Source organism: Periplaneta americana, chromosome 17 (assembly GCF_040183065.1).
Source record: "Periplaneta americana isolate PAMFEO1 chromosome 17, P.americana_PAMFEO1_priV1, whole genome shotgun sequence".
NCBI lineage: Eukaryota > Metazoa > Arthropoda > Insecta > Blattodea > Blattidae > Periplaneta > Periplaneta americana.
Window position 1 is genome coordinate 265,730 of NC_091133.1, and position 242,670 is coordinate 508,399.

Genomic DNA, 242,670 nt, shown 5'->3' on the forward strand with positions numbered 1-242,670 from the left:
CATTTTTTTGCATTGCATTTATTGTATAGTTTCATTTTATGTATTTTAACACAATTTAATTGAGCAGAGTTAACATTTTGATTATAAAATAATGTAATGCTGAGCTAACACATTCTAACTTTAATTCAAAACAAGAATGAGCTTTTATTGTTACGGCAATAATCAGTTTCTATAATTGAATGTAAACACTCCCGTCAACAATGGGATTTCCACTCCACACAGTGACACAGTATTCGTTATTGCACTCCATAGACGACAATGACAATTTACTTGGATTATTGAGAACAACAATGTACTGTTAATTTTAACTAATGTTCACAAAGCACTATTTACATATCAGAACTGTCAGTTCTGAGTTCACAATTCGTTTGCCTTGGCTAGTTCTTCTAGCTCAGTCACTTGAGTCCACAGTATTTCGAACCCCAGAGCTTCAGAGACAATCCACTGAACTTCGAACTCAGGTCTCCCAACTGCGGTCCACTGCACTCAAACTCAGGACTTCCGGCTCCCACAGTTACGGACACAAGTCAAGTCGAATGCCGGTCTCGAAGCTGGCTTCACTGCTACACAAGACTGCCTTGCTGTCCAAAACTAGCAACGATTGCAACTAACTAACTCAAGTTCACTCGCGTGTCGTATTTATAACTAAATCATAGTTTGTTGAGAGTACGGTCTGCGATTTATCTACAGATGTCGAGAAGATGGCTCCTATCTAGGCTTCTCTGGATTTCTCCCCTCAGTCACCAGCTGCTTTACTTCCCCCTCTCTGCCGCAGTCGCCGTCTCTCCTCTCCTCCCTTCGCCACAGCATATGCTCCAGGAAGCAGATGCGCGCGCAACTTCATTTGCCGCGTCGCCCGATCCTTCCACGCGCGCCCCTGCCCTCTGCGGGACGCGTGATCGAGTCTCTACGGGACTGTCACACTATTATTACTGCATAGTAAATGAATACACTCTCATTGTTCGTTAATTCTCTGAGATGAAAATGAATGTGATACATAAACATTATTTTAAGAAATAAAGGAAACGAATATACAGATAGCTCATCAAGTTTTCTGTGGACAAGATTCTGTTTTAATCTTACCTGTCCTCGACTTACTCAGAAGTTACCATACTAACATAGCATTATGTCCATCTAGAAAAACTACACTTTCCAATGGTGAAATAATAAATATACAAATCGGTTAATCAGCTTCTGAGTTTACTTCATACAAACACAGAAAGATTTTCTGTATGTTAATATTGATAAACATATTTTATCTATTTCCATCATGCAGTTATATTCGTATAAAATAGTGTTAAATGAATAGCTTCCGTTTTTTGTTGTCCAAGGCCCCCTAAAGACGAAGTCATTTGTTTTCATTTCATTACAGCCCAGTATGTGGCGATAATAAAACACATTGTTATTTGAAAAATCATTTATCTCATTAAATATTAGCCCTACCAAAATTTTGCGATGAATAAAACATATCGGAAATCATTTCTAAAGAAACTTTTGATATGCAACATTTTTCATGAAAATCAATAATAATGGATATATTTCGAATCATTTAATTCAGCCCCCCTTTTATATGTATTTTTAATGCCATATAGCCTAAAATTGAAGTTGGAACGAACTTAATTTCTATTCCAATTTTCATACAGAACGGTTCAGCCATTATCGCAAGAAAAGACAACACACATCCAGAGAGACATACAAAGAAAAATAAAAAAGAAAATGTATTTTCGGTTTCAGAATGATTCATTATACATGTTCACACCAATTATTTTTGGGAAATCGAAAATTACCAGAAAAATTTCGGTTACAGATGTATCATTAATATAGATTTTCTCTATAAAAGGGGTGAGCGTGATCTGCTATAAAATAGGATATTTCACAAGTCAGTTGAAACGTTAAAAGTGCTATATTATTATATTTCATAGGGAAAATACAAAATTCTCAGTGTTGGGCAGACAACGGAGTTTACAAAACATTGGGAAGATGTCCTCCAATCTCTTGTTCAGTATAGCATTCTATCTGCGACACCATGCACAGCATTTTGCAGATAATGTCTTGGAATATTGGCTATTTCTTGCGAGGTGGCATCTTTCAGTTGCAGTAGGGTTGTTGGGTGTGTCAGAAAAACTCCAAACCAAATCAAAAGTCGGTGAGATTGAAATCTGGAGAACGCGGAGGCCAAATTTTTGGAAAGAGCCTACTGATTAAAGGATCGCCAAACATCTGCGAAATGAATTGTTTTACAGGGATAAAGATGTGGGGTGGACCGCCATCTTACATGAAGATTATGTTTTCCATATCGTGATTCCTCAGCCTAGGGATGACGAACTTCTGTAACATGCTGGAGTAGCGCTTCCCGTTTACTGTAACAGTGTGCCTTATTCCATTGTTGTCTTCTTCGACCAAAGTCTGCAATTACGCGTGTTAACTCCACCATTAATTTGTTAGTGGGTTATTTTACGACGCATTAACAACATCTTAGGTTATTTAGTTTTTGAGTGAGATGAAGGTTATAATGCCGGTGAAATGAGTCCGGGTCAAGCACCAAAAGTTACCCAGCATTTGCTCATATTTGGTTGACGGGAAAACCCCAGAAAAAAAACTTAACCAGGTAACTTGCTCCGAACGGGAATCGAACCCTGGTTTCCCGGCAAGACGCGCTAACTGTTACTTCACTGTTGTGGAGTAATACCACAGTCTAATAGATACAGTCACGCAACTCATACGTATAAAATATGCCAACATTTGACAGCTGGCGCGACAGTAGCCCTCTAGCGGCAGGCAAGTTAAAAGTGTGCACACGACATATGATAACACATCAGAAAATGGGTTTTGCGTAATTTATTTTATATTTTTATGCTATAGTGTATATGGTTCTTATTAATTCTACTTTAGAATCCTGGAAGAATTTCATACGCAGTTAATCTACAAGTTTCAGAAGCTGGGAATAAACTTAATTCTTTCTGCTCTTTACAACTGAATCATGGCCCTGATCACATATCATGGTTTGAAATAATATAATTGTTCGTGCGTGGTCGGTTAATTCAATTCATTCCTAAATATATTTATGAATCATTGGAACTTTCTATTTCCTGTGAGAAGAGTAAAAATTAGTAGCTTCAAAATTGTAGGGCATATCGCGTGGTGAACTCTTCTCCCTATTTCCTGAGAAATTAACGATTTTGCATACCGCAAATTGCGGTAAACTCGGCCGCTGAGATAAACTTGAAAATAAAGAAAAGGGGAGGATTTAAACATTAATATGAAGTTCATTATTTTTCCATTTCTTAAGAACCGGTATTTCCTTTATTATTTTGAGTCACAAATAGTGCTGATGTATGGTTTAAATTTTTATGCCAAGTTTACCGCATTTTACATTACATTTCCAGTTTTCACACATAATGCCTAATTTTAACTTATCCTACCTATATAATACGTAATTTACATGCACTTACTGTTAATATGACGTAGGTGAGAACAAATAAATGAACACACAATTTTGTTGAAAAAATTGAAAAATTGTAACTTCAATTAACTCAGAAAATGTAGGCCTAATTTTATTTTCAGAGCAGAAGTGATGTAAGTCAAAAATGGGTAATAAGGGTTAAAGTAAACATTCTGTAAAATACAGCGCAAAGTCGCAGTTAATATTGAATGTATTTAAACTATTAATAGTCAGGGAATAGCACGAAGGATATATTAATTGCTACTTTGCGCTGTATTTTACAGAATTTTTACTTTAAACCTCATTACCTAATTTTGACTTACACCACTTCTGCACTGAACGGCTCAAATAATCACTGGGAATGTAAAATCAACACCAATAACAGTCATGCAAATTATTACAGAAAAGATTGCTATTATATTAAATTTAAAAAGGCTCTTTTATTTCTTGAGAACTTAATACGTCTTCCACATGAATCTACACCAACACATCAGAAATTTATCGACACAGTCTGGATTTATTCAAGAAGTGAATATTTTGCAAAAGGATTACTATACTCCATGAAATGTTGCAAAATTAACACCATGATACCTACTTGAATGCTATATAACATTCAACTTTTGAAAAATATAAAGAAAAAAACACGAATACAAAAATTATGGAATTACGTGCATTAAAAACTGTAGATATATTATCCAAAATCGGAATGGTTACACATTTACACATATGATCTCTGCAAAAAATAATATACTGTAACAGGTATTTACTTTGTTTTTATTTAGGCTAAACTGTCCTTCCTGACGTACAAATAGGTAACTGATAAATAATAAATGTTTTATAGAACACAATACGTAGGCTACCTACAACGTGGATTATTGGTTATGACTGAGTTATGATTTTCTCTTGGTCTTTAGGGAATCTGAAGAACGACAAATTCGGAGATTTAAACTTGTTGTTACTGCAGTTTTCGTCATAGCACACATTGCCTTTATTCCGACGCATGATTAAAACGTTATTATAACATCTCGCATCCCTTTAAAGCACGTGCTGGCTGTATCACCCCTATGACCAGTGCCTTGCCTGCCGCTTGGGCGCTAGTGTCGCGAATGTTGGCAAAAAAAGTGTTGAAGTTGCGCGACTGTATCTATTAGACTGTGGTAATACTAGAAACGAGCGTTGAGCGACTTCCGCCGATTTTAGCAAGACTTCTGACTTCTGTTGCATTCAAATAATTATAAGTTACCATAATTTCGTCCAGGGACCATCCGTTTTATGTGCAAAGATAATTCGTTTGGCGTGTTTCTTAATTGAAATTAACCTAAATGGGTAGGTGTCTATTGCAAAATCGGCGGAAGTCGCTCAACGCTCGTTCAACCGAATTTTGGATATACTGAAATATTTCATGATGCTGGCCGGGTGTGATTAGAAGTTTTGACGAAAATGGTGATCAAATTGCAGTGAAAATTGAGGACAGCAAGTAGGCTTGCTTCCGTTGTAACTGTCACATGAGTGAGAATGTATGGAAGGCCTCTAGGTGTTTGGAGACCAGGAAAGATAAAGCGGTAAGTTTTTTTCTGGTAGAAGTTTAAGATTGATTGGCTCCCACATTGGAAGTCATCATAATCCGGGGTACAATTTGCCCAAAACTCGCATCGTTTCTGAAGAATGGCTATCCTATGCAAATGTATGTAGGCCTACAATCATTTAGTTATCAGCCATGAACATAACTTTGTTGATCTAAGTGATCCACAAATTCACACGCTGAATATTTAAAATCTGTGGATGCATGCAAAATGCAAGTGAAAACGTCAATTTGTAATATCACGACAATTTGTTTCCGTCCTACACGAATTCTGTGCGAGGACAAAATGCAGGCGTGTTTGAAACATTTCTGATTACATTGCGTGCAAACTACCCTTTGTAGAAACCAAGGAAATTTGTAAGAACAAAAATTACTATCAATAAAGTGTTATTGCAATAGCATTATAAATTAAACTTAATTTCCCCTTTATGAACATGTCTATGCACCGCTTGCTTGCACCGCTTGCTTTATACTTTATACTGTCACTGCCATTTAGATCTGAGTGAACATGCGCAAGCATCTCTGCATCTTACATAATTAGGGACGTTGAAATACATTTCCTTGAAGTGTATAATTATATTGTAAGTAAAAATGGGTTATAATCTTGAATATATTATCATTCTAGTTTGGTTACGGTATATTATATTACTTGACTATACGTACCGATATTTTACTGTTACTGGTCTTGTTAGTATTTCCTCGAACTATGGTATCAAACTCACTCATTCGCTATATTGGATCTAGTTCAATTATGGGGGTTAGATCTTCCTATAGTCATAAACTGTTAAGACTTGAGTATTCTTGTACAGTATCCGGCTACCCACTATTATTGTTTATCGGTGTATGATCGTTGCTTGGGTTGGATCTTTTGCATATTAGTGATTGTAACCAGATATAAAATCCCGTTGAGCATGTGTGGGAAAATCTCGACTCCAAATTCAGAGAATGGCAACTGAAGAACAAACAGGATCTGAAGGATTCTCTCTTAGAAGAATGGAATAAAATTCTGCCTTCCAAGATTACAAATTTGGTGACATCAATCTTAAGACGTCTCACAAAAGTTGTGGACAAAAAAGAAAATCCTACCAAGTATCAGTTTCTTTTATATGATGAAGAATGGGACCTTAATTTGTAACTGTACGAACACTCTTTGCTTTTGTGTGTTTAGTTTTTTTTAGAGAAGAAATTATTTTCTATTATCAGAATTGGTCCTGATTAATCATGTTCATATAATTTTTTAGTTATGTTAATACGTGTTTAGAAAAAAGTAATTGTTGCTTTTACTAACCCCGCATATAAGTCTCTTGGTAGTTAAAATATTTTGGTGTATGAAGACCTTCTACACTCACTGTATGTATATTTACTCATTTGTTTGTTTTATTCGCTATTTTTGGATTACCGGTGCATAATAATATAAATCCCATATAGGGTGTCTTAAAACTCATACACTGCAATTTTGAAGGGTGAAATTTGGTATCTGTCCACTACACACGCGAAAGAAAACGTACTTGTATAATTTTTACATTCCTCGGCCTCATATCACTTAAATAATTCCTTCAATTAAGACCCGTAACACACTTGCAGAGTTTTCGCCAGCGAGAAATATGTTGCGAGAAAATAAAAAATTTGATAACATGAATTCAAATGGACGTCCACACACTGGAAGAGATTCTCGCTGGAATCGGTAGCTCAGCGAATTATCTTGACTCATTTACCAAAGATGTTTGACATTTATACTCTTTATGACGATTGAATGTAGAAAAAGATATCACAGGTGGCGATGAATTGTATTGTTTTTATTTGAAAATAAGGAAAGTTGGCTGATAATTACAGTCAGGAACTTATCGAACTTGTATGATGTCACCCGTAGGCCTATTTATATGATAAACGGGATGAAAACTATAAAAACACGAAACTTAAAGAAGAAATCTGGAGACAAATATCAGATTATCTGAAAATAAATAAGGCTATATTTTATTTTGATGAGATTTAATAGTATTGATTAAACATTTGAAATAATGTATCTATATGTCTTAACAGTTTACGTAATTTTAATCGGAATATAGCAAAGAATTCTCTATCATAAATGGCAAAAAACTGTGGTCCATTGAACCTGAAATAACGCCTAAATCTATCATCATTAAAATCGAAACCAGTGTCCAAAACTCGCCCTTATTTTCGTAAGATACAATGTGATTTTCAGATATTTCTGGCTTTAATTTTAGGCATACTTTTTTCATGAACAAAATATGTTCATGTAAGTCCATTTCCTCATCATCTGAATACTCAGATTGAACAAAGCGTTTCGTACGTAATTTGTAAAGTGCGACAATATATTTACAGGTTATACGAGTATATATAAGTACGACAATATATGTTAATACATAACCTATAATATTTCCTCCAACGAGTGATGACTACAATTAGAAAAATGCTTTCTGCATGAAGGCAGTGCATAGACGATCATAGCGAGGTGTGATCTGTGATAGCGAGATCTCTCCAATTATGTGGAGGAAGACTCATCGCCTCTTTCTCGCAACACATTTCTCGGTAGCGAAAACTCTTCAAGTGTGTTACGGGCCTAAGGAGGCTAAACCTTTTTTTTTTTTTTTTTTCAATGGAAGGTGTCACATGCATATAGTCTTGAAGAATTGGTTTTTAGTTGCAGTGACATATACTTTCCGCGTAAATATCTAGTATATTCATATGGATCGTAACATAGTACTCCATGTTCGCGGTACAAGCTCACGAGATGAGACGTTTTCCCATCAGCTTACAATCTGCAAATGGATGTAAGTTTCTTAATTCTTTCAGTTACGATGGATGTGATCAAGGTGGAACTTGAGGTCAACCCACTGCCTCTAGAAAGAAGTGACGTCACAGCTGAGGAAGAGAAGAAACCTATATTAGAGGTATATTATAAGCCCTTACTATCTGTTTTATGTATGCGACATTTATATAAATATAAGTTTACCTTACGACAAAAAGTGCTCATCCCTCAAATATATATTCAATGGACTTAATGAAACAAAAAGGTAATTTCATAGAAGACGGGCACCTGGTTGGATGTACTAAGTATTACCAACTGTTTTACTTTAGAGTTAAATGTTAGTGATTTTTAGTGACTTTTATATGTTAGTTCTAGGTTTTTATACGAGGTGTCGCATTGATGATGTTTCAATTTGATTGGTTATAGTTGTCATTTGTTCTAGAATTTTCGTTAATTTTGAATGGGTAATGACGTTGTCAATTGTTCTTGGTTGTTTGACGTGAGTGGTGTTATACTGTTTTGCTGGCTAAAGCTAATGGAAGTTTGTCATTTTATGATTTTCCTTCGATTTGATTGGTTATAGCTGTCATCATGTGTTGTAGAATTTTCGTTAATTTTGAATGGATAATGACGTCAGTAAGTTGTTCTTGGTTGTTTGACGTGAGTGGTGTTATATTGTGTCTGATGGGTAAAGCTATTGAAAGTTTGTCATTTTATGATATCTGTGAAAGATGTGTGAACATAGAACAGAGTATTAAATTTTATGTCGATTTTGGTTCAGTTCTTTCGCTGGTGAATAAAAATTGTGTCGATTGTTGACGAGAAAACTGTTCCTGTGATTCCAAGGAATTGTTCATTGAATTTTCCGTACAAGTTAAGGTGTAATAAGAGTTCAAAGAGAATTTCATTTTGTGTAAATACATGGTTTAGTTATGTGAAGTTGACTGTACGACAAAGTGGTGGTTTAGTTCTTTGTTGGCTGCATGCTTTAAGTTTAGATTGCCTTGAAGCCTGTGTCATAATGCAAGTGAAGTGGTTGTCTTTGAAGACGTCAATGAGGATTGAATTTTGTTTGATTAGGTGATAAATTATTGGGGATTTTGTTTTGTGTTTTAGTGATTTGTGGGGGTAAAGTTCGGACGAAAACTGGCAGAAAAGTACTACCAACTATGAAGTTCAAATGCCACCAAACACCATAAAAATCAAAGATGAAAAATTAAACATATTTTCATTTTTCGAAGGGCTTTTTCTTCCTTAAAAATATGAATATATGTTTGATTTTCCATCTTTGATTTTATAACGTTTGGTGACATTCTAACTTCATAGTTGGCAGAACGTTTTGGTAGTTTTCGTCAGCCATGTTGGATTTTGCCCGTCTTCTAGGAAATTACCAACAAAAATAAATCTTGCAGATTCTCGTCTTCCTTGTCACCATAGCACATCTTGTACATATCATTCATGGATAAGGCATTTGAGATTTGATCAGAGTTCTTCTTGTTATGTTTTATTTAACGACTCTCGCAACTGCAGAGGTTATATCAGCGTCTCCAGATGTGCCGGAATTTTGTACCCCAGTTCTTTTAAATGCCAGTAATTCTACTGATATGAGCCTATCGCATTTAAGCACACTTAAACGCCATCGACCTGTCTCGGAATCGAACCCGCAATCTTGGGCATAGAAGGCCAGTGCTATACCAACTCGCCAACCAGGCCGACTTCATCAGAGTTCTTAATTTAACATATGGTTTACAGGAAGCTTTATTCAAACTTTCTTTCATAAACCATTCTCACTTTTTAATATTTTACATGTCTGATGCAATACTTTGTTATAAACTAAGCCATATTCTAGGTCAAGTTCATTTTGACATCTGTAGCATGCATATGGTGCATGCATGCATAGCTACTTAGGTTCTCGTTTTCAACATTTGTCCTCATATCATGAAATAGATTCTCGTTCACAACACCATGTCACACTCTCTATTCCTAAGCACAGAACATCCCTCTACTCCCTCATCTTTCACTGTCTCCGCAGCTCATCTGGAACTCTCTACCACAACATGTCAGAGACTGTCGGACATTGTCTAGTTTCAAAAATAAATTTAAATTGCACTTTTTCAATTCAGATTCCTTTCAGTTATAAGCCCTTTTCTCTGCGATAGTTTTGTAAATATATAGGCTATCGGTCTTACTAATAAACCGTGTATAGTTTTTATACCAGACTTACGCAGAGTTGACACAGACAACGTTACTAATAAACCATGCATAAGCGATGGATGTATAAACAGGCTGTAACTATACAATGGGAATTGCTTTGCAGTAGTTATATACACGAAACACCTTGTTTAAGCGTTGTATATAGAGAAAAAATGGCCGCCCCTCTAACAGCTGTTCTTATCGACTGTCATTTTATGATGGTGGATACCTTGTAACCACAGAAAAATACACCAAAGAGCACAGAATAATTAGAATAATATTGCTTTAGCTTGTACTCTTTGACCAAAATATAGTCTTGCAATCGATTAGAGCCAGTTGTACTATCGATACTTTAACACAGCACACTAGAGCGCTCTAACGATTGCAATAGACAACCTCAGATATTCTATTACCTTTCGTAACGAAGTAATGACGAAACTATGACGTAACTGTAACAGTTATACTGTTATACACGACGTATGTAATGATTATTAGATTAGTAAGGAATTTACACACGACTTATAAACGAGCTACTCTTTATAAGACAGTCAAACGTCTGTATATAGAGTTTTTATTAGTAAGACCGTGTGTGTGTGTGTGTGTGTGTGTGTGCGCGTGCGTGCGTGTTTTTTTCCTTCCTTTCCCCTTTTGTTCTCTTTACCAGCTGATGAATTTATTATCATAGCCTTTTTATCGTAGACTTTATTTTTCTTTTTTATTATTATTTTATTACATTCCATTTTGTAATATTCTACCTTACGTTTTCCATATTAACCATTTGTACTAAATGAATTGCTTTTACTATATTCCAATGTATTTTACTTTCTTTTTTTCTATTTTTGTATTATTTTCATGTTGTTTAATGTCGATTTCATTATGCTATTTTTATTATTTTTCTTGCAATATATTAGTATTCTTTTCTTTAAATTTTTGTTAAATTTTTAACTGCTTGTATACTTCGTCACCTGGTAGCGTGGAAGACAAGTCCCTATGGCCTTAACTATGTTATTGGCCCCAGGCTGTTGTGCAGCACAATAAATATTAGTAAATAAATAAATAAATAAGTAAATTATTATTATTATTATTATTATTATTATTACTATTATTACTATTATCATTACTATTATTATTATTATTACTATTATTACTATTATCATTACTATTATTATTATTACTATTATTATTATTATTATTATTATTATTATTATTATTATTATTATTTATTACTATTATTATTCAGCACATGTCCTTCAACATCAACTTACAACCTCTTTAGTTACCTAACATGTGTATAATTTTTTTCTTTGTGGTTTTTCCAAAATAAAGCGTATTTTGTGAACTTTGTACAGGATCGACACTTCATGCGCTGGCTTGCAATGTAATTTATAAGATTACAAGAGTTGATCTATGTAAAATATAATTAGCCTACATGTTTCACCACACATTTAGATGTGACGTAGTTGCAGTAGGATAGTATAGAAGGTCGAGCAACTTAGCAGTATATTAATTAATTGATATTCAGAAATTAGTATTCGCTAACTTGTTGTCTTCATAAGGCATGAGGTATAGGCTTGGTTGAATTTGGTAATGTTTTATGTTCAGTGCGATTCTCTTTCATAAGTGGCATTTGTTCACTGGCCTGCCACGGCCAACATTTGTGATAATTTGTATTTTTTTATCAATTTTAATGGATTGAACGTAGAGTTAAATTGAAATCACCACTTGATTTATGTCAGTTTTCTAATACCTTTTAGTACCTACGTGATTCGTTTAACATTAAATAAAATTGACCTCACTCCACTACAGCGGCCATATTTTGTTTTTGTGCTTTGTCGCATAAGGGACTCCTCCCAGGTAATATCATTCTCTGTTCAGATTGTTGATTATTTTGTTGAAGTGGGGAATTGGGTTCTCTCGTGAGCAGGGTTGGGATGTTTAAAATAAAAGTTTTTAAACAAAGTGTTCAAAATTGTTTAAAACACCATCGTTTAATTAAAACATGTTTCAACATAACATTTAAAATCAGTATCATGACATTAATTTTTAAACCAACAGAGATCTCTGCTTTTTTTTGTCTGTGTTAATAATAAACAGTGTTTAAAACATCATCAAAGCAAGTTTTTTAAGATATTACTTACAAGCTCCTTCTCACGTTCTCTGTTCTTTTTATTTTATCCTAATTGAAGGGTTCAGAGCCATAGTGGGCCAAGCGCCATTTGTTAAAAACGGAGAAAGCAAAGGTTAAAGTTAAGTGAAAACCTTAGTTCAATGAAGATTGACATATCATTGAGTTTTAATGTGTATACTTCATATTGCTTGCTGTATGTTTCCATTGAATTGTGGTAATAATTTCATTTTAACCTTTGTTTTTTATTGTTTTAGTAAATGGCGCTTGGCCCACTATGGTTCTGAACCCTTCAATACTTTCGTATGTAAAATCATGTTCGCCTTCTATTCAGCCTTTATAAAATTTACAGTGGTGCTCTTGACTTTATGGAGCCTAACTTTGACTTTTTCCAAACAAACGTTTGTATTAATTAGTATCTTTTTTTTTTTTTTTTTTTTTTTTTTTTTTTTTTTTTTTTTTTTGGATATACAGAACAAATCATCTTAATGCTCGTATCTGCATATGGGACTACTGCCTAGTCTTTTTTTACTTTTCTACAAACCTAAGTTAAAATTTCAAAATGAGACACTGAACTATCTAATAAAACTATGAGAGAGTAATGGAATGGAGAAAAATTCTCTCCGGCGCTGGGATTTGAACCCGGGGTTTCAGCTCTATGTGCTGATGCTTTATCCACTAACCCACACCGGATACCACCCCGGCGTCGGACAGAATCGTCTCAGATTAAGCTCCAACTCTTGGGTTCCCTCTAGTGGCCGCCCTCTGCACTACGTCATAGATGTCTATGAACGCAGGACCGAAGTCCACACATGTGCTGAGGTGCACTCGTTATGAGTGACTAGTTGGCCGGGATCCGACGGAATAAGTACCGTCTTAAATCACGAAGTGATTTACGTATATCATATATATTATTTTAATGTACCGAAGTACATATGATATTTCCATGCAGATATTCTGCGTCATCATACAATGAAATCGTAATGGAACGTAGAAAAATTATCTCCGGCGCCGGGATTTGAACCCGGGTTTTCAGCTCTACGTGCTGATGCTATATCCACTAAACTACACTGGATACTACCCCGGCGTCGGACAGAATCGTCTCAGATTAAGCTCCAAATCTTGGGTTCCCTCTAGTGGCCGCCCTCTGCACTACGTCATAGATGTCTATGAAAGTAGGACCGAAGTCCACACATGTGCTGAGGTGCACTCGTTATGAGTGACTAGTTGGCCGGGATCCGATGGAATAAGCGCCGTCTTATATCACGAAGTGATTTACGCATATCATATATATTATTTTAATGTACCGAAGTACATATCAAATCCCGGCGCCAGAGAGAATTTTTCTCCGTTCCATTACTCTTTCATCGTATGATGACGCAGAATATCTGCATGGAAATATCATATGTACTTCGGTACATTAAAATAATATATATCTAATAAAAGTTCAACACACAAGATAAGAATTTTTTCTCTTGTTCCACAGATGTAAAATTATTTTCGTATTCATTTTATGCCCTTTCTAATGTGTTGTTTTGGAAGATGACTCCTATCATGCGCGTATATAATGAAGAAGCAGGTAATTCATGTTTGGAATTAACCCTTTTAATAAGTTATGCCCCTTTCCTTAATTTTCATTACGTTATAGGTTAAATTCAACAACGTGGGTATGTGCAAAGACGTTACGACAACCAAGAAAGTGCAATTACATCTCAGTGTACCTTTGTAATGTGGTGAAAACTAAAAAATTAGGAAAATCATGCATTAATAAAGCATCAGAAGAATATTGTATCCGTTACACGACACTGAATGGTAAATTAAGCTATCTGAAAATAATTTTGCTATTATAAGATTTCGCACTAAGGCCCGTTACACACTTGAAGAGATGTCGCTAGCGAGAAAGAGGCGAAGAGGTTATTTTTATGATTGTGGTAATCAATGATTAGGGGAAATAATACAAGTTATGTATTTTAGTGTATTGTCGTACTTTACAAATTATGTATGAACGCCACTAGTTGAATCTGAATCTTCAGATGATGACGAAATGCAGTTATATGAACATAGTTTGTTACTTACTTACTGGCTTTTAAGGAACCCGAAGGTTCATTGCCGCCCTCACATAAGCCCGCTATTGGTCCCTATCCTGAGCAAGATGAATCCAGTCTCTACCATCATATCCCACCTCCCTCAAATCCATTTTAATATTATTCTCCCATGTACGTCTCGGCCTCCCCAAAGGTCTTTTTCCCTCTGGCCTCCCAACTAACACTCTATATGCATTTCTGGTTTCGCCCATACGTGCTACATGCCTTGCCCATCTCAAACGTCTGGACTTAATGTTCCTAATTATGTCAGGCGAAGGATGCAATGCGTGCAGCTCTGCATTGTGTAACTTTCTCCATTCTCCTGTAACTTCATCCCCCTTAGCCCCAAATATTTTCCTAAGAAGCTTATTCTCAAAAACCCTCAATCTCTGTTCCTCCCTCAAAGTGAAAGTCCAAGTTTCACAGCCATACAGAACAACCGGTAATATAACTGTTTTATAAATTCTGTCAGATTTTTTGACAGCAGACTAGATGACAAAAGCTTTTCAACCCAATAATAACACGCATTTTCCATATTTATTCTGCGTTTAATTTCCTCCCATGTTCACTTATATTTGTTACAATTGCTCCAAGATATTTGAATTTTTCCACCACTTCCAAGGATAAATCTCCAACTTTTATAGTTCCATTTCGTACAATATTCTGATCACGCGACATAATCATATATTTAGTCTTTTTGGGATTTACTTCCAACCCTATCTCTTTACTTGCTTCAAGTAGAATTTCCGCGTTTTCCCTTATCGTTTGTGGATTTTCTCGTAACATATTCACGTCATCCGCATAGACAAGAAGCTGATGTATCCCGTTCAATTCCAAACCCTCTGTGTTATCCTGGACTTTCCTAATGGCATATTCTAGAGCGAAGTTAAAAAGTAAAGGTGATATTGCATCTCCTTGCTTTAGCCCATAGTGAATTGGAAAAGCATCAGATAGAAACCTGCCTATATGGACTCTGCTGTAAGTTTCACTAAGACACATTTTAATTAATCGAACTAGTTTCTTGGCAATACCAAATTCAATAAGAATATTATATAAAACTTCTCTATTAACCGAGTCATATGCCTTTTATAAATCTATGAATAACTGATGCACTGTACCCTTATACTCCCATTTTTTCTCCAATATCTGTCGAATACAAAAAACCTGATCAATAGTCGATCTATTACGCCTGAAATCACACTGATGATCCCCAATAACTTGGTGTTAATCTTCTCAAAAGGATATTCGACAAAATTTTGTACGACGTCAACAAAAGTGATATTCCATATAGTTACTACAGTTAGTCTTGTCCCCCTGCTTGAACATAGTATGTTAACGAAAAGAAAATGTAAGCCTAAAATTAAAGCCAGAAAAATCTGGATAAGACGTCACATTTTATCTCACGAATATATTGGCGAGTTTCGACATTTATTTCGGATTTGGATGATGCTATGTATAGGTTGCATTTAAAGCGGATGGACCTCACTAGGGTTGCCAGATTTTAGATACACCGAGTAGGGGCATACTTTCTTCTTTATGTACATCACTTACGTTTTTTTTAAAAAAAAAAAAAAAAAAAAAAAAAGGAATAAAAATCATCCGGCTGCGTGCAGTTGAAGTGACTAATAAGAATCTCAATTTTAATAAGAGATCGTACTGTGAAAAACAATATTTATCTGGCTAACTTAAATTATTACTTTGTACTTACACATCTCGCATCTTTCTGAAGGACTTGTGACAATAATATGTTATGCCTAATTATTAAGGTAATGACTTAACAGTAGTTCTGGCTCATGTATGTCCCAAGCTGTTTGTTTTTAATAATTGTAAAGTACAAATTCCAAAAGATGGCATCACATGTCACGAAATGCATTAAATTTCAATGTTTATTAATTAGTTACATGGCTCTCTAGTCAAGAAGCTGTAAAATATTTGGGAATATTATTAGACACGAAACTTACATGGAATGCCCATATAACTCGTATTGTGATACTAACCTCTTCTAGAATTCGGAAATTATACCATTTGGTTAATAGACGTTCACCAATTGGATTGGATTGTTCAATGCTTCTCTACACCTCGCTTGTACGACCTATTTTAACTTATGCAGGCCAGTGTGGGGGACAGCAAATAAGACTCACATGCATCGCCTACAAGTTCTCCAGAACAGTCCACACTTGTGGAGTAACGGACAGCGCGTCTGACCGCGAAACCAGGTGGCCCGATTTCGAATCCCGGTCGGGGCAAGTTACCTGGTTGAGGTTTTTTCTGGGGTTTTCCCTCAACTCATTATGAGCAAATGCTGGGTAACTTTCGGTGCTGGACCTCGGACTCACCGGCATTATCACCTTCATTTCATTCAGACGCTAAATAACCTAGATGTTGATACAGCGTCGTAAAATAACCCAATAAAATAAAATCTCCAGAACAAGTTCCTGCGTAATGCAACAAATGCCCCCTGGTTTGTAAGAAATCAACAACTGCATCAAGAATTGGGAATTCTTCCACTAGAACAGTACATCCATTGAATGTCAAAATCTTTCTTCAACAAACTTCCTGGCGTTCCTGGAGCTGTGACATAACATTGGAGCAAGATCTTGTCAGCCATCTAGACTTAAAAGAAAACTTCCTCAAGACATCCTTCTTAGCGATACTGACGACTCTTCATAATCATCATATTTTATTCACATAATTCACAAAAATGATTAAGTAATTAATTTAAATTAATTAGAGGACCCTTAGAGCCAACCTCAGCATGATATTCTGCATGTGATATTCCATAATTTAACAGTGGTCTGTATAGCAAGTTTGCTGGTCGACCATTATTAAACAAAAAAAAAAAATTATTAATTGTTTACAATGGCGTAAAATTTATTGACATTTTAATTCGTATTTATTTTGCGACCACCATTTGACATGCAGTATACATTTTAAGAGTTTATATACATATTTATCACTGACCTTCAGCATTTTCTGTACCAGGCATTTCTGATGAACGTCTCTTTTTAAATGTTAAGAAATAATATCATATTCACCACTGAATTCTCTGTCACATACCTGACACTTGCCTAAACATCTTTTTTTTCCAATGTGCAAATGTACATTGTTACGAAAATTAATTTACACTTAATGTAACTATTTAGACCTAGAAGAAAATAGTTACTAGGTAATGAGAATATTACACAAGTGATGTTAATTTTCTGAAGGAGGGACTTTTTGCGTCCCGCTTCGAATCGAAGTGGGACTCGGGATTTTTATATGAAAATCGGGACATGTCCCGCCAAATCGGGGCATCTGGCAACCCTGGACCTCACTCATTTGCAATTGATGATATTATAGCGGATTCTTTGCTATGTTCTCATTAAAATTTTGCAAACTGCTATAACATATAGATACAATTTCAAATGTTATATAATGTTATGTTATACTATTAAAGCTCATCAAAATATTATTTTCATATCACCTGATATTTGTCTCCAGATTTCTTCTTTAAGTTTTGTGTTTTTATAGTTTTATACTTGTTTTAACAAATTATTTTTCTTCCCCGGGAACTTCATTGAAGCCACTCGTGTGACTGAGGAGGCTAAGGTGGTTGCCTGCTGATCCGGAGTTGCACTCATACACGGGTTCTATTCCTGCTTCAGTTGATTCCCTGGTTGGGTTTTTTCCGAGGTTTTCCCGAACCATAATATGAATGTCACGTAATCTGTGGCGATTCCTCGGCCTCATGTCGCCAAATACCATCTCGTTATCACCAATCCCATCGATGCTAAATAATCTAGTAGTTATTGCAGCGTCGTTAAATAACTCAAGTAAAAGCAATTAAGTAATTGATTAACTAGCGGACTTACTCGTGTTAATTATGTAAGTTTCTGCATCTTAGAGCTGTTTCGGTGCTTCATCACACCATTCTCAGAGCCTACTAGATCCCGGCGTCATCTCGAACTTCTCTGCCTGTTATATGGGTGCGTTTGATTGTTGAAAGGTGTTGAAAAATGGAGTCAAATAGCGTGTGTGTGTGTGTACTGAAATTGATCTGTGTGTTGAGAATTTGATCGGGGCGTGTTTAAGTGTGTTTGTATATTTCGTATTGTTCTAGTGTGTTGAGTTTTTGGTTCTTGGGTTGTATGTGTAGGATTTCCATGTCCGCATTTATGTTGTTGTATGTATGGTTAGCATTGGTTATGTGATCGGCGTATGTAGCTGTATTGTGTCCAATGGTTATTGCTTTAACGTGTTGTTTGTAGCGTGTTTGGAATGATGTGCCTGTCTGTCCAATGTAGAACTTGTCGCAACTATTACATGTGAGTTTGTATACGCCTGTGTGGTTGTATTTTTTTGTATGTTTTGTGTGTTGAGATGTCTTTGTAGTCTGTTTTCTGTTCTGTATGCTATGTTGTATTTCTGCTTTCTGAATGAAGATGCGATCTTATGTGTGCTTTTGTTTTCATATGTTAGTGTGATGTATTTCTTGTGTTCTTGTTGTGTTTTGCGTGTTTTTGTGATTGTTAAGTTTTTGTTTTGTCTTGTTATGATGTTGTCTATTATGTTTGGGTTGTAACCGTTTTCTTGTGCTATGTATTTGATTGTGTTCACTTCTTCATTGTAGTGTTGTTGGCTCATGGGTATGTTGAGTAATCTGTGTACCATTGTCCTGAATGCAGCATGTTTGTGTTGTGTGGGGTGGTTAGATGTGTTGTGTATGTGGTGGTGGTGGTGGTGGTTGGTTTTCTGTATATTTTGAAGGTGTGTTTGTTGTCAATTTTTGTTATTGTGATGTCTAGGAAATTTATGGAGTTGTTGTTTTCAAGTTGTAGTGTGTATTGAAGTTTTGGGTGTAATTTGTTTATGTATTGGTTTAGTTTGTGTATTTGTCTTTAGTTTCCTTTGTATAGTATGAGTACGTCGTCTACGTATCTGTGCCAGTATACTATGTTGTCTGCATATTTGTTGTGTTCATTGTTGAGTATGTATGTTTGTTCTATGTTGTGTAAAAATATATCTGCTATTATGCTGGATATGGGTGATCCCATTGGCAATTCTTCTTCTGTTTGGGTATAGTATTTGTTGTGTGTGAAATAGTTTTGCTTTGTTATGACGTCTGTGATTTCGAAGAAATCATCTGCACTTGAGAAATGTTTTTACATATATTATATACATTTTGATGTGAAATCCGACCCTATTCGTCATAGTGTAAACACTTGCTATGAGTTGTGATCCGGCTGAGGCATATCAACACATGGAGAGCAGCTTGTAACAATAGAAGTCGTCTTCTGACACCCTGTAAGAAACTGCTCTTTTAAGATGCCTCTTTGTACTGCAGGAACGGAATCTTGGGGATCATCATGTGACTTATATAAAGGAGGAATATGAGGACCACAGGCAAGATCTCAAAACTGAGATAAAATTTGAGGAAGATCCGGTGCCATTTTCTTTCCCTGTGGTGAAACGTGAACCAGAGGTGAGTGGAGTACAAGAAATACAGGTCTGTTCTTCCAGTGTTTATCTTCTATTTTGATTGTAACGGGCACTACCTCTCTACAGCAATACTTGTAGTGCCTTTTATTCTATAATAGAGACAATAGTTATTTATGGTACTTGTGAGGTAAGTGCATCTTTATTGCGCGAGTGGACAGATCACGCTCACAAGTACCATACGTAATTTTATCCATGACCATAACGAAAAATTATGTTTTATAAAAGAAAGTATGTTGAAAATAATTCCTCATATAATCACATATCATGGCATGGATTTTAGAATCGATACGTGTACTAGGTAGGTCATGATGTAGGAGGCCATGATTAGTGAAGAATGGTATCTAAAGCGTTGGATAAATAACAAATTATAATAAATAATTATAATTATATATTTTTTCATTTTAAACGTGTATTTTCATCTTTTTGAAGTTTCAGGGATTTTTTTAGAAGTATTCATGGGACTAATGTGATTAAAATAATTTCACATTTTACTTCTGTAAACTTAAGAGGAATATTAAAACATAATTAATCATTGTGTCTGTTTAGCTCAGTTGACTAACGCCTGTTATAATATTATAAAATCCTATAAACCCAACGTCGCAGGTTCAAGTCTCCTCGCTTCCCAAAAAGTAAATTGTTACAAATTAAAAAAGTAATACATATTAGATGATATGGATGCAATGCATAAATTACGACGTAGTAGATAGAGAAAAGAGAAGGAGATTGAGTGTATGTATATTTAAAAAATGGTAATAAAGAAGTAGAGGTAGTGACATCTAGTAACTAATATATTAACTTCTTGAGTAATAGTTCAATGGAAAAGTATACGTGTGTGTCGGGGTACTAGGAAAATACTAATGAACTGTGAGATAAAGTTCAAACTGTGAGGTAAAGCCTTTGTCTCACTAGTGAAATAAAGTAATGTTGAATAAAAGCCTACATTACAAACGCAAAAGTATTTAGTAAAGGCATGTTTTGCGTTATGGTCATGGATAAAAACACTTATCACTCTATTTTATTACAAGTTATGTCAGGTTGCAGAGAAGTAATTTTGGAGTGTTAACTCGCTTTAAATACGAAAAGGAAATGGCTTGTTTCGCTTACTTTTAATTGTTGCCGAGCAACACATTCCCATAGTGTGTTTGATAAAATGTTGTTCTTAGGGGCACGACTTCCTTTTGTCTTCTCTGTATCTTTGTCTAAAATTCTTAATACTTTTTACCGTTTCCAAAGAATTTATTTAGCTTTAGAGTTGTCTTCAAACATTGTCACCTGGCTTCATCTGTTTATCACCTCTTGTTTTTAAATATTTACGTATTTCCAATATATCCTTTGTAGCACATTATCTTACCAGTAGAGAAAAGATATTTTGTAACTTTGCGATAAAATATGTAGCTGATTTTGAGTGGATTTCAGAATAGATTCTAAATTCTGCAATGTGTTCTGATAGATACGTGCAAGTACAGCATGCATGAAACTATTGTTTATTTGATTTACTCTTATTCTGTCAGTGAAGTGCATTTAATTTTAATACAGGTAGAGAAACGTAAAATTAGAAACATCATAATGTGAATGTTACGTAATCTGTGGCGAATCCTCGGCCTCATGTCGCTAAATACCATCTCGCTATCACCAATCCCATCGATGCTAAATAATCTAGTAGTTGTTGCAGCGTCGTTAAATAAATGAAGTAAAAACTCTTAATTAATTGAAACTGCACTTGAAAAATGTTTTTGCATTCATAATAATAATAATAATAATAATAATAATAATAATAACAATAATAATAATAATAATAATAATAATAATAATAATAATAATAATGGCTTTATTTAACCTGTCAGAGTTAAGGCCATAAGGCCTTCTCTTACACTCAACCAGGATTAAAACTTGCTTACATAGTTGAACATAAAACTGGATCGGAATTAAGTAGTTACATACTGATACAATTTAGGTACATGAGATCAAAAGAGGTAGTTACATAAAAATTTACCTCATAAAATAAAAATAAACATAGTGGAATACATATTAACGTCCTTAGAATCAAATACGAGTGACAAAAAATGTACACAGTAAAAATAAAAATAAACACATTAGTATACATGTTAGTATTAGATTACAATTAAGTAGGATTTACATAATTAAACCAGAAACCGACAATTGAATAAAATGTAAACAAAAAATAGATTAATAATAAAAAAAAATACAGTTTGATACATATTGGCGTTAAGTGATAAATAAACACGATTTAGATGATAAAAATAGGAAACAAAAAAAATTAAATAAAAATAAATACACTGGAGCACATTCCATTAAATATTTACAACGCATTAGGTCTGGCAACTCATCATAAGATATTTTTCTAATTTACATTTAAAGGAAATTAAAGTTCGGCAGCCCTTGACTTCAGGCGGTAGAAAATTCCAGTGACGAGAAGTAGCAACAGTGAAAAATGAAGAATAAAGAGATGATATGTGGAGTGGTATTTATAGTGTGTTATATTGTGACCGAGTATTTAAGTTATGATAGCGAGAAAGACTGTGGAATTGGACAGATAAGTAGGAGGGAGTAGAGGTGTGCAAAATTCGGTATAAGAGAGAAAGGGAATGTAACTTTCTCTTCTCATTTAACCTGAGCCACAATCATTTATCAAAAGAAGGCGAAATGTGATCGTAGTAGCGGACATTACAAATGAAACGAACACACGCATTATGAACACGTTGCAGTTTCTGGGATAAATCCACCCTGAGATCACTTAATAAAGCGTCGCAATAATCGAAATGAGGCATAATAAGAGTCTGTACAAGCGTCTGCTTTAATTTAGCTGGATAGTGGTACAATATACATTTTGATATGAATCCTGATTCTATTCGTCATAATGTAAAGCACGTGTTGTGGGTTTTGATCATCCTGAGACATACCAACAAATAGAGAGCAGCTTATAACAATATATAATCTTTTCGCTGTAAGAAAAATCCTAATGTAAACAATAGCACGTGATTGAAGTGGGGCTTCATTGGCCGCTGTTTGGCGCCATAGATTCTCAGTACGTGTTCCCGCCTCCTGTTGTACATTCTGTTTCATGTTAAACATTTCCCGTTACTCGTCATGTAAGCCTAACCTCACTACTATGCATTCGTTTGCTTAGGAAACATTTATTTTATAATTAGTTATTTTAAACTTAAGGTCAATCGCTGCCGGACAAAGGAGTTATTCCTTCCAAATCAGAGCCGTCAGAACTATCGTCGTCAGGATTTATGACGAGACGGTCCACAACAGCGTCAGTTATCCCTTCCAGCTGGAACATGCGGTCTGACTGACTTGCTCTGAATGGAAACGTTGGATTCAACTCACTTATTGTATAGGAAGACTATCTTTTTCCGCTTTTGAGAGGGTTTCCACTCTTATGTTTAATAACCACACACACCGAGGATGCAGACGCCATACTTCAGTACCACGTACCACGTGAACAACTAGGAGCTCAAGTGACGCCAGCTTGTTACAAGAACAGACTACCTCGGTATTACTGTTGGTATTCATCTGCGTTCATAATACCAAACAAAATATAAATGTAGCTTTTCTTTTACATATCGTTTCACATATGAGTGAAGTTACATGTTTCATCGTATTTAGCAACTATAATTCAAATTTTTAATTTCAAATAATACAAGATTATGGTCTCCAAACACGAACTATATTTTCCTGCATCATGTGAGTGTTCCGACTGGGAGCCAATTACGGGTATGACAGCAACGTGCTTATGTTTACATTAGGATTTTTTTTACAGCGAAAACAGTATAGGTCGTGTTCTAACCAGTGGCGGTTCCTTCATGGAACAGAGGGAACAGGCTGTTCCCTTCCTCCCTGCCCCCTTAACTGAGATTGTGAAATATATTTCATTATAAAGGACAGGCCTTCTTGCGAAAACAGCTGTCGTTAGCAGGTTTATTGCAGTGAAGTGAAAATGACTCGACCCTTCTCGTCTGCTGTGGTGATGTGAGTGGGAGTCTCAAGCAATGTTTTCTCCGAAGCAGGCTCGAACGGACACGAACTTATGCGAGTATCACTGGAAGCTGTAGAAGTTACCTCTTCCCTCGCGGAGTATTGAGGAGTGTGGAATATACTGTTTCATCACGCTAGTTTATTTATATAGTGATAATTCGGAAAACAAGTTCGTAGAGTTTTTCGTGTTACATAATATTGTGTGTGAAGTTATACAGTAGTTCTTAAAAAAATACGTACGATTTACGCATTCACGGCCTGAGTTAAATCTAACGAAATAATGACAATGGAACAGGTTACTCCTGACTGTTCCAACTTCAACGAGACCCAGCGCGAGCGCCCTGATGCGAACCAAGATAGCGAGTATTGTGTTATCCATCAGCTGAAGTCGAGAGCGTTTAGTTTTGCTGAGAAAAGCGCGGTTATTTTGAATGGAAAACCTACTCCTCTCCTTGCAGAAATTAAACTAAAACAAAACCTTATACAAGACATTTTCAAAGTAGTTACTATAATTCTGTGAAATGGTTAACTACGTACTCGTCAAGCGGTAAATTGTAGGTTTAATTTAGGTTTATTTATTTTTAGTTAAAGGTAATATATATTTAGTCCTAATAATAATATCGATATAATAGCATTAATTTGTTTCATATTAACATATTCTTTTTCTGATTAAGTTGTAAAGGAAGGAAAGAAAAAGGAATTGGTAATGTTGCTAAATCATAATATAGATTATTATTATTGTTATTATTATTATTATTATTATTATTATTATTATTATTATTACTATTATTATTTTAGTGTTGTTTCTGATCTGTTCCCCACCGAGAAATAGCACCGTACGCCACTGGTTCTAACACTGTAATAAATTGTTCATTTAAGATATCTCTCTGTACCGCAGGAATGGAATCTTGGGGATCAGCATGTGACTGGTATAAAGGAGGAATATGAGGACCAGAGCCAAGATCATATAACTGAGATAAATCTTGAGGAAGGTCCCGTGCCAATTTCATTCCCTTTGTTGAAACATGAACCTGAGGTGAGTGGAGCATAAGGAATGCGTTTTGTGTTCGTGTTCTTCCAGTGTTTATCTTGTATTTTGATTGTAACAGACAGTACCTCTTTACAGTACTTGTAGTGGCTTTTATTCTATAATAGAAACAAAAACACTTATTACTATTTTATTACAAGTTATGTCAGGTTGCAGAGAAGTAATTTGGAGTGTTATCTCGGTTTGTGTTTTAAATATGAAAAGGAAATTGCTTATTTATGCTTACTTTTAATTGTTGCCAAGCAACACATTCCCATAGAGCAGGCATCTCAAGGCCAACGCATAAAAGTTGTTACAGAGAGCAAATGTAGATAGTAGTAGTAGTAGTACTTACTTACTTACTGGCTTTTAAGGAACCCGGAGTAGTAGTAGTATTTATTTATTTAACCTGGTAGAGATAAGGCCTCTACCAGGGGATTACAACTATAATATGAACAATAAAATTACAATTAACATTAAATTTACAATTACAATTACAATAAAAATTAAAGTACGACAAGATTACCTGATTAATGAAGGTTAGACATTTTATCATAGAAGTTGAGAACAAAGAATATTTTTGTATTTACTGAATTACAGATTAAACCTACAATAACAAAAATTTATAGTAATGAAATTACCGGATATTGAAATATTTTGTGATAGATTAAGAGAACTATTTACAAGAAACCACGTCTGAACGAGTCTCAATTACTGACCAAGTGCCTAGTAAGTTTGCGTTTGAATTCAATTTTATTTCGACAGTCCCTGATGCTAGCAGGTAACGAACTCCAGAGTCTTGGCAGGGCTATTGTGAAAGAGGATGAGTATGAGGAGGTGCGATTGCGTAGTCAGCTGAAGAGATAAGCGCAATACCCGAAGATAGCCGGTCGTTGATTCATGTCACAAGCATGAGTGAGCTAAGTTGTAACTTTCACGGGAGAAATGCCACAAAGCTGCACTTTTGAGTTGTACTGTCACAATAGACAGTTGTTTTAGGAAGGAATAAAATTTCGCAAGTAGTTTGCGGTAGTAATAATAATAATAATAATAATAATAATAATAATAATAATAATAATAATAATAAATAAATAAATTTATTTTTTAGTTATGTATTAATGAGTAAGAAGAAGACATCTGAAGCATGAAGAGCCATACATGTTACTTAATTATTTCGGTACAAGGAATTGGCCACCATACCCCATTATCTTCTGGCCTAGTTGACTCATAAGTGGTGCCTTGTTGGTATCATTTGTGAGGTTCAGACCTGTCTTCGGACTGTTGACTAGACGACAACAATACTTCATTTCTAGTAAATGGTTTTTGGTATCTCTCTTTGTTTTAAGTTTATACTATATTTAATAAAATAAAATTCAATTATACAATAATAATTAAATTACAATTAAACTTGTTTGTTGTTAAGGTACGTATTCTTAGGATACGTCGATATTAATTACAATAATAGTTAAATAACATGTTTCGTAATATTTCCAATAATTAACAATAACCAAAACATCTTAGAAATTCACAATTACTTTAAATTAGAATTATTCAAATCTTAAATCTGGTCTCAAATTCTTTTATCAAGTCCTTCAGTACTTCATTATATTTGTTACACTGGTCTTGATTCAAATTAGGTAACAGTTTTATTATGGATTTATTTTAAATTAATAAAGTGCTAACAGTTATCCACTGAAACTTGCGACTCCCACAATTTCGCTTTCCCTATGAAAGCTTTTATTTCTTCATACATTTGCGGTAGTAAGGACATTCTATCCTCGGAGATGGAGACAACATCGTAGCAGTTGCAGATATCTATTCAAACGACGTGATCAATGACGTCATCCGGAGATACACGAATTGCTCCAGCATCTTGTTTCACTCTTACATAAAAAAATAGAGAGTAGAGGAAGTGCTCTGAGGAGGCCCTATTGAGACGTCTGCCATAGTATGTTTGAAAAAATATTTTTCTTAAGAGCACTACTTCTTTTTGTCTTCTCTGTATCTTTGTCTAAAATTCTTAACACTGTTTACTGTTTCCAAACAATTGATTTTGCTTTAGAGTTGTCTACAAACATTGTCACCTGGCTTCATCTGTTTATCACCTCCTGTTTTTAAATATTTGTGTATTTTCCAATATATTTCCTTTGTAGAACATTATCATACCATTGTGGAATCATGGGAAACGAGAATGTGGATGAACTAGCAAAGAAGGGCAGCACTGCTACTTACAGACCTGTTACTAAATCTACGTATTACTCTGTGAAAAGATTTATTAAATCTACATACTTAAACTACAACAAACAAAATTTGATAACACAATCTGAAGGGCAAAAATGCAAATATTCTCAATATAGGCTATGCTTCAAACCTTAAAAAATACAAGTAATTAAATTGCGCCTCGAAAGTGCCAGCTATTAAATAAAAGTAACTACTTCAAGTAAGGATTTGTTGACTACAGTTTCATTTTGGAAGAGGAGAAAGAAAAATCAATAAAAACATGCAACCTCGACAGCGAGCTATGTTATCTTAGATTATATGCGGTATTTGTACGAGTCTCCGAATTTTATGCCTGCAGTAAACTCTCGATAAACTGGGATGTTTATTATCCAGGGCGATCCCTAGTGAAATCCATTTCGTGAATAATGTTTTTAATGTACTATACCCTAATTATTAAAGCCATGTTTTATGTTCAAATTTTCAAAATCATCCCACACAGTATTCAAAACTGCATGTCCTTAACCCACAAAACACACTACTAATCGTGATACTATTGCGATCATATTATACCATCCTATTAAAAATTGCATTTAATCTTTCTGCAACTACAGAAAAAAAAAATACAAGGAATTCAATCTCTATAGTCTCTTCCCTATAAAAAAAACACATTGGTGGCTGCATATCCTGTTTTTAGCGTACGGTTCTTAAATACTAATTATTAAAGAGGTCAATATTCACTTTCGACATATTTCCTATTTTTTTTTATTCGTGCATATTGTTCTCCAAGTTCTCGTTTAGGTTCATGTACATTCAATTTATTCGTATTTATATTCTGCATACTGCAGATTTCCCCATCCATCTCGGGGAATCGCTCAATATTATACAGGTTTACGTTATTATTTATTGTAAATTAAATTAAATTAAGAGGTAAGAAAAATATTGAATTATATTAAATTGTACTAGGTTATACAAAATAACTGTAAGTATAATTTTGACACGCACAGAAAACCAACAGGCGGGACAACGTAATCAACTGTAGCATATGACAAAAGATAGCCCTACAACATGTTGCGCCACATGGAACGCTCCTGCCATCTGACGGTAAAACTTCGCATAGGATATCCCTATTCCACTGTAATAATTTTCTGTCGTTACATTTTCAATAGCTATCATAAACATTAAATAAAAATTAAAAAATTGTGTTACTTGAATTTGTGATTAATGTGTATTTTGTTTCTCTTCTCCTCGTCTTTTGCAACATGTGCCTTTTCACCATTCATCATATTTTCATTCCCCCGTATGTTGACTCATAAATAATTCATGTAAAATTGAAAATATGATATTTAATATATTAATGCATACTGATATACCTCATTTATTTGTTTTTTTTTTTATTTATTTATCGAAAAGATAACATCTCCCTGTATTAACAGGCTGCCACAGAGACAGAGCATATTGTGCAATAGGCAGTTGGAAGTATAAATAATATATATATATGTTTAAGTTGAAGGGTGTCTTACAACCACGACAAGAAATGACTGAATAAATAAGTAGCTACTAATTAATTAGTTGAAGACCATTGTTGACCGTAGAGATGGTTGCGGAGTATAAATACTGATCCTCTCAGAGCTGCAAGAACGATGTCATCAATTGCCTTCCTCTGTAGGCCGAAACGTTGCCAGGTCTGGAAGAAGAAACCGGGAATAGTTCCGCACGCTCCAACCATAAGGCCTATTTCTTCAATTTGTTGTAGACCGTATTTGTCAATGAAATATGGAACGGTACGTACATAGATGTTTTTTTCCCTATTTACATCTTCAGGTTGGCTCTTTTGTTTTTCAAATCTAACGGTGGGATCGATGATGTAGCCGTTGTTGTTATTTGGCGGGATGGCAATCATGTCTATTCTTCTTGTACTGCCATTGTCTGCCAGTCCGTGAACTTCTTCGAACACTTGAAAATTTATTGATCTAAACTGTTCGGCGATCATAGAACGAATTCTATGGTGTCGTGAGTTACGGAGTACTTCACCGTGCGGACAAGAGCCCAGGACATGTGCAAGTGTTTCTGGCTCTCTGTGGCATCGCCGACAGAGGATGTCCGGAAAACACGTGTGCAATCATTTTAATAGCTTCGCGCCACTCGCTAGAGGTTAGGCATTCACGATGTCGTATCCAGGAATTCGCCGGAGTAAACTCGCCGTATAGTTCTACGCCAAGACCTCATAGTATAGTCATTTCCTCCTAAAACCCTCGAAATTCCCCTCCAACTTGGTAACAACAGATTACACAGCATTTTAAACTACTGGTACACCTTTGTGTGCAACTTCTTGAAAAATATTGAAAACACTGTTCTACAAGGAAAAGATGTGCCCCATGAAATATCTTCCCCATATCTTTTATACATTTGTATGGCAACTAAAATCGATGTCCTTTTGCTAATGTAAATTAAGCCATCTTCTTTTTTATTTGCTCTGTTTTTGTAGGAAGCGCACAGTGACTTCAATGAGGAGCCTAGAGTGGATGTGACGCCTGACGACAACGAGGTTCTCGCCGAAAGGTGAGTGTAGTGTGCGAGAACTGTCTGGTTTCCATAAGTACTGTTCAAACCTTCCTTCATATTCTTCATTAAAAGTGCCTAGATTTTCAACAAAATAATTCAGATGGACAAGCATACACTCGTATTGCAGCCTAGGAAATTGAAACTCTTCAACTGAATTTCTACAGTTTCTTTATAATTGAAGTCTTTGTAATTGCCAAGGAAATTATGTACTGCATACTGGACAAAATGGCGAAGAAATAATTCCAATTTACTTCAAATGTTTGTAGGTAGTGCTCTTGATAGTAGTTCTACTCAACATTTAAAAATGATTGGAATTGTTACTAGTTAAATTTCGCAAGACAATAAATACCAAGTTAGAGATAATACCAATCAGATTTTCTCATGATGACGCTTACTGCGAAATGGAATCAGTAATGTTCCACTGCAGTTTTCTCTAATTTTAAAGTGACAAAATTAAAATCTATAAAGATTTTAGGTATCACAGAAATAAAAGATAGAAAAGGTTATAACACATGTGTAGTCTCAAATTACGAAACAGTCGAATAAAATAGCATGCTCGAGTCGAAAAAGAGTAAAACAAAGTCATGTGACTGTGGACAGAGAGGCTCATTAAAAATGAAAAGTAACTGAGAGTTGACTAACGTGGTGTAATCCTTATGAAATTTATTGTACAGAAGTCCAAATTCTTTAGTCAGTTTTGATACTTGCACATTACTCATAAATTATATATGAGCATGTATCTCTAATCGTAATGTACCTCCTCATGGAATAGGTTTGTTTTGATTTGAATATTCAATAATGAATTGTATTCTTGTGAATGTTTTATAGACTGATAGTATATTTACTTCAGGATTGCAGCTAGGAATGAGTCTAATGTACCAACAGAATTGGCCAGTCTTCCTCTCGAAGAGAACGAGATTCCTAGGAAGTCGAGTTCCTCGGGAAACCCTGAGCGGACTCGTGAAGATGAGAAGCAGTTGGAATTACAATTGTCTAAAATATGTTCCTCGATTGCAAAAAATCTGAACAGTCGTTCATCTATGGACGTAAGGAAGAAACCTTCCAAAAGCGAAGTTTGTGATAAGACTCTGTCAAACTCGAAAAGCCTAAAAACTCATGAAAGTCCGATCACCGAGGAAAACCGTTTCAAGTGTCAAGTTGAATCGAGTTACCTTAAGCGCCATGAGCGTATGCACTCTGGCCAGAAACCTTTCAAATGTGACGTTTGTGGTAATTGTTTTTCGCGGCCGAGTCTCCTAAAATGCCATGAACGTGTGCACTCTGGGGAAAAACCTTTCAAATGTGATATTTGTGGTAAGTCTTTCTCGCGATTGGGTAACCTAAAATCCCATGTACGTGTCCACTCTGGCGAGAGACCTTTCAAATGTGATGTTTGTGGTAAGTGTTTCTTGGAGACGGGTGCCCTCACACGCCATGTACGAGTGCACTCTGGCGAGAGACCTTTCAAATGTGATGTTTGTGGTAAGTGTTTCTCGGTGACAAGTGCCCTTACACGCCATGTACGTTTGCACTCTGGCGAGAAACCTTTTAAGTGTGATGTCTGTGGTAAGTGTTTCTCGGATTCGAGTTACCTTAAGCGCCATGAGCGTGTGCACTCTGGCCAGAAACCTTTCAGATGTGATGTTTGTGGTAATTGTTTCTCGCGGTCGAGTGCCTTAATATGCCATGAACGTGTGCACTCTGGGGAAGAACCTTTCAAATGTAATATGTGTGGCAAGTCTTTCTCGCAGTTGGGTTCCCTAAAAGCCCATGTACGTCTGCACTTTGGCGACAGACCTTTCAAATGTGATGTTTGTGGTAAGCGTTTTTCGCAGACGGGTGACCTTAAACGCCATGTACTTGAGCACTCTAGCGAGAAACCTTTCAGGTGTGATGTTTGTGGTAAGTGTTTCTCGTATTTAATTCTTCTAAGAATCCACGAACGGCGGCACACAGGCGATAGACCTTTCAAATGTGATATTTGTGGTAAGTGTTTTTCGGAGACTGGTGTCCTTAAACGCCATGTACGTGATCACTTTAGCGAGAAACCTTTGAAGTGTAATACTTGTGGTAAGTGTTTCTCGTATTCAACTAACCTAAGAATCCACGAACGGCAGCACACAGGCGAGAGACCTTTCAGTTGTGATGTTTGTGGTAAGTGTTACTCGGAGAGGGGTGCCTTTACACGCCATGTACGTGTGCACTCTGGCGAGAAACCTTTCAAGTGTGAACTTTGTGGTAAGTGTTTCTCGGAATCGAGTTACCTTAAGCGCCATGAACGTCTGCACTCTGGCCTGAAACCTTTCAAATGTGACGTTTGTGATAATTCTTTCTCACGGCCGAGTGAACTAAAATGCCATGAGCGTGTGCACTCTGGGGAAAAACCTTTCAAATGTGATGTTTGTGGTAAATATTTTTCGCTGTCTAGTGGCCTAAAACGCCATGAACGTGTGCACTCTGGCGAGAAACCTTTCAAATGTGATCTTTGTGGTAAGTGTTTCTCAAGGTCGAGTACTCTAAAAGATCATGAACGAGTTCACTCTGGTCAGAAAACTTTCCAATGTGATGTTTGTGGTAAGTGTTTGTCGCAGTCATCTAGCCTCAAAGTTCATAAACGTTTACACTCTGACGAGAAACCTTTTAAATGTGATGTTTGTGGTAAGTGTTTCTCGCAATCATATCACCTAAAAGTCCATGAACGCCAGCATACTGGCGAGAAACTTCACTAATGTGATTTTTATGGTAAGTATTTTTCGCAGTAGCTTTACCTGAAAGCCAATGAACTTGTGTAGTCTGGCACGAAACCTTTCAAATGCCTTTTTTGTAGTAAGTGTTACTCGAAGTCGGGTGAAGTAACATCCTTAAACGCCTGCATACGGAGGTTGCACCTTTCAAATGTGATATTTGTGGTAAATGTATCTATATCTCAGGTGTTCTGAAAGCACATCTGCGTATGCACATAGGCGAGAAACCTTTGGAATGAGTTTTTTGTGGATAAGGTCGGGTAGTCTTAAAAGCCGTTAACAGCTATGGGCGAGTAGCCTCTTAAGTCTGATATTTCTGAAAGATGTTTTTCTTTTCTTGGAAAATTATTTTAAATGTGTTTTCAAAAATACTGATGAAAAGGTTTGGTAATTTTTCTCTGTCTTGTAGGATAAAACTCTTAGGGCCACAATAAACCAGGAAGGAAAACGACAACGAGAACAGAAATGCTTTTAAAATACATTGTGCAAGGAACATGAAAGTTCATTTAATCTTTTGTCATAAATCTATTTTCTCCTCGTATATTTTGCAGGAAGGGAGGATGTTCATCCATCATGTCTAACTAGCTCAGAAATTGAGTAGAATCACTTTCAGTATTATGCTGCTTGTATCTAACCAGATTACAACTAGAATTGACTTGGTAAGAAATTCTGTATAACTTACTTACTTACAAATGGCTTTTAAGGAACCCGAAGGTTCATTGCCGCCCTCACATAAGCCCGCCATCGGTCCCTATCCTGTGCAAGATTAAGCCAGTCTCTATCATCATACCCCACCTCCCTCAAATCCATTTTAATATTATCCTCCCATCTACGTCTCGGCCTCCCTAAAGGTCTTTTTCCCTCCGGTCTCCCAACTAACACTCTATATGCATTTCTGGATTCGCCCATACGTGCTACATGCCCTGCCCATCTCAAACGTCTGGATTTCAAGTTCCTAATTATGTCAGGTGAAGAATACAATGCGTGCAGTTCTGTGTTGTGTAACTTTCTCCATTCTCCTGTAACTTCATCCCGCTTAGCCCCAAATATTTTCCTAAGCACCTTATTCTCAAACACCCTTAACCTATGTTCCTCTCTCAGAGTGAGAGTCCAAGTTTCACAGCCATATAGAAGAACCGGTAATATAACTGTTTTATAAATTCTAACTTTCAGATTTTTGGACAGCAGACTGGATGATAAGAGCTTCTCAACCGAATAATAACACGCATTTCCCATATTTATTCTGCGTTTAATTTCCTCCCGAGTGTCATTTATATTTGTTACTGTTGCTCCAGAAATTCTGTATAAACATTTTGTAATAGTTTAACCTGCGTTTAAATAACTCTTTTCTGAACATGGGAGGACTGATAGTAAGAAGAATAAGAATAAATATGAGATTTGCTGATATGGCATTGTTAGCAGTAGAGGAGATGATACTAAGGGATATCCGAATATAGATAATTATACAGTATGGACACTTCGTGTCGGTACCCTTTATGTAGCAGGACTGATTTCAATGGCCTTCAAACCAGTTTTAGCGTGAGATTCTCATTTCTTCCAGGATTTGTCACTGACATCGCACCAGCTAGCATTCGACACAGCAGCAATATAACACATACAATTAAGTGATCTAGATACATTATACACTGAAATAAAATAAATTGGAGCGATGAAATAATAAATCCGTCAGTACTTCTAATATGTAGACACTAGAGTTCCTTTACATTTCGAGTTGAGATGTTGACCCCAACAACAATTGAAATACGTAATGATTTGTTAGTGCTGAAAATGGAAGAACAGAACTCCTGTAAGAATAAAACTATATACCTATATTATATTGTATTCAAATATTAAACGAATTTGATACATAATGTTATAATGTATCATTATATTTTGTAATGTAATTTATTATTTATAGAATATAAGAAATTATTACAAATAGTTTGTCACTGAGAAATAAGGAAAAGCTGTTAATTTCAATTTATTTGAAGCAAAGCGTTACTGGATTATGCAATAAGATAGACGATGTTTGGATCCTGTGTCTCAACCGTTGCTTACGATATGATACAAGGTGGCGCAAAGCGCTTGAAATACGGGTCTGAAGTTGTTCCCTCATAATGCCAATTCCGCCGCTCGGAGCGCTGTTCTTTACTCAATATTGATAGAATACTTAAATAACATTGACATTTGGGACAATTAAAGGACTCGCCATTGCTTACTAATGCTTCGTGCAATATTTTATGGATAACAGACGTAATTCCCAAAGTTCTACGTCTCAATTATATTACAATAAAAGGCTGTCATTCTTGATATTAAAAGATATTACATATTATAAACTAAGGTACTACCTTCCTGTTGTTCAATTCATACACCTTACCTTTTCGTAAATAATGAAAGAAACTTAATATACTTTACATGACCGCTGTTGTCTACGCTTTTCCCGTATTCATTTATTATTATATTATTATTATTATTATTATTAGAGGAAGTTTGGGTAATGTGGACCCCTCTCTTGAAATTTCTATTTCTGCTCTTTTATTTAAATCACATAATTTTTGTATGAGTATAGCAATTATCGTTAGTCTTTTGAAGTATGAAGTAACATTGTTATTTTACTTATTTATGCAGCAGTTCACATTATTTTTCACTTTTTTTACATGGCCATGTTCGGGTAAAGTGCACCCTAGGGTCCACTTTACCCTCTGATCTCAATCCAAGTTTTCAGACAAAATTAACCTTAACAGACTGTCTCAAATGAATCTAAAATTATTTATCAAGAAATTATATACTGACACTGCATATTAGGGCTATAATATAACACTAATGACATAAGTAATTAACACGATATAAATTAAGGAAACACATTAGGGTTAATTCAAGATAGTTCTGATACGAAAGAGTGTTCTTTAATTTTAATGTCCTTTGCGGGTTTATTCGCTACAAATATCGCAAACAAACTGATCTTTATTTTCCGAACTAGCACACTCTTCATGACACCGGCCATGACAGGAGATGCACTGTATCCATACCTCGCCTTGTGTGTCTTCGGAGAATTTCCCGTCACAGTAAACATGGACATTACGACGAAGCGAATAGAAGCATTTGAAATAAGAATATGAAAAAGAATGTAACGTGTGAAGTGGACAGACAGAATAAGAAGTGAAGCTGTGTTGTAAAGAGTGGGTGAAAAAAAGAATGTAACTGAAATGGATGAGAAAGGTAGGGTTTCCAGATGTCCCGTAAAATAGGGATCGTTCCGTTTTTCGCTAATGCGTCCTGTTGTCCCGAGAAAAGTCTTCCGGACAGCTATCCTTCGCATGTTTTAGACTTCTAAACTGAGAAAAAAAAAAAGACAACGGTTACAATGTCTATTCTCTATTACAAATTAAAAACATCTCACTTCATGATTGCATTGTAGATGGGCTATTATGGAACAATTATTGTGAGTTATTAATTTCTCAAGGCGAGTGAATGCAACACCAAATGCTTAGATGAAGTCTCGGTGTATCTTTTTAAATGTACTGAAGGAGAACTCTCAAATTTGAAGAGGATAGTGGAGTTCATTATGAGTATCCCTGGAACAAATGCTTGCGTCGAAAGATTATTGTCTCACATGAACGCTCTAAGGAGTGAGAAATAAATTATCTTTAGGAACCGTAAAATTAATGCTAGTTGTACAAGCTTTCTTCAGTGAGGATTGTGTTGCTTTTCATGACACGAGTCTTCAAAATAAACAATTGTTAAGTGAAATTCATTCTTCAGAGAAATATTGTAAGGCCAATCCGGATTGATCTATAAGAATATTGTGGCTTGAGTAGAGTATTTTGTAGCTATTTCTGTAATAACTTAGTAAAAGAAATTTGAAGGCAACTTATATAAAGCCGCTTAAACTAAATGCAGATTTGTTCCTAAACAATTTTGTTTACTATTTCTTTACTTACCCTTAGTTAAGAAAGTCTTTGTGTAGTAAACTTTACTTTTATAGATTGGCATATTTGATGGGTGGGCATACTACACTTACTCAGTGATAACTGATAAGTGTCCCGTATTTTTTTTTCTTTGCAATATGTCTGGGAACACTAGAAGAAGGGGAAAAGGAAATGGTTGGGTCACTCATTGAGAGGAAACTGGTTACTAAGGGAAGTACTGGAAGGAATGGTGAATGGGGTTGAGTTCGGGGCAGAAGAATATATCAGGTGATAGACATTAAGATGTACGGATCATATGAAGAGAGAAAAATGTGGGCAATATATGGGAAATATTGGAGAAACCTGGGTTTGCACTGAAATATCTGCCCTTTTTTAGAACAGTAAATTCATTAATGACCCTTTGCTTATGTTTCCAGGCTTGTATTCATAGAAGAACACCGTTGTTCAATTATGCACATTGTTGTTTCCATTAATGTTTTATTGTGTACCATATAACTCATTTGTACTAATGCAGTGTACTTGTCAAAATGTTAATAAAGTAACCATAAGTTTATATACAAGGTGTATCAAAAATACGTGTACAAACTTCAGGCATGGGTTCCTTACACCAAAAGAATTTCATTTCTTTATGCACTCATTCATAGAAGGCTGTGACTCGTATCATAAATGTACTGCAGATGGCGAAGTGTTGCCATTGAGACTTGTTTACATTTGTCATTAGCCTGTCTTCAACGTTGCAATTGTGAACGTGGAGTGAGTTAACGTGTTTCGTTCAACCATGGCAGGACGATATTCATTTCGTGAGCAGGCTGACATCATTTATATGTATGGACGCGCGAATGGTAATGGACGCGAGGCTGTACGGCTGTATCAGATAGCGTTTCCAGACAGAAGACAACCGAATCATCAAACCTTTGTTGCTGTGTATCGTCGCGTTGCTGAGACAGGAACCGTTGCACCACAGACTGGTGATCGAGGAAGACCAAGAGTTGTTCGTACGCCGAACCTCGAAGAAGACATTTTACACTGTGTCGAAGACGATCCAGGTATCAGTACAAGACAAATGGCTGTGGCAACTGGTACATCACACAGTACAGCATGGAGGGTACTTAACGAGCAGCCCTTGTATCCGTATCATATGCAACGTGTCCAGGGCCTTTCGCCTGCCGATTATCCACCACGGGAGAACTTTTGCCGATGGTTTCTAGCACAAATAGCCAAACCATTGTTTGTCTCATCAGTTTTGTTTACAGACGAGGCAACGTTTGGGAGAGATGGAATTACCAATTTCAACAATGAACACGTATGGGCAGATCGTAATCCTCGTGCTGTATTTCAGGCTAGACATCAGCAACAATTTAGGATTAATGTGTGGGCTGGAATTGCAGGTGACTGTCTGGTAGGACCATACGTTCTACCAGCACGTCTTACAGGTGCTATCTACAGGGACTTTATCCAAAACACTCTTCCAGAATTACTGCACGAAGATGTGCCTCTGAACATAAGACAAAACATGTGGTTCATGCATGATGGGGCTCAGCACATTTTAGTCGCCTTGTTCGAGATACACTGACTGGTGTCTACCGTGACAGATGGATAGGTAGAGGAGGACCAGTTCAATGGCCAGCACGTTCTCCCGACTTCAATCCTTTGGATTTTTATCTTTGGGGGCACCTTAAACAATTGGTTTATGGAGCAGACATCCCGGATCAAGAAATTCTTCATCGACGTGTCATGGAAGCCTGCGAAACCATTCGACATCATCCCGGAGTATTTGAAAGGGTGTGACAGTCCATGATTCGACGAGTGCATGCATGTCTAGAAGCAAGAGGAGGACATTTCGACATTTTTGGTTATGAGTTTTGTGTGTTGGCATATTATGAGTGTACCAGTGTATTGAACAGTTCCTAACGGGGAAACAAAGGATTATGGGATATATATTCATATGAACTTTTTTCCTTCTTTTGGTGTAAGGAAACCATGCCTGTAGTTTGTACACGTATTTTTATACACTCTGTATTTATGATGTTATTTCGTATTTGTATTCCTTCATAACCATTTAGGCTTTGTGTTATAAGACTACGAAATATATATTTATGGAAGATGCTGAAATGTTGCATGATCTCGCTCTGCGAGAAGAGAGACGCCAGTAGGTAGATTGGGAGTTTTGACGAAAGTTATGATCGAATAGTAGAAATTGAGAGCAAGTGTTTCCATAGAAAGTATGACAAGAGTGAATGGCAGTAAGTCCTGAGGCCAGAACTGGAAAAGCGGAAAATGACTCTTGGTGGAAGTTACAGGTCGACATTCTCCCACATTGGATGTCGTCATAATGTGGTACAAATTGACTAGGATTCCCATCGTTTCTCATGGGTGAACGGCAATAAATATTGTTATAAATTGTGTAGCCAACTGTCCGAAGACTGGTTGGAAGTCATGACACCATTGAGGCATCAGTCATGATGCAACTAAGCCAGCAGATAATTGGATAGGGTTGCCATCTCATTTCCTCCTTCATTGCATTCATCGATGATTAGTAACATATTTCATTAATGAGATGTATACAAACAATTGTTCTTCCTGTGACATGTAATTGAAGTACTGCTGTTTATTAATATATATATATATATATATATATATATATATATATATATATATATATATATATATATATGCCAGTACCTAAATTACAACTAATCTTGTAATTATAAATATAAAACAGTGTAATTGGTACTTGTCTACTTCATTTCTAAGTCTGCTTGTCTATTTTCTAAATTCCAATTACATTAAATAAATCCTACCCTGTTAACTTCCAAGGGTCTCTGTGTCTCTTATGCCCAGGCTTGTTTGGAAAAGTAAAGTAGACTATATGTCACTTCTTTTTTATTCAGTCTTACGTACGGTACAGCTCTATGCTTCACAATATTTCAACATTACAACGGCAAAATTAACGAAATATAAATAATATTACATATACTTCTTTCAACAAAACAACCAGTTCCCATGTGCGTTAGGATGAGAGAAAGATACACCTCAGGTGTACCAATAGTGAGGACGGTACACGTCACGTTCTTTCAGCATTTCTCTACAGGTGTTTTGTTTCCACTTATCAGTGTTGTCAGACCTTTAAAAAATATTTCCGGAGGTTGTAATGACAAAAATCCGGAGATTTATCCACAATTTCCGGAGGCACTTTCGAAAATCACATAAAATGTTATTATAACCTTCTATTACAATACATGAACCAGTGGCGGCTCCTGCCTATTTCTTACGAGGAGGAAAGAATTTAACAGTGCAAATGACACCTTCTTGAGAGAAACAAGCCACAAATTAGCCTACATGCATACATATAAGACCAGGTAGTGTTGGGGTTGGCCTTCGCTTTTGTATAGCAATAATCTGTTTTTGTAAACTGAGTTTCTTACATTGTCCAAAATATAATATGTTTTCACTTCCATTCATTATTGAATAATTGCACAAATTAACAATTACAAGGAAATTCACAACCTCTCTGCATTTTTCACGAACACTACAGCATCACACGTGTTGGAAGAGACCAGCTACTAACACGTAACCGGAACCGTTTTACGGAAATGGGAATGAGAAATAATCTGTTAGGAACGCGAGAACACTGCACCCAACCATGTGGTCTGTGTTGCCATATGTACATTTTACAAGTTCAGTATCACATGCTTTTGAAGAATATCAGCTCTTGTAAAATCATACTACCATTATTGTTAAAAGCTGCCGGTGGCCGATTAATTTTTTTGTGTTAAAAATAATGTAGTTTGCAGTACCTTCAATTTTAAATATATTTGTAAAAAAATGACAACTTGGCTGTTGTCCTATCTAGTAGACAATGAATGAAAGTGAATTTCAGAGGCCAAGAAGATCTGCGATACTAACTTAGGACTACTTCCTCTTTGTTTTATATAAATCAAACTTCAACTTTCAGATATCCTCGAAAGTTTCAAACCATGTATATAGCTTATATAAAGTGGAATGAATAATATATTTTGATTTATAATTTTAAAAAAAAGTTTATATAGTGTCTTTCATAGCTTTGCGTTAAAACTGTTTTTATTGTGTCTCCTTCTAGATGACGTGTTATAGTCTGGTTTAATGCAGCATCGTTAGATGGCAGCGGTAGCGAGCTTGCTGCAAGACCAGTCGGTTTCTATTTACCGCCCATGCGCTGATTCAGAGGAGGATCTTCTCCCTATCCGTTCATTTACTTGCTTTAAAACTCTGCTTCTTTCTCTGGCCGCTAGTGCGCTGTTGTCTATGTCTGTTAACTGCAGTAAAGGAGGAATGGATTGACTTTCCTCCACACAAACAATCTCGAATCCTGCTCACAGTTTTCTAGCACCACATGAGTGCGCGTGGTTTAAAACGCCATCAACCGAGGTTTTCTTATAGCTGTGACCTTAAAAATTATCGAAACTTCCTCGAATTTCAAGGCATATATTTCATTTGGTATTTACTTTCAAAAGAAGAAAAATTCGAGGAGGACGTTCCTCCCTTCCCTCCCCCGAGGAACCGCCACTGACATGAACCTATAATAAAAAGATTTCTACTTTAATTTTTTTTAATCACCAATTTGATTAGTAGTTACCACATTCTTCTCCTCATTGTTGTTTTTCCAGACCAGATATGTTCATTTTTACGTGTTACATATTTTATATTTAGGGAAACTTTAATAGTCAAGTTATAAAATAATAAGAAAACTTTAACTATATAATGTTCATCTATCAGTTTTAATGTATGCCAGAGATTGATTTTTTTAAAAAAGTAAATCATTTCCTACGTTAAAAAATCCGGAGATTACAACATTATTTCCTATTTTTACGGGAAGTTAAAAAATTCCGAAGTTCTCCGGAAATTTCCGGAGACTTGGCAACACTGCCACTTATAATGTTGAGATCTTCTTCTTCTTCTTCTTCTTCTTCTTCTTCTTCTTCTTCTTCTTCTCCCTTCAAGGTTTAGGTGATATCACCTGTTCCGGTCTCTATCGTCCAGCCACCTCTTGCGAGGTCTACCCAGATCCCTTTTCCCGATCGGGCGATAATTCATTATCTTCTTTGGTAGCCTATTCTCTGCCATTCTGTCAACATGATCTTTCCATTTTGTTTTATTTTCTTCTACCATGTCGTGTACTGAGAAAATATTGAGATCTGATCTTATTGTTTCATTGTTGTTGAGATCATGGTGACTATTGAAGCATCATAGACCCGGCTGTCACGGTCCTTTTGATCCACATGCTTGACCTTACAGTTTTGAATCATAGCCTGGAATGGATTACAAAATAGAAGATAATGAGGCTTCATCAGAGGTAAATAGAAAAGCTTTACAGTGTATCTTGTTTGTGTTTTTATCGAAAAGTGGAGAAAAGCATACATTTCACACTTTATAATCAATTGAATAAATTCCTTGCTGTTGCTGTGATTTATATGGCATCATGAATTGGTCTGGCTTTATGAAGTGTGCGTTGATTCTACTCCTCTCATGGGAAGAACCTTTCATACGAAGTTCAGCTAGTCTCTGTGACCGCTGTTCACCCTGCATCATGATCGAGTAATGCAGAGCTACAATAATTATTAACTTAATCCGTCCCAAAACCGTATGGAACTGCGATTCTGTTTGACACGTCCGTTTGAAACTTAGGTGAAGATAGAGAAGTTTTGTTTTGCGTTATTATTTCTAAGACATAATTGTATTCTGGCCAGGTGCTTTTTGATGTACTACAACAGTCATATTTTCTAACTCACTTGATCAGTATTTATGGAGTACATGTTACCACTCATTGGCAAGTGAAATTTTAACTTTAATTAAATATGTGAAAAGGCTTAAAACTACATTCATTTGACATCTGCTCCTGTTACTGACGTGCACATTATGATTCACGTTAGCAATGACTGTCATTCAAAACCAGGTTGGCGGCTGTTACTCATCAAGTCATCTTTAAAAAAACAAAATTATTCACGATGTTTTCTGTCCTGTAGGAAGGGAATTTAACGTATCTGCAAGTGACGGACATGAAGACAGAATGCGTGGACCCGAGTCACGATATCAAATCAGAGATAAAGGTTGAAGAGACCACACCAGTGCCTCTTGGCTTTTCTGTGGTGAAAACGGAAGATGATGTAAGTGGTTCTTTATTTATATACACATATATCAGTAATGCATTTGTAAGTATGTCAGACCTATTACCAGTCTAGAATTCTATTAACTATTTGAAGTTTTCCATATCTTTCACAACTTAAACTGTAGGGATTCATTTTAAAATTTTATTATTATTATTATTATTATTATTATTATTATTATTATTATTATTATTATTATTATTATTATTAAATATTTATTTGTGCTATTGAAGACAGAATTATCTCGAATACACAGAGAGAGTAGTGCCTAGGAACAGACTTCTTTTTAAGTTTACGGTTTTTTTTATTCTCTTGTTGCTTATCTAACAATTACTCTGATACACATTGAACAATGGGTTTAAACCACTGGCTGCGGGATCGAATTTTATGGCTGCTAACACTGCCTGCTCGATCAACTCTTATGTGCCAGTAATGAAAAAAGTTATTTTGCCTCTAGATGGCAGATAGAGGCCACCGCTATTAACATTATCAGTATATGCAAAGCACCCTAAATAATTATTGTTACGAGGTCTTTAAGTATAAAGGAGACAAGGGGTTGGGAAAACGATGGGCCAGAGTGTTCGGATGCTTCATACCGTAAGGGTGAAACCGAACCGTTTTTTCCCCATTACTACATATGCTAGTGGATTGTGGTGATTTTCTAGTTTGCAGGTTGAATTTTGTGTTGCCTACTTCTTTTCCAATTTCGATACTTACAGATACTACAAATGGTAGTGATTTTGTAACTGGTATGTTGGCAACTGAGACAAATACCGACAATATTTGTCGGTACTGGAGTGCCATGCAATTAAATTTGTACCAGGTTTCTGAGCCGGTTACTGGAAGATAGTGAAATTTGGATTTATTGATAATTAATTAACATCAGTATTAATATCATTATGAACATATGTTACAAAGTTTATAGTTGGCAGAACGTTTTTGGTAGTTTTCGTCAGCCATGTTGGATTTTGCACGTCTTCTAGGAAATTACCATATTAATACGTAATAGTTTTTTGTGTATTGCGTTGTGGTTATAATTCAAGACTATAGTCATGTAAGTTTTCGGAGTTAGTACTAATAATTTCATGTGGTCAAGCAAAATACAAATTTTTAGGTTATATCTCGTGAGTCAATTGTTTAGTCAAACCAATGATTTTCGTATTTCCAGACAAAATCCTTGACATATTGATTCCTTTCCCCGTATAGTTTTCCTATGAGAATATGTTTAAAAAAATATATAATTATTTAGAATAACCTTCCAACATAAAGTGCGGTAAGTAAATAATTCATTTAGTACACAGGATCGTGTGATATCTGGTAACAGTTGGCATCACTGTCATGACGGCAATATTTGCTGTTCAGGAACTGTTCTTATGTGACCCTCACTATAAACTAATTGTAATCAATTAGATTTAGAGTCTGGCTGGGCGGAAGAGAAGGCCTACTGGCCTTAGCTCTGTCATAGAAGCCACTCGTGTAGCTCAGTCGGCTAGGTGCTTGCCTGCCAACCCCGAGTTGCGCTCGGTCACGGGTTCGATTCACGCTTGGGTTGATTCCCTGGTTGGGTTTTTCCGAGGTTTTCCAGAACCATAATGTGAATGTTACGTAATCTGTGGCGAATCCTCGGCCTCATATCGCCAAATACCATCTCGCTATCACCAATCCCATCGATGCTTAATAATCTAGTAGTTGTTGCAGTGTCGTTAAATAAATAAAGTAAAAATTTAGTTTATTGCAACTGCACTTGGAAAATGTTTTTGCATCGATTATGTACATTTTGATATGAATCCAGACCCTATTAGTCATAGGGTAAGGCATGTGCTATATGTTGTGATCATGCTGAGGCATATGAACACATAGGAAGCAGCTTATAACAGTATGGGTCGTGTTCTAACATTCTGTGATAAATTGTTCATTTAAGATATCTCTCTGTATCGCAGGAACGGAATCTTGTGGATCAGCATGTGACTGGTATAAAGGAGGAATATGAGGACCAGACCCAAGATCTCACATCTGAGATAAAATTTGAGGAAGATCCGGTGCCAATTTCGTTCCCAGTTTTCAAACATGAACCTGAGGTGAGTGCAGAACAAGGAATGCACTGTGCTCTTCCAGTGTTTATCTTGTATTTTGTTTCTCTTCTCAACGTTTTTTGCAACATGTGCCCCTTTTCATTCATCATATTAAATTCCCCCCGTATGTTGACTCATAAATAATAAAATTCAGTCCACACCTGTGCGCGTATGGCCTCGAAACCAGGTGGCCCGGGTTCGAATCTCGGTCGGGGCAAGTTACCTGGTTGAAGTTTTTTCCGGTGTTTTCCCTCAACCCAATACGAACAAATACTGTGTAACATTTGGTGCTGGACTCCGGACTTATGTCACCGGCATTATCACCTTCATCTCATTCAGACGCTAAGTAACCTGAAATATTGATACAGCGTCGTAAAGTAACCGAATTAAAAACAAAGCAAAATAAAATTCATGTAAAAATTGAAAACATTATATTCAATATTTTAATGCATACAGATATACCTCATTGATTTGTATTTTATAGTATTCTCATTTCTTCCTAAAACCCTCTAATTTCTCCTCCAGCTTGGTAACAACAGATTATATGAGTGTGCCACAGCATTTTAAACTACTGGTACACCTTTAGTGTGCCACACGTTGAAAAACGCTGTTCTACAACGAAAAGCTGTGCCCCATGAAATATCTTCCCCAAGATTTGTCTTTTATTGGCAAAAATTCTACTAAGCCTATTGCGACTTAAATGTAGTTGTGTGACAACTAAAATAATGCGCTTTTGTTATTGTAAATTGAGCTATCTTTTTGTTTTATTTGCTCTGTATTTGTAGGAAGTGCACAGTGACTTCAGTGAGGAGCCAAGGGTGGAAGTGACGACAGAGGACAACGATGTTTTCGCCGAAAGGTGAGTGTGGTGTACTAGTCTTCACGTAGAGTTCATTGTGTTTGAAGTGTCTGTTAGCTTGACTGTCCAGAAGCAGCTTCAGAAGAACTGTCTGTCTGAATCATCCAGCAGTAATCAGTCATCACATTCACACTCCACTTTGCTTGATATCTGGTTTCCATAAGTACTGTTCAAACCTTCCTTCATATTCTTCATTAAAAGTGCCTAGATTTTCAACAAAATAATTTAGATGGACAAGCATACACTCGTATTGCAGCCTAGGAAATTGAAACTCTTCAACTGAATTTCTACAGTTTCTTCATAATTGAAGTCTTTGTAATTCCCAAGGTAATTATGTACTGCGATTTTGAGTTCATTCCAAGAGTTTTTCTGCGATCCGCTCATCACGTTTAGGAAGCCATTATGTAATATTAATTTGCGTGATTTACTTATTTATTCATTTATTTATCTGTTTGTTCCTTCGCTCATGCGTCCTCGCGCAGTTATGGGCACCAGTCTTTCACTTTCACACCACCAGAATTGCAACTACAGTGACACATACAGGGGTAGTTCAACAATGTTTCACCAGGTTCTGATTTCTTTCTGTTTCTCCACCGTTTCCCCCTCCACTGTGTAGACCTAGTCCTTCTATCCCACTCACACGAGAAACTTCTTGGTGTTGTTATTAATGCAGAGTTCCTAGCAATAATGCTATTAACTCCCGTGCTGTCCAGTGTTTCGCACAGGTACTGAGTTTAGAATAGTGATTTCACGAAATGAGCACAGCAACTTATGATTTTCAAGTTACAAGATAGCTGCATGCTTCTCTGTAACAGACTGCATATAACTGTATGTCTACTCAGCTCTCAGGCACGAAAGTGTTACTGTGAGTGAAGTATTGTAGTTGTAGTGACATCACAATCATATAAATGAAACAATTTATATTATTAGTATCTGAGATACGTCATTCACAATAATAATCAGCAGTTAAAAACTGTAATGAATTTAGAAACATTCTACACAGACAATATTTAAAAATGGAAATATGTGTGATATAAAATCGAAGCATTGAGCCGAACAACGGTCTATGTTACAATTTTAAAAAATAGAGGTTTTAAAGGTATGATGCTCTGTATAGTCTTACACAGCTGTCACAAAAATTGTTTTCAATATCTGTATCAGAGGCGCTTCTACACGAGTTACAACCATGAATGTCTTGGTTGGTACAACAGTCTATGTCACTAGTCACTTCTAGCATTTCCAGTTGTTTACATCATATCGGGAGTTATTGCATGGGAGTTTGTCCTCTATACGAATACTGGGAACTTGAAGTCTGTGTATCAGGTTTCGGTTGATCTGTTACGACTAATGGACGAGTGCAAGACAGTGATGATTTTTACGGTAGATATTGTCTGACTAAATAAATCTAAACAAAACATAAAGAAAACAAGGATCCAGACAACTTAATATTAGTAAGTGGAAAATGTGTCACCAAAATCGGCCTGGTTGGTGTAGTTGGTACAGCGTTGGCCTTCTATACCCGAGGTTGCGGGTTCGATACCGGGCCAGATAGATGGCATTTAAGTGTGCTTAACTCATTAATGCCCAGAATATTTTTTGAGTTTTAGAAGTAATATTCATATTGTACCAACAGAATTATATGTAATGAACATCTGAATGTTTTTTTGAGAAAATCCAGACATTAATAGGCAATTGTGGACCTATTATCGAAGTGCCAGGATTTCGTGCCACTGGGAAATAAAGACAATCAAAATATATACTTATTCAGTTATTATAAATTCAAAACTTTGCAATATGTTTGCAAATCATACCTGTTATGAACTTTCCACTTATCTCACATGAGGTACGGATATTTTAAATATTTGTTTACCTAGGGAAAATATATGAAAAAGGATCAATAATTTTACAGTGTGCTCCTCGATTTTCAGTATTTTAGATTTTCTGGCATTCTGGGTGTAGTGGTACACTATATTTTTCACATAAGTATATTGTACGACGTCCACACTGCTTGCATCTTACATTAGGGTGTTCACTACGGGTGATCCAGTGAACAGTCCTGTCGAAACGAACATTATCATGAACTGCTTCTCGAATTTGAAGTGCTGAGCGAGGAGAATTTCTAGGTTTCCCCTACTGGACTAGGAGTTGCGAACTGCATTGCTGTTGGAAAGCTAGTAGTGAGATATCATCACAGTCTACTATATACATTCACGAAGCTTGGGGTGGTTCTTTGCCAACGAGTTGCATTTCTCATGTTAGTTGCTAGCCGCTTGGAGCGCTGTGAGTACTAGGAACAATAGACTGTGTCACTGCCATTGTGATCTAATACAGGTCGTAAGGAAAGCCATGTGACTCGCTTAACCCGATCACGAAGGGCGGCGTTTCAACCATATAAATTAATTGGAATGCATAAAGAGTAACTTATATTTCTCTAAAATGTAGTGTAATTGCATTAATAAAATTTGAAACAATGATTAGGGGACACTTCATACATAATTCCTTGCGAGTTAATGTGTAATATTACTTTTGGTGTGAAAATTACGTTGTTCGTATGTGTGATACCTGCCTTTATTTCGATTAAATATTGCGAAATTCTTGTACATTCATTTATGCACGATTCAATAATTTTCAGTTGCACCGTACGAATATTTAGATATGTTGAAATTATAGGTTATGTTTATTGTACCAGTTGTCTAATTTTAGTGGTCTCCAATGCCCTGCCACTACATATGTTGTTATAGGTTATGTTTACTATATTTAATTTATATTCCTGTATTCGCAATTTTACATTATAATTAAACGTAATGTCATTTATGACACCCGCCACAGTCTATTTTTCTGTATTTTAATACTACAATTGAGTATTATATCCACTGCCTAAGAGACGAAGTGACACAATCTTACGTACACTAATTTCATAGGAGTGGTATAATACAATATTTCGATTAATAATATGGAGAAGGAGACGTTTGTATTACTATAAAGTGTAAGAAAAATAGTTTGGAGCTATCCTTCTTCCGAAAGATCCAAGAAGGTGAGTTTATAGAATATAATATATATATATATTATGATAATAATATATAAACCTTATGTATTTCATATTTTAATAGTGGAAGGAAGGTGCTAACTTTTTAAAAAGGAACACGATGTCGAAAATACAATACATTTTATCGTCTCCTAGGGAAAGAGTCTCTGACAAGGCGATAGTAGCGATCCTGGTGATGAGCAACTATCTATGGATGCATATTTCAACTGTTTATGTTTGCATATTTAGTAAGTATTAAGGCCGTGTCTCAAAGCTCAAGTCCATACTACACACTAGTGACTAGCAACTAGATGACTTGTGAACTATACACAAGGGAGCTTTGGACATGTATGCTTGAAACATGGCCTTCTTCATTGACTATTTTTCTAAAAACCATGACATCATGGTGCAGCACTGAATTAAGAAGGCAGTGTCCTAATGCAACTTCATTACGAGTTATGTGGAAAAGATAAGGGCTTAATATATTACAATAATGTTTAAAACATTGTACAGAAGGTACTAACAATGTCAGTGTTCAAAGTTAACGTGTTATTCTACACTATATTTACATTATTTCACTTCCAAAGCATTTCAGATTTCATAACCCCAATTGCTGATGAGGTATCCATGTTTGTTTAGTGAACAAGTCAACAATCAAGCAAGCATTTTCGTTTACTAGCTACTACGGACTTGATTGCTATGCACTATGTAGCTTTGGATCATAACTTCTGACGTTACATCCGGCTATTTAGTCAACAATCTACTTCACTTCAGCTGAAAATGGTGCTTTGAGACACGGCCTTAATATACTCCATAATGTTGGGATCACCAGTTTAGGTTGACTATAACTGAATGTTCACTATATCTAGAATTGACTATATGTGTATCTGTGTACTTGTCACTATTTTATAGACTGATAGTATATTTACTTCAGGATTGCAGCTAGGAATGAGAGGATTGTAGCCACAGAATTGGCCAGTCTTCCTCTTGAAGAGATCGAGAAGTCCTCGGGAAAACCTGTGCGGACTCGTGAAGATGAGAAGCAGTTGGGATTACAGTTGTCTAAAATATGTGCCTCCACTGCAAAAATTGTGAGCAGTCATTCATCTATGGACGTAAGCAAGAAACCTTTCAAATGCGAAGTTTGTGATAAGTCTTTGTCAAACTCGAAAAGTCTAAAAAGCCATGAAAGTCTGCACATCGGGGAAAAGCGTTTCAAGTGTGATGTTTGTGGCAGGTGTTTCTTGCGGTCAGGTGGTTTAAAAACGCATAAACTCGTCCATACTGGCGAGAAGCCTTTCAATTGTAAATTTTGTGGTAAGTGCTTTTCACTGAAGACAAAATTAAAAACTCATCAACGCCTGCACACCGGCGAAAAGCCTTTCAAATGTGATATTTGTGGGAAGTCTTTCTCGTATTCAACTAACCTAAGAATCCACGAACGGCGGCACTCGGGCGAGAGGCCATTCAAATGTGATGTTTGTGGTAAGTGTTACTCGGAGACGGGTGCCCTTACACGCCATGTACGTGTGCACACTGGCGTGAAACCTTTCAAATGCGATGTTTGTGGTAAGTGTTTCTCGGAAACGAGTTACCTTAAGCGCCACGAACGTGTGCACTCTGGCCAGAAACCTTTCAATTGTGACGTTTGTGGGAATTGTTTCTCGCGGTCGAGTGCCCTAAAACGCCATGAACGTGTGCACTCTGGGGAAAAACCTTTCAAATGTGATGTTTGTGGTAAGTCTTTCTCGCAGTCATTTGGCCTTAAAATCCATGGACGTGTGCACTCTGGCGAGAAACCTTTCAAATGTGATTTTTGTGGTAAGTGTTTCTCAATGTCGGCTGGCCTAAAAGATCATGAACGAGTTCACACTGGTCAGAAACCTTTCAAATGTGATTTTTGTGGTAAGTGTTTGTCGCACTCGGGAAGCCTAAAAGTTCATAAACGTATGCACTCTGGCGAGAAACCTTTTAAATGTGATGTTTGTGGTAAGTGTTACTCGCAATCATGTAACCTAAAATTCCATGAACGCCTGCATACTGGAGACAAACGTTACTAATGTGATGTTTGTGGTAAGTGTTTTTCGCAGTAGCTTTTCCTAAAACCAATGAACTTTGAACAAGTGCGAAACCTTCCAAATGTGAATTTTTAGTAAGTGGTACTCTGAGTCGGGTGAACTAAAATCCATTAAACGCCTGCTTCGGGGTTACACCTTTCAAATGTGATATTTGTGGTAAAGGTCGGGTAATCTTAAAACACATTAACGGCTATAGGCGGGAAGCCTTTCACGTCTGATATATATATTTTTTTGTTTTTGGAAAATTACTTTAAATGTGTTTTCAAATATAGTGATGAACAGTTTGGTAATCCGATGTTTTGAGGAATGTGTGTTTTCTTTGTCCTCTAAGATAAAACTGTTACGTGCACAACAAACCTGGAAGGAAAGCGACAACGAGAACAGAAATACTGTTAAAATACATTGTGCAATGAGCGTGAAAGTTTATTTACTCTTTTCTCATAAATCTATTTTCTCGTCGTATATTTTGGAGCAAGGGTGCATTTTCATCCATCGTGTCTAACTAACTCAGAAATTGAGTAGAATCACTTTCAGTATTATGCTGTATATATGTAACCAGATTACAACTAGAATTGAATTCGTAAGAAATTCTGTGTAAACATTTTGTATTACTTTAACCTGTGTTTGAGAAACTCGTTTCAGAACATGGGAGGACTGATAGTAAGAAGAATAAGAATAAAGTTCATGAGATTTGCTGATTTGGCGTTGTTAGCAGAAGAGAAGATGATACTAAGGATGTCCGCGTATATATAATTATACAGTATGGACACTTCGTGTCGGTACCTTTGATGTAGCAGGACTGATTTCAATGATCTTCAAACCTATTTGAGCGTGAGATTGTCCTTTCTTCCGGTATTTGTCACTTACATCGCACCAGCTAGCATTCGAAACAGCAGAAATATAACACTATGAATTATTACATCTAGGTACATTATGCATTGAAATAAAATAAATCGGAGCGATTGAAATAATACATCCGTGATTAACTGTAATATGTAGACACTAGAGTTCCTTTACAATGAGAGTTGAGACGTTGACTCCAACAACAATAAAAATATGTAATGATTTGATAGTGCTGAAAATGGAAGAAGACAACTCCTGTAAGAAGTAAAACCCTATACCTATATTGTATTGTATACAAATATTAAACTAATTTGATACATAATTTAATAATGTAATATGTTATTTTATAATATAATTTATTATATATAAAATGCGACAAATTATTATTACAACTAGTTTGTCGCTGAGAAATAAGGAAAAGCTGTTAACTTAAATTTATTTGAAGCAAAGCGTTACTGGATTATACACTAAGGTAGGCGATGATGTTTGGATCCTGTGTCTCAACTCAATTCTCAATTATTATCTCAGCATGTGCTCGATTACACTAACCTCTAGCGCTTGAAAGTGGAACTAAACGCCGGTGCACAGAGAAACAAAACACAGGAAGATTCGCTCAGTGTGTATTATTTATAATCCCTAGTCGCTGGAGATATGCTACTGGAACTAAATAACAGCTCTGAGCAGTAGTATGGGATGAGTATAAATTCTAATAAGACGAGGGCCATGGTCTTAGGAAGAAAAATTTAGAATGTAAACTTGTGAATCCTAAATGAGGCAGTAGAGCATGTGGACAGCTTCATATACTTGGGGTGTACTGTACGTGACTAGCCTCCAGGAATTCAAATTGAGGAAAGCAACGGCCAAGGTTTCTTTTAATACAAAAAAGAGCATCTTTTGTGCAGCTCTGGATAATGAACCAAGGATGAGACCAGTGAAGTGCTTTGTATGCAATTTGGCATTGTATTGGGCAGAAACATGGACATTACGACGGAGCGAATAGAAGCATTTGAAATAAGGATACGGAGAAGAATGGAACGTGTAGTGGACAGACAGAATAAGTAGTGAAGCTGTGTTGGAAAGAGTGGGTGAGAAAAAGAATGATACTGGAATGAATGACAAAGGTAGGGTTTCCAGACGTCCCGTAAAATAGGGATCGTTCCGTTTTTCGCTATTGCGTCCCGTTGTCCTGAGAAAAGGCTTCGAGACAGCTTTCCTTCGCATATTTTAGAGTTCTAAAATAAGAAAAAAAACAAAAGTTACAATGTCTATTCTATATTACAAATTAGAAACATCACACTTCGTGATTGCATTGTAGACGGGCTATTATGAAAAAATTATTGTGAGTTATTAATTTCTCAAGGCGAGTGAATGCAACACCAAATGCTTAGATGAAGTCCGGGTGTATCTTTTTAAATGTACTGAAGGAGAACTCTCAAATTTGAAGATTGTAGTGGATTCATTATGCGTATCCCTGGAACAAATGCGTGCGTCGAAAGATTAGTCTCACATGAGCGCTCTGTGGACTGATGAGAAAAATAAATTATCTTTAAGAACAGTAAAATTAATGCTTGTTGTACAGTCTTTCTTCAGTGAGGATTGTGTTGCTTTTCATGACACGAGTCTTCAAAATAAACAATTTCTAAGTGAAATTCATTGTTCAGAGAAATATTGCAAGGCCAATCCGGATTGATTTATAAGAATATTGTGGCTCGAGTGGTGTATTTTGTAGCTATGTCTGTAATAACTTAGTAAAAGAAATTTGAAGGCAACTTATATAAAGAAGCTTAAAGTAAATGCAGATTTGTTCCTAAACAATTTTCTTTACTGTTTCTTTACTTACCCTTAGTTAAGAAAGTGCTTGTGTAGTAAACTTTACTTTGATAGATTGGCATATTTGACGGGTGCGCATACTAAACTTACTCAATGATAACTGATAAGTGTCCCGTATTTTTTTGCAATATGACTGGGAACACTAGAAGAAGGGGGACAGAAAATGGTTGGGTCACTCGCTGAGACGAAACTGGCTACTGAGGGAAGTACTGGAAGGATTGGTCAATGGGGTAGAGTTCGGGGCAGAAGAATATATCAGGTGATAGACGACATTAAGATGTACGGATCATATGAAGAGAGAAAAAGGTGGGCACTATATGGGAAAGATTGGAGAAACCTGGTTTTGCAGTGAAATACCTGCTCTTGTTTAGAACACTAAATTAATTAATGACCATTTACTTACGTTATCAGGCTTGAATTTATGAAAGAAAACCATTGTTCAATTATGCACATTGTCGTTTCCGTTAATGGTTTATTGTGTATCATAGAACTCATTTGTAGTAATGCGGTGTACTTGTCAAAATGTTAATAAAGTAACCATAAGTTTATATATTTTTTATCTTATTTCGTATTTGTAATTCCTTCATAACCATTTAGGCTTTGTGCTATAAGACTACGAAATACACTGCTCAAAACAGTTAGAGGAACACTTGTAATGAGTTGAATAAGTTATTGTTTTTCGAAGCTGTGATCCTGAAAATTGGACAATATGTAAATTGGAACATTAATTTAATCTAGGGATACAAATTTTAAAAATCCATAGCCTAAATACAGAGTAATTACATTAAATAACAAATATGGAGAAAAATTTGATTGCGGAAGGCACCATCAACTTCTGATTGGTAAGCTTTCTGACGTTGTTATAGGGACAAATGCTGGTTACCCCCTTATTCATTAAAGTCTCTGAGGCATTTAAATGAGTTTGAAGTATATCTTGCACTTCTTCTTTTACGACAAGGTCAATCACTGAGGCAAGTGGCTAGAGAGCTTGAGGTTTCTCCTTCCGTGGTGTCCAGGTTACGGAACAGGCACAGACAGACAGGTCAGAATTGTAGAAGACCTGGCCAGGACTGTAAATATAAAACAAGCCCCCAGGACGACAGATACATTGTCCTATCAGCTCTTCGACAGAGTGCGAAAACTGCAAGAGACCTGCAGAATGACCTCTATATGGCTTCCGGAATCCGGGTTTCAGACCAAACGGTAAGGAACAGATTAAGGAAAAAGAATATTCGTCCAAAAAGGCCTGTTGAAAACAGCGTTTGACAAATGAGCATCACGCAGCAAGACTTACGTTTGCTGAAAACCGTGCGGATTGGCAGTATGTGCTCTTCTCGGACGAAACCAGGTATCGTCTTACACCTTGTGATGGTCGTTTAAGGGTGTGGGGACAGCCAGGAGAAAGATATTCTGTAAGATTTGTACAGGAAATGGATAGATTCGTTGCAGGTTCCATAATGGTATAGGCCGGAAATATGTATAACAATCGTATGGACCTCGTAATTGTTCTCCAGCGACTAAATGCTGTCCGGTACATCGAGGACATTCTGGAAGAGCATCTAGTACTGCTGCCATTGGAGTAGCCCTGTTTGTTCAGGATAATGCCAGGGCACATTCTGCGGCTGTCACCAGGGATTTCCTAAGGGAGAATGAAATTGAGGTAATGGAGTGGCCAGCGATCAGCCCGGATCTCAACTTTATTGAACACTTGTGGAATCTTCTGGATACGAAAGTGAGGAACCACATCAAGCTCCACAAACCCTGCAGGAACTTGGAGATGCTCTAATGGAGGAATGGGAGAATATTCCCCAAGAGGAAATACAGAATCTCATAGGGACCATGCCACGAAGGTGCCATACTGTTATCGAATATCGTAGAGGCCATACAAGAAACTAGGCTTTATAACGAGTGTTTAAGTTTGATAAGTAAGGACGAGATTCAGTTTCTTATAAAGTGCAATGTTTTAAACAGCTGTTTGTTTATATTATTCATTGTCTTTATTGACATGGAGATAAATGTGGCCATATATAACCATTAATAATATACCTTATTAATTTCATGTCTTTACCTTTATCCAATGAAAAAATATTTAAATAAATCTTAGTGTTCCCCTAATTGTTTTGAGCACTGTATATATTTATGGAAGATGCTGAAGTGTTGCATGATCTCTCTCTCTCTGCGAGATACGAGATGGCAGAGAGATTGCGAGTTTTGGCGAACGTTATGATCAGATAGTAGAAATTGAGAGCAAATACTTCCATAGAAAATATGACAGGGGTGAATGGAAGGAAGTCACGAGGCCTGCAGTGGGAAAGCGGAAAATGCATTTTGGCTGATGTTTGAGATCGACATTCTCCCACGCTGGAAGTCGCCAAAATGTGGTACAATTTGTCTAGGATTCCCATCGTTTCTGATGGGTGACCATCAATAAATCTTGTTATAAATTGTGTAGTCAACTGTCGGAAGACAGGTTGAAACTCATGACACCATTGAGGCATCAGTCATGAAGCAACTAAGCCAGCAGATAATTGGAGGGTGTTGCCATCTCATTTCCTCCTCCATTGCATTCATTGATGACTAGTAACATATTTCATTAATGAGATGTATACAAACAATTGTTCTTCCTCTGACATATAATTGAAGTACTGCTGTTTATTTATATATATATCAGCCAGAACCTCAATTAGAAGTAATCTTGTAATTATAAATATAAAAAAGTATAATTGGTACTTGTCTAATTCATTTCTAAGTCTGCTTGTCTTTTTTCTAAATTCCAGTTACATTAAATAAATTCTAGCCTCTTAACTGCCTAGGGTCTCTGGGTCTCTTATGTGCAGGCTTGTTTGGAAAAATAAAGTAGGCTATATGTGACTTCTTTGTTACTCAGTCTTACGTGCGGTACACCTGTATGCTTCGCAATATTTCAACATTACAAGGGCAAAATCAACGAAATATAAATAATATTATATATACTTCTTTCAACAAAACAACCATTTCCCATGAGCGTTATACTGGTGGCAGACTACAGTCACTAATCGCGATCATCGACCTAATCGCGATCGGGTTGGTAGTGTGTCACCGTCCCGATCGCGATCAGGAGCTAAACCAGTTTCAAGAACAAGATAATCGCGCTGAGGCACGGCCCAGTGGACGAAAGTAACATTTTAGTAGACTTTGGTTTCGAATCACCTTGAATTATATTATTTAGGAAGTCGTGATAGCTTTTGCTGTGAAATTTTGTTACCCCTTCCATTGTATTATATGAAATAGAAACGAAAATGAATGGCTAGAAAATGAATTTGGCTACTATTAGACGCAGTGGAGAAATTTAATGCAGGTGTGAGAAAAGTACAAAGAAATATATTGACAAATGACAGACGAATTATTCATATTATATATATATATATATATATAGAGAGAGAGAGAGCAATAGAAGGCTGCTGAAAGATGTTTCATTTCAATAAATAATGGATTACAAACTGGAACTGGTTTCTTTTTCAGATTTTCAATTTCAGTCTCCATTACGACGCTATCGTTGAGGTTAAGCTTGATTTTAAAAATGTTTTATTACAAAATAATATAAATTTTTGGCATTTTATAGGTTATAAAATCTCTTTTCAAAATAATAATAATAATAATAAATAAGAAATAAATTCCCATATTAAGCTGCAAGAAACAACAAAAAAAAAGGGGGGGGGGAAAACAATGAACAAACATCAAAATAAAGTATGAACTTTAGGTTTTGTCCAGGAGGGAAACCGAGCCCCTACAACCGAGGCTGCGCAGAAGTTTAGAGTAGGGACAAATTGAAGCTTGCGTCCGCCGCCATGCTTTGGGAGAAGTGCCGGCTAGCAGACGGCTGCACTGTACAATGCTGAATTTTTATATAGGCTATGTTTGGTGTCTCTTATAAATAAGACTGAATGGATAAATGAAAAAATTCTATTAACATTTAAAGCGACCACGTTATGGACATAATCAAGCTTAGTTACCGTTAGTTTGACATGAAACGGAAGAAGACTGCAACAATTTGATACCGTAACTAAAGATGTTGTATAGTTATTTGACAACATATAAAGCGTTATAAATGCAAATGGATATTGTAGTAATAGTTCAGATGAAAAGAAAATTATTAATATTAATTATTACTAACAAAACACTGCCTGTATAAGGTATTACATTAGGCCTATACCGTAAACACACGTTTGCTTTGATATGGACGAGAAACGAACAATTATTATTTATCCGCTTCCATATCACATAATATAGGCCTACATCTGTAAAATAAAAACCCATACCTAATGTTTTAGTTTGAAATATAAATAGGGCTACCATGCATTAGCTTATTATCACAGCTGTAGTATGAAATAAACGTCAAATGCATGAATTAGTCATATAACAGAACTCAGGCTTAATGTACAGAACATCTTGCCTATTGATTTATTATTATTATTATTATTATTATTATTATTATTATTATTATTGACTCCGTTAAATGTCGTCCTACAACATTTTTATGTAAAGTCGTGTTGTACTGGTAACTTTAAGATGTGTGCTGACATCTGCTCTTTATGAAATACTTTCTTTTAGTTGATTATTTAACAACGCTGTATCAACTACTAGATTATGCCAAGGATTCGCCAAAGATTACCTGACATTCACCTTACTGTTGAGGATATCAGAAAAGACCCAACCAGGAAATCAGCCCAAGCGGTAATCGAACCCGCGCCCGAGCGCGACTCCGTATCGGCAGGCCTTAGCCCATTGAGCTACGCCAGTAGCTCTTTATGTACCTCTGCGGTCAGTTTAGCAAGTTTAAAATATGATTCACGGGATAAATCTGGGATCCAATTTCTAAAATACGTTCCTATAAGTGTAGAAAGATTGTACAAGTGTTCTATTGTTAGATCACATTGTTTTCACGCGATGTAAGTGTGGGTGGTAATATGCCATTGAAATGTCAACATCTCTATATAATCGCTCTTTCAATTAAGCGACATATTTCCATAATCTCAGATGATGATATGACAAGGCTCCCATTATTCTTTCGTTGAAAAAAAAAATAAATAAAAGAGATTTTGTTTACTGCTGCTACGTACCATAAATTGAGTTTTTAGATTTATTACACCATATTTTGTTAATTATTTAACAACTAAGTCAGCAATGCATACAATCACATTTTCACAATATTCTGTCATTGAGAATGATGTAAGAATGAGGGAATTGCAGGTCAATATCTGCAGTTCAAAGTTCTAAAGAGTCATATCGTCTCTGATTTTCAAAACACTGAGGATTATTATTACAGTGCGTTAGGTGTTTGGAAAATGCCATTGGGTATATAGGAAATTTTTAGCGGACATCCCTCTCTTTGTAATATAATTTAAATAAATTATTTACGTATTTTCTAACGTATATAAAATAACACAAGTAAAAATGTTCCATGTATTCGGTCATAGGAAATAGAAATAAACTAATAAGTCTATTTATGAGCAATATAAAGCGTTTATATTTAAAGCAATGCTTAATTACAGTATTTAGATTTATTTCTGTTATTTAATATTATACATTAGAAAATACGTAAATAAGTTTAGCTATATTACAGAGAAGAGGGATGTCCGCTAAGAAAACGCCTATATACCCAATGGTATTTTCTAAACTCCGAATACTTATAGAAACAATCATTCGTGCTCCCCAAACATGGCGTCGCGTGAACCTGCGCGAGAGGTTTCAAATTTGTACACGACACCATCGCCAATTGTGTGTCTAAATCGTTGCTTACGTGATTACACAAGCTGGCGCATAGCACGATCGAGAGTAGGTCTCTGTGAGTCATGACAATTTCTGCCGCTAGGTTCGCCTCTCTGCCCTATGAAATGATGAATAGTACCATTACAAAGCATTGTGCATCGTGAAAATAGTTCGATTAATTGTGCATTACTCATTGAGTACGAATATTACAAATATGCCAAGCATATTACAGTGTTATTTGAAGTTTGGTCAGCTAAGTTATATTCGAAAATTGTCTGTGTTTTGCTATGTGAAGAACTCTGTACCAACAGGTCGTATATTTATAGGTTAAGTTAAATGTCAAAGTTCTCTCATATAACAAGCAATGCTATGTTAAAAGTGGCGAATTGCATTTTCCGACTCTCGAATGATGTGACCCGAAATGTAAAATAATTTCATGCATTGTTTCACTTACCAAGCATTACTGATATAGGCCTAATGAAAATGTGAACGACGTGATGTAAACATTGAAGATAATGTTGTTACTGTTTTCCCTTTCTCTTTTAGAAAATACCGACAAAAGTAATTAATTATTTGGTAATTTCATAGAAGACGGGCACTTAGTTGAATATAGTAAGTATTACCAACTTCTTTATTTCAGAGTTAAATGTTAGTGATCTTTTAGTGACTTTTACATGTTAGTTCTAGGTTTTTGTACTAGGTGTCGCCGTGATTTTCTTTTAATTTTATTGGTTATAGTTGTCATTTGTTCTAGAATTTTCGTTAATTTTGAATGGATAATGACGTTATCAGTTGTTCTTGGTTGTTTGACGTGAGTGGTGTTATGTTGTGTCTGATGGCTAAAGCTATTGAAAGTTTCTCATTTTCTGATTTTTGTGATTTTCTTTCGATTTGATTGGTTATAGTTATCATTTATTCTAGAATTTTCATTAATTTTTCATGGATAATGACGTTGTCCTGTTGTTCTCTGTTGTTTGACGTGAGTGGTGTTACATTGTAGATTTGTCTGCATTTGTCGAATGGGCATCATCATGCTTACGAAAAGCCACTTTTCAGTGCCAATAATTTATTTTATGTGCACAAGGTTGGAATTTTGAAGTAAGAGGGAAAGGAAGGAAACCGTGTTATGAAATGTATCTATTAAATTTTGTGTCGATTTTGGTTTAGTTCTTTCGCTGGTGAAGAAGGATTGTGTTGAATGTTGAGAAGAAAACTGTTTTTCTGTGGTTTAAAGGAATTATTTACTGAATTTTCTGTAGAAGTTAAGATGTAATAAGTGTTCGAAGAGAATTTCATTTAGTGTAAACACGTGGTAGGCTATATTTATGCAAAGTTGACTGTACGACAAAGTGTTGGTTTAGTTCTTTGTTGCCTGCATGGTTTAAGTTTAGAATACCTTAAAGCCGGTGTCATTTATACTGGAAGTGAAGAGATTGTCGTTGAAGACGTCGATGAGAATTGAATTTTATTTGATAAGATGATAAATTATTATGTTTTGTTTTATGTTTTAGTGATTTGTGGGGGTAAAGTGCGGACGAAAACTGCCAGAAAAGTACTACCAACTATGAACTTCGAATCCCACCAAACACCATAAAAATCAAAGATGAAAAATTAAACATATTTTCATTTTTTGAAGGGCTTGTTCTTCTTTAAAAATATGAATATATGTTTGATTTTCCATCTTTGATTTTGTGATGTCTGGTGACATTTGAACTTCATAGTTGGCAGAACGTTTTGGTAGTTTTCGTCAGCCATGTTGGATTTTGCCCGTCTTCTAGGAAATTACCAATTATTTTCATGCTGTACTTATTAGGTAATTAATGTGTATTTGTCTGTATTTTAGACCTGTGTATTGTTACGTAATTATCAGTGAATTAGGTAAGAGAACTTAACAAGGTTAGTATGAGATTAGGTAATGCACCTCAAACTGGAAACTAATGGCTGCTGCGAAATAGGCTGAGGTGGTTATCGTGTGAATCAAATTATATCTAGAATATCTAGTTTTATTGAATACGGATACGTAAAGTTTTTTTTTTTTTTTTTTTTGTTTTAGCATGTGTTTGTAATTTTGTGAGGTTATGTCTAGCCTAATTTCTTTTTATTCTTGTATCATTACCAATACATTAATTTATTTTATATTCATTTCAGGTGTTACGGAGGTGTTACATCTATGGTGGCAACTCTACTTATGTTAGGATATGAAGTAACAGTATATATTCAACTTCATCATTTGCTAAAAATTAAAGAAAACTGTATGTCTTCGACTCATTCCATCGTCATTTCTTCTTATGTATGTGAACCACGTTCATTCTAAAAGTGCTACATTAAATGAACACTGTAGACAACGTGATGGAACAATTTACAAGTTACTGTTAAAGTGCTCAACATTTTCAAGTGGTGCTATACCCATTGTTTCAAAATGTACATACATATTTTTACATTTCTATAAGAGGTGTCATAAATTATTTCAGCATATTTGTAAATTCTTCAAAATTAATTCTTGTAATTAAGACCATAAAGTAATGAAATAATATAGCCTTGGCCTATGTGTGATTTTATACTACCGGTATTGATGTTGATCTTGGTAAATTAATCCAATTTCACAGTGTTGTCTTTTGTATTGTGGTTCATAACAATTATAAAATATGTACGTGGAAATGTTTTTAAAATAATAAATTCTAGCTCATGATTTTAAGTGGTCGTTTCAATGGGAGGTTATATTGGAAAGATGATCACAAATGGATAATTTACTGCAAGATACAAGAACTGAATATAAGTGAGTGTTCCGTTGAAAGTGAAAGTGAAAATTTCGTTTTACAAGAGCTAAGTAGGCGTAATATTTATTTTAGAAATTATTTGAAAGCTACAGAATATGAAGAATAGACCTGTAACCATAGAAATCAACTGCGAATTGTGAGTGGCCAGGTTTCATTAATAATTGAAAGGAAGTAAAAATTATTTTCTTCTTATCATCCTGTTTTCAATATTTAAATTTAAGCACCTTTCTCTTCCTTGTTATTTCGTGAGAGATTACTTCATACTATCACGTAAGTTAAATTTTTTCTGTACAGATAATAAAAATTACATACATAAGTAGGCTACTTGAATACTGACGATACAAACTTCACATACATACCTCATCAGTTATATTCAAGAAGACATCTAATGTACTGTAACCAGCACATGATTAAAATACTGATCAGATGTCCAAAAGTTTGGCACATAGTTAATGAAAATCTTGATCAGGAAATCATTCATAAAAAAGTTAAATGTACACGTTTAAAACTTTCCTATAACATAGGGCATCCTCATTGTTACTTTTAAATTTTAGGAATGAACGCTTATAACTGTATCACAATCTGAAATAATCATAATATTTATAACACGAGGGTCCTTGTAGATAGTCAGTTCCAGTGTTCTATATGTAATTAAGAAATGGCCCAGTTTATTGCACTTTCAGCACTTTTCTACTTAGGGGCTTCTGATTAAGTTTCCTAATCACTTCGTATTTACTGGAAATATCTTTGGCAATATTGTCCAGTAGTGGCTTCACAAGTTTTCCCAAAAGAAAGATGGACATTTCCTCATCTTTACATGTGTCACACTTCAGTTCTTGCGAAAATCTTGGCTTCAGAAAAGAATACTACAGCGTTTACTATTACTATGCTCAATAGATTAATCAATAGGCCTATAGAAATGTTTTCACCACTGCAAGAAAAAATCGCGTAATAATTATACTTATCAATTATTGTGACGTTCGTATTTTTTTAAAAGAGAGGGAAAAGTTAGGCCTTCTTGCAAATGCTTAATTATGAATTCAAGGAAATTAAAGATAATGCAGTACCTTAATTAGTTGCAATGTCTTATTTAATAACAATATTAATAATATTAGGTGAAAAGGGTAGGCTATAGTGCGTATATGTAAGATGTCAAGTTAATTTATTTCCGGAAATGTTTGGTGTATGAACTGAAGTACAGAGCAGACAGTCCCTCAGTTTATATGTAATATGTTTTAATATCAAGAATGACAGCCTTTTATTGTAATATAATTGAGGAGTAGAAGTTTGCAAATTACGTCTATTGTCCATAAAATATTGTACGAAGCATTTAATAAGCAATGGTGAGTCCTTTAAATGTCCCAAATGTCAATGTCTTTTAAGTGTTCTGCGATGAATATATAGGGCAGAACAGCGCTCCGAGCGGCGGAATTGGCATTACGAGGGAACCACTTCAGACTCGTTTTTCAAGCTCTATGCGCCAGCTTGTGTAATCTCGTAAGCAACGGTCTAAATACAACGTCTTTGAGGGAAACAAACATATACGTATGTACATAGAGAAAATTCTTTCCTCTATGGTAATTCAGCTGTTGACCAGACGGGATGTAGTATGTCACCACATTTTCGGTAATCGCGATAAGTGCTAATCGCGATTACTACTGTAGTCTGTCACCAGTATTAGAAAGAGAGGAAGATTCACCTCAGGTGTGCCAGTAGTAAGGAAGGTACACGTCACGTTCTTTCAGCATTTCTCTACAGGTTTTGTGTATCAGTTTATAATGTTGAGATGAAGCCCAAGGAAATTACAAAAGAAAAAGTTTATAATATAACATAATGTAATAATTTTGTATTATTAGTTTTACCATAGTAATTAAAATTAAAGTAATTGTTAGATATATTTTGTGTAATAATAGGGTCAGTGGTAGCCCAAACCCTTTAACCAGTATACGCCACTCAATGAGATCACTGGTGACTATTCAAGCGTCATAGACCCGTCCGTCACGGTCCGTTTGATCCAGATTGTTGGTCATACATTTTTTAATCATAGCCTGGAATGGATTACAAAATAGAAGAGAATGAGGCTTCATCAGAGGTAAATAGGAAAGCTTTACTGTTTATCTTGTTTGTGTCTTTATCGAACAGTGGAGAAAAGCATACATTTCACACTTTATAATCAATTGAATAAATTCCTTGCTGTTGCTGTGATTTATATGGCGTCATCAATTGCTCTGGCTCTATGAAGTGTGCGTTGATTCTACTCCGCTCATGGGAAGAACCTTTCACACGAAGTTCAGCTAGTCTCTGTGACCGCTGTTCACCCTGCATCATGATCGAGTAATGCAGAGCTGCAATAATTATTAACTTAATCCGTCCCAAAACCGTGTGGAACTGCGATTCTGTTTGATACGTCCGTTTGAAACTCAGTTGAACATAGGATATCATGTGAGAGAGGTTTTGTTTTGCGTTATTATTTCTAAAACATAATTGTATTGAGGCCAGGTGCTTTTTGATGTCCTACAACAGTCATATTTTCTAATGCACTTCATCAGTATTTATGCAGTACATGCTACCACTTATTGACAAGTAAAACTTCAACTTTAATTAAATATGCGAAAAAGGGTTAAAACTACATTGATTTGAGATCTGCTTCTGTTACTGACGTGCACATTATGATTCACGTTAGCAATGACTGTCATGCACAACCAGATTGGTGGCTGTTACTGATCAAGTCAACTTTATAATAACTAATAATATGATACACGATGTTTTTATGTCCTGTAGGAAGGGAATTTATCGCATCTGGAAGTGACGGACATGAAGACAGAATGCGTGGACCCTAGTTACGATATCAAATCAGAGATAAAGGTTGAAAACACCACACCAGAGCCTATTAGCTTTCCTATGGTGAAAACAGAAGATGATGTAAGTGGTTCTCTATCAATATAAGCTACACATATATCAGTAACGCATTTGTAATTATGTCAGACATATTACCAGTCTAGACTCATGTTACCTATTTGAACTTTCCATAACTTTTACAACTTAAACTGTAGGGATTCATTTTAAAATTGAAATAATAATTATAATATGAATAATAATAATAATAATAATAATAATAATAATAATAATAATAATAATAATAACAATAATAATAATAATAATAATTATTATTATTATTATTATTATTATTATTATTATTATTATTATTATTATTATTATTATTCTCAAATATTTATTTGTGCTATTGAAGACAGAATTATCTCGAATACACAGAGAGAGTTGTGCCTAGGAACAGACTTCTTTTTAAGTCTACGTTTTTTTTATTCTCTTGTTGCTAATCTAACAATTGCTTTGATACACATTGAACAATGGGTTTAATCCACTGCCTGCGGGATCGAATCTTATGGCTGCTAACATTGCCTGCTCAATCAACTCTTATGTGCGAGTAATGATAAAAGTTATTTTGCCTCTAGATGGCAGATAGTGGCCACCGCTATTAACATTATCAGTATATGCAAAGCACCCTAAATAATTATTATTACGACGTCTTTAAGTATAAAAAGAGACAAGGGGTTGGGAAAACGATGGGCCAGAGTGTTCGGATGCTTCATACCGTAAGGGTGAAACCTAACCGTTTTTCCCCCATTACTACATATGCTAGTGGATTGTGGTGATTTTCTAGTTTGCAGATTGAATTTTGTGTTGCCTACTTCGTTTCCAATTTCGATACTGACAGATACTACAAATGGTAGTGATTTTGTAACTCGTATGTTGGCAACTGAGACAAATACCGACAATATTTGTCGGTACTGGAGTGCCATGCAATTAAATTTGTACCAGATTTCTGAGCCGGTTACTGGAAGATAGTGAAATTTGAACTTATTAATAATTAATTAATATCATTATGAACATATGTTACAAAGTTTATAGTTGGCAGAACGTTTTTGGTAATTTTCGTCAGCCATGTTGGATTTTGCCCGTCTTCTAGGAAATTACCATATTAATACGTAATAGTTTTTTGTGTATTGCGTTGTGGTTATAATTCAAGACTATAGTCATGTAAGTTTTCGGAGTTAGTACTAATAATTTCATGTGGTCAAGCAAAATACAAACTTTTAGGTTAGATCTCGTGAGTCAATTGTTTAGTCAAACCAATGAATTTCGTATTGCCAGACAAAATACTTGACATGCTGATTCCTTTCCCCGTATAGTTTTCCTATGAGAATATGTTAAAAAAATATTGAATTATTTAGAATAACCTTCCAACATAAAGTGCGGTATGTAAATAATTCATTTAGTACACAGGATCGTGTGATATCTGGTAACAGTTGGCATCACTGTCATGACGGCAATATTTGCTGTTCAGGAACTGTTCTTATGTGACCGTCACTATAAACCAATTGTAATCAATTAGATTTAGAGTCTGGCTGGGCGGAAGAGAAGGCCTACTGGCCTTAGCTCTGTCATAGAAGCCACTCGTGTGGCTCAGTCGGCTAGGTGCTTGCCTGCCAATCCCGAGTTGCGCTCGGTCACGGGTTCGATTCACGCTTGGGTTGATTCCCTGGTTGGGTTTTTCCGAGGTTTTCCGGAACCATAATGTGAATGTTACGTAATCTGTGGCGAATCCTCGGCCTCATATCGCCAAATACCATCTCGCTATCACCAATCACATCGATGCTAAATAATCTAGTTTTTCTTGCAGCTTCGTTAAATAAATCAAGTAAATACTCTTAATTTATTGAAACTTCACTTGAAAAATGTTATTGCATGGATTATATACATTTTGATATGACTGCTGACTCTATTCGTCATAGTGTAAGGCACGTGCTATAGGTTGTGAATCATGCTGAGGCATATGAACACATAGGGAGCAGCTTATAACAGTATGGGTCGTGTTCTAACATCCTGTGATAAATTGTTAATTTAAAATATCTCTTTGTACTGTAGGAACGGAATCTTGGGGATCAGCATGTGACTGGTATAAAGGAGGAATATGAGGACCAGACCCAAGATCTCACAGCTGAGATAAAATTTGAGGATGATCCGGTGCCAATTTCGTTCCCAGTGTTGAAACATGAACCTGAGGTGAGTGCAACACAAGGAATGCAATGTGTACTTCCAGTGTTTATCTTGTATTTTGTTTCTGTTCTCAACGTCTTTTGTGAAATCTGCGTTCTTCCATTCATCATATTAACATTCCCCAGTATGTTGACTCATAAATAATAAAATTCAGTCCACACCTGTGGAGCAACAGTCAGTGCGTCTGGCCTCGAAACCAGGTGGCCCGGGTTCGTATCTCGGTCGGCGCAAGTTACCTTGTTAAGGTTTTTTTCCCGGGGTTTTCCGTCAACTCAATACGAACAAATGCTGGGTAACTTTTGGTGCTGGACTCCAGACTCATTTCACCGGCATTGTCACCTTCATGTCATTCAGACGCTGTATAACCTGAGATGTTGATGCAGCGTCGTAAAATAATCCAATAAAATAAAAGTCATGTAAAATTGAAAATATTATATTGAATATTTTAATGCATACAGATATACCTCAGTGATTTCTATTTTATAGTATTCTCATTTCCTCCTAAAACCCTCGAAATTACCCTCCAGCTTGGTAACAACAGATTATATGAGTGTGCCACACGTTGAAAAACGCTGTTCTACAACGAAAAGCTGTGCCCCATGAAATATCTTCCGCAAGATTTGTCTTTAATTGGCTAAAATTCTACTAGGAGGCCTATTGAGACTTAAATGTAGTTGTGTGGCAACTAAAATCAACGCGCTTTTGTAATGTAAATTGAGCTATCTTTTTGTTTTATTTGCTCTGTATTTGTAGGACAGGGACTTCGATGAGGAGCCAAGGGTGGAAGTCACGACAGAGGACAACGAGGTTTTCTCCGAAAGGTGAGTGTGGTGTGCGAGTCTTCACGTAGAGTTGATTGTGTTTGAAGTGTCTGTTAGCTTGACTGTCCAGAAGTAGCTTCAGAAGAACTGTCTGTCTGAGTCATCCAGCAATAATCAGTTATCACAATCACACTGCACTTCGCTTGATGTCTGGTTTCCATAAGTACTGTTCAAACCTTTCTTCATATTCTTCATTAAAAGTGCTTTGATTATCAACAAAATAATTTAGATGGACAAGCATACACTCATATTTAAGCCTAGGGACTTTAAACTCTTCAACTGAATTTCTACAGTTTCTTTATAATTGAGGACATCAACCGAATAAGGGCGTATACAGCAAAATGTAGTTCTGATTTAAACTGATTTCAATGTTTGTAATCTGTCAGGTTCATCATGGTTGCGTCGAAAATATTTTTCATTACTGTTAAATTGTTTCGAGGATATTTAAAATAAAATTGTTGAAACATAACAGCAAATAGTATGTTCTGCTATTATTGAATAAATATAATATGAAACTTTGTATACGTCCTTTTTCCGGCGACAATATGTTTTTGTACTGTTTTTAATTATTCTCATGTTCTAGGTGTCTAACTTTGCATGAAAATTAATTATATATGGGAACATCTCGTACTTTATTAAATAATTTTGTCTTAAAAAGTAAAATAAAATCAATTCAACAAAATAAAATATACATTTACCATAACATACTAAATAAAAATATTGTATAATTACACAAGTAGGCCTACAAAATGACATTGCATTTTTAGTTTATGGGTTTCATGTCTTTGTCTTTTTCTTCTTTATACATCATCACTTATGTTGCTAGAGTCATCTTCACCATTGTATGATGATGTCCGGACTTTATTCAGCATTGTGTTCAGCCAACTTTGGCCACCTTCATCTAAAAACTGTAAGAGATCTCTTCAGTTCTCTGCCTTGGATGGTTTCAAAGACACTGGGTTCATTTGTGTTGGACTCATGAAAGTTTCAGCTGCGACACTTCCATTCCCGTCTTCCAAATCTTGAAGGAAACAAATGATGCAGATTATGAGGTTCAAGCTGAAAATACCCCTGATGTAGTATATTGTAGTTGTTTGTACTTTTGCATCATGATTGTATGAGGACGATTAAAGTGTGTACCGTTTAATCATTGAGGATGTCAGGGGAAAAGAGTTTATTCTCAACTGTAGTTAATCGTTTTTCTGAAATTTGTAATAGACTCAATAGAAAGTTTTAACAACATCAATTTATTTACCTCCATTACAGATAACACTATCTTTCCAAACATTATCCCTATTCTTAAAAGACTGAAGCTTCTTAGTTTTTAGATTCACTCTTTCAAGGCAAGGAGTAATAAAATGATATTGTTCTAATTTCGAATCCATGTCCCAAAAGCGTTTAAAATTAGAGAGTTGATCGTCCTTTGAAATTCCATGTGTACACATTTTCATACATCATCTTTTTACAGGTGTAAATGACTTCTCTTCCATTTCCTTGCCTGTACAAGTTATGTATGACTTGCCACTGTTTCAATTTATTTTCCTTTCTTCTTTTTTCCCATATTTACGATCATGATTCACTGCTGCATCTGACAACCTGAAGTAGTCCTAAACATCAAATACTAGTCTACTACAGTATGGCTTGCAACAGCAGCGTGTGAGTGCCGCTGTAGTTCACTCGTTCTACGTAAACACGTAACATTGTGTCCTGTGTTACGTATTGAAGCTAGTCTTACGAAAATTTACTACAGTGCACTATACGCATTCAACTATCTAATCGGAAAACGGGCGTATAAGGGTATACGCCGTTATTTGAGTGAAGTCCTCAATTGAAGTCTTTGTAATTCCCAAGGAAATTATGTACTGCCATTTTGAGTTCATTCCAAGAGTTTCTCTGTGATCCGCTCATCACGTTTAGGAAGCCATTATGTAATATTAATTTGTGTATTTACTTACTTATTCATTTATTAATCTGTTCGTTCGTTCATGCATCCTGGTGCAGTTAAGGGCATCGGTCTTTCACATTCACACCACCAGAATTGCAACTACAATGATACATACAGTGGTTCTTCAACAATGTTTCGCCAGGTTCTGATTTCTTTCTGTTTGGCCACTGTTTCCCCCTCCACTGTGTAGACCTAGTCCTTCTATCCCACTCACACGAGAAACTTCTTGGTGTTGTTATTAATGCAGAGCTCCTAGCAATAATGCTATTAACTCCCGTGCTGTCCAGTGTTTCACACAGATACTGAGTTTAGATTAGTGCTTTCACGAAATGAGCACATCAACCTATGATTTTCAAGTTACAAGATAGCTGCATGCTTCTCTGTAATAGACTGCATATAACTGTATGTCTACTCAGCTCTCAGGCGCAAAAGTGTTACTGTAAGTGAAGTATTGTAGTTGTAGTGGCATCACAATCATATAAATGAAACAATTTATATTTTTATTACCTGAGATACGTCATGCACAATAATAAACAGCAGTTAAAAACTGTAATGAATTTAGAAACATTCTACAAAAGACAGACAAGTAAGACACAGACAATATTTAAAAACGGAAATATGTGTGATATAAAATTGAAGCATTCAGCCGAACAACGGTCTATGTTAGAATTTATAAAAATTGAGTTTTTAATGGTATAATCCTCTGTATAGTCTTACACAGCTGTCACAAATATTGTTTTTCAATATCTGTATCAGAGGCGCTTCTACACGAGTTACAACCATGATTTTCTTGGCTGGAACAACGGTCTATGTCACTAGTCACTTCTAGCGTATCAAGTTGTTTACATCGTATCGGGAGCTATTGCATGGGAGTTTGTTCTCTTTACGAATGCTGGGTGCTTGAACTCTGTGTATCAGGTTTCGGTTGATCTATTACGTAAAATGGACGACGGAAAAACAGTGATGAAATTGACGAGCTAAATAAATCTAAAGAAATAAAAAGGATCCAGACAAATTGATATTAGTAAATGGAAAATGTGTCACCAAAATCATCCTTGTTGGCGTAGTTGGTACAGCACTAGCCTTCAATCCCCGAGGTTGCGGGTTCGATCCCGGGCTAGGTCGAATGCATTTAAAGTGCATTTAAAAGAACTCCTGTGGGACACTGTCGACGCCGATATAACCTCGGCAGATGCGAGCGTCGTTAAATAAAGCAATTTTGCGACATAAAAGTCTCTGAGACATAGTGTTGGGCTGCATACTGAATATTCGGGACAGGGATTCAAACTCCATCTCCTAACAGTTTCCCAACTGTCGTATTTAATTTTCTTTATTCTTATTGTTACAGCTTTCATTAATTTAATGGTGTCCCTACAATGCAATACTGCAGTTATTTTCTAGTATCGCTGCTTTCATTTGATCAATATTGTATGTTTATTCATAGTATGACATTGAGTGTAACTTTAGTAAATTACATGGCGTTAATTCATATTAATATATAACATTTAAAACTCAATGTCATAATCGAATTGTTCATATTTTAACCTTTTTATTGATTTAGTATATTTCGTAATATTGTGATTGTATAAAACTGTTTATTGTGTGTGTTCCCCAGTAGAATTTTTGTGGAGTTAAATCTATTGTTCAACTTCTGCGATGTGTAATATTTCGTTCAGTAACATACATTCGTGTACCTTGCTTAGTGTACAAAACATATTCATGGAATAACAATCTTTGTTCCCGTTGAATAGTAAATTTATGAGCGGAATTACGATGTAACATATTTGTTTCTCTTGCACAGTTAGCACATTGTAACATAGACCATTATTCGGCCCAACGTTTCAGTTATGATTTTATGACTATTTTTTTTTATAAATTAGCAGCACTTCACGTCAAATCATATATCCTATTCTTCTAGGCGAAAATAGTACGTATTGTAGTTGAATTATATCATCATGAATCACTGGAAACAAGACCAATATACTGGTACGTAAATACATGCACAAACAGAACAACCTTTTATTTTATTAATTGTCTGTTGCAAATGGAATGTATACTTATAATGTTAAAACACATTTTCTTGTATTACAAGAGTTCATTCTTCTTACTTGAAGGACTTGCTGCAAAAGGTTAAAATTTAACTATTATTTTTAGGTAGAACATTCTCTATACCACCAGGTCATATTACATTAGCAGCTGCAGTCCTTAAAGTGAACATAATTTATTATCTGTCAGTCGACTCTTAAATTAAGATGTGTTAAGTTTCATGAAAGTGTAGAAATAATTATAAATTTACGTACTATCGAACATTGATATTATTTCCGAAACAAATTGTTACATTATTATTTAAAATAAGAAGTAAAAATTGAAGTAATTGAGGATATTGTGGTGAAGCCTTCAATGCACTTCATTCTTTAGCATGAGGTCGAATAATGCATTGCATTAAATATGTACTTCCCTATAACGTCTAGCATAAGACTGCAAGTAGGAGAAGGATATCAGGGGTGGTAGGGTTTGAACACGTGGTGTCCTGGAACGAAATTGAAGAACAACACGTAAGAGGACTTGATGGCGTCGCTGGGTTAGGAAAGTGCTAGACATCGCTGTAAATGATTCTCATGTACCTTCCTGAAGATTGCACACTGGACAAATTGGCGAAGGCATAATTCCAATTTACTTGAAGTGTTTGTAGCTAGCACTCTTGGTAGTATTTCTACACAAAATATAAAAATGAATGGATTTGTTACTAGTTTAACGTTTGCAAGACAATAAATACCAAGTTAGAGATAATGCCAATCAGATATTCTGATGATGACGTTTACTGCGAAATGGAATAAGCTATGTTCCACTGCAGTTTTTGTAATTGTAAAGTGAGAAAATTAATAACTGCAAAGATTTTAGACATCATAAGAATAAAAGATAGAAGAAGTTATAGCACATGTGTAATCTCTAATTTCGAAACAATCGAATAAAATAGCGTGCATGAGTCGAAAAAGAGTAAAGCAAAGTTAGGTGAATGTGGACAGAGAGGCTCATTAAAAATGAAAGTTAACTGAGAGTTGACTAAAGTTGTGTAATCCTTATTAAGTTTATTGTACGGAAGAAGTCCAAATTATTTAGTCACTTCCGTCACCATTACTCATAAATTAATTACAAGCATGTATCTCTAATCGTAATGTACCACCTCATGAAATAGGGTTGTTAGGATTCCACTATTCAATAATGGATTGTATACTTGTAACTATTTCATAGACTGATATATTTACTTCAGGATTACAGCTAGGAATGAGAGGGCTGCATCAACAGAATTGGCCAGTCTTGCTCTTGAAGAGAACGAGAATCCTACGAAGTCGGGTTCCTCGGGAAAACTTGTGCCGACTCATGAAAGTTTGCACACGGTGGAAAAGCGTTTCAAGTGTGATGTTTGTGGGAGGTGTTTCTTGAAGTTGAGTGGTTTAAAAACACACAAACTAGTGCATACCGGTGAGAAGCCTTTCAAATGTGATGTTTGTGGTAAGTGTTACTCACAAACGAGCCACCTAAAAACGCATGAACGTGTGCACTCTGGCGAGAAACCTTTTAAGTGTAATGTTTGTGGTAAATGTTACTCACAAACTGGTCACCTAAAAACGCATGAACGTGTGCACTCTGGCGAGAAACCTTTTAAGTGTGATGTTTGTGGTAAATGTTTCTCGCAGTCGGCTATTCTTAAAGTTCATGAAGGTGTCCACTCTGGCGAGAAACCTTTCAAATGTGATCTTTGTGGTAAGTGTTTCTCAAAGTCGAGTGCCCTAAACGTTCATGAACGTATTCACACTGGTCAGAAAACCTTCAAATGTGATGTTTGTGGTAAGTGTTTCTGGCACTCATGTAGCCTAAAAGTTCATAAACGTCTTAAAAGCCATTAATAGCTATAGGCGAGAAGCCTTTCAAGTCCGACCTTTCTGAAAAATGATTCCTTTTTTTTTTTTTTTTAAATATGTTTTCATATATACTGATGAAAAGGTTTGGTAGTGCGATGTTTTGTGGAACGTGTGTTTTCTCTGTCTTGCAGGATAAAACAGTTAGGTCCATAATAAACCTGGACGGAAAACGACAACGAGAACGGAATTGCTGTTAAAATACATTGTGCATAGAACGTGAAAGTTCATTTAGTCTTTTGTCATAAGTCTCTTTTCTCGTCGTATATTTTGCAGGAAGGGTGCATTTTATCCTTCGTGTCTAACTAGCTCAGAAATTGAGTAGAATCACTTTCAATATTATGCTGTATTTATGTAACCAGATTACCACTAGAACTGCCTTCGTAAGAAATTCTGTGTAAACATTTTGTATCAGTTTAACCTGTGTTTGAAGATCTCTTTTCAGAACATGGGAGGACTGATAGTAAGAGGAATAATAATAAAGTTCATGAAATTTGGTGATGATATGGCGTTGTTACCAGATGAGGAGATGATACTAAGGGATATCAGCATGTAGTTAATTATACAGTATGGACACTTCGCATCGATACTTTGATGTGGCACGACTGATTTCAATGATCCTCAAACTAGTTTGAGCGTGGGATTCTCCTTTCTTCGTGGATTTGTCACTGACATCGCACCAGCTAGCATTCGAAACAGCAGTAATATAACACATACAACTAATATATCTAGATACATTATGCACTGAAATAAAATAAATTGGACGGATGAAATAATAAATCCGTCATTAACTGTAAAATGTAGAAACTAGAGTTCCTTTACAATGAGAGTTGAGACGTTGACCCCCAACAACAATAAAAATATGTAATCATTTGACTGTGCTGAAAATAGAAGAACATAGAACTCCTGTAAGCAATACAAGCATATACCTATATTATATTGTATACAAATATTAAGTGAATTTGATACATAATTCTATAAAGTACTAGCCGTACCCATTCGCTTTGCTGCACCTGTTAGAAATAAATATAAAGTATTTACATAATTAAAATAGGACGTTTGATCCAGGGAACATTCGTGTTTGATAGAAGGATAAATTGTTTAATATGTTACTCATTTTAAATTGTATTTTAATAATTAAAATGCAATCATTTAGGTCCAGAGAGCACTCATTTGGTGCAATGACAATTCCTTTAACATGTTTCTTAATTTTTATTACATGCAACCATAGTTTAATGAAGGTTGACATCATTTAGATTTAATGTGTATATATACATTTTTTTTATTTATATTTATTTTACTTGTTATAGGTTTCCATTGAATTATGGTAATAACTTAATTTTAACCCTTGTTTTCTTCGTATTCAGTAAATGGCGCTTGGCCCACTATGGTTCTGAACCCTTCAAATAACTTAAATTATATTATATAATATTATGTATTATATTATATCATATTATATTATATTATATTCCTCGATTCACTCAGAAGTTACTGTATTACCATTATAGCATTATGTCCATCAAGAGAAACTACACTTTCCAAAGGTGAAATAATAATTGATTATACAAATCGGCTATTTTAGCTTCCGATATTACATCATACAAACACAGAAACATACTCTTTAGGCTATGTTTAATTTCTTTCTATTGTTGTTGTGCAAGGCCCCTTATTGACGTAGTCATTTGTTTTCATTTCATTACACCACCTTAGATGCACTGTATTTTAATTTTAAAACTCATTTATCTCATTAAATTTCAGTCCTATCAAAATTTTGCTAGGAATAAAACTAATCGGAAATCATTTTTAAAAAAACTTTTTTTATATAACATATTTCACAAAAATTCAATAATAAGCGAGATACTTGGATTTATTTAATTCAGGCCTCCTTATAACGCCCCCTTTTAAATAACGCATTTTGAAAGTGATATAGCCCAAAATCTAAGTTACAGCGAACTTAATTTATATTCCAAGTTTCGTATAAATTGGTACAGCCATTATCGCATGAAAAGATAACAAACATCCAGACAGACATACAAACAAAAATTTAAAAAAAGCGATTTTCGTTTTCAGGTTGGTTAATTATATATGTTAGGACCAATTATTTTTGGAAAATCAAAAATTACCAGAAAAATTTCGGCTCAGATTTATTATTAGTATAGACTATGTTATTTTATAATGTAATTTATTGTATATAAAATATATCAAATTATTATTACAACTAGTTTGTCACTGATAAATAAGGAAAAGCTGTTAACTTGAATTTATTCGAAGCAAAGCGTTACTGGATTATACAATATGGTAGGCGATGATGTTTGGATCCTGCGTCTCAACTCTATTCTAAGTTATCTTAGCATGAACTCGATTTCACTAAACTCTAGTGCTTGAAAGTGGAACTAAGCGCTGGCCAGAGAGGAACAAAACAGAGGAAGATTCGCTTAGTGTGCATTCTTTATAATCCCTATTCGCTGGGGATATGCTACTGGAACTAAATGACAGCTCTGAGCAGTAGTATGGGATGAGTATAAATTCAAATAAGACGAGGACCATGGATATAGGAAGAAATATATAGAATATAAACTTTCGAATTCTGAATGAGGCAGTAGAGCATGTGGACAGCTTCTTATACTTGGGGTGTACTGTAAGCAGTAACATGACTAGCCTCCAGTAATTCAAATTGAGGAAAGCAACTGTCAAGGATTCTTTTAATAGAAAAAAAGAGCACCTTTTGTGGAACTCTGGAAAAAGAACTAAGGACGAGACTAGTGAAGCGCTTTGTATGCAATTTGGCATTTTATTGGGCAGAAACATGGACATAACTACGAAGCGAATAGAAGCATTTGAATTAAGGATATGGAGAAGAATGGAACGTGTGAAGTGGACATACAAAATAAGAAGTGAAGCTGTGTTGGAAAGAGTGGGTGAAAAAAAGAATGTAACAGAAATGGATGAGAAAGGAAAGGTTTCCAGACGTCCCGTAGAAAAAGGGATCGTTCCGTTTTTCGCTAATGCGTCCCATTGTCCCAAGAAAAGTCTCCGGGGCAGCTTTCCTTCGCTTATTTTAGAGTTCTAATCTGAGAAAAAAATCAAAAGTTACAATGTCTATTCTATATTACAAATTACAAACATCACACTTAATGATTGCATTCTAGCTTTGTAGCTATTTCTGTAATAACTTAGTAAAAGAAATTTGAAGGCAACTTATATAAAGAAGCTTAAACTAAATGGAGATTTGCTCCTAAACAATTTTGTTTACTATTTCTGTACTTAGCCTTACTTAAGAAAGTGTTTGTGTAGTAAACTTCACTTTGAAAGATTGGCATATTGGATGGGTGGGCATACTACACTTCTCAGTGATAACTGATAAGTGTCCCGTATTTTTTTGCAATATGTCTGGGAACACTAGAAGAAGGGGAAAGAAAATGGTTTGGTCACTCGCTGAGAAGAAACTGGCTACTCGGGGAAGTACTGGAAGGAATGGTGAATGGAGTAGAGATCGGGGCAGAAGAATATATCAGGTGATAGACGACATTAAGATGTACGGATCATATGAAGAGAGAATATGGTGGGCAGTATATGGGAAAGATTGGTGAAACTTTGTTTTGCAATGGAATACCTGCCCTAGTTTAGAACACTAAATTAATTAATGACCCTTTGCTTATGTTGTCAGCCTTGTATTCATGAAGGAGCATGCTGCAAATAAAATAAGAAATCAACATTTGCAGTGGGAAGCACAAAAGATGAAAGTTTCTTTGGCTGCAGAGACACTTAGTAATTCAGTAGCCAATGCAGTATTATTTTGTAAGGGTATAGGACTCAAAGAATTCAGTGATTCTGATTGCACTGTAAAATTTATAAAGACTATAGACACAGCATTTGATATACTGAATTCATATCATCCTATGGGCAAGGGAACGAAGTCTCCAATTAATAATATGAACAAAGTATCTGTATGTAATTTCATTGAGAATGTATCCATTATCTAAAAAACATCAAATTTGTTGATGGAAAGCCTCTTTGTAATTCTACTAGAGAAGTTCCAATTTGCGGCCTAATTATAGATCTCATGCGCATTCAAGGTCTAGCAGAAACATATGTTTGGGAGGAAATCCCAGCTCTAAAATACAGTAGCGTGCAAATTAATCCGAACACGACATATTTTTACATTTTCTGTCATTGTTGGCCTCACAGCTCCTCATACCGCTTTAATTGACAACTGTAGTACGTGTAATTCCATTGTTGAAGGTCTGTCATTATTTTTTTATAATATGTGACATTTTGCCTGTCGTTGTGTACTTATAAGCTTTTCAGTTGTGTTGAAGACTTAATATTGCAATACTGTGTACATTCTGTCGTCTTCACAAATGGATACAACTCCACGAAAACGGTCTAAAATTATAACATTAGCAGAGCATTCTTCTATGACACAGAGGCAAATTGCTGCAGAATGTCACATCGGTTTGGCTACTGTTAATTCGATCATAAAACGATACAGGGAGACTGGATCCATCACACCCCAGAAAAAAGGAAACTGTGGCCGGAAAAGGAAGACTTCACCTGCAGATGATCGTTTAATTGTCAGGAAAAGTAAATTAAATCTTAGACTAACTGCTGTCGACTTAACCCGCGAGTTAATGGCTGGGGCGAATATTCACGTCACAACAGTGCGGCGTAGGCTTTTGGAAGCTGGACGAAGGGCTCGTAAGCCTATTAAGAAGCAACTGCTAACCCCTGTTATGTGCAAAGAACGCTTAATGTGGGCAAAATTACATCAACACTGGACAGTGAATGACTGGAAGAATGTACTTTTTTTCGATGAGTCTCATTTCGAGGACCACGGCCACCGTGTTTCTTATGTACGGAAAGGATCAGAAAAAGTAACAGCAGCTCATCTCCAACAAGCACCCAAATACCCACCCTAAAATGATGTCTTGGCGTTATTTTACACATGAAGGGCCTGGAGCATTAATAAATATCAAGGGAATGATGATTCTATCAAATATATTCACTTATTGGAAACCAGAATCTTACCCCAGCTGCAAAAATCATTCCCGGATGGCAGAGGTGTGTTCCAACAAGACCTGGCACCATGCCATACGTGTCGAAAAACTACAGAATTCTTCAACAAGAAGAATATTCAAGTACTCCCCTGACCAGGAAGTCATCCGACATCAATCCAATTGAGAACTTGTGGTCAATTTGCAAAAGAAATATGCAAAAAATGGATTGTTCTACATAGGAGAAGATGATTTCTGCCCTCATTGGTGTATAGTGTCGCAATGAAGAAATGAAGAATATTTGTGGGAACTTAGTGGAATCCATGCCAAATTGTCTCAGAGCTGTTATTAGGAACAAGGGAGGCCACATAGATTAGTAATCTATGTATGAATGTCTTAGAGGTATGTCTTAGATCCTTTTATTATCCCGTTTGAGTGTTTTTGCATAAGTAATTAGTAATAAGTACTTCTCGTCGTATATTCAGTCCACACCACCGGATGGAATCCTTTCTCATCCAGTGGGTTTCCCTTTGTGGCCTAACTCCAAGTTCGACATATATGTTGACATATATAGTTATTCAACTACCACTATACAATTGAGTGATTTTGTGGTCAGGATTCTACCGTAATGGACGAAGAACCTACGTAAAGATTACTTTTTTTTATCAAAACATTTATTCTGTAGTACCAAAAATTAATCTTTACGTAGATTCTTCGCCCAACAGTGCATATTACTGTGGAATCCCGATCATCAACTGACTTAGTTGATTGCGCTCCTTGTATAATTTCACTCGACTTAATTTAAATGTCACCATATATGTCGAACTTGAAGTCATGCTACAAAGTGAAAAACACTAGTGTAGGGCGATTTAATTCGGCGTTGTGGATTGAGCTTCGGCGTAGCTCAGTGGTTAGAGCAATTGGTACTTTGAACAAGGGAACCGGGTTCGATTCTCGGCGCTGGAGCGAATTTTTGTTCTCAAATAACCATCGTCTCATAGAGCTTATCATCGTCCCGACTGGAACTCTATTCATTGGTGAAACTTTTTTCATCTGTGGTGACGATTCATGCCATACTTCTGCAGAAGTTATCCTGAATTCAAACAATTTTCATAATTTCGGGCGGAACAGTTTCTCAGAATTAGTTTAATTGATCTGGCATGAATTATCTTTAAAAAATTTAAACGTTAGAGCATAACTGTTTCATTCAAATCTTATAGTCTCTATTTAACTGTGACATAAGTGATGAAAAAAAAAATATATATATATTTATATATATGGGCGGCCGGGTAGCTCAGTTGGTAGAGCAGCTGGCTACGGACTGAAAGGTCCGGGGTTCGATCCCTCCCAGGTGGTGACAGGATTTTTTCTCGTTGCCAAACTTTCAGAACGGCCCCGAGGTTCACTCAGCCTCCTATAAAATTGAGTACCGGATCTTTCCCGGAAGTAAAAGGCGGTCAGAGCGTGGTGCCGACCACACCACCTCATTCTAGTGCCGAGGTCATGGAAAGCATGGGGCTCTACCTCCATGCCCCCCAAGTGCCTTCATGTCATGTTACGGGGATACCTTTACCTTTATATATATATATATATATATATATATATATATATATATATATATATATATATACATATATATACATATATATATACATATATATATATATATATATATATATATATATATATATATATATATATATATATATATACATATACAGAGTGTAAACAGTATGTTAAAATTATTCTCTTGTTAATTTCCATTCTCTCAGGAACCATGACCAAATTTTATGGTGTAGGAGTTGGTACTACTTGATTGTGGTGTGATGCAATCCTTAATTATTAATTTGGCTGAAAATGTGATATTTACCATGATATATTTGAAAAAAAGTAAAACTTTCACGGTACCAGAAACTTTTGTTACACCCTGTGTATTATACATATATATATATATATATATATATATATATATATATATTGATTAATTAGTGGTAATTATATGAAGCGAATTTTATTACTGGTGGGAGAAACTTCTGACCTTTATTTCTTTGCAAATCTAAACATATAAAAGTTCTGCTCTGTTTGTGAACATTTTTAAGGTTCTTCTGTTTCATCTTCAAAACTAGACCTTCTTCCTTAAGAAGCAGTCATATTTAAAAAATTGCATTTATATATTGTGTAATGATTTATCATGAAAGCATTTCGTTACCATTAGCGGTGGGACATAAAAAAATTTTTAAGCATTTCTGTTTGTTATTTATTTTATCACGAAATCAAGACGTAATTTTAAAATCTTACAGTTTCAAATAAGTTCCACAAAGGTTGCAGATTGAAAATAACATGCCACGAATGCTGAAAATAGGTACTTTAGGTATATTAATACCGAAACTATCAGCATGAACAACAAAAAGTTTTATGAATATTACCGTTAATGTTGCTTAATCAACTGTCCGAAGACAGCTCTAAACCTCAAGTATTATAAAAAGACACCACTTATGAGGCAACTACGTCAGGAGACAATGGGGCAGGGTAGCCAGTTCCTTTCCCCCTCCATTGTATACACTGCCGATTAGTTACATATGATTCCAATCAGTCTTCAAATGGATGCAAACAATTGTTCTTCCTCTGACATCGTCAAGTGAGATGTATTGCCTGATAATAGATGTACATATCAGCCAGAACCACAATCAAAGGAAAATATAACAATGACAATCTATTTAGACATTGAGAGAAATGTACATATTTTTATATAATTATTCTGCATCCGGCTACAGCATACCAACATCACAAATATAATAACAAGTATTAAAGAAAGTCTACTGTATTCCAGCTAACATTGGCCTGTTATATGTATGACAGCTGAGCTCAAGAAACAGATCTAACTATCTTAATATCTCCTTGAGAAGCATGTGTCTCGTATTTCGTTCAGTATTTTAGATTCTGATAGGATCTTTATTATTACTTTATAATGTTCCGTTGATCTTTCGATATCTTCATCCACACACGCTATTTTCCGTTTTTCTTTATATATTTCACAACCACCTGAGAATGTTAAAAAAAAAAAAAAAAAACATTTCTTCCAATATTCATGTTCGAATGATACTTGTCCTAGATGTTGATACAGCGTCGTAATATAACCCAATTAAAAAAAATGGGTAATTTCCTAGAAGACGGGCAAAATCCAACATGGCTGACGAAAACTACAAAAAACGTTCTGCCAACTATGAAGTTCAAATGTCACCAAACATCACAAAATCAAAGATGAAAAATCAAATATATATTCATATTTTTAAAGAAGAAGAAGCCCTCCAAAAAAAATGAAAATATATTTAATTTTTCGCCTTCGATTTTTTTGGCGTTTCGTGGCATTCGAACTTCATAGTTGGTAGTACTTTTCTGGCAGTTTTCGTCCGCACTTTACTCCCAAAAATCACTAAAACACAAAACAAAACATAATAATTTATCATCTTATCAAATAAAATTCAATTCTCATCGAAGTCTTCAACGACAACCTCTTCACTTCAAGTATATGACACAGGCTTTAAGGCAATCTAAACTTAAACCATGCAGGTAACAAAGAACTAAACCAACACTTTGTCGTACAGTCAACTTTGCATAAATAAACCACGTGTTTACACTAAATGAAATTCTCTTTGAACACTTATTACACCTTAACTTCTACAGAAAATTCAGTCAATAATTCCTTTAACCCACAGAAAAACAGTTTTCTTCTCAACATTCAACACAATCCTTCTTCACCAGCGAAAGAACTAAACCAAAATCGACACAAAATTTAATAGATAAATTTCAGAACACGGTTTCCTTCCTTTCCCTCTTACTTCAAAATTCCAACCTTGTGCACACAAAATAAATTATTGGCACTGAAAAGTGTCCTTTCGTAAGAATGATACGCATTCGACAAATGCAGACAAATCTACAATGTAACACCACTCACGTCAAACAACCAAGAACAACAGGACGTCATTATCCATTAAAAATTAATGAAAATTCTACTAGAATAAATTACAACTATAACCAATCAAATCGAAAGAAAATCACAAAAATCATAAAATGAGAAACTTTCAATAGCTTTAGCCATCAGTAACAACATAACACCACTCACGTTAAACAACCAAGAACAACTGATAACGTCATTATCCATTCAAAATTAACGAAAATTCTAGAACAAATGACAACTATAACCAATAAAATTAAAAGAATATCACGGCGACACCTAGTACAAAAAACCTAGAACTAACATGTAAAAGTCACTAAAAGATCACTAACATTTAACTCTGAAATAAAGAAGTTGGTAATACTTACTATATTCAACCAAGTGCCCGTCTTCTATGAAATTACCAAAAAATGATACTTGCATATGCATACATTGTGTGGCATTTCAGCATTTAATTTAATATTGGGAGGAGGGGGCTTGAGTTTAAAAAATTTGTAGATTTTACGTTAATTTCAGGGTATTCCTGTATAAAAAGTTCATCATTTTCCCTGGTTGCTGGTAAGTGACATCATCTCATCCTAAATAGTAATAGGAAGAAGAGTAAAGAGCATAAGATTTGCTCATGCTATGACGTTACCAGAAGAGGAAAAGATACTATAGGATATGCACGAGGGAGTCCATACCTGTGGGGTAACGGTCAGAAATGACCCCGGACTCATTTCACCGGGATTATCACCTTCATATCATTAAGGCGCTAAATAACCTAGATGTTGGTACAGCGTCGTCGTAAAATAACCCTATCGGTATGGAAAAAAGAGACTGATTCTTGGATCTTAAATATTTACAAAGAGGAATAAAACATGAATTTACAGCCATTCAGAACCTCGATAGTCTGCCTGAACACGTCCGTCTGAAAAAACTTCGTTAAGTATCTAGTCGGCCCTGACAACCTTGTATCGATACGATCAACGAGTAACAATATTATAACTCGTTGGTTACGATGAATTAGGGTAGAACGTGCAACAATTAAACGACTGTTATACGTAAGCCAACGCAAAGATGTCTTATTACTTTGAAGAATATGTGGACCAGGGATATGCTCTTACAAATGAGGTGAAAATTGATAAAGATCCGATGCCAATTTCGCTGCCCATGGTGAAACGTGAACCAGAGGTGAGTGGAGCGCACTGAATGCAATTTGTGTTCTTCCAGTGCTTATTTTGTATTTTTGGTTATCACAGACACTATTTCTTTATAATATTACTAACAGTGCTTGTTAGTGTGTGATAGAGCTAGAAGAAATTTGATGACAATATATTTTTTATTTGTCATGTTGTAGCAAAGCCTAATGTTGAACTTTTATCTGGTTTTATATTTCAAATTTAAAAACGAAGTTACAGGTTATACCTTATTCTTAATCCTTGCTAAACTACAGATTCCCGCAGTGTAGATTTTTGATATTATGCTTAAGGAAACGAATTCATTTTTCCCTCTTTGTTTGTCTAAGTCTCAAAATCATTTTTCGGTTTCAATTGATAAGCCAATCATAGAAAAGGGGGGTTGAGATGTTAGAGTCAGTAAGGTAGCGATGTTTGGGAATATTTTCTTTTGTGCAGTTGTTCAATGAAACAAAAGCAAGCAGTGGTGGTTTTTCAATAGCTTCCCTTCATACACAAGGGATTTATAGCCTTCGAGTACAGTCGAACAAAAAATATTATGTGCTGACACCAGAAGAATCCAGACTCTTATTGTTTTTTTTACACAACTACGCAAGTATTGTTGTTAATCTATACAATGTTGAAATTGCTACAATATAATGCACAGTAGTAGCCTATATTATATGCAGTAATGGCCAAAATATTAAAGAAATTATGCACAGTTAACTTTGCGTATTCATCGTCACAGACGTTAGTGACATATATAACGTGTTTTTGCATCAAAATATGCATCTGCATATAAAACCTGGGCTTATTCATCATAATGTAAAGCACATGCTGCGAGTTATAATTATTCTGTGCCATACCGTCACATAGAGAACAACTTGCAAAGTTAAAAGTCATCTTCTAACACCCTGAAATCAATTGCTCTTTTAAGACATCTGTTTTAACTGCAGGAACGAAATTTCTTGGATCATCACATGACTGGCATAAGAGAGGAATATGAGGACCAGAGCTCTGATCTCTTATCAGAGATAAAATGTGAGAAAGATCTCTTGCCAACTTCGTTCCCTATGCTGAAACTTGAACAAGAGGTGAGTGCAGCACAAGGAATGCACTGTGTTCTACTTCCGGTGTTTATCTTTATTTTGATTGTTACAGATACTACCTCTTTAGAACAGTGTTTGCAGTGCATTTTACTTTATGATAGAGACAGAAAAACACTTACCACTATTTAGTGTTACAAGATATTCATGTTGTAGGGAACTAATTCTGGAGTGTTATCTCGTTTTATTTTAGATTTGAAAACGGAATTGCTGGTATGCATATTCTTAATCGTTTCCAAGCTACACATTCCTCCCAGTGCATTTGAGGACAATGCTTCTGTTTGTCTTATCTGTGTCTTTGTGCAAAATTCCTATTACATTTTACCGTTTACAAATATTAGATTTTGTTTTAGATGTATGTACATACATTATCTCGAGATTTCATTTTTTTCACGTTTTGTTTATAAGTATTTACGTATTTGCAATGTATCTTATGTAGAATATTATCTCACGCATAAAGAGAAAATATTTTGAATTTTTTTTTTACGACTTATAATTTATTTTGAGTGGATTGCAGAATAGGTTCTAAATTTCGCAAAATGTTGTGATATATACATGCTGTTACAGCATACATGATACTGTTGTATATTTTATTTATTAATCTGTCAGTGAACTGTATTTAATTTTAGTACAGGTAGAGAAACGTAAAATTAGAAACCTTATTTTGCCAATTTTTAAATTACTAGAACTAAACATTGTATTTGAATTTCCTTTACTTCTTATGACTAGACTACAACTTAGTTGAAATTCTCGGGAAATTTATGATGTTCACATAATTGTTCAACGAATTTTGTAACTAATTTTTTTTCTCTACGATATAATATTCAGTATTGTCTTAGCAAATGGATCTTTGTGTACTGGAGCTTTAGTATAATTGTATACTTAATGATTTTCCCTGGCAGAATTTATGCAGCAAAACTGGAAGAAAATGTAACAATCATGCATGTACTATAGAAAGGGATCTCAACCGAATCATTATATACCCGGTAATGTAAAAATTTGTGGTCACACAATGACTTAGTATTAGACATTGTCAGAAAAATGGGGATTGTACCAATTTCTTTCAAAAGTGTGGAGTTACAAGTAACATGTCTGATCGTGAGACTACCAAATCGGTGTCCAGATACAGGTTGGGACAAGTTACTTGTTTGAAGTTTTTTCAGGTATTACCCCTTAACCCATTGAGAGAAAATGCTGGTTAACTTTTGGCACTGAACCGTAGACTCATTTCGCTGGCATTATCACCTTCACTTCACTGAGACGCTGGATAACCATTGCAGTTGTTAAATTGTTGTACACCTCTTACAAAATCCACCAAATTCGTGACTAGAAATTATTGAATTATTAGTTTATAGAAAATTTCTTGTATTATATGTGATTAAATAGTTATTAAATAGTTACTCTATAACAGCCATTATCTACCAGCGTGGCTGTGCATACTCAAGTGATCAATTGGTGTGCGACACAATCTCAAATATGGCACAAGTCAACATTCAGTGAACAAAGTGTGGGTGTGCAAGCAACAGAGAAGAGAATGACAGATGCTCATCTAGGATAGCCAGATTAGTGAAATGCCAACCTTAAAATCTATCTTATTTAACTTGTTTTTATAAACAGAAATGTTTCCTGCATTAGATATCTTATCAAAGCATGTAGTAATATTCTATCTTGTCGTATCTTCTAAATATAAAATTAAGACAACATTCATAATACTGTGTTTGACACTCATATTGCAGTGGAATAATTTTCTCTCATTAAATTTTGCATTTCTATCATACACTTAAAAAAAAAAAAAACATAAAAATAAAAAAGTTGTGTTAGTTCAGTTTGTGAATAATATGTATTTTGATTCTGTTATCAACATCTTTTGCGCCTTTTCACCATTTAGAATATTATCATTCCTTCGTATGTTGACTAAAAATAAGTCATATAAAATTTAAAATATTTTATTTTATATATTAATGCATATACATTTATCTCATTTATTTGTATTTTATAGTACCGGTACTTGTTCCCTTCTTAAACTGTCAAAATTCCCCTCCTGCTTGAAGAAAACAGCTTTAGATTATATGACTGCGCTACAGGATTTTAAATTACACTCTTTCTGTGTCACATGTTAAAAGTTTTCAAAATCTCAGATCGACAACGAAAAGAATTGCCTCACGAAAAATTTCCCCAAGAATTGTCCTCCATTTGCTAAAATTCTATTAGGCCTGATACAATTTAATTGCAGATCTGTTATATCTAAATTCGATGCGCTTTTGTTAATGTAAATTGTGCTACCTTTTTTTTTTTTTGCTCTGTATTAGGAAGAGCAGACTGACTCGGACGCAGTGAATGAGGACCCAAGAGTGGAAGTAACACCAGAGGACAACGAGGTTTTGACGGAAAGGTGAGTGTGGCGTGCGAGTCTTCAAGTAGACTACATTGTGTTTGAAGTGTCTGTTAGCTTGACTGACCAGAAGCAGCTTCAGAAGAACTGTCTGCCGGAATCATCCAGCAATAATCAGTCATCACATTCACACCGCACTTTCCTTGGTATCTGGTTACCATAATGTACGGTTAAAACATTTCTTCATGTTCTTCACTAAAAATGCGTAGATTTTCAGGAAAGTAATATAGATGGACATGCAAGTAGTGGACCTTTACACTCATATTCCTGCCAAAGGTTTTGAAGTTCTCCGACTTAATATCTACAGTTTCTATACAATTGAATTTTTTATATTTCCCTAGAAAATTATGTACTACGGTACTACTTTGTGTCCAATCCAAGCATTCTTCTGCAAAGCGATAATCACAGTTGCAAAGTAACTGTGTAACATTTATTTGCCAGTTTTATTTAATTGTTTATTTATTTGTCTTTTACTCATTGATTGATTGATTATTTATTTATTTATTTACTTATTATTTACGTACTTATTTACTTACTTATTTAGTCAATTACTTATCTACTTACTTATTTACTTATTTCATTTTTTATTTATTTATTAAATTATTCATTTATTTACTTATTAATTACTTCTTTATTTACTAGCTTATTTCCTTATTTATTTTCTTATTTATTCGCTTACTTATTTACTTGTGTCCTTATTTATTTATTTACATATTTATTTATTTACTTATTTACTTGTTAATTACTTCTTTATTTACTTGCATATTTACTTATTTATTTGTTTAATTTTTTTATTTACTTATTTATTTACTAATATATTTAATGATTTATTTATTTACTTACTCATTGCCTTATTTTTTTTTATTTACTTTTTTATTTACTTACTCATTTATTTATTTATTTATTTATTTCCTTCTTCATTTAATTATAAATTGATTTATTTACATATTTATTTATTTACTTATTTATTTAGTTATTTATTTATTGATTGATTGATTCATTCATTCATTTTGGTGTAGTTAAGGTCATCATTCTTTCACTTCCATAACACCAGATATACACCGTACTACAATAATACATATAATTGTACTTGAACAACGTTGTGTCACCAATTTAAGATTTCTTTCTATTTGGCCACTGTTTCCTCTTCTAGTGGGTAGACATGTTGGTGTTGTTATTAACTGATGCATAGTTCTTAGCTCTAAAGCCATTAACTCTCCTACTCTCCAATATTTCTCACACATAGTGAGTTTAGAGCATTGCTGTCACGAAATCAGCACAGCAACTTATGATTTTGAAGTTACAGGATAGCCACGTGATTCTCCGTAACAGACTGCATATAACTGTGTGACTACTCAGTGTTCACACGCGGATGTTTATGTTATTAATGCCTGAGATACGTCATGCACAATAATAATCTACAGTAAAATAAGTGTAATGAATTTATATAACAACTTCTACAAAAGACAAAGAAATAAGCCATTAACATTATTTAAAAATTGGAATATTTCTGATATCTATTTAATATTTTATGACTTTTTGTTTACAAATTAACAGTACCTTATGTTAAATAAGATAGGATATTCTTCTAGGCAAAAATATAATTTATTGTACTTGAATTGTATAGTGTGACGAAACATTGGAACAGTGAACCATATACTGGCACGTTAATACAAAGATACCTAATCTATACTGAACTATAATTTGTTGATGTAAGTGTGGCATCTGTAGTAATTACTTCCTTGAACAAATGGCGACGATAAAAGTCGGTGTTGTAAACCGTACTGGACAAATAATACCCGCATTATACAAATCAATATTTCATCCCACTCTACTGATTGCAAAACTACACCAGGTGTAGCGTGAAACCGCAGATATAGTCAGTTATGATAATAATTTCTGCTTGAACTACTTCATTTTCCCTGACACTTTATAAGCGCCCCAATAACGGTGGAACCTTTTGAGACCGAGGGATACTGTTTCAGAGTTTGTTTGTTTTTTGCATGTCTTTTCTTCTGAGTTATCCTCTGTGTGAAGAATTCGCTTACATTATCATAAAATCGTAGGTCAGATGTCTTTGAACGTCAGTGTACAAACTAAACCACAAGGAAAACTAGTTACTTCCTGAGCTTTTACTTGATTGCTTGTTTGTTGCAATTGCAATGTGTACTCACAATGTTGAAACACATTTTCTTATATCACAAGAGTCATTTTTCTCACTTGAAGGACCTGCTGCAGACGCTTCATATTTAACGATTATTTTTGGATATAATATTCTCTATGTCAGGCAATATTACGTTAGCAGTAGCAGTCCATAAAACTGAACATAAATAAATTATTGTCTGTCAATCGAAGTTTCGTATGTTTCGTGGAAGAAAAAATTGGTTACAGCTATACAATACTGCCAGACAATTGGGATTAGAACCCGGGCCACCCTGTTTCGCTGCCAAACGCGCAACCGTTTATATCTTATAAATAACTTGAAATAACAACATCCGCGTATGAGGTGAAAGCTACTTGTCAGGCATAATGCATTCAATAGAGTATTCAGGTCTTAAATTTGCTACAGATATAGCAAATATTTCTCTCGATTGAATCAATTAATGATGTTATATCGTTGAGTACTAGAATACTTATCATTTAAGTTAAAAAATAATTATTTTATATGCTTATAATTTTGTACAATTGTAAATTATATTGTTGCAGAGCTCTGAAAGCTTTGTTTTTAATTTAACTTACGCAAAACAAGAAATGGCAATTTAGAGATAATACCAATTCAAATTTTCTTTTGATGGCGCTTGCAACGAAATGGAATCGGTATTGTTCCACTGCAAATTTTCCTAATTTTAAATTGATAAAATTAAAAACTATAAAGGTAATATATATCACAATACTAAGAGCTACAAAAAGAAATTGGGCATTTACTAACGTTGTGTAATCGAAATTAAGTTTATTTTAGAAGTAAAATCCAAATAGTTGAGATATTATGATACTTCTTTTGTTACTCATGAATTAATTATAAGCTTGTATCTTTAATCGTATTGCTCCTTATCATGATATAGGTTGTTTTTTTAATATTCTATAATTGAATGTATATTTGCTGCGACTATATCATAGACTGATAGTACATTTACTTCAGGATTGCAGCTACGATTGAAAGGACTGTATCATCGGAATTGGACAGTTCTTCTCTTGAAGAGAACGAAACTGTGTACGAGATTCCCAAGAGTTCAGATTCCACAGGAAAAGCTGTGCGGACTCGTGAAGGTGAGAAACAATTGGAATTAGAATCGTCTAAAAAATGTTTCTCGTCTGCGGAAAAACTGAACGACAATTTGTCCACGGACGTAGGCAAGAAACCTTTGAAATGCCATGTTTGTGGAAAGTGTTTTTCGCAGTCTGGTCATCTAAGAAACCACGAACGCCTTCACAAAGGCGAGAAACCTTTCAAATGCGATGTCTGTGGCAGGTGTTTTTCGCAGTGTGGTAATCTAAGACGCCATGAACGCCTTCACACAGACCAGAAACCTTTCAAATGCGACGTTTGTGGAAAGTGTTTTTTGCAGGTCGATCATCTAAGAAGTCATGAACGCATTCACACAGGCGAGAAACCTTTCAAATGCGACGTCTGTGGCAGGTGTTTTTCGCAGTCTGCTCATCTAAGAAGCCACGAACGCCTTCACACAGGCGAGAAACCTTTCAAATGCGATGTGTGTGGCAGGTTTTTCACACGACCGGGTGACTTAAAAAGTCATGAACGCCTTCACACAGGCGACAAACCTTTCAAATGCAATGTCTGTGCCAGGTATTTCGCGCGACCTGGTGACTTAAAGAGTCATGAACGCCTTCACACTGGTGAGAAACCTTTCAAATGCTATGTCTGTGGCAGGTGTTTTTCGCAGCTTGGTCATCTAAGAAGCCACGAAAGCCTTCACACTGGCGAGAAACCTTACAAATGCGATGTCTGTGACAGGTGTTTCGCGCGACTGGGTGACTTAAAGAGCCATGAACGCCTTCACACAGGCGAGAAACCTTTCAAATGCGATGTCTGTGGCAGGTGTTTTTCGCAGTCTAGTCATCTAAGAACCCACGTACGCCTTCACACAGGCGAGAAACCTTTCAATGTGATGTGTGTTGCAGGGGTTTCTTGCGACCGAGTGACTTAATAAGCCATAAACTTCTGCACACAGCCGAGAAACCTTTCAAATTCGATGTTTGTGGTAAGTGTTTCTGGTGCTCCGGCAACATGAAAGTGCATTTACGCATACACACAGACGATAAACCTTTCAAATGTGATGTTTGTGGTAGGTGATTCTCGCGCTCCCATCACTTGAAAGCTCATGTTCGCCTGCACACAGGCGAGAAACCTTTCAAATGTGATGTATTTGGGATATGTCTATCAGATTCGAATATCCTAAGAAACCATGAACGCCGGCATCTGAGCGAGAAATCTTTCAAAAATTAAATTCGTGGTTGGTGTTTTTCAGATTCGATTGTCCTAAGAAACCATGAAAGGCAGCACACGGGCTAGAAGTGTTTCAAATATTACATTCGTGGTTAGTGTTTTTCAGATTCGACTATCCTAAGAAACCATGAAGAGCAGCATACAGCCGAGAAACCGTTCAAATGTATCTTCGTTTTGAGTGACGACAATTGTGTTTCGGTAGTAGGTGTAGTTTAACTAATTATGTGCTCAAGTCTATTGGTAATAACCTTTTGTAATACGCTTTTTGTAGGAAATGTTTCTTCGCTTAGGTAGCCTAACAAGCAATGAACACCTTTAAGTGAGGTGCCTTTGGTGTCTGATCTCTGAAACGTGTTTCATCAGGAAGGCTATTTTAAATTTGGTTCCAAATATACCGAAGAAATGACTTGGTAATGCGGTGTTTGTGGAATGTGTTTGTTTCTGCCCTGTAAGTTAAACTGTTCGGCTTTGTTCACAATAAACCGGGAACGACAACTAAAACTAGACCTAAAATACTGTTTAAATATATATATAATGAAAGATGAGCATTCGTAATTAACGAGAAACTTGCAGGAAACTTGAACTTTACTTCACTCTCTTGTCATCATAAATCTGTTTTCTCGTATATTTTGTAGCAAGAATGTTTCTTCATCATCCATTGTGTCTAACTAACTCAGAAATTCAATAAAATCACTTTCAGAATTATGCTACGTGTGTCTGACCAGATTACCATCAGAATTCAATTCCTAAAGGATTATGAGTGTTAGATTTTGTAGTGGGTTAACCTGTATGTGAAGAAATGTTTTCAGAACGTGGGAAGATTTACTGCAGCAAGAAGAGTAAAGCACATCAGATTTGTTGATGATATGGCGTTGTTAGCAGCAGAGGAGACAATACTAATCTATATGCTATTAGATCTCAATGCCAGTTGTGTACAGTAATATGGGATAAGCATAAATTCAAATAAGACGAGAACCATTGTCAGAGGAATTCCAAATGAGGCAATAGAACAAGTGGTCGTCTTCAAATACTTGGGGTGTACTATAATCATTAACATCAGCTGTTGCTAGGAAATGAAATTGAGGATAGGAATGATCAACGAACCTTTTAGTTCGTAAAAGGAGCTGCTTTTGTGGACCTCTAGAAAGAGAAGTAAGTAAGGGACTAATGAAGTGCTTTGGATGGAGTGTGAGATTGTTTGGAACAGAAACATGGACATTACTACGAAGTGAAGAAAAGCGGATACAAGCATTAAAAATATGTATGGAGGAAAATTGATCGTGTTAAATGGACACGCAAAATAAAAAAAATAAGCTGTGTTGGAAAGAGCAGTGAAGAAAGAATGATACTGAAATTGAAGAGGTAAAGGAATTGGTTGGGTCACTGGCTGAGAAGAAATTGCCTAGTGATGGATACACTGGAAGGAATCGTGAATCAGAGATGAGTTGGTGGCAGAAGAAGATATCAGACGATAAACTACATTAACAATAGTGATCTATGTGGAGAAAAAAGCGGAAGGCAGTAAATGCCTTTCAGTTGTGATAATTTTGGAATGTGTTTCATGTGTAAAGATAAGCTCAAAAGGCTATCTGTTTCCACGTGGATCGGCTTCAATATAATGTGCAAATTTGTTTATATAAAATTGGAAGATTTAATACACAAATACAATGTGGATTATTCTTCTACGTACCGCATCATTGCTGTTGCTGTTTGAGGAAGAGCAACATCCTCAACAGGAGTTATGCTTGCTGTGAGTAATTGAGTATTTTTATTTATAGTATTATATAATATTAGTTGTCGTGTGTATACCTGTCTACTAAGCAATTTGTGCTCAGATATTGTTTAGTCTTATGCCTGAAATATATTGAAAAGTTCATTACGTCACTTTTTCTTCCCATACAATTAGAGGAAAAAATGTTTCCGTAAAATTCAATTTTAGGCATTAAATCATTAAGAGTACAACTTCACTTTTCCTAGCAAATTTTGTATTAGGTTATATGTCCATTTTTTTTGTCATAGAATTGTTACTTAGTGATACAATAAATTCTTTTACATACTTAGTAAGGATAAAAAAATGCAGTTGATTATTTTCAATTTGTTGTAATAATCAATAAACACGTTATACACATACAATACATCTGTCATTTATCCAAATTCCCCTTTTTATTTACGAACACACTTGAAAATGTTCAGCTTGTCAGCTATTGCAGTACAGATGTTTTCAATTAGAATTTCTAGCAATAACCTCTCCAAGCATCGCTTCACTCTTTACTTGTCGTGTGCTATAATAAAATATCATTAGGCACTACTTACATTTCTGCTATAAATTGCCTCCTTATTAAAGTTCATCCATGTCTGAATGTAATATGAACTTAAGCCAAATATAAGTCACTTCTTAGATTTTGTAATATTGTACATTAGGAATATGTAGCACTTATTCTCGTATTAATTAATTAGTCAATAAGGGCAACCTAGTTAATTACCACGTGAGAACAATATAGGTATATACTCAAGATATATTATAAATTGTTAGAAAGCACAGTACTTAGTGATCAATTTGGCATATTAACTGTAATAAAGATAATAGCAAACTAATGAATTCAGTTCTACTATATACCGGTAATAATAAAGTTATATGTTGATACATTTGGAAGTACAGTAGCGTGCAAATTAATCAGAACAACGTAATTACTTATGCAAAAACGCTCAAACGGGATAAAAAAAAAGGATCTAAGACATACCTCATTAATCTATGTGGCCTCCCTTCTTCCTAATAACAGCTCTGAGACGATTTGGCATGGATTCGACTAATTTCCCACAAATATTCTTCATTTCTTCATCGCGAAATCCTATGTAGAACAATCCATTTTTTTGCATTCTTCTTTTGCAAATTGACCACAAGTTCTCAATGGGGATGGTGTCGGGTGAGTTGCGTGGCCAGGGGAGTACCTGAATATTGTTCTTGTTGAAGAATTCTGTAGTTTTTCGACACGTATGGCATGGTGCCAGGTCTTGTTGGAACACACCTCTGCCATCCGGAAATGATTTTTGCAGCTGGGGTACGATTCTGGTTTCCAATAAGTGAATATATTTGTCAGAATTGATCATTCCCTTGATAGGTATTAATGCTCCAGGCCCTTCATGTGTAAAACAACCCCAAAACATTACTTTAGGGGAGTATTTGGGTGCTTGTTGGAGATGAGCTGCTGTTACTTTTTCGGATCCTTTCCGTACGTAAGAAACACGGTGGGCGTGGACCTCGAAATGAGGTTCATCGGGAAAAAGTACATTCTTCCAGTCATTCACTGTCCAGTGTTGATGTAATTTTGCCCACATTAAGCGTTTTTTGCACATAACAAGGGTTAGTAGTTGCTTCTTAATAGGCTTACGAGCCCTTCGTCCAGCTTCCGAAAGCCTACGCCGCAGTGTTGTGACGTGAATATTCGCCCCAGTGGTAGCCATTAACTCGCGGGTTAAGTCGACAGCAGTTAGTCTAGGATTTAATTTACTTTTTCTGACAATTAAACGATCATCTGCAGGTGAAGTCTTCCTTTTCCGGCCACAGTTTCCTTTTTTCTGGGGTGTGATGGATCCAGTCTCCCTGTATCGTTTTATGATCGAATTAACAGTAGCCAAACCGATGTGACATTCTGCAGCAATTTGCCTCTGTGTCATAGAAGAATGCTCTGCTAATGTTATAATTTTAGACCGTTTTCGTGGAGTTGTATCCATTTGTGAAGACGACAGAATGTACACAGGATTGCAGTACTAAGTCTTCAATACAACTGAAATGCTTATAAGTACAAAACGATAGGCAAAATATCACATATTATAAAAAAATAATAACGACAGACCTTCAACAATGGAATTACACGTACTACAGATGAAAATTAAAGCTGTATGAGTAGCTGTGAGGCCAACAATGACAGAAAATCTTAAAATATATCCTGTTCGGATTAATTTGCACGCTACTGTATTTGATGTTAATTTATTGTGCGTAAACATAATTTTAAAGGGTTTGTTCACGATCGAATTCGTAGAATAATGGCTGTGATATTGGTTCATTAAACGAAAGGTTCTGGGATCGAATCCCTGCATATTTAAACATAATTTAGATATCCTATTTAATATAAAGTAATCTTTAGAATAAAGTAAGTACATGGAAAAGAGAGAACTAGAGCAAGGTATGTATGGAAGAAGGGGCAGTGAAATGGTGTAGGGTGAGAGAAAGGAAAGCTGCGGTAACACTCGATTAAATTCATATTTTGAAGTACTGTCATCGCAGATGACGTCGTTTAGGTATCGCGTCATCGATCTTCTATCGGTAGGCTTGCCAACTTTAGGGACCCAAGCGTTGCTAACAATTTTATTGAACTAATTATTTCCACCTATCAGTAGAAAAATAGAAATATAAAAAATTACAAAAATCACAATACAAATTGAAAAGCAATATAAATTCTTCATATGTTAACTCCTTGGAAACTAGAAATCCATTATATTGATGTAATTACTTACTTACAAATAGCTTTTGAGGAACCCGCAGGTTCATTGCCCCTCACATAAGCCAGGCTTCGATCCCTATGCTGTGCAAGATTAATCCACTCTATCATCATATCCCGCCTCCCTCAAATCCATTTTAATATTATCCTCCCATCTACGTGTCGGCCTCCGCAAAGTTCTCTTTCCCTCCGGTCTCCCAATTAATAATATATATGCATTTCCGGAGTCGTACGAACGTGCTACCTGCCATGCCCTTCTCAAACGTCTGGATTTAATGTTCCTGATTATGTCAGGTGAAGAATACAATGCGTGCAGTTCTCCGTTGTGTAATTTTCTCCATTCTCCTGTAACTTCATTCCTCTTAGCCCCAAATATTTTCCTAAGAATCTTATTCTCAAACACCCTTAATATCGGTGCCTCACTCAAAGTGAGAGTCCAAGTTTCACAACCATAGAGAAACAACCGGTAATATAACTGTTCTGTAAATTCTGTCAGATTTTTTGACAGCAGACTAGATGACAAAAGCTTCTCAACCGAATAATAACAGGCATTTCCCATATTTATTCTGGGTTTCAATTCCTCCCGAGTGTCATTTATATTTGTTAGTTGCTCCAAGATATTCGAATTTTTCTACCTCTTCGAAGGATAAATCTCCAATTTTTATATTTCCATTTCGTACAATATTCTCGTCACGAGACATAATCATATACTTTGTCTTTCCAGGACTTACTTCCAAAACTCTCTCTTTACTTGCATCAAGTAAAATTCCCGTATTTTCCCTAATCGTTTGTCGATTTTCTCCTAACATATTCACGTCATCTGCAGAGACAAGCAGCTGATGTAACTCGTTCAATTCCAAACCCTCTCTGTTATCCTGGACTTTCCTAATGGAATACCCTAGAGCAAAGTTAAAAAGTAAAGGTGATTATGCATCTCCTTGCTTTAGTCCGCACTCAATTGGAAAAGTATCAGATATAAACTGCCCTACACGGTCCCTGTGGTAAGTTTCACTGAGAAACATTTTAATTAAACTAGTTTCTTGGGAATACCAAATTCAATAAGAATATTATATAAAACGTCACTCGTAACCGAGTCATATGCTTTTTTGAAATTCATGAATGACTGATATACTGTACACTCATACTCCCGTTTGCCTCCAATATCTGTCGAATACAAAATATCTGATCAGTAGTCGATTTATTCCCCCTAAAACCGCACTGATGATCCCTAATAATTTCATCTATATACGGAGTTAATCTTCTCAAAAGAATATTGGACAAAATTTTGTACGGCGTCAACATAAGTGATATTCCTCCAAAGTTACCACAGTTAGTCTTGCTCCCCTTTCTTAAAAGTAGGTACGATTATGGACTCCTTCCATTGTTCTGGTACAATATCCTTTTCCCAAATAGCAAGTACAAGTTTATCAATTTCGCTAGATAATGCGCTTCCACCCTCGTCTATTAATTCTGCTGGAATTTGATCGATACCTGGAGACTTGTACTTATCCGTATTATCTATCGCAATTTCGAGTTCTGAAACTGTGACTTCGGGTATAAATGGCTCAACAGTTGGTATTTGAATTTCGTCTGACTCATTTCTGTTTGGCCTATGTACATTTAGTAGTTGCCCAAAATAGTTTTTACATCTGTTCAGGATTGAATGAGAGTCTGCAAGCAAGTCATCATTCTCATCCTTGATCACGTTTACCCTTGCCTGATATCCGATCTTAAATTCTTTTATACCCTTATATAAATCTCATATTAATCTCTCATAGACTTTATCATCGTCCCGTCTGGAACTCTATTCATTGGTGAAATTTGTATCACGTGTGAAAATAGTCTTGTGATGACAATTTTTGCCATACTTCTGCAGGAGACGTCCTGAATTCAAACAAATTTTATAATTTCGGGTGGAACTGTTTCTCAGAATTAGTTTAATTGATCTGGCATGAATAGTATTTAAAAAATTTAAACGTTAGAGCAAAATTGTTTCATTTAAATCTTATAGTCTGTATTTAACTTTGACATAAGTGATGAATATATATATATATATATATATATATATATATATATATATATATATATTGATTTATTAGTGGTAATTGTATGAAGCGAATTTTATTACTGGTGGGAGAAAATTCTGACCTTTATTTCTTTGCAAATATAAACATATAAAAGTTCTCCTCTGTTTGTGAACATTTTGAAGGTTCTTCTGTTTCATCTTCAAAACTAGGCCTTGTTGGTTAAGAGGCAGTGATATTTAAAAAATTTCATTTATATATTGTGTAATGATTTATCATAAAAGCATATCTCTGCAGTTGCGAGCGTCGTTAAATAAAACATAACATTTTTAAAAGCATTTCGTTACCATTAGCGGTGGGACATAAAAAATTGTTTAAGCATTTCTGTTTGTTATTTATTTTATACGAAATCAAGACGTAATTTTCAAATCTTACACTTTCATATAAGTTCCACAAAGTTTGCAGATTGAAAATAACATGCCACGAATGCTGAAAATAGGTACTTTGGGTATATTAATACCGAAACTATCAGCATGAACAACAAAAAGTTTGATGAATATTACCGTTAAGGTTGCTTAATCAACAGTCCGAAGACAGATCTAAACCTCAAGTATTATAAAAGACACCACTTATGAGGCAACTACGTCAGGAGACAATGGGGCAGGGTAGCCAGTTACTTTCCCCCTCCATTGTGTACACTGCCGATTAGTTACAAATTATTCTAATCAGTCTTCAGATGGATGCAAACAATTGTCCTTCCTCTGACACATATCGTCAAGTGAGATGTACTGCCTGATAATAGATGTACATATCAGCGAGAACCTCAATCAAAGGAAAATATAACAATGACAATCTATAATTAAACACTATTTAGACATTGAGAGAAATGTGCATATTTTATATAATTATTCTGCATCCGGCTACAGCATACCAACTTCACAAATATAATAACAGGTTTTAAAGAAAGTCTACTATATTCCAGCTAACATTGGCCTGTAATATTTATGATAGCTGAGCTCAAGAAACAGACTAACTATCTTAACATCTCCTTGAAAAGCATGTGTCTCGTATTTTGTTCAGTATTTTAGATTCTGATAGGATCTTTAATATTACTTTATAATGTTCCGTTGATCTATCGATATCTTCATTCACACACACTATTTTCCATTTTTCTTTATATATTTCACAACCACCTGAGAATGTAAAAAACTTTTCTTCCAATATTCATGTTCGAATGATACTTGCATATGCACACATTGTGTGGCATTTCAGCATTTAATTTAATATTGGGGGCAGGGGGCTTGAGTTTAAAAAATTTGTGGATTTTAGGTTAATTTCAGAGTTTTCCTGTATAAAAAGTTCATCCTTTTCCCTCGTTGCTGGTAAGTGACATCATCTCATCCTAAATAGTAATAGGAAGAAGAGTAAAGAGCATAAGATTTGCTCATGCTATGACGTTGTTACCAGAAAAGGAAAAGATACTAGAGGAAGTGAGCCCAATATGGGGAGCGTTCCTAGTATGGGGAGGTGTGAAATGTATGTTAAGGAAGTGCTTTAGCCTAACGGCGACAAATGGTACTTTAAGAGACATCTCTGAAAGTGTTGTAGTTGTAAATTCCAACACCCGTAGCGTTACCTTCTTCGCGCCAGTCTGCTTTTTGTGTTTGTGCATGTGCCAGAAGTTTTTCAACGCTCTCACACATTTCCTCATTATTGAAGAAAGGTAAGTTCAATTAATTGTGTGAATATTATAATTTAATCAGTTTTAGTTGGGCTTTCATCCCATGTGGTATTTAATTTGTAGATGTTATACAAAAGGGAAATAAAAGTGTTTACAAACGGACGGTAATCTGATCCTAATATGGGGAGGTTATGTTGTGCCGAATATGGGGCTCCCCATATTAGGATCACTATTTCTTCCCGATGCGTAACGTATTGTGAACGGTCCGGAAAATCAAGGAAACTATGGATATACTGTATATATTTAGAAGTTCCCTAAGAAGATTTATGACCATTTCGAGAATGACGTCTGTCTGTGTGTCTGTAATCCTGCGCGGTAATTGTCGAACGGTTCATTCAATTGAATTGAAATATTGTATCTCGGTATCTTTTGGTCATCGGATACGAAAATTACATTTTTGGTGAAATAATTGGTAAAAATAAAGTGTTATAATATTTTTTTGTTCGCCGGGTAAATAATGTGGAACCACCATGTTTTTTTGCTGTGGCGTTTTTTATAACCGGAATTAATGTTCGCATCATTGTTTTAGATGCCGGGAAGGAAAAAAATGGAACCCAGAGCAGATGAAAATGGCAGTGCAAGCAGTACGAAATGGGGAAATGGGAAGTTTTAAAGCCGCGAGAATTTATAATGTTCCTCAAACTACCCTAGAACGATATGTGAAAGACGAGATGAAGAGTCCCACAGATGTTGTAAAGACGAAGCTGGGAAGAAAGCAATATCTACCATCCGATCTGCAGAAAGATCTCGCCGAACACTGCATTCTTTTGGAAGAACGCTAGTTTGGTTTGTCACAAAAAGACCTCCGCCGTTTAGCATTTCAATTGGCGGAAAAGAATGGAATCGCACATCCATTTTCGAAGGCGAGTGAATCAGCAGGGAGAAAATGTTAAATCATTTATATTATTATTATTATAAAATGGGTAAAGAACTTCTTGCGACGAAATCCGCAACTCGCCGTTCGATCGCCACAGGGATTGTCTTTTGCTCGCGCAAAAAATTTCACGCCTGAGGCAGTTGCAAAATTGTTTGACATTTTTGAACGCACTATGGAAAAAATTAAACATCAACCTCACAGGATTTACAACTGTGACGAGACAGGAATAAGCATAGTGCAACATAAACACACAAAGGTGATCGGCATGAAAGGTAAGCGCCAGATATCTGCCTTACAAGCAGCTGAGAGAGGCTGTCTCGTCACAGTTGTCACTTGTTTCAGTGCAGCAGGTCACTATGTTCCTCTGTTGGAACTGATGAATGGAGCTCCACCAGGGTCCATTTACGCTTGCCACCCTTCAGGATGGATACAGACTGAGCTCTTTACACAGTGGCTACGTCATTTTATTGAGCACGTCAAACCTAGTGCACAAGATCCCGCCGTGCTCGTGTTGGATGGTCACAGCTCACACACGAGGAATTTGGACGTAATTATGCTGGGCAGAGAACATAACCTCAGCATAATATGCCTCCCGCCACATGCAACCCACAAAATGCAGCCGTTGGATTTGAGCTTCATGTCATGCCTTAGACTAGAAATGTTTAGTTTAAATGTAGTTCTGTTTATAAGTACAGTATGCATAAGAATGCAATTATTTGTGCCACAGGGCAGCGTTCTGGGTCCATTACTCTTTATAATATACGTAAATGACCTATGCCAGGATATTACATCAAATGTGAGGCTATTTGCAGACGACTGCATTATCTATAGAAAGATTAGAAATAATTCAGATGTAGATGCTATTCAAACAGACTTGAATAAAATTTACAACTGGGCGTTAAAGCATAGGATGAAAATAAATGGTTCTAAAAGTAAATCTATAACATTTTGTAAAACCCGAGAGGAAACTACTCTTAATTACGAATTCAGTGGTGTTGTAATTCCGCAAGAACAATGTTGTAAATACCTAGGAGTGTATTTAAACTCCAAACTTTCTTGGGGAGAGCATGTTGATAATGTTACAGGCAAAGCATGGAGGGCACTTCACTTTATTATGAGAATCTTGAGAAAGGCTAGCCCCAAATCGAGGGAAATAGCATATCTAACATTAGTGCGACCGTTAATGGAATACGGAACTACATGTTGGGATCCCTATAGAATATATCAGATAAATTCCTTAGAAAGAATCCAGTATAGAGCAGCTAAATTTGTTAAAGGTAAAAGAGAAGATGGGAACGATACGATAAAAGAACTTAAATGGGAAACTTTGGAAAACAGACGTAGGAAAACTAGAATAACATCATTGTATAGAGCACATCTAGGTCAGAAAGCATGGGTAGACATAACGGCTCGGTTAGAAAAGCCAACGTACTATGGTAGGAACGATCATGATTTTAAAATCAAATGTAGGAAACAGAAAACGGATGTAGGTAAATTCTCATTTTTAAATAGAACTATAAATGATTGGAATGACCTACCTGCAGCGGTCTTTGAGGGCTGTCCTTCCTTAAGGAGATTCAAGAATAATTTAAAGAGTTGTGTATAAAGTGAAAATTAAAATTAAGGTGACATTCAACATTTAATTTTTTAAGGTGGCGTGTATTTATCTAGCCTGACGAGTTTACTTCCTTGGTTTGAATTGTAAATTATTTAAAAATAGCGTGTAAGAGGGCCTTAGACTAGAAATGTTTAGTTTAAATGTAGTTCTGTTTATAAGTACAGTATGCATAAGAATGCAATTATTTGACTTATTTGAACTGTTGTATCAGTGAAGCGAGGTGAGTCAGTGAAGTTATGGTTTTACAGTGCAGTGAACAGTTCCGATCAGTGATAATTTATAGCGTCAATGAAATGTGTTCTATAGTGTCTGTGAAATGTGTTACAGAGTGTCAGTGAAATGTGTGCTAAAGTGTCAGTGAAATGCGTCATAGTGCCACTACAGGGAATGAGATGAGAGTAAAGTGAAAGACTATTGAAAATTATGTAGGACCTATACATAATCATGTAGGTTGTGTTGTAAAATTAGGTGTTTTATTTTATGTTTTATTATTATTGTGTTAAATTGTATTGTGTATTCTTATTGTATTGTGTATAAAATTGTATATGTGTTGTAAATTTTATTATGTATTGTAAATTTTATTGTGTATTGCTTATCATTTTAACTGTGTATTGTTAATATTGTATATACCACTGCCACCGGGTGCTTGCCCACTTGCAGTGTAAATAAATACATACATACATACACCTTTCAAGACTTATTATGCTCAGGAGATAGAACAATGGCTTAGACAGAATGGTGGCCGAGCTGTAACTATCTACCAAGTTTCAGAATTGCTTGGGAAAGCCTATGCCAGAGCAGCTACGGTAGAAAGTGCAATGAATGGATTTCGGAAGGCAGGGCTCTATCCGTGCGATAGGAATGTCTTCCGGCAACATGACTTTCCTCATTCCAACACATCTGAATCGCCAATTGAACAAATGTCTCCACTTCAGCGAGGAACAGCTAAGGGAATTGATTCAACTCCTACTTCTTCTCAATCATTTCCACTTATTCGAGCAGCAGATGTGAGTCCAGTGCCTTCCTTGCTAACTCAAACATCCAATAGGAGTTCCAGATCAGGATCTGCTCAAGTTATTACCAGCTCTCCGTACAAGCAAACGATTGAAGAATCCCTGAGCAAAAAAAAGGAAGCTGAACAGAAGAAACTCATGAATGCCAAGAAAAGGAAGCAAAGAGAAAATGAATGTGCTAAAGGAGGAACTTCCAGTGGAAAACGTCCTACGTCGTCATCACGGTGTGGCAGGTCGAAAAGGCGACTTCCATTTGTAACCGACACTTCTGATTCCGAGAATGACGTTGTCCAGCTTGAGGATTCGGATGAAGACATGTCAGAAGATGAAGAAGACGCCGAATGCCTGTTCTGTGCTGGACGGTTTTCGGAAGACAATGAAGGTGAAGACTGGATTCGTTGTTGCAAATGCTTCAAATGGAGCCATACACTTTGTGCAGGTTCAGATGACAAGATTTTCATTTGTGATTTGTGTAAATGACTTGACTAACTCAAAACTTTCAGTTTTTCTAAAACTTAGAATTGTTTAGGTTTTCATTTTTCTATTAATTATTCAAATTTGATATTCAGGGTATATGATTATGCTATTTGAAGAATTAATTATGTATTATATTATTTTAAATTAATTCAAAACTCATAATACAAACCACAGTGTCAAATTTATATTATTTCTTTTATTGATAAAATCTCCCCATAATAGGTACATAGTGTCCTAATATGGGGAGAATGCAACTATTTTACAAATCCTGCTACAATTACCTAAATAACTATTGCACAAAAAGTCCTTACACTCAGTATGTTCCTTAAAGGCGTATGAAGTCATTTTTGAAGTTAAAACTGTTGTTCAATATTTTGCGTTCCTATAATTAAACCTAGAACAAATTGCTCCCCATATTAGGCACACTTCCTCTATAAGATATGCATGAGAGAGTCCACAACTGTGGAGTAACGGTCAGAAATGACCTGGACTCATTTCACCGGGATTATCACCTTCATATCATTCAGACGCTAAATAACCTAGATGTTGGTACAGCGTCGTAAAATAACCCTATGGGTATGGAAAAAAAGAGACTGATTCTTGGACCTTAAATATTTACAAAGAGGAATGAAACATGAATTTACAACCATTCAGAATCTCGATCGTCTGTCTGATCACGTCCGCTTGAAAAAACTTCGTTAAGGATCTAGTCAGCCCTGACCACCTTGTATCGTAGCGGTCAACGAGTAACAAATTTATAACTCGTTGGTAATGATTAATTACGGTAGAAAATGGAACAATTAAACGACTGTTATACGTAAGCCAACGCAAAGATGTCTTATTACTCTGAAGAATATGTGGACCAGGGACATGCTCCTACAAATGAGGTGAAAATTGATGAAGATCCGATGCCAATTTCGTTCCCCATGGTGAAACGTGAACCAGAGGTGAGTGGAACGCAAGGAATGCACTCTGTGTTCTTCCAGTGTTTATTTTGTATTTTTGATTATCACATACACTATCTCTTTATAATATTATTTGCAGTGCGTGTTAGTTTGTGATGGAGATAGAAGAAATTTGATGACAATATATTTTTTATTTGTCATGTTGTAGCAAAGCCTAATGTTGAACTGTTATCTGGTTTTATATTTCAAATTTAAAAACGAAGTTACAGGTTATACCTTATTCTTAATCGTTGCTAAGCTACACATTCCCGCAATGTAGATTTTTTATATTATCCCTAACGACACAAATTCATTTTTTTCTCTTTGTCTAAGTCTCAAAATCATTTTTCGGTTTCAATTGATAAGCCAAGCATTGAAAAGGAGGATAGGGGTGTTAGAGTTAGTAAGGTAGCGATGTTTGGGAATGTTTTCTTTTGTGCAGTAGTTCAATGAAACAAAAGCATGCAGTGGTGGTTTTTCAATAGCTTCCCTTCATACACAAGGGATTTATAGCCTTCGAGTATAGTCGAACAAAGAATATTATGTGCTGACACCAGAACAATCCAGAGTCTTATTGTTTTTTACACAACTACGCAAATAATGTTGTTAATCTAAACAATGTTGAAACTGCTACAATATAGTGCACAGTACTAGCCTATATTATATGCTGTAATGGCCAAAATATTAAAAAAACTTATGCACAGTTAACATTGCGTATTCATTGTCACAGACGTTAGTGACATATATAACGTGTTTTTGCATCAAAATATGCATCTGCATATAAATCCTTGACTTATTCATCATAATGTAAAGCACATGCTGCGAGTTATAATTATTCTGTGCCATACCGTCGCATAGAGAACAACTTGCAAAGTTAGAAGTCATCTCCTAACACCCTGTAATCAATTGCTCTTTTAAGACATTTGTTTGTACTGCAGGAACGAAATTTCTTGGATCATCACGTGACTGGCATAAAAGAGGAATATGAGAACCAGAGCTCTGATCTCTTATCAGAGGTAAAATGTGAGAAAGATCCCGTGCCAATTTCGTTCCCTATGGTGAAACTTGAACAAGAGGTGAGTGCAGCACAAGGAATGCACTGTGTTCTACTTCCGGTGTTTATCTTTATTTTGATTGTTACAGATACTACCTTTTTAGAACAGTATTTGCAGTGCATTTTACTTCATGATAGAGACAGAAAAACACTTATCACTATTTAGTGTTACAAGATAAGTCATGTTGTAGGGAACTAATTCTGGAGTGTTATCACGGTTTGTTTTAGATATGAAAACGTAAAATTCTTAATACATTTCACCGTTTACTAGTGTTAGATTTTGTTTTAGATGTATGTACATACATTATCTCGTGATTTCATTTTTTTTCACGTTTTGTTTATAAGTATTTACGTATTTGCAATGTATCTTATGTAGAATATTATCTCACGCATAAAGAGAAAATATTTTGAAAATTTTTTTTTTACGACTTATAATTTATTTTGAGTGGAGTGCAGAATAGGTTCTCAATTTCGCAAAATGTTGTGATATATAAATGCAGTAACAGCATACATGATACTGTTGTATATTTTATTTATTAATCTGTCAGTGAACTGTATTTAATTTTAGTACAGGTAGAGAGACGTAAAATTAGAAACCTTATTTTGCCAATTTTTAAATTACTAGAACAAAACGTTGTATTTGAATTTCGTTTACTTCTTATGACTAGACTACAACTTAGTTGAAATTCTCGGGAAATTTATGATGTTCACATAATTGTTCAACGAATTTTCTAACTATTTTTTTTTCTCTACGATATAATATTCAGTATTGTCTTAGCAAAGGGATCTTTGTGTACTGGAGCTTTAGTATAATTGTATACTTAATGATTTTCCCTGGCAGAATTTATGCAGCAAAACTGGAAGAAAATGTAATAATCATACATGTACTATAGAAATTGAAATCAACCGAATTATTATATACCTGGTAATGTAAAAATTTGTGGTCATACAATGACTTAGTATTAGACATTGTCAGAAAAATGGGGATTGTACCAATTTCGTTCAAAAGTGTGGAGTTACAAGTAACATGTCTGATCGTGAGACTAGCAAATCGGTGTCCAGATACAGGTTGGGACAATTTCCCTGTTTGAAGTTTTTCAGGTATTACCCCTTAACCCATTGAGAGAAAATGCTGGTTAACTCTCGGCACTGAACCGTAGACACTTTTCGCTGGCATTATCACCTTCACTTCACTGAGACACTGGATAACCATTGCAGTTGTTAAATTGTTGTAAACCACTTACAAAATCCACCAAATTCGAAACTAGAAATTATTGAATTAATCGTTCACAGAAAATTTCTTCTATTATAAGTGGTTAAATAGTTACTCTGTAACAGTCATTTTCCACCAGCGTGGCTGTGCGTATTCATGTGATCCATTGGTGTGCGACAGAATCTCAAATATGGCACAAGTCAACATTCAGTGAACAATGTGTGGGTTTGCAAGCAACAGAGAACAGAATGACAGATTCGCATAATATAGGATGGACAGATTAGTGAAGTGCCAACCTTAAAATCTGTCGTATTTCACTTGTTTTTATAAAAAGTAATGTTTCCTGCATTAGATATCTTATCAAAACATGTAATAATATTGTATCTCTCCGTATCTTCTAAATATGAAGTTAAGAAAACATTCATAATACTATATGTTTGACACTGATATTGCATTGGAATAATTTTTTCACATTAAATTTTGCATTTCTATCATAAAGTTAAAAAAAAAAAGGTGTTTTAGTTCACTTCGTGAATAATATGTATTTTGTTTCTCTTCTCAACATCTTTTGCGCCTTTTCACCATTCAGAATTTTATCATTCCTCCGTATGTTGAGTAAAAATAAGTCATATAAGTTTTAAAATATTTTATTTTATATATTAATGCATATACATTTATCTCATTCATTTGGATTTTATAGTACCGGTACTTGTTCCCTTCTAAAACTCTCAAAATTCCTCTTCTGCTTCGGGAAAGAGGTTTAGATTATATGACTGTCCTGCAGGATTTTATATTACACTTTTGTGTGCCACGTGTTGAAAAAGGTTCTAGAACGCAGATCTACGAAAAATTTCCCCCAAGAATTGTATTCTATGAACTAAAATTCTGCTAGGCCTGATATGATTTAAAAGCAGTTCTGTGGCATCTAAATTCGATGCGATTTTCTTAATGTAAATTGTGCTATCTTTTTTTTTTATTTGCTCTGTATTAGGAAGAGCAGACTGACTCGGACGCAGTGAATGAGGACCCAAGTGAGGAAGTTAAAGCAGAGCACAACGAGGTTTTGACGGAAAGGTGAGTGTGGTGTGCGAGTCTTCACGTAGAGTTCTTTGTGTTTGAAGTGTCTGTTAGCTTGACTGTCCAGAAGCAGCTTCTGACGAACTGTCTGTCTGAATCATCCTGCAGTACCCAATCATCACATTCACACTCCACTTCCCTTGCTATCTGGTTTCCATAATGTACTGTTAAAACCTGTCTTCATGTTCCTCTCTAAAAGTGCCTAGATACTCGTAAAAATAAAGTGAATGGACATGCAAGAAGTGGGCCTTTACACTCATATTGCAGTCCAGGGCCTCTACAACGTAATTTCTACAGTTTCTTTATAATTGAGGTCTTTATAATTCCCTGAGAAATTATGCACTACCATTTTGAATCTATTTCAATAGATTTCCTGCAAACCGTTGTTCACAGATAGAAAGCCACTGTGTAACATTAATTTTTCTGTTTTATTTATTGATAAATTATTTATTTGTTTGTTTGTTTATGTGTTTACTTAGTTTTTCACTTATTTATTTCTATATTTTTATTTACCTATGTATTTACTTTTGTTTTTATTAACTTATTTATTTATTTACTTATTATTTATGTGTCTATTGATTCATTTATTTATTTCTTCATTCATTCATTTATTTATGTATTTATTTATTTGTTTATTCATTCATTTATTTGTTCATTCATTCCCTTATTTGTATATGTGTTTAGTTACTTTTTTACTTATTTATTTCTTTACTTATTATTTATTTATTTATTTGTTTATTCATTCATGTATTTATTTGATTATTGATTCATTTATTCATTTCTTTTTTCATTTATTTATTTGTTTATTCATTCATTCATGCATTTGTTTATTCATTCATTTATTTGTTTATTCATTCATTTATTTGTTCATTCATTCATTTATTTGTATATTCATTGATTTATTTGTTTATACATTCATTTATTTGTTTATTCATTCATTTATTTGTTTATTCATTCATTTGTTTATTCATTCATTTATTTGTTTATGCATTCATTTGTTTGTTTATTCATGAATTTATTTGTTTATTCATTCATTTATTCTTTATCCATTTATTTATTGTTTATTCATTCGTTTATTTATTTGTTTATTGATTCATTCATTTGTTTATTCATTCATTTATTTGTTTATTCATTGATTTATTTGTTTATGCATTCTTTTATTTGTTTATTTATTGAATTATTTATTCTTTCATTTATTTGTTTATTCATTTGTTTGTTTATTCATTCATTTATTTCTTCATTCATTCATTTATTTGTTTATTTAATTCATTTATTTGTTTATTCATTTCTTTATTTGTTTATTCATTTATTTATTTGTTTATTCTTTCATTTATTTGTTTATTCATTCTTTTGTTTATTCATTCATTCGTTTATACATTTAGTCATTCATTCATTCATTCATTCAATTATTTATTCATTTATTTATTTAACGTGTCTGTCTGTCTATTCATTCGTTCATTCATGTAGTCTCGTGTAATTAAGGACATCAGTCTTGCACTTCCACACAAGCAGCAATACTACTGCAATAGTACATACAATGATTCTTGAACAATATTATTTCACCAATGTCTGATTTGTTTCCGTTTGACCACTGTTTCCTGTTCCCTGTTCCCCTGCATAGACCTAGCCCTACTGTCCCATTCACAGACGAAACATATTCGTGTAGTTATTAACTAATGCAGAGATCTTTGCTGTAAAGCCGTTAATCCTCTTGCTCTCCAATATTTCGCACACGTAGTGAGTTTGGAGCAGTGCTGTCACGAAATCTGCACCGCAACTTATGGTTTTGAAGTTACGGGATAGCCGTGTACGTTTCTGTAAATATCTGCATGTGAGCGTACGATAATAATGAGACTGTTGAAAACCTGCAATTCATTTTCTATTAGCAATATTCTTTTACTCTTACAACTAAAAAAACCCGTACTTTACTATGCAGTTCCGATTAGTGTAAGACTGAAAATATTAATATTAGGATGTAAATGGCGGAGAATCCTCGTGATTCAACCTTTATATAACAAGAATAAGAATTAGAAAAATTTGTAGCATATTTGTAATCTGGAATTTCGAAACAAGCGCATAAAATATCACCTCATGAAATAGGTTTGTGTTCATTTGAATATTCAATAATTGTATGTAAATTTGTTACGACTATTTTATAGACATACTATATTTACTTCAGGATTGCAGCTACGAAGCAAAGGACTGTATTAACAGAATTGGAAAGACATGCTCTTGAAGAGAACGAGACCGTGTGCGAAATTCCCAAGAATTCAAGTTCTTTGGGAAAACCTGTGCGGACTCATGAAGATGAGAAACATTTGGAACTAGATTTCTCTAAAATATCTTTCTCAACTGCGAAAAAACAGAACGAGCATTTACCCGTCGGCGTAGGCAAGAAACGTTTCAAATGTGATGTTTGTGGTAAAGATTTCACGCAATTGCTTTGCCTAAAAAGACATGAGCGCGTTCATACAGGCGAGAAACCTTTTAAATGTGATGTTTGTGGTAAGTGTTACTCGCAGCCTGGTAGCTTAACAGTCCATAAACGCGGGCACACAGGCGATAAACCTTACATATGCAATGTTTGTGGTAAAGATTTCACTACGTTGTCTTGCCTAAAAAGACATGAGCGCGTTCATACGGGCGAGAAACCTTTCAAATGTAAAACTTGTGGTAAGTGTTTCTCTGTATTGAGCAACCTAAAGAGACATAACCTGCGTCACACTGCTTTCAAATGTGATAACTTGAAATCTAATAAATTGAGGGGGCATGAACATCTATACCCCTGTGAGAAACTTTTCAACTGTGACATGTGTGGTAAATCTTACTCGATGCCATATTTACTAAAGAACCATAAACGCGTGCACGCTGGCGTGAAACCTTTCAAGTGTTCCAGTTGTCATAAATGTTTCTCGCATTTGAAATCTCTAAAAGGCCATAAACTTCTGCACACTGGCAAGAAACCGTTCAAGTGTGGTGTTTGTGGTAAATGTTTCTTGCAGTCGGGTGCCTTAACAGTCCACAAACGCAGGCACACTGGCAATAAACCTTTCAAATGCGTTGTTTGTATTAAAGGCTTCACGACGTCGGATAGCTTAAAAAGACATGAGCGCCGACATACGGGAGAGAAGCCTTTTAAATGTAAAATTTGTGGTAAGTGTTTCTCTGATTGCAGTAATCTAAAAAGACATAACCGGCTTCACACTGCTTTCAAATGTGATGTTTGTGGTAAGCGATACTTGAAATCAGATAAACTGAAGGTGCATGAACGACTTCACATTGGCGAGAAACCTTTCAAATGTGATGTTTGTGATAAAGTTTTTACTACGTCTGCTAGCCTAAAAGTACATGAGCGCCGACATACTGGCGATAAACCTTTTAAATGTGAAATTTGCGGTAAGTGTTTCTCTGATTTGACTAACCTAAGAAGACATAATCGGACTCACACTGCCTAGAAACCGTATCAATTTGGTGTTTGTGGTAATTGTTACTTGCACTCTGGTAACCTAAAAGACCAAGATCTCTTCCGCATTTGCGTGTAACCTTCCAAATGTAATGTTTGTGGTAATTGTTACTCGAAATAAGATAACCTAACAGCTCATGGATGCCGACACAGACACCAGAAACCTAAAAAAACAATGTTCCTTGTGAGTGATTCTCTCTCTCTCCTAGTCTTTAAGCCATGGACTTTTGCACACAATCGAGAAACCTAAATGTGTCGACCGTCAAATATGTTTCGCTAGTATTCATTGCTGAATTTTCAAGTACTCACCTTATCGTAGCAAATATTTCTAATGCTATATTTGTTGTAAGTTTTTTTTTTCACTCTGGGGTATCGTGAAAAGCTATTGCCATAAATAGGCGAGGAGCCTGAAATGTGTTTCGTTTGCAAAACTATTTATATATTTTTTCAAACATACCGAAGAAAATTTTTGGTAATGCCACGATTGTAGAATGTGTTTGTCAGTTGTGTAATCTAAAGTTTTTAGGTCTGGTCCACAATAAACCGGGAACGAAAAATACAACCAGAAGTTAAATACTGTTAAAATACATTCATTAAAAGGTGAACGAGAGATTTGTAGGGAAAGTGAAAGTTGATTCACTGTGTTGTCATCATAAAGCTATTTCCAAGTCGTATATTTTGTTGTATGGAGATCCATCGTGTCTTAATTCAAAAATGCAGTAGATTCACGTTCAGTATTATCCTACGTATATCCTAGATTACCGAGTGAATTGAATTATTAAAAAATTCTTTATCAGGAATTTGTTAGTAGGTTAGACTATGTTTGAAGAATTGTTCCGACATCATGGGATAAATGATAGCAAGAGTAAGCTGGTTAAACTATAGATGAAGAGGCGATACCTGACATGTGAGCTGTGTCAGAAGGGAAAGATTGAGTTTTCCTAAATAGAATTTATTTCATGATGTTTAATAAACGAATCTAGAGGCATTTGAAAATTTCAAATCTTATTCCTTATTCCTTCTTCTTCTTCTTCTTCTTCTTCTTCTTCTTCAGGCTCTACAACTCTCATGTGAATGTTTTGGCCTTCTAAACAACTTCCTTCCATTCCTTACGGCTTCCAACTATCTTTGTCCAGATTTCCACCTGCATCAATTTCAAATCATTCAGGACATCATCCTCCCGTCTATTTCTTCGTCTACCCTGCTTTCTGTTAACTATTGGTTTCTATTTGTATATTTGTTTGACCACTCTATTATTCTCTATTCTATTTATATGACCAAACCATCCTAATCTTAGCTATTTTATATGATTTATTTTGTGCCTATTCTTTATCAGCTCTTTCAGTTCACTGTTATATTTAATTCTCCATTTACCATCATTCATTTTAGTTGGACCAAAAATATTTCTTACTACTGCTCTTTCAAAAATTAAAAGTCTGTGTTTTATGGAGTTTTTAAGGACCCATATTTCGCTGGCATAAGTTCCTACAGATCCTATTGTAGTACAGTATAGTTTAAATTTGGACTGTTTAGATATCAATTTACTTCTAAATAAATGCAGGTTGGCACAGTATGCTATGTTTCCCATTACAGAAATCTTGTTCCAGTATTTGATATGTTTCACTCATCTCCTAACTCTGCAGGCGCCCATGCACACATCTCTGTATGCAAGCTGAAGCCTGAGGTGAATTTCATCAGATGAATTTTTCTCTTAAATAAGAAATTCAATGACAGTGGGCTGTCGAAGGGAATCATCGTTCTCAACCAATTTCCAAATTGCCTGTGATCACGTGTTGTCAACATGTAGTGTAAAGTCTGTAGTCTGCAGTCGTTTTTGTTACATTGTTGGAAATGGAATTGTAACAAATGTTTGCTCATGATTACACCTCGGACTTTTAGGTCCTAAAAATCCAGGGGCGTATTTTGCGGGCTACCGGGGCTACCAGCGGTAGCCCAAGGAAGTTACAAAAGAAAAAGTTTACAATATAACATAATGTAATAATTTTGTATTATTAGTTTTACCATAGTAATTAAAATTAAAGTAATTGTTAGATATATTTTTTGTAATAATAGGGTCAGCGGTAGCCCAAACCCTTTAACCAGTATACGCCACTGTAAAAATCTTAAATTAGGTACCTAAAATAGGTTCTATCACAAATCAAAATAGGTTCTAAAATTACAAAAATAGGTGAACAAAAAATGAAATTTTTTCATTTCCCATTACAAATTAGCCGAAACATTTCACAATATTTCATTGTACATGTCCATAATTAGAGCCAGAGTAAACAACTAACACGTTTTCTAAGTTTTCCATAGAGAAACTGCATCGCTTCTCAGATAACACCATCTTATTTGCCGAAAATGAGCGTTCCACATCAACTGATGACACCAGAGCATATGTAAATGTTGGTATTAAATGCAAGGGAGCAGCACATTCATGTTTTACTTTCCACTAAATACAATGTCTTCGCTCTGAAATCTCACACTGTAATGAATAGAAGAGAGGAACTATGCTGCTATTGTTGTCAAGGCACGACTGGCATACAGAATTACACAGCGTTTCCATATTACCAACTGTAGAAATTGGAAAATGTAAAATTAAGTAAAAATAGTTGCCAACGTGAAATTACAGTAGGTAGTTTTAGGTTGTATAGGACCACCATTTTCGAACATATATTTCCATAATTCGTATATATATATAACTTTTCTTTTGTATATGTCATGAGGAACAAAATAGGTTTTTACCTAAAATGCGAGGTCTACTCATGACTTTCAGTGTGACCCTCTGTAGAATTAACGGTACACGTTTGCCCAAAATAATATTGAGTGCTAAACCAGATGGCGATAGGAAAATCGGAAGACCCAGGTTACGATGGTTGGATGATGTTCAGAGAGACAGGAAAGATAGGTACAAGAGCCATAAACCGAAGTGAATTCATGGCTGTTGAAAAGGAGGCTAAGTTCAAACTAAAAAGAACCGTCGGACCAATGATGTTGATGATGAATGTTTTTTAATTCTTCTGAGTAAAAAATTGTCAACCACGCGACGTTTTTATATTACGGTTTCTGCAAAGTTTCGGTAAGGAATGGTGATTACTTTTGTGAGTTATAGCCTACACTCTACGTATAGGGATAATCTGTTGTATTGAACTTCGAAGGATTGCAGATCTACGTTTATCAAATTCCTTCAGAGATTAGCAGGCGTTCTCAAGTATGACTGGGAATTCAACAATCTGCTACACCAGCCCCAGAACAAAGGAATCCATGCAGGTACCGCTGTTACGAATTTGGTAGATATCGAGACAAAACGACTAGATATTGTATGTGAAATGATCAATACGAACATGTACCCACCATTTGAGGGATATCTGTTTAAATTCCTTGTAAATACCTAGTTATTAAAAACATGTGTAGAAATCATTCAGGAATATAGACTTTTGAAAATAGAACACAAGCTATTTAGGTATTATTGTACACAAAGATTTTCACAACAAAGCAAGGATTATAAACGTGCTTCCAGTTTTAATTTTGTAGGCAAATTTAGGAAATATTTGAAATTTAATATAAATAAGCTGTGTATACTCCCTAGTAACACATTTATGTAACCAATCATATTCAAAGAATGTTCAAATTCATTATCTAAAGCAAGAATATAACTTGGGTGGCAGCTGTCCCTCACGTGACTGAATACCATACGTTATGAAAAAGTGCGCGGGTTCTGAAATGTTAAGGAAACAGAGATCTATCTTCATCAATAAATTCCTCAGCTATGAAATAAAGCCATGAGAGCAATAATGTCGTATTTTTTATACATCTTGATTACACACCTTCAACTTTATTAACGATTTGACAAATCTGCTACATATAGTTTCGTATATTAAATGAAACTATTATGGTATAGCACCTTGCGCTTTTTAGTTCAAATTTCAAGGAAATTAATCATTTGGTTTTTATTCTTTCACTGACACGAATTTTTTTCCTAGCTTATAACCTTGTCATTTCCTCCTCTTTTTTGATCGCATTACAAGCAATGTTGTTAAAACAGTATCATGATACAAAAGAATCTGTAATGTTACAGGTAACAAAAATCATGAGACATTCAATGAAAGCATTGCTTAGTAACAGCACATATGTAGCTTATTATATCGCGAAACAATGATGTTCCTAGGTACATCTTTGTATGCGATTTAGGATTACTTTCAGGCCCCGTTTTATTTCGCCTTTCGTTATTAAAATTACGTTTGTTTCATAGCACACTTTATGGCAAAAGAAGAAATAAATATTTTTGACACTTGGCGCATTACATATCGGTAATATATTTTAGTATATATTTAAACTCTTCAAGTGATCCTGTTTGACAAGTCTTGTCATATTAGGCAAGCCTCAAATTTTCGATTTTTTCTTTCATCTACAAGAAAATAGTCCACTGTACACAAAAATGCCAACGTGACAAATCATTCTTAATTGCAGTCTCTTCGACACTACACAGTAATCAAGATTGTGTGTACATTACTTACCGTGTAAGACGGTGCTAAATGTTTCGTACAATATATTATTAAGAAAGCTAAGACCACTACTGTGGAATTACGGCCACCATGTCACTCAATAGAGTGGGCTCCTTGTATAAAGGTACTTGACTTAATATACGTCAACATATGTCGGACTTGGAGTCATGCCATAAAGGGAAAAACACTTGAGGAGAGGGATTCTATCCGGTGCGGTGAATTGAACTTCGGCGTAGCTCAGCGGTTAGAGCTCAAAATTTCAGGAAATAATTTATTTATAAAAAAGAAAATTCTGAAACTAACCCACAGAAGAGCACGTAGAAATAATGCGGAACTGTAAGTGACAATAGTTTGAAAAAAAAGTGTATATTTTTTTCGTAATTAGAGTGAGATGGGAAAAGAATGTTAAGTTCCAAACTTTGCATTGCTGGAGTTTACAAATAAAATATTACATAATTCTGTGGAAGTCTCGTCGCGTTACAATAATGACTAAGTAGGATACTTAATGAAAAATATTTTTCATTTGACAAGGTATTAAGAGTAGGACTATGAAGTTTTCATATCACTACCATAAACTATTTTCATAGAATGTATACGAATCGCCTAGAATGAAACTCCACTTTCTCCAAATTATGAAATTTGGATTTAGGACTAGGGTTCCCAGACATATTGGGGGGGAAAAAAAAACACGGGGACACATCAGTAATCACTGAGTAAGTTTAGTATACCAATCTTACAAATTGTGTGTGTAGTAAAGTTTACTACACAAACACTATTTACTAACTAAGGGTAAGTAGACAAAATTGCTAGGGAACCATATTGGCATTAAGTTTATGCTTCTTTATGTATTTATTTTTTTAGTTATTTTAGTAGGTTATTTTACGACGCTTTATCAACATCTAAGGTTATGTAGCGTCTGAATGAGATGAATGTGATAATGCCGGTGAAATGAGTCCGGGGTCCAACACCGAAAGTTACCCAGCTTCTTTATGTAGGTTGCCTTCAAATTGTTTATACTAATTTATCACAGAAATAGCTGCAAAATTCACTACTCATGTAACAATATTCTTATAAATCAATCCGCCTGGGCTTTGCAATATTCATCTGAAGAATTAATTTCACTTAACAATTGTTTATTTTGGAGAATCAAGTCATGAAAAACCACACAATCTTCACTGAAGAATGATTTTACACCAAGGATTGATTTTATTGTTTTCACAGACAACTTATTTTTCTCATCAGTTCATAAAGCGTTCATGTGAGAAAATAGTCTTTCGACAACTCATTTGTTTCAGGGATACACATAATGAACTCCACTACTCCTATCAAATTTGAGAGTTCTCCTTCATTACTTTTAAAACGATCCACTTAGACTTCATCTATACCTTTGGTGTTGCCATCACTCGCCTTGAGAAATTAATAACTGCCAATAATTGTTTCATAATAGCCCATCTACAGTCACCTTCAAAGATGAAGTGCGATATTTTTAATTTGTAATACCGGTATAGGATATACATTGTAACCTTTAGATTTCTGTTTAGAACACTAAAATACGGGACTGAAAGCTGTCCCGAAAGCTTTTCTAGGGACAACGGGACGTCTGGGAACCCTATTTAAGACATGTTTCAGTGCAGAACTTTGCAGGGAATGTGATAAATTGCTCGTTTGGAGTCGAACTGCTATCTATATGCCTCAGATTTATAAGAAAAGTCACAGTTTGGAGGCTAACTGCACTAGTTTTTCGTTCTTCCTGCAAAATCAGATTTTTGGATAAAGTGCAGTTTGATTCTAGACGACTCATATTATTATTATTATTATTATTATTATTATTATTACTGTTATTATTATTATTATTATTATTATTATTATTATTATTATTATCTATAGAATTATCACTACCTTCGTCCGTGTCGTCTTCATTTTTATGATCATCATCATCATCATCGTCGTCGTCTTCGTCGTCACCGCTACCTCGGTTGTTACCTTTTCATAAGAAGATCTAGTTACTCTTGGTTCCATGAGCAAACAACGAACATCTAAGGATAATGATCCCTTGTTTTTATTCCTCAATGCTGCACTCAACTGAGCAATCACAGGATCCGAAGTTACGAGCAAGATATTAAAAACATCCCGTATAGTAGCCCTACGAGAAAACTTTCTGGTATGGCTTTCCCTGTATTTTGTTAAGTGCTTATTTCTTGCCTCTAGGGCCTCTTCTGATAAAATTCCAATTGGCAAGATAACTCTTCTCCCGTTTACCATTCCTTCCAGTGCATCCTTCAATAGGCAGTTTCTTCTCGGCCAGTGTCCTAACCAATTCCTTTTCCTCTTCCTCATCATTTGTTATTCTGTCTGTCCATTTCACACGCTCCATTCATACTTCAAATGCTTTTCTAGTCGTTTCTCTTCACTTCTTCGTAATCCATGTTTCTGCTCCACATAAAGCACTTCACTAGTCTCTTCCTTAGGTATTTTTCCAAAGGTCCGCAGAAGATGCTCCTTTTTCTATTAAAAGCTTCCTTTGCCATTGCTATCCTCATATTGACTTCCTGGCAGCAGCTCATGTTACTGCTTACAGTACACTCCAAGTATTTGAAGCTGTCCACTTGTTCTACTGCCTCATTTAGAATTCTAACTTTTACCTGCTTTATTTTCCTTCATTCTTCGACTTGTTTGCATTTATCTTCACAATCGTTCAATTATGTTATCTAACAATGACTGTAAATCTATTTCGGCGAAATATTCTGTAACTTTCACGTTTTCTTTTGGTGAATAATTTCTTAATTTTGCTTCCCTGACAGTATTGTATGGTGGGTATATATTACTGTGCCTCTGTTTAGCTCCCATGCTTATATTACTATGTTGGAGTTTAGATAAATTATTTTCTATAAGAAATGACAAAGCTTCTGGAGAATATGGAATAGATAATGGGTGGGATGACTCGTATGCCATTCTGCATCTAGTGGCTCTGCGAGGGGTAGTTTCGGTATTGTTCTTAATAATTTTTGCTGGGACCCTTTTATCGGAAGCTCGAGGTGAGATTTGAGCAGCCACTGTTAACTCTTATTGCGATCGCTCTTTAATTAAAGCTTCTAACCTTTTCTGTTTAGTTTTCATTCCTCTTTAGTCAAAGAGTTTTCTAGGCCTTCCACGTTTAGAGGTGAACGGAACTGAACTGGCCGTTTTAAAATTTTGTGATGTAGCTTTATAAACTTCATCAGAAAAATGTTTTTTTTTTCTAGCGAATTGGAATTTATTGTTAGAAACCTAATTTCATTCTATTACTCTTTGCCATCGCTCTTTAAATCTGCATTTGAAAACACTCAATGCCATTTTAATACAACGTAATACTTCAGAAGAAGAAAAAGAAGAAGAAGAAGAAGAAGAAGAAGAAGAGTCCTCTATGTTTAGTTTAGATTCTACGTAATGCACCAGCTGATCCTCACTCTATGTTTTATCACTCAACACTTATCATAGCTCACGATGCGTTATGGGAGGTCGTGACGAAACGCGCGCCTCTGCAAATAAAATAATATTTCTAAGAATTGGGCAAATTTGGGCACACACTAAAGCTTTACCCTCAATCGTTACTAGTTTCTGTACATTTTGGTATGAAAATTTAAACGGATACATTTGGATACATTTTTAAATTACTGTGTAAATTTAGAAAATAAGAATTTCACTCGTTGATTACATCAGCTTGTTTACACCTTCAATATAAATTACAGATGAAAAAATTAGAATTTTAACTATATTGATTTGCAAGTGCATATCTGTAGCTTTCTTTTCCATACTTCAGATATTCACAATAATGCACTGGCACCAAACTAACAACCAACAAAGTTCACTGCTAACACACAACTAGCGACGAGACGGAACTCTCCCTCAAGGAAGTGCAGATTACGGTTGTTATATATAAACATGTCCGTTTATTTTTCGTCTCTAAGGTCGGTTTTCTTAAGCTATGATTATCTGTTAACAGATTCAAAGGGAAAAAATGGGGAATAAAGTAAGTTGAATTTTTATTTTTTTCCTGCTACATTCGAATTCTGGGCCACTGTGCAGCGCCTTGCTCAAAGTTCACGGCCTCTTAGATCGAAGAGCTTTGCGTTTGTCTTGAGCAATCAAGTTTTCGTTAATGGTTGATAAATTGGAAGATACGAGTTTCGTTTGGTGGAAGTTTTATATTGTTGAAGAGGCATGTTCCAATTTTTTAAAGATATATATTAAGAATATAGGTATATATTGGAAGTATACATGGCCTTTAGTCTCGAATTTATTATCATTTCCGCATTCTAGATTCATTACAGTTATACGTAAATGTGTACATCAATTTTGTTGGGTCTATCGTTATTTTATTGTTATTGTTATCCGTTAAGAAGTTTTAGCTTGAACTATAATATCAAAGCGAGTTTTAAAGATATTTAGGTACAAAGTTTATTTAATTCCGATATTTGCTATCTTAGCAGGCACTGATTTATTCGCTATTTTGGAACTCAGTTCATTTGTAGGGGCTATGTTTTCCAAGTAGTCATATACTGGTGTTATTCAATAGTATTCTCCTTACTGTAGGATTATATAATCTCGTAACCAACGGTAGGATTGCTGCAAGTATTTCTTCCACTAGAAGCAACATGTCACGAGAACTGAACAATAGTACAACCATAATTAAGGAGCTGATTCCTATATAATTAAATATTATTTTTGCGTGTGATAAAACACAAATAAAGTAAAAAATTCCGAATATGAAGTTTCCAAGTTTAAAACCCGAATTTTATTTCACATAAAAACACAAATTTTCACAAAAAATGATGTAAATACATATTTTCAGGAAATCTATTATAAACACATAAATCTTGGAGTTTTTTTACTTAAATAATTTTTTTACAACAACTTTTAAACATTTTAAAACTAAATCAATTATGTCACTCAGAAGTACGTTATATTTTTAAGAATTCTTAGTTGCTTCGTGTTTCTAAGCTCTGTGTGGTGTATCCGTGATACATTTTTGTAATAGTTTCGTCTCAAGTTCTGAGAACTGCTAGGCAGCATATCAGTGTTATTATTAGAGAATGAATTAACATGGACAAGGAAGGGAGATTTTGCAACACATAATTAGGAATGTTTATTGTTGCTGAAGATGATTTCATTCCACAGTTTGTTTGTGAAACACAACAGATAAGAGCTCGGATATGAACATTTTTTAAATTTAAACAAATCTCTCGCCTCTCGCTAATGTCCATCAAGTGAGGCAATACGTCTTGTTGTGATTTCCTGTTACCGGGCTTCGTCAATCGATATCCTTCAAGATATACTGAAAGATGGTTGTTTAAAAAAAGATTTGGCTTTCCTATTAGCAAATCTAAGCTTTTTGTGAGACACCATGAAAAAACTCGAAACATCCAAAAACCTGTTGTCTGAAACGAGGAGCTGCGTGCCGTGAAAATTAAACTAGACTTGCTACCAGGTTCAGAAGTACAAGTACTAAGGGACAAATTCCATAATATGTTTGGGAAAAACAGTGGATATAAAAAAGTGTAAAGTTGCTCAAGTATTGGAGGGTGTGTCTGTAGGTGAAATTGAAGGTGTTTGTGTCTATAACATTCCTCTCTTTAAATATGCACGTCTGACGTCCTGTGATGTGGAAAGATCGTTTGCACAGTCGTTGTTCAGAGATGATCGGCATGCATTTATGATGGAGAATTTGAAGATGACCTTTGTTGTTCACTGCAATTCTCGGCCAACTACTAGCACTCAAGTGTGGTGCGTGAGTACCTAGTAACATATTTTTTTTTCCAAGCTAAGTAAGATACTTTTGTCATATTTAAAAGAAATATATATTTTTTTATTTTTAAGAAATATTTTCATACTTTTTAGCACAAAAATCCGCTCCCTAATCATAATAGCTTGATGAACTTGCAACTAATAATGTTATTTTAAGTTTAATTATTTAAATTAACACTACCACGCATTGACATATTCGTGTTAATATACGAACTGGATCATACATAAGTGAGAGAATTACAGGTAACCGAGTTATTACAAAATGCTGTAGGCTCGTCGTTTAACTAGTCGGTTTGTAATTAAAAATATAAGTTAACTGGACAAATATTATTACTGCGTGGAAAGTACATATACGTAAGTTAATATAAATCCACATTTCTTTGAAAATGTAAAGTTCTCTGACAATGCATAAAGTATTTAGAAAAACATACACTATATACAGAAGATTGTAACTACAAAAAACATTATCATATATATATATATATATATATATATATATATATATATATATATATATATAATAAGATATATGGATCTTATGCGGAGACAAAGTGGAAGACTGAAAATAAGAAAATAGGAAAGATTGGAGAATGCTCGGTTTGCAGTGAAAGTCCTGCCCTTGGAGAGAACACTATGAAGGAGTGAAATTCAGTTAATAACTTTGCAACAAATAATGGGTTTCCAGAATATATTATCGAACAAAATATCACGAAAGTGATTAATTATCAGTTATTACCGTTAGATTACAGGAGTCGATCCCGGGACCCTTCGCTTAGCGCACGAATGCTCTAACGACTGAGCTACCTCAGGCATCATACATGACAGCGTCACATTTCTTCCCTTTATATCCACACAACTCAAATGTGCTGACAAGACGCCAGAATCCAACTTGCAAATGCACTATGTATGTGCCAAATATCTATTGTGTGTAGAGAAACTGAAATTAGTGTTCGTTCAATGAAATACCTAGTACTCATATCGCTACTAAAAATGTTACTTGTTCTTCTGCAACACATTGCTGGTTTCAGACATGTTGAGAAATTTAAGATAAGTGTTTAGTATTTACCTCTTTCACCTTGTGGAGATCAGACCACTAGACCTTCTTTTCCTCTCTACCAAGACATTACAACCACAATTTCACGAATACAATTAAATTACACTTACAATAGAATCTAAATACTAAACACCTGACTCATTAAATAGACATTAGACAGTTTTTTTTTTTGTAGAAGTTGAGAACAAACGAGGAATTAGTTCCCGAATTAGAAATGAAAGTCAGAATAATAAATAGGCATGAAATCACTGTAGATTGAAGTATTTTATGCTAGAACAAGATAATTCTTTACGAGAAGCCATGTCTGAGCCTGTCTTAAATATTGGCCAAGTTCTAGTAAGTGGTCGAACGCATTTAAGTGTGCTTAAATGACACAGACTAATGTCAGTACATTTACTAGCATGTAATAGAACTCCTGCGGGACAAAATTCCAGCACACTGGAGACGCTGATATAATCGCGGCAGTTGCGAGCGTCGTTAAATAAAACCTAGGCCTAACATTTTTTTTTGTACGGGTCTTAGGCCCGTAACACCCGTGCAGAATTTTCGCTAGCGAGAAATGTGTTGCGAGAATGAGGAGAAGTGCCTTCCTCCACACACTTGGCGAGTTCTCGCTATCACAGATCACACCTCGCTATGATCACAGTCTACTATATACAGTCGCGAAGCTCAATATGTAGTAAAAATGCAAACATGGGTAGTTGCCCACCACTAGGATCGCTACTATCGCCTCATCATCGCAGATCTCTCTCCTAGCAGACGACAAAATATGTTACACTTTCGTTGTCGTGTTATTTTGGAAAAATTAACACCTTCCTTCCATTATTGAAATATTAAATGCATAAAGTAAATTTACTATTTTAATGAAGTATATTAAATTCCACCATAAACTCGAAGATACCTGCAAGAAATAAGTAATATAATTTTTGTTTGTGCAAAACGAACTGAAATTTACTATAATAGCTTCACTCATTCAAGATTATAGCGATAATTAACTATGAAACCAATAAATATCAATTTGCATTTCCCTTTACAACAATAATAATAGAAATATGAATTAATGGAGTAACTTACGCGTACCGGTACTTGTAGTGTAGGCTTACGTAATTAACAAAGTGGGATGAGGTTAAGCAATAATAATCACACCAGAACTGGAAATAAAACGTGATCAATAAATTTTATTGTAATAGACTTTTTCTACGTCTCTAGTAAAGCAACAAATAAAAATAACAACAAAATTAATAGCTGTAATTGAAAACATATCCTTTGAAAAAAGTAGGCCTAAGCAATAATAATCCCACCAGAATTGAAAATATAACGTGATCAATAAATTTCATTAAAACAAACTTAATTTTTCTACGTCTTTAGTAAAATAACACATAAAATAATAACAAAATTAATAACTACAATTAAAAATATATCCTCTGAAAAAAAAAAAAAGTAGACCTAACCTTTTATTTCTCTGGAAATTTAGCAGTCTAAGTGACAGAGCTTTAACCGGTATCTAATGTCCTTTCGGTTAGACTGAAACATTTCATTGTGAAGTTTAAGGATATATTGTATTCTAACAGTCACAAACAACTTCAAAATTAAGAGTTTTGTTTTTGCACAGCATTCCTGTGGAAACCCAGGAACCTTTCTGAATATTTCGGAAATCGGACAAAGGATAACTCTGGCCTCTTCCTCTTACTGTTGCTACAATTTATAGCACTACAAACATCTCCTCCTTGTCCCATATTATTATTCCAATTATTATATTTTAGCCATTAACTTTTTCATTACAACCAATAACGAACATTTCACAAGCATCAATGTGAAATACGCAACGAGCTAGCACTCGATAGAAATACGACACAGTCCAAAGTCGACCATGGACAGTCTATTGTTTCTAGTTGCTAACCGCTTTGCGCGCTTTATCACGAGAGTTGCAAAAAAACACCTCAAGCTTCGCGACTATATATAGTAGACTGTACTATGATCATCTATGCACTGCCTTCATGCAGAAAGCATTTTTCTGATTATAGTATTCACTCGTTGGGAGATATATTATAGGTTATGTATTTACGTATATTGTCGTACTTAAATATATAACCTGTAAGTATATTGTCGTACTTCACATATTACGTACGAGCGCTATGTTGAATCTGAATATTCAGAAGATGAAGTTATAAGAACATATTATTTTGTTAATGAAAAGAAAAAGTAGGCCTAAAATTAAAGCCAGAAATATCTGGATATCACATTGTATCTCACGAAGATAAAGCCGAGTTTCGATCACTGATTTCCATTTGGATGATGATATTGTACGTTTAGGCGTTATCTCAGGTTGAATAGAGTCAGTTTTTTGCCATTCATGATATGATAGAGAATTCTTTGCTATATTCTGATTAAAAATACGTAAACTGATGAGGCATATAGATACGTTATTTCAAACTTTATATTTAATACTATTCAATCTCATCAAAATAAACTATAGCCCTATTTATTTTCAGATAATCTGATATTTGTCTCCATATTTCTTCTTTCAGTTTCGTGTTTTTATAGTTTTCACCCCATGAATTATATAAAAAGGCCTATGGGTGACATCGTACAAGTTCGATAAGTTTCTGACTGCAGTAATCACACATCTTTCCTCATTTTCAAATAAAAACAATGCAATTCATCCCCATCTGTGATATCGTTTTCTACATTCAGTCGTCATAAAAAGTATAAATGTCAAACATCTTTGATAAAATAAATGTGTGAAGAAAATTCGCTGAGCTACCGATTCCAGCGAGAAACTCGCGCGAGGTTTTTGCCTCGAACAAGAATCTCGTCCAGTGTGTGGACGTCTATTTGAATCCATGTTATCAATCTTTGAATTTTCTTGCAACACATTTCTCGCTAGCGAAAACTCTTCTAGTGTTACGGGCCTTAGCAGGGAATTGTGGAAGAAGATTGAGTATGAAGTAATGAATGGGTTGTGAACTAGATCGTAGTAATTTGTAATAACTGTTTCTCAACAGCATATTTTTTATAATCACTGTCAATTACATAACCTTTTCTTTCAGTTGTGATGGATGTGATCAAAATGGAACCTGCAGTTGATCCTCTCGACTTACAAATACATGATAGCATATACGAAATGGAAGAAAATGAACCTTTATCAGAGGTAACTCAGAAATCTTACAATGTATTTTGTTAATTTGTTAATCCAACAGTGCCAGAAAAGCACTCATTTCACACTTTATATCCAGTAGACTAAATCAGAGCCCCATGCTGTTGCTGTTTGGTATAAGGCGTCATGAATTGGTCTGGCATTATGAAGTGTGCGTTGATTCTACTCTCCTCATAGGAAGGCATTTTCACAGGAAGATCAGCTAGTCTGTGTGACCATTACTCACCCTGCATCACGATCAAGTAATGCAGAGTCAGTTATTAATCTAATCTGGTCTACAGCTCCACTGTGGTTCTGTTTGGCACGTTTGTAAGAAACTTAGATGAATCTTGGATTTTGTTTGAGAGAGATTTTGCTCTGTACCTCTTAACATTTTGTTCTGTATTATAATTTCTAAGGCATAATTTTATTCAGCCGAGGTGCTTTCTCATGTCCTACAACAGTAACCTTCTTTCACTCACTTGATCAGTATTTATGGGGCACATGCTACCACTTATTGACAACGAAAACTGTGATCTTAATTGAATTATATATGTGGATAACTTACAAGCACATTGATTTGAGATCTGCTTCTGTTATTGACGTGCTCATTACGATACAGGTTAGCCAGTAGTTCTACTCGAGAGGGATGTTTGAGAGCTTAAATCAATTTGGCAATTATTAAATATGCTGTAGCATCAGAAAATAGTCTAGCAGTATAAATGTAGATATGAAATAAGGACAAAGTTAAAGAGTAAGCAAGCTTTACCGAAATAATTTTTCTCCATGTGTTTCAACATTGATACAGTTGAAAATATGAAGGAAAGAGCATAAAGGCTAATTCACAATGAAAAATAAACATAACGTAAGCGTTAACTTAAGAATATAAACGACTAGATTTGCGTCTTACGGTAATGTTTATGTCAATGCTTATGTGAATCATTGTGAATGATCCCATTTGGTAGCCTGGGCGCAAACTTCTGTGTTTATGTTATGGTTATGTTGAATTTTCATTGTGAATGGGCCTTACGTTATAAAATGCATTTTCTACTGACTTTGTTAATGGATGTATAGAGAAATTAGACAGGCGTATACAAACTCACATGCAATAGTTGCGACAGTTTATACATTGGACAGACAGGCAGATCATTTCAAACTCGATACAAAGAACACATCAAAGCAATAACCAGAGGACACAATACATCTACATATGCCGAACACATAACTAATGCCAACCATACATAAACACAGACGTGGAAATCCTACACATACAACCCAAATACCAAAAACTCAACACACTAGAACAATATGAAATATATAGGCACACCAAAACATACCCTAATCAAATTCTCAACACACAGATCAATTTCAGAACACACACACTATTTGACACAACCCTTCACCACAAGAACGCACCCACTCAACAGGCAGAGATGTCGAAATGCCGCCAAGACCCAGAAGGCTCTCATGATGGTGGCAAGTAACACCGAAACAGTGCTAAGCCGCACATGCTTACATATTTAACACTGTAAGTTCGCCAGTTAATCAATTATTTATTAATTATTAGTTAAGAATTTTAATTTTTTTTTTTTCATTTCATTTATTATATTCCATAGATGTTACATTAGCACTGAAGCTTTAAGATGTGCAACAAGTCAAAATTTTACAAGATTACATTTTTTACAAATTATACAATTTTCTACAATGTTTTTACAATTTTATGGCGAGAAGTACTGAGATGAAGTGAGGCCGAGGATTCGCCAAAAGATTACCTGGCATTTTCCTTATATTTGGGGAAAACCCCGGAGAAAACCCAATCAGGAAATCAGACCAGACAGGGGTGATGTGAAGTGAGGCTGAGAACTCGCCATAGATTATCCGACATCAGTCCCATGGCTGGGGAAAATTTTGGTAGAAACCAATCGATCAGACCAAATGGGGATCCAACACAAACCCAAGCGCAGCTCCGGATCTGGAGGCCAGCGAGTCTGCTGACTGAGCTACATCGATGGCTCTACTAAAAATATTCAGTACACAGCCAGTCAGATTATTAAATTTACAAACTCCAACGATTATTCATCAGTTGGACTATAAAATATAATATGTAGCAAGTAAATTGATTCCGTTTAAGGCATAAACAATTAAATCAGTTCAGATATACAGAAATTGATAATATTATTATGCAAATTACTTCAAATTGTTAAAAGATTTATTAAATCTACATACTTAAATATCAACAAACAAAATTTGGTAACAATCTCAAGGGAAAAAATGGAACCCTCTGCATCATAATCCATAGTTGAATCCCGATTTACAACGCAAATCATCTGTAGCTGCATTTAGATTGGCAACAGTCCATGACTGTTTTGCCAAGCATCTGCATAGAATTGGAATATATCAATCTCATAACTGTCCATTGTGCAAATCAAATCAAGAAATGGATTCAGAACATCTCAAAATCTGTGCGTCAGTGGCAAACCGTGACAATATCTTCGAAAAATATTGGAGTACAAGAGGTCAAATTACTTTATTGTCAAATGCCTGGCATTAGAAAACAACAACAACTTCAAATTGTTGGCACTATCATTGGTACGGTATAATAACATTGCATAATAAAGAGATTTATTTATAAGTGTGTTGGAATTTATTAACGGATTGCCTTTATTATAGAGGATTTAATTATTTTGTACTATACTGTTGTATTGTATTGTGACTTTTAATTCAACACAAACATATTGATTTTATTCACAACAACAATAGATTTCTATTCCTGAATTTAAACACTCCCGTCATTATTGGGTATTTCACTCTACACAGCAACACAGTACTCGTTCTTGCACTCCACAGACAACAATGACAATTCACTAGGATTATTAAGAACAACAATGTATTCCTAATCTCAACTAATGTTCACAAAGCACTATTTACAAAATAAAACTGTCAGTTCACAGTTCGCTTGCCTTGGCTAGTTCTTCTAGCTCATTCACTCAAGTTCACAGTATGTCGAACCCAAGACTTCGAAAGACAGTCCACTGAACTTCGAACTCAAGACTTTCAGATAAAGTTCACTGCTAGTCGAACCCAAGACTTCCGGATACGCCGCAACCGCCTGGACGCTTCACCAGTTGCGGACCCACTCAAGACGAACTCAAGACTTCCGGATCGCCGCACCCGCCTGGACGCTTCTCCGGTTGCGGACCCACTCAAGTCGTCGAACTCAAGACTTCCGGATACGCCACACCCGCCTGGACGCTTCTCCAGTTGCGGACCCACTCAAGACGAACTCAAGACTTCCGGATCGCCGCACCCGCCTGGACGCTTCTCCGGTTGCGGACCCACTCAAGTCGAACTCAAGACTTCCGGATACGCCGCACCCGCCTGGACGCTTCTCCGGTTGCGGACCCACTCAAGTCGAAGTCAAGACTTCCGGATACGCCGCACCCGCCTGGACGCTTCCCCAGTTGCGGACCCACTCATGTCGAACTGAAGACTTCCGGATACGCCGCACTCGCCTGGACGCTTCCCCAGTTGCGGACCCATTCAAGTCGAACTCAAGACTTCCGGATACGCCGCACCCGCCTGGACGCTTCCCCAGTTGCGGACCCACTCAAGTCGAACTCAAGACTTCCGGATACGCCGCACCCGCCTGGACGCTTCTCCGGTTGCGGACCCACTCAAGTCGAACTCAAGACTTCCGGATACGCCGCACCCGCCTGGACGCTTCTCCGGTTGCGGACCCACTCAAGTCGAACTCAAGACTTCCGGATACGCCGCACCCGCCTGGACGCTTCTCCAGTTGCGGACCCACTCAAGTCGAACTCAAGACTTCCGGATCACCGCACCCGCCTGGACACTTCTCCGGTTGCGGACCCACTCAAGTCGAACTCAAGACTTCCGGATACGCCGCACCCGCCTGGACGCTTCCCCAGTTGCGGACCCACTCAAGTCGAACTCAAGACTTCCGGATACGCCGCACCCGCCTGGACGCTTCCCCAGTTGCGGACCCACTCAAGTCGAACTCAAGACTTCCGGATACGCCGTACCCGCCTGGACGCTTCCCCAGTTGCGGACCCACTCAAGTCGAACTCAAGACTTCCGGATACGCCGCACCCGCCTGGACGCTTCTCCGGTTGCGGACCCACTCAAGTCGAACTCAAGACTTCCGGATACGCCGCACCCGCCTGGACGCTTCTCCGGTTGCGGACCCACTCAAGTCGAACTCAAGACTTCCGGATACGCCGCACCCGCCTGGACGCTTCTCCAGTTGCGGACCCATTCAAGTCGAACTCAAGACTTCCGGATCACCGCACCCGCCTGGACACTTCTCCGGTTGCGGACCCACTCAAGTCGAACTCAAGACTTCCGGATACGCCGCACCCGCCTGGACGCTTCCCCAGTTGCGGACCCACTCAAGTCGAACTCAAGACTTCCGGATACGCCGCACCCGCCTGGACGCTTCCCCAGTTGCGGACCCACTCAAGTCGAACTCAAGACTTCCGGATACGCCGCACCCGCCTGGACGCTGCCACAGTTGCGGTCCTCCGGTCTCGAAGGCTGGCTTCCTTGCTCGCTCACGGCTGCTTTACAAACCGACTGTCTGTTTTAAACTAAACTGGCTCTCTCGAAGGCTGCTCGCTGTTATTTGTTAAACCACATTTCACGAACCATCGATCCTGGAAGTTTCTACAAACGTCGCAGCATTGCTCTTCTGGAGTCTTCTCCGGATTTCTCCCCTCTGTCGCAGTTGCTTTTCTTCCCCCTCTCTGCCGCGGCCCAGCGTCACGTCGTCTCCCCCTCTCCTCTCTAAGCCGTGCTCAGTGCCCTCCGACGCTGGCTTTCCCCTCCCTGCGCGCCCTCCCTTCTGTCGGACGCGCGTTCGACTTTCGACGCGTCTGTCACAGTATATATTCCTATTACAAGAGATATTATTCCATTGTTATTCTTAACCACAATGACTATGTGAATTGTGGGAGGGAAGGAGCTTGTAATGGTGAATTTGAGATAAATCATAATATTGTCGCCAGTTTCCTGAAGGCCAAAACAGTTGTAGATTTTATGATGGGGTTAAATATTTTCGTTCTATTAATGTTTTTGCACAATCCTACTTTGGTATTGTCCTGAGTAATCATCGTCATCATATTCCAGGCACGAAATTAGGCCATTGTTGGCCTGTTTCGGTTACAGCTATACAGGATCCAATAGACGTTTCTGTGGACGTCCAGGTCGTCGTCGTCCTTGAGGGTGGTATTTTAGCATATACTGGGGTGTACGGCCAGCTCCCATACGAGAAATGTGTTCCAGTCGTCTGTTTCTGTATTCTGTAATTTTTTCTTCTAATGGTTGCAAGTTGAGTTCCTGCAGTATATCCTCGTTCCTCTTGTGGTCCAGAAGTTAGTATGAAAGTCATTTTTATGTGTTTTAGTGCTATGAACTGTTGAATTAGTAACAAAGTTTTCACGATTACATACGAGGAAGAATATTAATGAAAAGATATATTGACAAGCCATAGCCATTATTTGTAGTCTTTTCAAAATAGTCTTACGCGATTCCCTAGATTTGGCACCTATTATTCTAATTACTCCTTTTTGTAATATAAATACATTGTTACTATCTGTGGAATTTCCCCAGAATATTATTCCAAAACTCATTACCGAGTGGAAGTATGCAAAGTATATTGTTTTTAAGGTATTGATATTTACTATCTTTTGCATAGATCTAATACCAGTAATTCATTGAAACAAAAGCAGACAGTGGTGGTTTTTCCACAGTTTTCCTTCATACACAAGGAATTTCTAGCCATCGAATACAGGCAACCAAAAAATATTGTGGGCTGACAACAGAACAGTCCAGAGCCTTATAGTTTCTTTACAAGCCTACTCAAATATTGTTGTTAATCTAACACAATGTTCAAGATATGCTACATTATATTGCACAGTAGTTTGTTATATGCAGTAATGGCTGAAATATTAAAAAAATGACAGTTAACTTTGCATATAAATCCTGGCTTTATTCATCTTAATGTAAAGCACATGTTGTGGATTGTGATCACGTTATAGCATGCGGAAACACAGAGAGCAACTTGTAAAGTTACAAGTCGTCTTCTCACACCCTGTAATAAATTGCTAATTTAAGATGTCTCTTTGTACTGCAGGAACGGAATTTCTTGGATCATCATGTGACTGGTACAAAAGAGGAATATGAGGACCAGACCTCTGATCTCTTATCTGAGATAAAATTTGAGGGAGATCCAGTGCCAATTTCGTTCCCTATGATCAAACGTGAACCAGAGGTGAGTGGAGCACAAGTAATACACAGTGTATTCTTCTCCCAGTGTTTATCTTGTATTTTCATTGTCACAGACACTACTTTTTACAATGGTACTTGCAGTGCCTTTTACTCTATGATAGAGAGGAGAAACACTTATTACTATTTACTATTACAAGTTATGTCATGTTACAAAGAACTCTAATAATGTTGAACTTTTATCTCTGATTTGCTTGTTATGCTTACTCTTAATAGTTGGCAAACTACACATTCCCATAATGCGTTTGAAAAAATATTTTTTCTTAAGGACACGACTTTTTTTGTATAAAATTCTTAATAGTTTTTACCGTGTCCAAATAATTGATTTTGCTTTAGATGTATGAATAAATAAATATTCAATCTTCCTCAACTTGGTGAGGTTGCCAAAGACAAAGAATGTTAAACAGTGACATTTAAGGTGACATTAAAAATGTCTTACAAGAAATTTGTTTACAATAAACTAAAATGTACAGTAGATAATATTTCACATAATGAATATTTGCAGTAAAATAAAATATACAGATAAAAAATAGAAAGAGAAAATTCAATTTGGTTTGAAATACAAGTGTCACCGTAAAATCTGCAGAGAAGCCTTCAAGGCTATCATGGTCATTTCCTTAATTGTTTTTGTTGGAACTACAGTGTCTTGTGACATCATTTCTTCGCCTTTTCTTTTTAAGTTTTTACTTAGTCTCAATATATATGCTTTGTAGAATATTATATTTGCAGAGAGAAAATATTATGTAACTGCACGACAAATTACATGGCTGATCTTTATTCTGTCAGTAAAGTGCATTTAATGTTAATACAGGTAGACAAACGTAAAATTAGAAACTTCATTTTGCCAATTTTAAAATTACTAGAAATAAATGTAATTTCCTTTACCTCTTATGATTAGATCATGAAACTAGCAAACTAGTTGGAACAAGTTACCCTGTTGAAATTCTTTCAGGGCTTATCCCTTTAACCATTGAGATCGAATGCTCGGTAACTTTCAGTGCTGGACCCTGCATTCATTTCGCTGGCATTTTCTATCACCTACATTTCATTCAGAAACTGGATAACCATTGCAGTTGATGAAGTGTCGTAAGATAAATCACTTACAAAATCCACCAAATTCGTGACTAGAAATTGAATTGTTCGTTCATAGATAATTTCCGCTGTTGTACAGTAGTTAAATATGTACAGTCTTACGAATAAACAGTTTATAGTTTTTATATGAGACTTATGCAGAGTTGAGAGCGAAAACTTTACTAATAAACCATGCATAAGGAATGGAGTCTGTAACCATACAATGGGAATTGCTTTGCAGTAGTTATATACACGAAGCCCCTTGTTTAAGCGTTGTATATAGAGAAAAATTGGCCGCCCCTCTAACAGCTGTTCGTATCGCCTGTCATTTTATTATGATTGTAGAAGAACTAACCAAAGAGCACAAAATAATATTGCTGTACCTTGTACTCTTTGACCAAAATATAGTGTGGTAATCGATCAGAGCCAGTTGTACTATCGATACTTAACACGCCACACTAGAGCGGTCTACTTGATGCAATAGAGAACCTCAGATGTTCTATTACCTTTCGTGATGAAATAATGGCGAAACTATGACGTAGCTGTGTAACAGTTATACTGTTACACACGACGTATAAACGAGCTACTCATTGTATAAGTATAAAACACTTAAACGTCTGTATATAGAGTTTTTATTAGTAACACCAGTATTCTATAACAGCCATTTTTCACCAGTTTGCAGTGTCACACTCGAAAAATCCGCTGGTGTGCGGCTTAATATCGACTGTGGCTCAACTGAGCTTCAGTAAACACAGAGTAGCTATGCGAACAACAGAGAAGAGAATGCACATGCGCATCTAGATGTAACCAGATCAGTAAAATTATAATATCGTGCTAACCTGAAAAAATATCCTGTTTTACTTGGATTTATGAAAGAAAATGTTTCATGCCTTAAATACCTTACTAGTACATGTGATGTTAATGTATGTTTTAAAGTTTCCTAAATAACAAATTAGAAAAAAAAAAACATACATAATTATCACACTAATATTGGAATAATTTTCTGTCATTAAATTTTGCATTTCTGACATAAACTTTAAATAAAAATACAAATGTTTGATAGTTCAGTATGTGAATAATACATATGTTTTTTGTTTCTCTTCTCAACTGTTTTTGCAACAAGCGCCTTTCCCCCATTCATCTCATTATCATTTCCCATTATGTTGACTCAAAAATAATCTATATAACATTGAAATTATTTTATTTATTGTATTAATGCGTATTATACTTATATCTCATTTATTTGTATTTTATAGGACTCATTCCTTTCTAAAACCGTAAAATTCCCCTCCTGCTTAGAAACAACAGCTGTAGAGTATTTAAGTGTGTGGCAGGATTTTAAATTACACTTTTATTGTGCGACATGTTGAAAAAGGTTGAAAATGCTAATGTATAAGGAAAAGAGCTATCCCATGAAAAATCTGCCCCAAGAATTCTCTTATCTTATCTATAGGTCTATTACACCCAATACGATTAAATGCAATTCTGTGGAATCTAAAATTGATGTCCTTCTCTTAATGTAAATAGTGCTATCTTTCTGTTTTATTTGCTCTGTATATCTAGGAAGAGGAGAGTGACTTGGACACAGTGAATGAGGAGCCAAGTGTGGAACTAACGGCAGAGGACAACGAGGTTTTGACAGAAAGGTGAGTGTGGTGTGCGAGTCTTCACGTAGAGAGTTCATTGTGTTTGAAGTGTCTGTTTTCTTGACTGTCCAGAAGCAGCTTCAGAAGAACTGTCTGTCTGAATCATCCAGTAACAACCATTCATCACATTCACACTCCACTTCCCTTGCTATCTGGTTTCCATAATGTACTTTTCTTCATGTTCTTCTCTAAATGCGCCTAGATTTTCGTGAAAATAATGTAAATGGACATGCAAGAAGTCGGCCTTTACAGTCATATTGCAGTCCAGGCCCTCTACAACGTAATTTTTACAGTTTCTTTATAATTGAGGTCTTTATAATTCCCTGAGAAATTATGTACTACCATTTTGAATCTATTTCAAGAGTTTTTCTGCAAACCGTTGTTCACAGATAGAATATACTTAATTTTTTTAATCCCTTTATGCTTATTAGGCAATTCTTGATGAATAATTCAGTTGCTAATATTTCTTTTATGTTTTTTATTTATATTTTCTCTATTGGTTTATTTTATTGTGGTAATTTAGGTAATTTATTTGGTAGTGATCTAACTGTGTAACATTAATTTTTCTGTTTTATTTATTTGTTTGTTTATGTGTTTACTTACATTTTTACTTACTTATTTATATATATTTATTTACTTATTTATTTACTTGAGTTTTAATTAATTAATTAATTTATTATTTAGTTATCCATTTATTTATTTATTTATCTACCTTATTTATTTATTTTTATTTTTTATTTTTTGATTTATTTTTTTAACTATTTATTTATTTATTTTTTGTTTATTATTTTTTATTTATTTATTTCTTTTTGCTTTATTTAATTACTTTATTTATTTTATTTATTTATTTTGGTTTTATGTATTTATTTTTATTTACTTATTTATTTTATTTATTTATTTTTTATTTCTTTACTTTTTTATTTTTTTCTTATTATTTATTTATTTTTTATTTATTTATTTTTGTTTTATTTATTTATTTATTTATCTATCTATCTATCTCTCTGTCAGTGTCTGTCTATCTATCCCTCTGTCTTTCTGTCCGTCTGTCGGTCCGTCTATCCTGTCTATCTTTCTGTTCGTTCGTTCATTCATGCATTCTGGTGTAGTTAAGGACATCAGTCTTTCACTGCCACACCACCAGCAATATTACTACAATAATACTTACAATGGTTCTTGATCAACGTTGTTTCAACAATTTCTGATTTCTTTCTGTTTGGTCACTGTCTCCTCTTGTAATACATAGACCTAGCTCTATTGTCCCACTCACAGAAGAAACATGTTGGTGTTGTTATTAACTAATGCGTAGTTCTTAGCTGTAAAGCCATTAATCCCCTTATTGTCCAATATTTCGCACACATAGTGAGTTCAGAGCAGTGCTGTCACGAAATCAGCACAGCAACCTATGATTGTAAAGTTACGAGATAGCCGCGTGCGTTTCTGTAAATATCTGCATGTAAGTTTGCGACTTCTCAGCTTTCAGGCAGGGATGTAGAATGTGTTACTGTAAGTAATGTATTGTAGTTTTACTGGAAATCACAATCATATATGAGTCAGTTTATGTTATTAGTGCCTGAAATAAATCATATGCAATAATAATCAGCAGTAAAGTAAGTGTAATGAATTTATGTAACAACGTCTACAAAAGACAAGGAAATAAGACATCAACATTCTAACTACTTGCTTACAAATTAATAGTACTTCACATTAAATAATATAACATATTCTTCTAGTCGAAAATGTAATGTATTGTACTTGAATTATATTGTGTCACCAAAGATTGGGAGAATGGACCATATACTGAATACATGTTCAAAGATACCTGACCCTACTAATCTATAGTGAATGATAGTTGTTCTAAGCGTGGTTTCTGTGGTTATTATTTCTATGAATAAAATGGCGAAGATAATAGTCAATGTTGCAAATCAATATTTCATCACCCTCTGCTGATTCTAAACCACATTGGTTTTAGTGGAAAATCGCTGATATTGTCAGTTATGAGAATAATTTATATTTAACGTACGTCATCATTTTCCCCGACACTCTTTTAAGCGCTCCAATATTGGTGTAATCTATTGGGAACGAGTGATACTGGTTCAGAGATTGTTAATTTTTTTATGCTCGACCATGCCGAAATGTAGTAATTATACACCTGGTAGCAGTCGTTTAATTCATGTCATTAAAGTACACCTATTCATTAAAATTCAGGTTTTCGATTATTCTCGGATATGCAATCGAAAGACAACGAGGGAAACGTCATGGAGGCTGGAAATCCAATACTCTCGCAGAAGGTTATGTTCTGTTACTATAACAATTAGCGTTAATTGTATATAATACTCAAGTAAATTCAATTTGTCATCTCGTTTTTCAATTCTAAATCAATTCCCAGGTTATATCAAAATTTGTTCATGTTACATTACATCAAGGTCAATGACATTATTGTTCCTCGGAAAAAATTAATACTTTCGCGTCTGCGCACATCTCACAATTAACGAGCTATGAACAAGGTCACTTCCGATCTTCTGTCAGATACAAATAAAATGAATACTTCTGAATAATTTCAAGTTAGAAATATGGTCGAGCATAAAAAGTCGTATGAAACTTGCCTATAATGGTAATTAAGACGCTCGTATGAAAATTATGAAACTCACTTGCGCTCGTTTCATAAACAAATATACTTGTGTCTTAATTACTATCATAGGCTCGTTGCATAATGTACTAGTATCTTTGCTTCTGACTTATCCCACACGTAAGAAGTTCGCTTAATGATCATATAATGGTAAGCAGATACTTTCAAAGTCCGTGTACAAAGTGAACAACAAAGAAATTTAGTTCTTTCCTAATCTTTTACTTGATTGCTTATTTGTTGCAATTGCAATGTGTACTTACAATGGCGAAACACATTTTCTTATATTACTAGAGTTCATTTTTCTCGTTTTAAGAACCTGCTGCAGACGCTTGTTGTTTAACGTTTATTTTTAGATATAACATTCTCTATATCACGTAATATTACGTTAGCAGCTGCAGTGCTTAAAACTAAACATAATAAATTATTGTCTGTTAGTCCACTCCTTAACCTAAATTTATTAACGATGAAAGAGTAATGGAATGGAGAAAAATTCTCTCCGGTGCTGGGATTTGAACCTGGGTTTTCAGCTCTACGTGCTGATGCTTTATCCACTAAGCTACACCAGATACCACCCCGGCGTCGGACAGAATCGTCTCAGATTAAGCTCCAACTCTTGGGTTCCCTCTAGTGGCCCTTCTGCACTACGTCATAGATGTCTATGAACGTAGGACCAAAATCCACACATGTGCTGAGGTGCACTCGTTATGAGTGACTAGTTGGCCGGGATCCGACGGAATAAGCGCCGTCTTAAATAACGAAGTGATTTACGCTTATATATATTATTTTAATGTACCGAAGTACATCGTATGATGACGCAGAATATCTGCATGGAAATATCATATGTACTTTGGTACATTAAAATAATATAAATAAATTTATTAAGTTTCCTTCACAAAAAAAAACGATGACAACTTATACGTACTGCCGAACATTGATATTATTTCTGAAGGAAATTTGTTTTATCTAAGATAAAACTTAAAAATTGAAATAATTCTGAATATTGTGATGAAAACATCAATGCTCTTTACTCTTTAGCATGTGGTGGAGTCATGCTTTGTATTAAATTTGTACTTCCCTATGACGTCTAGCATAAGACTGCAGGTAGGAGAAGAATATGAGGGGAGGTAAGGTTTGAACACGTGGTGTCCTGGAACGAAATTGAAGAACAGCACTTAAGAGAACTTGATGTCGTCGCTTGTTAAAATAAAGCAAGGAGCTGAAATTTGTTGTAAATGATACTGATCTATTTCTTCCTAAAAACTGCACACTGGACAAAATGGTGAAGAAATAATTCCAATTTTGTTCAAGTGTTTGTAGATAGCACTGTTGATAGTAGATCTGTACCACATTTAAAAGCAAATGGGATTGTTATTAAATACACAGACGTTTTTGCTGATATATTTGTTTTTGTTGATTTATATGTGATGAGTTTCTCGTTCCTGTAGGAAGTGAATGAAATAAAATTTTTGTTTTATATATAAAAACCAGTTTAATACTCTACACGTGTTGGCAGTAATATTTTACAAGACAAGCTTAGCGCAAGTTTATTAACAAACGCTGTTTAACGTTTAAAATAAATACATTAAAACTAAAATGAAGACTAATTTTACCCTTTTACGAGACCAAATGACAACCCATGGTACGAAAAGCGGACATCTTATCCCTACGTCACAGACAGCTCTTAAGTTTGACTACATTGTAGACGGACGAGTTCCAATGAACAACCAGAACAGCAATACCTTCAAGTGCAGTTCATTTTCTCGTGTGAACTGCGCGTTAGAACTTAGAATTTCTAATGGGCAAGAGTCGGCCCACTCTTTTTGCCCCGAAGCTTACATCCTATAATGTAAAATCATTAGTGATCTATGGTATGATTCTTTAGAGTGCTATGCTGTAGTTATTGTTTTTCTGAATGGTTTCATTAGTTTGTCCGAGCTCTTTATTTTCCATTAACAAAAATATGGCCACGATCTACATATACTTCAGACTCGAAATTCTATAAAATTTGGAATGCCACTTTTCTATCGCTAATAGTGTAAGGAACAGATCAAGCCTAGTCACGTGCTTGAGTGGAGTAACATGGGAAGCTCATAAGAGACACTGAACCAAACATATACTGTAGTCATTTGCAACGGGCGGCCTCTGTCTACTTAGAATAGTTGGTAAAAATGATAAGTAAACAATACTTAAACAATTAAGTATTATCCTGCCGTCGAAAGGTATGATAGGGTCGACTGTTTCTTTGGTAAGGTGGTACAAATAAAACACTCCATATAAATCATCAACTCTCTCTGTTCACATTTATTAATAATACTATAGAAAAATGGAAATGTACCAAGGTCTCCAGTAAAAATACAATCACTGATAATTCACCAACGTATCGACACTGGCTTGTTACTGAAGGTCACTGAACTGGCATTCACCAATACACATACTAGTAATGCCATCTGTGCTCTCAGATTGTAATCCTAAGTAGCTAGCTAGACAAGTCCTAACTTGTCTGATATGGCAGAAATCATTATTACCAGAACCAAATACAACCAATGTAACACCGCTTGACGAATGCCAGCTTATAATCTCATACTCCATATGAAATCAAACTCCTTCTATTAATCACAATAAACTTAACATTATTGATCTATAAAAACCTGTTACAATCCTTTGTGGACCAGTTTCGGAACCCACACAACAATGCTCTCTCTTCAACACACATACTTCCATAATCACAGCACACTACTCCGTAACTTGGCTACGTCTTTATCCGTAATAAATCACAATCCCCGTTCGAATCCCGACTACTCTGTCATCCCATCGCAGATAGTCGTTAAGTCCCCAAACCACAGCTCTCCACAGCTCTCGTCCAACCTTACTCTTCGAGAGTCTCCCCAAAACTAAACGTGTCGAAATTCTCGCCCCAGGAAAACAAACGCTAAAGAAAAATGAAAGCAAAAATGGCCAATGAAAATCAAAGTCCCTGTCACGTGATAACTAAATTCGCTCCTTATGCGTGAGAAAAGGGAGACCAAGAATGGCGGAAATAAAGCAAGCTATGTACAGGAGGAAGAAAGACTAAAAATGGAGGGGAAGGAAGCCACCTATGAACAGTAAGGGTTACTAATAATAAAAAGTATATAACAAGACTAAAGTGAAAAAGAAAAGAAAGAAACGAAGATAGCGTGCCGAAACTAAAAAGGCACACATTAAACAAACACTCCAAATCGTTCATTCATTCATAGTCTTCTGCTCAAGGGAAGATCTGTCATTGCAAACTCAGTATTCTCCAGTCTTTCTTATTTCCCGCCTTTCTCATAGTCTCCGCATACAACCCATATGTCTTAATGTCGTCTATCTTCAGAAGCTTCAGCTCAATTTCCTGTCTGGTAAAATTGGGCGCATGTGGCAGTGTCCACTTTTCCTTCCATTTCCAGCTGATACATTGGCTAATGCAGCGTTCATTCTATGTAATGTTTGTACCCAGTGCTTCCATACAAACACGCTTTGCCTTTCTGAATACTACAATGGTAGATCTCTAGGTGATGCAGGTACGTACCACCTGGTCACCCACAGTAGTTCAAACAGGAATAGGCGCATATGATGTTTTGTTTCATTTTTCATTCAGGAGTATGGAGTGTGTTCACAGAACTGACGTCATTTATGTTGCAAAACAGACGTACAGACCACCTCACTCGTTGTGTACACTCTAGCCATCTTGTCTAGTGTCCACTGCAACTTTGGTTTTGTTACAGTCGAGTATTATTTGAGCCATTCAGATCACAAGTGGTGTTAGTCAAGAATGGGTAATAATGGTTGAAGTAAACATTTTGTAAAATACAGCGCAAAGTAGCAATTAATATTCACTATTAGTAGTCGGTAGATAACAAAAACGACATATTAATTGCTACTTTGCGCTGTATTTTACAAAATTTTTTCCTTTATACCTCATTATCCAATTTTGACTTACACAGCCTTTGCTCTGAACGTTTGTGGCTTGAAATTGTTGTCTCCGTTTGAACAAGACATATGACAGCAGTACAAGTCTTATTTATTTATTTTTTGATTATAGAATGTCAGTCAAATCGCAGTGACCACAAAAAAGAGATGAAAGAACTCCTTTCCTTTTCGCTTTTCTGAACAATTCCGTATGTCAACTTTTTTTTGCCTCCCAGTGAGGGCTAGGTTTTGAGCTAAAAGGTTCTCTGTCAAGTTACGGCTTGTGAAGATGTCTGTCGTTACCCTTGCCCCTGTACCTTAGAGACCTAATGTAACATCTTGGACAGTTCCCATTCCTTTGTTCTTCTCTGTTATCTGCAGAGTCATCCGATTTCCCGCCTGTGTATACGTGCTACAAGTATGATATGTATTTGAATCACCTCACGTCCAGACTTTTATACCAAATTTGCTGTTTTTAGTTCTGATAAATAACATGAAATAACATCCGCGTAGAGGTGAAAGCTGCTCGTCAACCATAATGCATTTAGTAGGAGATTATGCAAGTCTTAAATTTTGCTACAAACATCTCCAATTTTACTCTCAATTGAACCAATGAATGCTTTCATGTAGTTGAGTGGGCGTATACATATAATTAATAATAATAATAATAATGATGTTTTATTTTCGCTGGTATAGTTAAGACCATAAGGCCTTCTCATCCACTGAACCAGCCTTAATCAATACAATACATATTTAAATTACGAATATTTACACTGCACTTAAAAGGTTCTCCAGCAATATTCTTCAATTAAGTTTTAACGACTAGTAGACTACATATGTATTTAAATTTAGATAAACCTACAAGGTAAAGTAGTAACTTAATTTATGAGCTAATTTAATTCAATCAATTATAATTAATTTGAGATTTGAGATAGCTAGTAAAATGATGAAAATTAATTTAATATAAGCTTACTAGAACTATGTTACAGGGAGAAAAAAAAAATATATGTATTTAAATCTAAAATATTTTTCTATAATGAGAATATTAATGTAATTATCATTAGAGATTTTGCAAATCTATTTAGAGAAATTAATGACAATAATAAGAATGGACAGATGTTAGTTTCATTACATGTAATAAATATTAATCAGCAATTAATTTGTTAAGTAAGAATTTATGTAATTTGTGCATAAATGAAGTTATTATCCAACAACCCCTTTCATCACTCGGTAGCGAGTTCCAATTTCTAGCATCTGAAACTGTATAAGATGAAGAATATAAAGATGTCTTGTGGTAGGGTATAATGAGTAAATTGTTATGATGAGATCTTGTACTTAGCTGATGATATGGGGATAAATTTTGAAAACGAGAAGCCAAATAGATTGGGGTAGCTGTGCGCAGAATTTGAAATATGAGAACAAGAGAAGGCAGGGCTCGTCGATCGCTTAGCCTTAGCCAAGACAGAGTTTGGAAAGACGGGGAAACATGATCATACTTACGAATATTGCAAATGTAACGGACGCACGCATTATGCACACGTTGTAGCCTGCTGCTCAAATTTGCATTTAGGTTACTTAATATCATATCGCAGTAGTCAAAGTGTGGCATCACGAGTGCATCATTAAAGCAAAGCAAAAAAATTAATTAGTAGGCCTTTATTCTTTTATAATTGTATGTTACATTGATGCAGAGGTTGGAAAGCTTTCTTAGTAGCTTAACATTAGCAAACAACCAAATACGTTAATACCAAATGGAATCAGTAATGTTCCAACAGTTTCCTAATTTTGAAGTGACAAAAGTAACAAAGTGTAAAGATTTTATATGAGATGATTCACGAGGATTTACCTTCACTTACGAAGCTTATTTCCGAGAAAATTCTGAGCAACATATTCATATAAACATGTGCCTTAATCTCACTGTTGCACTAATATTTTAATTTGTTCGTAAAATACCATTATTCTTTTGTTTTGAAGGTAAAATAGTATTACAGATAAAGGTTGAACTATTCACGAGTATCATTTCTTTAATTAGCTAGTGTTCTGAAGATAAAAATTTGTCATGAATTCCATAGTTGCTTCGTAGAGGTTTTTTTCTATTTTTAATTACAAAATTACATTTTTATTACGCATTTATCACAATTGTTACAAATCACAACACTTTGGTAAATTCTTCAAGGCTGTACATTAGAATGCATAATTAAAGTGTAAAGAATCAACTTCCTATCTCAGATGATTTGTAACATTTTTTATGGTAATTCCATAATAATAATGTAATTCTTAATTAAAAATTGAAAATCAAAATCTATACAAAGCAATTGACAACACATTTTTAGCTTTAGAACACTAGCCAAGTAAAGAAATGAGATTCTTGAATACTTGTAGTTCATTTTCTATTTGTAATATTCTTTTACCCTTACAACTAAAGAAAAACCGTACTTCACTATGAACTTCAGATTCGTGTACTCTGAAAATATTCATATTAGCATACAGGTTTATATGACATTTTTGCTCTGAATGTCTTCGAAAATAAGCTTCGTAATCACTCTGTATATCACAAGAATAAGATAATAATTTGAAGCATATTTGTAATCGGTAACTTCTAAACAATCGCATAAAATAGCACCTCATGAAATAGGTTTGTGTTGATTTGAATATTCAATAATTGAATGTGTACTTGTTGCGACTATTTTATACACTGATATTATATTTACTTCAGGATTGCAGCTACGAATGAGGGGACTGTATCCACAGAATTTGACAGTCTTGCTCTTGAAGAGGACGAGACTGTGTGCGAGATTCCGAAGAATTCAAGTTCCTTAGGAAAACCTGTACGGACTCGTGAAGATGAGAAACAATCGGAATTAGAATTGTCTGAAATATGTTTCTCAACTACGGAAAAACTGAACAAGCATTTACCCATCGACGTAGGCAAGAAACGTTTCAAATGTGATGTTTGTGGTAAATGTTACACGCAGGCTGGTAGCTTAATAGTCCATAAACGCGGGCACACAAACTATAAACCTTTTATATGCAATGTCTGTGGTAAAGATTTCACAACATTCGCTTGCCTAAAAAGACATGAGCGCGTTCATACTGGCGAGAAACCTTTTAAATGTAAAACTTGTGGTAAGTGTTTCTCGGAGTGGAGCAATCTAACAAGACATAACCGGCTTCACACTGCTGTCAAATGTAATGTTTATGGTAAGCGTCACTTGAAATCCGATAAGCTAAAGGCACATGCACCCCTGCACAGTGCCGAGAAACCTTTCAACTGTGAAATTTGTGGTAAATGTTACTCCCGGTCATATGTACTGAAGAACCATGAACGTATACACACTGGCGAGAAGCCCTTCAATTGTGCCGATTGTGGTAAGTCTTTCTCGCATTTCAGTACTCTAAAGAGCCATATCCTTCGACACACAGGGGAGAAACGTTTCCAATGCGATACTTGTGGTAAGTGTTTCTGGAAATCGGATAAACTGAAGGCCCATGAAGTCGTGCACACTGGCGAGAAACCTTTCAAATGTGATGTTTGTGGTAAGTGTTACTCGAAATCGGATAATTTGAAGGCCCATAAGCGCCTACACACTGGTAAGACACCTTTCAAATGTGATGTTTGTGGTAAATATTACACACGGGCTGATTGTTTAAGAGTTCATAAACGCGGTCATACTGGCGATAAACCTTTTATATGCTATGTTTGTGGTAAAGACTTCACAACGTTGGCTTGCCTAAAAAGACATGAGCGCATTCATACAGGCGAGAAACCTTTTAAATGTGAATTTTGTGGTAAGTGTTTCTCGGAGTGCAGCAAACTAACAAGACATAAACGGCTTCACACTGCTTTCAAATGTGATGTTTGTGATAAGCGTTTCTTGAAATCAGATAAACTGAAGTCGCATGCACGTCTGCACTCTGGCAACAAACGTTTCAAATGTGATGTTTGTGGTAAATGCTTCTCCCGTTCATATATACTGAAGAACCATGAACGTTTACACACTGGCGAGAAACCCTTTAAATGTTTCGATTGTGGTAAGTCTTTCTCGCATTTCAGTACTTTAAAGAGCCATGTCCTTCGACACTCAGGGGAAAAACCTTTCAAATGTGATGTTTGTGGTAAGTGTTTCTGGAAAAACTATAAACTGAAGGCCCATGAAGTCGTGCACACTGGCGAGAAACCTTTTAAATGTGATGTTTGTGGTAAGTGTTACAGGAAATCAGATAATCTGAAGATCCATGAATTCGTGCACACTGGCGAGATACCTTTCAAATGTGATGTTTGCGGTAAGTGTTACTCGCAGGCTGGTAGCTTAACAGTCCATAAACGCGGGCACACAGGCGATAAACCTTTCATATGCCATGTATGTGGTAAAGATTTCACGACTTTTGCTAGCCTAAAAAGACATGAGCGCCGACATACAGCCGAGAAGCCTTTTAAATGTGATGTTTGTCATAAATTTTTCTCGGATAGGAGTAACTTAAAAATACATAAGCGGATTCACACTGGTTAGAAACCATACCAATGTAGTGTTTCTGGTAATTGTTACTCTCATTAGGGTAACCTAAAAGACCGTGATCGCTTTCACATTTGCGAGTTACCTTTCAAATGTAATGCTTGTGGTAATTGTTATTCGAAATAAGATAACCGAAACAGCCCATGGACACGGGCACAGACCAGAAATCTAAAAATACAATGTTCGTTTACAGTGATTCTCTCTCTAGTGGCCTTTAAGCCATGAACTTTTGTACAGGAACGGGAAACCTAAATGTGCCGGGCGTCAAATGTGTTTCGCTAGTAGGTGTAGCTAAATATTCAAGTACTCTTGCCTGTTGGTAACAAATTTTTATAATGCTTATTTTGTGGTCTTTTTCGCAGTGGTGTAGCGGGGAAGGACGTTAACACCTATAGGCAAGAAGCCTGAAAAGTATTTCCTTTGCAAGAATATTTCATATATGTTTTCAAACATACTGACGGAAAGATTTGGTAATGCCATGATTGTGGAATGTGTTTGTCAGTTCTGTAAGCTAAAGCTATTACGTCTGGTCCACAATAAACCGGGAAGGAAAAATACAACTAGAAGTTAAATACTAATACATACATTGAAAAGTGAACGGGAAATTTGTAGGGGAAGTGAAAGTTGATTCACTCTGTTGTCATCATAAAAGCTATTTCCTTGTCGTATATTTTGTAGCAAGGAGGCCTTCAAATGACATTTTCTTCATCCATCGTGTCTTAATTCAGAAATTCAATAGAATCACGTGAAGTAATAACCTACATAATATGTGACCAAATTACTGAGTGAATTGAGTTATTAAAATATTCTATGTCATAAATTTGTTAGTATGTTTACCTGTGTTTGATCATGGGAGGAGTGATAGTGAAAGGAAAAAGATTGAACTATAGATGTGGCGATACCTGACATGTGAGCTGTCTGCGAAGGAAAGGATTGACCTATCAGAAAGAAAATTCATTTAATGATGTTTAATAATCCAATCTACAGACATGGAAGATCATCATCTCATACCTTAAACCTCTTTTCCTTCTCCTTATCCATTGGTGATATAGCCATGGTACAGAGTAAGGTCACAGAACAGATCTTGCCTCCTATACTGTACATGAGATTTGCTGATGATATGGCGATTGAAGAAGACGAGATGATACTAAGGGATATGCTCCTGGAGATAGGGGACAGCTGTGAGCAGTATAGGATGAAGGTAAATACAAATAAGGCAAAGAGGATGGTTTTAGGTAGAAAAATAAACAAGATAAAATTGACGAATTCTTAATGAGGCAGTTGAACATGTGCAGAGATTCAAATGCTTGGGGTCTACTATAAGCAGTTACATGAGCTGCTGCCACGAAGTCAAAAGGAGGATAGGAATGCCAAGGAACCTTTTAATAAAAAAAGAGCATCTTCTGTGGATGTCTGGAAAAATAACTAAGAAGGAGACTACTAATGTGCTTTTCTATGATGAGTGGCATTGTATGGGGAAGACGCATGGACAATCGACGAAGTGAAGTGAAGCTAATAGAAGCATTTAAATGTGAATATGGAGAAGAATGGAACGTGTGAAGTGGACAGGCTGAGTAGGAAATGAATCTGTGTTCGAAAGAGTGGGTAAAAAAAGAGTGATGCTGAAATTGATCAGGAAAAAGAATTGATTGGGTCACTGGCTGAGGAGAAACTGCCTACTGAAGAATGTACTGGGAGGAATTGTTTATAATAATAATAATAATAATAATAATAATAATAATAATAATAATAATAATGGCTTTATTTAACCTGGCAGAGTTAAGACCGTGAGGCCTTCTCTTACACTCAACCAGGGAGAAGAGTTCGAGGCAGAAGAAGGTATCAGATGATAGACGACATTAAGATATATGGATCATATGAGGAGACAAAGAGGAAGGCACTAAATAGATAAGATTGGAGAGAGCTGGATTTGCAACGAAAGACCTGCCCTTTCTCCGGAACATTGAATGAATGAACCTGTGCTTATGTTAATTGGCTTGTTCTCATGAAAGAACGGCATTGTTCAATAATGCACATTGTCGTTTACGTTTATGGTTTATTGTGAATCATAAATAAAATTTCAAATTTATTCAGAATTTAAGATTTGAAATTATACATATGAAATAGATACCGGAAATGAGCATACGCTCGTGCTCGGGTACAGTCCAGTAGTCTACATAAATTTAACAGAGATCAGTTATAATGTTGGTGATAGAATATAATAATAATAATAATAATAATAATAATAATAATAATAGAATAACCGTGACGGAGATGATACGAAGATAATAATACAAATTAATTTAATAATAATAATAATAATAATAATAATAATAATAATAATATATAATAATAGTAATGAAACAAAAATATTTACAATAATAAAATAAATACTAGGACGGATAAATTAAAATATGAAACCACTTAGCTAGACTTAACACAACTTAAATAAGTATATAATAATCAGGAAAAGATTGAACTCGAAAATCAACAGAAACGTTCGTTGCATCGCAGACGATATTATTGACATTGTATTATGTATTATTGGTAGCAGTTTTGTAGTCATTAAAATTTTATTAAAGTAGCAATAATTTTACATATTTATCATGTTCTTTCTTATTTATACTCATTGTGCTGCTCTTCGGTTCTCAAATTTTTAAAAATTTTATTGTATCGTCTTTTTACATTGATTGTATTATTTTATTTCTATTTCTACTGTTTTAATTATATTCTGTAGTCTGATGTATTATTCTGTATCATATGTTCTGTTACCATCTATTTGAGGTTCTGGCTGATATGTAGCCTACATCTATTATCAGGCAGTACATCTCACTTGTCTTGATATGTTTCAGAGGAAGAATAATTTTTTGTATGCATCTGAAGTCTGACTAGTGTATTGTGTAGCTAGTCGGCGATGTATGCAATAGAAGAGGAAAGGAACTGGCCACCCTAGTCCGTTATCTCATGGTCTAGTTGCCTCATAAGTGGTGTCTTCTTGGTATCACTTATGAGCTTCAGACCTATCTTCGGACATTTGACTAACAACAACAATATGTTCTGTTCTGGATTATTATATAAATTTGTACTTGACCATGTTATAGCATCTTTCGATACATTTGAAATTTGTAATTTGAAATCTCGTTCCAGTATTTGAAATGTTTCACCCATCTCCTAACACTGCTGGCGTCCTTGCACACATCTCCGTATGCATGCTGAAGCCTGAGGTGAATTTCACCAGAAGATTTTTTCTCTTTAATAAGGAATTCAATGACAGTGTGCTGTCGAAGCGAATCATTGTTGTAGACCAATTTGCAAACTGCCTATGATCCAGTGTTGCCAAAATATAAATAGTATCCCCGTCGTCTAACACCTGGAAATCCGTTAGAATCCGTCAAAATAAAAAAAAGAAGTAAATAAGACCCACTTAATATACCTATATATAAGTAAAAAGTAAATTTTATCACAACTTCCTTATCAATCTTGATTAAAATGATTATTCAATCTGTGATTTGGTTACGAGGATGTCTGAAACAGGAGATTCCTTAGCATAGTACGGCACGGGCAGGGCTGTATAAAGAAAAAGTTAAACAATTAAAAACGACAGCAGCTAAAAAAATCAAAAGGTGATGCTCATTCGGTCTCAAATTTTGTTAATACTACCACAGTCTACTATATACAGTCGCGAAGTTTGAGGTGTTTTTTTGCAACTCTCGTGATAAAGCGCTCCAAGCGGTTAGCAACTATAAACAATAGCCTGTCCATGGTCGACTTTGGACTGTGTCGTATTTCTATCGAGTGCTAGCTCGTTGCGTATTTCACATTGATGCTTGTGAAATGTTCGTTATTGGTTGTAAAAAAAATGTTAATGGCTAAAATATAATAATTGGAATAATAATATGAGACAAGGAGGAGACGTTTGTAGTGCTATAAATTGTAGCAACAGTAAGAGAAAGAGGCCAGAGTTTTCCGATTTCCGAAAGATTCAGAAAGGTTCCTGGGTTTCCACAAGAATGCTGTGCAGAAACAAAACTCTTAATTTTGAAGTTCTTTGTGACTTAGAATACATTATATCCTTAAATTTCACAATGAAATGTTTCAGTCAAACCGAAGGGACATTAGATACCGGTTAAAGTTCTGTCACTTAGGCTGCTAAATTTCCAGAGAAATAAAGGTTAGGTCTACTTTTTTTTCAGAGGATATATTTTTAATTGTAGCTATTAATTTTGTTATTATTTTTTATGTGTTATTTTACTAAAGACGTAGAAAAATTAAGTTTGTTTTAATTAAATTTATTGATCACGTTTTATTTTCAATTCTGGTGGGATTCTTATTGCTTAGGCCTACTTTTTTCTTCAAAGGATATGTTTTTAATTATAGCTGTTAATCTTGTTGTTATTTTTATTTGTTGCTTTACTAGAGACGTAGAAAAAGTCTGTTACAATAAAATTTATTGATCACGTTTTATTTCCAATTCAGGTGTGATTATTATTGCTTAACCTCATCCCACTTTGTTAACTAGGTAAGCCTACACTACAAGTACCGGTACACGTACACATTAATTCATATTTCCATTATTATTGTTGTAAAGGGAAATGAAAATTAATATTTATTGGTTTCATAGTTAATTATCGCTATAATCTTGAATGAGTGAAGCTATTATAGTAAATTTCAGTTCGTTTTGCACAAACAAAAATTATATTAACTTATTTCTTGCACGTATCTTCGAGTTTATGGTGGAATTTAATATACTTCATTAAAATAATAAATTAACTTTATGCATTTAATATTTCAATAATGGAAGGAAGGTTTTAATTTTTACAAAAGAACACGACAACGAAAGTGTAACATATTTTGTCAGCTGCTAGGAGAGAGATATGCGATGATGAGGCGATAGTAGCGATCCTAGTGGTGGGCAACTACCCATGTTTGCATTTTTACTACATATTGAGCTTCGCGACTGTATATAGTAGACTGTGATACTACTGTGTCTTCTTTTTATATTGATTGTATTATTTCATTTCTGTTTCTCTTGTTTGTAATTATATTGTTTATTCTGTATATTTAAATTGAAATAAATAAAAAAGTAAATAAATAAATGAAATAAATAAAAGTTGTAAATCGTAATATCCGCTACAAAATCCGTCACGCGTCAAAGCCATTTTTTTTCCGTCCGCTACATTTAAGTTCCGTCAGTTTTCACGGAATTTCCGTCCAGTTGGCAGCACTGCTGTGATCACGTGTTAGAAGCTACCAACGTTACAACATTTCAACACGTAGTGTACGAGTTAGAAAGTTTCTAACTCGTTGGTGGTGTAAAGTCTGTTGATTACAACCAAGCAGTCGTTTTTGTTACATTGTTGAAAATGGAATTGTAACAGATGGTTGCTCATGACTTCCAGTATGACCCTCTGTAGAATGAACGGTACACATTTGCCCAAAATAATATTAAATGCTTAACTAGATGGCAAGAGAAAAATCGGCAGACCCAGGTTACGATGGATGGATGATGTAAACGGCGCTTTGGTCAAAGCCCACGGCCATTTAGATAGCAGAGCTTTGAGTTTGACTATGATAATTAAGTTTTGGTTATTCGTTAATAGTTCATAAATTTGAAGGTATGCGTTTTGTTTGGTAGAAGTTTTATATTGTTGAAGAAGCGTGTTCCAATTTTGTAAAGATATGTATATTAAGAATATAGGTATATATTGCAAGTATATATAGGCTTTAGTCTCGAATATATTATCCTTTGCCCATTATGGATACATTACAGTTATATGTGTACATCAATTTTGTTGGGTCTATCGTTATTTTATTGTTATTGTTATCCGTTAAGAAGTTTTAGCTTGAACTATAATATCAAAGCGAGTTTTAATAGTACAGTATGCAACGAGCCTATAATGGTAGTAATTAAGACGCACGTATGCTTTCATACGAGCGTCTTAATTACCATTATATGCTAGTTTCATACGACTTTTTATGCTCGACCATATTCAAAATTAGGTCTTCTTATGGTTATGTACGAACTGACCTGAATTGTGATGTGCGCAGACGCGAAAATATTGATTTTTTCCGAGGCCGTATGTCATTGACCTTGACAGAGAATAAGATGAACATTAGTCTGATATAACCTGGAAATTGATTTAGAATTGAAAAACGAGATGACAAATTCAATTTATTTCAATATTATTTTACAATTAATGCTAATTATTATAGTAACAGAACATAACCTTCTGCGACAGTATTGGATTTCCAGCCTCCGTGACTTTTCGCTAATTGTCTTTCGATTGCATATCCGAGAGTAATCGATACTTGCGGTCTTATAACGGTACAAAGCTGACTTGTCATTGGCTGAATACCTGAACTTTAATGAATAGGTGTACTTTAATGACATGCATTAAAGGACTGCTACCAGGTGTATAATTGCTACATTTCGGCGTGGTCGAGCATAAAGATATTTAGATACAAAGTTTATTTAATTTCGATATTTGCTATCATAACAGGCACTGATTTATTCGCTATTTTGGAACTCAGTTCATTTGTAGGAGCTATGTTTTCAAAGTAGTCATATACTGGTGATATCCTCCTTACGTAGGATTATATAATCTCATAAGCAACGGTAGGATTGCTGCAAATATATCTTCCACACTGAAGCAACATGTCACGAGAAGTGAACAATAGTAAAATCATAATAGCATGATGAACTTGCAACAAATAATTTTATTTTAAGTTTAATTATTTAAATTAATACTACCATGCATTGACTTAATCGTGTTAAAATGCGAACTGGATCATACATAAGTGAGAGAACTACAGGTAACCAAGTTATTACAAACTGCTGTAGGCTCGTCGTTAACTAGTCAGTTTGTAATTAAAAATATAAGTTAACTGGACAAATATTGTTACTGCCTGGAAAGTACATATACGTAAGTTAATATACACCCACAGTTCTTTGAAAATGTAAAGTTCTCTGGCAGTGCATAAATTATTTAGTAAATCAAACAGTATATACAGAAGATTGGAACTACAAAAAACATTATCAGACTTGTGATTATATTATATGTAGTAATAATAATAATAATAATAATAAAAATAATATATATGGATCATATCCGGAAACAAAGAGTAAGACTGAAAATAGAAAAGACTGGAGAATGCTGGTTTGCAGTGATAGTCCTGCCCTTGGACAAGAAAACTAGGAATGAATGAAATGCAGTTAATAACATTGCAACAAATAAACGCTTTGCAGAAAATAATTTCGAACAAAATATCACGAAAGTGATTAATTATCAGTTATAACCGTTAGATTATAGGAGTCGATCCTTCGCTTAGGGCACGAATGCTCTAACGACTGAGCTACCCCAGGCATCATACATGACACCGTCACAATTCTTCCCTTTATATCCACACAACTGAAATGGGCTGAGAAGACGCCAGATCCCAACTTGCAAATGCACTATGTATGTGCCTAATATCTATTGTGTGTAGAGAAACTCAGTTTAGTGTATCTTTCAATAAAATACCTAGTATTCATATCTGTACTAAAAATGTTCCTTGTTCTTCTGCAACACATTACTGGTTTCAGACGTGTTGAGAAATTTAAGATAAAATGTTTAGTATTTACCTCTTTCACCTTGTAGAGGAAGACCACTAGACCTTCTTTTCCTCTCTACCAAGACATTACAACCACAATTTCACGAATACAATTAAAATTACACTTACAATAGTATCTAAATATTAAAAAAACTGACTCATTAAATAGACACTAGACAGTTTCTTGTGGAAATTAAGAACAAACAAGGAATTAGTCCCTGAATTAGAAATTAAACTCAGAATAATTGTATAGGCATGAAATCACTGTAGATTGAAGTATTTTATGCTAGAATAAGACAATTCTTTACGAGAAGTCATATCTGAGCCTGTCTTAAATATTGGCCAAGTTCTGATAAGTAAGTTTGAGTTTAAATTGAATATTATTTGGATGGTCCCTTATGTTAGCAGTTAGAGAATCTAGAAGTCTTGTCAGCCTGATTGACGCAGTTGGTATAGCGCTGGCGTTCTACGCCCGAGGTTGCGGGTTCGATCCCGGTCCTTGTCGAACGTATTTAAGTGTGCTTAAATGCGACAGGCTCATGTCAGTACATTTACTGGGATGTAATACAACTCCTGCGGGACGAAATTCCAGCACATCGGCGACGCTGATATAACCTCGGCAGTTGCGAGCGTCGTTAAATAAAACCTAGGCCTAAATTTTCTATTTCTACGGGTCTTAGCAGGGATTTGTGGTAGAAGATTGAGTACGAGTTAATGAATGCGATGCCAATGCATCGTAGCAACTTGTAATACCTGTTTCTCAACAGGACAGTTTCTGTAATCACTGTCAGTTACATAACCTTTTATTTCAGTTGTGATGGATGTGATCAAAATGGAACCTGCAGTTGATCCTCTCGACTTACAAATACATGATAGCATATACGAAATGGATGAAAATGATCTTTTATCACAGGTAACTCATAGGTCTTACTATATATTTTGTTTATTTGTCTACCAGTGCCAGAAAAGCTCTCATTTCAACATTTCACACTTTATATCCAGTAGACTAATTTAGAATCCAATGCAGTTGCTGTTTGGTATGTGGCGTCATGAATTGGTCTGACATTATGAAGTGTGCGTTGGTTCTACTCTCCTCGTGAGAAGAAATTTTGACAGGAACATAAGCTAGTTAATGTTACCACTACTCACCCTGCATAACGATCAAGTAATGCAGAGTCACAGTTGTGAATGTAATCCGTCCACGGCTCCACTGTGGTTCTGTTTGGTACCTCTGTACCGGCTATTCCATATGAAATCGATCTGTAAAAAACCTCGCATTTTTTTATACTCTAATTTTTTCCCTATTTATACAAAGTGCTGAGGAGAGTGCATTTGCAGAAATATATGATCGAAAGTCAAACGGTTTTCATGTTGCTGACCGACAAATTTAGCGTATTTTAGAAAAACAAGCCTCTTTCAGCGCTCAAAACTCTGGAACCATTTACTGCAGAACATTGAACGGGAGCTCATTCTGAAGCTACATTTGGTAGGTTATGATAAGAAGTAATCCTTATTTTTATTGTATACAGAGAGACAGATAAGAAAAATCTAAATTTCGCCATTTTCATAAAAAGTAAGAAAAACTGTTTACTTGTCAATATAAACTTTAACTTCTCAGCATCAAAACAAACTATGATTTTGATCATTGGGTGAAAGGGTTTCGGAGCCACAACAGTTTAAATTTGCTAATTTTATGAAAATACAATAGATTAAAATATTTTAAATTTAAACACTATGAAGTTCTGATGCCTCAAACTTTGCACAAAGCATTGTATTTTAGTTGTGTACGGACAAAAAAAGTTTCATTGTAGTTAAAAATTATAAGGTCAATTTTCTCTATATTTCGGTCGATTTGAGATGGAATAGCCCGTATGAAACTTAGATGAATCTTGGATTTTGTGTGAGAGAGATTTTGCTCTGTACCCCATAACATTTTGTTCTGTATAATAATTTCTAAGACATTATTATATTCAGCCTGGGTGCTTCCTCATGTCCTACAACAGTAAACTTCTTTCAGTCACTTGATCAGTATTTATAGAGCACATGCTATTACTTCTTGATAAGTAAAACTGTGACCTTAGTTAAATTAAATTATGTGGAAATCTTACAAGCACATTGATTTGAGATCTGCTTCTGTTATTGACGTGCACATTATGATACACATTAGCTCGCAGTTCTACTCGAGAGGGATGTTTGAAAGCTTAAATCAATTAGGAAATTATTAAATATGTTGTAGCATCACAAAATATCCGAGCAGGATAAATGTAGATATGAAATAAGGACAAAGTTAAAGGGTAAGCAAACATCACCGAAATTATTTCTTCGTGTGTTACAACATTGATACAGTTGAAAATATAAAAGAAAGAACATAAGTTATAAAATGCATTTTCTACTGACATTGTTAATGGCTGTATAGAGAAATTATTTGTTAGGAATTTTCATTTTTTTTTATTTCATTTATTATATTTCATAGTCCCACGCCGTGGCGTCGCGGTCTAAGGCATCCCGCCTAGGACTCGCGTTACGGAATGCGCGCTGGTTCGAGTCCTGATGGGGGAAGAAATTTTCTCATGAAATTTCGGCCAGTGTATGGGACCGGTGCCCACCCAGCATCGTGATGCACTTGGAGAGCTATGATAGGTAGCGAAATCGGGTTGCGAATACCAGCTATAACGACTGAGGGGATCATCGTGCTAACCACACGATATCTCCATTCTGGTTGGATGATCGTCCACCTCTGCTTCGGCATGTGGGCGTGTGGCCAGCAGCTGGCCAGTCGGTCTACGCCCTTCACGGGCTGTAGCGCCACAGATTATTATTATTACTATTATTATTATTATCATTATTATTATATTCCATAGATCGTACATTAGCATTGAATCTTTAATATATGAAACAAGTCAAAATGTTACAAGAATTCAATTACAATTTTACAAATTTGTTATAAGTTTTAATGTTTTTACAAATTTTGCAATTTTCTACTATTTTTTTTTTTAACTTTATGGCGAAAAGTAGTGAGATGATGTTAGGCCGAGGATTCACCAAAAGATTACCTGGCATTTGCCTTATAGTTGGGGAAAACCCCGGAGAAAACCCAATCAGGAAATCAGACCAAACGGGGGTGATGTGAAATGAGGCAGAGAACTCGCCATAGATTATACGACATCAGTCCCATGGCTGTGGAAAACTTTGGAAGAAACCAATCAATGAGACCAAATGGGGATCCAACCCAAGCCCAAGCGCAGCTCCGGATCTGGAGGCCAGCGAGTCTGCTGACTGAGCTACATTGATGGCTCTACTAAAAATATTTAGTACACAGCCAGTCAGATTATTGAATTTACAAACTCAAACGATTATTCATCAGTTGGACTATAAAATATAATACATAGCAAGTAAATTGATTCAATTTAAGGCATAAACAATTAAATCATTTGAGATACTGGTATAAAGAAATTGACAATACATACCATGCAAATTACTTGAAATTGTTGACACTATCATAGGTACTGTATAACAACATTGCACAATAAAGACAATTATTTATAAGTGTATTCCAATTCATTAAGGGATTCCCTTTAATATAGAGGATTAATGATTTTGTACTATGCTGTTGTATTGTATATATTTCTGTTACAGGAGATATTATTCCATTGACATTTTTAATGAATTGACTTTGTAAATTTTGAGGGTTAAGGAGCTTGTAATGATGAATTTGAGATAAATCATAATATTGTCGCGAGCTTCCTGAAGGCAAAAAAAGTTGTACATTTTATGATGAGGTTATATATTTTCATTGTTTTGATCTATTAATGTTTTGTACAATCCTACTTTGGTATTGTCCTGAGTAATCATCATCATATTCCAGGCATGAAATTAGGCCATTGTTGGCCTTTTTCGGTTCCAGCTATACAGGATCCAATAGACGTTTCTGTGGACGTCCAGGTCGTGTCGTCCTTGAGGGTGGTATTTTAGCATTTCTTGGGGTGTCCGGCCAGCTTCCATACGAGATATGTGTTCAAGCCATCTGTTTCTGTATTCTGTAATTTTTTCTTCTAATAGTTGCGTGTTGAGTTCCTGCAGTATATCCTCGTTCCTCTCGTGGTCCAGAAGTGTGTATCCTGCAGTTCGTCGCAGATATTTCATTTCAGCTGCTCTTAATCTGTCGATATCTCTTTGTTTCAGAACCCAAATTTCGCTTCCATAGAGGAGAGTTGGTAGTGCAAGGGTTTTATATAGCTTTATTCTGGAATGTTTCTGTACTGAACTTGGTTTTAGGGTATGGTTTAGCAGTCCTAATATTTGTAAAAATTTGTTAATTTTTCTGCTTACATCATTCTCTCCTTCGTATGATATATTACATCCTACGTGTGAAAAGGAATTTATCTGTTCTAAAATCACATTTTCAACAACAATGATTCTTCGAATTGTGTTTGTACCTTGAAATGTCATTATTTTGGTTTTTCTCTGGTGAAATCTTCATGCTATGTTCTTCTATGATTTTATTTAGTTTAAATATACCCATCTGTAAATTGTCTTCGGAGTTTGGAACAAATACTTGGTCGTTCGCTTCGCGAAAAGAACTGTGTTTAGTCTGATGGAACTAGAAATTTGAATTCCTAATTTGTACTCCTCACACCAAAGGCGTATTATTTCATCCATGTATATATTGAAGAGACTTGGTGACAATGGGCAACCTTGTCGTACCCCTCGATTTATGGATCTATAGTTAGAAGTAAAATTATTATTATTATCCTGAGTAATAAAATACAATATTCGAAAATACATTTACTCGCATTTCCTAGAATATAAAGCAGATTATTTTTACACATCTTGCACTACGTAAGTTATTTTCATAAATAACACCTGGACTGTTATTAGTTACTGCCGGTGTTGTTTAAGATCGTCTTCCTGTTCTGCCTTCAATTGTTTTCTCTAATTTGCCCCAGTGTTCAAAGTTAGCCATTGACTGACATGCAAAACGAGATTGGTGGCTGGTACACATGAAGACGTCTTTGAAATAGCTGACAATATTATTCATGATGTATTTTTGTTCCATAGGAAAGGAATTTATCGCATCTGGAGATGACGGCCATGAAGACAGAAAGCGTGGACCAGAGTTATGATATCAAATCAGAGATAAAGGTTGAAGACGACAGTCCAGAGACTATTGGCTTTCATATGGTGAAATCTGAAGTTGAGGTAAGTGGTTTTGTGTCAATATTTTTATATACCAGTAGTGATTTAAGTATGTCAGACCTGTTAACAGTCTCGATTTTTATTGACGTTTTTCCCTTTTTCCATAACGTTCACAAATACATGGGTTGGATAAAAAGTAATGGCAACAGTTCGATATTTCTGATATGGCTTTACTCACAAGGGTACAACATGTACGTACCTTAAATATAGTCGCCTCCCTTATTTATCACATTTCGTCAAATGTTTGGAAGGTGTCGTACATCATCAGCGCGTCCATCTTTGTTGATGTTCTATATTGACCGCCCTATAGCACGGATAAGTTCATCTCTGGTATTGTACCGTTTCCCTCGCAGTGGTTCTTTCACTTTGGCGAAGAGATCGTAATCACATGGATCATATCGGGTGAGTACGGAGGATGTTCCAGAATCTCCCATTGCCAGCGACGCAAGAGGTCCTTGACAGCAGCAGCGGTGTGACTCTTTGCATTATCATGAAGAATGATGGGGTTCTGCACCCCCAAGTGTCGTCGTTTTCTACTGAGGGCTGGACGAAGGTGGTGCTGCAGGAACCTGCAGTAGTAGTCCAAGTTTACCGCCTGCCTTGGAGGTACAGCGTGGTGCAGTATTAACCCCATCAATGTCATACGCCACAATGAACAGCACTTCCAACAAGGCCTTCCCGAAACGCTTCAACCCTTCGTGCCACTGTGCGATATGGCAACGCTGCATCGCCACATTCTTCATGCAGTCCCTGAAAACATTCTTGTGCGCTACGACCTCGTGCCATTTCAATTTTGATCCAGGAACGTTGCTCTAGTTTTGTGAACATGATCTTAGGGCGCTCGCACTATCCCTATCAAAGTCAACGTTCTACACACTGCAGTAGATTGACAGAGTACTGTCGCCGCTGGCTACACTAACTCATCTAACAGTCCTTGTTCATGTCCATACTGCTGGCAACTCTCGAACGCACCAACGTCACGTGACAGCAGTGTTGCCATTACTTTTTATCCAACCTATGTAGGCAGTTTTCATTTTAGATTTGATATATAATAATTGGTACCTATCTCGAATAGACGGAGAAAATTGTGCCTACAGTATTTGAGGAACAAGTTGAGACAAAATTTTGAACAGAGACAGCATATGTATTTATCTTGTGTCTCGCACAGCTGCTGTTGTCATTGGTGCTATCCCTTCCATCATGTCCGTGGTAACCTCCTCCTCTCTAGAGTGTTCACATTCTTCGCCTCCTCGCTTTCTGTCTCTCCTATGTCGATTACAAACCGATCATGGACTCTGTCAGTGAAACCATCTTTCCCTCAACTAAACCTTTTCTCCTTTCCTACACTTTCGCACGTTTTTCTCCAGTTTCCTGGTAGGTATCACTTTTGATAATGCTGATTGAAAGAGAAGTGTTACGTCACTGCGTATGAATATTGCATTATGTTTGGCTACATCTTTCTACATTCCTATTATTAACTTGCACCCTCTCAACCGGTTGCCTGGAAAAGGACACTTTCCTCAAATACTATAGGAATGTTGTTATTATTATTATTATTATTATTATTATTATTATTATTATTATTGCTATTACCATTACTATTTTCATTGCTGTTATAATTATTGTTATTACTACTATTATTATTATTATTATTATTATTATTATTATTATTATTATTATTATTATTAAAGAGGTGCGTGCATTTTGTTATATACAAACTGTAAATATATGCCACACTGTTAAGTGACACATCTGCTTCCCCTGCCAACTTGCACATTGTTTATTATATATTCAGATTTATTCTGTAATCTTATAAAATCCACATTTACACCGTATTCTACGGAGTTCGATATGCCATAATTGAGGACCGTTTTTGCAAAACTTGCTAACTGCAAAATTTGCAAAATTGAGATTTTGATGGATTCGTTAGCATAAGGCAGACCTCTACATGATGTTCAAAGCGTCTTAGTAAAATTGGGTTATTTCTCTTCATTGTAGTGTGTCAAAGTGTGATCGTTTTTTCAAAACTTGCTTTCTGCTATAGGCGAGAGTTACAGGAAAACTTGCTCACTATAGTGTTTTGTCTCTCCTGTAAAATTTATTTTTTTCAGTTAGCAAGTTTTGCAAAAGCGGTCCTCAATTATCTCTGTGTGCCACGAAAGCAGTCTCTTCAATTGTTTTACTAAATTTCACAATGACGACAAATTCTTGTTTCAATTCATTTTTCGTTATAAATCGTCTGAACCCGCAGGAAGACTCTGTATTATAAATTAATTTGTAAATGTGTGGCAAAACCTTTATTTTCTGCTATGTTATGTCAAAATATGAAATCGTGTTAAGGAGTGTATATTTTGACTTATTGAAACTTTCAACAGTGTAATATATTAACGTTTATTTACTTCAATTTTCTTGCAAATTCTCATTACGTTTTCTGCAGATCATGTATACATGACATGCACATATTTACAGGCTTGGAACTTGATTTGAATGCGATATAATACAAGCAAATAATCTTAAAGATGTCTCAAGAAAGTAAGTGAATGCATTTCGGAGCATCTAATTGTATTTTGTGTAAAAGACATTACAATCTTGCAGAAAGATTAGATTAGATTAGATTCACTAGGTTTGAATAGTGAGGTTTGTGACATAGGAAACCAATGAACTTTATTGCCAGTTAATGTTCTCTTCATTATTTACTCACTTTTCCAGGAAGATATGTTCGATGTGGACAGAGTTAAGCAGGAACAGAAGGTGGAAGTATCTTCAGAAGAGGATGAAGTGTTGACTGAGAGGTGAGTGTACTGTGCTGGTTTTGCTTCTTCCTTTCTTCTTAATTTCATTTAATGACGAATGATAGTGTTTTTATCTACTATAGGCTACTAAAATTATCATTATTATGACAAGAAATACAATACAATTCCTACTATATCTGCTGCTTTATCATTCTGTTGTACTTCGAGAACCATGATCTCTTTTGCTGTACGATCACGTTGGGTGTACGTCATTTGAGCGCGAAAGGATTAAAAATTCATCAGTTAAGCCCGGAGTCAGTTTTGTGTATACATCAGTTGAGCGTTGAATCAGTTTTGGGGAGACATCAGTTAAGCACACTGGTCAGTTTTCCCTATGCTTAGAAATGACATGTAGCACGTGATAAAATTTGTCTCCAGTGTATGACAACGCTGGTTCTAGAGAAATTCTGTTTTAATGTACGGTAACATGTTGATCATAGAGAATTTTTGTTTTGATGTATGGTAACACTGAGCACTAGCCTCTTGTTTTTTTTTTCACCGCTACTTGTACTTCTTTTATGCTCGACCATGCCGAAATGTAGTAATTATACACCTGGTAGCAGCCCTTTAACGGTATTATTAAAGTACACCTATTCATTAAAGTTCAAGTGTTCCACCAATCAGAAAATACCATTGTAGCAATATGAAAGCGCAAGTATCGATTATTCTCGGATATGCAATCCAAAGACAACAGTAAATCAATAAATCACCTATATTTGAAATAAAGTCAGTTTTGTTACTATAAATAATTAGCGTTAATTGTAAATAACATTCAAATAAATTCAATTTGTCGTCTCGTTTATCAATGTCAAGGTCAATTTCGACATTTGTTTCTCGGAAAATGTCAATGCTTTCGCGTCTGCGCACATGTCACAGATTACGAGATATTGCACAAGGTCAATTCCGCTCCTCTGTCAGATGAGAATAACATGAATACTTATGTATAATTTCAAGTTAGAAATATGGTCGATCATATAAAGTCGTATGAAACTTGACTATAATGGTAATTAAGACGCTTGTATGAAAATTATGCAATGAGCTTGCGCTCATTTCATTAACATACTCGCGTCTTAATTACTACCATTATAGGCTCGTTGCATAATGTACTATTAACGGTCACCACTACTTATTTGTAATTTCAACAGTGCAGTAATGGATTGTGACAGTGTACTGCAACATCTATATGTGGATAAATAAATAAATAAACAAACAAACTTATGATTCAGGGTTCATGATCAATATGTATAGGCCTAACTAGACTAATAAATTAGCCAGCCGTGGGTTGGTCTTGTTGGAGAACATGCTACCTATTATTTATTTATTAGATACCGATAGGTTAAATGTTATGTTTTATTTAACGACGCTCGCAACTGCAGAGGTTATATCAGCGTCGCCGGATGTGCCGGAATTTTGTCCCGCAGGAGTTCTTTTACATGCCAGTAAATCTACTGACATGAGCCTGTCGCATTTAAGCACACTTAAATGCCATCGACCTGGCCCGGGATCGAACCCGCAACCTTGGGCATAGAAGGCCAGTGCTATGCCGATTCGCCAACCAGGTCGACTGATACCGATAGGCTCCTTTTCATAATTGATAGCATTCCCTTTATTATTGACGAATGACTTATAAATGCAATGTAATTTTGCTACCTTTGCGCATTATATTTTTCGTGGTTAGTTATGTCCTGTGGTCTAAAAGTACCGGTGATATAATTTTCGATTCTCTAATACTTAGCAACAGGTCTATACTGATTATCACCAGGGAACGGATTTATATGGACTAAAAATATATGAAATATGTAAATATATATGTAGTTATTTTTACCAAAATATGGAATTAAATATGGATTTTTACCAAAATATGGAATTAAATATGGACTTAAAATTATAAAAAAATGACTATGTACGTTAAATATTGGTACATTTTAATCAAACTAAACAAAAAATATAATGGACGTACCTTATCTTCCAATGTAGTTTCAACAAAACACAATTTTTATTGTCTGTTACCATAACAATAGGTTACAAACATTTCTTTCAAGTGCTGAAAAGTGAATCTTCTTCTATTGTCTCTGAGGATAGATTTATACTGACTAAAAGAGCGTTCGACGTCACAAGAAGTAACTGGTACATAATTCGATTTCACAATGTCTGCTGGGGATAAGTCCAAGTTAATCTTCACTGTTGATTCACCACTCATCACAGCAACAACCTTTTGTAGTTCTTCATATCCAGGGTTTTTTGAAAGTACAGTGTCCACCTTAGCTCTTACTGCATCTGCAACTTTACCTCTACCACGATTCAGTTGTTCCACAGTACTATTTATAATTTCAAAACTTTCAGATAGTGAAAGGTGCCTATTTTGGAGACTTTTGAGCGTTTTTATGATGCATGGAAATGTATGCTGAATGTGAGCTAAGTCATTCTTCACACTTATGTCACAGGTAACTGTTTTCGCAGTATCAATTGAGACTGCATCTTCAGAGTCCAATGCAAGGAGAACATTGTTAATAGAGTCTATATGTTCGGCATAATATTCAACTGCTTCTAGCCATGTACCCCATCTAGTTAAAATTGGCTTTGGTGGCAATGGAATTTCAGGGTACATTTCTTTCAACACGTTAACTCTACTGGGAGCTTTGAGAAATACTTTTTTCACTGATGAAATCAACAAATCTACTTTAGGGAAATTGTCTCTGACCACTTCTGCCACACGATGAAATGCATGCGCCACACAAGTAAAATGAGTCAATTTAGGATATACAACAGATAATGCTTGTCCAGCTTTGACCATATAAGGGGCAGCATCGCTAATAAAGAATAACACATTATCGTACATAATACCCTTTGGCCACAGGATACCCATAGCTTCGTTGAACAGTTTAACTATAGTTTTGTTATTGCACTTTTCTAGAACATCACAATGTAAAAGAATTCGTTCAGAATATTGTTCACTTAACAAACCGATAACTACATTACCAACAAGTCTACCTTCTTTGTCGGGAGTCTCATCAATGGAAACCCAAATTGAACTATCTTTAATTTCATCTCTTATCTTCTGTATTGTCTCATCGTAGATGGATGGAGCATACGTCTTCCTAAGTGTTGACTCATCCGGGATTGTATGTTGAGTATATTTTTCAAGGAATTCCCTGAAGACCTTATTCTTTAGTTTGTAGAGAGGAATATCAGCAGAGATGAGAGAACGGCACAGGTCGATGTTAAACTCAGATCTTACATTCGATGTTGTTGGTTGTGTTAAAAACAATTGTCTCTGCTTGGAATTTAGTTGTTTGTTGGCCTGATGTTTACTAGTTGTAATGTGTTGTTGCACCAGGAACTTTTGTGTAGATGATACTGCACACTGACACAAATTACAAAATAATATTTTATTGTCAGTTGATAAACCATCTTCTTTAAATTCTGAAATGTAACTTGTTAGTTTTGATTTTAAATTGACTGAATGACGTACTTTTGGCATATTTACCGTCTTTATAGTATGATTTACAAAACTGAACCTATGTGTACTCTGACTGGCATTTAACTGTTGAGCTGCACAACTGAAGTCTGTTAAAAATTTTAAATTAAATTAATACAGTTTTGTAACTTACTTTCCCATTGTTGATAGGACTGCTAATTTTCAAATAACTCTGATGTTAAAGGGATTACTGAACATGTGTTTAAATCTCTATTGTTGAAATGTATTTTTAAAAGTTAATGGAATTTTGTTTTGTTTTATTGTTAAACCTAATATAATATGGACTGTTTTATATGAAATATGGAAAATATATGGAAATTAACGAAAATATGTACTAAACTCTAAAATATGGAAAAATATGGAAAATAAAAGTAGGATTTTTCAACCCTACACATTGTGAAACATAAAGATAATGCAAAATATAAATTATATTAGCTTTATAAGTAAATATGTATTTACATATAAATCCTTTCCCTGATTATCACATATTTATTTGAGTTAAGAATTTGATATAAGAACTTGCGTAATCAAGGTGCATGTATTTACGTCTTGTGATCTAAGAGTAATGTATGTTAATATAATTTTCGATTAATGTGTATTCTGTAGGCCTATTTATGGATGAATGAGCATGTTTTGTATCAATTGCTGCGTACGTATTTTCTTTCCTTTAATGCTCAGACCCATATCAATGAAACTTTCAATATATTTATTTCGTCCTAATTTTACGTTAAACATCGAAAATGGACATAATCTGGTTTACGTACTGCTATTATGCGTCTGCTCTCCAATATCATGACGGCAAGCGCAGCGTTCAGCATTCCCCGGTTTCCTCGTTCTGCGCAGCCGGGACTGTAGGGGCTTGCGCAATTTACAGTGTTTAAAAGGCTAATGCAAAGAAAATATATCAAATATTTTATTGCTTTAACAATTGACATATAACTTTAGATCACTGTTGCCTATGAAGTCAGAATTCATAAAAAAATTTTATTCCCCACAAGACTGCGAAAGTTAGAATTAATTCAGTTGAGTTGGAACTTACAATCATGAAACAAGTGTCATAACTCATGTTTTGTTTTAAATGTGGTAAAAGTATATTCTTATAAAGTCAGATATACGTCGAAATACTGTGTAAATCACAGACAATTTTGTTACGTTTGTGGTTAATTAACTTTGAAGGCACACAACTGACTTTTACTGCAAAAGTTAAAAGAGATTACGAGTGTTCTTTTGTTTGCAAAATAGACGTTTTAACAAAAAATGTGTTTAATTTTGGTGACCAGTGTAATTATTAAAATATGTTACAATTATGAGCCCGTGGTTACAATTCATCTCTATGAAAACAGCAAATCATTATCATCTTCCATTTCAGAAATATTTGAGGTGTAAATTTTAAACGATTATACTTGTGTGCATATATACACACTGTTTTTAAAATAATAATATTCTCCAAAGTCACCAGAACCAGGGTCACTTTAGATAGAGAGATTTCTTAAGAAAAAAAGCCAACTAATGTTATTAAACATGACATTTTCCACATAGAATTTGTTGTAGAGATGAAAAACAAAATGATAAGACAATTCTAATACTTCTAACACAACTCATGATTTATTACAACAATGTTTCTGTCATGGTAATGTACTTTCTGGTGACATTGTTTAGGCTTGAATTTTCATTATTCACTGGATATTTATTGCGACTATTTTATTGACTCAGTATATATTTTCGTCAGGATTGCAGCTACTAGCGACAGGATAGTATCATCGAAATTTGATGGTATTGCATATGAAGAGAACGAACCTGTTTATCAGATTTCCAAGAATTCAGGTTTCTCAGAAAGACCTGCTTGGACTCATGAAGATGAGAAGCAATTGGAATCCGAAATCGGTAGAAACTGTTTCTCCATTTCGGCAAAACTAAACGGGCATTTACGCAAAAATGTAAACAACAAACCTTACAAATGTGATGTTTGTGTTAAGTGTTTCTCGGATTCGTATTCCCTAAAAAGACATGAACCCGTGCACACAGGCGAGACACCTTTCAAATGCGATCAATGTGGGAAATGTTTCTCGCGTTCGAGTAACCTAAAAAGCCATGAACGGCTTCACACAGGCGAGAAACCTTTCCAATGTGGTGTTTGTGGTAAGCGTTACTCGCTGATTGGTAATCTAAACCAGCATGAACGCTTGCATTCAGATGAGACACCTTTCAAATGTGGTATTTGTGGTAAATGTTTTTCGACTTCCACTTGCCTAAAAAGACATGAACGACTTCACACAGGTGAAAAACCTTTCCAATGCGGTATTTGTGGTAAGTGTTACTCGGATTCGAGTAATCTGAGTCAGCACGAACACAGGCATACAGGCAAGAAACCTTTCAGGTGTGATATTTGTGGTAAGTGTTTTACTACTTCGAGTTGCCTAAAAAGACATGAACCCGTTCACACTGGCGACAAACTTTTCAAATGCAATCATTGTGGGAAGTGCTTCTCGCGTTCCAGTTCCCTTAAAAGACATGAACCTGTGCACTTAAGTGAGAATTCTTTCAAATGTGGTGTTTGTGGTAAGTGTTTCTCTGAGTCAACTACTCTAAGCCAGCATCAACGCCTGCACACAGATGAGAAACCTTTCAGATGTGATGTTTGTGGTTTATGTTTATCGGATTCAATTTCGCTAAAAAGACATGAACACCGGCACACCAGCGCGAAACCCTTCAAATGCAATAGTTGTGGCAAGTGTTTCTCGCGTTCGAATTATCTAAAATGCCATGAACTCGTGCACACAGGGGAGAAGCCTTTCAGATGCGATGTATGTGGTGAATGTTTCTCTTATTCAGTTTCTCTAAAACGTCATGAACGCGTGCACACAGGTGGGAAACTTTTCAGATGCAGTGATTGTGGGAAGACTTTCTCGTGTTCAAGTAATCTAAAAAGCCATGAAGTCGTCCACACAGGTGAGAAACGTTTCCAGTGCGGTGTTTGTGGGAAGTGCTTCTCGATTTCAAGTTCACTTAAAAAACATAAACGTTTGCACACAGGCGAGAAACCTTTCAGATGTGCTGTTTGTGGTAAGTGCTTCTCGGATTCAGGTCACATGAAAAGACATGAACGCTTGAGACACAAGCGACAAACCTTTCAAATGCAGTGACTGCGGGAACAGTGTGTAGTTTTCGATGAACCTCAAAAGTTATGAACTTTTGCACATTGGTGAGAAGCAGTTCAAATGCGATATTTGTGCTGTTACTCGGATTCAAGTTTCCTAAAATTACATGAACGCTGCTATCAAGCGGAAAGCCTTTTAAACGTGATTTTTCTTGGAAATCGTTTTATCATTTTCGAGTGTCCCTGAGAGCTATGAACACGTGCACACAGTCGAATTCAATTGTGATCTGTCTTGAAATCTAGTAACCTAAATCTTCAAGAATGCCGGAACGCAATTGAAATGCCTTTAAAATGAAGCCTTTTTGGCAAGTGTATCTCGAATTCTAGTGGCCTAAGAATACAAGCTCTCGAGCACACACGCGAGAAAACTTTGGAATGTTATTTTGTGATTATATATTTCTCGCAATCGACTAGTCAAATAGAAAATGAACACCTGCACAGAAATTCCAGAAACTTTCAGTTCGATTTTCGTGGTGTTTCTCGGCGACGAGTAACGTTAAAAACCATGAACGTCTACATAAATATGAGACACCTTTCAAATGGAAAGTTTGTGGGAAGTGTTTTTCGATGTTCAGTAGCCTTCTAAATATAATTGCTGTCAAAAGTGATTCTGATAAGACTAACTTATTTAATCGTGTAATTACAAAGCATGATGATTGAAAATACAATTATTTGCAGTTCCATCATTTATTTGTGAGATATTTTCAATACATCTTTTTACTGGCATATTGTATTATCATCATTGTTTGCTTTCTAAATGAACGATCTTCGCTGTTAATTTGAAGCCAAGTCAATGTAGAGCGATGAACAGCAATGCAGATTGCTGAACCGTGAAGGGATTGTAATAATGTTGAAGACAGATGCCATACGAGTTCCGTGGGGTTCTGCGTAAGATTTCAACTTGTTTAGCGGAGCACTAGGGAGTATATGGCATTATTAGTTCCTTTTTTAATTTACGGGAATATGTAAAAATAAAAAAAAGGAAGTGATCATCAGTGCACAGGAGAAATCACTTACAACAATAAGAGTCACAGTGATTAAGACAATGTTATTAATAATGATGGCGATAAAAATGGTAATAATGTTATTAATTGTGATAATGATAAAATAATGATAATGAAGTTAACGAGGATGAAGATGATACTAATGACGATATAATAACGTAGGTAATCATGAAATAATAATGATTATAATAATTGGTATTATAATCATTATAACCAGGTCCCGGACTTTTATGACCTAAAAATATCAGAAAAAAATTACCTATAAAATGATATAATAAAAAAAACAATAATAGTGATTACGACAATGTTAATAATAATGACTGATAAAAATACTAATGATATTAATATAATACATCACATATTCATATGTATGAGATCTCGCCCACCTCATTGAATATTACACGACTACTATGAAGTAGCCAATATGTATTATTACTATTTAATACGAATAAAATTCTTACCGGCACCGGGAATCGAACCCAGGACCTCTCAGCTCTGCGCTCTAAGCGCTCTTTCCAACTGAGCTCTGCCGGGACACGATCCATGGCGCCGGCCGAACCCCTCTCGTAATGTTCTTACGGCCTTACTACCTGCATCAAAGACGATACACGTCATATATGCAGGATCGCATATTTAAATGACTTTATGGACATATTCAACATCAGCTGAGAAGTCCTCGGTTCGATTCCCGGTGCCGGTACGAATTTTTCTCGTATTAAATACTAATAATACTAATGATAAAATAATGATAATGAAGTTAACGAAGATGAAGATGATACTAAAAATGAAATAATAACGTAGGTAATGATGAAAGAATAATGATTATAATAGTGGGTACTGTAATCATAACCAGAGCCCAAATTTTTATAACCTAAAAATATATTAAAAAATTATCTATAAAATGACATAATAAAAAAATAAAATGAAAAGAAAATAACGTACAAATATTTGTCTTCATTTTATGGTATGACAGTACAGCACAGTTCTTACTTCTGTAACATGGAACTGAAATTGAATACTAATATTAATTTAAACTCGCTAATTTGTATGTTGTAGGAAAGTGCAAAATAAAAAGTATTATCTTATTCAGAATTATTGCAGTAGGTAACCACTAAGATGCGCAGTTTCTCAAATTTGTTGGTACATGGGGCATGTTCATGTAGTACAATTATTTATTTATATTACCCTTCGTTTACTTCCATCGATTATTGAAATTTTGGATGAATAAATGTTAATTAATGTATAAGTTATTGTTAACTATTTCCGTTGTTAGTTGCAAACCTTAAAACCATTTTGCTGACAGAGAAACGTAATATATCAAAAATGATAGTTGCTTTGGTTATTTAGTAATTTGAATTGGAGATTGCTCTCGTTGGTACCTAACATTTTAAGAAGTTGGAGTCCACATCTGTAGAGTAACGGCCAGCGCGTCTGGCCGCGAAACCAGGTGGCCCGGGTTCGATTCCCGGTCGGGGAAAGTTACCTGGTTCAACAATGTCTTACTTGCAGTCTTCAGCCACCTGTTGAGTAATTTTTGAACTGCTTGATATTACATGGATTTTTTTTTTTTTTCCTGTTTTGTGAGATTTCTGATGAAGGAAAATATTGAAATTTCAGTGCTAAGTTGAACAACTTAGTGATGTGCCATAACTTTATAGCTTTTATGAAGAATTGCCAATTTATGACTCTTGTGAGATGAATATATTCATAAACAGTGGTTTTACATTGCAGTCGGAAACACTTTCAAAGTAAAAATCGTTCGATACTTAGATAGCTACATTCTAATGCACTGTTGTAGCCCTTCTGCCCTTGTTTCAAATGTAACACTCTAGAGATCCATGAAAGCAATGCTAGGGAAACCACCATTTGTCTATTCTTTCATCCTAGACCTCTCGCAGATTATGTTGGAATTAGCAGATTAACGGGGCCTTAAATATGATATGGTAGCTCACCAGCGAGACAAAAATTTCACTAGTCAGGATGGTGGAATTGCAGAAGCGCAATTAAAAAGTCGGAATTTTGTTCATTCAAGTAAAAATTAATTATGCCTAGTAACAAGAAGGGAGCCACCGCCGTAGCTCAGGCGGTACCATGTTTGCCTGCTGTTCCGGAGTTGCGTTCAGGCGTGGCTTCGATTCCCGCTTGGGCTGATTACCTGGTTTGGGTTTTTCCCAGGTTTTTTCAACTGTAAGGCGAATGTTAGGTAGCTTATGGCGAATCTTCGATCTCATCTCGGCAAATACCATGTCATCACCAATTCCATCGACACTATATAACCAAGTAGTTGATACAGCGTCGTTAAATAACCAGAAGAAAGGGGGCTACGGCAGCGAATTAGAATATACTGGCAAGCATCAAAAGATTTTTATTTTGAGAGTATTTGTACCTGCAAACTAAAGCCACGTGTTTATCATTATATACTTGTCACAAAAGCCACATAAGCTAAAGACAATTTTGCGTTCTTAGATGTAGCTTTCCGGGAGAATTACCACTAATATTTACCTATATTATAGTCGTTGAACCATACTAAATAACTGTGGAACGTGTGAATTAAATGGAAGGTGAGGTTAGAATTATTATGGTTAATGTAACAATGCAGGCCTACAAATACCACCAAATATGCTGCCAAATGAAAATTACATAATATTTGAGTAATACCTAAGTTAAATATTTTTATTTTTAAATTTCGCAAATAATCTCAACTAATCTGTTTTGATTTCATAATAATGTGTTTTTCTGAGTTCTGTTTTTTCCTCTGCATTCTCAATGGACCCATAAGATCACATCCTCCAATATTAATTCAAAACAGTTGATTGCTCGCATTTCGTAGTGAGAAATCATTTCATTTTGCCAATCGCCCCCACTCACTAGATCACTTCTCTAGTAATCAGCTGATACAAGGCCGCAAAATCATCATGATCGAAAATGACCTGTCACTGCTCCACCGGTGAGTGAAAAATCACGTTTTATCTCATCACTAGTGACATGGGAATACACCAGCTTCAACAGGGTAGCCAACTCGATTCTTAAAAACCTGCTATGAAACAGTGCAGAAAGTAGAAACTGCTAAATTGCTATAGTCTCAATGTGAAATGGGATTATTTTTCCTCCGTAAGTGCTAAACGTACCCGCTAAATCCCTATGTAAGCAGTACAAATTTAATAAATTTTACCCGAAAAAGCTGATGTAACACTAACAAACGCCAGATTTAGAGAGAAAACCGCTGAATTGACGATACTAGCGTCATAGCTCTCTCTGTCATGGCCCTTTTGATCCTTACGCTTGGCCTTTGTCTTCGGCAACAATCATCTGGTTAAATAGAAGTGTCGTTTGCAGAAGTGTAAGTTCGTTCTTGAAGTGGTAGGTTCAATTTCTTACATTTAAGATATAAGTGAATATGTTATAAGTAAATGTACGATAATGGGTAACCTAGCGAGCACTGTCTCATTCATTATTTTGCATCTTACTTCATTTGTAGGGTTTGTCTTTCAGTTGTCAAACTGGTAGGCCTAATATAAAAGTATCGCACTTATTGTAGAATGCTGAAAATGTTTCCACCACATTGAAGTGAAATTTCTCGAGAACTGAAAAGTGATAGAATTTTAATAGCATGTATTTTGAAACACAATTTTCTCCTGGAGTAAAATACAATAGAAATGGATAAATATCAGCATTCATGATGACTGAAAAAGTAGGCTTACAGTATGATTCTTACTGTTATATAAAATATTGTTGGTTGGCCTGATACTCATATTTATACCAATGTGATTAATAATTTTAAATAAACATAGTAACTACAGAAAACAAGTTAAGAATGTAAACTATGCAAAGTAAAATGAAAATATAAACAATGGAAACTATGGACATACTATAATAAAGTATGAGGGTATAAATAAAGATAGACCAAGTATAAAGATTATGAAAAACGCAGGAACACGTCTTTAAAATAATATGTAACAAAACTCATAATTATCTGGATAGTATGTGCCAAGTAGCCTAAACTCATTGAACTGTAAATCCTGTAAAGACGAAGTGAAAAGAAAGATGTTTATAACTAATTGCAAAATAATAATAGTAGTAGTAGTAATAATAATAATAATAATAATAAACAAATCTTGAAAACCAACAGATCGACTGTGTGCATCTACATATAAATAGGTACCGGTAGTTCTGACGTATACCAGGCATTCCTAATCTTCAACAAAACTACAACATTTAAGGGATCACAAAATAGCTGTTAACAATGTATATATATATATATATATATATATATATATATATATATATATAGCAGGCGGCACCTCTGATTGAGGTTTTCGTTGATATTGTAAGAGTGGGGATATGTTGCTCTTATGGTGGGGGTGGTTGTTTGTGTGTCATGTATTATGATGTCAAATAATATATGGGTATTGAACTGTAATTGTGTATCAAGTATATATTTTGGGTGCCAGTTACATAACGTCTTCTTTCAGTTGTGATGGATTTAATTAAGATGGAATCTGAGGTTGATCCGTTGGACTTACAGGCACATGATAACATATACAAATTGGAAGAAAATAAGTCTTCATCAAAGGTAAATTGAAACGTCTCCCTGTTTTTTATTTGTTTGTCTAAAAGTGACAGAGCAGGATATATTTGTTATTGTTCTGGGTACCGGTAATGATTAATAAAATATCATACTCGAAAAAGCATTTGCACTCATGACATAGAATATAAATCACATTATATAAATTATTTGCACAAAGAACACTTGTCTTCCTAAGATCTTGTTTCGTTTTTGTCTTCAGTTGTCTTATCTAACTTTTAACCTGTGTTGAAAGAGTTAACCAGTAACGGTCATACAGGACTATATTGTCGGTTGTTACAAGTGAAGTCAATTGATGAAAAAACTAAATAATATCATTGGTGATTTATTTTTGTTCTGTAGGAAGGGAATTTATCGCAACTGGAAGTGACAGGCATGAAGACAGAATGCGTTGACCAGAGTTACGATATCAAATCAGAGATAAAGGTTGAAGACACTCCAGTACCTACGAGCTTTGTATTCATGAGATGTGAAGTTGATGTAAGTTCATTGTCATTATACAAATGTACAGGTATGCATTTTTATTTATGTCAAAACCATTAACCGTGTTCAATATTAATAATTGTTTCTAAACTTGGATGGATTTCATTATTATATTTGAAATAGAATACTGATTCGTGAATATGTATTTCTAATAGTTAACAGAGAACTATCTGAAATATATTGACAGAGTTCTTGTGCCTAGGGACAGGATTTCATTTAACTTTACAAAATCTTATTTTTTGTGCTGATCCATCAATTACTATGTAGACATTCATCGATAGGTTCAAACTGCTATTTAGGTCTTTCCAAAAGTCACAAGAGATTTGGAAGTTCTTTCACTGCTTTAAGAAGTAAATTTATAGAAAAACAAATAATAATAATAATAATAATAATACATCTGTGTTTATAATAGTTTGATTTATTTTGTTGCAAACAAATCCTAAAAAGACGCCACTGTTGACTGCTGTCCTCTCGTAACTCGATTCACACTGCATCGTGCAGTTCCAATATTCCGATTTCTTTATACTGGACTACAATCATAAAATCAGTATTTACACTGGTTACTTAGCACTTTAATCCGTAATAATATTTTTTATCTGCCGTAGAATTTATCTCCTCAAAAATTTTACAAGTTTCACACTTGAAACGTTATGTTCCATCTATTCAAAACTAATTCTCAACACCATATGAAACGCTTCACAGCATATTGGTTACGACTACTAGGTCAGATATGAAAGGTGAGTTGAATTTGATCAAGATAGCGCCGTGGACGCAAAGAAATAAGCAAAGACTGAATATTGAACAATATATGTAATTAAATATAAATAAATAAAAGAATACGAATACATAATATCTAATTAACTGAAGTAATAATAAATAGTAATGATGATGAGAAAAGTATAACAATGTGAAAAATATAAAAGTGATTAAGTATGACAATAGAAGGCCGATAGTCAGGGCACTATTCTGAATTACATTAATAATAGAATATTTCAAGTTAACTTTTTTTTTTTAATACATAGAGATAAAAAAATTCACAGGAGAAAAAGTTAACTTTTTCTTTTATTTCCTTGTACTTAGTTATTTATTTATTTATTTATTTACTTATTACTTACTCATTTATTTACTTATTATTTATTTATTTATTTACTTTTTCTTTTATTTCCTTGTACTTATTTATTTATTATTTTTCATTCATCTATCTATTTATTTACTTATTACTTACCCATTTATTTACTTATTATTTATGTATTTATTTATTTACTCGTCACTTATTTATTTGCTCATTATTTGTTACTTATTTATTTACTTACAATTTATTTATTTACTTTTTCATTTATTTCCTTGTACTTATTTATTTATTTATTCACTTACTCATTTATTTACCTGTTATTTATTTATTTATTTATTTATTTAAATAAATTTTACAAGAAAAAGAGTTCATCCAAAGGGCTGGACTCTGGAAGAGTACCCAAAACGCTCATAGCATTTCCGCGTTGAATAGCAATACTTAAGTGTTGACGCAAATTAGTAGTGCAACGGCGATCACCAGTAATGGAGATAAAAATTTGGCCGATTTGAGATACCAAAACTTTAGCGTCATGACTCCAAGGACCGAAGGTCTCCACAGCAAATGGGACAAAGATATAATTGTTAACTCGGCTTATTAAAAGGAAATGCACACACATCTCTACAATAATGCATAACTTGAAAGATATGGTAGACAGACGAGAGGAGGAATGTTTCCAAGACTTTACTAAATACGAAGCCAATACTTTACCACCAGGCGAATAAGCCTAATAAGCGTATTATACATCTTTCCTAGCATATATCTGCCGCGATATCGAAACTTTTTTCTATATCTCAGTGGCAGCGATCTCCACGTGTCTTGTCTATACTATGCCAGAGCAAGTTTGCAAGACTCTCGCCCATAGTAGGCGCGAACAAATTTTCGAATGACTATGTATGATGATCCGCGTGTCCATTTCTCCCTCTCTCGTCTACCCACAGTTCCTCACTGCTTTGAGTTATGGAACTTTCGGGACTCCCGAGTTACAAGATGGTGCTGATGACTGAGAGCAACTTCGTTGATTGAGACGTCGTGCACGGCTCACACTGACGATATATTTCAGATTCCATAACTGAATGCATTTCCAGTTATGAATCTTTTCATTGCTCATTAACAATCTGTATTATATATTATTTTATAGTAATACTAAGGCCAGTTTGCCTAAGTGGAGGCAAAACCTTGATATTCTTCTATCTTACGTGAAAATAACATGTCGTATTAGAGATTGTAAATTTTGAGGAAATAATGTCGCATGCACATGTTTTCAAGGGTGAACAGTGCTCAATTAAAGTTCTTTTCAATATTTAGTAACTTTTTTCAGGAAAATGTGTTCGATGTGGACAGAGTTAACCAGGCACAGAAAGTGGAAATATCTTCAGAGGAGGATGAAGTGATCCCAGAGAGGTGAGTGTACTGTGCTAGTTTAGTTTTCGTTGCAGTCTTTCTCACCTTCGTTTAATGATGATGGACATAAATTTTATAATTTATATGTTGTATCTTCCTTCGTCTCCTTCTTCATGTCTTTTATAATTTATATGTTCTATCTTCCTTTGTCTCCTTCTTTATGTGTTTTATAATTTATATGTTCCATCTTCCTTCGTCTCCTTCTTCATGTCTTTTATAATTTATATGTTGTATCTTCTCTTCTTCTTCTTTTCTTCTTCTTCTTCTTCTTCTGCTTCGTCTTCTTCTTCATGTCTTTTATAATTTATGTGTTGTATTTTCCCTTCTTCTTCTTCTTCTTCTTCTTCTTCTTCATGTCTTTTATAATTTATATGTTGTATCTTCTCTTCTTCTTCATCTTCTTCTTCTTCTTAAAGCACTACAACTTCCTTGATGTTTTGACCTTCTCAATGATCTCTTTCCATTTCTCTCTATCTTGGACAATTTTGGGCCAATTCTGAATCCTCAATAATGTTATATCTTCCAGTACGTCATCCCTCCATCTATTTTTTGGCCTTCCTTTTGCTCTTGTCGTTAGAGGTTGCCACTGGTAGACCTTATTCACCAGTCTATCATTTTGCATTCGGTTTACATGTCCAAACCATCCTAGTCTTTGAGCTTTAATAAAATTTATTATATTTTTATTTTTAATTGTCTTATTTAATTCCATGTTGGTTTGGATCCTCCATGTACCATCTTTTTCTTTGATTGGTCCCATTATCCTACGCAAAATTTTCCTTTCAAAAATCAAAAGCTTTTGTTTTATTCTTTCCTTCGCCACCCAGGTTTCACATGCATTTGTCACATTTGGTCTTATAATTGTTTTATATAGTTTGAATTTTGCTGACTTAGATATTAATTTACTTTTGAACATCATTTTGTTCGCAAAATATGCTTTATTGCCAGGGCAATTTATTCTCTCATTTATTTTTTCTTCTATACTATTATTTTGGTTTATAATGGAACCTAAATATTTAAACGAATTTACTTCTTCTTAAGTAATATTTTCTATTTTAAGATCTTTTGTTGCTCTATGTTTTGTGTTATTTAAATATTTAGTTTTAGATATGTTGTATCTACCATTTATATGTGGTTAATTTTATTGTCGCTCAATATATGTTACCCGTTGCGAGAAAAGGAACCTAAAGTCTTGAAAGGAAATTTTACAGGAGAGGAAAAATAACGAGTTTGAGGTGTAAAAACTGCATTTCTATATTTTGACATCTTGCGCTATCTGTAGACTTTCTTTACATACCAAACTAAAGACATAATTTTACATACTGCTTCTTAAATACCTGATTATTTCTTATAGTTGCTAAGTAAACAAGTGAAAACTTTAATTACCCAAGTTTTTCTCGAAAAGTACATAATGTAATGTCAACATTCAGTAAGTAATATATGATAAACTCTAGCACCTAAAACCATGCATTTTTTTAATGTTCAGTATTTCACCCTCTTTTTCAAACCACAAAAAACAAAAAAAATGAAAAATCTTACTTTAGGTTCCATTTCCTGCCACTGGTCACATATTTTTGTACTAAGTTGATATGATTCACCAAAATTATCATTACCATGATTTGTAAGATATTACAATTCTTATTATACCTGCTGTGTTATTGTTCTAGTGTCCTTTGGGAATTATGGTTCTATTAATGTGCCATCACATATATGAAACATGTACTTTTGGGAGAATATCGTTGCAAACCAATAATAACATTCGAGACCAATTCTGTTTCCATTAACTGTGAACAAAGCATTTTTCCAGCCAAGGTTAGGATTCTAAAAAAGAAAAAACGAACTGCTATGCTATAATAACATTCACAAGAATCAGACATATTTCAAAACTAATCTATAAGATTAATAACAGGTGGTATTATATCTACTCCAGTGAGAGCCGAGCAGATACTTGCCCAAAACATCCCCGTTATATGAAAATTAAAAAAGAATTTACCACACTGGGTAACTAAAGACACTTTCAAGCAATACTTGAGTTTGTATCGGGATAAAAAGACATTTTAAACGTTATCTGGAATCCTAAGAACATTCTTTCCAAAATGGTTAAAAATATATAAAAGAAACATGATTTAGAACTTTCAAATAAATTAGAAAAACTACTACTTCCAAGTCATCTACTATCAATTTTACAGTCAGAATTAAATTTGAATCTACACAAAATATGCCATGCAAACTAGGTGAAAAACAATACCTTCAGAGACTATTCAAACAATATAACCTAAAATAGATTGGATTCATTTTTACACAGATGGATCACTTGCAGATAACAATGAAAGTGCAGGTGCTGGAAATTACTTAGTCTCTACCTCTTAGCCAACTTCCAAGTTATACTGTTATCGTTTACTTCAGTTTCTAAAATTTCTTTATTTGTGTAAAAAAATTACCACTACTGCTTACAATAGTGCCAACGCTATTTAGATCTTTGTAATAGGTGTTGTCGTAAAGTAGTACCAAAGTGAAAAGAGTATTGTGTAACAGCTAGTATTTTGTACACTGAAGTTTAAAGATATTTGATTTACGAATTTATGATCCTGCAAACTAACTTTCCAACCACGTGATATGTCAGAACCAAAGATATAAAAACTGACAAACTCTAAAAGAGTTCCACTTGTTCTCAATAAGTGGCACCATTATTGTGGCGGTTAAAAAAGTCACAGGGAAAATGATTATGTTAATTAAGCACAAATTATTCTCATAATTGACAATATCATCGATTTCCACCTAAATCCAGTCGTGTTTTAGAATCAGTAGAGGGGAATGAAAAATTGAATTCAATAATGCGGGTATATTTACGTACGATTGGCAACACTATTATCTTCGCTATCTATTCATTGAAGTAATAACTAAAGAAGTCACACTTATACCAACAAATTATTCAAGGTGCTGATACATTTTGTATTTCTAAACAAAGAACTGTTATGTACATATTATTTCCCCATTTCTTGCGGTGACTGATATTTTTTAATATTAATTTCAGCATTGTACATAATGTCAAGAATAGTGTGTCTCGAGAACATACCAGCATTGATCGTGAAGAAGATAATTTCATACAGTGTGATAGCAGAAGACCGGACTCTGCAAAAATCGGCGACGTCATCCGTAATTCTATGAAGTGTAAGAAATATAACGACCTTTTTGGAACACCGAAATCGCCGGAACTTGATCATCAAATACACACAATAAAAAAGTTATTCAAGTGCAATGAGTGTAAAAAGTGTTTTCCACGATTGTCAGAGTTAAAGCGGCATATACGCGTTCACACAGGCGAAAGATCATTCAAATGCGAGGTGTGTGGAAAGTGTTTCTCACAATTCGGAAATCTAACGCAACATACACGCATTCACACAGGCGAAAGGCCATTCAAATGCGAAGTTTGTGGAAAGTGTTTCTCACAATTAGGACACTTAACGCAACATGTACGCATGCACACGGGAGAAAGGAAATTCAAGTGCGATGTATGTGGAAAGTGCTTTCCACATTTAGGACATTTAACGCGTCACGTACGGATTCATACAGGCGAAAGGCCATTAAAATGCGAGGTGTGTGGAAAGTCTTTCTTAGAATTGGGACATATAAGGGAACATTTACGCATTCACACAGGCGAGAGGCCGTTCAAATGCGAGTTGTGTGGAAAATGTTTCTTAGCTTCGGGAGATTTAAACAGACATTCACGCATACACACTGGCGAAAAGCCATTCAAATGCGAGGGGTGTGGAAAAAGTTTTTCACAATCGTCAGCTTTAAGGAGACATGCACGTTTACATATAGGCGAAAGCCATTGAAATGAGAAGTGAATGGAATTTGTTTCGAAGCATCAGGGTTTTTAAGCAAACATTCGCGAATACACAGGAGAAAAAAGTGATTGAAATTTGAGGTGTGTGAAAAATGTTTCTTAGAATTGGACATATAAGGGAAGAATAACTCCTTCACAGAGGCGAATGGCCATTCAAATGCGAGTGCTGTGGAAAAAGTTATTCACAATAGCTTTAGGCCCGTAACACATTTGCAGAGTTTTCGCCAGGGAGAAATGTGTTGCAAGAAAGAGGCGAAGAGCCTTCCTCCACGCACTTGGCGAGTTCTCGCTATCACAGATCACACCTCGCTATGATCATCTATGCGCTGCCTTCATGCTGAAAGCATATATCTGATTATAGTAATCACTAGTTGGGGGAAATATTATAGATTATGTATTTACGTATATTGTCGTACTTAAATATATAACCTGTAAGTATATTGTCGGACTTTACAAATTACGTAGGAACGCTATGTTGAATCTGAGTATTCAGATGATGAGGAAATGTAGTTACATGAACATATTTTGTTAATGGAAAGAAGAAGTAGGCCTAAAATTAAAGCCAGAAATATCCGAAAATCACATTGTATCTCACGAAAATAAGGGCGCGTTTTGGTCACTGGTTTCGATTTGAATGCTACGTTTAGGCGTTATTTCAGGTTGAATGGACCACAGTTTTTTGCCATTCATGATATGACAGAGGATTCTTTGCTATGTTGAGATTAAAATTATGTACCGGTAAACTGTTAAGACATATAGATACATTATTTCAAATGTTTAATTAATACTATTAAATCTCATCAAACTAAAATATAGCCCTATTTATTTTCAGATAATCTGATATTTGTCTCCAGATTTCTTCTTTAAGTTTCCTTTTTTTATAGTTTTCATCTCGTGTATCATATAAATACGTCTATGGGTGACATCGTACAACTTCGATAAATTTCTGACTGCAATTATCAGCCATCTTTCCCCATTTTCAAATAAAAACAATACAATTCATCGCCACCTGTGATATCTTTTTCTACATTCAATCGTCATAAAGAGTATAAATGTCAAACATCCTTGATAAATGTGTCAAGAAAATTTGCTGAGCTACCGATTCCAGCGAGAAACTCGCGCGAGGTTTTTGCTTTATAAAACGACAATTTCGTTTAGTAATACAGTTAACTGAAAATTTATGAATGTACTTATCATATCCATTAATAATTAATGGTTGTTATAAACATAATATAATTATAGGTTTTGTTATTTGTTACTGCTGAACACGATAAAGCCTTATAAAATATTAGAATGTTTGTATATTTTAAGGCAAGAAATTGAATGTATGTGTGTGTGTGTGTGTGCGTGCGTGCGTGTTTTTTTTTTCTATTTGCACAATCTGCCACTCGTATATTTCAAACAGAAAAGAAATAACTGAACTTGGATCATCTAACTTAATCTGAGAAATTTCTTCAGTCAAATTTGACTTTAGTTTAAGACAAATTAATCTCAGATTAGACTTTATACAACACAAAATTTCAAGTTCAGCTAGAACGAAGATCGATTTAACCTCTGATCTAAGATTAAATGGTTTATACAATCGCCCCTTAATGTAGTAACAGTAGTAGTAATAATAGGCCTATGGTAATGGTAGGCCTAGTGGCAATGATAATGGTAAGTTTAGTGATAATACTAGTAGTGGTAATAGACCTAGTGGTACTGATAATAGTAGGCATAGTAGTAGCAGTACTAGTAAATTAGTGGCCATCAATTATATTTTCACCAATGTGTTTTCATTTATTGCAACCAAAAACCAAAATTACTGTAGAAAACAGAAATTACATGATCCATTCACTGATTCTGAAATAAAACTGTCTTATACAGATGCTGTCTAATTTCTGATGCACTTTACTATTGTAATCCACTGCAATATGATGGCACTTTAACCCTTACATACATTGTTGAAATCAACCGTATACGCCTGATGAAATGGTTTACTGCGAAAACATTATCCAAGAAATGATCTGACAATTCTGTACATTATCCAAGAAATGATCTGACAATTCTGTAAACACGTTCAAATGAGAAACTGCATTTAGAACATTGTTCCGAATCTTAAGGAATGCATGTTTTCCTGGGCAACCTACAATAGTATGTTGTACTTGTCTAATCTGTCTTTCAGTGTCCTTACACACAGTTACCACATCTTTCGATGGAATAACAAGACCACTATTATTTTTTCGAAGGAAAAAATCTACATGAGAACAATAATTTTTCCCCTTAATCACAAGTGCTGTGTCACAAATGTCATATTTTACTAGTGAACCAATTCTTTTAGCTACAAATCGAGCTATATAAAATACAATGTTAAATGAATATTCAGAAAGGTTAGAAGGTATTGCGACATAATCATGATCTGTAACTAACACATTATCCTGGACATTTAAGACATCAAGTTGGCGGTCACTACAAAAAAATTTAGGATCCATTTCGATCGTCCAGTTCAAAAGTGCGACAACTCAAACATTGCCATTTTTCAGTTATTTATACTACTGAAAGCCCCTTTCGGAGGTCTTTCCGATTCAGTATTGAGATAACTCATATTTACAACCAAAAAGAAAAAAACTAAATAAACTGGTTTAGAAATAATTATAACTATGGATTTCATTAATTCATTATCAGTACATTTCGAAATGTATTAATAATGAACTGGAAGATTGTGATAAACTCGTCCTGAATACTGACTCATTTCTAATTGTCGTGATTATGAACCAGAACTCTGTTCCTTTCTAAGTGATTTACAGACGTGGACAAATTATTAACAAAATTGACGATTTTATATGATAATTCTATTTACAAAATTTGACTTTACAATTTACACTACAGTTGATGATTTTGCATATTTCTATCACTGTAGTAGACAGAAATATTAAAAAATGTCAACTGTAGTTTACACTGAAGAGCCAAATTTTGTATAAATTTATAATAAAAATCTTTAATTTTGCTAAAAATTTGTAAATATGCAAAAATGTCAACTGCAGTCTAAATCGAAGAGTCAAATTTTGTAAAAATATAAAATAAAAATCTTCAGTTTTGCTAATAATTTGTAAATATCCAAAATGTGAACTGTAGTCCAAATTGAAGAGTCAAAGTTGGTAAAAATATATAGTAAAAATCTTCAGTTTTGCTAATAATTTGTAAATATGCAAAAATATCAAATGTAGTCCAAATTGAAGAGTCAAATTTTCTAAAAATATACAATACAAATCTTCAATTTTGCTAATAATTTGGAAATACGCAAAAATGTCAACTGTAGTCTGAATTGAAGAATCATATTTTGTAAAAATATATATTACAAATGCTCAATTTTGCTAATAATTTGTCCAGGTCTCTATTTGAAACTTTCAACTGAAGATATCTCAAAACTTAATTTTTTTTTTAGTTGTCGCACTTTTGAACTAGACGATCGGTTTGTACTCCACGAGCTCTCAGATTTTCTTCACGTTGCTATGACAATAAAGGGACATCTGTTTGTGCAACTGCATTACCAGAACTCTTGCATTTAACTTCATTTCTGACAAGTAAATGTTTATATGGACTCTTGAATTGAATAGCAGAAGGGTTCTTGTTCCACCCCAGTCTGCTGCGAACCATACAAAAAGAAAACAATTCTGTGTGGTCTTGGCTGAGTTTGTACGTGATGAGATACTTAAGCATATTAGTATGTACAAGATCATTAAAAATTTCCTGTAAACATTTGATGGTGCAAAGGAACCCAAGAACAGTAGTATTTTTTCCAGTTTGCAGCAACAACCTATTGTTACAGCTTTTAAGGCCTGATAAATATCCTTCTGCCATACTTAAGAATGGTTCCCATTCGCTTTGACATTGCTGCTTTGTAGCCTTTTCCTAGACAGTACTTTGAATTGCAGAGATAAAAAGTCTATCAAACAAAAAAACAAAAATCTGCGCGTATGAAATAAGGAAGCTTTAAATCAGCAGCAGGAAAATTAGAGCCTTGCCAACAGATGAACTAAGTAACTGGGTAGCTAATTTTACTTTCATTTGTTGCCCAGTAAAATCTAAATGATTTCTCCTCAGTTTATATGCTAGAGTCAACATTTCAGTATCCTGAAGCTCAGGTAATTTTTAAATATATTCCCGGTTACCAGACATAAAGTCCAGGATTATAATGTCCATACGTCAAAATGTCCATAGTATAATGTGCACGTTGTAAATGTCCATGTTAAATCGTCCAGAGTCAAAATGTCCATAGAATAATGTGCAAGTTGAAAATGTCCATGTTAAATCGTCCAGAGTCAAAATGTCCATAGAATAATGTGCACGTTGAAAATGTCCATGTTAAATCGTCCAGAGTCAAAATGTCCATAGAATAATGTGCACGTTGAAAATGTCCATGTTAAATAGTCCAGAGTCATAATGTCCATAGCTCTATAATGTACACTATATCCATTGTTCAAGGTAGTTATAGTAATCTATGTAATAATTTTCAAGTACAGTACTAACCAGAACTGATAGTTTTGAAGATGGAACGAAATTCTCAGTTAGTGCCATTACAGAAAAGTAAGCCACTTCTTTCTTTCCGTGGGTACCTGTACCAACATCATGACTTTAATAGAGATAGGACAAAAATATATTGGCAATGCAGGGAAAGAAAAATTTTAATGCTGCAATGATTACTAACAGCAACCTGGATAACATTCGGGTTTTGCGGGATGGCGCAGATAAGCATTTACATAGTGCCGATGAAGCAGGTATAGAAGTAAAGTGCATCATGAACCGTGTTAAGATAAGAGAAAGAGTGTTGGCTGTACATGATCCATCCATTTGGCGATCTATACAGTGCCTAAAGCGCGAAGGAAATAAAGTTTGGAGACAAATATTGCAAGAAAGAGGGGGGGGGGCATAAATAAATTGAAGCGATGGTGAATAAAACGTATTTGACGAATTCAGGACCGTTTTTGCAAAACTTGCTAACTGCAAAATTAAGATTTAGGTGGATTCGTTAACATAAAGCATGATGTTAAAGTTATCTTAGTAAAATTGGATTATTTCTCTTCATAATAGTGTGTCAAAGTGTGATGGTTGCACCTATAACCTATTTGTCTCCATTCAGTTTTTTGTGTCTCCTGTAAAATTTAGTTTTTTTTTTTTCAGTTAGCAAGTTTTGCAAAAACGATCCTCAAAATTCTACAGATTGTGGGAAACTACAACAGGTACAAATAAAATGGAGAAATTCTCATATAGCTACCTTAAAAGTATTGGTTGCTATCTTAAAAGTGGGGCTCTGGTTCCCGATGATTAGTAACTTATTTGTACGAGTTATAGAATAAAATTTGTCTTCTATTCAAGCAGAATTTTTTCCTTTGAACTTGGACATTATGGACGTTTGGCAATGGACATTTTCACCTTACGAACGTTTTATCAGATGGGCTTTCTGTCGTATGAACATTTTGACCTTATGGCGGTTTTATCATATGGACGTTCTGTAGAATGGACTATATACGGTGGAAGCATATTCCCATTTTATAACCCGATCTTAATTACCAATTAGTATTTTCTGGTTCCCAAATACATTTCCGATTAATTTTAACATGTGTAATGCATAGAAAAATGTGTACATTTTTTTATCGGTGTACAAAATATGGGTTAAGAGTCCCATTTGCTGCTATGGAAGCTCCTAATTTAGACAATGTGGCAAAATTACTTTGGAGTCCATCACATGTTATGGATATGACTTTCACTCCAGCGTCATGCAGTCTTACAATACTTTCATTAATTTAATTTACTTTTATGTCTGAAGCTGAGCCATTTATTAAAAAATAAGCTTTTCGAATCTTCCAATTAGCATTAATGGCGACAGCCATTTTTACCGAGACTTCCCGAGCTTCCACTTCAGAATCAACCATAACATCAGCACCCACAAAACATTTACCATTCCAGTCGACTCTTTTCCTAATTGCCATTTCATCAAAAGCAAGAGCTATGTGCATAGTGTGTCAGGAATTTTCTGCTCTACTCTTGATAGCGTGAAATGCTTCTGAAGTGAAGCACGGTAAGAATTTACAGAATTACAAATGTTTCTAAGAGTATTTACATGTGGCAAACAAAGATTTAATGATTCCCTTACAAAATTATAGCCTGCTGGTGAATGAAAGTGAAGGGTAACTGCAAATGCCTTCAATGTATCACTAAACTCTGCATTTACAGGAACAGCCACCCTCCAAAAGATTTCTAAACTTTCATCTGAAAAATTCTCTTTTAAAATTCAAGCAGCCTCTTCACTTACAAGATTTCTTTGTTTTAGAGCTAGGATCAGCTGTTTTAATTCATTAATTTTTAAGTCTTTTCGTTCACATTTTCTTTTTAATAACACGAGTTCCTTTCGAACGTCTTCGTATTGTCTCTCCTTTCGTTTTAAAGTCTCCCTCATCTTGTTGATAGCTTCAGTGGGGGAACCTGTACGAGGGTTTACACACGAGTAAATATGATCTTTCACAATACTGGTACCTGCAGTATTTCTAATGCACTTAGAATTTTCACTTGTGGCTGGTGCAGTATTTCTAATGCACTTACAATTTTCACTTGTAGCTGGTGCAGTATTTCTAATGCACTTGGAATTTTTACTTGCAGCTGATGTTGAAGAATTGTCCTCTGCATCCCTCAGAGTGCTGTTACTAACAACACATCGAACCTTATGGCGTGTTTTTGTTTTCTACAAGTAAAGAAAATAACAAAATGTAGCTAGACCTAAAAGAAATTGGTGGTCACAAATCACTTTTACTGAGCTGTATAATGATAAACATCCATTTATCTTTATAGTAATATGTCAGGTAGGTAATTTCATAGAAGACGGGCACCTGGTAGGATGTACTAAGTATCACCAACTTTTTTACTTTAGAGTTAAATGTTAGTGATTTTTAGTGACTGTTATATGTTAGTTCTAGGTTTTTATACGAGGTGTCGCATTGATGATGTTTCAATTTGATTGGTTATAGTTGTCATTTGTTCTAGAATTTTCGTTAATTTTGAATGGGTAATAACGTCAGTAAGTTGTTCTTGGTTGTTTGACGTGTCTGATGGGTAAACCTATTGAAAGTTTGTCATTTTATGATATCTGTGAAAGACGTGTGAACATAGAACAGAGTATTAAATTTTATGTCGATTTTGGTTCAGTTCTTTCGCTGGTGAATAAGAATTGTGTCGATTGTTGACGAGAAAACTGTTCCTGTGATTCCACGGAATTGTTTACTGAATTTTCCGTACAAGTTAAGGTGTAATAAGAGTTCAAAGAGAATTTCATTTTGTGGAAACACATTGTTTAGTTATGTGAAGTTGGCTGTACGACAAAGTGTTGGTTTAGTTCTTTGTTGGCTGCATGGCTTAAGTTTAGATTGCCTTGAAGCCTGTGTCATAATGCAAGTGACGTGGTTGTCTTTGAAGACGTCAGTGAGGATTGAATTTTGTTTGATTAGGTGATAAATTATTGTTTTGTTTTGTGTTTTAGTGATTTGTGGGGGTAAAGTGCGGACAAAAACTGCCAGAAAAGTACTACCAATTATGAAATTCGAATGCCACCAAACACCATAAAAATCAAAGATGAAAAATTAAACATATTTTCATTTCTTGAAGGGCTCTTTCTTCCTTAAAAATATGAATATCTGTTTGATTTTCCATCTTTGATTTTGTGATGTTTGGTGACATTTGAACTTCATAGTTGCCAGAACGTTTTGGTAGTTTTCGTCAGATATGTTGGATTTTGCCAGTCTTCTAGGAAATTACCGTCAAGTACAGTACTGTACATACCTTGATAAGATGGGCAGGAAAATTGAATTTAGTTGGCACTGCATCGTCTTTAAGGTGTCTTCTGTTTGCTGTGTTGGCTAAGAAACATGTCTCCTCGAAATGCTCGGAGCAAACGTAATGGTTTGCTGTTGGTTTAAACGTGTCGCGTTTAAGTTCCCTCAACCATTCTTTCAACAAATCTGGTTTTTTTAATGGAAATCTGGAATAAAAGGTAGATAACTATATTGCGCTTATTTGTTAAGGAAACTAAAAAATAACACACGATTACGACGAATTTATATTAACACCACCAGCACGTGCTATAAATTAATGATTGCCTACTTACTTGAAGAAATGTATGGCAACTCCTTTCTCGAATTTGTTAAAACAATTAATTGCGGCACAGTACTTCACCATGTCCTTGTTATTTCCTTTCAAGTGTACTTATATATTTATTCAACTTCCTCAACAAAAACGAACTGATCGCACTCCCGGCTAAGCAACAACTCCCTTTAATGGCGGCCAAACAACGGTTCAATTTTGTACGCGAAACTAGCGCCGTTGGTATCTCTAATTATAGCACGGCCGACTTGATTCGCTTCTCTTACAATATTTTCATTAATTTAATTTACTTTTATGTCTGAAGCTAAGTCATTTATTGAAAAGTAAGCTATTGGTATCTTCCAATTAGGATTAATGGCTTCGCGAAGGTAACATCAAGTCGGCCATGGTTATATATTACAAACTCTTTTCTTGAAAGCTTTTTGGCTAACACGACGACAGTGCGTCTCTGGAGCAGTGAGATCCGTTTTGTCGGCCCATTTCACAGCATCATTGATTTTCATTCTTTCTGAATTCTGACAGTCCAGGCCAGGCAGAGATTGTAAAGTGTAGTCTTTCGGTGGATAGTTCCATATTTGTTTATCTGGTTTTGCAATTGTGAAAGAGGTAACTTCCAACTTTTACCTCTAACATGTACGTATAAGTCAACATAAACTTCTGTCTCGAATATAACCATACTTCTGTTTTAATTACATCTGTTTCACTATTATCTCTGGTGGTACGTTTTAGTTTGTGGAACACTAATATTAAACGAGGGGTAAACGAACTGGCCAACCCACCCGTTTATCTCTTTACTTAGTTGCCTAATGATTGATGCGTTATTTATGTAATTTATGAAATTCCAACCTGTCTTCTGACAATTGACTAAACAACAACAAACAACGGTATCATCCGATATTTAAACTGATGTTCTACATTGATTTGTTAATAGTGGGTATAGCCTACTAGCGGGTGGAATTTTCCGCTATATCCCTCTTCGTTCATATGGGAGGATTGCTTCTCCCAAATAGTAATAATAAGTAGAGACATGTAGAGTACTCGTATGTAGTGAAGAGAGTTATAGTTCTTAAAGTTACTGGTCATGTTTTATTACTCTACTGCCACTTCCAACCGACTCCTAACGAATATTCACACGTTTATCACTGGGATTGTGGCGCTGAAAATCTATTTAGAACATTTTTATCCCAGCTGCGACACATTTCAATTTTTATTGTACAATATAAACGCAATTATCACTATAAAGGCCACCAACATCAAGACAACGCGGTAGAAGCCCCGAAGCTTATCCACAGACCATGTACACCAGCCACGGAAGCCTACACGAACACTTATTATCCATTCCTCGTCATCGTACCTCTTGCTATTAATACTCTTTCACATTGTCAATTTGTCGCCTATGGAACTCCTTACCTCGTGAAGTCAGGGATTGCCGAACAGTTAATCAATTTATATTAAGAATTACATACTTTTACGTGAACTTTATTTGTCACTGTTAGCCGATTTTTATAGGTTATTCTGTGTGTATATAAAGTGTCATTTAGGCCTATCATAAAGTAGAATTAGGATATGAATTGTAAATAACTTAATTATGTATCATGTTTAGTTAATATTTCATTATAGCCCATGTAAGTTTGTTAATGTGCATGAAAATTATTTTTATGCTCGACCATGCCGAAATGTAGTAATTATACACCTGGTACCAGCCCTTTAATGGACCTCATTAAAGTACACCTATTCATTAAAGTACAGGTGTTCCACCACTCAGAAAATACCATTGTATCAATATGAAAGCGCAAGTATCGATTATTCTCGGATATGCAATCGAAAGACAACTCTCTAGATTATATCAAGGTCAATGTCGACATTTGTTTCTCGGAAAAATCAATACTTTCGCGTCTGCGCACATCTCACAATTTACGAGGTATTGCACAAGGTCAGTACCGCTCCTCAGTCTGATAAGAATAACATGAATACTTATGAATAATTTGAAGTTAGGAATATGGTCGAGCATAAAAAGTCGTATGAAACTTGACTGTAATGGTAATTAAGATGCTCGTATGAAAATTATGAAACTCGCTTGCGCTCGTCCTAATTACTACCATTATAAGCTCGTTGTATAATATACTATTATATTTAAGTATGACTTTCCTATTTTTGTCATTGTTTCAATATGAATTTTACTTATGGTAGTGTGGAAGAGAAGGCCTCATGGCCTTGACTCTACCAGAATAGCCTAAATAAATAAATAAATAAATAAATAAATAAATAAATAAATAAATAAATAAATAACCTCTTCTTTCAGTTGTGCTGCATTTAACCAAGATGGAACCTGAGGATGATCCGCACGATAAAGCACACAAAATAGAAGAGAATAGGGCTTCATCACAGGTAAACATAAAAGTATTACTATATATTTCTTCGTGTGCTTGTCGAACAGTGGAGAAAAGCATTTATTTCACGCTTTATATTTATTACAATAAATTAATATTCCTTGTTATTGTTTCGTGGTATACAGCGTCATGTATTGGTCTGGCATTGGTTCTATTCTCCCAATGGGAAGAAATGTTCACACGAAATTCAGCTAGTCTGTTTGACCTCTGCTCACCTTGCATCTTGAGTGAGTAATCCAGAGCCACAGTTATTAATTCTATCCGCTCCCAAAACTATATTGCACAGCTCAACTAGCTTTCTTTTCGGTATCTTCATATGAAACTTAGATTAACCTTGAATATTATGTGAGAGAGATTTTACTCTGTACCTATAAAATTTCGATAATTTCATAGAAGACGAGCATCTGGTTGTATGCAGTAAGTATTACCAACTTTTTTATTTTAGAATTAAATGTTAGTAGTGATTTTTTAGTGACTTTTATGTTAGGTCTAGTTTTTATACTAGGTTTCGTCGTGATTTTTTTTTCGATTTGATTGTTTATAATTGTCATTTAACTTAGAATTTTCGTAATTTTGAATGGTAATGACGTTATCAGTTGTTCTTGGTTGTTTGACGTGAGTGGTGTTAGCCTGTGTTGTGTCTGATGGCTAAAAGTATTGAAAATTTGTCATTTTATGATTTTTGTGATTTACTTTCGATGTGATTAATCATAGTTGTCATTTGTTTTAGAATTTTCGTAATTTTGAATAGGTAATGACTTTGTCAGTTGTTCTTGGTTGTTTGACGTGAATGGTGTTGTATTGTGTCTGATACTGAAGCTTTTGAAAGTTTGTCATTTTATAATCTTCGTGACAGATGTGTGAACATAAACAGAATATTATATTTGTGTCGATTTTGGTTCAGTTCTTTCGCTGGTGAATAAGAATTGTGACGATTGATGAGGAGGAAACTGTGTTTCTGTGGTTTCAAGGCATTATTTACTGAACTTTCCATGTAAGTTAAGACCTAATAAGTGTTCGAAGAAAATTTCATTTTGTGTAAATACATGGTTTAATTACGCGAACTTGACTGTACGACAAAGTGTTGGTTTAGTTCTTTTCTGCCTGCATTTTTTAAGTTTAGATTGCCTTGAAGCCTATGTCATATACTGGAAGTGAAGTGGTTGTCGTTGAAGACGTCAATGAGGATTGAATTTTGTTTCATAAGATGATAAATTATTATGTTTTGTTATATATTTTAGTGATATTTTGGAGTAAAGTGTGAATTTTGTTTGAAAAGGTGATGAATTATTATGTTTTTTGTGTGTGTGTGTGTGTTTTAGTGATTTGTGGGAGTAAAGTGCGGACGAAAACTGCCAGAAAAGTACTGCCAACTATGAAATTCGAATGCCACTAAACACCAAAAAAATCGAAGTTGGAAAATTAAGGGCTTATTCTTCTTTAAAAATATAAATATGTTTGATTTTCCGTCTCTGATTTTATTATGTTTGGTGGTATGTGAACTTCATAGTTGGCAGAACGTTTTTGGTATATTTCGTCAGCCATGTTGGATTTTGCCCATCTTCTAGGAAATTGCCAACATTTTATTCTGAATTATAATTTGTAAGACATAATTGTATTCAGGGCAGGAGCTTTCCGATGTCCTACAACTGTAACATTTTCTCACTCACTTGATTAGTATTTGTGGAGTACATGCTACGACTTATTGACTAGTAAAACTGTGACTTTTATTAAATATGTGGAAAAGCTTAACGTACATTGTTTTTAAATCTGCATCTGTTAGTGACGTGCATTTGTTAGTCAATGATTACCATGCAGAAGCAGATTGGCGACTGTTTCACGTAACGTCATCTTTAATAGTACATTATGAACGAGCCTATAATGGTAATAATTAAGACGCGAGTATGTTTATGAAACGAGCGCATGCGAGTTTCATAATTTTCGTAGGAGCGTCTTAATTACCATTATAGTCAAGTTTCATACGACTTTTTATACTTGACCATAAGTTAATAAGCTATTAGTCACATCGAGTGCTTTTGCCGAAATTTCCGGCGGTGTTAGTTGCAGCTCGTTATCACTAGTGTCCGCCATTTTTACTTTGTCTAATCTCGCGCTAGTTGTCTTTCGATTGCATATCCGAGAATAATCGATACTTGCGCTTTCATATTGCTACAATGGTATTTTCTGATTGGTGGAACACCTGAACTTTAATGATTAGGTGTACTTTAATGAGTTCCATTAAAGGGCTGCTGCCAGGTGTATAATTAGTACATTTCGGCATGGTCGAGCATAAAATAACTAATAGATTATTCATTATGTATTTTTGTCCTGTAGGCCCAGCATTTATCGCATCTAGAAGTATCCAGCATGAAGCCAGAATGCGTGGATGAGAGTTACTTTATCAAATCAGAGATAAAGGTTGAAGACACCACACCACTCCCTTTTACCTTTCATGCGGTGAAATCTGAAGTTGATGTAAGTGGTTCACTGGCAGTGTACATTTTATTATATATTAGACTGTTTAATAGTGTCGAATTGTTTTAACTGTTTTCCATTAACAATTACGTTCACAAATTGGCCAGTTTTCATTTTAGATTTGCAATAAAATAATAATAATAATAATAATAATAATAATAATAATAATTCGCAGTTATACAGGGTGTTTCCGACTTGGTGTTACAAACTTTCAGGGATGATGGCTAAGGACTCGCGTATCAATTTGAGGTAAGGATCCCTGGTCCGGAAATAACCGAGTCGAAAGTTACAAGCAAAAATAGATGTGTGGAAATTAAATAATTTTATTCCTCTGTACACCTTATTTATGTGTATTTATCTGTACATCTTACACATACTGCATTCATGTGACGTTGTTTACGTTGTCTACTTACAGTATTCCATTCAGTGCGCTGTCTGAGGGGTGGAGACAGGAAATTACAGTAAAGGAATGCAGATGGGTTAATGTGTAATGGACATGGTCGGTCCTGATATGCACGTCTGTAGACAGCAGTGTATGTGTACAAGTTGCAGTGTCCAGTCGATCAGTCCTAGTGAAATGAAGGAGTACACGAGAGCGGAATAAGCAGTCCTGATTTTCGAATACGGATGAGCCAATGGGAACAGTAGACAAGCTCACAGATTGTATCGGGCAAGTACCCACGTAGGAGACAACCGGCCCATACCATCTTTCCACGACTGTTCCAAAGGTTAAGGGAAGGAGGGCACGTGGTGCCAAATTACAATTCCATTTCCACACAACTATTTTTGCTTATACTTTTCGACTCAGTCATTTCCGGACCATGGTTCCTTATCTCCAATTGATACATGTGCCCTTCATCCCTGAAAGTTTGTAACACCACCTCGGAAACACTCTGTATTTCTGGCAGGGAACAGAGAATTATCTCGAATGCACTGGAAATACCTCTGCCTAAAAACAGATTTCATTTTAAGTTTATGAGTTTTATTTATATATTTTTTTCTTTTAGATCTAGCAATTACTATGCCATACATTGAATGATGGGTTCAAACAAATGTAAAGGCTTATACAAAACTCGCAAAAGATTTGGAAGTCCTCTAACTTTGTTACAAATAGGGAAATAATAATAATGATAATAATAATAATAATAATAATAATAATAATAATAATATCTCAACTTGTTTCACAGCGCATGTTACATATCCAGATATTTTATAATGTTCTGAACTTGCAGTTACAAAATCGGCATTCATATCGATTCCTACGAAATTGGATCTCCATAACATCGTTCCCGGTCATTTTTTTTCAAGGAGTTTTTCCCTAAAATGTTTTCTCCCTATATCATTTTCCCCTACAACAATTATTCCCTAATACTTTCTTTTTCTTGCAGTTTTTTTTTTTCCCGCAAAAACCTTTTGTCCCTTATACCGTTTATCCCCTCAACTAATTCATACAATTTTATAACATTTACATTTCTCTCCATGGAAACAGTTGTAAGCAGTGAAAACTTTTCAAGTGGAATATCAAACGCTCTTATAAATTATGAAATAAAATGCCTAACGTTTCTCAAATTATAACCTCATATTGGGGTGGGGGCGTACTGTATATCACAGGAGAGATTCTAGAGAGGTGAATGAGTATTGGACATGTTACAAGAAACCGAAATGTAAAACAATAATTAACGTAACCAATAGCTCTGGGAATGCAATTATTACACTTAAAGAGGGAAATCATGCCTTTGCACGTGATCATGAGAAAGTTCAGGGAGAACTTGCCATCGTTTAAAGGGTACAGCTAAGGAATATCCCGAGGTAACTCCATCACAATTGACTCGATAGAATCACCGAGAGTTGCATGTGGCGTTTTATGTCATTTACCTGGAAGTGAAAACTTAAAAAGGACTCTTAGAGCGTAGGAGGGATCAAGTACCTGAACCAAAAACATAGAGTGATTTAAGGGAATTACTCGAAAGATATAAGAAAACATTGAACGGAGATACTTTTTTAATATAGAACTATAATTCCTTTGAAGATGAAGATTTTGAACCTGACAATCAGCGGGTTTTGGTATTTGGAACAAGAAATCCACACCTATGGAGTAACGGCTAGTGTTTCTACCCGCGAAACCAGGTGGTCCGGGTTCGATTCCCGGTTGGGTCAAGTTACCTGGTTGAGGTTTATTCCGGGGGTTTCCCTCAACCCAATATGAGCAAATGCTGGGTAACTTTCGCTGTTGGACCCCGAACTCATTTCACCAGCACTATCACCTTAATCTCATTCAGACGCTAAATAACCTAGATGTTGATAAAGCGTCGTAAAATAACCTACTAAAAAAAACAAGAAGAAGTGTGGAGATTCTTCTTCAAATCGGGGACTTTATTCCTTGACATACGTTTAAAACCGTTCCAAACATATTTACACAAATTTTCAGTATTTTAGGGATTGTATCCACAAGGAATGACAATCTTACAATTTCTTTCCCGTTTATTTACTCTCTTCTGTCGTAAAAAAATCAAATTGCATATTTAAAGGTTTTCCAGGCAGTAAGACGTGTAGTTGAAAGGTTTGGAATGCAGTTTACCCTCTCCCCAACTAGAATTATGTTTGATTTTGATTTTGCCATTATAAACTCCGCACTTACAGTTTTTTCCAATACCAAATCTATTGCTGCTTTTTCCACTTATGCCAGTGAGTGTTCCTTAAAATACAAAGCGAACGATTACAAGCCATTTACAATGCCTAATGACAGATCATTAAGAATAGAATGCATTCAATGTTCATACCGATTGAAGATGTTTTAGATGCTTCAAATAATTGAGTAATTACCTGAAGAACTTAATGAAATTGCAGCGTACTTCAAAACTACATACGAGCTATTCCATCTCAAATCGACCGAAATATAGAGAAAATTGACCTTACAATTTCTAAATACAATGAAACTTTTTTGTACGTAGAGAACTGTGATACAGTGCTTTGTGCAAAGTTTGAGGCATCAGAACTTCATAGTGTTTAAATTAAAAAATATTTAAATTTATCGTATTTTCATAAAATTGACAACTTTAAACTGTTGTAGCTCCGAAACCCTTTCACCCAATGATCAAAATCATGGTTTATTTTGATTCTGAGAAATTAAAGTTTATATTGACTTGTAAACAGTTTTTCTTACTTTTTATGAAATGGAGAAATTTAGATTTTTCTTCATTAAGACGCCTTAGGCTAGGAAAAAATATTTAAAAAATACATAGTTAGATTCCACATTGGAAGTGCAAATAAACACATATTTTTTACTGATGGTATGTTGATAAGAAAGAATTGAAAATATCAAATAAAGAAAATAAATAGTACGCGCGTGAAGTAACCAGCTGACTGTGAGAAGGGGGCTTAGCCGAGACAAGCAAGGCCAGGAGACAAACATGTGATGTGTCGTCTAGCAGCCATGGCTGGGCTAGCATTATCACAAGTTTTCATAAACACAGGAGTAAAATGACGCCCAACGCTCGCTTATCTTCAGCTCTCTGCGGTACTGCGCCGTTCAAGTCTAGGCGTGTGAAAATAATTTATTTAATACCCTCGAAACTTATTGCCCAGCCACTAAGCAAACAATGCCGAATCCCTCTTTATAATGCAAGGTTTTTTCTCAATACTTTTTTACATTTTTACAAATGACCAAAAAGCCTATGGACTTCAGTCCTACGTTCATAGACATCTATGACGTAGTGCAGAGGGCGGCCACTAGAGAGATCCCAAGAGTTGGAACTTAATCTGAGACGATTCTGTCCGACTCTGGGGTGGGTATCTGGTGTGGCTTAGTGGATAAAGCTTCAGCACGTAGAGCTGAAAACCCGGGTTCAAATCCCGGTGCCGGAGAGAATTTTTCTCCATTCCATTACTCTTTCATCGTATGATGACGCAGAATATCTGCATGGAAATATCATATGTACTTCGGTACATTAAAATAATATATAAGTAAAATCAGATTATTTGACTCTCTGTGTACAATAAAAATAAGGATTACTTCTTAACATAACCTACCAAATGTCAGCTTCAAAATAAGCTCTCGTTCAATGTTTTGCAGTAAATGGTTCCAGAGTTCTGAGCGCTGAAAGAGGCTTGTTTTTATAATACGCTAAATTTGTCGCTCTACAATAGGAAAACCGTTTGACTTTCGATAGTATATTTTTGAAAATGCAATCCCCTCAGCACCTTGTATAAATAGGGAAAAAGTTAGAGTATAAAAAAAATGCGAGGTTTTTTACTGATCGATTTCATATAGAATAGCCCATACATCTTCGGTACCCAAGAAGAGGAAGAAGACGTCATGTCCAACCGAGATACTCTCCAGAACAGTGGAATTGTTATCATGCAACAATTCATGGTCAACATCGCACGAATCACGTTTCTGAATCATGACACAAACAGTTGTGGGCAAGCATCACCCTTCCTTATATGTAGCTCTCGCAGAGATTCAAAAAGAACAAAGCCACACATAAACAGTTGTTAACCAAACTATCTCTTGGACTAACAGTTATCAATCAATCTTCTTAACGTATCCAGCTGTTTGCTGACAACATAAAGTCCACTGTAATCTATTCAGTTCTTATTTTTCATGAAAAATGAGGGATATTTTGATCGGTGTTCAATATAAATCGGCGTGGCGCGTCCTCAGGTTGCGGATCGAGGAGACGGCCTCCAGATATGGAGGGTAGCTGTGAATATATTAAATAAGCAGTCGCGGACAGCCGATGAGGGGTGTTCCTCCAGCTTGGGGGTTGGGCGAAAGTCTAACAACCCATCACCGTAAAACACAGCTTGTTAGGGATCCTTCAAATAAGCCTCGGGATAGGACTGATTCTCTGGCACGACCACAGCAAAGGAATAAGGTTTTGAGATTGGAATGTTAATGCTGTCGTAAAATCTGAAAGTTAGAATTTATAAAACAGTTATATTACCGGTTGTTCTTTAAGGTTGTGAAACTTGGACTCTCACTTTGAGAGAGGAACATAGCTTAAGGGTGTTTGAGAATAAGGTGGTTAGGAAAATATTTGGGGCTATGAGGGATGAAGTTACAGGTGAATGAAGAAAGTTACACAAAACAGAACTGCACGCATTGTATTCATCTGATATAATTAGGAACATTAAATCCAGACGTTTGAGATGGGCAGGGCATGTAGCACGTATGGGCGAATCCAGAAATGCATATAAATTGTTAGTTGGGAACCCGAAGGGAAAAAGACCTTTAGGGAGACCGAGATGTAGATGGGAACATAATATTAAAATGGATTTGAAGGAGGTGGGATATAATAATAATAATAATAATGATTTATTTTACCTGGCAGAGTTAAGGCCATACGGCCTTCTCTAACACTCAACCAGGAGTAAAAACGTTACAAAAAACGCTACAAATTTACAAAGTACACTACAATTTTACTCACAAAACTGAATAAGATAATAATAATAAAATGTAAACAAAATAAGTAGAAATCATGCATAATATATAAGATACGGAAATAAAGAAAAAAAGCATAATAAAATGTGAACAGTAGATCAAAATAAATGAGACGTATGTACAAAGTATAAAAAAATAATACAATTAATGATAATAATAATAATAATAATAGTAATGATGAAAAATAAGAATAGTAATAATAATAATAATAATAATAATAATAGTAATAATACTAATAGTAGTAGGAATAAAATAGTGCAACACAAAGCGTACAATGAATACAATATTTTTAAGAACACACAGTAAGGAAAATTATGATTATATATAGCTCAACTTATCACATAATAGATATACCATTATCGGAAAATATGAAAACAAAAATATAAAATAAGTTAAATATGACATAAAGTAAGTTAATGGGGGATATGATGATAGAGAATGGATTAATCTTGCTCAGGATAGGGACCAGTGGCGGGCTTATGTGGGGGCGGCGATGAACCTCCGGGTTCCTTAAAAGCCAGTATGTTTCTTTTAGTTACTTAGTTCATTATAATTGCCTGTTGCTAGTAGCTTGAGTTGGGATGTAGTCAATATATAGTGCAGAGCTAGTAACAGGAAAACGGAAAAGGAAGTGGCTACAAGTACAGCAAAGAATACGTTCTATTCTTTCTGATTATAATACTTATGAGGAGGAAGACAGGATTTTAGAATATTTAAGGACGCTGAGTAATTTCATACTATGAAGAATATTAAAACTTTTTATGTTTGTTAATAAATTTTAGTGAAAGTAAAGTACAGTACCGTAATTTTTATTGGGTTTCGACATAACGAGGAAAATATTTATATGGCAAAACAATTGTGTAAAGTGGTTTTAGGAAGGAAGATCCGGGAAATTATGTCCAGTGAAAACTTCCTAGGGAAAAATGACCGTGAAGCCCATGACCTTGGTTGTTTGTGACGAAACTGGCCTGATCAATTGTTTTACAAGCTTGCACAATGACAAATTCCACGTTATAAATCTTCTGAATACACGTGAACAATCAGAACTAGAAGTTAATTTTGCAAGTTTGGTGGCAATACCTTTACTTTCTGCTCTTATGTTCTGTTAGAGAGCCTGCATTTCGAGAAAATAAAATTTTCAACAGCGAAATATATCGTCTTTGTTCCTGCAATAACTCCTATGTGACATATTTATCGATTTTCAGGTTTTTGCTCTTTTAAATATCTTAAATAATGATACTGCAAATAATAAAAATCTCCTGTATGTAATTATATTTCTTTGTTTCGATAATGTAAGAATTCACAGTCTCCTATGTACGGCTGCCATAGGATGAATAAATGTGTTTTTTCTTCCTACTGAAAAATTATATATTTTGCACATAGCAGTTATTGCAGGAACAACGACGATATTAATGTTCCAATATATAACCTCTTTACTGGTTCTTTACTTCAAATGTTGTTGCAATTTCTCGTTACTTTTTTGCAGACTATTTATACATGATAAGCACATATTTTCGATGTTAAAACTTGGTTTCCACGGGTTGCAATAAAAGCAAATATCCTGAATTTAAACAAGGGTATATGAAGGCCGTAAATCAATGGAGATCGAGGCAAGCAATTGGATTTTGTGTGAAAGTCAATATAGCCTTATCGAAAAGTTAGATTGGATTCACTGGATTTAAATAGTGAGGTGTATGATATAGGAAATCAGTGACTGATATGGTCTGTTAAATCTCTCTTCATTATTTACTCACTTTTTCAGGAAGATTTTTTGGATGAGGACGCAGTTCACCAGGCACAGTTAGAAGACTTATCTTCAGAAGAGAATGAAGCTTTGACTGACAGGTAGGTACATTGTGTTTCTTTTGCTTCTTCCATTGTTTCTGTACTTCATTTAAGGTACAACCAGAAAACGCAAAAAATGATGAAAAATTAGAATTTTCAAATTATAACTATTTTAATATAGAATGTTCTCCTCTTTACTTTGATATAAGAATCTTCGATTTATGCCTTATGGTTTTTCAGATAAGTCCCATTTTCCAAAATGCTGCGTCATCAGCCACGGTCACTTACCTTTGGAGTGATCTTCATAGCAGTCAATCCCCTCGTCCAGCATTGCTTGTAAAATAAACTTCTTTCTAGTCCCGAAATAGATGCATAGATATTTGGGTATGATCATTAGATTGAAAAAAAAAACTTTACACAATGAAATAATTTATAATCTTTTACTGTTAGTCATAAAACTCTAAATTTGTGTGCCAATGATGTTGTATGTCATTTTATTAAGAGTTCAGATGTAGAAATTATAATTCTGAGGAGGATGGGCATAAACCCTGGTACATACACCATCGCAGGATTTGTTGCATCAATGGAAATAGGGACAAAAAAATGCCAAAAAAAAACATTCAACACCTGAAGTTAAAACAAGGCGGAGGTATTTGAGAGGCAGAAAGAAGCTGAAACTGGACCGACATGAAGCTGCTTAAAGGGTGACATATGATCAGTAGTCTTCTAGGCTCTGAAAGTTTGTGGCTCATTTCCTGTATATAGTGATGTTAGAATATTTAATTGTTTCAAACATGATATCTCAGTCAAATATGATGATACCTAGAAGATATTGGTGTCATTTTGAAGCTTGAAATGTCCCCCAGTGCCTTACAATGAGTAAAATAACATTAATATAAATAATAATTATCTATGGATTTTTTTACATGATTTATGCAACATAAATTATTATTGCAAGTTACATAAATGGTAATATTTAATTAATGTAAATAAGAATGAAATATAGCTTTATGTCAGGCACTAAAGAATGGTTTTAGCTATAAAACAGTGAAAAACTGTGGCTCTATCTTATAAACTGCATGTCAAAATTATAAACAAAATAATTTTTAAAAACAATTTAGACAATTTCAAGGGATCTGTTCACTTTCTCTTCCTGGTACCATTCTCAATTGTATCAAAATTTTACAGAGCAAAATTATATAAAAGAAAATTTTTTCTATGTAAAGGTGTACATATACCTTAATGAAGACGTATGAAATAAATTTTGTCATATGTGATACTATTTTTATCTACTATATTTTTGTGGTTAACCTTATTAACGCTTCAATATGTCTTGGTACGGAAATAAGATCCACTAAAATTATCATTACCATAAAAGCAACACAGTACAACTCGTACTATATCTGCTGCTTTATTATTCTGCTGTCATTCGAGAACTATGATCTCTTTTGGGGTACAATTACGTCACTACTTTGACTGGCAACATTTATACTGCGGCTGCAATCGCTGTGCATTTTGCTAGTCGTCTGTTTTTCGTGCTGCACAATTCGACTGCTGCGAAAGCCGTGACAAGTTTTGCCAGTCTGTACTTCTGTACTTAAAGGTTGAGTTACTTTTTTCAGCAGCAACTAGCTGCAGCTTTTTGTGTCTGTGCTCATACTTCACTGCAGATTTTCATATTATGAAGTGCAGGTAAATTTATCTGACATGGCTTTTTTGATTATGAAACAGAGAACAGTGTCTTAAGTGACAAAAACGGATGGGTCTTCGTCTTGAACTGAATAAAACCACAGAATATTGTGAATTTCCAGTCGTCTTTGAGATCTGTTTCGAAATTACAACGTCTATTTCATAGGACTTGCTTTAGAATTTCAACAAGATTATTTTATTTATTTTATTTTGTAGCCTGTGGCAGTCAAGAGCAATCTGTTTTATTTATTATCTATTTCATCTTCTTCAGTAAATTGAACTTTCGAATGAAGAGAAATTATATTGTCCAACAAACTTTGAGACATTGTGTTTTGATATACAGGGCATATCAGAAGTCCGGTAACACTTTCAATATTTTATTACACAAAAACTACTGATGATATCACTTTCAAACACACGTCAGTTTAAAGTCAAACTCTCAAAGATCGTTTTACACCTTACAGACATTCAATGTGTGAACCACGAGTGACTCGGCAGATGTCCAAACGATAATCAAACTCTTCCCATACCCTTTTCAACATATCCTCTGTGACCGTGGCGGCAGCTTCTCGAATTCTGGTTTTTAGTTCCTCTAAATTACGTGGCAAAGGCGGTACAAACACACGGTCCTTTAGATAGCACCATAGAAAAAAGTCACATGCAGTCATATCGGTTGACCTTGGTGACCATGTCACGAAACATCTGTCCCTGACTCCAGCACTTCCTATCCAACATACACCTTTGCTGCCTGTTGTTGTAGCTAGCAAGAAAACTCGTAGCAGACGACGATGACTTATTCAGCCGCTTAATTTTCAGCGGTGAACCTAAGCTGTTGATAAAGCGTCGTAAAATAACCTACTAAAATAAGATCTGTTCGTTGGATAGCACCTGGTGAAAGTGCTTTAATATCTCCGTTGAATGTATGCATTTCCCTTCGTTGGAGCTTTCCTTTCACAATGTTTATGCATGTTGACTTGCACATATTAATGTACACTCCAATTTCTTGGAATCCTTGAATAGCCATATTGTTAAGTTTAGTTGCAGATGCCTTGTCCTTACCATTGATAACTGTGTCATGTAATGACTAATATATTTCCATCTCATCACATTGATTATACTGCAGACTGATTAGTTTCTATATTCATTTCAGCACTGTGGATCAAAGTGAGTATAGTGAGTTACAAGACATTGATCGTGAAGAATACAATTTGACACATTGTGGTAGTTATGTACCACACTGTTCAAACGTTGGCGAAATAAGCCATAGTTCTATCAAATGTAATATATGCAACGAAGTATTTTCTACATCGCAAGCACTGAAAATTCATCATGATAAGCACTCAATAAAGAAGTCATTCACATGCAATGTCTGTGGAAAGTGTTTCTCAAAATCGTCAAATTTAAAAAGACATTCTGGTATTCACACAGGTGAAAGAGCATTTCAATGCAAGGTATGTGGAAAATATTACTCATCATCGTCATATTTAAACACACATGCTCGCATTCACACAGACGAAAAGCCATTCAAATGTGAGCTGTGTGGAAAGTGTTTCTCGGAGTCGTCAAATTTAAAAACACATTCTCGTATTCACACAGGTGATAGACCATTCAATTGCAATGTGTGTGGAAAGTTTTTCTTATCATCGTCAAATTTAAAATCACATTCTCGCAGTCACACAGGTGAAAGACCATTCCAATGCAAGGTTTGTGGAAAATGTTTGTCATCATCATCACATTTAAAAGCACATGCTCGCATTCACACACACGAAAAGCCATTCAAATGCGAGGTGTGTGGAAAGTGTTTCTCAGCATCTTCAAATTTAAGTACACATAATCGTCTTCACTCAGGTGAAACACCATTCAATTGCAATGTTTGTGGAAAGTTTTTCTTATCTTCGTCTCATTTAAAGACACATTCTCTCATTCACACAGGTGAAAAGCCATTCAAATGCGATGTGTGTGGAAAGTGTTTCTTATCATCGTCTCAGTTAAACACACATGCTCGCATTCACACTGGCGAAAAGCCATTTAGATGCGAGTTGTGTTCGAAATGTTTTTCACGATTTGGTGCTCTGAAGAGACATGGACAAATGCACACAGGAGAAAAACAATTCAAATGCGAGGTGTGTGGAAAATCTTTCGCACAAGCGTCTAATTTAAAAATACACGCTCGCAGACACTCAGAAGAAAGGCCATTCAAATGCAGTATGTGTGGAAAGTGTTTCGTGCAATTAGGAGATCTTAATAAACATGTGCGCGTTCACACGGGCGATAAGCCTTTCAAATGCGAAGCATGTGGAAAATATTTCACATCAGTGCATCACTTAAACAGCCATGCACGCAAACACACAGGCGAAAGGCCGTTCAAATGTGATATGTGTGGAAAATGTTTCACGCAGTCTGGAGTTCTTAAGCAACATGTACGCGTACACACGGGCGAAAAGCCATTCAAATGCGAGGTGTGTGGTAAATGTTTCTCATCATTGTATAACTTAACCAGACATGCACGAATTTGCAATGGCGAAGCCCATTCTAATGCGATATGTATCCAAAGTGATTTTCAACGTCTAATTTGAACATATGTACGCAAACACAGCAAATACCGCTTATATTCCATCTGTGTGGAAAGTGTTTCCCAGATTGGCGAGACGTAAGGAAACGTACGTTTTCACACAGGTTAAAGACCATTAAAATTCGAAGTGTATTGAAAATGTTTCTCAGGAAGGTGTAATTTACATTATACTTGCACGCAAACACAGGGGAAAGCCCATTGAAATGCCATATATGTGGAAAGTGTTTCTCACAATTCAGACGTTTAAATAAACTTGTACGGGTCCACACAGATATTGTCAAACCATCGGAACTGTGCCCCTTCAGCCCTGTCGTCGTTCTTGAAAAAGTTAACACCTGTACTCCATTCCATCCGCTTTCCTCCCACCACGTCAAAGAGCAGGCCACGAACCTTGTCGAATAGGGATGTTGCCAGACATCCATTAAAAGATGTCATAAATAACACTGGTCAACAATGAAAATGTTTCGGGCTCAAAAATAGCTAATTCTTATGCATTTTCACCTGCTGAATTCGAAAATCACCATAAAAATGACAGATTAGCTCTTGCTTTGGCGATAAAGTGACATTTAATTTTTTAGAGTCAAATTTTCAGTTTGGGGGATATTTTGTTTTGGGAGTTGGCACACCTGTCAAATAACAAAACAGAAATATTCTTCAGCTGTGTGTGAATTACAAACATAGATATTGTTGCTGTGACTGTGAATTTCATTTTGTTTCTGTTGTAATTAATGCAGAATTTCTGGTTTGGAAGTGTTTTTAAAGTGTAAAATTTGTAAAACTGCCACGAAAATTGTGTGTTTGAAGTATAAAATGAAGACAGTGTGGAAATAGAAGAGGAACCCAACAAGCCTTCCACATCCCTTGACCCTGATTTTGAGGAAAAAAGATGATAAACCGCACAGACTGAGTCAAGCGGAATTCAGTGTTCTCATTAGAGACCTTGACCTGTCAAAGGAGAAGGCTGAAATTCTAGGGTCTAGACTACAGCAATGGAATCTTCTCGAACGTGATGTCAGGGTCTCACAGTACAGACAACATCACAGGGATCTGCTTCCCCTTTTTTTTTTTTAGAAGAAAAACAATCTTGTTTGCTGCGAAATTAATGGCTTGATGAAATGTTTGAATTTGAACTATGGTCCAACTGAATGGACGCTATTCATAGAGTCCTCCAAGCTTAGTTTGAAAGCTGTATTACTTCACAATGGCAACCGTCTTCCTTCTATTCCTGTTGGTCATGGAACCTTGTCGAGTAGGGATGTTGCCAGACTTCCGTCAATCGGTGTCATAAATAATTGGTCATCCATGCTAAAATATAGTTTCTTTCAATCAAAATACATCTTGTATTTCTACATTTTTTAAACCTAAATCCCATGTCTCCAATCACTTTTCGTAGTGTTTCTCTCCAAACCTTGGAAATTATTCCTTCTGTCGCAACCTTCAGTAATTTCTTTATTGTCGGAACTTCTTTCTGCGCTGTATAAAATTCTTGTATCTTTCTTCTTAATATGCATCGGTCCATATCATCTACAAAAATTAAAGGCTCCCTGGTGATTCTAGCTTTTCATCTCCTGCACAGACTCTCTCTCTCCTGATTTTCTTAATTAGGCGCTCTGACCTGCCTATATAAATTACATAACATGTTGTATTAGTATTAGTTGAGTAAGTAATTTTATTACGTAATCAATTGAAATAAAATAAGCCTCACCTGTGATCACAGCTGCTCTTTTCGTTGCCTTATTTATAGGAAACAGATATTGACCTGATTGTTTGTCTTCATCGCAAAATGCTATTATGTACTTGCTTAAAAATATTTTTGCCGCCACTCCTTGCTACAGTATTCATGTTGAATTGACAACACTGGACTGCAAGTGCAAATAAACTGTCCCGCAAGAAGGCTCAAAATTGTGAGTAGTGGGGGAGAGAAAGTGAGAGAGCTAGAAAAGAGAGAGATAGGAATGCAGGGAGAGAAATGAATTACCGAGGCTGAGAATGAATTAGGGTTCAGTTCGCATATCTCACGGGGGCACAGATCCGATGGTCCGACAATAAAAGAAAATTGAAATGCATGGTGTGTGGAAAATGTTTCAAGCCTCTTCGAATTTAAAGGCACGTTCATATTCACACTAGAGAAAGACATTTGAATGCGACGTGTGTGGAAATTGTTTCTCACAATTGGGATCTTTGAGGAAACATGTAATCATTCACACAGGTTAACAGTATGCACATGTGACGCGTGTGTAAACTGTTTTTACAAGTGAGACATCTCTCCGTTATCATCCGCGATACAGAGGTCAGACACCATGCTAATGCGATGTCTAATGAAACAATTATCCGTGATCGAGAACTGTAAAGAAATCATATGTTCCTTCACACATCGGAAATGCCTTTCAATTGTGATAATTGTGGGCTATGTTTAATGTGTAGCGATAAACTCAAAAGACCTGTTTACAGGTGGACCAGCAAATTTCTGATGTATAATTGGATGTTTTAATACATAAATACAATGAGGATAATTCTTCTACGTACCGCATCATTGCTGTTGCTGTTTGGGGAAGAGCAACATCCTCAACAGGAATTATGTTTGCTGTGAGTAATTGAGTACTTTTATTTATAATATTATATAATGTTAGTTGTCGTGTGCATACCTGTCCATTAAGCAATTTGTTCTCAGATATTGTTTAGTGTTCTGCCTGAAAAATTACAAAGTTCATTACGTCAGTTTTTTTGCCATACATTTGGAAGAAAAAAATGTTTACGGAAAAAAAATATAGACATTAAAACATTAAGTGTACAACTTCACTGTTCCTACCAAATTTTTTTTTAGATTATATTTCCATTATTTTTCTCAAAGAAATGTTACTTAGTATTACAATGAATTCTTTCACACACTTTGTTATGGATAAAAAAACATGCAGTTGATGATTTTCATTTTGTTGTAATAATTAATAAACACACATGATTCACACACAATACATCTGTCATTTATCCAAATTCTCTTCCTTATTTACGAAAACCCAAGTCGGTGACCGGAGGGTGCAAAGGTGGCTCTCGTGCTTTTCTTTTCGGCCATTTTTCGTCTTATCACCTACCACTCCTTTTCGTTCTCTCGACTTTTTCGTCACTCTATTTCTCTCCGCCGGCCACCATTGCATGCGGAACGCCCACCACATCATCACAGCCATTTCCACCTCTCTATCTCCGCTGTTGGTTTTGACACGTCCGCCACAATGACGGGATTGATTTGGTAAGGATGCCTTGCTAGGTTACATTCCTCTTCCTCTTCTAGTTTTTATATACATTATTAGGTTAACTATCTTCGCCTTATTACTCCCGTCTCAACAGGGGGATCTTTCCTATCTCCGTGGTCCTGCCCCACGGTTTCGAGCGCGACTTCCAACTTGTGCGGCCCGACAGGGCGCCCAGCAACGAAGCAATAGTGGACCCTTCATACTGCCCCTATTTGCAAGTTTAGGTTCCTAGCCCTGACCAGAGTTCAAGTATACTCACGTAGAGCCTCAATGGGGGCCCGGGGTGATTTAGACGTCCAGGTGACCGACTCTGCTCGCCGAGGCGGATATATCGCTCCGACGTGTTACCGCTCACGTATGGGTGTCGCAGTGTAATCAACCACAAGTCCCCTGAAGCTGCGTGCGGTCTCGGATTGCTCCGGCTTTGGGAGGGTCGGTCGGAGTTAGCCGCAGTAGTCTGGCACTTGTATTCAGTGTAGAGTGGGGAGCCACGGGCGGTTATTCCCGTGGTAGGGGCGTAAAGCTGCGACACGCCTCTGGTGTAAGACTTGCCGTTAGGTGTGTAATGTCCAGTTTGAAGGGTAACTTGCGTGAAATGGGTTGCTTGGGATCGGGCTGTGGGGGGGTCCCCACGGCCGGCACAGACCGAGAAGAATTTTAGGTGTCTTTTTCTTCCGCCCCCCCCCGGTGGCAGGCTGACGCCGACGGTTCCGTAGCGGGGGCCAGTTCAAAATGTCCTCTCGCTCCTCTTCTCCTCCCTAAGAAGAAAAACTAATAAAAAACAGAAGACAGGAATTGATACGACTGGTGGTCATATTATGACGAAAACTGCTATGGAATTGGACTCTGAAAAAGTTACTGTAAAAGTGCCGTCTCCAAGGTTTATCAGTATCACCTTGGAACGGAAAAAAACTATGAAAGACATTAGTCCATTCTACGTGAGACGTGCGCTCGATGGACTCGTTGGAAAGGTCAGAAATGCAACTCGACTCCGCAACGTTTGTCTCCTCGTTGAGAGTGCATCTGCAAAACAGAGTCAGACGCTGCTGAACGCAAATTTCCTGGGGTCATACCCCATCAGAGTTGAACGACACTCCTCGCTCAACACCACGCATGGAGTTGTGCATACAGATTCTCTAGACGGTCTATTAGATGAAGAGATCCAACTAGAGCTGGCGGAATAGTCCGTGTCCAAGTCTTACCGTTTACTACGGATGCGGGATTTACGGACTGAACCCCTAAGCACAGTCTTTCTGACCTTTGAGACGTCTCTTTTGCCAGAACATATCTTTGTCGGCTACGAGCGTGTCCCTGTGCGTGCGTATATGCCGAACCCAATGCGGTGCTTTAGGTGCCAACGGTTCGGACATACTCAAAAACGATGCACAAACAATATCATCTGTGCAAAGTGCGGCGATGCTGACCATGGGGATTCCCCATGTACCGGCGCCGAGCACTGTGTGAATTGTTCTGGGGACCACGCTTCTAATTCTAAAACTGCCCAAAATATATGCTGGAAAAGACGATTCAAGAGCTTCGAGTCCGTGAAAATATTAGCTTCCTTGAGACACGTAAGCTTATATTAGATAAAGAAAAGAAGGCAACTGAAAAGTGCTATGCGTCTGTACTGCAGAAAGCAACAGAGGGAATCGATGCCACCACACAAACTCCACCTCACAAACATACCTAGGAAGCGAATTGAGATCGCAACCCAGACATATATAGACGCCGCTACTCAGACTGCTGAGTCAGACGACACTTGTGGACTTGACATCAGGCCTTACGTCCCTAAGAAAATCGTTGCTATGACAGCAGAGAAGGATAGTAGGCCTAGTAGAACACCAGAACGTCGCACTCCTAGTTCGGGTGGCAGATCGAGATCACGTTCTCGATCACATCCTCGATCGAGATCACGATCAGGAGTGCGACGAACTGCAAGTGAGTCGCCAGAGTCGAAGACAAAGCAGTCGCAGGCAAAAGCATCTTCCCATAGAAAGGAGAAGAAGAGAAGATCCCCTGTTAAGCCACCAACATGATATAGCTCCTCGTGTTCACTGATATTTTACAGTGGAATGTGAACGGTTTACGCAGCAGATATACAGAACTACAGCAATATATGTATCATGGAAACCCTGCTATTTTATGTCTCCAGGAGACACACCTTCGGCACGGAAACTCCCTGAGTATCTCGGGATACTACGTTCACCGGTTCGATCACCTTTCCGGTATTCGCGTCAACGGAGGTTGTGCCTTCCTATTCCGCCATAGTATCTTTTCCTGTGTTATCAACATCAACAGCCCACATCAATGCATAGCCGCTCGAGTCACTCTACCTTCCATCCAGTTCTCAATAGTCTCTGTATATATGCCCCCAGACACACCTTTCACAGTGCATGAAATTGACGACATTCTCTCACAGCTAGCTGCTCCATATCTCTTGGTGGGGGATTTCAATGCATCCCACCACTCATGGGGCCCAAATTCCGATGATGACAGAGGAAATAAAATAGCAGAGATATGTACCCGTCTAAATCTTGTTACCCTGAATTCAGGGGAAGCAACACATCTCTCCTTGGCTTACGGTACATACTCCATGATAGATATCTCCATTTGTAGCCCAGTTTTGTCCACGCATTTCGAATGGTCTGTGATTCACGACCTACATGGTAGTGACCACTATCCCATTCGAATGCGTATGTCCGCTTTACGTCCGGCGGAATCTCGATCTCCAAACTGGGTTCTTAAAAAGGCGGACTGGGTCGGATTTTCGGAGTCCATATCATTCGATGATAACGGACATCAAAGTGTGGACTCCATAGTAGACCATTTCTCAAATATGGTTATAAAGTCAGCGGAATTATCTATCCCCCCGGTTGTCCTGCAGCCCAAAACGCTTCTCTGTCCCCTGGTGGACGGATGCCTGCAGAGATGCAATCCGTGTCAGCAAACGTGCTTTACGCCAATTCGAGCGCCATCCGACCCAAAATTATTTTGTCCAGTTTAAACGTCTTCGAGCCAAAGCTCGTCGCACTGTGTGCGATGCTAAGAAGACGTCCTGGACAAATTACGTCAATTCAATGAAACACAACGTCCCAGCTAACACCATATGGGACAAAGTCCGTCGAATAATGGGGAAACGTAGTTCTCTAATTCCGGGCCTTCTAAACAATGGAGTAACGACCACCAGTCCAATAGAAATTGATGAAATATTTGCTACAACATTTTCACAAATAAGCAGCTCAAGTAATTATGACCCGGAATTTCTGAAAATCAAAGATACTGCAGAAAAACGAAACGTAAATTTTCAATCTGACAACACTGAAGACTACAATGCACCGTTCACATCCAAGGAGCTGGAGGCGGCACTAGACACATCCCCTGGCTCTGATAACATCCATAATCCATCCATCAATCGGGTTTTAGGCATGGACACAGCACTACTACAGCCCTACTTAAAGTGACCGGGGACATCCGTGAAGCTATGGATAGGGGTGAAGTAACGGCACTAACTCTTCTCGATTTCAGCAATGCCTTTGGTTCTGTTGATATCGACTTGCTTCTTGCAAAGATGAAAACTTTGCACCTATCAGACAATACCTTGAGCTGGATGGACTCCTACCTACGGGACCGCCAACAGTGTGTTTCACTTGATAATCAATTCTCCCAATGGCGATACACAAAGGCGGGAGTGCCGCAGGGCTCCGTATTAGGACCACTACTTTTCTCTATCTACATTAATGACGTATCAAAGAACTTACAGTATTACCGATATCACCTCTATGCCGACGACCTACAACTTTACATACATTCCAGACCCAATACGATCAATGAATCGATTGACAAGTTAAATTGTGACCTAGCCACTGTCTCCACTTGGGCGGCCAATTTCGGACTCGCACTTAACCCAAGTAAGACTCAGGCCATAATTATTGGACATAAGCGTGTAGTTAACTCCCTTAATAACAGTAATCTTTCAGTTGTTACCCTTAACAACACGCTAATCCCTTATTCATCTGTCGTAAAAAATCTTGGCTTCTTTTTTTGATAATAATCTAAGTTGGAATTTTCAAGTTAAAGAAACGATAAAGAAAATCTGTTCCTCCTTTCACTCTTTGAGTCGCTTGAGAAACTTCTTGCCCCAGCAACTAAAACTTACCCTAGTACAAACCCTAGTAATGCCGCACTTCGATTATTGTGACGTTTTGTTAAGTGATCTAAGTTCTGAACTGTCAGTCAAGTTACAGCGAGCTCAGAATATGTGCATCAGATACGTGTGCAACATCCGACGATATGATCACATATCACCGTCCTTCGCAAGTCTCTCGTGGCTCCGACTTAAAGAACGCAGAACTTTACACTCTTTGTCTTTACTCTTTCGAATTCTGCACACCTCAACACCAAATTACCTTTCGTCTCGTTTCTCTTATCTATACTCTAACCACGACGTAAATACCAGATCACTTATCTGTGGCACGCTAAATATACCTCTTCATAGAACATCTTGTTATTCCTCATCTTTTACAATATCCACCTCGCGTCAATGGAATTCCTTGTCACAAAGTATTAGGGGCTGCAAGACAACAAACACCTTTAAGAACAGCTTAAAAGATAACCTTATTAGCATTTCACTCCAATCATACTGATTTAAAATATTACTGACTACACTGTTGCTTTTTTTCTTTAGACATCATCCTGATTGTGCTGCATTTTCAAAATTGTCTCATAATAATCTCTTTCTATTATCTAATATAATTTGAAATATATTAACATTCTATGTATTTTAGTTTAATTCTGCTACCCAGTTTATTTCAGTGTTTAATTAATAGTTCATAGTATTTTGTTGTTTAATTCGTAAATAACTCTTGTATACATGTAACTCTCATCTAAATCAAATTGTTGAATTCTTTGTAAGTTCATGCATATGTATATACACTTTTTGCTGGTTGTGTGGAAGAGAAGGCCTTACGGCCTTAACTCTGCCAGCTAAAATAAATCATTATTATTATTATTGTTATTATTATAACCGCATGCTTCGTCATCTTCCACCAGCTGGAAAATCTTTCTTCTGTCTATATACAATAGAATCTGGACTGAGGGTGTATTTTCATCTGCTTGGCGTTCCGCCATTGTAATTCCAGTGCAGAAACAGGGAAAGGACCATTCTTTACCTGACAATTACAGGCCAATCTATCTCACTAGCTGTGTATGCAATCTTATGCAAAAGATGACAAGCAAACGCCTGATGTGGGTACTCGAATCGGGAAACCGATTATCTAATATCCAGTGCGGTTTTCGTAAGCACAGATCCCCGCAGACCATCTTGTTCGGCTGGAGACCGCCATTAGAGATGCTTTCCTCAAGAAGGAACATCTTGTGGCGGTCTTCTTTGACCTAGAAGAGTCATACGATATCACGTGGCGTTATGGAATTCTGCAAACCCTGCATGATTGGGGACTTCGTGGCAGTCTGCCAACGTTTATTGCGAAGTTCATGGCAGAGCGGTATTTCCGATTTCGAGTAGGCACCACACTTTCTAACGAACATCTTCAAGAAAACGGCGTTCCGCAGGGGTCTGTATTAAGCGTTCTTCTTTTCTGCATTGCGATCAATGGCATTGGCCACTGTGTGGGTGACCGAGTATCTTCTCTGTTGTACGTTGATCACTTCAGTCTATATTACAGTTCCCGATACCTCCCATCTATCGGTCGACAGTTGCAACTGGTCATCAACGTGCTATCGGAGTGTTCTTTTCGCGATGGCTTTAAATTCTCCACTCAAAAGACGCAGTGTGTCCACTTCTACAACCATCGTGGACTCCATCCACATCCTGAACTGCGTCTTAATGGAGTGGAGTTGCAATATACAGACACTGCGAGGTTTTTGGGCCTTATCTTTGATTATAAATTAACGTGGGAGGCGCATATCCGTGATTTGAGAAGGCGTTGTGAAAAATCTTTAAACATTTTATGGCTTTTGTCAGGGGTTCGCTGGGGTGCAGACCGCATAGTGCTTTTACGTCTTTATCGTGCTCTTATCCGGTCAAAGCTGGATTATGGCTGTTTTATCTATGGCTCAGCAAATAAATCTAAGCTACGTCTCTTAGACACTATCCATCACCATGACATACGACTCGCTACAGTTGCCTTCCGAACGAGTCGGATAGCGAGCCTGTATTGTGAAGCGGGTAAACCATCACTGTATCGGCGACGTAATGTCTTGTTGTGCTCATATGCGGTTAAGCTCCGCTAGCAGCCTGAGCACAATTCTTTCGACTCTTTCCATCATTCGTCTCTTTACGGCCGATACAGTGAAAATCCCCGGAAACCTCGTCCAGCAGGTGTGCGATTCCGTGAACTGCTCTTTGAGCTCGACGTCCATCTACCATCCGTTCGCACACTAGAATACACCACCACTCCACCGTGGATTACGCGACGCCCCATGTTTGATGTAAGCCTGAGCCAAAGTTTTAAGAATTTTACACCAGCTTTTGTTTATAGACTTTGTTTTAGTGAACTTTTATCATGTTTTCCAAATTATTCTTTAGTTTTTACTAACGGATCCCGAGTAAATGATTGTGTTGGTTGCTCCTTCGTTGCAAATGGACAGATATTTAAATATAAACCGAGCGAATATACCAGTGTTTTTACTGCAGAATTATATGCTTTTTAAAGAGTTTCATTGTTTTTAATTCGACAACCTCGGGGCAGATATGTAATGTGCTCCGACTCTTTAAGTGCCATTCAGTCTTTGCAGTCCCTCTATTCAGATGATCCCCTTGTGTTAAGAACTCAGCAGCTGTTCCACACACTCCTAAGCTGTGACTCCTAGATTTGAGTAGTGTGGATTCCTGGCCATGTCGGAATTCCTGGGAATGAGGCCCCAGATGCTGCAGCCAAAGATGGTGCCACGAATGGCATTCTGGTATATTGGCGCGAAAGGTGGCAAGACTTACAAAATCATTTGAAATGTAGAATATGGTGGCAATGGGAAGGAGAATGGTCTGCACAAGAGGAAAACAAATTACGAAGATAAAGAATAGTGTTCGAGTTTGGGATTCGTCCACAAGAGCGTCACAACACGAAGTTTTACTCGCCCGGTTGAGAATTGGCCACTGTTATCTGACACATGGCCATCTGCTACGTGGCGAGCTTCAGCCGGAGTGTGATCTATGCCGTGTTCCACTTATGTTGGAATATTTTTTTATTGCATTGTAGAAAATATGACCGTGCCCGTCGGCAATATGGAATTCAGCCGACTCTACGTGACGCTCTTGGAAATTATTTTAATTGTACAAATGCAGTTCTCAGATTTTTATCGAGTACTGGACTTAACAGGGTGATTTCGTTTTTTTATTGACCCGTTTTCCTGTCCTCCGGACCCTTTACATCCGGAGGTTACGCTTGTTATTTAGTATATAAGTTTTTTAACAAACTTTACATTCGGACCTTTTACATCCGAGTATTTTAGAAATAGGCTAGATTTTTTATTTATTGTAGCATCTGTATTATTATTTTGTTGTCTCCTTTTAAATACTAGTTAAGGTCTGATATTTCTATGTTTTATGCATCACCTCGTTGAAACTGCATTTGTGTACCTCGATTTATTCGTGACAACGTTTTTTAGTTCTTTTAAGCATTCTGATTATTGTATTATGTCTCTGTTCTGTAAAGAATTTTAGATAAGGGCGCAAATAGCCATAGTTGCTGACGTGCCCTTTTTAAACCCCACTAACTAACTAACGATACGCCTCAGGTGTGCCAATAGTAAGGAAGGTACACGACTCGTTCTTTCAGCATTTCTCTACACGCATTGTGTGCCCAGTTTACATGTTATCTCTGATAACTGTTTAAGCGTCATAGACCCGTCTGTCACGGTCCGTTTGATCCACATGTTTGGCCATACAGTTATGAATCATAGCCTGGAATGGATTACAAAATAGAGGAGAATGAGGCTTCATCAGAGGTAAATAAAAAGCTTTACTGTGTATCTTTTTTGTGTGTTTTTCGAATAGTGGAGAAAAAGCATACATTTCACACTTTATAATCAGTTGAATAAATTCCTTGCTGTTGCTGTGATTTATATGGCGTCATGAATTGGTCTGGCTTTATGAAGTGTGCGTTGATTCTACTCCTCTCATGGGAAGAACCTTTCACACGGAGTTCAGCTAGTCTCAGTGACCGCTGTTCACCCTGCATCATGATCGAGTAATACAGAGCTACAATAATTATTAACTTAATCAATCCCAAAACCGTATGGAACTGCTCAATTGCGATTCTGTTTGGTACGTAAGTTTGAAACTTAGTCGAACATAGAATATCATGTGAGAGAGGTTTTGTTTTGCGTATTATTTATAACACATAATTGTATTCAGGCCAGGTGCTTTTTGATGTCCTACTACAGTCATATTTTCTAACGCACTTGATCGGTAATTAAGGAATACATGCTACCTCCTATCGACAAGTAAAACTTTAACTTTAATTAAATATGTGAAAAGGCTTAAAACTACAGTGATTTGAAATCTCCTTCTTTCACTGACGTGCACATTATGATTCACGTTAGCAATGACTGTCATGCACAACCAGATTGGGGGCTGTTACTCATCAAGTCATCTTTAAAATAACTAATAAAATTATTGTCGATGTTTTTGTGTCCTGTAGGAAGGGAATTTATCGCATCTGCAAGTGACGGACATGAAGACAGAAAGCGTGGACCCGAGTTACGATATCAAATCAGAGATAAAGGTTGAAGACACCACACCAGTGCCTCTTGTCTTTCCTATGTTGAAAACTGAAGATGATGTAAGTGGTTCTCTATCAATATACACATATATCAGTAATGCATTTGTAAGTATGTCAGACCTATTACCAGTCTAGAATTGTATTAACTATTTGAACTTTTCCATAACTTTCACAACTTAAACTGTAGGGGTTCATTTTAAAATTCAAATAATAATAATAATAATAATAATAATTGTCAAATATTTATTTCTGCTGTTCAGGACAGAATTATCTCGAATACCCAGAGACAATTGTGCCTAGGAACTGACTTCTTTTTAAGTTTACGATTTTTTTTTATTCTCTTGTTGCTGATCTAACAATTGCTTTGATACACATTGAACAATGAGTTTAAACCACTGCCTGCTGCATCGCATCTTATGGCTGCTAACAGTGCCTGCTCAATCAATGCATATGTGCGAGTAATGAAAAAAGTTATTTTGCCTCTAGGTGGCAGGTAGTGGCCACCGCTATTAACATGATGAGTATATGAAAACTACCCTAAATAATTATTGTTACGACGTCTTTAAGTATCAAAAGAGACAAGGGGTTGGGGAAACGATGGCCCAGATTGTTCGGATGCTTCATACACTAAGGGTGAAACCTAACCATTTTTCCCCCATTACTACATATGCTAGTGGATTGTGGCGATTTTATAGTTTGCAGGTTGAATTTTCTTTTGCCTACTTATCGAATTTCGATACTGACAGATACTACAAATGGTAGTGATTTTGTAACTGGTATGTTGGCAACTGAGACAAATATCGACAATATTTGTCGCTACTGGAATACCATGAAATTAAAATTGTACTAGATTTCTGAGCCGGTTACTGGAAGTTAGTGAAATTTGAACATATTAATAATTAATTAATGTCAGTATTAATATTAATACATAATCTTATAGTTATTTTTTGTATTGCGTTGTGGTTATAATTCAAGACTATAGTCATGTAAGTTTTCGGAGTTAGTACTAATAATTTCATGTGGTCAAACAAAATACATTTTTAGGTTAGGTCTCTTGAGTCAATTGTTTAGTCAAACCAATGAATTTCGTATTGCCAGACAAAATACTTGACATGTTGATTCCTTTCCCCGTATAGTTTTCCTATGAAAATATGTTACAAATTATTGAATTATTTCGAATAACCTTCCAACATAAAGTGCGGTAAGTAAGTTATTCATTTAATACACAAGATCGCGTGATATCTGGCAACAGTTGGCATCACTGACATGACGGCAATATTTGTTGTTCAGGGACTGTTCTTATGTGACCGTCACTATAAACCAATTGTATTCAATTAGATTTAGACTCTAGCTGGCCGGAAGAGAAGGCTTACTGGCCCTAGCCCTGTCATTCAAGGCACTCGTGTGGCTCAGTCTTCTAGGTGCTTGCCTGCTAATCCTGAGCTGCGCTCGGTCACGGGTTCGATTCACGCTTGGGTTGATTCCCTGGTTGGGTTTATCCGAGGTTTTCCGGAACCATAATGTGAATGTTACTTACTCTGTGGCGAATCCTCGGCCTCATGTCGCCAAATACCATCTCGCTATCACCAATCCCTTCGATGCTAAATAATGTAGTAGTTGTTTCAGCGTCGTTAAATAAATGAAGTAAAAACTCTTAATTTATTGGAAGTGCTCTTGAAAAATGTTTTTGCATGGGGTTCGGTATTGGGTCCATTGCTTTTCTGTCTCTATATTAACGATAGCGCCAAGTCATTTAAATATTGCAGATATCATATTTATGCAGATGACGTTCAATTATACATTTCCGCCAGTCCTGATAGACTATGTGACTGTATTAATACACTCAATAAAGATCTCGAATCCGTTTCATCTTGGTCTCAACAATTCAGACTTAACTAAAATACAGATAAATCACAGGCTATCTTATTTTCGAATAAAAGATTAATCCCCGATATTAATAAGCTCAACCTTCCTCCTGTGATTCTGAATAAAGCGATCATTCCATTCAGTTCAACTGTAAAAAACCAGGGAGTTCATTTTGAATATAACCTTACCTGGTACACGCATATCAAACACACATGCAAGAAAGTATTTTCCACTCTTCACTTCACACCCCTACTCCCTCTTACTTATCTGTTCGATTCCACAGTCTTTCTCGGTGTCATAACTTAAATACTCGGTCACAATATGATAACACTCTAGAAATACCACTGCACACATCATCTCTTTATTCTTAGCCTTTCACTGTTGCTACTTTTCGTCACTGGAATTCTCTGCCCCCTGAAGGCAAGGGTTGCCGAACTTTAATTTCCTTTAACTGTAAATTACAAAAATATCTTATGATGAGTTGCCAGACCTAACGCGTTGCAAATGTGTTCCACTTTATTTATCTTTATTTTTATTTTTTTTTTTTGTTTTTTATTTTTATTATCTATATCATGTCTATTTATCACTTATTGCCAATATGTATCCCACTATGCTATTGTTTTTTATTATTAATCTATTTTTTGTGTACATTTTATTCAATTGTCGGTTTTTGGTTTAATTATGTAAATCCTACTTAATTGTAATCTAATATTAATATGTGTACTAATGTGTTTATTTTTATTTTTACTGTGTACATTTTTCTTTTTTTATTGAATTATCGTCTTTTGTTTTTATGTGATTCGTATTTGATTCCAACAAATTAATATGTATTTCAATATGTTTATTTTTATTTTATGAGGTAAATTTTATGTAACTACCTCTTTTGATCTCATTATGTATCAGTATGTAATTACTTAATTCCGATCAAGTTTTATGTTCAAATGTGTAAGCAAGTTTAACCCAGGTTTAGTGTAAGTGGAGGCGTTACGGCCTTACCTCTGCCAGGTTAAATAAAGCCATTATTATTATTATTATTATTATTATTATTATTATTATTATTATTATTATATACATTTTGATACGAATCCTGACCCTATTCGTCATACTGTAAGGCACGTGCTATAGGTTGTGATCATGCTGAGGCATATGAACACATAGGGGACAGCTTATAACAATATGGGTCGTGTTCTAACATCCTGTGATAAATTGTTCATTTAAGATATCTCTCTGTACTGCAGGAACGGAATCTTGGGGATCAGCATGTGACTGGTATAAAGGAGGAATGTGAGGACCAGACCCAAGATCTCACATCTGAGATAAAATTTGAAGAAGATCCGGTGCCAATTTCGTTCTCAGTATTCAAACATGAACCTCAGGTGAGTGCAGAACGAGGAAATTAACGTGTTCCTCCAGTGTTTATCTTGTATTTTGTTTCTCTTCTCAACGTCTTTTGCAACCTGTAGCTCTTTTTCCCACTCATTATATTAACGTTCCTCAGTATGTTCTCTCATAAATAATAAAATTCAGTCCATGCATGTGGAGTAACGGTTACCCCGTCTGCCCTCGAAACCAGGTGGTCCGGGTTGGAATCCTGGTCGGGGCAAGTTACCTGGTTGAGGTTTTTTCCGGGGTTTGCCCTCAACCCAATACGAACAAATGCTAGGTAACTTTCGGTACTGGACCCCGGACTCATTTTACCGTCATTATCACCTTCATATCATTCAGACGCTAAATACCCTAGATGTTGATTCAGCGTCGTAAAATAACCCAATAAAAAATAGAGCAAATACCGCGTAACTTTTGGTGCTGGACTCTGGACTCATTTCACATGCATTATCACCTTCATGTCATTCAGACGGTAAATAACCTGTGATGTTAATAGAGCGTCGTAAAATATCCCAATAAACTAAAATTAATGTAAGATTTAAAAATATGATATGCAGTATTTTAATGCATACAGATATACCTCATTGATTTGTATTTTATTGTATTTTCATTTCTTCCTAAAACCCTCTAATTTCTCCTCCAGCTTGGTAACAGATTATATGAGTGTGCCACAGCATTTTAAACTACTGGTACACCTTTAGTGTGCCACACGTTGAAAAACGTTGTTCTACAACGAAAAGCTGTGCCCCATGAAATATCTTCTCCAAGATTTGTCTTTTATTGGCTAAAATTCTACTAGGCCTATTGCGACTTAAATGTAGTTGTGTGGCAACTAAAATCAATGCGCTTTTGTTAACGTAAATTGAGCTATCTTTTTGTTTTATTTGCTCTGTATTTGTAGGAAGTGCACAGTGGCTTCAATGAAGAGCCAAGGGTGGAAGTCACGGCAGAGGACAACGAGGTTTTTGCTGAAAGGTGAGTGTGGTGTGCGAGTCTTCAAGTAGAGAGTTGATTGTGTTTGAAGTGTCCGTTTTCTTGACTGTCCAGAGGCAGCTTGAGAAGAACTGTCTGTCTGGATCATCCAGCAATAATCTATCGTCACATTCACACTGCATTTCCCTTGATGTCTTGTTGCCATAATGTACTGTTAAAACCTTTCTTCAGGTTCTTCAGTAGAATTGCGTAGATTTTCATTAAAGTAATATAGATGAACATGCAAGAAGTGCACTTTTACATTCATATTGCTGCCCAAAGTATTGAAGCTCTCCAACTTAATTTCTACAATTTTTTTATATTTGAAGTTTTTATATTTCCCTAGGAACTTATGTACTACGGTACTATTTTGAGTCCATTCCAAGCATTCTTCTGCAAAGCGTTAATCGCATTTGCGAAGTCCCTGTGTAACATTAATTTGGTGTTTTATTTATTTATTTACTCATTGATTGATTGGGGGATATATTTATTTATTTATTTATTTATTTACTTACTCATTGATTGACTGGGGGATTTATTTATTTATTTATTTATTTACTTATTCACTTACATAATTACTTATTTATTTAATTATTTATTTATTTATTTATTTACTCATTGATTGATTGAAGGATTTATTTATTTATTTAATCACTTACTTCATTATTTATTTATTTATTTATTTATTTATTTTTTTTTTAAACATTGATTGCAATGTGTACTCACAATGTTGAAACACGTTTTCTTATATCACAAGAGTCATTTTTCTCACTTGAAGGACCTGCTGCAGACGCTTCATATTTAACGATTATTTCTGGATATAACATTCTCTATATCAGGCAATATTACGTTAGCAGTTGCAGTCCATAAAACTGAACATAAATAAATTATTGTCTGTCAATCAAAGTTTGTTAAGTTTCGTGGATGAAGAAACTGGTTACAGCTATACATACTGCCGAACATAGATATTACTTCTGAAATAATTTTTATTTTATTATTTAAAATATGCAGTAAAAATTGAAGTAATTGAGGGTATTGTGATGTCTGTTCTCATCCGGTTTCCCTCCTGTCTGTACTTGCATTCCATGGGTATGATACGTATTTCCATCTGCTCACGTCCAGACTTTTATAACTTCTTTAGTAGGTTATTGTATCTACATCTAGGTTATTTAGGGTCTGACGCAGGAAAAAACGCACCCAGATAACTTGCCACAAAAGGGATTCGAACCCCGGCCAACCTGTTTCGCTGCCAGACGCGCAACCGTTTATTTCTGATAAATCACTTGAAATATCAACATCCGCATAGAGGTGAAAGCTACTCGTCAGACATAATGCATTCAATAGAAGAGTATTCAAGTCTTAAATTTGCTACAGACACATCAAATATTTTTCTGAATTGAGTCAATTAATGCCTTCATATCGTTGAGTACGAGTATACTTATCATTTAAGCGGAAAAATAATTATTTAGTATGCTTATAATTTTATACAATTGTAAATTACATTGTTGCAGAGCTCTGAAAACATTGTTACTAGTTTAACTTCCGCAAAACAACAAATGGCAAGTTAGAGATAATACTAATACAAATTTTCTGACGACGACGCTCGCTACGAAATGGAATCAGTAATGTTTCATTGTTAATTTTGTTAATTTTATATTGATAAAATTAAAAACTGTAAAGACTATATGTATCACAATAATAAGAGCAACAAAAAGATATTGGGCATTTGCAATCCCCTAATTTCGAAATAATCGCATAAGTTAGCCCACTGAAATACGGGCGACTTTGAACAGAGAGCTTTATTTAAATAAAACCTGACGAGAGCTGACTAACGTTGTATAATCCTTATTAATTTTATTGTACAGATGAAGTCCAAATAGTTGAGATATTTTGGTACATCTTGTGTTACTCTTAAATTAATTACAAGCTTGTATCTCTAATCGTAATGCACCTTCTGATGAAATAGGTTGTTGTTTTTCATATTCAATAATTGAATGTATATTTGTTGCGACTATTTCATAGACTGATAGTATATTTACTTCAGGTTTGCAGCTACGAATGAGACGACTGCTTCATCAGAATTGGACAGTCTTTCTCTTGGAGTGAACGGGACTGTGTGCGTGATTCCCAAGAATTCAGATTCCACCGCAAAAGCTGTGCGGACTCGCGAAGGTGAGAAGCAGTTGGAATTAGAATCGTCTAAAATATGTTTCTCGACTGCACAAAAACTGAACCGCCATTTATCCACGGACGTAAGCAAGAAACCTTTGAAATGCGATGTTTGTGGCAAGTGTTTTTCGCAGTCTAGTCATCTAGGAAGCCATGAACGCCTTCACTCGGGCGCGAAACCTTTCAAGTGTGATATTTGTGGTAAGTGTTTCTCGCACTCCGGTAATTTGAAAGTGCATTTACGAGTACACTCTGGCGATAAACCTTTCAAATGTGGTGTTTGTGGTAAGTGTTTTTCGCAATCGAATACGATTAAATTCCATGAACGTCTTCACATGGCACAGAAGACTTTCAAATGTGAAGTTTGTGGTAAGTGTTTCTCGCACTCCGCTTACTTGAAACGGCATTTTCGACTACACACAGGCGATAAACCTTTCAAATGTGATGTTTGTGGTAAGTGTTTCCCGCGCTCCGGTTATTTGAAATTGCATTCTCAACTACACACAGGTGATAAACCCTTCAAATGTGATATTTGTGGTAGTAGATTCTCAGTGTCTAGTACCTTAAATAAACATCTACTCCGGCACACAGGCGAGAAAGCTTTCAAATGTGATGTTTGTGGTAAGCGTTTCTCGCGCTCCGGTTACTTAAAAGTGCATTCACGACTACACAAAGGCGATAAACCTTTCAAATGTGATATTTGTGGTAGTAGATTCTTAATGCGTATTCATTTAAGTGCACATCTACACCTGCACACAGGCGAGAAAACTTTCAAATGTGATGTTTGTGGTAAGTGTTTCTCGCGCTCCGGTTACTTGAAAGTGCATTCACGAGTACACACAGGTGATAAACCTTTCAAATGTGATATTTGTGGTAGTAGTTTCTCAGTGTCTAGTACCTTAAATAAACATCTACTCCGGCACACAGGCGACAAACCTTTCAAATGTGCTGTTTGTGGTAAGTGTTTCTCGCGCTCCGGTTCCTTGAATGTGCATTCACGAGTACACACAGGCGATAAACCTTTCAAATGTGATATTTGTGGTAGTAGTTTCTCAGTGTATATTACCTTAATTAGACATCTACGCCTGCACACAGGCGAGAAACCTTTCAAATGTGATGTTTGTGGCAAGTGTTTCTCGCGCTCCTATAACTTGAAAGTTCATGAGCGTTTGCACACTGCCTAGAAACGTTTGACATGTAAAGTGTGGTAAGTGCTTCTCTCACTCCGATACCTCTATGTGAGTGGTAAGTGTCTTTACATGGAAGACAAGTTTCTCACATTCGACTAAACTAAGAAACCATGTTTGGCGGCACAAAGGCGAGAATTCTTTCAGATATTAAATTCGTGGTTAGTGTTTTTCAGATTCGACTATCCTCAGAAACCATGACCGTCAGCATAAAGGCGAGAAATCTTTCAAAAATACGTTCGTTTTTAGTGATGTCAATTGTGTTTCGGTAGTAGGTGTAGTTTAACTAATCATGTGCTGAATTCTATTGGTAATAACCTTTTTTAATACGATTTTTGTAGTAAATGTTTCTTCGCTCAGGTAGCCTAAGAAGCAATGAACACCTTTAAGTGAGAAGCCTTTGAAGTCTGATCCCTGAAACGTGTTTCTTTAGGAAGACTATGTTAAATATGATTTCAAATATACCGAAGAAATGACTTGGTAATGCGGTGTTCGTGGAATGTGTTTTTCTCTGAACTGTAAGTTAAACTGTTGGGCTTTGTTCACAATAAACCGAGAACGACAACTAAAACGAGACCAGAATTTTTGTTTAAATATATATAATGAAAGGTGAGCATTCGTAATTATCGAGGAACTTGCAGGAAACTTGAACGTTACTGCACTCTCTTGTCATCATACATCTATTTTCTCGAATATTTTTACCTAGAATGTTTCTTCATCATCCATTGTGTCTATCTAACTCACAAATTCAATAAAATCACTTTTAGAATTATGCTACGTGTGTCTGACCAGATTACCACCAGGATTTAATTTTTAAAGAATACTGTGTGTTAGATTTTGTAGTGGGTTAACCTGTATGTGAAGAAATGTTTTCAGAACATGGGAGGATTTACTGCGGGAGGAAGAAGAGAAAAGTACATCAGATTTGTTGATATGGCGTTGTTAGCAGCAGAGGAGACGATAATAAGCAGGGAACGGATTTATATGGACTAAAAATATATGAAATATGTAAATATATATGTAGTTATTTTTACCAAAATATGGAATTAAATATGGATTTTTACCAAAATATGGAATTAAATATGGACTTAAAATTATAAAAAAATGACTATGTACGTTAAATATTGGTACATTTTAATCAAACTAAACAAAAAATATAATGGACGTACCTTATCTTCCAATGTAGTTTCAACAAAACACAATTTTTATTGTCTGTTACCATAACAATAGGTTACAAACATTTCTTTCAAGTGCTGAAAAGTGAATCTTCTTCTATTGTCTCTGAGGATAGATTTATACTGACTAAAAGAGCGTTCGACGTCACAAGAAGTAACTGGTACATAATTCAATTTCACAATGTCTGCTGGGGATAAGTCCAAGTTAATCTTCACTGTTGATTCACCACTCATCACAGCAACAACCTTTTGTAGTTCTTCATATCCAGGGTTTTTTGAAAGTACAGTGTCCACCTTAGCTCTTACTGCATCTGCAACTTTACCTCTACCACGATTCAGTTGTTCCACAGTACTATTTATAATTTCAAAACTTTCAGATAGTGAAAGGTGCCTATTTTGGAGACTTTTGAGCGTTTTTATGATGCATGAAAATGTATGCTGAATGTGAGCTAAGTCATTCTTCACACTTATGTCACAGGTAACTGTTTTCGCAGTATCAATTGAGACTGCATCTTCAGAGTCCAATGCAAGGAGAACATTGTTAATAGAGTCTATATGTTCGGCATAATATTCAACTGCTTCTAGCCATGTACCCCATCTAGTTAAAATTGGCTTTGGTGGCAATGGAATTTCAGGGTACATTTCTTTCAACACGTTAACTCTACTGGGAGCTTTGAGAAATACTTTTTTCACTGATGAAATCAACAAATCTACTTTAGGGAAATTGTCTCTGACCACTTCTGCCACACGATGAAATGCATGCGCCACACAAGTAAAATGAGTCAATTTAGGATATACAACAGATAATGCTTGTCCAGCTTTGACCATATAAGGGGCAGCATCGCTAATAAAGAATAACACATTATCGTACATAATACCCTTTGGCCACAGGATACCCATAGCTTCGTTGAACAGTTTAACTATAGTTTTGTTATTGCACTTTTCTAGAACATCACAATGTAAAAGAATTCGTTCAGAATATTGTTCACTTAACAAACCGATAACTACATTACCAACAAGTCTACCTTCTTTGTCGGGAGTCTCATCAATGGAAACCCAAATTGAACTATCTTTAATTTCATCTCTTATCTTCTGTATTGTCTCATCGTAGATGGATGGAGCATACGTCTTCCTAAGTGTTGACTCATCCGGGATTGTATGTTGAGTATATTTTTCAAGGAATTCCCTGAAGACCTTATTCTTTAGTTTGTAGAGAGGAATATCAGCAGAGATGAGAGAACGGCACAGGTCGATGTTAAACTCAGATCTTACATTCGATGTTGTTGGTTGTGTTAAAAACAATTGTCTCTGCTTGGAATTTAGTTGTTTGTTGGCCTGATGTTTACTAGTTGTAATGTGTTGTTGCACCAGGAACTTTTGTGTAGATGATACTGCACACTGACACAAATTACAAAATAATATTTTATTGTCAGTTGATAAACCATCTTCTTTAAATTCTGAAATGTAACTTGTTAGTTTTGATTTTAAATTGACTGAATGACGTACTTTTGGCATATTTACCGTCTTTATAGTATGATTTACAAAACTGAACCTATGTGTACTCTGACTGGCATTTAACTGTTGAGCTGCACAACTGAAGTCTGTTAAAAATTTTAAATTAAATTAATACAGTTTTGTAACTTACTTTCCCATTGTTGATAGGACTGCTAATTTTCAAATAACTCTGATGTTAAAGGGATTACTGAACATGTGTTTAAATCTCTATTGTTGAAATGTATTTTTAAAAGTTAATGGAATTTTGTTTTGTTTTATTGTTAAACCTAATATAATATGGACTGTTTTATATGAAATATGGAAAATATATGGAAATTAACGAAAATATGTACTAAACTCTAAAATATGGAAAAATATGGAAAATAAAAGTAGGATTTTTCAACCCTACACATTGTGAAACATAAAGATAATGCAAAATATAAATTATATTAGCTTTATAAGTAAATATGTATTTACATATAAATCCTTTCCCTGATAATAAGCTATATGCTACTGGATCTCAATGACGGCTGCCGAACAGTAGTATGGGATAAGCATAAATTCAAATCAGACGAGTACCATTGTCAGAGAAATTCCAATGGAGGCAATAGAACAAGTGGTCGTCTTCGAATACTTGGGGTGTACTGTAAGCAGTAATATGAGCTGTTGCTAGGAAATGAAATTGAGGATAGGAATGATCAACGAACCTTTTAGTAGAAAAGGGATCATCTTTTGTGGACCTCTAGAAGGAGAAGTAACTAAGAGACTAATGAAGTGCTTTGGATGGAGTGTGGGATTGTTTGGAGCAGAAACATGGACATTACTACGAAGTGAAGAAAGCGAATACAAGCGCTAAAAATATGTATGGAGGAAAATGGATCGCGTTAAATGGACACAAATAATAAGAGAAACCTGTGTTGGAAGGAGTGAGTGAAGAAAGAATGATACTGAAATTGAAGAGGTAAAGGAATTGGTTGGGTCACTGGCTGAGAAGAAACTGCCTAGTGATGGATATACTGGAAGGAATCGTGAATCGGAATAAGTTGGTCGCAGAAGAAGACATCAGACGATAAACTACATTAACAATATTGATCTATGTGGAGAGAAAGGGAAAGGCAGTAAATGCCTTTCAGTTGTGATCATTTTGGAAGGTGTTCAAGTGTAAAAATAAGCTGAAAATACTTACTGTTTACACGTGGATCGGCTTTAATATAATGTGTAAGTTACCACAGTTCCCTTTCTTAAAAATAGGTACGATTATGGACTCTTTCCATGTTTCTTGTATAAATACCTGTTCCCTAATAGCAAGTACCAGTTAATAAATTTCGACAGATAATGCGCTTCCACCCTCGTCTATTAATTCTGCTGGAATTTGATCGATACCTAGAGACTTGTACTTTTCCATATTTTCTATCGCAATTTCTACTTCTGAAACTGTGAGTTCGGGTATAAATGGGTCAGCAGTTTGTATTTGAATTTAGTCTTAATCATTTCTATTTGGCATATGTGCATTTAGTACTTGCCCAAAACAATTTTATCATCTGTTCAAGATTGAATGAGAGTCTGCAAGCAAGTAATCATTCTCATCCTTGATCACGTTTACCCTTGCCTGATATCCGATCTTAAATTCTTTTATACCCTTATATAAATCTCGTATGTTTTTATTCTATCAATTTGTTGTTGCCTTGTTCAGTTTTTCCTTCAAGTAGGCTCTCTTTTTATTCGTAAATATACGACTTCCTTTCCGTCTTTCATTGAAATAATTATCTCTGTTCTCCATAATTGGATCCTGTAAGAATTTCAATTTTGCCTGTTTCCTTCTTTCTACTACCATACAACAAACTTCATCACACCACGGTTTCGTTTTCTTAGGTTCATAATAACCTATGCTCTGCTCAGCTGCAATTAGGCAGTATCTCTGATATTTTCCCACATGCTATTACTAATCTAATATAAACTAACCTAATTTAACGTAAACTCTACTAATCCGAACCTACGTAGACAAAAGATTTCAGCCTCTCTCCTCAGAAAGCACAGACGTTTACATGATTTACACCAGAGCTATCACAGTTTATCAAACTTGATGAGCTATGGTATTGTACGATTCTTTGTTGTTGTCCTTGATATATATATATATATATATATATATATATATATATATATATATATATATATATATAAAAGTATAAGTTTTTCTTTTTTATTTTTCCCTTTTATGCCGAAAACAATTAATGACGCTTCTAGTGGAACGAACATAGCCGGAGTTATGGGGATATGTGTATACTACCCCCGAAACTTGTCACAACTGTTTTTTTTCTATTAATGTTGGAAAGACAGAAATAAAATATCTTTTTTTGCTTTTGTTTATGTTTAAGTTTCTGTGCTAAATTGACGATTAAAGTGTCTAGACTATAATATTTATTTTAAAATTCTGAATGTATAAGAATTTCTATACCTCATTGGAGAGAATGGAAGTAGTGTAATGTTTCTTTTTTAACAGTCTGTACTCCTGTGTTACAATTCTGCAAGTGTTCTGGCCTCCACTTGGACATGTATGAATAACATACTGCACAACAATGCAGAAACAAACCCTGTATAATGTGTAAACTTAAAGACGAGATTAAATGAAATAGACTTTATATATCATATATCCTCAGGAAAGTAAGCTTTATATAAAAAATTTATGTTAGCATATTTAAATAGTTTTTATTGGTGTATGGATATTTTTCTGATTAGAGAAAAAAAGAGAGAGAGATTGTTTTAAGTTATGCCCTAATATAATTTGTAGTTGACCTACAGTTCAAGCCCCATTGAACTCTGTCCAAAACATCGCGGGTATGGATGTAACACTGTAAGAAACACCCCCTCCCCACGAAAATACTTCTAAAAAATTATCACTTTCCGATATAATCTACAACGATCAAGCTAAATCGGGGGAAGGAGGTAAATGAGTCCCCCATGAACCCGTTATCTGGGAATTCTTTGATTTTGCTCTGCCCCCTCCCAAAGGTAACGGTTCTCTCTCCTCCTTGGGAACATAGTGGACATAATACTGAATGGCGCCAAGCTAAGGTAAAAGTTTATAAGATGAGCACAAAGTATATGTGACTCATAAAAGTATTCTGTGACTGTGATAAAACCTGCTTTAACTTTGATATGATCTTGGTATGATTATTGCATTCACTCATGAACGACAATTACATGCGTACTAGAACCAGAGTCGGTTCTCCATTTCGTCACATATTGCAAGCATGTCTGTATGAGACTGTTCGGAAATATCTTCCAATCCAGACTAAATCCAACAATATGATAGGAACGAATATCAGCTGTCATGTCTAATATGCCCTGAAATCAGGACATTTGGATGCATATGCAAATCATGTCGGGACGTTGGACGCAATGGTCAAAATCTGGACTGTCCTCCAAAATAGGGACAGTTTCCAAGCCTACTTCCGGTTTGTATGAAAAATCAGTCACTGATTCTTGGAATTCACTGATAACCTATTATCAGCTCTTACTATTAATTAGTATTAAAAAGGCAATATTAGAAGCAAAATAATAATTGCAAAGAGGAGTAAAACATGAAATTACAGCCCTTCAGATTCTTGATCATCTGTCTGACCACGGCCGCCTTGAAAATACTTTATTAAGTCTTTAGTCAGCAGTGACCAGTGCTGCCAACACGGTGCATTTCCCACTAAATCTGTTTTTTTTTCTCCGTCTCTGAGAGAGATTATTGAACGGTGGGCAGTAGGAAATGTAGTTTTCTTTTTTTTCGCATCAGGTCTCTCCCTTAAACAATTAAACTCGACTATGTCCTGTGTTAGCATTCCTCTCGTCTGAAGGCGAAGTCTCCAATCATGCATAACACTTGGTGGCACCACATTATAATTCAACAGATGTTACTGGTGTGAAGTTTTTGGATAGTCTATAAATATTCTTCAGATATGAACCAATTCAAATAATTAGCCGAATTCGCAATTTCTGTGCTCTGCCTTCCCTGGTCATACACAGAAGCAGAAAGATTATTTACCCAGATAAATATAATGGAAACCAAAATTAGAAATAGAATGGGGGCGAAGGAATCATGGACAATTTTGACAGTTAAGGCTGTACTGAGAAGGCGTGATAAATGTTGCCATGAATTTGTTTCGCCTGAACACATTGTTAAAAATCGGAACAATGGAAAATGCTAACCAGAAGAAGAAATTTAAAAAGAAGAAGACGATGATAATGAATCTCTTCTTTTGCCCTTTCGTTAACTGCATAATCATTATTTATAGCCTATTACTATTATTTTTTTAATATGTAACATATATGTAAAAATCCAGAGGGTTTAATGCTATATTTTGTGGGTTTTTTTTAAGCATTTAGTGTATTTATGCAAACTGGAGTTGGCAACACTGGCCCTAACCTCATTTAATCGTAACGATATTATTATTACTCGTTGGAAAGGGCAAACAGTTAAACGGCGGTTATACATAAGCTTACGCAAGATGTCTTATTACTCCGAAGAATATTTGGACCAGGGACATGCTCTCACACATGAGGTGAAAGTTGATAAAGGTCCGATACCAATTTCGTTCCCTACGTTGAAAAATGAACCTGAGGTGAGTGGAGCGCAAGGAATGCGTTGTGTATTTTCTTGTGCTTATTTTGTATTTTGATTATCACAGACACTATCTCTTTGTAACATTACTTGGAGTGCTTTTTAGTGTATGATAGGGATAGAAGAAATCTGATGACAAAATATTTGTTATTTCTTATGTTGTAGCGAAGTGTAATGTTGAACTGTTTTCTAGTTTTATATTTCAAATTTAAAAACGAAGTTACAGTTACACCATATTCTTAATGGTTGCCAAGCCATGTAGGTATTTGATATTGTGCTTAAGGTCACGAATTAATTTTCATTTTATTCTCTTTATGACAATAAATAATTTTTCGCTTTCAATTGAAAACTCAAACATAAAAAAGGAGGGTAGGGGTGTTTGAGAATATTTTCTTTTGTGTAGTATTTCAATAAAACAAAACCAAAACAGTTGTGGTTTTTCCACAATTTCCCTTCATACACAAGGAATTTCTAGCTTTCGAGTACAGTGAGCCAAAAAATATCTACTGACAATGGAACAATCCAGAGTCTTGTTTTTTTACATTACGCAAATATTGTTGTTAATCTAACACAATTTTGAAAATATGCTACAATATAATGCACAGTATTATATTATATGAAATAATGACCAAAATTTTAAAAAACTTTTGCCCAGTTAACATTGCGCTATTCATCATCACAGACGTTAGTAACATGTATAACAAATGTTAATGCATGAAAATATGCAAGTGCATAAAAATCCTGGCCCTATCCATCATAATGTAAACCACATGCTGTGCGTTGTGATAACGTTTAGTATATACAGTTGCGAAGCTTGGGATAATTTTTTGTATTTCTCGCGATAGTTGCTAGCCCCTTGGAGCGCTGTGAGTACTAGGAACAATAGACTGTGTGACCCTCACTATAAACCATTATTATAATCAATTAGATTTAGAGTCTGGCTGGGCGGAAGAGAAGGCCTACTGGCCTTAGCTCTGTCATAGAAGCCACTCGTATGGCTCAGTCGGCTAGGTGCTTGCCTGCCAATCGCGAGTTGCGCTCGGTCACAGGTTCGATTCACTCTTGGATTGATTCCCTGGTTGGGTTTTTCCGAGGTTTTCCGGAACCATAATGTAAATGTTACGTAATCTGTGGCGAATCGTCGGCCACATATCGCCAAATACCATCTCGCTATCACCAATCCTATCGATGCTTAATAATCTAGTAGTTGTTGCAGCGTCGTTAAATAAATCAAGTAAAAATTTAGTTTATTGAAATTACATTTGAAAAATGTTTTTGCATGGATTATATACATTTTGATATGAATCCTGACCCTATTCGTCATACTGTACGGCACGTGCTAGGTTGTGATCATGCTGAAGCGTATGAACACATAAGGAGCAGCTTATAACAGTATAGGTCGTGTTCTAACATTCTGTGATAAATTGTTGATTTAAGATATCTCTCTGTACCGCAGGAACGGAATCTTGTGGATCGGCATGTGACTGGTTTAATGGAGGAATATGAGGACCAGACCCAAGATCTCACATCTGAGATAAAATTTGAGGAAGATCCGGTGCCAATTTCGTTCCCAGTTTTCAAACATGAACCTGAGGTGAGTGCAGAACAAGGAGTGCACAGTGTTCTTCCAGTGTTTGTCTTGTATTTTGTTTCTCTTCTCAACGTTTTTTGCAACATGTGCCTCTATTCCATTCATCATATTAAAATTCTACTGTATGTTGACTCATAAATAATAAAATTCAGTCCACACCTATGCGGATATGTCCTCGAAATCAGGTGGCCCGGGTTCGAATCCCAGTCGGGGCAAGTTACCTGGTTGAGGTTTTTTCCGGGGTTTTCCCTCAACGCAATACGAGCAAATACTGGGTAACATTTGGTGCTGGACTCCGGACTCTTTTCACCGGCATTATCACCATCTCATTCAGACGCTAAGTAACCTGAAATATTGATACAGCGTCGTAAAATAACCGAATTAAAAAAAAAGTAAAATAATATTCATGTCAAATTGAAAATATTATATTCAATATTTTAATGCATACAGATACACCACATTAATTTGTATTTTATAGTATTCTCATTTCTTCCTAAAACCCTCTAATTTCTCCTCCAGCTTGGTAACAGATTATATGAGTGTGCCACAGCATTTTAAACTACTGGTACACCTTTAGTGTGCCACACGTTGAAAAACGTTGTTCTACAACGAAAAGCTGTGCCCCATGAAATATCTTCCCCAAGATTTGTCTTTTATTGGCTAAAATTCTGCTAGGCCTATTGCGACTTAAATGTAGTTGTGTGGCAACTAAAATCGATGCGCTCTTGTTAATATAAATTGAGGTATCTGTTTGTTTTATTTGCTCTGTATTTGTAGGAAGTGCACAGTGACTTCAATGAGGAGCCAAGGGTGGAAGTGACGACAGAGGACAACGAGGTTTTCGCCGAAAGGTGAGTGTGGTGTGCGAGTCTTAACGTAGAGAGTTCATTGTGTTTCAAGGTTCCGTTTTCTTGACTGTCCAGAAGCAGCTTCAGAAGAACTGTCTGTCTGAATCATCCAGCAACAATCAGTTATCACAATCACACTCAACTTTCCTTGATGTCTGGTTTCCATAAGTACTGTTCAAACCTTTCTTCATATTCTTCATTAAAAGTGCTTAGTTATTCAACAAAATAATTCAGATGGACAAGCATACACTCATATTGCAGCCTAGGGTATTGAAACTCTTCAACTTAATTTCTACAGTTTCTTTATAATTGAAGTCTTTGTAATTCCCAAGGAAATTATGTACTGCCATTTTGAGTTCATTCCAAGACGTTTTCTGCGATCCGCTCATCACGTTTAGGTAGCCATTATGTAAAATTAATTTGCGTGTTTTACTTATTTATTCATTTATTTATCTGTTTGTTCGTTCCTTCATGCATCCTGGTGCAGTTAAGGACATCAGTCTTTCACTTTCTCACCACCAAAATTACAACTACAATGATACATACAGTGGTTCTTCAACTATGTTTCACCAGGTTCTGATTTCTTTCCGTTTGTCCACTGTTTCCCCCTCCACTGCGTAGACCTAGTCCTTCTATCCCTCTCACACAACAAACTTGTTTGTGTTGTTATTAATGCAGAGTTCCTAGCAATAATGACATTAACTGCCGTGCTGTCCAGTGTTTCGCACAGATACTGAGTTTAGAATAGTGCTTTCACGAAATGAGCACAGCAACTTATGATTTTCAAGTTACAAGATAGCTGCATACTTCTCTGTAACAGACTGCATATAACTGTATGTCTACTCAGCTCTCAGGCACGAAAGTGTTACTGTAAGTGAAGTATTGTAGTTGTAATGACATCACAATGATATAAATGAAACATTTTATATTATTAGTACCTGAGATGCGTCATGTACAATAATAATCAGCAGTTAAAAACTGTAATGAATTTAGAAAAATTCTACGAAAGACAGACAAGTGAGACACAGACAATATTTAAAAACGGAAATATGTGTGATATAAAATTGAAGCATTCAGCCGAACAACGGTCTATGTTAGAATTTATAAAAATTGAGTTTTTAATGGTATAATCCTGTGTATAGTCTTACACAGCTGTCACAAATATTGTTTTTCAATATCTGTATCAGAGGCGCTTCTACACGAGTTACAACCATGATTTTCTTGGCTGGAACAACGGTCTATGTCACTAGTCACTTCTAGCGTATCCAGTTGTTTACATCGTATCGGGAGTTATTGCACGGGAGTTTGTTCTCTTTACGAATACTGGGTGCTTGAACTCTGTGTATCAGGTTTCGGTTGATCTATTACGTAAAATGGATGACGGATAAACAGTGATGATTTCTGCGCTAGATATTGACGAGCTAAATAAATCTAAAGAAATAGAAATGATCCAGACAAATTGATATTAGTAAGTGGAAAATGTGTCGCCTAAATGATCCTGGTTGGCGTAGTTGGTACAGCACTAGCCTTCAATCCCTGAGGTTGTGGGTTCAATTCTGGGCCAGGTCGATGGCATTTAAAATGCTTAAATGCGACAGGCTCATGTCCGTAGGTTTACTGGCATGTAAAAGTACCCCTGTGGGACACTGTCGACGGTGATATAACCTCGGCAGATGCGAGCGTCGTTAAATAATTTTTTTTTTTTTTGTGCGACATAAAAGTCTCTGAGACATAGTGGTGTTGAGAATACAAGGAAGACAAAGTCGCAAGATACTGGGAAAGATCCCCAAACTAATGGAATTTCCTCTCTGTTATTTTGCAGTATTTTATTACTTGTATTTTAATTTACATTTTACCTAGTGTTGGTCCCGCCATCTGTTGGGATGGATACTGAATATTCGGGGCAGGGATGCAAACTCCATCTCCTAACAATTTCTCAACTGTCGTATTTAATTTTCTTTATTCTTATTGTTACAACTTTCATTAATTTAATGGTGTCCCTACAGTGCAATACTGCAGTTATTTTCTAGTATCGCTGCTATTATTTGATCAATATTGTATGTTTATTCATAATATGACATTGAGTGTAACTTTAGTAAACTACATGTTGTTAATTCATATTAATATATAACATTTAAAAATAAATGTCATAATCGAATTGTTCATACTTTAACCTTTTTATTGATTTAGTATATTTCGTAATATTCTGATTGTATAAAACTGTTTATTGTCTGTATTCCCCAGTACCATTGTTGTGGAGTTAAATCTATTGTTAAACTTCTGCGATGTGTAATATGTCATTCAGTAACATACATTCGTGTACCTTGCTTAGTGTACTAAACATACCTATGGAATAACAATCTATGTTCCCGTTGAATAGTAAATTCATGAGCGGAATTACGATGTAACATATCTGTTTCTCTTGCACAGTTAGCACATTGTAACATAGACCATTATTCGGCCCAACGTTTCAGTTATGATTTTATGACTATTTTTTTTATAAATTAGCAGTACATCACGTTCAATCATATATCATATTCTTCTAGGCCAAAATAGTATGTATTGTAGTTTAATTATATCATGACGAAACACTGGAAGAAAGACCAATATACTGGTACGTAAATACATGCACAAACAGAACCACAAGGAAAATTAGTTATTTCCTAAGCTTTTAATTCATTAATTATCTGTTGCAAATGCAATGTGTACTTACGATGTTGAAACACCTTTTCCTTTATTACAAGAGTTCATTCTTCTTGCTTGAAGCACTTGCTGCAGAAGCTTCAAATTTAACTATTATTTTTAGGTATAACATTCTCTATACCAGGTAATATTACGTTAGCAGCTGCAGTCCTTAAAACTGAACATAATTTATTATCTGTCAGTCGACTTTTAAGTTAAGATATGTTAAGTTTCATGGAAGGGAAGAACTGATTACAACTATACGTACTATCGAACATTGATATTATTTCCAAAACTATTTCTTACATTATTATTTAAAATAGGAAGTAAAAATTGAAGTAATTGAGGATATTGTGATGAAGCCTTCAATGCTCTTCATTCTTTAACTTGAGGTCGAATAATGCATTGCATTAAATTTGTACTTCCCTAAGACGTCTAGCATAAGACTGCAGGTAGGAGAAATATATCAGAGGAGGTAATGTTTGAACACTTGGTGTCCTGGAACAGAAATGATAAAAACAACGTAAAAGAACTGATGACGTCGCTGATTTAGAGGAAAGTGCTAGACATCGCTGCAAATGATTCTGGTGTACATCTTCCTAAAGACTGCACACTGGACAAAATGGCGAAGACATAATTCCAATTTACTTCAAGTGTTTGTAGGTAGCACTCTTGATAGTAGTTCTGCACAAAATATAAAAATGAATGGAATTGTTACTAGTTAACGTTCGTAAGACAATAGATACCAAGTTAGAGATAATACCAATCAGATTTTCTCATGATGGCTCTTAATGCGAAACGGTATCAGCAATGTTCCACTGCAATTTTCTCTATCTTTAAAGTGACAAAATTAAAAACTGTAAAGATTTTAGACATCAGAAGAATAAAATATAGAAAAAGTTATAGCACATGTGTAAAATGAGATTTCGAAACAATCGCATAAAATTGCATGCTCGAGTCGAAAAAGATGAAGGCAAAGTTAGGTTACTGTGGACAGAGGCTCAAAAATGAAAGCTAACTGAGAGTTGACTAACGTGGTGTAATCCTTATGAAATATATTGTACAGAAGAAGTACAAGTTGATCAGTCAGTTTTGATACTTGCACCATTGCTCAAAAATTAATTATGAGCATGTATCTCTAATCGTAATGTACCCCCTCATTTAATAGGTTTGTGTTGATTTGAATATTCAATAATGAATTGTATTCTTGTGACTATTTTATAGACTCATAGTATATTTACTTCAGGATTGCAGCTAGGAATGAGAGGACTGCATCAAGAGAATTGGCCATTCTTCCTCTTGAAGATAACGAGATTCCTAGGAAGTCGGGTTCCTCGAGAAAACCTGAGCGGACTCGTGAAGATGAGAAGCAGTTGGAATTACAATTGTCTAAAATATGTTCCTCGCCTGCAAAAAATCTCAACAGTCGTTCATCTATGGACGTAAGCAAGAAACCTTTCAAATGCGAAGTTTGTGATAAGTCTTTTTCAAACTCGAAATGTCTAAAAACTCACGAAAGTCTGCACACCGGCCAGAAACGTTTCAAGTGTGACGTTTGTGGCAAGTGTTTCTTGCGGTCGGGAGGTTTAATAAACCATAAACGTGTGCATACAGGCGAGAAGCCTTTCAATTGTCAATTTTGTGGTAAGTTCTTTTCACAGAAGACTAATCTAAAAACTCATCAAAGTCTGCACACTGGCGACAAACCTTTCAAGTGTGACGTTTGTAGCAAGTGTTTCTTGCGGTCGGGTGGTTTAAAAAACCATAAACGCGTGCATACAGGCGAGAAGCTTTGCAATTGCCAATTTTGTGGTAAGTTCTTTTCACAGAAGACTTATCTAAAAACTCATCAACGTCTGCACACTGGCGACAAACCTTTTAAATGTGATGTTTGTGGTGAGTGTTTCTCACATTCGTATTGCCTTAAAAGACATGAATATGTGCACTCTGGCGAGAAACCTTATTTATGTGATGTTTGTGGTAAGTGTTTCAGGCATTTTGGTGATTTAAAAGCCCATGAACGTGTGCACTGCGGCGTGAAACCTTTCAAATGCGATGTTTGTGGTAAATGTTTCTTCCTGTCGCGTCACTTAAAATCCCATGAAAGTGTGCACTTTCTCGAGAAACCGTTTAAGTGTGACGTTTGTGGTAATTGTTTTTCGCGGACGAGTGTCCTAAAACGCCATGAATGTGTCCACTCTGACGAGAAACCTTTCCAATGTGATGTTTGTAGTAAGAGTTTTTCTAACTCTGGTGGCCTTAAAGTCTATCAATGTGTGCACTCTGGCGAGCAACCTTTTAAATGTGATCTTTGTGTCAAATCATTCTCGCAGTTGGGTAACCTAAAATCTCATGAACGTGTGCACTCTATCGAGACAGCTTTCAAGTGTGACATTTGTGGTAAATGTTTCTCGCGGTCCAGTGCCCTAAAACGCCACCAAGGTGTCCACTCCGCCGAGAAATCTTTCAAATGTGTTGTTTGTGGTAAGAATTTCTCGCGGATCGATAGCCTAAAAGCCCATGAACGTGTGCACTCTGGCATGAAACCTTTCAAATGTGATTTTTGTAGTAAGAGGTACTCGCGATCGGGTCACTTAAAAATCCATGAATATGTGCACTCTGGCGTGAAGCCTTTCAAATGTAATGTGTGTGGTAATGGTTTCTCGCAATCGTGTGACCTAAAAGCCCATCTACGTGTGCACTCTGGCGAGAAGCCTTTCAAATGTGATGTGTGTGGTAAGTGTTTCTCGCACTCGGGTACCCTAATAGTTCATAAACGTATCCACTCTGTCAAGAAACCTTTTAAATGTGATGTTTGTGGTAAGTGTTGCTCGCAATTAGGTCACTTAAATGGCCATAAACGCCTGCATATTGTGGAGAAACCTTACTAATGTGATTGTCGCAGTAGGTTTACCAGAAATTGTGCACTTTGGCGCGAAACGTTTCACATGTGATTTTTGTAGAAAGTGTTAACACAGGTGAAATAAAAGCTCTTAAATGTCTGCATACGGGGGTTACACCTTTCAAATGTGATATTTCTACAGTATATCTCAAGTATCCTAAGAGGACATCTGCGTCAGCACATAGGCGAGGAACCTTTCATATGTGTTTTTTGTGGTAAAGGTCGGGTAGTCTTAAAAGCCAATAACAGTATAGGCAAGAAGCAGTTCAAGTGTGATATTTCTGGAAGATGATTCTTTTTTTTTGTTTTTTTTTTTTGAAGATTATTTTAAATATGTTTTTAAATATATTGATGAAAAGGTTTGGTAATGCGATGTTTTGTGCAACGTGTGTTTCCTCTGTCTTGTAGGATAAAACTGTTAGGTCCACAATAAACAAGGAAGGAAAACGACAACGAGAACAGAAATGCTGTTAAAATGCATTGTGCAAAGGACGTGAAAGTTCATTTAGTCTTTTCTCATAAGTCTATTTTCTCGTCGTATATTTTGCAGGAAGGGTGCATGTTATCCTTCGTGTCTAACTAGCTCAGAAATTGAGTAGGATCACTTTCAATATTATGCTGCATGTATCTAACCAGATTACCACTAGAATTGACTTCGTAAGATATTCTGTGTAAACATTTTGTATTAGTTTAACCTGTTTTTGAAGATCTATTTTCAGAACATGGGAGGACTGATATTAAGGGGAATAAGAATAAAGTTTATGAGATTTTGTGATGACATGGCGTTGTTATCAGAAGAGGAGGAAATTCTAAGGGATATCAGCATATAGTTCATTATACAGAATGGACACTTCGAGTCGATACTTTGATGTAGCACGACTGATTTCAATGATCTTAAAACCATTTTGAGTGCGAGATTCTCCTTTCTTCCAGGATTTGTCACTGACATCGCACAAGCAAGCATTCGACACAGCAGTAATATAACACGTACAATTAATAGATCTAGATGCATTATGCACTGAAATAAAATAAATTGGACCGATGAAATAATAAATTCGTCATTAAATGTAAAATGTAGACACTAGAGTTTCTTTACAATGAGAGTTGAGAGGTTGACCCCAACATCAATTAAAATATGTAATGATTTGATAGTGCTGAAAATTGAAAAACAGAACTCCTGTAAGCTGTAAAACCATATACCTATATTATATTGTATACAAATATTAAATGAATTTGATACATAATTTTATAAAGTATTATGTTATTTTATAGTATAATTTATTATATATAAAATATAACAAATTATTATTATTACTGCTAGTTTATCATTGAGAAATAAGGAAAAGCTGTTACCTTGAATTTATTTGAAGCAAAGCGTTACTGGTTTATACAATAAGGTAGGCGATGATGTTTGGATCCTGTGTCTCAACTCTATTCTAAATTATAACCTTAGAATATACTCAATTACACTAACCTCTAGCGCATGAAAGCGGAAATAAAAGCCGGCGCACAGAAAAAACAAAACAGGAAAATTCGCTCATTGTCAGTCCTTCATAATCCCTATTCGCTGCGGATATGCTACTGGAACTAAAGGACAGCTCTGAGCAGAAGTATGGGATAACTATAAATACAAATAAGACGAGGACCATGCTCATAGGAAGAAAAATTTAGAATGTAAACTTGCAAATTCCAAATGAGGCATTAGAGAACGTGGACGGCTAATACCTGCTGCCATTGGAGTAGGCCCTGGATTTCTGTTTGTTCAGGATAATGCCAGGGCACATTCTGCGGCTGTCACCAGGGATTTCCTAAGGGAGAATGAAATTAAGGTAATGGAGTGGCCAGCGATCAGCCCAGATCTCAACTCTATTGACACTTGTGGAATCTTCTGAATACGAAAGTCAGGAACCGACATCAAGCTCCACAAACCCTGCAGGAACTTGGAGATGCTGTAGAGGAGGAATGGGAGAATATTCCCCAGAGGAAATACAGAATCTCATAGGGACCATGCCACGAAGATGGCAAGCCGTCATCGAATGTCGTAGAGGCCATACACGATTCTAGACCTTTGTAGCGGGTGTTTAAGTTTGATAAGTAAGGACGAGATTCAGTTTCTTATATAGTGCAATGTTTTAAACAGTTGTTTGTTGACATTATTAATTTGTCTTTATTGATATGGAGATAAATGTGGCCATAAATAACCATAAATAATACACTATATTAATTTCATGTTTGTACCTTTATCCAATGCAAAAAAAAAAATGTTGAAATAAATCTTATTGTTCCCCTAATTGTTTTAAGCAGTGTATATTTTTATGGAAGATGCTGAAACATTGCATGAAGCGAAATGGCAGTGACATTGGGAGTTTTAACGAAAGTTATGATCAAATAGTAGAAATTGAGACGAAGTACTTCCATAGAAAATATGACAGGGGTGAATGCAAGGAAGTCCTGAGGCCAGGAGAGGGAAAGCGGAAAATGTCTTTTGGTAGAAGTGTCAGATCGACATACTCCCACATTGGAAGTTGTCATAATGGGGTACAATTTGACTAGGATTCCCATCGTTTCTGATGGGTGACCAGCAATAAATTTTCATATAAATTGTGTAGGCAACTGTTCGAAGACAAGATGAAACTCATGACACCAATGAGGCATCTGTCATGAAGCAACTAAGCCAGCAGATAATTGTATATGGTTGCCATCTCATTTCCCCTTCCGTTGCATTTATCGATGACTAGTAACATATTTCATTAATGAGATGTATACAAACAATTGTTC

The 242,670-nt window shown here is 35.6% G+C and overlaps 8 protein-coding genes and 1 long non-coding RNA gene across 18 annotated transcripts; 8 read left to right on the forward strand and 1 right to left on the reverse strand.

Moving 5' to 3' along the window:
* The first annotated feature begins 4,639 nt into the window (after nucleotides 1-4,639).
* Nucleotides 4,640-32,894, forward strand: LOC138693450 (zinc finger protein 665-like). 2 transcript variants are annotated; one of them, XM_069817421.1, is made up of 6 exons: nucleotides 4,640-5,004; nucleotides 7,839-7,936; nucleotides 19,520-19,657; nucleotides 24,575-24,712; nucleotides 29,409-29,482; nucleotides 30,336-32,894. In XM_069817421.1, the coding sequence occupies exons 2-6, from the start codon at nucleotides 7,844-7,846 to the stop codon at nucleotides 32,212-32,214; spliced, it is 2,322 nt and encodes a 773-aa protein (XP_069673522.1). In that variant the 5' UTR covers nucleotides 4,640-5,004; nucleotides 7,839-7,843; the 3' UTR covers nucleotides 32,215-32,894. The 2 variants fall into 2 exon arrangements, with proteins under 2 accessions (XP_069673522.1, XP_069673521.1); XM_069817420.1 differs by lacking the exon at nucleotides 4,640-5,004 and adding an exon at nucleotides 5,510-5,605.
* Nucleotides 32,895-41,451: 8,557 nt separating this feature from the next.
* Nucleotides 41,452-76,649, forward strand: LOC138693364 (zinc finger protein 665-like). The gene is made up of 9 exons (XM_069817283.1): nucleotides 41,452-41,490; nucleotides 42,161-42,301; nucleotides 44,242-44,379; nucleotides 45,159-45,232; nucleotides 49,192-50,314; nucleotides 64,315-64,455; nucleotides 66,481-66,618; nucleotides 67,366-67,433; nucleotides 72,650-76,649. The coding sequence occupies exons 1-9, from the start codon at nucleotides 41,452-41,454 to the stop codon at nucleotides 73,284-73,286; spliced, it is 2,499 nt and encodes an 832-aa protein (XP_069673384.1). The 3' UTR covers nucleotides 73,287-76,649.
* Nucleotides 76,650-84,364: 7,715 nt separating this feature from the next.
* LOC138693330 (zinc finger protein 235-like) lies at nucleotides 84,365-100,841 on the forward strand. Of its 2 annotated transcripts, none has more exons than XM_069817230.1 (3): nucleotides 84,365-84,498; nucleotides 86,820-86,902; nucleotides 100,161-100,841. In XM_069817230.1, the coding sequence occupies exons 1-3, from the start codon at nucleotides 84,385-84,387 to the stop codon at nucleotides 100,411-100,413; spliced, it is 450 nt and encodes a 149-aa protein (XP_069673331.1). In that variant the 5' UTR covers nucleotides 84,365-84,384; the 3' UTR covers nucleotides 100,414-100,841. The 2 variants fall into 2 exon arrangements, with proteins under 2 accessions (XP_069673331.1, XP_069673330.1); XM_069817229.1 differs by lacking the exon at nucleotides 100,161-100,841 and adding an exon at nucleotides 90,042-93,839.
* A 3,498-nt stretch (nucleotides 100,842-104,339) lies between these two features.
* LOC138693329 (zinc finger protein ZFP2-like) lies at nucleotides 104,340-112,992 on the forward strand. Its single transcript, XM_069817228.1, has 4 exons — nucleotides 104,340-104,563; nucleotides 105,499-105,636; nucleotides 107,819-107,901; nucleotides 110,084-112,992. The coding sequence occupies exons 1-4, from the start codon at nucleotides 104,450-104,452 to the stop codon at nucleotides 111,357-111,359; spliced, it is 1,611 nt and encodes a 536-aa protein (XP_069673329.1). The 5' UTR covers nucleotides 104,340-104,449; the 3' UTR covers nucleotides 111,360-112,992.
* A 6,890-nt stretch (nucleotides 112,993-119,882) lies between these two features.
* LOC138692653 (zinc finger protein 345-like) lies at nucleotides 119,883-182,476 on the forward strand. 5 transcript variants are annotated; one of them, XM_069815756.1, is made up of 9 exons: nucleotides 119,885-120,110; nucleotides 125,761-125,861; nucleotides 131,998-132,135; nucleotides 134,784-134,866; nucleotides 144,139-144,791; nucleotides 158,585-158,725; nucleotides 161,432-161,514; nucleotides 173,626-173,726; nucleotides 174,081-174,216. In XM_069815756.1, exons 1-6 carry the CDS (start codon nucleotides 120,011-120,013, stop codon nucleotides 158,647-158,649), a joined length of 1,140 nt encoding a protein of 379 aa, XP_069671857.1. In that variant the 5' UTR covers nucleotides 119,885-120,010; the 3' UTR covers nucleotides 158,650-158,725; nucleotides 161,432-161,514; nucleotides 173,626-173,726; nucleotides 174,081-174,216. The 5 variants fall into 5 exon arrangements, with proteins under 5 accessions (XP_069671854.1, XP_069671857.1, XP_069671855.1 ...); XM_069815753.1 differs by lacking the exons at nucleotides 158,585-158,725; nucleotides 161,432-161,514; nucleotides 173,626-173,726; nucleotides 174,081-174,216 and having other exon boundaries at nucleotides 119,883-120,110; nucleotides 144,139-148,213; XM_069815754.1 differs by lacking the exons at nucleotides 119,885-120,110; nucleotides 125,761-125,861; nucleotides 131,998-132,135; ... (2 more) ...; nucleotides 173,626-173,726; nucleotides 174,081-174,216 and adding exons at nucleotides 148,274-151,634; nucleotides 154,339-154,439; nucleotides 166,722-169,995.
* A 3,089-nt stretch (nucleotides 182,477-185,565) lies between these two features.
* LOC138692659 (uncharacterized) lies at nucleotides 185,566-189,014 on the reverse strand. The gene is made up of 3 exons (XR_011330096.1): nucleotides 188,676-189,014; nucleotides 188,351-188,549; nucleotides 185,566-187,259 (listed from the first exon to the last, which is right to left on the reverse strand). It is a non-coding gene; the product is annotated as an uncharacterized lncRNA (long non-coding RNA).
* Nucleotides 189,015-189,086: 72 nt separating this feature from the next.
* On the forward strand, nucleotides 189,087-207,139 carry LOC138692654 (zinc finger protein 492-like). 3 transcript variants are annotated; one of them, XM_069815759.1, is made up of 5 exons: nucleotides 189,087-189,304; nucleotides 190,974-191,059; nucleotides 193,396-193,536; nucleotides 200,742-200,824; nucleotides 203,604-207,139. In XM_069815759.1, exons 2-5 carry the CDS (start codon nucleotides 190,994-190,996, stop codon nucleotides 205,027-205,029), a joined length of 1,716 nt encoding a protein of 571 aa, XP_069671860.1. In that variant the 5' UTR covers nucleotides 189,087-189,304; nucleotides 190,974-190,993; the 3' UTR covers nucleotides 205,030-207,139. The 3 variants fall into 3 exon arrangements, with proteins under 3 accessions (XP_069671860.1, XP_069671861.1, XP_069671862.1); XM_069815760.1 differs by having other exon boundaries at nucleotides 189,087-189,277; XM_069815761.1 differs by lacking the exon at nucleotides 203,604-207,139 and adding an exon at nucleotides 201,005-201,925.
* Nucleotides 207,140-216,160: 9,021 nt separating this feature from the next.
* Nucleotides 216,161-224,588, forward strand: LOC138693365 (zinc finger protein ZFP2-like). Its single transcript, XM_069817284.1, has 5 exons — nucleotides 216,161-216,235; nucleotides 216,931-217,071; nucleotides 220,116-220,253; nucleotides 221,165-221,238; nucleotides 223,280-224,588. The coding sequence occupies exons 1-5, from the start codon at nucleotides 216,197-216,199 to the stop codon at nucleotides 224,586-224,588; spliced, it is 1,701 nt and encodes a 566-aa protein (XP_069673385.1). The 5' UTR covers nucleotides 216,161-216,196.
* Nucleotides 224,589-231,428: 6,840 nt separating this feature from the next.
* On the forward strand, nucleotides 231,429-242,132 carry LOC138693451 (zinc finger protein 271-like). Of its 2 annotated transcripts, none has more exons than XM_069817423.1 (4): nucleotides 231,429-231,870; nucleotides 233,326-233,463; nucleotides 234,238-234,311; nucleotides 238,215-238,339. In XM_069817423.1, the coding sequence occupies exons 1-4, from the start codon at nucleotides 231,757-231,759 to the stop codon at nucleotides 238,246-238,248; spliced, it is 360 nt and encodes a 119-aa protein (XP_069673524.1). In that variant the 5' UTR covers nucleotides 231,429-231,756; the 3' UTR covers nucleotides 238,249-238,339. The 2 variants fall into 2 exon arrangements, with proteins under 2 accessions (XP_069673524.1, XP_069673523.1); XM_069817422.1 differs by having other exon boundaries at nucleotides 231,434-231,870; nucleotides 238,237-242,132.
* The last annotated feature ends 538 nt before the right edge of the window (nucleotides 242,133-242,670 follow it).

Bases quoted from the DNA above. Each gene is read 5' to 3' on its own strand.
- LOC138693450 (XM_069817421.1), top strand. From the start codon at position 7,844: ATGGATGTGATCAAGGTGGAACTTGAGGTCAACCCACTGCCTCTAGAA. The intron at 19,658-24,574 runs GTGAGTGGAGTA...TCTGTACCGCAG, and splicing joins TGGTGAAACGTGAACCAGAG to GAATGGAATCTTGGGGATCA. The intron at 29,483-30,335 runs GTGAGTGTAGTG...TATTTACTTCAG, and splicing joins AACGAGGTTCTCGCCGAAAG to GATTGCAGCTAGGAATGAGT.
- LOC138693364 (XM_069817283.1), top strand. From the start codon at position 41,452: ATGGATTACAAAATAGAAGATAATGAGGCTTCATCAGAG. The intron at 41,491-42,160 runs GTAAATAGAAAA...TCTGTCCTGTAG, and splicing joins ATAATGAGGCTTCATCAGAG to GAAGGGAATTTAACGTATCT. The intron at 67,434-72,649 runs GTGAGTGTGGTG...TATTTACTTCAG, and splicing joins AACGAGGTTTTCTCCGAAAG to GATTACAGCTAGGAATGAGA.
- LOC138693330 (XM_069817229.1), top strand. From the start codon at position 84,385: ATGACTGGCATAAGAGAGGAATATGAGGACCAGAGCTCTGATCTCTTA. The intron at 84,499-86,819 runs GTGAGTGCAGCA...GCTCTGTATTAG, and splicing joins TGCTGAAACTTGAACAAGAG to GAAGAGCAGACTGACTCGGA. The intron at 86,903-90,041 runs GTGAGTGTGGCG...CATTTACTTCAG, and splicing joins AACGAGGTTTTGACGGAAAG to GATTGCAGCTACGATTGAAA.
- LOC138693329 (XM_069817228.1), top strand. From the start codon at position 104,450: ATGTCTTATTACTCTGAAGAATATGTGGACCAGGGACATGCTCCTACA. The intron at 105,637-107,818 runs GTGAGTGCAGCA...GCTCTGTATTAG, and splicing joins TGGTGAAACTTGAACAAGAG to GAAGAGCAGACTGACTCGGA. The intron at 107,902-110,083 runs GTGAGTGTGGTG...TATTTACTTCAG, and splicing joins AACGAGGTTTTGACGGAAAG to GATTGCAGCTACGAAGCAAA.
- LOC138692653 (XM_069815753.1), top strand. From the start codon at position 120,011: ATGGTTGATAAATTGGAAGATACGAGTTTCGTTTGGTGGAAGTTTTAT. The intron at 120,111-125,760 runs GTATATATTGGA...CTTTTCTTTCAG, and splicing joins GATATATATTAAGAATATAG to TTGTGATGGATGTGATCAAA. The intron at 132,136-134,783 runs GTGAGTGGAGCA...CTGTATATCTAG, and splicing joins TGATCAAACGTGAACCAGAG to GAAGAGGAGAGTGACTTGGA.
- LOC138692654 (XM_069815759.1), top strand. From the start codon at position 190,994: ATGGAACCTGAGGATGATCCGCACGATAAAGCACACAAAATAGAAGAG. The intron at 193,537-200,741 runs GTAAGTGGTTCA...TCACTTTTTCAG, and splicing joins CGGTGAAATCTGAAGTTGAT to GAAGATTTTTTGGATGAGGA. The intron at 200,825-203,603 runs GTAGGTACATTG...TATTCATTTCAG, and splicing joins AATGAAGCTTTGACTGACAG to CACTGTGGATCAAAGTGAGT.
- LOC138693365 (XM_069817284.1), top strand. From the start codon at position 216,197: ATGGATTACAAAATAGAGGAGAATGAGGCTTCATCAGAG. The intron at 216,236-216,930 runs GTAAATAAAAAG...TGTGTCCTGTAG, and splicing joins AGAATGAGGCTTCATCAGAG to GAAGGGAATTTATCGCATCT. The intron at 217,072-220,115 runs GTAAGTGGTTCT...TCTGTACTGCAG, and splicing joins TGTTGAAAACTGAAGATGAT to GAACGGAATCTTGGGGATCA.
- LOC138693451 (XM_069817422.1), top strand. From the start codon at position 231,757: ATGTCTTATTACTCCGAAGAATATTTGGACCAGGGACATGCTCTCACA. The intron at 231,871-233,325 runs GTGAGTGGAGCG...TCTGTACCGCAG, and splicing joins CGTTGAAAAATGAACCTGAG to GAACGGAATCTTGTGGATCG. The intron at 233,464-234,237 runs GTGAGTGCAGAA...CTGTATTTGTAG, and splicing joins TTTTCAAACATGAACCTGAG to GAAGTGCACAGTGACTTCAA.